At 47.9% G+C, this 256508-nt stretch overlaps 2 protein-coding genes across 3 annotated transcripts; both read right to left on the bottom strand.

The window, feature by feature from the left end:
* Positions 1-23501: 23501 nt before the first annotated feature.
* Positions 23502-145114, bottom strand: INPP5D (inositol polyphosphate-5-phosphatase D). Of its 2 annotated transcripts, XM_058533226.1 has the most exons (27): positions 144845-145114; positions 129327-129390; positions 93889-94039; positions 91340-91511; positions 87851-87991; positions 78630-78717; positions 74326-74406; positions 74091-74162; positions 72934-73057; positions 64206-64312; positions 62227-62329; positions 59359-59555; positions 58785-58902; positions 55063-55159; positions 54340-54478; positions 52698-52806; positions 52440-52528; positions 48285-48366; positions 44388-44477; positions 42002-42115; positions 40651-40733; positions 37359-37446; positions 34174-34323; positions 32005-32101; positions 29752-30018; positions 25635-26253; positions 23502-24633 (listed from the first exon to the last, which is right to left on the bottom strand). In XM_058533226.1, exons 1-27 carry the CDS (start codon positions 144976-144978, stop codon positions 24631-24633), a joined length of 3579 nt encoding a protein of 1192 aa, XP_058389209.1. In that variant the 5' UTR covers positions 144979-145114; the 3' UTR covers positions 23502-24630. The 2 variants fall into 2 exon arrangements, with proteins under 2 accessions (XP_058389209.1, XP_058389210.1); XM_058533227.1 differs by lacking the exons at positions 87851-87991; positions 91340-91511; positions 93889-94039; positions 129327-129390; positions 144845-145114 and adding an exon at positions 78950-79037.
* Positions 145115-168325: 23211 nt separating this feature from the next.
* Positions 168326-170859, bottom strand: NEU2 (neuraminidase 2). The gene is made up of 2 exons (XM_058533229.1): positions 170659-170859; positions 168326-169388 (listed from the first exon to the last, which is right to left on the bottom strand). Exons 1-2 carry the CDS (start codon positions 170857-170859, stop codon positions 168450-168452), a joined length of 1140 nt encoding a protein of 379 aa, XP_058389212.1. The 3' UTR covers positions 168326-168449.
* Between the last annotated feature and the right edge of the window lie 85649 nt (positions 170860-256508).

Here is a 256508-nt window from a genome sequence, read left to right as displayed (position 1 = left end):
AGAGGTGTGTGTGTGTGTGTGTGTGTGTGTGTAGGGGGGAGTTATCTCCTTTGGTTTGCTTCTTTGATCTTTAACAAGATGATAAAATTTCTCCCAGACACTACTGCTCTCTTCTACTATGAATAATAGCTGACCTTTATTGAGTGATTTTTTTTTTCTTTTTTTGTGTGGAAGACTAGCCCTGAGCTAGCATCTGCCAACTCTCCTCTTTTTGCTGAGGAAGATTGGCCCTGGGCTAACATCTGTGCCCATCTTCCTCTACTTTATATGGGACACTGCCACAGCATGGCTTGACAAGCGGTGCATATGTCCCCACGCGGGATCCGAACCTGTGAATCCCGGGCCGCCAAAGTGGAGCACATAAACTTAATCACTACACCACCAGGCCAACCCCTGTTGAGTGATTTTTATATGCCACACTTGTGCTGTACGTGGATTAACATTTAATTCTCCCAACGCTATGATGTAGGTACTATTAATATTTCCTTTTACAGGTCAGGAAACTAACACAGAGGTCAAGGAACTTGTGGGATGTCACAGAGTCAGTAAGAGACAGAACTCAGATTCATTGAGGAAAACCAGCGCCAGAACCCACCCATTTAACCGTGCCACTGTGCTCTGTGTCAGGGTATCAGGGTTGTGGCTGTTTTTTTTAGGATGAGAGAGAATATCAGTTAGGATGCTTTTGATTGCAAGCAACACAAGTGCAATTTGATTTTCCTAAAGGGAAAGTGGGGGGGGGCGTGGTATCTGGATAGGAGGTGTTGCACAGAGCTGGTCACAGGGATGTGGCTGAACACCAGGCATCACTGGAACCAGGATGCAGATCCTGTCAGAATGCTCAGCCCTTTGCATCTGCTTCTCTCTGTAAATTGCTGCTTCCTTTTACTCTTGTCTTGGAGCCCGGCTCTTTTTGTTTCCCAGTCCTCCCATCCTGATGGTCAAGAAATGGCTCCTCTAACATCTCCTCAGTACAAGCAAGCTGCAGACCCAGCAGGCGTCTCCAAACCCCAGTTCTAAATTCTTGGGAGAGGATTCTGATGGACCAGCAGATGCCCATATCTGACAATCAGGGTGGCAAGGGGGCAGGATCAGTCTTCCATCCTCTGGATGTGAGGAAGGGACTGTTCCTAGAAGAAGGGAGATGTGGGACACATCATCTGTTCAGACTGCCCAGCTCCATTTCCCCCATTCTTTTATTAACAGATTCCACTCTCCTGGCTGCATTTCTGGTATTTCTCTGCCGCTTCGGGCAACAAGTTGGTCCCAGCAGTGGGCACAGGAACCCTTGCCAACCATGGTCTTCCACAGGGATTTTTAAACTTGATCCGGGAGAGAGGAGCCCTTTTCTCCTTTGGTTAGGAAGTCCGAGGATATGCATCAGGATCCTCTAGCGGCCATGTCCCCTCCCATGTCTTGTGAAAACGTTAGTCTGAAAAAAAAAAGGAGCAAACACACAAGGAGAAGAGGAGATGAGAAAGCAAGAGTCCTGATGGTGCTGGGTCCCTGGTTCCAGCCACTCCTGCACATAGTCCAGCCCTGTTCTCCTCCCAGTCTGGTTACACGAGCCAGCACATTCCTGCCTTTCACCAAAGCTGGTTTACAGTGGGTTTTTATTTTCGCTTGCCACCCAAGAATCCTGACTAATACAGCAGGCTAATACCAAGATGAATGGTATTGCCCCCACAGGTGGTCACTAAGTCAGGGTTTTTCACTTGAAAATATTGAAGAAAGGGGGAAGGGCAACCCACTGCTCTTCTCACTACGCACTTTTCGAGTTCACCAGCAATTCTTTTCCACAGCTCTTGGGAAAAGTTTCTAGATCTGAGATCCCCTGAACTTCTGAGTAAGTTAAGCCCCATTCTAAATAATAGTGTCTGTTGGTGAGAGAAAAATTTTAATAACCCAAAGTTACAATTGGAAATATTAGAATAGACCTGGAATATTAGAAATTACTTTTACCACATGTTAGAATTATTTTCTCTTTCCCCCTAAACGGAAAGTGAAGGGACACCATTTCAAAAACACTGTTCAAGTGACTCACAGGATATTAATAGCTCTGCAGGGTGTCTAACCAGCACTGCCTTCTCACACAGTAGAACCGCCTAGAGAGCAAGCAGCAGTGGAAGAGGATTTTGGTTAAATAAATAAATATTGCCTGTCATGAGATATGGTTCTTTGCTGAGGTATCAAGTTGACATTTTGTCTTTAAAAAGGTCTAAAATTGAAACAGCAATTTATTGGACTTGCTCCCCAAATCCGAATGCCCAGGCGCTTTGCCTTCAGGAGGCCGATCCCCAAATAAGGAGGAACCAGCCAGGGATGCGGCATCCTACAGAGACGGGGTTCAGAACTGGCCACTCCATTGTGTGACAGCACGTGCATTCCAGCTTTCTGAACTGAACCTCTTCTTTCCAGTCAGGAAATTTTTCTATCCCAATGCACACACTACACCTCCATCTCTTAAGCTTCCCCACAGGTAAAGATTCCTTAGAAATCCTTGCATAGCCCCCTTAATTTTGTCAAAGACTATACATGGATAATGGCTTCTCCAGTTACCTGGGTAACCCCAGTAAGGCCCTAGAAGTGCAGGCAGTCCAGTCCAGGGCAAAACAGTCTAGCCTGTGAGGCCCTTGTGGCATCTTGGAAACGTTAATTTGTCCTTCCCGGCAGCTTCAAGTGATCTAGTCCAGCCCTTACAGAGTCCGCGTTGAGGTGGAAATTCAAAAGTGGCTTCTCGGTCTTTCCAACTTGCCTCTGAGATCTCCCGTGGGCCTGGGCCCTGCCCTGGACCTCGGGGGTGCACTGCTTGACCACAGCCTGGGGCAAAGTGCTCCATACCCTCTCCCTTCAACAAGCTCCCTCTTTCTTCCCTCCCTCCAGTTTCTTTAATTCTTTTTACCTTTTTTCCCTCGAGGCCCCGTCTCCTTTGTGTCCAACATGAACTCCATCCCCAGGAAGGTTAAGTTTGTCAACCATTCTTTGCTCCATCCATTTCCTCAGTCAGAAGTGTGTGCGCGCGTGCGTGCGTGCGTGTGTGTGTGTGCTGGAGGCAAGAGTAAGCGACCTTTCTGGTCTGGTCGGGAAGGGGCGCGGTGGGGAAGTATCTAAAAGACAATCAGGCCTTTGATTCTTGCTAGTGACCCTCTCGTGTCTCGTTTTTTTTATTTGAGGAAGATTGGCCCTGCGCTAATATCTGTTGCCAATCTTCCTCCTTTTTTCTCCCCAAAGCCCCAGTGGGTGGTTGTATGTCATAGTTGTACATCCTTCTGGTTGCTCTATGTGGGACGCTGCCTCAGTATGGTTTGATGAGCAGTGAGTGGGTCTGCGCCCAGGATCTGAACTGGCGAACCCTGGGCCGCCAAAGCGGAGCGCTTGAGCTTAACCGCTGCGCCACTGGGCCGGCCCCCTCCTGCGCCTTATTAAACCGTAAGAGTCTCTCTCTCCTTGGGGGTCTTGACTCCTATTACAGAAGCCCTGCCCCAACCCCACACTCATTACCTTAACCTTGTTACCAGTTTCAGGGGCCAGCCCCCTGGCTTAGCGGTTAAGTGCTGGAGCTCTGCTGCTGGCGGCCCGGAATCGGATCCCAGGCGCACACTGATGCACCGCTTGTCAGGCCATGCTGTGGCGGCGTCCCATATAAAGTGGAGGAAGATGGGCATGGATGTTAGCCCAGGGCCAGTCTTCCTCAGCAAGAAAAGAGGAGGATTGGCATGGATGTTAGCTCAGGGCTGATCTTCCTCACCAAAAAAAAAAAAAAAAAGATAACAAGAAGGGAAAAAAAAAAGTTACCAACTTCAGGAGGTGAGCAGAGGACAGGGAAAAAAGGAAAACCTCCTTTCACACAAGCAAGAATGAAAGCAAGATATGGTCTGCAGATTAGTAAGCTGGAGTGTCCATGCACTAATTTTTTATGGGAACTAGGATGACAAGCAGCCTTAAGTCAGCATTCTTGCGTCAGCAGTACTTACCCCTTGTGGAAGTTAGGAGGGTTTCAGCTGCAAGCAACAGAAACCTTAATTTGTCATTTAAACCAAGGGTCAGCAAAATCTGGCCCATGGGCCAAATCCAGCCTGCCATCTGGTTTTTTTTTTCTTTTGCTGAGGAAGATTTACCCTGAGCTAACATCTACACCAGTCTTCCTCTATTTTGTATGTGGGTCACCGCCCTAGCATGGCCACGAATGGTGTAGGTCCACGCCCAGGAACTGAATCTGGGCCACGGAAGCAGAGCGTGCCACACTTAACCACTAGGCTGCCGGGGCTGGCCTCCTGCCATCTATTTTTGTACAGCCCTTAAGTTAAGGAGAGTTTTTACATTTTTAAGATAAAGGAGGGCCTATGTGTTGGCCTTGAACTTGTGCCTCTCAGATCTACTGGGGAAGTGTAATTGACAGCCCAGCTGCTGTGCTCTGAGTCCACCACCGCATTCAAGTGTATCCCTGCTTCCCACGGATGCCCCAACCAATGACCAAGCACAGCAGGGATAACTAAGGCAGGACTGCTTCTGAGACACGTGGGACTCCTCTGACTGACTTGCTGCTATAGACTAGACGTTTGTGTCTCCCCCAAATTCATATGTTGAAGCCATAGCCCCCAATGTGATGGTATTAGGAGGTAGAGCCTTTGGGATGTGATTAGGTCATGAGAGTGGAGCCCTCATGAATGGGATTAGTGCTCTTATAAGAAGGAACACCTGAGAGATGATCTCTCTCAGTGGCTGTCTGCAGACCAGGAAGAGGGCTCTCACCAGATATAGAATATCTACTGGAACCTTAATCTCAGACTTTCCAGCTTTTAGAGCTGTGAAAAATAAATATCTGTTATTTAAGCCCCCCGAGTCTATGGTGCCCTGTTATAGCAGCCCAAGCTTATTAAGACAGAGGCCTCATGGGTCTGGCTGAAACTTTGTTAGAATCCGCTGCAGGCTGGGAGTCTTCCTACACAACCTCCTTTCCTTTCCTCTCTCCTTCCCCAGGGTCAGGCCTGCATTGTGGTCTGATAGTTCTCCTAACCTTGTTCAGCAACCCTCCATCTTCCCTCCCGGGCATCTCCCTCAAGAAATCTCTTACATCGAATCCTTTTTGGCATGTGCTTCTCAGGGAATCAGAGGAGGGTGTGAGGAAACCCAAGCGCTAGGAGTAGGGTGGAAAGGAGGGAGCTGCCAACTCTGCTGTAGACTGTTCGGGGGGTCCTGCCCCTCCGCAAGCCCATTCTCTTTCCCTCTAAGAACGCTGTGTGCCTAGGTGGTTATGTTTCCACCACGTGACTGGACCTTTCTGACCAATTGTTACTTGGACCGGCAATGGACACTTGACCCAAGCTGGCTCACATTCCTCTTCCAGGCGTCCCGGCCTGGGGAGCCAGACTTCAGGGTCTGGAGCAGCTGTGCTGAGCTGAGGCAAAGCCAGGGAGACCTGGAATGCACAGAGGACCGTCTGTGGACAGGAGCAAGGAAGAGGAGGGCAGAGGAAATGTCCAGGAAAGACCAGGGCCCAGGGAGGAGCCACCTCTGCCCAACAGCCCCGTTCCCAGTGCATATGTCTGAAGCTGCTCTCCATCAGCTCTCCATAGACTTACATTGCCCCATCTCCATCTGCAGCTAGTTTCTCTTCCTTGATTAAGTGGAAATTTAGAATTTTACAGCAGGAAAGCCCCTTAGACATAATTTTATGGCAGAGACTCAAAGCAGGATATTTCCACCCCATCCTGTCTGCCTTTGCCAGGATCTGAGGAAATGAACAGCTGTGTTTCCCGGAAGAAGCACTTAGCGCTCCTCCAGGTCCTAGGTCAGGTGTGGGGGGGGCTCCTAGCTGAGGGCAAATGGCCTCACTGTGCCCTTTCTCCAGCCCTGATTCATGATTGGGGAGGTGACAGCCTCTCATGCAGCAGTGGGTGAGGGGGGAGGTTGGCCTGCCCTCTCTACCAGACCTCAGGGTGACCTTTCATGTGAGGGCCAAGAGGGCAAGTCTCCTGCACAGGATGAATGGAATCTTCTCTGCTCCTCCCCCAACAACCCTGCATCCCATGTGTGTGATTTCACAGCATCTCCAAGATGGATGGGTGGGAATTTGCTTTACCTTTGGGTAACTAAACAGCCCATTTCCATTAATTTTCCAAAGTAAATGAAGTCTGAGTAGATATTTTTATGAAGTCATCAGAAAGGCCTCTGCTATGGAGGTGCCACCTCCAGGAACTGGAAACTGCCAGCAAACTTTGAAACAGCTTTCCTGCTAAAAACTAAGATACAAAAAACTTAAATCCTATTTGGGGTGAGTGCTTGTTTTACGGGCTGAAGCTATTTTTTTTTTTAATGAGTGAAAGCCTTTCCTGAAAAGTAAGGTATCCATTGTTGATGAGTCTATTCTAGTTGAGATAGAAAAAAACTCTATAATTTTGGTTGATTTTAAAATTTTTTTTTTATTTATTTATTTTTCCCCCAAAACCCCAGTAGATAGTTGTATGTCATAGTTGCACATCCTTCTAGTTGCTGTATGTGGGACACGGCCTCAGGATGGCCAGAGAAGTGGTGCGTCGGTGCGCGCCCGGGATCTGAACCCAGGCCGCCAGCAGCGGAGCTCACGCACTTAACCGCTAAGCCACGGGGCAGGCCCATGGTTGATTTTTAGTGAGTGAAGTTCAAAGAGAAAGAATATCAAGAGAATTCAGAGATTTTTTTAAATGGTTGTTTTGATTTTCGAAAATAAAAATTATTAACATGGCTCCACGTTAATAAGAGCCATGCGCAAAGGAAGTTTTTGGAACTATTGGAAACATGATCCAGCTGTCAACAGGACATGAAATCAGCAATTCCAATTATGAAACTAAATGATAGTGTTCTATTTGTTGGGCCACAGGGTAAGTGTGACAAAAATTGTCCTTGTATGCGTGCACACACACTCACACACAATGTTTTATGAGGTGTGTCTCTGCCGTATTTGGCATTTGCATCCTGGCTGGAATGGTTTGCATATTTTGATGCTGGGTTCAGTTCCATTATCTGACTCATGGGCATAGTCAAGTTAAATGAAGAAAAGGTGTACAAGTGGCTTTTCAGGCTGCACTGATTTTTTAAAAAATTTTTTTGGTGAGGAAGATTGTCCCTGAGCTAACATCTGTGCCCATCTTCCTGTATTTTGTATATGGGAGGCTACCACAGCATGGCTTGATGAGCGATGTGTAGGTCCACACCCAGGATCTGAACCCGTGAACCCCGGGCCACTGAAGCAGAGCACGAGAACTTAACTACTATGCTACCGGGCAGGCCCCTGCACTGATATTTTTTGATAGAGTAAATGACTTTTCATCACACAATTATCTGGGGATTTACAAAATGTGTTAGGGACCTGAAAACACATTTGTCATCAGAAGTACAATTTCTTGATAGATTAAAAACAAAGTTGTCTTTGGGATAGAAAATTAAACCAAAGAAAAATTTTGAGGGACTCTATCACCAGCTTTCCCAGGTAATCCACTTCTCTCCCTCTCTCTTCCTGCCATTTTAGTCATGCTGTAATCCCTATGGCTGGTTTCGAAAGGCTTTTCTCTCCAGAATTTCAGATTATTTTGGTGGGATAGGGTTCTGACTCTAGCAGGTCAGAGATTATGAAGACAGAAAAGTCTCTACATGTAGCTTTCCATCGGCCTTTCCCACTTGACACTTCCATCCATGTATAGAACCACTTCTTCACGAGTTTTGGTAGTACAATAAAAAATCTTTGCTAGTTTGATAGATGGCAGTCGTATCTGACTGTCTTGATTCTCATTTCTTTGGTAAAATTGAACATTTTCCCTCCTACTTCTTTACTCATCATTCATTCTCTTTTGGGTGATGTCTGTCTGATCCTTCGCCCAGTTTGTCTAGGCAAGGGATAAACAATTACCTGTGATTTTTTTTAGGGGGAAGGCTAGAAACAGATGATTTTTTTTTACAGGATAGATTATTATGGTTTTATTAAAAACACTTGTTACCTAAATCCATGTTATAAAGACCCATCTCTTGTTAGAGATTACACAGATCTCAAACAGAATTGTTTTTGTATTTAATTTAATATAGTAGAGTATGATTTATCATAGGGTCAATGCCTAAAAGATACCAAAAGAAAGCTACCAATTTTTAAGACCACAGTTGAAGTTACTGCTCAGTGTTTCATGAAGTTTTTTATGTAAGAATTCAAATGATACTAAATTCCAAAATAGATGATTTTTTAAAAAATACTTTTTTCAGGATTTGTCCAAGATACCTTATTTTCGAGGCAAAGACTTGCGTATTGACTCGGTCCCTCAATTTCTGAGTGTGTGCACATTCGTAAGCATCCTCTGAGGAAGCTGTGAAAATTCCTCACTTAGCATTTATGAAGCATTGTCATATCTGAATGTTTCCATATCTTAGCATTTCCATATCTTTGGATGAAAATTTCTGCTACCTAAGGTATTATCCTCAGGGTGGTCACACTTTTCCCAAGCTGAGAATTCTGAGGGAGGGTCAAGACAAAGTTATTTTAGGAGGGCAAGTAGAAGCTTCATACTTTCTCAAGTACAGCAGCGGTGTAGGGTGGAACAGCTTGGAGCAGCCACTCAGAGCACATTGTAATGATGACTTGGCATTCAGTTGGACTCAAAAATGATATTATCCATGTACTCCTGGAGGTGGTGGTACACCTCCTGTAGGCCCCAAGACACACCTACTGGATTGGCTAGCACCCTCTCATACCATCTGTTTCTTTAGGCTCTTGACTTCCTCCCTTCTTTGGGTCATGGCCCCTTTGAGACTTAATTAACTAATTCAACAAGCATTTATTAAGTGCCTAGTAAATGCCAGGCACCATTCTTGGTGCTAAGGCTAGATCAGCATTTTTGCCCCTAAAGAGCTTCCCTTCTAGTGGGGAGAGACAGGCCATAAAAAAAAAAAACTGAACATACCAAAGAAGTAAATTATATACGTCTAAGGGCGATGAGTGCTGTGGACCAAAAGAAAAACTGGAGCAGAGTAAGGGCAACGGGGAGTGGGTGGAGGTGCAGTTTGCACGTCAATAGGATGGCCAGGGTGGACCTCGCTGAGAAGGAGAGGTTTCAGCAAAGACCTGAAGGAGGACAGGGAGTTAGCTAAGAGACTCCCTAGGGGAAGAGCATTCCGGGCTCTGTGGCTGGTGCCCTTCGAGCCCACCCAGTCCTCTGTGGTGGCCAGTGCACCCGGCCCCCTGTTGGAGTGGGTGTTGGCTGCTAAAGGCTCACACTTGTCCTTCTCTGGAGGCTTGCCTTTGGCTGACCAGAGCTGGCTCCCCTCCTAGAGATGCCCGGCAGGTGGCCAATGACTGACCAGTGGGAGGGAGCATAGGTACCCAGTGCCCTTGCCTCTCACTGGGATACTTTCTGTGATGCCGTGTATGTTCTGGAGCTCTGCATGGGATGAATGGAGGCTAGACTTCTCTTAAAACTACAATTCTGCCTAACTTCTTCTCCTGACCTATCCTGCTTCCCTCAACATCTGTCCTGATGCCTGGATTGAGAGCATTCTTCAATAAATCGATTGCACTAGAATCCCAGTCTCAGGCTCTGCATCTAGGGAACCCAGCCTAAGGCAGCCCTAAGGCCAGGACTTGCCTGATATGTCCAGAAACCCAGCGAGGATGCCACTGTGGCTGGAGCATCCCTCCCCAGGAAATGCACACATACAAACATATGTGCAGACAATTCTGCCTGAGACACTTTGGAACCAGAGTCAGCAGCAGCAGCATCTTTCGGGGTCCTATCTAAGGGCTGGTAACCCCGCATATTGACTTCCTGATCCACCATCCATTTCTCCACAAAAGGGTTGGAAGTGTACCTTCTCAGATAGAACTTTCTGTGTTCACTAGGAAAAGCTGCCCATTTGCATCTTTCCAAAGCTGGTTCCCTGGAAAATTACTGAATCCATCTGCTATGAACTGATTTGTGTCCCCCCATGAATTCATATGCTGAATCCATAACACCCAATGTGACTGTATTTGGATATAGGGCTTTTGGGAGATAATTAAAGATCAGTGAGGTCACAAGGGTGGGGCCCTCATCTAATAGGATTGCCGACCATATAAGAAGAGGAAGAGAGAGATTTTCCTTTCTTCTCTGCCATGTGAAAAACCGAGAAAACCACACCGAGAAAACAGCTGTCTGTGAGACAGGAACTGAATGAATGGTACGGTGTTTTGCCACAGCAGTCTGAGCAGACCATCAAAACTACAAAACCATCCAAACTACAAAAGTCAGTTTTGAAAATTCTGGAGTCAGGTGTGTGAAGATTACTTTTCTGATCCAGTTGGGAAGTGGTTCCTGCAACACGACCGCCCAGCTCCAGGGAGCCAAGCTAGGGCGGCCTTGGGTGTTGACAGAGGGTTTGAGAACCAGGGGCGCATCAGGATTCAACTTACTTTTCTGTTTCCACACCTAACCATAAGATGGAAGCATTGTAAAACGTCTGAAGAGGGAGACTGAGGGAAACTTTTCTTAGAAGTTTAATTATTTCCTGTGTAGCTGCCGTTCTGTGAATACAAGAGTAATATCCTCTTGTATAGAAAATTAATTCCAAGAGGTAATTGGCTTATTTTTTTATGTAAAATACTTAACCCCTCCACATATCCTGGCAATACAACCACTCTCTTGACAAGGATTGGAAAGAACACATTTGGAGACTGGAGACTTGGCTCAGAGACTCGGTTCTCCACCTTTCTTGGGTGACTTTTGCCAAGCGCCCCGATCTCCTGAACCTCAGTTTCTTCCTCTCTAAAATACACATAAGACCCACCCTGCAGAGTGTCAAGGATCAAATAAAGGATGCATGACAGTGCATTTTTATTTGGCCCAAAGCCATCCAGTATTAGCAACTCTCTGAGCAATTCCTGAGATAGGCAACCTGCTGGATTTCTGTGAATTTACCTTGTTTGTGATTAGATTGTCATGTGGTCAGGCCAGGCATTCAAGACCTGGAATAATATTCCTTAATCCTAGGTACACACCCGCCTCCAGGCCAGAGCTGAAAGGGGTGCCTGGGTTGGGAGTCTGCTCACAGGTAAGGTACTGGGCAGGTACAAAGGAGGGGGAAAGAGTGTCTCTAGGAAAATGGACAAGTTAGTCCGCAACTAGCTTCATCAGCACCACTTGGGGAGTTGTTCAAGATGCATGTTCCCAGGTTTCACCTCCCCCCACCCCCAGAGCTGCTGAATCAGATTACCTGTGGGTGGCCCTAGAACCTGCATTTCTAAACTAGCTCCTTAAGTGATTCTACCTACACCTAAGTTTGAGAAGCACAGGTCTAGTAGAATTACATCAGATTTTAGTCACTAACAGGTTCCTGTAGATTTTGTACCTAAGTTATAAGTGAATGTTTTGAATGGCTTGCTTAGAGCAGCCTGTGGTTCAAAGTTATTCCCCATAATAAACAGTATCCATAGGCTATTTATTGACCAAAAAATTGGAAGTTCATTATAGGTCATCTAGGATTAGTAATTACATTACATAAAATCTTCCTCAAGTTGCATATCATCACATACTCACGTCCAATTAGGGTGATTTAGGAGGAACGATTGGAAATTCCTTTTACATTTATTCACTTAAAGTCAATTAAGTTAAAGGGTAGGGAAGACCCGAAGTGGTGGTTAGAATCCGGGCATAATCAAAACTGTTGCATTATGAGGTCTGATATTTGTTTTGCTGCCTGGGGGTCTGAAGCCAAGATGCACAGCCAATTAAACGGCAACAAAATGTATTCTGCAATGAGGCGAGAGCAAAGGTTCACTTAAATTTAGCATTCTGACTTCATTAAAAATTGTTATTCCAGCACATAGAACACGCCGTGAAAAAGAAATCATAGGATGACATAAAACAACCCCTCTGTCATCTGGGAGTCTATATTTAGAATCATTTCTAAACATTTCTGCACCACTGGCACTGTGCAAAAGATTTTCCTTTTCATTATGCTACATTATGAACCAGAACCAAAAATTTAAGAGGGCTAGTTTTAATATTTTTCGTTAACACCATATTGTTGAATGATATAATGCCAACGGCAATAGAGAATGGGTAAAAAAAGCTGTTGTCCATATGCTGCAAGATGAATAATAATTTCCTGAGTGGAAACAAGGAAAGAGTGAGCCTTAAAAACTACGAAATGTAGGAAATACAGTGTCTCAGCGTGGCGCTCAGTGAGTGCACAGACAGTGCTGGGCATCAGGTGTCATCCTCACGAGTCTTGAATGTAGGACTCCCAGGGCCCCATCAGCTTGAGAAGGGCTGGCTCAAGAAGCTTCTGGGTACCAATAGGGGGTGCCACTATGTATTAACCATGATTTTCACTTTTCATTTATTACCTCCAAGTGTACTCTTACGTACATTTGTTACCCTTCTTGCAAATGACACTCAGAGAAGGTAACTGCCTCAATTAATCAATGTGAAGTTGGGATTTGAACCTAGCTCTGACCTCAAATCATTCCTCCACTTGATCTATTACACCACTCTGCCTCCTCTGTGTCTGAATCATGTGTCTAGCCCTTTGGACAGCATTTCCCCAAATGTGATGCCCTGACCACCAGCATCAGAATGATCTGGAATGCTTGTTGAAATTCAGATTCCTAGGCACCACCCCGACCAAGGGAATCCGTCATTCTGACGGGAATCTGCAGTCTCACAAGTTCTCCAGGCGATTCTCGTGCATAGTGAAGTCTGAGTGTCATTATTTTTGAGGAATTGAGAAGAAGCATGAGATGCACTGGCTGTCCTTCATGCTTTTACAGACCAGTTGGGGAGAGTGGCCCCCGTGAAACCAAAGCAAAAACTTCCATTTATTTTCACATCATCTGCAGCAAATTGCGAAATCCCAACCTGGCTTCCACCTGGCGCTCAGTGTACTTTCGAGCCATCCTGCTTTGTGATCAGGTGGTATTTACTTGAGGAATCAAATCCTCGTATTAACATAAGCAAAACATAATTAGAAAAATCTGTTATAAAAACCATTCTGCTTTCCAAGCCAAATATAAATTACTTTGGAGTAAGTCATGCCAGGAATCCCACTTCATTAGCTCATGTAATTAAGAATGAGTGTCATGCCAAGTACTGTCAATGTCGGTTTTTCTTAATTGTTTGGGCACGTGCCCCACTCTCCCATTTTTTGCTCCCAATGTACGTATAGTTTGCAAGAGTTGCCATCAAAAGATGATTTTAATCATTTTTATAACAAGTTGGGCTGCTTTTTCTCCCTTTGCCCACCCTCCTCCCCATCCATTCACTGCCCTTCCCAGTGTGTTCTGTGTCTGGAGGCTGACCCCTACGGGCAGGATCACCACCTGGGCTTCCTTGCCTTTGCCCTCCGGTCTCTGGTTGGTTTGGCCGGTGGGAAGAACCAGTGGAGGGTAAAAGGGCAGGAAAAGAGGGAGGCCAAGGGGCTTTAACACACACCCTTCTGTAGCATTCTTGGTTTCTTTTGTGGCTGCAGCTTCCGGCAGGGGCCCCTCTTCCTGGTTCCGGCTCTCACTGCCTTGGGTAACGCCACCACACTTCAGATCAATGGGAAGTGATGGCTTCCTGCTGTTGCTAATCCCTGGGTGCTTCAGCATCTTTTGCTGGGTATCTTAACTCTGGTTGCACCTCTATAAATAGTCTCTTCATTAAGGGCTCCCTTGAGTGTGCCCTGTTTCCTATACATTCAGGTGCACCTATTTACGTTCATGGGTTATGTGTGCACAAAGATGTCCAGTCTATCTAAATTATTGGGCTAACTTGCAAATATAATTACTGAGTTAAAAGCTATTTGATTTATTTTCAAATATATAAATGTGTATATATGCACACATATACATGAAAAATATCGAAGAATGACAATCTACTCCCTCCCACCCTCCTAAGGAGGAAAGACTTTGTTGGTTCGATTGAGGACACTGATAGAGATGAACCATGGGGAAATGGAAAATGTGAGAGTCTAAATTTAACTTGATAAAAAAGGGATTGTATGAGCTGGGACAGAGAGAGGAAATTGAGGAAGAATGGGTGTAGAGGTGGGTGGAGAGGGGAGGGAAGGGGAGGTAGAGAGGAGAGGGGCAGAAAGATGCCATGAAATGCAGACACATGGTTCTTTGCGAGAGAAATGACAATGATGATTTTAAATGGGGCTGAAGTTCCGTGTGCCCCGCTTTGGCGGCCCAGGTTCTTGGGTTTGGATCCTGGGCATGGACCTACTCTACTCATCAGCCATGCCGTGGAGGCATCACACATACAAAATAGAGGAAGATTGGCGCAGATGTTAGCTCAGGGCTAATCTTCCTCAAGCAAAAAAAAAGAAAAAAACAGGAAAATTCACAATGGATGTTAGCTCAGGGTGAATCTTCCTCACCAAAAAAAAATTTAAAAAAAAAGGAAAGCTTTCGGTGGATTATGTAGTATGACTCCTCTCCTTACTGCCCATGAGTTACGATCAACATTTCTCTTCAAGGCTGTGGGGTTTTAAAACACGTCTGTGAGTTCTTTGACACTTCTCCCATCAAAAGGTGGAATCTAATTCTCTTCCCCTGGAATGTGGGCTTACTTCAAAAAGAATGCAGCAGAAGTGATTCTGTGTGACCTCAGAGGCTAGGCATAGCTGTTCCAGCCACAACTGAGGTCCTGGCTGACAGCCAGCATTGACCACCAGACCTGTGAATGAATGAACCTTCAGATGGTTCCAGCCACCAGCCTTCAAGCTCACCCAGTGATGGTGAATGGAGCTGAGACAAGCTGCCCTTGACAAGCTTTGCCCAAACTGCAGAAATGTGAGCAAAATAAATGTTGTTGTTGTCTTGAGGCACTAAGTTTTGGAGTGGTTTGTTATGCAGCAATAGTTGACTAGAATAAAGATTTTACAGTCAACTTGGGTTTCTTAAACTTGCCTGAGGTGTTTATCAATAACAAGGAGATGATATGGAGAGAATATTTTTTATCCTCTTAGCAACCTTCCAAAAAATCTTTCTTAGGGAGAGCTATATATGTAAGATTATGATGACCACTGTGTGCCCAGCATGTGGGAGGTGCTTAATAAGTTTATATTTTGGATGAACAAAGAAGCCACATGGAGTGGGGAGTGGGACCCCAGGGGGGATATTTCAGTAATAATAGCCATCGAAGGTGGGTTTTGATGCTCTAAGACACTTGTTCGGCTCAGAACCTGGATAAGTGGATGATGCAAGTTTGGGTTGGAGCTCATTCGCTCTAACAGAGAAGGGATCCAGGAGACAGCTCAATCTCTATGTAGAAAGGAGGAAAAATGGGTTTAAAAGCTAGTAGTGGAATTTTTCAGAGAGAAAACTATGTTTTTGTAGCAGAACATCTTAGAGGGTGATGGCTATTGTGAAATGATGACCCCCAAGGCACGGCCAGGATGGGCTTTTAATGAGATGGAGAATCACGTTGCTCAATAGGACAAAGTGAGAAGATTGTGGAGAATTCTCAGCAGAGAGAGGGCCAGTGCAGGGGGACAGGGGGCGCCCAACAAAAGCAGACCGGAGAGAAATTTCTGGTGGTCAGGTTACTGAAGAATTATAAGAGCAAAGATGTCTAACAGTTATTTGTAAGTTGTTGGTTGTGATGTTCTGCGATGTAGCAACTATCCATTGACCCAAATTTATAGTGAAGTCTGTCTTACACATAGACTTTCATTGGTGGTGTTTTGTGGAGAGAAGGAATTGGGGCAGGGGCCAGCATGGGACAGGAAATAGTCAAAAGACAAGACATATGGAGGAAATATGCACATGGAACCGGAGACCACTGGAAGGAGCATAGCTTCCTCAGATTCCCCTACTAGAGATTAAAATACACATCTTTAACACTTCACAGTCTATCTAGAGTTAATATTGTCCCATGTCATGTGAAATGTATAAACCTTGCGATCATATAGCTCCATTTCCCACTGTCTTCTATCCTTTAGGCTACAAATGTCCTAAGTATTTCATCAACATACATTATAAAACCTGCAATAAAGTGTTATAATTATTGCTTTACACAGTCATATTTTAAAGAAATTGAGAAAAAAATTTTTATATTTATCCCTATATTTCCCATTTCCAGTGCTTTTCATTGCTTCCTGAAGATCTGAGTTCCCACCTATTATCATATCCCATCAGCCTAAAGAAATTCCTTCAGCATTTTTTTGTAGATCTGATAGCAACAAATTCTCTCATTTTTCTTTTATCTGAAAGTGTCTTTATTTCACCTTAATTCTTGAAGGATATTTTCACTGGGACTAGAATTCTGGATTGGCTTTTTAAAATGCCTGTTTCTCTCCTGAAATTTCCTATCTTTTTATTTATTTCAAGAGCATTTTCCTTTATGTCCTTGAGTGCAGTTGTAATTGCTGCCAAAACATCTTTGTCTGCTAATTCCAATATCTGGAATGGGGTTTATCTCTGTTGCTTATCTTTTCTCTTGAGATGGGTTACATTTTGCAGATTCTTTTTATGTAAAACAATTTTGCATTGTATCCTGGACGTTGTGAATAATAAATTGCAGATCCTCGGAATTCTGTTACGTTCCTGAAGAGTATTGACTGTTTTTTTTTTTAAGGAAGTTAGTGTGGCTAAACCCAAACTGCAAATTCTATCTCCCCTGAGGTGTTAAATAACTTGTCCAAAGTCATGCAGCTAAATAGGTACCTAACTTTAGATAACTTATGAGTTAAATGTAACTTTGACGAGGAGTCTTTACTTCTCTAAGTTTTCATCTATGTTTAAAAGTTCTTCCCTAAAACGAAAACTGCCTTGGCTTCCATTTGGTTCTCTTTGATGGGAAGCCGGAACGTGCAGTCCAGTCTGCAGTGGTGCTATGTACCATCGCTGCTCTTTGCTTCCTGCAGGCTTGTATCTTACAGATTTGAAGTTGTAGTGCGTCATTCCAGCTGTGGAAGCACGGTGGTCCTCCAACTCCAGGGAGTGGAGCCTTTACCTGGATCCTCAGATACAGAGAGCAGTGTCAGGGTTACCAGATAAAATTCAGGATGCTCAGTTAAATTTTAACATCAGATAAAAATACGTACATTTTTAGTGTAAATTATTTGAGACATACTTATTGTAGAAATAAATGAAGACCAATCACAGGAGAAAAGCAAAGGCTATCTATTCATAGCTTGCTATAGCAAGGGAGTCAGCCACTGTGACTGGTGTTTTGGCAGAGACCCAAAGGCAGACAAAGGAGTGGGAGAGCTTTCTAGTGGAAAAAGAGAAGGAGCCAGGTGTGCCCTGATGGGAGACTGTGGGCCTGGGGAAGCTGGAGGCGGCCAACTGGAAGTGGGGCATCCTTCGTGGCTGGTTAGAGGTGCATATTTAGCTTTCTGTGGTTGGTGCTAAGTTGGAAATGGGGACAAAAATGAGGGAAGTTGTCAGTTATTAAAGTTCTGGCCGTTTGGGGCCAGTTGTTACAGGGATTGTTGTTTGGCTTCCTGAATTGCCATAGAGACGGCAGTCTGACTTCCCTAAGCCTGACTTGCAGCCTGCTGCCTTCCAGGGCCAGTTATGGTAGATGTGCGACAGGCTGCTGCAAGTTGTGGGTCAGAGTTCTGTTTTTATATACGGTCTGGTCATTGCCCGTTTGTATATTCAGTCTCTTGTTATACTATTTGGGACATTCTTACTCTAAGTATCTCTTCAGAGATGTCTCTCTGATCACCCAGGCATGTCAGCCCAAAGGCACAGAGTAGAAATAGGAGAGGCCAGTGGCTGGTGGACTGGCATGGTTCTAGAACTCTGTCTGGTAGTGCTGATCCTATAGGGTGGTGGAGCAGACATGTTGGTACCCCACTCATGTCATGCCTGTCAGTCCCTCGTGTGTCCCACATGCGGCTCTTCAGGCCTGAGAGCTCTCTCTGGCCGTTGGAGTTGTCTTTGCTGCATAGGCCAGAAGAGCTGAGGAGTTAACACTGCCCAGAGGCAGCCCTTCACCGGGGCACATGAGAGCTGGTGGGTAATCGCTCACTCTCTCCTCTTTGGATGGGATAACGCAGGCGTGTGCTCCACACTGGCACCCACAGATGAAGCTCCAGTTGGCCACTGTGGCTACCTGCTCCTGGAGCATCCTTTATTTTATTGGCTTCCTTCCCCTCCTGGTCTCAATTCCCTATTCCCTTACTAGTACTTCCGGGAGTTACTCCCAAACACTTTCCTTGCGCTTGAATCTTTGTCTCAGAGTCTGTTTCTGGGGAACCCCAACTAATAAGACAGATGGAGATTAGCTGACCCCAAATTGACGTCCCTGGAAGTTTTAAATGTAGGTCATAAAAGACAGTGCCAGGACTGTGGAGCAAGTAGGGACAAGAAGCAGCAGACTGGTGAATACGGTGGATCTATCAGGTAGGGAGGAAGAAACACTGGCTTCTGAAGGGGTCGCAAGATGGCAGCCTCAGGCTGACCCTGGGCTCATGAGGGGCTTCTGGACCCTGACCACTGAGGGGCCGCTGTTCCCATTCCCCCAAGGCAAGGCTGTGCAACTTCCTCACTTCCTATGCATCCTGGTGACAGACCCCATCCCCTAAAGTGACCCCCACATCTTTGTCCCTTGAAATGGAAGGAGCCTAACTGGCCTGGCGATGTTTCTACAGATTTGTGGGGAGTGCCTCCTTCCTCTTTGTTGCTTGCTTTTGGCTGCTGTTGTTAGGTGTCAGAATTAGTATCCCTATCTTCATCAAAAATGAATAACTCTTTCTCAGGGGAAGTGTGGGATGGCAGTTATTCACTTCCGGGGGTGATTTTGCCCTTTCCCCTCCTCCACTGGGGCATATGGCAATGTCTGGGGGGTGTACTGGCATCTAGTGGGCAGAGGCCAGGGATGCTGCTCAGCATCCTACTATGCTTGGGACAGCCCCACCACACAGAATGATTCAGCCCCAAGTGTCAATAGTGCTGAGGCTGAGAAACTTCGCCCTGTGGCGAGCAGCCTTTTTCTTTATTTTTAGTTCCAGACGGGTTTGTTCTTCAAGGAGCTAACCTGCAAATCAGGGCTTGTTCATGCCAGGTCTGCTGTTGCTTTGTTCTAGTCCGTCCATAGCCAGACAGGATTGGAAAAAGCATAGGAAGACCAGGGGAAAGAGCGAGGAGACTGGTGTTGTTGGAGCCTCGCTGGCACCAGGCACTGGAGCCGGGGCTGGGCTTGGCGGCTTGGGCTGGTGTGTGGTGCTAATGTCACTCCTGGCAGACACGGGGCATCCCAGTTGTCAGGGATGTGTCCTGAGGGAGCGACCAGGCCAAGGCCATGCAGCTTGTCAGATCTGGAGCCAGGACCTGGCCCAAGAACCCAGGAATGAAGGAGTCACCCAGGAGATGGGGTCGTGAGTGGCAAAAACTCATAGCAGCTTCTACATAACTGGCCTTTGTAGCAGCTGAGGCTGAAATGGAAACATGAAGAATTACATTGTTTTTGTCAGATCATCACATTGATTACAACTGATGTATATTGAGGGTTTACAGGCAGCCAAAGTTATTTATCACTAGTAGGTCTTTTAATTCTCACAAGGACCCCATGAGGTTGATGTCATTATTCTCTTCTTTCTACAGATGGAGAAACTGAGGCAATGCCAGGTTAAGCACTTAGCCAAACAAGGTCATACAGTGGGTCAGAGGTGGGGCTGAGGATTAAACCCAAGTGGTCTGACCCCAGACCCAAGATCCTCACGACTAAGGTAATGATCCTTCTAAATACTAAATAATGAAACGTTTTCCCAGCTAGCTCCTGAAGGAAATTCATCGCATGGGGCTTTTGTCCGCACACCTCTTACCATGTGGCAATTGAGCTGTTAGCTGTGTGTCTGCCTCTTCTTGAATCCTGGGTGTTGCCTTATTCCTCACGGGTCTTCCCAGCCTGGCATGGAGACTGGCACATTTTGGCACATTTAGGCAGTCTGGTTCCAGGGTCTGTGCTCTTAGCCACCTAAACTGAATACTATTTTAAAATAACTGAAGCAAGACAAACCATTTTTGGGGATATGCTGGAAATTAGTCAGGAAAATTCAATTTGCACCCCACGCACTAAAACACTATTCCACATAATGCAGAGGACGGCTCCCCCGTGTGCCTCTCTACCCCTTCCCTCTCCTTCCCGGGGCCCCTGCAGGGCTGCAGATGGGAGGTCTCCGCCTGTCACTCAGGGTAGTTCAGCTCCTCCTCCTCCGGGGCTAGGTGGAGGCTACGAGGCGCCACCAGGGCGCTACATTTAATGTGGCGCGAGTTCAGATGGGTACCTGTACCTTTCGCACGCAGGTGCCTCACCCTATTCTTGACTTTCCTAAACACACGAGCAGCATGTCACTGTCTGCTCGAGTCCCTGCAGCCCCCAGTCCCTGCAGGATGAAGCGTGGGCTGTGAGTCATTTACTTGGTTAGACAAGTGGGAAGAAGAAGCTGACGGAGGTAGAAACAGAGGCTTTGGAGCTGAGTCTCACACTGGACAGGTCGATCCAGAAGTGCCCTGGGTCACGGGTTGCTGTGTGGTGACTGGGACTGCCAACGTGTCCCGAATGACAAGGAGTGCTGGCCAGCACTGCCCTTGAGCTGTGGCTGCGTGCCAGCACAAGACTTCCCAGCCCTGTGTCCCTGAGGTCTGCTCCCACTGGCTCAAGCAGTCTGAGCAGCTCTGGTCTGTGTAGCTATATCCAACTAGCCCCTGCCGTCAACTAGTCCCCCCGGCCTCAACTAGTCCCCTGGCCTCAACTAGTTCCCTTGGCCTCAACTACCTCCTTCTTGGCTTCATCTAGACCATCTGGCCTCAACTAGCTCCCTGTCTCCAACCTGCCCCCTGGTTTCTGCCTTGTTTGTTTAGTCATGCTCTTGCCCACACCTGGGAGGCCTTTACCCACCTCCTTCTAGAACATTCCTACAGTCCCTGGAGGCCCAGCTCAGATGACTCCTTTGTGCTGTCTGGACCTTTTCCCTCCTGCTCCCTTGCGATGATCTCCATGGGGCCCTTCCACACTGTCTTGTCTCCCAGGAAGGGAGGGGGCTGACATTCAATGAGTGCCTAAGCTAATCTGCACGACCACACCTGCAGAAGGCATCTTTCTCCCCATCTTACAGATGGGGAAACCGAGGCTCAGAAAAGCTAAGTGCCGGGTACAAGATCAGATTTTTGGGAAATGAAAGACAAGACATTTCAACCCCATTCTGTCTGACCCCGCAGCCCAGGATACACCACCTCTCCCCACCGTGGTCTCCCTTAATAAACGTGCGGACCCCCAAGGCCCAGCACATGCCATCAACATGTGGTTGAAGGAATGAGGCAAGACCCCGAGCTGTACACGACTGGTATGAAAGTATTCACTGACAAGCCCGGTGGTTTGGTCTGCTGTGACCTGAGCGAGAACTGACCAGCGCAGACCAGCCACCCAAACAGAAAACAAGAAAAAGGAAATTGTCCTGGACTCTACCTGGCAGTGCTGTCCCTGGCACAGTGCAGATATTCCAAAAAGGGACCTTTCAGGGGGCGGGAGGGGGGAGTGTCACTCTCCGGCTGTGGGTGGGGGTTCTTGTGGGGGTGAGACCAGACATTTGCATCATAAAGGGTGTCTTTCGGTTGGACTGAAGGCTGGGAGCTGGGCTGCTGCCTTGCAGAAAGCTCCTAGGCCTTCAGATAGCTGCATCTCCATGGAAATTAGTTTGCTGAGAGAAAGGAGCTATTTTAAGGACATGTGAAAACGACGAGGAGAACCTGTAGGCTGGGGTTAGGGAAGGTAGCTGTGGGAGAGAGCTTTTCTGAATGACTCACTGATTTCCCTCCTATCGAGCTGGAAAAACTGGCGTGGAAAAACGACCAAGACCCAGGAAAGAGGAGGAGCGCGCGTGGCTGACCCCTTCGCTGGGCGGAGGGCGCCCAGTGCCACAGTTGCCCTCCAGGCCATGACGATGACAACACCTTCCCCTTGGCATAAAATCTGCTGTTTCCAACCAGCTTTCATAAAGTCATGCAAAGAAGGAAAATTTTGCTGCTTAAAAAGAAAAGTGACTGCAGCAGCTTCTGCAATCTCCGGGGGGGACATAATGCATCTTAAGGGTGGGGGCAGTTTTGTGGGAAAGCTGGCTAATTAATCCGCCTTCTTGGTTAGGGAGCTTGGTGAAGGAGAGCTGAAATGAAACAGAAGTGATAAAGAGGTGGGAATTTCTGGGTTCCCCTCTCATCCTGCCGTAGGAGGGCGAATGGGGTGTTTGGGGGGCCTAGGGCCCCAAGAGATGGTGGTGGACCAGAGCCCATGGAGAAAGGTGGTCAGGGACCTTGAGGGCTGGGTGCAGGGTTGAGTGGTTGAAACGACAGGATGAAAATTCTTAAATTTCACAGTGTTTCCAGGTCCAGGCATCGCAGTGGGCCCTGCTGTCCATCAGCTTACAGTCAGAGCCCGGTTGGTGCTCACGTGGCCTGCTGGAGCTTGGGGGAGAGGCACGAGGGGCACTGTGCTTGCTCAGGCCACTATCACTCAGAGCAAAAGCTGATGGGGAGTGCAAGGTGCACCCCCACTGCTGCTCCTGGGAACCCTCAGGACTGGCGAGGAGGGCCTGGATGTCCATTCTAGGCGCGGGGTGGGAGCTCATGCTCTTTGCTCTCCCTGTGGGTGGGCAGCTGCGGCACCTGGTAGCCCATGGTGGCAGCCAGGGGGGTCCCCAGGTGCCACGGTATCAATGCCCTGGTCTTCAGCTATAGGGTGATGGATGTAGAGGGGTTGGCCTAAAGGATGTCTGGATGTCTCCAGCTGTCCCTCCACTCCAGCCCTTGGCCTACTGGGTCAGAAGGCTGGTGCCTGGGACCCGAGTCAGCTTCCACGTGGGAACCAGGAAGTGAGCCTGCAGGGCAAGGGGACCCCACCTGAGTGGGGCAAGGGGCTGCGGTTGCAGTGTGCTTTCAGCACGGCCCCTGCTGGTCTCCACGTGCCATCGTTGAAGGGCAGGAAGTGGTTTGCTCTGTGGCTGCCTAGGACACCACTCCCTCAAGCTCTGCCTGGAGTCCAGGCCTGGTGTCTGTGAACTGGAGCAGAGGCTGAGTAGCCTGAGGTGGTGGGAACAGCAATCCAGGTCATGGCACCCTGAAAGTGGGGCCAAGCAGCACCCCCACTGGCCTTCTGGGCTGCGGGTTGCTCCTTGACCCACGGGCAGTGCAAGCTGCCCCTGAATATAGAGAGCTGGGGGCCCATGGCCTGGGGATTGTTTACACGTGTTTCATCTCTGGAGTTTAGCAATGGACACTCATAAAAGCCAGGAGGAACTTGCGGCTGCAGTGGGGGTGGGGAGACAATGCCGGTGGAAGTTGGGTGGCTACAGGGTGCCTGGAGTTCCACAAAGATGTGTGGCGCTGTTCCTGGTCCACACTCAGCTTCACACTGGTTCTCTGGAGTCCCTTCCGGTTAGGGCAATGCTTGCCCATTGCCACCGTGAGCCTTGACTCCTCCCCTCCCCTCACCTGGCGGCTGCTCTGCAGCCCCAGTAGCCTAGAAAGGTGGCTGTGGCCAAATGTCAGGAAAAAACGTCACACAGATGGGAGCTGAGAGAGAAAGGCACAATTTATTGGTCACGTGGACTGACACACACGGGGATGTGGGGTGCGTACCCATTCTCCTTCACTCACACACACTCTGGATTCAGTTTCCTACGTTAAATTCTGTTACATCAAAAAGCAACACAAGAAAAGACATCACCAATCTAGTCTAGTAACCAAGGAAGCAGGGCTGAAAGCCATGGAATCTGGAAAGTAAAGGCTGCCCCGCTGTGAGAGCTGGGAACCGAGAAGCCCGCCCTCCCTGGCAGCCAGGCGGGAGAACTCGGCTTTCACGAGCAACAGCAGAGACTCTTCCATTAGCACAAATGTTGGGGGCTCAGCTCAACCCCTTGCCTGGGTGGTGCTGCCCACCTTGAGGAGGGTGTGGGGGACCTGGCACTGGCCTGGGCATCTCTAGCCCGGGCTGAAGCCGGATCTCTCCACTGGAGAGTGGGAGCTGATTTTTTTTCTCCTTCTGACTGAAGAACCGAGAGGACCCAGAGAGACCCCAGCTCTGTGGGAAGCCCCGGGCTTTAGCTGAAGCAGTTGGCATCACTGAAGCTAGACGAGGCCAGGTTTGTTGTACCCTACATGAACCACTCACTCTTCAGCTCCCTAGAGGCCGGCCCCATCTCACTCCAGGAGGGCACTGGCCGTCATGTTTAATGCTCTGTCCAAACCACTCAGGACATACTGAGTTGACCTGGGAGGTCTGGGAATGTGCTTTTGGTTGGCTGAAGAAGACTCAACTCAGAATGTTCGGAAAGCACGGTACCTGGCACGAGGCGAGTGCTCGATACATGTAGCAATTATTATTATTAATATTATTATTATTATTATTTATGTCTCCACCCATGAATCAGCGCTTTAGTTCCTTTCTTCACGATGGTGACCGGAACGAGGCTCTCGGGTCCCGAGTACCAAGATCAAGCTGGGGCCCAGGTATGCGGGTGTCTGCTGTCTGTCTGGTGCGCTTGTCCTTCCAACCCCGGCACCAGATGCCAAGTGTCGCAGCGGCGCACTCTGCTGAGCACACAGAAGCCGGGCAGGAGGAGCCAACGGGGGTCCCGGGAGAGGGTCCGAGCGGCTTTGTGCTGCTCCTCTGGCTCCATCTCGCTGGCAGCTCGCCGGGGGCTTCACTGTGGGACAAGAACAGAAAACTGTCAGCACCTTGATCTCGCCAGGCCAGATGTAACCAACGGTCCCCGAGTCCCTGCATGCTGCGGGCTAGGTCGGGCTTCCTTTAACAGAGCCCTGAAAAGAGCCACCACCCTGTTCTAAGTACTTCATATATGTTCTGATATATATGCATATATGTATACATAGTATATATGAAATGATATATAAATATAACATATATACATTACAACATATAGTAATAATATATAATAAGATTTAATCTTCCCTCTAAACCTATGAGGCCCATTAACAGCCCCCCTTTTCCAGATGAGTAAACTGAGGCTCAGGGCAGAGCCAGGAAGTGGGAGAGCTGGGATTCAAACCCAAGACAGTCTGGCTCCAGAGTCTGTTCTTAACCACTACTCATTTTGCTCCAAAAGAAACCTATTTTATAGGAAGAAAGGGGACATTAATTCTGAAGTCTCTAAAATATTGGGAAAAATTGAGTACTAATACTAATAATGATAACAATGAAATATAAATGATTTGGGCTCTTTTTATTTATGGAACCGTATTCCTATGGGCCTGACACATGAAGGCTCAGAGTTTATCTGAAGCCCCTCCGTTAACACTTTCAATGTAGCAGCAGGGACTCTGGGGACAGACAGGACTGGGTTCAGATCCTGACTCCACCCCCTTCCTCAGGGAGCTGTTTCCAGAACCGCTGTTTCTCAAAACCCACTCCTGGGCCGGGTGGGCATATCACCCACATGCTCGTGCACACGCACACTCACATGCATGAGAGCCCACGTGCACCCGAGCGCGCTCCTGGGCACCACAGTTGTATCATGTGCACGTGCACGCATGCACACCCACGTGTACCCAAGTGCACTCCCGGGCACAGTAGTTGTATCACACACATACACATGCATGCACTCGAGCCCATGTGCACCAGAGCGCACTTCTGGGCACCATGCCGTGTCACCCATGCACGCATGTGCACACGTGCTCCTGAGCGCACCTGCATGGCGGCCCTGGGGAGCGGCGCGTCCTCGGGCCGGGGCTTGCCGTGGTGGGGGAGCTCGGCGTTGTCGCGGTAGTCGCGGCTCTTGGAGTGCTGCAGGTGCAGGACGGCCGGGCTCTTGACTGGGAGGGGCGGCCGCTGCCCGGAGCCGGGCGGGGGCTGCTGGCTCAGTTCTGACCTGGAAGGCTTGATGGGCCTCTTGGCCGGCACCGGGGCTTGGGTGCTGGCAGGGGCCTTGGGCTTCCCTTGACTCTTGTCCCCACCCGCTGGTCGGCCGTCAGCGGAGGACGAGCAGGTGAAGGAGCGGAGCCGGGGCGTGGGGCTGAGGAAGGGCGCGGGTGTGGGTAGGGGCGGGGGCACTGGCTTGCTTGTCCCCTTGCTGCCCTCGGCCTCCTGGGCTTTGGAGAGCAGGATGCTGGGTGACAAGATTCCCGGGTCCGGGCAGGGCGGGAGCTCCTTCCTCAGCATTTTCGGGGATTCCTGCTCTTTCCTGGGAACCAGCTTAGGGAAGGAACTCACAGACCCATAGAGCGGGTTCTCAAACATCTCGGGCTTGGTCAGTGGCAGGTCCTCCTGAGGCAAAGGTTCCGCCACATTCTTCCCCATGTCGCTGGGCCTGGAGAGGGAAAGAGAAGACACAGGGAAGAAACACACATGGGGGATGTCTGCTTAATGGGTATGGGGTTTTCTTTTTGGGTGATAATATTTTAGAACCAGATAGAGGAGGTGGTTGCATAACATTGTGAATGTACTGAATGCCACTCAACTGTTCACTTTAAAATGTTAATTTTAGGTTATGTGAATTTCACCTCGATTAAAAAAATTTGTTTTTTAATTGGAGAAGATACTGTGTCACTCATATGTTGATGATGTCCTAGGTAACCTCAGTTCTTGCCTCGGACCTTTTCCACCATAGAAACGATTCACACCACAGCGTTAGTGAGGGGGACTTTACTGAAGGGAAGAGGGGGCTTCCATAGCACCCCAATATCAAAACTACCTCCTCAACGCTCATCAGAGAAGCCTGCCCTCCACAGCCACCACCTCTCACTGCTGAGAACAGACCTCCCTTCCTGACTTCCCCCTAAGAATCTCACAGCCTCTCCTCTGCTGTCTCTAGCAAATTCTGCCCCGACCCTCAGGGGAACAGAAGCCTTGCAGGTGACCAGACCTCCTCCTCAGTCGCCATCTGTGCACTCGAGGGCCCCAGGTCAAGGAGCTCCATTTAACAGACGTGTAGGAGCACCCCGTGTGTGGAGACACTGCCCCAGGCACAGGAAGCGGCCAGGAGCCAGACAAAATCTATGCTCAGGGGGCCGACGCTCCCAATCAACACAGTATTCTTCCCAACAGAGAAAGTCCTCTTCCTGCAGATGGTGGTCTCCTTCACGTCCTCACTTAGAGTGGGAGGGAGAAACAGCGATCACGTTGAAAGTCAGAGGGACCCTGGAGAGATGCGAGCACCGGGGAAACAAGCCAGTAGCCAGAAAATAGGCCAATTTGACTTATGGGCAGAGAGGGAAGTCCACGTTGTAACCCCAAGTAGGTAAGAGCTGCTCTTGTTTGTCTGTTTCCTGATTTATTACTGCTCTTACTGGAGGTGATTTCCTGCTGAGCAAATTATGAGAACCAGGAATGGGAACAAGTTTTGCTTTCTGGCCAACAGCATAATCTCCCAGGGGAGCGTTCTGGGTTCTGCTTTCTGCAGAAAAGGAAGGTGTCAGGAAGAAAATGCCGGTCCCTTGGAGCCCACTGAACTGTTCAGGCCATGACGCCTCTTACTGATGAAATGTGTGCTGAAATGCTGCTCGCAAGCTGCTGAACGGACAAGGCCCACAGACTCCTCGGGAAGTAGGTGTGGGCTCAGGGGATGGGGCGAGATGTCATCCTCGCCCAGGAGCCAATGAGACGAGATGATGTGGGGTGTCGGGGAGGCTAGCCCCAGGGACCTGCCAAAGGTGGCCTGCCTGCAGACTCGGGGTTTGCTCATTACTCTTCGGAAAGACCTGGAAGCAGTTTCGTAACCAGAAATATTGGGGCCTTGAACGAAGATTTCGGAAAACTGCCCCTCTACCTCAGGTCATCCTCTGCACCCCCATCTGGATCCTCAAAGGCCTCTGCTATGAGTTAGCCCAGGGAGGAAGGTGTGGGAGGCTACAAATGGCAGTCACCAGAAGTTTCTAATGAAGAGGCAAGAAGGAGAAAAGACAAATGCATGGCTGGACATTCGACGGCCCACCCTCAATGACCAAGACAGGAGGAGGGGGCTCGCCTCAGAGAACTAGGGGCAGGGCCAGGAGGAGGACCCTGGAGGTGAGCACTTTGGTGATTCCAAAGCTCACTCCTTGGGAAAGAGGAGGGGACTTCTTCGTAGAGAGTGGAAGTCTTGGTGGGGGCAGGGGAGACTGGGGGAAAACCATAAACATTTTTTGAATGTCTATTTCCCTGACCAAAGGCAACAAGGAACCGACTGCCGGAGTAGGCCATGGTGGTGGAATAAGTGAGGCAATGTCCAGGGCAGAGTTCATTCCTGCGGCAAAATGACTCCACGTCCCAGACCCCGGAGTGTGTGCTTTTCTAAAGAAGCGAAGCACGAGCAGAATCTGAAAAGATCCTGTTCCTAACCACACGACTTCGGTCCAGGGTGAGCAGCCGCCCGGTTTGCCCAGGATTCAGGGCTTTCTCAGGACGTGGGATTCTTAGTGCTGAAACGGGGACAGTGTTGGGCAAATTAGGATGGCTGGTCACTCTACTTGGGTCTGGGGCAAAGGAGGGAGGACACGGAGGGTGCTGGTGACACCCCCTTTCCCACAGCCTTCGCTCAGGCGGAGCCAGGGGTTGGGAGCAGTGAAGAGGTTGCAGGCAGGTGTGGGAGCTGCGGGATTCTGGCCTCTAATCACCTCCTTGGTGAGAAGTGAGCTTAGCACCCCACTCTGGGGGCCCCTTACCCACCTGTGTCCCCATTCTGAAGCTGTCACCCGTGAAACCAGGGGAACACATTCCCCACCCAGTTCTGAGCTGTGTGCTGTGTTCACGTTGTTAAGCATAAAGATACATTGACTTTGGGAACTTAAAAACATTCCACTTAATAATCTCCTGTTCTTTGTGGTTGTTTACAGCTCCATGTCTTGGGGTCACCGAAGAGCTGACCTTCACCAAAGTGGCACCTTGGCACCCACCATACGGTGGCTTCTGTCCTCATTTTTCCAGGGAAGGAAATTGAGGCTGTTTCTCCTTCCCCCAAATTTCTTGAGGAATGACCAGAATCCCAAAATATTATCAACAAATTCTGAAAACTAGAGGTACAGGGATAGGGCTGAGCTCAGGGGCTGGCTTATTTCTTTATCCTGTCCTATCACATCCTCCTCTCTCCCTCCATCCCTGCCTTCCTTCCACCCATCTCTCCATTTTTTTTTAGAGAAAAAGATTAAGAAACAAAACTGCAAACCGCCCCTCAGTCCAGAGGATTGACAAGTGGCTGTGGCCTTGCCCAGCCCGATCTCCTCAGCTCCCATCCTCCTGACACGTGCCCTGTGGACCAGTTCTAGACTCAGGTCTGCTTTTTCTAACCTCCTGGTCTTTCTGGAAGTTTCACAGCCAAACCCCCTCCCTCGGCAGGCTAGCTGCTCTCCCTGCCTGTGGCAGTCCTAAACCCAGCTGTGGCTTTTTCTGTCCTTAGCAGGATAGACAGAAAGTTGCAAGTGTGAACAGGTGCCCTCGTGGTTGAGGAGAGAGAGGAACCCGGAGGTGGGGAGGGACATCTACATGGAAACTCCCACCTCTCTTCCTCCAGGCCTCCGGGGAGGGGGGGTATTGCCTGAAGGTTCACTGGTTATAGAAACGTACTTTTCAATAAAGGTAGTTTTTACAGGAGTGTGTTTTTCTTTGGCAGTATGTTTAAAATTTTGTATCCTATTTAAAAAAAATCTTTCAAGTTTACACCAACAGGGTAAGAATTGGAGATTCCACAAGCATTTCTGGAGTGCCTACTGTGTTCCAGACCCCAAGGATGAGCCAGTGAGCAGAGAGAATGGAACACACTTCCGTTCTAGGGCCAGGTTTCCTGGCGTGAAAACCCAGGGCGGAGAGAGGTCTTGGTGAAGAGGACACTCACCTTGACTCCTGCGTCCTGGGGCTGGGGCCCCGGGCTGCTGTTGAGGAGGAGAACTTCTTCGGTGAGACGGGCGCTTGGGAGGGCGGTGTTGGTGGGCTCTCACCCCTTCCAGGCCCCAGGGAGGAGTCCTTGAGTGGCTGGTCGTAGCTCCACGCTGTGGGCTGCTGGTCGGGGGACAGGGTCTGCTTCACGTGCCCGAAGGGCCCCACGCCCATGTAGTTGGGGTTGATAATTTCAGTGATGCTGGAGCCACCACATGGAGGGACCCTGCGGGGAGACATACAAAGTCACCCCAGGGCTCCCTTCCCTCCTCTCTTCTAGTGTCCTCTGATGTCCCTCGGGGCCCCTCAGGCTCTCCTCAGCTCCTTTGCTTTTTGGGCAGTGGATTCATTCATTCATTCATATGACAAAATAGCTACTGAGTGCCTGGTAGGTGCTAGGCCCTGGGCCAGGAGGAGGGAACATGGTCGTGAGCAAGGCAGCCATGGTCTCTGCTCTCATGGAACCCACGTCTGGTGCGAGAGACGAACAAAACAAGCTCAGTGACTGAGAGACACAGTACTTCGACAGTGCTGAAGTCTGACTGAGAGCAACCAAAGAGGCAGAGAGAGACTAGCAGGAGGGTCGGGACCAACGGGCACGGGGTGGCCAGAGAAGGCCTATGTGAGGGGGCAGATAGGAAGGAAGGGAGGGGGACAGTGGTCAGAGCAACTGCAAAGGCCCTGAGGCGAGAGGGGCCTGACCTGTTCCAGGAACCATCTGCAGGCCCGTAAGCAACTGGGGAGAATGGAGTGAGAGGCTGAGGAGCCCCGTGGGGCCAAGTGACTGTGGGAGGAGGGCAGGGTGGGGCGGAGGTAAGTAGAGAGCTCATCTGGGATGTGTCGGCTTGCACGTTTATGTGTGAGGCATCAGAATGGAGACAGCCGTGCGGGCATTTGGAAAGATGAGTGTGGAGGTCACAGAGGTCACAGCTGGATCCTCGAATGTGAGGGGTCAGCTTAAAGCCGTTGAGGGGATGGCCCAGACCTGGGTGAGGTGACCCTAAGACGCACACTGTGCTGCCTCTCGGAGACAGACGTGCCGTCCTTCCTTGTAAGACAGTGCTCAGTGCTCGCACGAGAACTAGCAGAGTTCTGAGTATATAAGTTATAACCAACGGTCCCCAGCTCCCATCCACTCGACCAGCCTGGTTTGGAGCTCATCTCACTGCCATCTGTCGATGCCTCCTTAAAAAATGCGTTAATTCTAATATTAGTCAAGTGGAAAATCATTTGTTGACCTACACTGATCCTGATTCTGGAGCCAAGCAGATATCTGAGAGCTACGACGCCTTCATCGATGGGATAATAGTGGGAGAGAAGGATGGAAAGGGAATACCTTAGTGCGCAGGCTACAGCCATCAGAAGTTGGAAGTGGACTAGGGAACGGGGTGCAGAGGGGAGTTCTGGTGTTCCCAGGGGTGGGGTGGGCATGAGGGTGAGGGCTGCATGGACAGGTAGTAGGGGCTGAAAGGAGAGGAGGAGGAAGCTGGACTTGGCAGCAGGTTTTGGAATTCTGCTTCAGCTAACCGGCATCGCTTTGCCCCTGGCAGGGAAGCTGGCACGGAGACTATGACAACCCTCCCTGGCTTGATTCTGGAACTTGAGATCACATCAGCGAGTTGAGGTGACCCTGCTCTTTGGGGACTGCTGTCTCCTAGGAATGTAGACTTTAATGTCTGGATCATTCCCAGTCCAGTCTCTGCCAAGAGCAACCTACGTGCATTTTCCCCCAATGATTTTTTTTCCTATAATAATAGGATGGGGTTTGTTGGCCACTGAGCCATGACTGCTGATGTCCCCTGTCCACAGGAGACACGGCAACTGTGCCATGCAGTCATCTCTGCAGTGGCTTCCTCCTGAACTGGGCATCTTTCTACTCGGCTGTGAGTTCCTAAGTTGGGGATGGCACCTAATTTCCTTGGTTTCTCTGGAAACTGACACACAGTTGGTGCTCAACCAATGTCTGTTGAATGGATCTGAACTTTCCAACACAGAAGAGTCTCCCAGCCCCCATCACAGTCACACCAACCTCCCCAGAGCCGTGGGCTTGTGGTCAGAAGACTTGGAGCTGGAAGCAGGACGGCTCCTCTCCTGGCCGGAGCTTTCTCTCCCTCCCGGTCCTGGGTTTCTGTCCCCACTTACTCTCTCCTGGGTCCTGGGTCTACAAAGCCAGGCTAGTTTATAGTGAAGCCCTGCAACCCCCCAGCTCTACCTGTTGGCGGGTTCCCACTGCTTCATGGGGTCGTGGCTGGTGAGGCTCTTCAGGGACTTGGGCCCACTGGACTCATCCCGCTCAGTCTTCACAAAGTCTGCGAGGAAAGGGCCAGGAAAGAGCATGTGAGGGCCCAGTGCCCAGAGTTTGGCCAGGATGGCAGAGAGGTTTCCATTGGTCAAAGCTAGACAGTGAATAATGGCTGCCTGGGGAGGTGGGCTAAGCAAGATTCTGAGGCCTCATATGAGTTCAGTGATTGATTAGTTATGCCTGCCACAGCTCCAGAGGGAGGGGAGTTGGCACGTGTGACCCAGAGTTGTCATTTCATGTGACATTTCCAACTTGTTGGTGTCAGCGAGGGATAAAACAGGCAAATATTTCTTGGCAGATCCGAATGAAATAAATATAACAAGGTAGCTCCACAAGAGCATTTGGTACCCAAAGCCAACAAAGGTGCAGAGTCCTCCTCACCCCAACCCACGGTCTTTCTAGAGAAAGGAGCTCCCACAAGGCAGAAGGAGGAGCCACACCCACGGGAGGCAGCACTCTCGATGGCCCAGAGCCTTCCGAAGAGCAGAGGATGCTGGCTCGTCCATGGTGAGTCCTGCTGTCTCACTGTTCACGTGAGAGGCAGGACCCCATCACGTTTACAAACTCCAGCCTAGCTCTGGGTGAACCTGCATTTTCACCGTGAGCTAGCCGCTTACTAGGTACGTGACCTTCAGCCAATCACTTAACCTCTCTGTGCCTCAGTTTCCCCATCTACCAAACAAGGATGAGACGTGGCTCTCAGGGCTGTTGTGAGAGATCAATGAGATGGCATTTCTAAGACGATCATTTCACACATTGTCAACTGTCAAGTTAAAGCCCAACTCATTTTAGGCATTGTCATTGGAGTGCTTTTGAGCAGAAATTAAAGCGAAGAGGAAGAGGAAAAAGAAAATCGCCTGTTGCCTGTGTGAAAAGGAAGAAATGCTTGATTAACAAATGTTGAGCAGCTATGTACTTCTCCAATCTTTTATTATTTCAAGAAGAGAGGTTTTAACATGGTGGATACTATTGAGAAGGACACGCATTAATTTCCAAGTCTCAAAATTTTATGCAGGATTCAGAGGATATGACGAATTCAAGTCGAGACAGTTCCTTGAGTTCTCTCTCTGTTATTGGGGTCTCTTGGCCACATTTCAATGTTCTCGCAATGGAGTAGTGAGAATTCCTATCTAAGAGATGCAGCCTCTAAAAACTGCCTGATGGGAACCAGCAAGGTCTCCTTTGGGGACAGACAGGGGATGACTCCCTGTGGCTGGTATTTCACATGGGGTTAGGAAATGCCTACAACGAGCATTTGTTCCCAAGTGTGGCTGTTTTGGTGTCATTTCTGAAGGCCACGATAAATGCGTTCTCCCAATGGCCAGCCAAAGTAAGCAAGTGGCATTTAGCAGGACAGAAAGATTTGAGTTCAAGTTCAAACAGGTGTTGGGGGTCCTGCCAAGGAAGAGAAGGCCACAGGTGCTGCTATTTTGGAGGGTGGCTGGGGCGAGAGGAAGGAAAAGCCAAAGAAATGTGCTAAGAACAAGAATGGGGCTTCTAGATATATGTGGGTTGTGAAAGCAATCTGGAAGGTCCCGCAGCCCTGGGTGGGTACCAGGAAGGCAGGGTGTAGGTATGTGCGAGGGTACATATGTATATATATGAGTGCACACCATTTGGCCATGAGGAAGAACAGGGATCACATGGGAAATTCTAAATTTCACCTGCAGCCATAGCTTCAGAAAGAGCTAGTCAGTTTCAGGTAGGTTTATTGTGTAATTTTGGTCCTTCTGGTGGAGGTGCCAACAAGAAGTGACAAGGCCTAAAAGATTGATGTAAGGTGAGAGCAGAGGACCTGGAAAATTCACAAGCTTCACATCCTTAAAGATGTAAGCTGACTGGGATGGGGGAAGGGTGATTTACACCTCTGGGGCATTTCAGTTCTGGGGGGAAATTCCTGAATCAGTGAAGAGTTGGGCCAGATTGTCTCTGAGACCCCTTCTGATACTGGATTTCTGTTCTGAGGCCACAGCAGAGAATATTCCGCAGCTTTGCTGAGATAACCCTCATTCCTGTCCCTAAGCCAGCAGCGCAGAAGGGGGAGCGGGGGGGGGGGGGCGGGCGGCGGTGCCCACTTACCATAGAGCTTCTCCCTCGTCTTGCCTTGGGAGGTCTGCAGCTTAATCTCCCCCCGGAAGTGCCCCATCATCTCTCCATGGTGGGTGAGAGGTGTGTAGATGGGGAGCTGGGTTTCCGTGGCCTCTAACCGCAGAGCAATGCAGCCCTCGCCTAGGGAGATGGGGGGGACACAGGCACGTCAAGACCCCGCCATTTCACAGGTGAAACACCGCGCATTCAGCCTGGAGACTTAGCTCTGCCACCCAAAGATGATCCTTCGAAACAATGGCCAAGGCAGGGATTATCATGTAAACTTTTTAGATTTTCTCAACAATTTTGGGAAAACATCTCAAACCTTACAGCAAAAACGAGCTCCACGTGGATCACTCAATGCAAAAAAAAAATTGTCATACAAAATCCAGCAGAAAAATGGAATTAAATATTAATCTGACTGCTGGAGGGAATAATAACTTCCCAAGGTTTGAGCAATGTAAGAAATGATAAAATGAAACTGACAGGTAAGAGGATATAAAAGTTTAAAACTTCTGCACAGAGGTAAAAACGAAAATGTAAAGAAAATTGACAGGGAACATTAACTGCAGCCAGCTTCACAAAGGGGCTTTTCTCTGAACTCCACAAGGAACTCCTCAAAATCAAATCCCCAGCAGATAAATGGGCAGACAACCCAAACAGACGTTTCGCACAAAAGAACCGTAGATGGTTAATTTCAATAAATGGAAACTAATTCAGCCTTCTGAGCCATCAAATATGCAAATTAAGTCAGCACTCAGGAGCTCTCTCACAGCCGTGAAATTTGCACAAAACAGAAGGAAAGAAAAGAATACCCAGTGCCACCAAGGATCTGGGGAAACCTGTACACTCAGACACAGCGAGGTCAAAGTGGCAACACCGAGCCTTGACAGCAAGCAGTTTGATAACAAGTGCCAAGGATCACGAACATGTTTATACCCTTTGATCCAGCAAACATGGGGACTTATCCTAAAGAGATGATCCAAAAGAATAAAAAATGTGGCTGAAGGAGAATAAAAAATGTCCGCAAAGAGATCCATCTCAGCATTATCCGTAACACTAACAAAAATAACTGGCAGAGCCTCAATAATAGTAATAAGAAATACTTTAAAAAATGAGGATACAGTAAATCCATGGAATATTATGAAGTCATTCAAAGCAACAATCATAAAGGCTATGCAGGAAGATCATAGAAAATGTGTATTATTTAATACTAGGTGAGGAAAGCAGAATATAACATGGTATCGTTGTGATGATTATAAATATAGAAACCTGTGTATGCCTATGTATGAGGGTGGAAATGTGAAACCAAAATAAAAATGATTGCTGTAGTGGGAATGAGACTGTCGGTTGATTTTTGTCCTCTGTTGTTATGATATGCTGTTTGTGAGTATGAATATCAAGAGGAAGAAATTAAGGAGGAATACAGTATTTGAACAAGAAAGGAGAACCATCAGACCTGTGTTCTTGTTTCCTGCCACCAAACATTCAAACATTCTGGCGCCAACATGGATCCTTTCTCTTTGCCCCGTGATGAGAGTCAGGAGATCCAGGGCCAGCGTACCCCTCAGGCTCTGCGCGCGCCCCCCGACCCCCGGCTCAGGGACCCTCTGTCCAGTGCTGCTCTGGGAGTGGGTGAAGAGTATCATTCTGGAGCTGGGCTGCCTGGGTTCAAGTCCAAGGTCACACAGTAGCTTGTCAAAGGCACTCAGTGGCTGCGTGACTTTGGACAAGTCCCTTCATGTCCCCACCTCTGCAATGAGTGTGACGGGGTACCCACACCCCAGGGATTTTGGCAGAGCCTGCAGGGTGGGGACCCACGCACACAGCCACCCTTGGTATCTATAGCCTCTTTCTGTTTCCTGGCTTCCACCAATCAGCATTAAGCAGCTTCAAATCCCTCCCCCTGAAAACAAACACCCTCCCTGGACACAACTTCACACTTTTGTCTGCCTCATGGCCTCTGTCTCCTGACCCCCAGCCTCTCCTTAAGTGTCTGTGAACACCGCTCTCACCAAGTCCACAGACGGTCCCCGAGTCACTCCGTCTAAGGGAGACTGTTCGGTCTTTATTTTGTTGGCTCTCTCGGCCACACTTGCTATCATAACCACACCCTCTTCTAGAAGCAACTCTGACGACGCCCGCCACCACAGCCTTTTGCCTTCCTCCCACTTCTCTGGCTGCACATTCTTAATCTCCTTCGCCTGCTCCTTACCACGCTGACCCAGTGCAGGAGACGGAAACGGTAACCCCACTACAGAAACCAGAAAGGCAGGGCCATCCTCGACTCCCCTCTTACCCCAATTCCTGTGGCCTAACAATTTCCCTTTTCAATACCTCTCAATTTTATCCTGTTTCTCCATTTTTACTGTCACTACTTTCACTCTGGCTCCCTTGTCTCTCTTCTTGATCATTGCAAACACATATTCAAAGCTGATCATGCTACTGTCTTCCTTGACTCATCAATGGCTCCCTACTCCCCCCAGGATAAGGTAGTATTTACCCCTAGCCTGGCTTGTGGGGAGCTGCCTGGTCTGGCTCTGGCCTCCAGCCTCTCTCTGGCCACCTGCCCCTCACTCTATGCTCTAGCCACACTGCATTACCAAGCACAAGGGCGAACCTGACATTGGGCTGGAGCCACGGACAGGCTGAAGATGTTATAGAAGGTGGTGCCTCTCTGTTAGGACAGTTGGTGGGGCCACAAGCCTCCACGAGCCTGCCCGGTCTGGGCACTGAGCCATGCCGGGCAGACTTGGGTTCAAATGAGGGCTCAGCCAATTAGTACCTGTGTGACTTGGGCAAGTGACTTCACCTCTCTGAGCCTCAGTTTACTCGTCTACTAATTGGGAGAACAATATCTGCTTCATGAGGTCTTGTTGGGATTAAATCAAATCACACTTGCCAAGCACCTGGCCCAGAATGTGACACAGAAAAGGCTCAGTAAGCAGGAGGTGTGTGGCTGCTGGCTGTTACTCCCAGAAGCCCAATGGGGCAGGAAGGCTGACTTACTGGCAATTGTCCCTCTGGCAGCCCTGGGATGGGGAAAGGCGTGGTGGGAGGGAAGGATGGGGAGCAGCAGGTGCGCTCTGTGTGCAGGAGATGCCCCCACCCCCTCTCGTCGGAGGGTGCCAGGTAACAGCAGGTGGGTCACCACGGTGCCTGTCCCGGGGCCTTACCGTAGGACTCGTCGCTGTCAGAGGACTTGATGCTGATCAGGATGTGCTGGTCCAGCAGGTACTCAGGGTCGGAGATGATGGGCTTCAGCTGCAGAGAGAAGGCACTGGATCAGAGCTGACAGGAGGGAACAGGTGGGGACACTTGGGAGAGGGTCACCGGCCCAGATGAGGGGCATGCTTGAGAAAACAGGGCTGTAGATATTCTTATTCAAGAAATTCAAATCTCTGCTTTTGCTACCCAAGAGAGTGGGAAGGAACCTATAGGTACACACTACCCAGGAAGGTGGGGTTAACTTCCTTTCCTGTACCCACACCACACTGCACCCCAGGCCACAGGGAGAGGGCTGGACCCCAAATGTGCCTGTACTCCATTGCCCCCCTTCTCGTCCTTCCCCTCCTTGGAAACCCCAAGATGGTGGGGATGGAGGCCAGGCTGATTAGCAAATGGCAATGGGACCATTAGCCAGGTCTGAATGCACTCCACTCTCTGCCCCAGGGTCCCCCCCGCAGGGTGCAGTGCTCTCCTTGGCCCCCTCCCAGGACCGCGGCTACATCGAAGGCAGCACCACAAAGCCTGTCCTCCACCCATCTGGGCAGGAGGAGGCCTCTGTGTCCACCCTCAGCGGAGCCCCCCACGTCAGCCTGGAGAGTCCTGCTGGTGGTTGGAAATGTGGCTCAAGGAATGACAGGCACAGACCCCACATTCCAGCCTGTCCCCGACTTCCTGCTGTGAGGAGGGATTGCTGGCTCCCAGCCGCCCTGCTGCTCTGGCTAGGTGCATGTTCACATCAGGTTTTGCACGTGGGGGGAACCCAAACCTCACTGGTGTGGAGTCGGGTCCGTGGAAGCACAGGGAGGAGCTTTATGCGTGCAAGAGCTACTAGTGCTGGCTATAATTTGTGACTTTTCTACGACTTCAGGCTGTTCCTCACGCTGACTCCAACACAGAAGGGCCTAATAAAAAGGTCATACACTGCTCCAGGCTGGCCCTTCCTTCCCTTCCACAGACACCAAGAGAGCCCTTGTGCAGGCCTCCGGGCGCCATGTTGACCAATAGGATGGACTCTATCTCCATTCAGAAAGTTCCAGAACAAATGACTGGAAATCACAGTGGGTACTCCAGGGCATTCTAGGCTTCCAGGGCCACACCAACCACTCGGTTCACTGACTTGTAGTGATGGCTGGCTGGAAGTTAGACCCAGAGCCGGGGTGCTGTGGATGCAGGAAGACCCTGCCCTCCTGGGCAGCAGTGGGAGCAGGAGGGCAGACAACTGAGCAAAGAACATCTGTGGGGGACACAATCACCATGGTGGGGAGTGGGAGGCAGAGGGCAGGGAGCTGCTGTCCGATACACAGAGAGAGAGGAGGCCATCAGGTGACAGCGGTGGGGTGCGGGGTCAGGGAGCAGGAGGGCGTGAAGGCCCCTGAGGTGCTGTGGGAGAAGAGCAGGCTGGAGAGCGAGGAGCGGGCTGCGAGCCAGGTGAGGAGCTTGGGCTTGTCCCACGTGGCACCAGTGAGTCGACCAGGTAAAGGGGGATGCCTGGATGAGACGGGCATTCCAGAAAGATCTGTCAGGCTTCGGGTTGCCTCAGCAAGAATACAGGAGGGATTGGAGACTCCTGGAAGGTGGTGGTGGGGTGGAGAGGAGGGGACAGAGGCAAGAGGAGCCGCAGGACTTGGCAGTGGTTAGGGTGCGGGGACAGGGGTGCCAGGGGTCCCCAGACTGGACTAGGGTGCACCTGCTGTAGGGACTGGGATGCTGGTATATTTCCCAACTTGACTGAAGGAGGAAATGAGCCGTTTAGGTGCTGTGCGGGAGAGGAGGAGCAGGGGAGTGGGGTGGTAAGGTGGGTTCCACCTTGGAGTCCCGAGCCACCAGGACTCAGGTGCCTGAAAACAGCCCCGGGACAGGGACTTCTGACAGCTACACCCCAGCCTCGTGGAGGACCAATCAGAATTGTACCTGAATTAGGAGACTCTGGGATTCAGGCATCTGCCTCTGCTCCAGAGATGATACGGCCTTCTTCTTGGCTCAAGAGTTGGTCCCAATCAACAGTTAAAGCCAGCATGGGTGGCCCAGCCCCCAAAACTGGCCAATGTCCACCCCAGCCTTAGGAGAGGATGGGTCCCTCCACCTGTATGAGGCCATGCTTTAAAACTCACCTTGGGCGTCACCTCCGAGAGAACCTTCCAGGAGACCCCCGGAGACCCCCTTCTCGTGTGACAGACCTGCCCAGCCCTGGACTCCCCCCTCTGCGTACCCTCCCTCTTTATGTGACAAGAAACAGGGTCCCACTCCACTGTGTACTCAGCATGAACAATGCACACGTCCACCATCAGTTTAACATCATAAAAGCAGTTTTGGGTCTCAGGTAGAAAACCATTTTTTATGCAATAAAGATGAATGTGTTCCTACTAAGGTTTGCCTACGTGTTTTCAATTCCACCCTCTGCTCATATGGGCCATGGACACGTCAAGTTCTTTCTGCATTCACAGTGTTCAAGTAGGAGCCAATGGACTCCTCTTATAACTTCACTTGATCCTCCAAGCCGGGGCTGACCAGGCAAAGGAGCCCTGCAGGGGAATCAGGGCCTTGGACGTGGATCCTGGGTCTATCCCTGCAGCCATGTGACCCTGAACAAATCTCTCTGGGATCTGCCTCATCCCAGAGGCCTCATTTGGGATCTTCCTCAGTTTCCCTCTTTGCAAAGTCATGTGGTTAACCGAGAAGACATCTAGCTCCCTTCCACGATCCATTAGGGGAATTGAAATCCATTTCGGAATGTGGGGACCACTGGGCACAGGCCCATCTTTAAAACACTGCTGGGCCGGCCCCGTGGCTTAGTGGTTAAGTGCGCACGCTCTGCTGCTGGCGACCCGGGTTCGGATCCTGGGTGCGCACCAACGTGCCGCTTCTCCCGCCATGCTGAGGCCGAGTCCCACATACAGCAACTGGAAGGATATGCAACTATGACAAGCAACTATCTGCTGGTGCTTTGGGGGAAAAAATAAATAAATAAATAAATAAATAAATAAATAAATAAATAAATAAATAAATAAATAAAAATAAAAATAAAAAAATAAAATAAAACACTGCTGAAGAGTGTGTCTTAAACTGCCTTGAAAGAGAGCTAGCCCTAAGGGCCGGCAGGTCTGAGGCGGCCTCTTCTGCATTTGGCCTGTGGGATTCCCACTCCTTCCGGCCAGGCCCTGCCAGAGCTCTGCCGCTGGCCAGCACTGCCGGCCTGGTGAATGCAAAATTCTCCCTGGGGACGTCCTGTTCTAGAATTACCTTTGGAAGGGTCTCTCCAAACTTCACCACCAACTCCCCTTCGCTTCCTTCTTCATTTTCTCCTTCTTGACTCTTGACGAAACCTGTCGGAGGACAAGAAGGCTGGCCTTCAGAAAACACAACAAGAACCGGACAGAAAAGTCTCATAGCGTTGTCCCAGCCGGACCAGAGAAGATGCTCTCCCTCCTGTTGTTTCTGTGGGGCCTCAGCATCCTTTAGGAGTCAGGCTGCTTGGGGATTCTGTTTTGGTGCAGGGGATGGTCATTTGCCAACACGGTTTAATTATTTTTAGGAGAATCAAAGAGATTCCCTTCCTTTTTGGCTCCTCTTTGCAACAAACCAGGCAACAAAGAAATCATCACATCACAGGCAAGGAGATTAGGAAACATGACAGCTTGTCCCACGCCACTCAAGATAGCAGCCTTTTGAAATGCTAATTTAAGCTGCCTAATATGCTGTTTCCATAGAAATGTATGCAAATGTCTTGATAGTTTATTAAAAACACCCGCATAAAATTCTCATCATTTTTGGAAGTGCTCTGCCCCAGCTTGGTGAACTGGGACCTGGGGACTTCATGGAGAAGGCGGGTCTGTCACCAAGACTGAGCTGCAGCTGGTGGCATGCGTCTTCTTCTTGATTTCTAGAAGCATCTGTCATCCCATCACAAAATGCCTCCTCCTGTGGGGTTGATTCTGCATCCCACTCCACCAGCACTATCCAGACCATCTCAGCGAGAGGAGCTAGAAACCACACAGATATTCTCGCCATGTGACAGCTTTAGACACTATGCCTAGAGATGTCACCCAGAAAGAGTGTTTCCGAATCACAGTTTGTGCTAAGTGCTGCTGGTCGAGAGGAGGCTGTTGTCTCTAGCTTGCTTTTGGATGCTTCAGACCACCTGAGAAAGATGCCCGGGCTAAAGGAAAGAGCAGAGGACCCTGGGAAGAGGGGATGGCTGCCAGCAGCTGCTCAGGCCCTGGCACCGGCCCCCACAAGCTCTGGACCTTCACCCCAGAGCCCCGGCCTGGGGGACCCCTCGAGTGGGCCTCACTCGGCCTCGGGGGCAGGGAGAGGATGCAGTCGCCCAGTGGCTTAGAAGGAGCTGAGGGCCCAGCGCATCAGTGACTGCCCTGTCCCCGGGCTGGAGCAGCAGCGCTGCAGGCCACTGGAGGACTCCCTACAGGAACTGGCTGGCCCCTTGTACCCTCCATCTACTTCTCTGACCCCCCTTGTGGCCCATCTATGAGTCCTTCCCAGAGAGAGGAAAAATGAGCTGAGCCGTCAACGAAAAGGCGTTTACGAGAAAGGGGTGTGCCTGCCCCGACCTATAGGCGGTCCCACAGCCACTCACTCTCTAAGCAGCTAGAGTGGAACTCCAGGTAGAACTTGGTCTGGGACTTGGTCTTCAGTGTGGCGTAGCATCGGAGAAACTCGATCTGCCCCTGGCTGTCGACAGTCCCAGGGCCTGGAACAGGTGAGAACAGAGATTCGGTTCCACAAGTGCCTGGAGACGGAGCATTTCAAACCAGCCCCCCAACACCGAGCACCTCCTTAGGGTCCAGGGAAGGTGAGAGTCCAGGTGGAGGAATTTTCCCTGATATCCCATCATCCACACCAAGCGCCCCGGCAATGGAAGAGCCTCAGACGACTCATAAGCTGACGGAGAGCAGAGCAGGGAGAGGGAAGAGCTCAAGGAGTCAAGAGTCCTGCTCTCAGCCCTGCCACTAAAGCTGCGTGAATGCCCTTGACCTCACTGCCTCGGCCTCCCCGTTAGTTCCGGCAGAGAGCACTTGCACGATGGCTCAGCTGTGCGGTACCCACGTCCGTTCTGTTTCTGAGTTCAAGCATTGAGGGCTACCCACTCTTCCTTCCTCAGACACAGTTACCTCCAGTCCTTACACTCATTCGTGCTGAGTTAACTTGCTTCTAACACTATTCATTTAGATGATGCTTTTGCAAGTATCCTTAAGCTGGCTTTGAACAAATGTTCTGTCCTCCCATAGAAATTCTGAGCCAGTTGAGAGCAAGGACAGACATCCTCTTCCTCTATCCCTCCCATCCTTCCTTCTTTCCTTGTTTTCCCCCAGCTTTATGGAGAAATCATTGACAAATATAATTGTCTATATTTAAAGTGTACAATGTGATGATTTGATAAACATATACATTGTGAAATGATTACTGAGACCAAGATAATTAACACATCCATCACCTCACATAGTTAACTTTTTTGTGTGCAGAGAGAATGCCTAAGACCTACTCTCAGCAAATTTCAAGTATACAATACCGGATTATTACCTATAGTCATGCAGATATTGGGTCCTTAGAACTTATTCATCTTATAACTGAAAGCTTGTGCCCTTTGACCTACATCTCTCCGTTTCCCCACCATTCTATTCTGTTTCTATGAAATCGGCTTTTTTAAGATTCCACATATAAGTGATACCATAAGTATTTGTCTTACTCTGCGTGGCTTATATCACTTTGCTTTCCTTTCTTTTTTAAAGCCCCACAGCACCTAGGCCAGGCTCTGCTTAGGAAGACATTAAACCAATGCTCAACCCAGGTAATCGGTATTTGTGAGCATCTACTCTGTGCTGAGTTCCAATGGAAGGAAGCCACACTTAACACTGAGGATGCAATGATGGTCTTCATCAAGGGTGGGATAGCATGGTCTACCCCATCAATGCTGCAGGAACTCAGAGAAAGGGGAGATGGTTGGGAGCCAGGGAGGAAGTGGAAGGTTCTGGAAAAGCACAGTGGCCAGAGCTAGGAAGGAGATAAGATGGTGGGTCAAGGTTTTTCTGGAGAAGGGAGATCGCGTTGCTGTGGCTGCAGATTTTAGACCCAAGAGCACGGAGAAGAGTGTCCCAGGAAGACAGTGGTCCAGCCTCACTCACGTCCCTCATGGTGTGAAGAACAGAGAGCGATTCAAACTTCTCCAACCAACACAGGTTGGAACCATTCAGCCTTCCTAAATGAGCCTGGACTGTCTGCTGACTACAGAAGTGGGGAGTGGGCAGAGGAGGTGACAACATGGCTCCCTGGTCATCTGGGCCCAGGGCTGGACATGACACAGAGAACACTGGGCCGCTGCTGGGAGGAGGGTGGCCTGGCAACCAGGGCTGAGATGGATTATTTGAAAAATTACCTGCAAATCTAAGTATTATTTACTCTAGCGTTTTCCAAAATTCAGTCATCCGCATCCCATCTTCACAATTTTTACCTTTTCCGCCTACCACGTACCTGCACTAATATTGACTTAATATTTTCTTTAAATAGACTCACTTTTAAAACTTAAATAAATGTATTTAAATAAGAAAGTATATCACAAGACTAAATGGAAAACCAGGGTTGCTTGCCTTACACAGAAGAGACAAATTTAAAACACACTAAAATAAATGCATTACTAATAAATGTTTATCCACGTCCCACCCAAAATCATCTTTGGTGGCAGATGTGCCACACCTTGGAAAACATTTATTTACCCAACTGTAAAGACTGTATTAAAACCGAGGCTTAAAAAGCTGTCATGTTTGCCAAAGAAATCAAGAAAATGCTCTGCACTGAAATCATGATGTGGCTTGGACATGAAGAAACCTGATTGACAGACTGTGGACTTGCCTGGAAGGATGAGCCTTCATCTAACACAGACAACTGATTGCTCTAACGAGAAGACAAGCGCCCAGGGCCTCCCATCTTTATGCAGGACAGAGGGACGGACACCATCTACCACTTACCGTTCTTGGAGACAAACTGGGAGGTGACTCCTGCCTCAAATGTGGCAAAGACAGGGCTGTGGTCACTTGTCATGATGTCGCTGGTGCTGCCTGCAGGGGAGGGAAGGCATTTCTGAGCAGGGAAAGGGAAACCCTTCCGGTCAAGCCGTGGATGGCAAACCCATGGCAGAAATCAACTTACACTTACAGAAGCCTCCAGAAGTTTCATGGTTTTGCACCTGTTGTCCATTGACCTTCCACAGCTACACTCAAAAGGCTCAGTAAGAATGTGTGCCCCGTCTCCTCCATGGCTAAGATATGCTTGCTCCAATTTTTCCTAAGGCTCGTGAGTTTTTAAATAGATCATAGCGTGTGAACTGTGGAGATTTTTCTGGTCTAAGCACTTTGTTTTATTGGTGAGGAGTCCATGGCTCAGAGTATGATGGGGATTTAAGGTCAGTGAGCTCATCTATGAGACAGATGGCACCTTCTCGCATCCCGCAATGCCTTGCAGGGTCAGGAGAGAGCGGAAGGTGATGCCGTGGAGACACTGAGTGTAGACAACGCTTTTAAGGAGCTTGGGGCCTGGATGAGAGGGGAAGGCAGCAGAGCACATTTGAAGGGGCTAAAAGAAAGAGCACAGTTCTAGAAATACTGAGTTCTAAGTGCTTTTGATATAGCCAGGCGGAGATGTCCGGCTGGGTACTCAGGGATGGAGGTTTATCTTTAGAGTTGGAGTCACGAGGTTAGGAGGAAGCGGAAGCCATGAGGACGTTTGGGCTCCACAGGGAAGACACGAAGGATGAAAAGAGATGAAAATGAAACTCCAGGACACACCAACCATTAATCGGCAAAGGAGAAAGGGCACAGGAGACCAAGAAGCCAGTGATACAGATTTATATCCTTTCCGAGAAAGCTTTTACAAATCTGCAAGAAAAAAAATCAACATTCCACCCCTCAACCAGCCAAAGGATATGGGCAGAAAATTCACAATGGCTAATAAACATGAAAACAACGCTCACTCACCAGCGACCGTCAGAAAGACAGATTGAAACAACAGTGAGAGAGAACACAACACCGAGATGGGAGGGAGAGTGACGAGAAGGAAGAAAGTGGGGATAGTGATACTGGGGGAGAGGGAGGGAATGAAGTAAGGGCCCAGGTGACAAGGTGAGCCAGGAAGGGAGGAGGGCACCCCTTCTCTGAGACAGGAGGGAGGAGATGGGAGGCACCAGCCTAAAACACATTTGGACACAGGCGGGAAGAAGTCAGTGAGGATCCGGTGCTGCGTGAAGCAGGAAAGGATGGGAGGAGGGAGGCGGGCTTAGTGCGGGGCTACAAGTTTGTGGTGGCCATGGAAGCAGGCTGTTCCAGCGAGAAGTTAAAGGGTGCACAAGCATGTTTTTTTAAAAAAAAATTCTCAAAATATTTTAGATATGTATCGAATGTAATAGCAATAGCCCTATATTAACTGGGCCCTGAAACCTGGGAGGTGGACTGTCACCTGGGTGGCCTCCCTGCAACCACACCCTGTGCGTCCTCCCTCCCACAGTGAGTCTGGGCTTGGCCATGGGACTTCCTTTGGCCAATAGGACATGAGCAAATGTGAGGCAAGCAGAGACGTAAAAAAAAGCACTTCCATGGGCCCGCCCCTTGGCGTAGCGGTTAAGTGCATGCGCTCCGCTGCCGGCGGCCCGGGGTTTGGATCCCAAGTGCGCACTGAGGCACCGCTTGTCAGGCCATGCTGTGGCGGCGTCCCATATAAAGTAGAGGAAGATGGGCACAGATGTTAGCCCAGGGCCAGTCTTCCTCAGCAAAAAGAGGAGGATTGGCATGGATGTTAGCTCAGGGCTGGTCTTCCTCACAAAAGGAAAAAAAAAAATAGCACTTCCACGTCTGAGGCATGCGGCTGGGAACGTTGGGACCAGGAAGGAGAGGCTTGGACTAGTCTGCTGGATGATGAGTGACTCATGGCCTAGTTCCACCATTGCTCCTGCTGACAGCCAGCCAAAGCCAGATCTGAGTGGGCTCCCACCTGAGTGTGCACAGGAGACACCAAACAGAGCAGAGATGAGCTGTCCAAGTTCAGCCCAGAGAATCGTGAGAAAATAAATGGTTCTTGTTGTAAGCCACCAAGTTTTAGGGTAGTTTGTTATGCGGCAGTAAATAACTGATACACCGTGTTTATGTCAATCACCATAAGAAGACCCTGGCCCCCAGGTTATCCCCATTTCCTGAACTCTGGACATCCATTCCCTTTTCTTTCCCAATTTCTTGTCTCTACACCCCATTCCTTTCTACTGCGCCCTCTGGCTTTCAGTGAAATATCATTAGCAACATTCCCTATACCTTCGATTTCCCCTTCACATTCCAAACTAGGCCCTTCTAGAAGACTTTGCAGCCTCTTGAGTGAGGGCTGGTTTTCCCACCCGTCCGTCATACATGGGCCCAGAGCAGGGGAAGGTATGTCCTCTTTGCTCCTCACTGCCAGAACAATCTCCCTCCTTTTTCTTAAAAACTTCCATTATGCAGCCATTTTGAATGCCCAAGTTTAGGTTAAAAAGCAGTAATGCTACAAGCCACCACTTTCTCCTGAATCTCTGCAGAGGCTGGCTGAGGAAGGCAGATGGTTGAACCTTCCCAGAGGCGAGAATTGGCAAGACTCATGGCGTTGCAGAACGTGGGAAAGAGCCCCCGCTGAGAAAGGACTGGCGTGGCTGACCGTGGTGTCCAGGCCAGGGAGGGGTCACAGGCCTGGAGAGCTCAGGTGCGGAGGGGGGTGAGGAGGGAGTAGACAAGTGAGGAGGCTGCAGGCAGAGGGTGGGATACCGGCCTTCATAGGTCTTGAAGGTGGGACAATTCCGTGGCGGTAGCTGTGGGGGTGGGTGCCTTTCTACACATCTTAAAAGTGTGTGAAGTTCGTCTAGCTAAGTCAATTCTGGGAGACAGAGCTCAGGAGCTAGGGGAGTGCAGGGTGCATGCCTTAAATTAGCCCAGGGTAGCTGCTCAGTTCCCTTCTGGGCAGGAGGAAGCACGCAGGAGAAAAGAAAGGAATGGAAATCAGCTTAACTTGATGGGACCTGAGCTAAATGTGGGGCTTTGCTGGCCCCAGAGAGAGGGTGGGAGCCATGAAGGTGGCCATTGGGTAGCAGCAAACCTCCCACTCTGAGGGGGTGTGCAGGGCTGGGGGGGCCACCGTGGGACAGGCCTGGGGTCATGAGCAGCCCATCAGGGGTCCCTGATCTGTGACTTGGTCACATGAGGTGGGTGCTGGGAACAAGGACGGCCCTCCTCTGGATGTTAGTCTGGGAATTTGCAATGTTTTAAAAATAATAACACAGTTCTCAGTCTAAGTGTTCAAAGTAATTCTGCTCTGTGAATTTTTAAGTACACAGCAGAGTGGTTCCAAATAATGGGAACTAAAAAGAAGCTTTTAAGAACAAGCACTCAAGCAATTAAGAATTCCTTCAGCATATCTTAAACTTCTAGAGTCAACAATGATTTGTTTTGATAACTTTTCCATAATTATTTATTTTAATATTGCACATTATGCCTTTTTCATCGATTGATCTTTGAATCTCCCCAAATACATGTGTGTATACTTAATATGTATTAGGTTGAACTCTATGAATTTCCCATATTTGACTATTTTTGACCTACAAAAACACCATTTTCATATGGTTCAAACTTAATATGCACTTTTCAAAAGAAAACTGGAATTTCTTTTAAAAAGTGCCCCATAGTTCAAATGTTTCCCAAACCAGGAGATATTTATTATGTTGCAGCCCTAGACGGGAAAGGACGCATCAATTCTCTCAGGTCACCAGGCTAGGGCTGCAGGGGGCTCTCCCATTTCACAGATGGACCGACTGGAGCCCTTCACTTTAGGGCAGTCGAACCTCACACCTTGCCACTCACCATAGGATTGACACACCACGTGCACCAGGGGGTAGGACTTCCAGAGGACCCGGTCACACCAGGAGGGCAAGTTGTACTTCATCTGCAAATCAAAACCACAAGCTTCGTAAAATGCCTGCTACTTTTATACATCAGTAAAAGAAAAGATTAACACGTAGCCTCTGTGATCCTTGAATCCATCTGCTGTTGGTTCTTTATAGAATTTCCCCATAGGTGGCTTTAAACCCTTTTCACTTGCCTCAAGTCCCGACTCTACTGCCACGCCCCACACTTTCAGATGCCCTGGACTCCTGCTTTAGAAGAAGATCAATTCATCTGGCTGTGCTCCCTTATCTGTCCTCCTCACTATTTCAGAATCTCTTGTTTTTTACATTCTCTTACTTTTTTTCTGACTCAGAAGAACCCCTCTACCTGTATTTTCAACCCAGTTTCTGCTTATCTTTTCCAGCTACTTACTTTAATAACACATTCCAGCCTATTCACACATCCTTCCACTTATATACTTATCCATCCATCCATCCATCCATCCATCCACCTACTTATTCATCCACCAACCCATCCATGCATCCATCCATGCATCCATCCATCCCTCCATCCATCCATCCATCCTCCCATCCATCCCTCCCTCCATCCATCCATCCACCTACCCATTCACATATCCATCCACCCATCCACACATCCATCTACTCAACTAATAATTCAAACAATATGTATTATGCCAAGCCCTCTCCAGGCTACACTGAGCAAGACGTCCACTAGGTGTGATAGATAAAGCAAACTGGCCATGATAACAACCCTCCTCAATCAATACCCTTATCCCCTTAAGTTCTAGCTCTTTCTCCTCTGTCTACAAATGTAAAGGTACTCATCCTAAAAGAGCCTACCCCTGCTATCTCCTTCAATTACTTTTTTCTTTTTTTACCAATTTTCTTTCAAGAATATTCTATTTTCACTGCCCTACTTCTGAACCACCCATATACTTCTTTTTTAGCTTGAGGTACAACTTACATACAGTAAAGTGTACAAATCTTAAGTGTAAAGCGTGAGGAATTTCTACATTTGTATTCACCCATTTAACCACTACCCAGATCAAGATAGAGAAAATTTCCATCATCCCTAAAGGTTCCCTCACGTCCCTTCCTTGTCAACACCACCACCTCCCAGAGGCGAACATTATTGTGACCAATGTCCCCACTAATTAACTTTGCCTACTCTTGAACTTGTAAATAGACTCATTCAGTACATATTCTTTTGTGTCTGGCTTCTTTCGCCCACGTTGTTGCTTGTAGGAGTTCTTTCATTTTATTGCTGCGGTTGTCTTCCATTGTGTGTATATACCACATTTATCTATTCCTTGTTGATGGAAGTAGGGTTATTCTCAGTTTTTGGGCACTGTGAACACAGCTGCTATAAACATTCTTGTACCTGTCTTTTGGTGAACAAATGTACTCATTTCTCTTGGGTGTACAGCAAAGTGGAATTGCTGAATCATAGGGTAGGTGCACATTTAGTTTCATAAATGCTGCCAAACTGTTATTTCTTAACATCGCAGTTCTCGGCATCGGCTGCCCCTGAGAATTACCGGTGGAGATTTAACAAGATACAGAAGGCAGGGCCCTACCCCAGATCTACTGCATCAGAGCCTCTGGGGATGAGGCCCATACCTCTGTATTTCTGAAAAGCTCCACCAGTGATTCATCTGTACCCTTGGTACAGAGCTACCCCATCCTCTCGAAGTCTAGATTTCACCTCCAAGACTGTGCAAACCGTTCTTTTCAAGTCCACCAAAACCTCTGAACCACGAGTCTAGCTCCTTGTGCAGGGTTCATGTGAATGGCCGACATTCTCCTTGACTCATATTCCACACTGGTGACTAATCCTTGACAGTCTCTCATCCTGTGACACTAAGCTGCCTGGCTGGTCTTTCTGCCCCCTATCCGAGCACTCCTTTTCTGTCTCCTTTGTTGTCTCTGTTTCTTCCTCTCATCTCTGAATATAGATGGCCCCCACATCTGTCCATAGCTCTTCTCTTCTCACCTCCCACTCCTTGACAATCTCACCCACCCACATGAATTTGACCGCCTTTTCTCTGTGGACAACTCCCAAATCTATGACCCAGCCCTGGCGTCTCTCTTTAGCATCAATCTAATATCTTCAACTGCTTTCTGGATGTTTCTCTGAGATTTGCCACTAACGTTATATAATAAGTCTGAAAACAAGATCTGTTTTTCCCCTCCAAGCTAGCTCTGCCTTCTGATTTTCCAGTTTTTATCAGTGGCCATCAGATCTACCAATGTATCCCGCTTGTCTCCTTTTCTTTCACTTTCACTATTTTCCCCCCAATTCAGGCCCTACTTATTTCTCAGTTGGAACCACCACACCAACCTCCGCATTGGTCCCCTGCATCATCCTCATCCTTTACACTGAGGCAGACCAGTCTTCCCTATGTATCACTGTGACTCTCTGGAACTTTCAGTGGCTCCTGTTGTCAGACAAGTTAAAACACCTAACCTGGCATCAAGGACCTCTCTCTCTCCCATCGCAGGCCCCAGTCTCTTCCTCCTTATACTCGAGTCAAACGGGACCATCCCCCATCACCCCCGAACAGGTCCCCATGGACCTGTCCTGACAGTGCCTTTAAGCCAGGTGACCCCACCAACACAGCGGCCAGTAGACACCTCTTGATGGGTGTCCTGCCCTGGGGGTCTCAGCCTGGTTCATGGCAGCAGCTGGATCTTCTCTCCTCCTCTCAGTTTTTTGTTTTTTCCTCTTTATTTTTTATTTTTTTTAATAATTTATTTTTTCCCCCAAAGCCCCAGTAGATAGTTGTATGTCATAGCTGCACTTCCTTCTAGTTGCTGTATGTGGGACGCGGCCTCAGCATGGCCGGAGAAGCGGTGCGTTGGTGCGCGCCCGGGATCCGAACCCGGGCCGCCAGCAGCGGAGCGCGCGCACTTACTTGGAGCGCGCGCACTTAACCGCTAAGCCACGGGGCCGGCCCTGTTTTTTTCTCTTTAACTCCTGCTCTGTTCTGGCATTTCCTTAACACTTGGTCTTTCTCTCCCACTTCTAGTGCTCCACCTGCCCCTGAGCCCAGATAACGCCCAGAACTCTCTCAGACAGCTTTTGAACTGCTCTCCATTTCCCTAGGCTTCCAGCAGCCCCGGGGAACTCACCACTCCAGCACCTGTAGCCCTCAGGACCCCACCATGGCGCTGGCTTCCCTGGGTTGGGCCCTGGAGGGTCACAGATGCCAGAATTTTCTGCCTCGGCATCTGCTGTGGCAATTGTTTCAGCCTGAAATGGATCAGCCCCCTCACCCTCTGCCACGTCTGTTTGTTGAAAGCCAAGCCGTCCTTCGAGGCACCACCAATGGCCCCTCTTTACAAAGACCCCTGACCCTCCCTGCCCTCAAGGGCCGTTTCCTCCTCTGACTGCTCCTCACTGCACTTGGCATCATCATATTCTCTCTGGTTACCGTTAGTTGTGTATTTGGCTTCTCTTTCCTATTATCAACTCCTTGGGGGCAGACATCTCTCTCGTCTGATCTTCCACCACCAGGAAAGTACCCAGCCCATCATAGGTCATCAGTAAGTATTGGTTCAGTAAGAATAAATGTATGCTTTATTGCGTCTTTCTCCAAACACCGTTCCTTGGAACACAAGTAGCCTCATAAGCTTTTAATTCATATTCCACGACCAACTGAGTTTGGCACATGAATTCCTCGTGGAAAACCACAATGTGCATAAACCCATAAAGGCTCTGATAAGTCCTGCAGTGAAGCTTGCTTCATGATGATTCACTTGGCAGATTAGCAAGTATATTTGCTGCAGGTCTGGGTTTTAGAACCCAGTTAAGGAAATAACACTTTAACTCCCCTTGGAATCTCAGAATATCTGGACAGAAGGTAAATCACAAGGGTCCTGAGTCCAGTTCCGTGCAGTGAGCAAGTCTGGTCACCTAGCCTCTCCTTAGTGGAGGTTTTTGCTCTGTGACACAAATCAACACGTGATTTCTAATTTTCTTTCTTTTTTTATTGTCTAGTGGACAAGGATGCTCACTTTCTGTTCTCCTTTACGGGAACAGACACGAGAGGGGTGTGATGGGCAGCGGGGTGGAGGCGAGGGCAGGGGGGCGTCTATGACGAGCACTCACCCCTGTGGCTTTCTGCTTAGTGTAGGCGTACTTGTCCCGAGTGAGTCTTTCAAAGCGGTAGGTGGGCGCGAACGTGATTTCTTCCTCCTCTGAAACCAAACAAAACCGTGCTTTCAGTTTTGATTCCCCCTGTTTCACATCTGGTCAAGTTTGCTTCTTCTCCAGGCATAAATCCTTCCCCCCATGAGGTATGCGGGGAAAAGGGGAGACAGAACGGTGGCCAGCGAGGGCCCAGGAGAAGGGGACGGCGCTTCTTACCAAAGTGCAGGAAAACCTTCTGCTCCTTCCTCTCCATGAGCAGCTGGTCGTGGGACAGCAGGTCTGCGTACTGCTGCTGCTTGATCTTCTGGACGATGGCTTCTGCCTCCTGGAGCGAGGACAGGGCCAGGTCACTGACGAGACACCCTCTCTCACCAGCGTGGTAAGGAGGCGCATCACCACCCTGCCTGCCACACCAGGAGCCCCTGCCGCTGCCCCAGACCCTGGTCCCCGGGTTGGTGCTTCCCAGGACTCAACCATTTTATATGGAAAATCCTGCAAGAGCGATGAAATTTCAACCTGATAACCTAAGTTCCTGGCTGTCCCAAATTTGCAGAGGGACATTTTGTTTTTTCACACTGTCTTTTAATGTCATTTTTATTAACACTTCATTAGATGAGTAGGTATGTCTCTTGCTCTCTCTGGGGGAACTGAGAGCCTGTTGTAAGGCCATGAAAGGATCTGAAACCCCAGCCCCCGGAATCTGTAACATTGGGCCTCCCTGATCCAGGCTCAGACCCCGAGAGTTGGTGTGACACCGATGGGATGTGCTGGCCTTGGAATCTGCAGTCCTCTCTCCCGAGACTTATGTTACCTCTGCTCTGGCAAATGCACTTGGCCGACCTCCTGGTGAGTGAACGGCTGTGGCAGCCCCTTAGACTGTGAAGGGTCAGGATTGGGGGGTCCCTGTCCTCCCCTCTCCCATCTGCCCATGCAGTCAGGAGGGGGAGAGGGAAAGATGCCCGAGGAGCATCCTGGGAGGGAGGGAGTAGTCAAGGAGGGTCAGAGGGGCACAAACAGCCCCTACGTTCCTCCTCAGTCTCTGCAGAGCCACGAGAGGCCCAGAGGCGGCTGAGGGACGTGGGGCGGCTGGGAAAACATCTGAGAAGGGGAGTCAGAAGGTCCAGGTTCAGTCCCAGCTATCAGAGGTCTGTACCCGACCCAAGGCCGTTTTCTTAGCCTGTTTGTGCTCCAGGGTTCTCTCTCCTCTGTAAAATCAGGTCAGTTTCTGCAGCCCTCCATTCTCCCCTCAGGAGGGCAGTGCAAAAGTATTCAACAACCCCGTGAGACGGGAACGCAACCGGCTGTTAACCAAGGTCTCCGGGCCGACGAGCACGGCTCTGCTGCCATGTCTGGGCCCTGTCCCATGTTTTAGGAGCACCAAGAAACAATCATGTCTGGTTCTAGACATATCCGATGCCTGCCCACCCCCCACCCTCCCTGAGTGAGCAAGGCCTCTGACCACTGCTCATGGGACCATGGTGGGCATTCAACTTCAGGAACGTCTTCCTTAGGCTGGCTGGGGGACCTGCGATTTGGGGAGAAAATTGAGCTAGTCTCCTCAGACTTCACCTTTCCTGGGGATCTGGGACTGGCCAGCTGAGGGGCTGCTGCCAGCCAGCTGGAGGACTAGAGTGGCAGAGTGGTGGTGAGGGGCCGCCAGGACAGTTATGCGGGAACTAGGAGGGAGCAGAGGTGAACCATAAAGAAAGACTCTTTAATGGAAACAGCCTTGAGTCCCAGAGGGGGCATAGCTGCCTTGGCCCAGCTCAGTCTGCGTGTCTCCACGACCCACTGCCCTGAGCGGACTCAAGGGAGGCTCTGTCCCGGGCAGCCCAGCCCAGGGCAGACAGCTCCTTACCCAGGTGGGCAGGTCCACACGGTAGTTGAGGTCCCCGAGCCAGAAGAGGTGGGTGAAGCGATGAGTGATGTTAAAGGGACTCAGTTTCTTGTCTCCCAGAGCCAGAAACCGGAGAATGTTCATATAGTTTTGGTTTCGCCTAATTAAACGAAAAAGCGGCCACCTTAGCACGGGGTCACTGGTTCCCTACTCCACCATGGCGGGATGTCAGAGGGGGTGTGGGGGGCACTGAGACTTAACTCTCCAGCCCCTGCCGCAGCAATCCGCCGTTACGTGCAGGTGGGGCACAGCTGGGATGCAAAGGGCCTTTTGGGCTGAATTAGGAACACAGGGCATGGGCCCCAGGAGCATCTGCTCAGCAGGAAATCAGAATCAAGAATATTCTACATGGCTGTCTTCATGACTGGGCCACCAATAGGCAAAATGGGCTTTGATCTGTAAGGTGTCCCAGATGAGATTTTTCCCTTGAGAAATAGAGGAGTATTTAGGCATCTACTAGGTTAATGACTCAAAGAAATGTCTGTTCCTGTTCATCAGACAAGATCCACCCGCACAGGAGGTCACTATTGTCTTGGAGTTGCCATTAATGAGACCATGGCAGAAGCTCTAGCGGGACAGGACACAGTCCAAGTGAGGGCTGAGCAGTCACACGGTGTTGAGGGGGCTGAGGTCTACCTGGGCAAATAATCCCAATATAGGCTCTTGGGGAAGGAGTGCCATTACCTGAGTTTCTTTTCGCTTCCAGAAGTCAAGTGGCTGTTGACAAATCCCAAGGAAGTTCCATTGAACATGAATGACACCCCCACAGCTCCCTTGTTCCCTAAAGGTGGAGGGACAAGGAAGAAGTCAGAGTCTCCAACAGGCAAACTTGCCAAGGGGCAGGAAATCCAGGTGAAGTAACATTGCTAATATCGAGGGAGAAAAGCAGGAGAGGGAAAGTGAAGAAGGAAGAAAGCAGAACAGGTTCATTTGGGGTGGGAGATTCCACAGGTGACAGGGACTAGGGGGTGAGATACCTCTAGGATAACGAGAAAATGGGGTGAATGGCCAGCCGCCTTGGGCTTCTCCACAGGGCTGAGGGAGGATGCTGCTGGGATAACCCCTCCCAGCATCTCTCTCTAAGGGGGCTGACAGTTACCCAACATGCCAAGCAGGCAAGACAACCAAAAGCAGCCAGAATCCTTGGGAAGAAGATTCAGGAAGAGAAGCCTGGGGCTGGGCGGGCTGACCTCCCACCCAGCTAACTCCAGGCTCCTGGTGAGACCAAAACCCGCACTGAGACCTCACTCTTTTCCTGTTAGAGTTTTACTGTATTCTAGACCAGTGGTGCTCAAAGTGTGTTCCCCGGACCAGCAGCAACAGCACCACCTGAGAACCCATGGGAAGTGCAAATTCTCAGGCCCCACCCTAGACCTGCTGACTCAGAAATTCCAGGGGTGGGGCCCGGTAATCTGTGTTTAACAAGTCCCCTAGGTCACAGGTAGGCAAACACTGGCCCGCTACCAGCTAAAAATGGTTTCTACATTTTAAAATAGTTGGGAAAAAAAACAAAAGAAGAAAATTTTGACACATTAAAATGATATGAAATTCAAATTTCATACTCCACAAATAACGTTTTACAGGAACACGGCTACGCCCATAGATAAAGTTGAGTCGTTGCGGCAGAGACTACCTGACCTGCAGAGCCCAAAATAGTTACTATCTGGCCTTTTAGAGAAAAAGCGTGCACCTCTGTTCTAGGGGATTCTGACCCACGCCGAAGGCTGAGAACCACCCTGTCCCACACGGTAGCTGCGAGCCGTCCATACTGTGAGCACTGGGAGGTGGCTGGTCCAAACTGAGACGGGCCGTAAGCATATCATCGGGATTATAAGCCTCAGTAAGAAAAACCGAATGTGAACTATCTACTCATTTTTCACATTGAGTATCTATTGAAATGGTAATGTTTTGAATGTATGAGGTTTAATAAAACGTATTATTAAAACTGACTTCACCTGTTTCCCTTTACTTTCTTTAATGCGGCTACTAGAACATTTAAAACGACCTCTGTGGCTCACATTCCGTCTGGGCTGGACAGCACTGGGTAGGGCATAAGTGACAGGACCTTGGAGGTCACTCGGCTCTGCCTCCTTGGGGCATGGTGGGGGAGCTGCAGCCTGGCCAGTGGCAGAGTCAGGACAGATGTCCCGCGCTCTGGTCCTCACTCTCCGCTGCTCTGAGCAATGACGGACGCCCTGCGCCCCTCCCCCAGGAGGGATCTCCTTTCTGCTTTCTCCCTCTCCCGCAGGGCAGCCTGGGTTTAAATCCCTGCCCACCACTTTCTTGTCACTGGGCCTCCGACAGGTTATGGAACATCATGGCAGCCTCCAGGTCCTGTCTGCGAATGGGGCTAATGACAGTTCCTGCCCCTACAGGGGTTTGTATTAAATGAAGTCACACTTGTGAAGCATTTAGCACGTGGCCTCGCACAGGGTACACACTCAGAAAGGTCTTAGCTCCTCTAAGGATGGGTGTCCCATCAGTCAACCAGCACTCTCTGAGCTCTGGCCCTGTGCTAACCACGGCTGGGAGCCATGTTGGGGGAGTGGAGGAGGTAGAGGCCAGCCCCAAGAGAGAGAGAGGTAGGGGAAGTCCTGGTGAAGGAGGGGCCAACGCATGGGAACTCCTCACCTCCAAGCTGCCCTTCAATGGCTGTAAAGCTCAGACTCTGCCCAGGCCTCCAGCCTCCCTCTCCGGCCTTGTCCCCATCACCCACTGGAGCTGCAGCCCACGGGCCTCAGGGTCTTTGCTTCACCGTTCCCGCTGTGGAATGCTCTTCCCATGCTGACCCCTTCCTATCCCTCAGACTCGAGTCCTAATGCCCCTTCTCAGAGAGGCCTCTTGAGCTCCTATCTCAAGGAGTACCTGAAGTCCCCGTGCCCCACCCACCACACACTCCTTTGCAAACACGCTCACTCTCGGAAACCATCCCACTGCCTGTCTGTCCATGCGAGTAGGCTCCTGTCTGCCGTGGTAACCAGCCAGTGTCTAGTACCGTGCTGGGGTGGGGGTGGGGGAACAGAGTCAGCTCCATCATGATGAGCAAGAGCTGGGGCAACAGTCAGGGGCGAGGTCTGGCTGGGGTGCAGTTGTATCTGGTGACGGGAGGCTTGAGCACATCACACGCTGCCGGGAAGGAGGCGGGCAGCACTGGCTGAGATGGGACAGGGACTAGGGAGCGGTTCCTGGGCAGCAGAAGGGCGTGGGCTTCAGAACAGGGCAGCCACTGAGACAGGAAGGAAGGAGGGGCAGGTGGGTGTGGACGCGGGCAGTGTGCGGTTTGTCAGCAGAAGAGCCGAGAGCTTTTCACGTTCGATTACAGCAATTCCTGTTTCCTGTTATCTCGGGGACTCTGTCCTGTCCCTGACTCCAAGCGCCAGAAACCACTGGCCTTGCCCTCAGCTCCACCCTCGGCCGTGTGGGTGCACCTGCCCACGTGCACTCACAGGCAGACTCGCACAGTCACACACATACAGACTCACAATTCTCACACACACACTCATACACATATGCACACACTCATACAGACTCACATTCACACACACTCACAAACATGCAGTCACATACACCAACTCACACACTGTCACACACATGCACCCACACATGCACTCACATACAGTACACAGAGTCAACACACTCACAAACACAACTCAGACCTGCACAAACTCATACACACTCATATACACACCCAGACACAGACTCACACACTCACAAACACTCATTCACGTACACGGACTTACATGTTCACAGACACACGCAGACTCACACACACACTCATGCAGGCCTCCGCTCATTTCAATTCTCTGAAGCACCCTGATTGTCCCCACTGGCTCACAGCTGACACCAGTTTCTGGATCCCACCCGAGAGGGTTCAGATTTAGGCAGGGGTGGGCAACCCACAGCCTGTGGGCCAAATGGAGCCCACGGCCGTGTTTGTAAAGGTTTCACAGAACACGGTCGCTCTCCCTCATTCTTACACTGCCTGCGGACGCTTCTGTGTGAGGACAGCAGGGACGAGGAGCTGCCCACGGCCCGCAAAGCCTACAGTATTGATTATCTGGCCCTTTACAGAGAGTCTGTTGACCCCTGTTCTAGGTCCCAGCTACTCAAGGTGGGGACTGTGGGCCACCAGCTCTGATGCCATCCGGGGCTTGTTGGAAACACAGAATGTTGGACTCCCCACAACCTGCTGCGTTAGAATCTGTGTTGTAGCCAGGCTCTGGCATAGACTGGGTGAGTTTGGGCTCGGGGGGACCAACCCTCCAGCTTTGCCCAGGACTGAGGGGATCCCAGGACGTGAGATGCTCACTTTTTAACCTGGGGAGGTCCTGGTTGGCCCGGATGGGATGGACACACGAGTGTGGGCAGGAGCATGCTATGGAGAACACGGCCCCCTCCCTGCTCACCCAGCGTGTTGGCGATGCCCGTCTTCACATTGTCCGTGCAGATGTGGCTGATCCGGTTCTCGTGCTCTGGCTTGGCCAGCACCACGATGCGGATGTTCCAGAGTGTGTGGATGGCGATCTGTAGGGAGGACAACATTGTGACCCTCGGCCACGGCATTGTGCTTGACCCCAGAGCAAGCAATTCACACTCAGCCCTTGCCCTCCAGGTGTGGGGTACCCTGTCTGTAATTCCTAACCTGCAGGGGACTCCTAATGATGCCCCACAGATAAGACAAAGCATCTAAAGATGAGAGCGAGGACGGACAAGATTTCAATGAAGTAAAGATGATCTACAAGCACAGGCAGGGAAAAGAAAGGACGCCAGTGTTTTTCAGCAACGCCCACGGGCCCCATCAATTTCTGAATACAGGTGCCCCCATCTGGCCCTGGAAGGTGGGGGGACCACTGAGCATCCAGGCATCTTTGGAAGTTGAAAGCCAATAGTCTGAACCGCCCTTGCCTCTGCGATGCTCCCAGCGGGCCTGGCAGAGCCCCCGCCCCCGTGTCCCACCCAGGGCTGCGGCCAGTTGCTCACTGTTTTAAAAGTCATGCTGGTGATTTCCTGCAGGGAGTGTCTGAGTATCTCCAGCCACTCCTTCTCGCCCAGGGGGTCCTCCTGGGTGCCGATCACGTAGATGTCGTGGGGGATGTAGTCAGCAGAGTCATCCCGCGTCTTCCCCTGCCCCTTGGAGAGAAACCAGGACGTGATCTTCTTGGGAGGGGGGGCGTTACCTTCAACAGCAAAACCCAACACCAAGTGAGTCAAAGGTACATCGGAATTCACAACAGAGGTGGGGAAAGCATGGGGGGTGGTCATATAGTCACTGATAACCATTCAGGCCACCCAATGAAATACCTTAGGTGGAAAACTGGGTACCAATATCGCCCAGGATGTCAGATAGGGTCAGAGGTCAGTTAAGTTTCTTTTTAAAGATAATGTTAAGTTTCAAATACTAGAAACACCCGAAGATTCCATGTGTGACTTAAACTAGGTGCACAAGACGTCAAACACTGCCCCAGGCTTTGGGGTTACTCTGTAACTGAGACACAGTCCTCGAGGAATTTACACTCCATTGGCGAGATAGCCCAGGAGGCTGACAGGTTTAGGATGGCGGCTTCCACCCCACTGTGGGAGACAACACTGGCTTCCTTGCAAAAGAGAGATCTCAGCCAAGGACAGAGAGATGTGCAGGTGTTAGCCAGAGAAACGGGAGGAGTGTGGACATCCTCCTCCATGGCCATTTTGAAAAATGAGTTGAAGCAGCTCAATAAAGACGTGATGAAAGATTTATTTCCCCTTGCAATGCCCTTGAAGTTTGAGTAAAATTTCCCCCCAAAGACAGAACCTTCTTGGCTCACAAGTACCAAGACCTGAAGTGACTTGACGGTTGTTGAGTTCTGCTCCCCACTATGGCTCATATTGGGTGCACAAGCACTGGGGGCTGGTGGTCTCTTTTGGGGAAACCCTCCCACCCCGCCTGGTATAGCCAGCTCCTTCACACTGTCTTCTGTGTGAAGGGCGCCCCCTGAAGTTGTGCAACAGGACTGCCTTAACCAGGCCCAGGTAAATCTAAGACATCCATGCTCACAGAGGAAACACCGGAAAGGGGCCGTGTGCCCATGTGCATGAACCCCCGAGCGTGAGAGATGATGAAATCAAGCGGCCAATAAGAAACACTGGAGAGGACAGAAGAAGGCCCAGGACTCCAGGGCACAGGCCAGAGTTCTCCTTCGGTGCCGCCGTGGCCCCGGCATATCTGGGCACGAAGGCTTGGGGAGGGCTGGTGGCTGGTGGCATGGGGGTCAGGAGCTCTCCTGACTGCCCTCCTGGAAGACCGGCCCATCCTCCACTCAGCTGACTGGGCAGGAGTCGCATATGTGTTTTCATTTCCAAATCACTGCCTGGCCCTTCATGATGGGCGGCTGCTCGCCCCCTCCTCCCAGACACTGCTGGGCGACTACCTGCTGCGTTGGAAGGGGGTGGCCCTGACTCTGCTCCAGACAAAGTGGGGGAGACAGGATGCCCAGTTAAATTCAAATTTGAGATAAACAATGAATAATTTCTAGAATAAGTATGTCCCATGCAATATCTGTTTATCTGAAATTCAAATTCAACTGGACACCCTGTATCTACTTATGTTTTTATTTCTAGCTGAATACTTACACTAAATAATTATTTAGCCTAATTTATATGTAGTACAATATATTTAATATATAAATATATATAAGTATATAGTACACATATTTAGTACCATATATATTTGGTGTGTATTTAGGACTTATTTCTAGCTGAAGTTACACTAAATAATTATTTAGTACAATTTATATTCAGTATATTATATTTATATTTTTAGTATATTATATATTAGTATATAAATATATATGGTAGTATACATATTTAGCATAATATATAATTAGTATGTATGTATTTATTTATTTCCAGCTAAACACCTATACTAAAAAGGTGTTTGTTGGGGGCCAGCCCTGGTGGTGTAGTGGTTAAGTTCTGCACGCTCCGCTTTGGTGGCCCGGGTTTGGTTCTGGGCGCAGACCTACACAACTCGTGGCCACCCTGGGGCAGTGACCCACATACAAAATAGAGGAAGATTGGCAACAAATGTTAGCTTGGGGTGAATCTTCCTCAAGCAAAAAGAGGAAGATTGGCGACAGACATTAGCTCAGGGCAAATCTTCCTCAGCAAAAAATAAAAAAATAAAAAATAAAAAAGTATTTGTTGGGGCCAGCCCAGTGGCGTAGTGGTTAAGTTTGCACGCTCTGCTTCGGTGGCCTGGAGTTCACAGGTTCAGATCCTGGGCACGGACATATGCACCATTTATCAAGCCATGCTGTGGCAGGCATCCCACATATAAAAAGCAGAGGAAGATGGGCACAGATGTTAGCCCAGGGCCAGTCTTCCTCATCAAAAAGAGGAAGATTGGCAACAGACGTTAGCTCAGGGCTAATCTTCCTCACCAAAAAAAAAAAAAAAAAGGAAAGTATTTGTTGTTTATATGAAATTCAAATTTAATTGGTCATCCCCTCTCTCTCTCTCTCAACCTGACAACCCTACTCAGGGAGAGAGTCCTTTCTTCCAGGCCTGGGCCCCCTGGCGAGCTGCCTAAGGCTGGCAGGTGCCCAAGAGCCCCTTCACTTAGATATTTAGACCCTTTACCTAAAAGTTTCCAATTTAGACATGCAAAGTCTCGGGATATGAGACCCCCAGAGCTCATTTCTCTTGCCCACTGTCTCAGGAAAAGGGTAGAATTCCCTAGAAAGGAGGCTGTGCAGATGGGTTGGGGACGGGAGTGGGGAGACACGTGTTCCCCGCCATTTGAGGATGCTGAGGCAGCCAAGCAGAACCCAAGGGGAGGAGGTGGGAGGAAGAGGAGGCATATGCACCTACCCATGTTCCAGGTGCCGATGAAGATGGTGATCATGTCAGGCTCTGGCTGCTCCGAATGTTTGTTCTTCATCTGCTGGAGAAGCTGGCAGAAGCCTTCTCTCTTCTAGGGATGGAAGGGCAGAAAGACTCAGACAGGCCTCTGCCCCCTGCACATTACACTTTCAAAGGATTGGTCAGCTTCAAGAAAACTGAGAGCAGCGCAAATCAGTACGAACTTCCAGGAGAGGAATCTGGAAACATGCATCTGAAGTCTTATAAAAGTGGATCTCTTTGACCCAGCCACTCCTCTGCAAGGACCTGACTCTAAGAAAATAACCAGGAACCATACAAAGACCCAACCACATCACGGCGACTGCAGCATATATTAATACAGAAAAAACTGGAAACAACCTTAATGTCCAATCTTAGGGGATGAATTAATTATTGTAGTATGGGCCATCCATATGATAGAATACCATAGAGTTTTTAAATTTTGGTGCAGAAATACTTTATCAACAAGGATTGATGGTCAAAATATATTGTTAAGTACAAAAAGCCAGTTGACAAAGCAGTATGAAAAGCATCATTGCATTTTTATTAAAAAAAAAAAAAAAAAAAAAAAATCCGGAAGGGTATAGTCCCAGCTTTCCTAATGGTATATGGGAGTTTCTATTTTAAACTTTTTGCTTATTTGTTACTTTTTCCCCAAGGAGAAGAGGTTACTTATGTAATGAAAGAAAATTTAAATTAAAGAAAATAATTAGGCTGTCAGAACCTCCTTAGTAGCCTTCACTTCGTTTTCCTGGGTACACAGTGGGGCACGAAGCACAGGCGGCCCTCTCTTAGCTTATGGTCAAGTGGGGCAGGCTGACTAAACAAGTGTGCACAAAATTTTAGGTTGTACCATATGAGAGGAGCAATTTTTGATTGCTTCAGATCTGTAAGAATGGAAATGTCATAAGATTCAACCTAAAAATTGCAAATCTTGCTAAGTCTCCTGTGAAGAAACTAACTCACAAAGATGTTATGACGGCTGTCTTTATAGAAACCTGCCTTTAGTTGGGGATGGCTCAAAATTTGGGGCCAGTTTACCGCTGTGTCTCAATCCTTCTCAGCTTGCAGCAATGGCAGAACAGGATTTTGGACCCAGCCCATGCGCCCAGAACACTGCCCAGTGAGATGTTCTTTCTCTCTGCCTGCCACCACTGTCTGTCCCTCCTTCCTTGTTTCTCCCAGTCCCTTCTCTATCCTTTCTCCCAGTCCTTCCATCCTCTCGGCCAGCTCTCTGGACACCCCCAGACCTCCGACTGGCCTTCCACAGCGCCTCCCATGCAGTCAGCCAACACCGGATGTGGTGGGAGCCCTTTGTGCCCTGTGGTCCATTTTCACTGCCTCAAGCCAGCCGTACAGTAGGGGATAAACAAGGAGGCCGTGATGGTGGGTTCCAGCCCTTGGTTGGCACATCAGAAGTGAGGGATCAGGTCACAGAGAACCCTCCTCTGGCTGTACTGAGGTCCTACTGTGACTCCCGCAGACCCCAGTTTCTTCCCACCTCTCACCCACACCACCTCTTACTCCAGGAGCCAGTCCTAGCAGGGCATCTCACTTCTGCAGAGTGGGGCAAAGTGTACAAATGAGGGAGTGCTGGTTGGGACTCAGATTTAAATCTGGGGTGCCCCTGAGAGCTTCTGGGTGCAACCCAGGGAAGCTAAAGCCTCCCAATGGGGCTCAGGGCTGGGTAACATCCAGGTGATAAAGCATGCACCCTTTCGGGGCAGGCAGCGTGGCGGGGGGGACGATGGAGTGGTGACTGCTCAAATCCCAGCTGGCCTGGAACACGTGCCCTAACCCCTCTGGGCTCAGCTTTCTCAGGTGGGAAATGGGCTGTTGTGAGAACTGAGAGAGCTGATGGTGCCAATTTGTAGGCATGTAGCAAAGCTTAGAAAACATGCGTCCCTCACTCCCCTCTCTGACCATCCTAGAAGTGTATTGTCACTTACTTTGGAGTCAGCGAAAACGTATTCCTTCCGCAGGGTCTTCTCCTTCTCTGTTTCCACCAAAATCACTAACTTGTTCAGAAATTTCTGAGACTTGATGAGCTGCAGGACTTAAGAGAAATGGAAATTCGTTTATTCATTCATCTGCTCATCACCCAATACTTCCAGTCTCCGCTATATTCCAAGCACCTGACCATCAATTTCCTGCCTTTCCTGTCCCCACGCTGAGCACAGATGAGTGTCTAGTCTCCCAGGTCCCTCAAGCTCCTGGCTGCTCTTCTGGGGAGGGGCTGATGCTTGGGAAGGGTGGTGCCTGGAACAAGCAAGAAGTGACCTGGCCAGAGCAGAGACAGCAGGGCTGTCTTTTCATCTTCCTCCTTCCTTCCCTTCTCTTTATCTCTCTCTCCTCCTCCTCCTTTCTTTCCTTCCTTCTTTTTTTTTTTTTTTTTTTGCTTTTTCATTGCTTCATCATCTCCAGTTTGTGGCATTGCTGCTGAGAAACTCAAAGTTATTCTGATCCCATGTGTGCAGAAGAGAGTTAACACGGCAGGTCTGACTGTTATCCTTATGGGGAGATGTTTGGGGAGAGTTCCCAGCGTTTCCTGAACTGATAGAAGTGGCTCTCTGTGCCGACAGTGTTTGTAGAAACAGTGTGGTTTATTCCGAACGACTGCTCTCTTCCTGGGATTCTGGAATCTGGATATGTGCCTATGTGACCAGCCCCCAGGAAAAACCTTGAGTGCTGAGTCACTAATGAGAGGCCCTGGTGGACAACACTTCAGTTGTGTTGTCACAGCTTGTTGGGGGAGGAATTAAGTGCGTTCTATGGAAGCCTGTGCCTGGACTTCGCCCTGTGGGCCCTTCCCTTTGCTGATTTTGCATCATATCCCTGTGTTTTAATAAATCACAGCTGTGTGACGCTATGCTGAGTCCTCCTGGTGAATCACTGAACCTGGAGGTGGCCTTGGGCCCCTGGCACAGCCTGTAATCTATTTTCGCTCTGAAGTTTTAGGATCTTTCCTTTGAACCCAGTGTTGTAGACTTTCCAATGTTGTGTGTGCCTCGGGGTGGATCAGTTTCCCTCCGTTGTACTGGGCACCTGAGGGGTCATTTTCAATCTGGAAACTGGTGTGGTTCAGTCCTGAGAATTTTTCTTGAATTGTTCCTTTAATGAATTTTCTGTTTCCTTGTTTTCTCTCACTGAGACTTATTATTTTGGTATTGGATCTCCCGGACGGGTCTTCTAATTTTTAAAAATCTCTGCTTTCCTATTTTCCCTCACTTTGTCTTTTGTTCTGCCTTTTAGGAACGCTCCTTAACTTTCTCTCTCCACCTTTCCACTGAGTTTTTATTTTTTTAAATTTCAGCTACGTTTTCGTAATGTTTTATGTTTCCCTTTCTCGCTCTTCTTCCTTTTTCCTCCTTTATTTTTATTTTATTCTCTGAATGTTCCTTTTTAAATAGCATTCTGCTCTTGTTTCATGGCAATTTCTATTAGTCTACATAATCTATCTTATCCAGGTTTTTTGTCTTTTTGCTTTTTTTTGCCTTGAGTCTGATTGTCTCCTATTCCAGGGTTCCCTCCGATGTCTGGTGCTCCGTGGCCGGGAGTTCCAGCAGTGACAACGGGGGTCTGGCGAGCAGGGCTTCTCCACTGGGTGGTCTCACAGGCTGATTCATGGTGAAACTGTGACGGCAGCATCTTTAGATCTTTGCCCCTGAGCTGGTCACGTGTTCCAGAGAAGTATCTTCCGACCTCCCATCTGGAAGGTGTGGGCCCGGCTGGCAGCAGCCCAGAGCCGGGCAGGCACGAAGGCTGGGGTCTCAGAATTCAGAAAGGGACTGTTATTTCGTCCTCTGTCTTCAGCAGCTTCCTCTGCCTTCATTAGGCCTGGTGTCCTCTGGTCCTTTACCTTCTCCAGAGAATAAACAGCCCATCTTCTGCCTAATGAGTGAGGGAAGCCACTGGCTGTGTGGAGTGGAGAGGGATCTGGCGGGTCTAACTCTTCTGAAGTAGATTTTCATCCACGCCTGCTGTTTATAACCCCATCTTCAGCCCTACTCTAGGGGCCCCTGATGCTATCAATTCCTGTACACTTGTGGCTTCTGTGGTATGAGTCAGGTGTCACAGTTTTTCCTACTACATGCTTAAAATTTAGCTTTTTTGTTCCTATAAGTCGGTTATCATTATCCTTCTGCTTTTCAGCATGCAGAATTTCCTTGCCATCATTTTCTCTTGTTCTCTTTGTCCTTGTGAGCTTTGCCTTTAGGAAGGGAACTGACAATAGTGTGCGTGTTCAACCACCATCTTGACCAGAAGTCTTACCCGAGCGACGTCATGGACGTCCTGTGCTCTCAGGAATCCCATCAGCCGTAAACGTCCCGTGGTGTGATTCCTACTCATGCCCCGAGACTTTTCTAAATCCGCTACTGGTAGGCCATGTCTCCTTCCCTCTGAATTTCTGGTTTTCCTTGACATCCATTTGCAGGACTGTGTGGCTGCCTCCAGGATGGGACATTTTGCTTGATCAGGATTAGTGTTCTATCACGGCCAATAAGTGGCCCACCTCTCCCCACACCCAGTGAAATAAAACCAGAAGCCCTTTTCTGTTCCTCTTTCCCGTGCCCCTCTACATCTAATGCATCAGCAGGTCCAAGCAGTTCTACCTTCAAAACATTCACAATATGTCCATCATTCCAACCATCTCAAGCCACCACCATCTCCTGCCTGGCTACTGTCATGGCCTCCTAATGGGTCTCCCTGTCTCCACCCAGCCCCTGCCATAATTTATTCTCAGCACAGCAGCCAGAGTTCATTTTCAAGTGGGCTCACACCACTCTCCTGCTTAAAATCTCCTAACGGTGGCTCATTGCACTTAGAATGTACTGCAGCTCACCGGGTCCCCGTGACTGGTACCCAATCTCCAGGCCGCCTGTGGCCTTCTCACACACCGAGCCACCGCGGCCTTCTCACACACCGAGCTTGCTCCTGCCTTGGAATCTCTGCCGAGGGTGTCTTTCCCTGGTTTTTGCATGGCCAGCATCTTCTTGACACTCAGGTGTCAGCTCAAACGGCGCTCCTCCATCATTCTTATCACCCTATTTAAATTCCCAGCCTAGAGTTTATCGCTCCCTCACGCTCTCTTGCTTGATATACTTGTGTACTTGCTTTGTCTCCTTGACTCTTACTTGAATGTAACCTGCCTGAGAGCTAGGACCCCACCTGGCTTGCTCACCTCCGTGTCCCCAGCGATGGCACATAGTAGCTGCTGAGTGAGTGAATGCATTATGATTTCCTCATACGGCAACTGGCTTTTCCAATGCACAGAAGACTTTGATGCCAAAGCTACTAATGCACGTGGTGATGGGAACAGGGCAAGGAAGCTCTAATACCTGCAACCAAAGATTTCCTCCAGGTGGGCAGCACTTCACAACAATAACCATGACTGGAAATTGACTATGTGCCATGGCAGCTAAGGACATGCCTTATCCCACTAGTCCTCACAACTCTAGAGGAATCCCTGTTTTATGAATGCGGACCTTGAGGCTTCAAGTAGTTAAGTAACTTACTCGAGGTCACACCATCATCAAGCCGTGGAGCCGGGACACGAATCCAATTTACCAAGAGCCCCTCGCCCCTGATGCACACTGCCTTCAGTGCCAGCTATAATGAAGCCACCTAAACATGTCGGCCACATGAACTGTGCTATTTCACTGGTCTAGCGTCCACGCATTCATTCAGTACGTATGTATTGATCACCTACTCTGTGCCAAGCATTGTTCTAGACTCTGAGGATTTAACAGCGCATGAAAGAGACTCACCTCCCGGCCTCTGTGACGCCCACCTTAATGCAGGGGGCAGGGGGAGTCTGGGCTTTATGAGCACCGTTAACAGTGCCTCAGTCAATTGGCAATCCCTGAGATGCACCTGCTGAGTACCAGGTCCTGTGCTAGAGCCTGGATTCCAGGGTGTGTAAGATAAAGACCCCTCCCACTCTGGGGGAGGTAATTGTGTTCTGATGTGACAGGTGCCAGCACAGAGGGTGAGCAGGGCTCCACCAGCCTGGAGGGAGGACAGGAGCCAGGCGGGCCAGGCCCTCAGAGAGTCCGGGCTGGCAGGCTCTGGGCATCCATGCTTCTCACAAACCTGCCTTGTGATAGTCCATTCTCGACTTGAGCTGGGTTTTTGGGGGGCCTCTTATTGCCAGCTTGGCTCTTCCACACACCCCTGATCTGACAGCCACTTTCCAGCTGTCCAGAATTCCACAAGGTCTGTGTTCACCCTCCAGCTCACAGGAGAACATCTCCAACCCTTACTTTGGCATCCAAGGCCCCGCCCACATCTGGACCCCATGTCCTCCTGCTCCCCACTCCCAGGCCACAAGGGACATATGATTTCCCTAAAATCCTGTTCAATTCCTTACACCCGCTGTCCTCTCAGTCCAAATGCCCTCCCCTGCCTCATGGTTGGTAAACTCCTATTCATCCTTCAAAGCCCCCAGACAGAGCCATCTCTGTGGTGTTGTCTCCCTGCACCCCCTCCCCCCACAAGAGAGCTGGTCAGTCCTCTCTCAGGGCTAACCTTACATCTGACACACATTCTAATACATGCCCACATATCAGCTTCCTTTCTAAACTGCAAATTCTTTGAGGGAGGACTGTAACTCAGGGCTGGTCCTTGGAAGATGCTCAAAAGAAAAATGTCCATTGAATTAAATTGACAAGAACTCATAGTGCTTCTCAGAACCCTGGGAGGTATTTCTTTCAGTCCAGAAACCTCAAGTTTTTTTTATAGCCATCAGCATCTTTGACAATCTCTTCACTCATCTTAGGTTTCCGTTTCCTCTTGTCAAAGTTGGGTCCACCCCTTTCAGCTGTAACTTGTTCTCCTTGACAGATAAGAGGAAAGCATGGTTCTAAGCTGATCACTTTCAACATGTCCCTCTCCTGCTCAGATCCTCAGCAGGTCCTCATTTCTCCTGCCCAACTTGGCAGTGGACAGAGTGGCTCTGCCCTGACACTATGATCTCAGCTCTCCGTGAATGACAGCTTGTCACACTCCAGGGTCTAGGGCCTTCATTTCCTGACCCATCCTCCTCGCTGCTCTAGTCTGCCTTCCTCACAGCTGCCTTGGAGGGATAATTGTGATGATGGTGGTACTGGTAGCAGCCAGTTCTATTGAGCATCTACGGGACGCTAGGCACTCCGTACTTTCACGTTTGCCCATTAAAGACTAAGCAGCCCTATAGGATGCTGCTACACCCATTGGACAGAAGAGTAAACTGAGGACCAGAGAAAGAGCACTAGGCCAAGGTCACAAGTGGCTGAGCTGGGACTCACAGTGGGCTTCTAACACCTCCCTGTGCCAGCTATGCTCTTCCCCTCGCTGCACCCGTTCCCTGCAACGGGCTGGTCCCCAGACTCCCATCCTCCCTGTTGCCCTGAGGGCATCACTTGGACCTTGGTGCCCCAGCCCAGGTGGGACTCAGGAGCAGGAGGTTGCAGGATGGGGCAGACTTTTCTCCCCTGGCCTCTTCCTGGACACTCTGCCATGGGGCTAGTGCTGCCACTGGGCATGAGAGGTGCTCTCACATGTGTTAGTTCCTCTCTCCTCATGACAAGCCTATGAGAAACCTATTATTGTTATTGTGATTCCCATTTCACAGATGAGAAAATGGAGGCACAGAGAGGTTAAGTAACTAGGCCAACGTGATACAGCTTGCAAGAGGCAGAGCTTAGATTTCGACCTGGGCAGTGCAGCCCCAGAGCCCATCTGTGCTCTTATCTTCTGTCATATTGTGCCCAGCCCAGTGCCTGGCACTGAGTCAGTGCTGAATATATAACCTCCCTTCTCGCCCCTCTGGAGGTCCAACCCTAGGGACTTCTAGGGCAATGGGCGTTATTTATAGGGCTTAGCTTTCAGGCCAAAGGTTTGCCATCTGAATGGACAACTCAGACAAGCTTCTTGATGGGGTGAGGTGCAGCTGGTGCTTTGGACCCTAGAGACCCAAGTGGGATGTGCCCGGGGTGCTGCCATCTCTGCTGGTGCCTGGTGCCAACCAGGACAGTCTCTGAAGGCCACTCCAACCCACGGGCTAAACGACAGTGGGGGACAGTGTGGAAGTGCAGCCCACGCTCCCTACAGGGCATCTGCGGGGCAAGGCCGGTGCAGCAGGATGCTCCCAACTTTCCAACTCTGGCCATCAGCCACGGTCTCCAATAAGAACCTGCCTCCAGAACTTTCCATCCCACAGTCAGGCTTCTAACATGCCCAGACTGGAGCCCTCTGCTTCCAGACAGCAGGAAAAAGAAAAGCCTCCAGCCCAGGGGCTTAAGTCCTTTTATTTTTTTTGCCTGTGACCCCCAGGAAAAATTTGTTTCATGTGTGACCCCAGGCACACAAATTTATGTGTGTGCATGCAAGTGTGTGTAACTACAGCACAAGTTCATGAAAAAATATTTACCTTTACTCTCTACAAAACCACTTAGGTATTTTCTATTTTTATCCTTTTCTGCTCTGTTCTATTCCCATACAACTTTATTAAGATGTGGGCAGGACACTGGGGATCCAGGGTGAACAGGAGGCAGGAGGCCTCTGCCTGCATGGAATCTACGGTCCGATGCGTTGAGCAGCCAATAAATACTCAAATATATCGATACGATGATTTCAGCTATCTTTATTAAGAACAAAAGATGCTGATCATGCCTGGGATTGCCAGATAAAAGACAGGACGCCAAGGATTCCTTTTCAGAAAAGGAATAATTTTTTACTATAAGTATGTCCCAAGTATTGCATGGGACACACTAAAAAATTATTCGTTGTTTATCTGAGATTTGAATTTAACTGGGTGTCCTGTATTTTTTATTTGTTGGTTCTGGCATCCCTAGTTATGGGCTACTAAATGGATTTTGAGGCCCTGAAGAAGGAAAAATACTGTTCGTAGACCAGAGGATCTGAAAACCTCCTGAAACGCAATATAAACTGTCGGGTGAAGGTGCGAATTTATTTGAGAGGGGACCCACAGCACTTCTCAAGTGTCTCGGGGGACCTGTCGGCCACATACCGAAAGAAACACTGCTAAGCAAGCGTCGACACCTGTCAGCCAGAAGCTCAGGAAACTCAGGTGCTTTCCCCAAGTCTTCTCCACCGCACCGGCCATCTTCAGTCCCACGGGGCCCCCAGCTGGGAGCGGGAATCCCCCTGGTCCCAAGACCCTGCAGGGCCTCCCTCACCTGTGCCCTTTGCCCACCAGCCCCTGCGGGGACCCAACGCTGTGGGTCAACCAGACCTGGAACACAGATGTCCTCTTAGCACCGCCTCTTTCCCACATCCCTTCTGTCCAGGCACTTCCTCGATCCCAGGCCAGCAAAGCAAAGTCCTCCCATCCACAGGACACCCCATCCAAGCTGGTTTCTAATAACTCGCATGTCCCCAGGCAGTGGATGTCAGGGCCACATCTTGGCTTTTTTCAGTCTGCTCTGTTGCCACCCAAAGTCCAGCTGTCCTTCAGTGGTCCCTCCTCTGAGCCTCCCTAAAGCCTTTCTTTTCCCTCTGCCCCCTGGCCACAATGCCCAGCTGTCACTTGCCATCTTCCCCACTGGGACTGCCAACTCAAGTCTCTGCCCCCTCTCAACTGTGTTCTGCCCCCTCTAAACTGCGTTCTGCCCCCACTTACTCTCTACCATCACCCTGTTCTCTTGTTTTATTTTTCTTTTGGTGAGGAAGATTGTCGCTGAGCTAACATCTGTGTCAATCGTCCTCTATTTTGTACGTGGGACGCTGCCACAGCATGGCTTGATGAGCGGTGTGTAGGTCCACACCCAGGATCCGAACCTGCGAACCCTGGGCTGCTGAAGTGGAGCACGTGAACTTAACCACTATGCCACCGGGCTGGCCCCCCATTACGCTGTTTTGTTCAGAACATTTCATCAGTGGCTGAAATCATCATCATTGATATATTTGAGTATTTATCGGCTGCTCAATGCATAAGAATGTAGATTCCGTGTGGGCAGAGGCTTCATCCATCCTGCTCACCTGGACCCCCAGGGTCTTGCCCTCAGCAGCTTGTCCATAGGCATTTGGTGTGTGAACATTTTCCATTTTGTTCATGAGTTTACTTGATGGTGCAAAACACAAAGCCTCCGTTGCTCCTGCGTGCCAGGCTCTTTCCTAAGGAGGCTCACATGTAGATTCTTCACTTGATCCTTACCACCCCCATTTTACAGATGAGGAAACTGAGGCCCAGAGAGGTTAAGCAACGCATCCAAGGTCACGCAGCTGCTAAGTGGCAGAGCTGGGATGTGAATTTAGACAGTTTGGTTCCAGAGTGCATGTACTTGAGCACCACGCTAAACCTCCTCTCAGTCTATGCTGTGCTAAAGATGCATCCAGATGCTGTCAACACCCTTATATGTACGGGGCCCTGTACCAGGCACTGCGAGGTGACCCCGTGCATCAGCCTGGCTCCTAGTGAGGAAGAGCACACACACACACTAGGAACTGCCACCAGTGCCAAGTGTAAGCCCGTTTCCCAGGGTTTGGAGGAAGGAGGCAGAATGTACAGGGAAGGCCTCGTGAAGGAGGGGGCACACAGGGTGAGGGGGCAGTGGGTACCCCAGCACAGGGGTGGGACGCGCCTGGCAGCACTTGTTTTCCAGCAGTCTGCCACTGACTGGCCGTCAGTAAGGGCACTAGCAGAGTGAGAGCATTGTGGGTGTGAGGGGGTCTTACTTTTCTTGTGGCTGTAGAACTTGTCCTCAGAACCATCCTTGGACTTCTTGATTATCAGTTTTCCAGACTCGACATCTACTTTGAGCTGCAATTTCTGAGGAATCCCCAGAGACTCCGACTTTACCTGTGAAGAGGAGGAGGAGAGGGAGTAGGGGAAGGAGGGGGAGGGGGAGAGTAAGAGATTGGGGAGGAAGAGGAGATGTTGGTCATCCTGTCTCTGTCTGGGCTTTCCTCGTGCCAGCCCATGAGCCCCTTGTCTGTATGGCTGGGCAGCCCTTGGCCAGTCCAGCCCTGGTGTCCCGTGTCGGGCCGTCGGGCTTCTATTTCCGAGCTGCCCTCACCCCAGCACCGCATGTCCACGTTTCCACGGGCAGCTCCTGAGAACCGCTAAAATGTGGGAAGGAGCCCAGCTCATCCATTGTGTGTACAACATCCATTCTGCCAAGAGGTTTGATAGAGGAAACAGATGAACTACTGGAAAATGGTTCTTTCATTGCTTCATTTCACAACACTCACTAATCTGATGTGTCATCTCCTTCCAGAAAGGATGTGAGTAATAAATTTAAGCTCTTGGGCCTTGTTGCAACCAATAATTGAACATTTACTGATAACAAATAGGATAAAAGATAAGTGCCTAGACATGCTCAGAAGATGGAACTATATCTTAATACAGAATTATCATCTGGGCTAGAAAGGACTTTGGGGTGGGCATGGGGGCATCTCGTCCTGTTTCTGAATGTGGGACCAGTGCTGGGCTGGATGCACCAGAATCTCTGAGGACCATTAAGAAAAACAAATTTCTGGGAATTTCCGAGAATGGAGATTCTAATTCAGTCCCTTTCAGGGAACCCACGGGAATTGTATTTTTGTCCTAATTCCCTCTTGAGGCACTACTTTGCAGCCAGTTTGGGGGCTCCCTGTTTGATGTCACTCACTGCCCCCAATTTGAGAAGGACAGCTCTTCCCTGGGGAGCCTCCCCGTGAAGGAGATTCATCTGGGCACCCATTCCAATGTTTAATCACCACAGGGAGGTGGTTCCGCCTACCGCCATTATTGGCCATTGGGCTCCTTGCCCTTGTACAGCCGAGCGGAAAGCCCTCCTTCCACAGGGACCAGAATCCTGGCCAACGGTGGAGCACAGGCCACAGCCACTTACCTCAAAGGTGACCGGAGGGATGAGGGAACGCCGATGGGGAGACTCAGGACCCTCATGCAGCAAGGCCTTGACCTGTGGGCATAAACGCACAAGGCCCTTCAGGCTGGGAGGCGAGGGGAAGGCAGCATCCTTTGGCACAGAGTCAAAGGGAGCACAGAGCCAGCACACCTGGGCATTCTCTGAGCAAAGAGGGGACCAAAGAGAAGCCCCGAGAAGATGCAGGACCCCCACGTACCTTATCCTCAATGGAGGACAGCAGACTTGTCAGCTGGCCGAGCTTGGCCACCATGTTGATGGGATTGGCCTCGCCAGGTGCCTGGGAGACAAGGAAAGTGCACATTAGGACAGCAGCCAGAGTGCCAGCCATGGAGAGGCGCCACGCTGGGCGCTTTCCACGCTTCATCTCCTTTCACCCCCCACAACCTGTGAGTACCATCATTATCCCCCTTTGCAGACGAGGACATCAGGGTTATCTCAATCATCTCAAAGTTATCACGACCAAAAAATGTCTTCATTTCTTCTTCCCTCTAAATCTGCTTCTCCCTCATCCACTCAGTTGCTTAAACAAAACTCTAGCACTTGCCTTGATTATTATCTTTCCTCCTCCTCCATCTGCTGCATCAGTGCTCTCGCTTTACTTCCAAAATACAGCCAACCCCACCACTTAAAACCCGGTTCTAGTTGCTTCCCACCACTGGGAGGAAATTATCCACACTCCCTACCCTGCCCTCTAAGGGTGTATGATCTACCCCTCACACCAGCCATGCTCATCCTCACTTCTGAGCCACCCATGGCCTTGAGCTACACTCTCTGAGGAATCCCCAGAGATGTAGATTTCACCTGCAAAGGCCACCTCCTTGTCATTCAGGTCTCAGATCCACAAGGAGGTCTTCCCTGACCACGCTAGCTAAAACAGCCACCAGATCAGCCTGCTTTGTTTCCTCTCAATCACCACGATCATTGATTTGTTCTTTGTATGTTTCCTTTGCTAGAACGTATGTTCCGGGAGAATTGGGACCATGAGTACTATGTTCGATGCTGCGACCTTGGTGCTTGGAACGGTGCCTGGCCAGTGAGGATGCTTGGTAAAGTTGTGCAAGGAATACGTGAGGCCCAGAGAGCTGAAGTTACTTGTCTAAAGTCACACAGCTAGTAAACAGCACAGCAGGACTTGAATCCACATCTGACCAGCACCAAGTCCATGTCCCAAGCGTTTATTCACAGAACAAACATTTACGAAGCAGCTATTCTGTGCCAGAGGAGCTGCCAGTTGCTGGAGATGCGGAGTTAATAAGACACCATCCCTGCCCTCCAGCAGGACAGGAAAATCACACCCCTGTCTGTATAACTAACTGAACACCAAGCACGACCCCCAACCCCCACCAGAGGCCCCATCACCTCCATTACCACCATCGCTACCGCCCCACCCAGCACCCATCACCCCCCACAACTCACCGCCATCACCACAGCAGTTAAAATTTGCCAACACTGTCTCTCTTGACTACTTTTTGGTTTTGCCCTTGTTGCTTAAAAAAGCTCAAGATCAGTCTACGGTTATTACTGATTGGGAGTGGAGCCGAGACTCAGGGAAGGGCGGAGAAGAAAGGCCAGTCAGCAGAAGGGGCTCATAAAGAACTGAAAAGACAACAGATTCAAGCCTCCTCTTTCTCCCACTCGGATGCTTGGGATTATCTGCTCGCTGCCCAAGGCAGTCACCTTGCAGCGTTAAGATGGCGCCTTCCCCCCTCTCTCTTTTAAATCTGTGTCTTTTGGGGCAGCTTTGGCCAAAACTTACAAAGTATAAACGAAATTACTGACAAACTGGGAGTTAGTTCTTGCAACAAACGGATTAAAACAATGCTGGAGCTTTGCCTACCTTCTGCCTCTTATCAGGCGGAATGCACACGATGATTTGATGAGCTCTTACGCCCATACTCCACACTGAGTGTATTTAAATGTGCTCGCTCGTCTAATCCTCACGTGTATTGATTCTTCTAATCCTTGTCTTGCAGATAGGGAAACTGAGTCAGAGTGGTGAGTCAACTTGTCCCAGGTCACACAGCTGGTGTAGACCTGAGATTTGAATGTAGATCTAGCCCAGTGGGTCTCAGCTAGTGGTGATTTTGCCCCCCAGGGGACATCTGACAATGTCTGGAGACATGTGGGGTTGTCACAACTGGGGGAGGCTAATGGCACTAGTGGGGAGAGGCCAGGATGTGTTAACGTCCTACAGTGCACAGAACAGTCTTCCACAACAAAGAATGACCCGCTCCCCAAACGTCACTAGTGTCAAGGTTGAGGGCATAATTCACAGCTTAGCCTGGAAGTGGGCTAACTGGTCTGAGTGCCACTTGTGGTTTGACTTAAGCTGACGGAGTTATTTCACTTTACTTTTCAGTTGAACTTTTCAAAGGAGGATGTGGGCTCGAAGGTTAAAGACTGTCCTTTTTCATGCGGGGCAGACCCAGGTCTCTCCCCAGCCCTCAGGCCAGCGGTCACTTTGATAACATTGCATTTTGCACCTCCCTGCAGTTCTCAGATAAATTCCACACAGGGCTCTAGGGGCCCCCCTCTTGTCTCACCCACTGAAGGGGTAGGGGCTAGTGTTGGTCAGAGTCTACCCCGGTCAGAAGTCTCACACACGCAATTTCACCTCCTCCTTCACATAGCCCAGAGTGTTGGATGTCACTTTGCCCATTTCACAGATGGGGAAACTAAGGACCTGTGAGGTGAGTCAGATGTTTCTGGTCCAGAGGCCAGCGTTCTTCCCTCTATCTCAGGCAGCCTCGGAACTCCCTCCTCGATTTGTGAATTTCTGAAGGCATCAAGAACGACCTTCTCTGGTTTTCTTTGAGATCCAGGGTCTCATACGGGACATGGGACCAAGAACCCTTTCAATACAACCACGCCTGGTGCCCCCCGCCATCCTGTCGCTGCTCCGTCCTGCCAATGACTGCAAACACCTTGGCCTCAGCCGGGGCAGCACCCTCAGTGTGACTGCAGTCAGCGCATCTCTCCAGAGGCTTCTCCCTCTTCTAACCTACCTCAAAGATTTGGGTGTGCGGTCTTCCATTCAAACCATTTAAATTTTAGTGTCTGGCAGGGCCTCTATTTTGTCTGGGTTTGCCTTTACTCTCCCGGAAATTAACCTGTCATTCACTTTGAGGAAAGCAAAATTACCTTTTTTCTCTCCGATGAATTAAGTTGTACAAATAAAACGCACATACATTTTCTCAGTAAAAACCTCTAACAAACAATCTGGACGAAACTGAAGTCCCCCTTGGCCCAGCCGCCTTCTGCCCAATTCCATCCCCTCCTCCGGTGGTGGCCAGAGTAGCCCTTTGGGTATACATCCTTCAGGTATGATTTCCATGCATCAACCTGCATCATAGTTTACATATTGTTCTGCCGTTTGCTTTCTTCACCCAACAGCATGCCCTGGAGATCTTTCCACATCAGCACACACACCTTAGAGTAGAATTCTGCACCATACTTTATTTCACCATCTCTCTACGTTTGTGTGGTTTCCAGTGTTTTTGCTTTTAGAGACAAAGCCACAATAAACATCTTTGTCAACATCTCTTTGTGCAAAAGTGTGGTCCCTAAGACAGCTACCTACATAGGGAACTGCTGCTTGAAGGATGTGTGCGCCTAACATTTTCGTGCAAATGACCAAACTACTTTTCAGAAAACACATTTCCACTCCCAAGAGCAAGCAGTGAACCCCCGGGAGTCACTGATTCCCCACCCCAGTCAAGCCCTGACTCCACCAATCAACTCTGCCCATCTGATGGGCAAGAGATGGCCTCATTTTGCCTGTCATTCTCCAGTTACCAGGTGAGGCTGAACATCTTTTCATATGTATATTGGCCATTCCCAGTCCCTCTTCAGTAAAACAGCCTTTTTTATATCCTTTCCCCATTTAAAAATTAGGTTGCTTTTACTTAATTACTTGTAGAACTTTTTAAAAAAATATATATTAATCCTTTGTCCCTTATATTTGTTGCAAGTACTTTCTCCCAAAATACTGCTTTTGCTTGTTTTTTAACTGTGCCAATGACACCTTTTGATACATAGGTCTTTGCTCAGTGGACAACTCGGCCTTGGCCCCCTGCCAGGCCATGAGCAGGTGTGTGTGGAGGGCACCTTCACCTTGCTCTTCCTGGGGCAAGAGGCAGGATCAAGCATTGCGAAACCTCATGTTTTCTTCCAGTTCTGATGAGAAATGATGGGAAAAGGCCCTGGCTTGCCTTATTAAGCACTAATAAGTAGTTTGGCTGATGGGCGTGTGATTTGAAATCTTTATTCCTCAAGTCAGAATCAGGCAGCGGAAAATGCCTTACTGGTGGGGGGTCAGGGGGAACGGGTCCTGAGGCTCTCACCCCCAGCCCATGCTCTGGTTGTTCAGCCAATGCAGGGCAGGGGTGGGGTGGGGGGCTGCCTTCTGAGCCCTCGGGACACTGTTTACTCTTCTCTCCCCAACCCCACCACCCCGGTCCCGGTTTCTCCGTCTCATCTTTCCAACCCCAAAGCCTTTACCTGAGGCCGTGGACGGAGGCCGGGGGAGAGCTGCTGGTCAAACACCCGCTGCAGAGACTCCAGGGAGGGGAGGGTCCGGATGACTTCGCTGGGGGCAGAGGACAAGGTGAAGGTTAAGGATTAGTGAGGACTTGGCTGAGGCATCGCTCCAGCTGGAGCCCCGGTCACACCCGGTCTGGCAAAGGCAAGGATCTTTCCCAGAACGACAAGCCCAGGCAAAGACCCAGGCCTGCCAGCGCCGGCCCACCCCCCAAACCCCAACTCCTTCCTGTCCCCCACCCCAGACCAAACTGGAGTCTGGATGCATAGACTTGGTTTACCTCTGTTTAGCCATACTTGACTACGTAGCCTGTAGAAAACTTGAATCTAGAATCACAAAGCTACTTTGAAATCACTTAATCAGCGATGAGTCCCAACCTTCAGTGTTTATAAGAATCAGACATACACCTGAGTGTTAAAAATGCAAATTTCTGGGCCGCAACCTGATTTGGTCAGGAATCTGCATTTTAAATGAGTGCCCCAGGGGCTTCCTGTGCTGGCGGTCTGTGCGTGGTGGTTCAAGTGTGCTCCTAGCCACTGAGACTGACGCCCAGGGAGACTTGCTTGTCTAATCCATTGACAATTCCTATACTGGTGCTTTGTGGATTCTTTGTTCTCTTTTCATCTTTTTCTATTTTTTCACATTGTTTTAACCATGGTGGGCAGACAATTTTGAGGTTTTTTTCCCATTTATTATACACGAAAAACTGTTCATGTTTTTACATATTTAACACTCTAATGGTTTCAAAATATTCTATGGAGTAAATGTGCCAAAGTCGATTGAAGATGTTTGGGTTATTCTGAGAGCTTGGTGATTATAAGTAAAGGCTGCTCTGAACAGCTTTGTTCATATAGCTTTTCTTTTCTTATTTTCAATTACAGTTTTAGGATAACCAGAGATTATGGCTCTTGATCAATCTTGCCAAGCCTTTGAGTGATGGTACCAGTTATGGGGCCATCTGCACTGTTCGAGCCTGCTCATCCTGTGTGCTGTCCAAATCCTTTCCATTCTTTTCTTTCTTGCTCTCTTTTAGAGGGTATAACATTGCATTTCAATATTGATGAGTTGATTTGCATATCTTAAATTTCTAATATCATTAAGTATGTGTCCACATGGTTGGTTTCTACTGTATTTCTCTTTGTATAAACTATTTGTGTTCTTCGTCAGTTTTCTGTTGGGTACTTTGTTAGTCTTTTTATACATTAGTATCAACTCTTTACATATGGCTTTGCTTTTTATTTAACCTAGGTGTTGTAAATACTTTTTTCCATTCTCTTATTTTCATCTTAGCTGGGCTGATTTCATTATAAAGTGATTTATAATTTTTAATGTTCTATTTTTCACCTTTTCCTTGGCAATTTTTTGCCTACCTTAGTTCAAAATTCATCAGCAGCATTTACTAGGGAGCAATTATTTGCTTATTTTAAATTGGTTTCTCACTCTTTTTAAAGTTATGTAATCGATGGGTTTTTTTGTGGTGGTTGTTATATATTTTTAACTCTTTAGCTCATCTAGAATTTTTTAAAAAATATGTGGTAGAACTAAGTTCCTCTTTCTCTGTATTGCTATACAGTTTCACTCAACAGCACTTGCTCTTTTTCTCTTGGGCTAGTCCATTGTAGGAGCTCTTTTTTTTTTTTTTTTTTTTTTGGTGAGGAAGATCAGCCCTGAGGTAACATCTGTGCCCATCTTCCTCTATTTTTTGTATATGGGATGCTGCCACAGCATGGCTTGATAAGGGGTGTGGAGGTCTGTGCCTGGGATCGGAACATGCGAACCCTGGGCCACCAAAGCAGAGCGTGTGAACTTAACCACTACACCACTGGGCTGGCCCTGTAGTTCTTCTTGAATATGGTAGGATTTGTTTCCAGGTTCCTTATCATTCATTCAACTAAAAATCTGGACTTCCCCACGTGTACTTAAGATGTCATGTTCCTGTAACCATGGGCCCTCCAGGACCAGTTCAACTAACACCATCTTATCAACAGAGTAATTTAGAGTGGTTTTCCAGGAACTGAGACCCCTCGCCCAGTTCAGGCTGGTTGAGACCACCAACCCATCAACTGGGCCTGCGAAAATGCTCCATAATTGACCTTTTTGAGGTCAAGGAGCTAAAAACTCCACCCTCAGATCATGGTAAAGCCGTCATTTTGTGAACAGGTGTCCTATGAAGAGGCATGAAGCTTGATTACACTTGTGCAGATCATCAGTTATCTCACTTCTCCTCACTTCTCATCATCTAGCTCCACACCTCCACACTTCAGAGCACCTTGCCACCTACCCCATAAATACCCCTGAGTCCCCATTTTCAGGAAGGTGGATCTGACATTGATTCTCCCACCTTCTCACTTGGCTCCCTTGTGATTAAAACACTCTCTCTGCTGCAATCTCGTCATCTGCGTGATTGGCTTTCTGGGCGACGGGCAAAAGCAAACCTGGTGCAGTAATGTTCCCAGATTTACAACATCTCACCATCGCAAGGATGGTGTTTTAGCTTACTGGCTTTGAAGTGGTCATTCTGGGACTCCTCTGGGGACCAAGGATGGGGCAGGGGAGGTGACTGGCAGGGGAGAGGGAGGGAAGCTCTGGGCAGACAGGGTTCTTGGTGTCCATTCCCCCTTCGCCAGAGCCACTCTGTTCATCTGTTCACACAGTGGTATTCCATTTAAACTGTCATTTCATAAAATAATTCCAGGCTGAAAAAGAAATTCTAAAGCACTAATTCAGAACATGCTTTAACATCAAATAGATCTCCCTCATTGTTCTCCTTTTTCAAAGTGTTATCCTAGAAACACAAATACACACACACAAACTGAATCTATAGAGTTTTCTAAGAATAATGCTGTTATTCCTTATATTTCTAACCTTTGTAAAATTTTGAGAAATCTGACTGGCTCCCAGACATGTCTGAAGGTGTTGGTTAAGGTCAGAACGACCAATAACTCATGGGGACTTCAGCTGGAAGACTTAAGAAGAACTGGCCTTATTACACAGAAAGGATTTGTCCAGGGAAGTAACCAACGGCAGGGTCGCTGGAAAGCTTACCAGCTCAGGGAAAGCCGGGAGCAAAGACAAAGAGGGCTACAGTCCTCCAGCATGTAAGACCCCAGAGACTGCTCAGAAGGGGCCTAGGCCCCCTGCACAGCCCTCCCAGAGGGAGAGCCACCTCCCACCGAGGTCTCCCAGAGTTGGTCAATTTCCCCCAGATTCCCATTCAGTTTCCACTCGCAGGTCCAGTTTCTCTGAACCCAGAACTCCAGATTCAGAAGGAACAAGTTCTAATGATTTGTTGTTCCCTTAATTCTTGCTTCTCTTATTCCTTGCTTCTTTTTCTTATCTTGCTTTAGCAAAAATTTCTCATACAGTGTTAGATCATCAGGTGATAAAGGGCAACTCTTTTTCTTTTGTTAAAATGATTTTAATGTTTCCCTGTCAAGTGTAACTGGTTCTACATTGACACATAATTCATTATTAAGGAGGTATCTTTCTCTTCCCTTTTTTAAAAGATTTTTTAAAATTAGAAATGACTTTTAAATTTTATCACATCTATTAGGACGTCTATGCAAATGATTCCTTTATCTGTTAATCTACTGCTAAATTATGGTGTTTTCTTTATGTTGACTCATCTTTGAAGTTATTTCTTAGATAAAGCTTTCATTTTTCATATGTCTAAATTATATTTGCTAGAATATTACTGAAATATTATACATTTATATTAATAAATGAAACTGGATATAGTTTTATTTCAGACTATTATCTTGATTAAGTTTTTGGATTTGAATTATATTTTTCTTGAAGATTGAATTAGGTGAATTTTGTCATTCAGGAATAATTTATAGATTATGATCATTATTTGTTCTTTGAAATTTCAAAAGAGGGCATGCATGGTAATTAAAAAAAATTTTTTTTTCTCTATTGATTTGCTGAAATTTATTCAAATATCAATGACATTAAACTTTAGGCATGGTAATTTTTTGGTTTCATATTTTACGTAAAATATTTGTTCTACTTAATTATAATTTGAAGATTTGTAGCCATGTAATTAATTGTACACTGTCTTCTTTATTGATTTGCCAATTTTTAATGCTGAGTCTAATTTTTAAAATTTCCTTAATAGATTTTTTCCTAATTTTTTTCTGTTTTTCACTTTTACTATTTCCCCCCTGTTCTTTTCCTTTCCAGTTGTTGTTATTGTTCATTCACTCAATGGAGATTTCTTAAAAACTCTGTTTTGTTCACTGCTGTATCTCTAGCCCCTGGAACAGTGCCTGGCACCTGGCCAGCACACATTCAGTCTTTGCTCACGAATATTGAATAAACAAATGTGTCAGGTACTTTGCTGGATGCTGGAAATATCAGGCAATTAGGACATGACTCATGATGCCTTCAAGAAACTTAACAGTCTGGATTCAGTTTGTATGTTTGACTCATTTTTCTATTCCCCTTTTCATAATAGAGGGTTTAAAGCTATGACTTTTCCTCTAAGTAGTGCTTTGGCTGCATCACACAGAGTTCTGATATACAGTAGTTGATTACTCTGTGCCCCGATATCTACCCCATCTATCACTGTGTCAGTTCCTTCCTTAATTCAGCTGTGATTTAGGAGATGATCTAAAAATGTCCATATGGTTGGGTGGTTATGGCTAGTTTTGTTTTTTACTTCTATTTTTATCACATTGTGTTCTGAGAGTCTAAGATGAACATTTTTACTTTGGGTGTATTCATATCCAGCTTCTCAGTAAGCTGCTGGGCTCTTATTTTTAGGATCACTAGCACTCTAAAATTTCTGGAAAAAAAAAACTCTTGGATCCTTTTTGAAGTAGAGACATGTGATTAGTACATTTTCACAATTTTTTCAAATCTGCAAAGACTCCCTGTGCTCTTGAATGATGTCCAGGTTGAGTCAATCCTAGGTCAGTAGTCTTCACCTTGGAGATATTGCCTCAGAATTTACATTGTATCATCAAGGAGTGTGAATACTATTAAATATTGTAATTTTTAAAAGTAATGGTGCTGTTCCTAATTATTTACTTTCTGAATTCATCTTTCCTGGTGGTTTTGAAACATTCTAAGAGGGGGTTTAGGTGGTGCTATTTGGTTGTTCTGATAACTGGATCTTTATGAGGCTTCTCAATACCTGGATTTAGCACCTTTATAAGTCTGGAAAATTTTTTGTCTTTTGTACATTTAGTCATCAGTTATGCATCATTTTTTCCTGCTTCTTCGAGAGCCTATCCTACCAGCTATAAGTGGAATCTCTATGCCCTCTTTCTAAAGACGATCAATTTTTTATCACACATTCTATGCATATGCTTATTCAGTCCTCCCTTGTTTTCTGTATATACTTCCCTGACTCTCTGCTCTGTTTTGTGATTTAATTTTCAAATTTGATTAAAAAAAATTATTTTATGTCCTCCAATGACACAGTTATAATGATTGTGAAGGATTTTTGTTTGGGGTTTATTTGTTTGTTTATTAAAACTTTTACCCAGCTCTCACGTAATAGATAAAATGCCCTCTTCCACACTTTGACATTTTATTTTAAAATTCCACCTGCAATCCTTCCCATTTCTCCATTTTGGGTTATCAAATATTTCCAGACTCTGGTGACTTTATTCTTTTTCTCTGGAAAAGTTTCCGTTTGATTCTAGACACTCTAACTTGGGGGTACAAATCTTCTTGAGCCTTTGTGCTGCTGAAGCTTTTTCTTTCAGTTGCATGTACTGAAATTGTAGCGACATTTTTGCAGAGGAGGTTCTCGCACTGTTGCTTGCTCCTCAGTTCTGTGTGACCTTCGCATTCTAATCCTGGTGTTTGTGTTGGGCCAAGTGGTCTGAATGGACAGACCTGGTCACCTTGGGCGTCATCCTCAGCCCCCTGTTCCAGCTCCTCCTCCTCCATCCCACCTCTATACTTCCAGCCTGGGTCCCCTTCTCCTCCATCCCCACTCCCTGCTGTGCTGACCTTACCCCACTTGTCTCCCATCTTTAAGTGCCACCTGCTGGCTGATGAGTCCCAAATGTATAGCCCAGATCTGAGGTCTCCCAGCTCTAACTTCTAGCACTAACTCGTTGGTTGGCAGCTCAGCTGGCTAGTTGCCTGATAGCAACTCAAGCCAGAGAGAGATCTTCCCTCCCGCCTTCTCTCCCTCCTCCTTGACTTTCATCTTTCAGTAATTGGCATCACCATCCACTCAGCCGCTCACACCAAAAGCCTGGAGGTCACCCTTGATTCATGTTCCCTTCACCCCACCCCCCAACCAGGCAGCAAATCTGCCAGCTCTGCCATCCACACAGATGCCAGGTCACTCCAGCTCTCAGCACCCACATGCCCCCAAGCCCTTGGGCCGTCACATTTAACTAATATCTATCAGCTGTTCCCATGTGCAGATGCTGTCTAAACCCCAGGACTCGGCAGGAAGCAACACAGATGCAGATCCCTGCCTCTGCTCACTTCCTTTCCCATGGGCTGCCATCATGTCACAATCATGGCAGCTCCGAACTGGTCTCCTGCTTTGGGTCTGCCTTCTGAGATCCATTCTTCTGAACTCGGATCATGACATAGTCCTATCAAATCTCTACAGGGCCTTATGAGGCGTAGGGCCTCCTGCCTAGCGTTGCCAGAAAAAACACAGGATGCCCAGTTAAATGTGAATTTCAGATAAACAATGGGTAATCTACTAGTATATCCCAACATTGTGTGGTATATACTTATACTAAAAAGGTATTTCCTGTTTATCTAAAATTCAGACTGAACTGGGCATCCTGTGGTTTTATTTGCTAAATCTGGCCACCCTACACCTGCCTCTTCCTGACCTCCACTCCCAACACTTTCCTTCCCTCATTACGTTCCAGCCACACAGACTTTCTGTTCTCTGCAATCCTGCCTCGGCACCTTTGTACTTGGCATCCCTCTGCCAAATCGCTGGATGGCTAGCTCCCTCTTGTCACCAAGCTCTCAGCTCCCTCACCACCTCAGAGAGGGCTCCTTGATCCCCAAAGGACACTGGTACCCTCCCACCCAATGTCTCTCTCTCACTATTCCTGTTTTATTTTGTCATGATGCTTACTAAAATCATCTCGTTTATTTACAGACTCAATCTACCATTGTGCCCCTCACTGAGATATCAGCTCCCACAAGGTCTAAAAGAGCAGGAGCCTTGTGTGTCGTGTTTATCGCCGTATCCCTGCACCAGAACAGAGCTCAGAGGAGGCCCCCTACACGTGTTTCTTAAGTGAGTAAATGAATGAATGAATGAATTGAAGACCTGTTCTAATCAAAGCAGTTTGAAAATTACGAGTTTATAGTTAGTTTCATGGAACAGCCTCTGCAGGGGTGGCAGGGGCGATGGGAAACATAATTTTGTTCCTAAGATTTTCTAAAATTCCATCCCTCAGTTAAGAGCCTCCAAGACTGGCTATCACTTTGCCCGTGAAGGCGAAGACAACCACGCGTGCAGTGCGCATTGAGAACATCACAGCGTCTCTAATTCTGACTGGAAGTTAACTGTTCAGTAAATAAAGACACGGGACAGCTAGAAGCTGACACAGTGTATCAGAGAAGCAGGCACATTGGAGAAGCTGCTGTCACCGTAAGGAAGAGGTGACCCAGATGCTAGGGAAGTGCAGGTAGCAGTGCAGGGTTGGGGAAGGTGCCGATGTGCCCAGTGACTGGGGGAAGCTTAGGGGACAGACTTACAGGTGTGTTTGCTCCTGAACAAGGAGGCGGCAGAGTATGGGATCCCCACTGGAGCAGAAACCAAAGCTTGTTACCAGTCATCACGAAACTGTGCTTCTTAGAAAGTGCCGTGTGTGTGTGTGTGTGTGTGTGTTTTCCCTAGTGATACATGATTTGTAACAACAGCATCAAACGGAAAAATATCTCTGTGGAAATCTATAAAAAGGATGGCTGTGGGTCCAACTGGCTGAAATTGCATTTGTTGAAAGCCAGTTCATTGAAATTAAACCTGACTGGCCAATTTGACGACTGCTCAATTTGTCAAAGAAATTATTTGTCAAATTACCAAACGTCCTCATTGTGCTTTTAAGAGCTTTTCAAAGGAAAGTTCAATTTGATTACTGATGATGAAAGATTCTTTTTTGCATCTTAACTAAGCTAAGATGGATATGGCACCAGAGAAATTGACAAGAGAATTTTGAAACTGCTGTATGTATAATAAAACACAAAACAGTATAGGCCGAAAAAAACCTCACCCACATAAAATGCTATTTTTCCAACCAAAGTGTTGACCTTTCATTTGCGATGGAATTGTTTTGGCTCTTTATGATTTCTTTCAGATGCTTTTGACTGTTATTTTCTATTTTTTCAAGTATTTAAAATATTCCTTTGCCAATTCTTCAGATAGCATATCAGTCTTAATTTTGCACTTCTAACAATTAAAATGTATTATGGGCTGGCCTGGTGGAGTAGTGGTTAAGTTTACGCGCTCTGCTTTGGGGGCCTGGAGTTTGAAGGTTCGGATCCTGGGCGAGGACCTACGCACTGTTCATCAAGCTATGCTGTGGTGGTGTCCCATATACAAAATAGAGGAAAATGGGCAAAGATGTTAGCTCAGGGCCAGTCTTACTCACCAACCAAAAAAAAAAAAGTAATTAAAAACTTGAAACTCATTTTAACATAATTAAATTAAAATGTAAAATCAAAAAAATCTAAAAGAAATCAGAATTTTTACCAATTGGTCATTCGTTGAATTCAATCTGGGAAAATTGAAGTTTTGGTACATTGGCTTGCTTTAAAAAACTGCCATCCCTGGCAATCTTGAGCCATCACTACCCACGCAGAAATGGGCTGACTTTCCTTTGTTTCCTCTTGGTGCCCTTATGTGCTTGTGGAGTGTGTCGGCTGCAGCAAGAAGGAGGAATAGCAGCCAGAGTCGTCAATGCTGGATCCTGAGCGAGTGTGAAAGGGCTGGCAGTGTCCTCTCGCCCACTCCTTCCCATAGCAACTGGCCTCAAACTAACTTTAGTTAAAAAAAAAAAAGCTACAGTTCAAATATCATGAAAACAAAACCTCAAAACAGCCACAAAGATTTCTACGCCCTGCCAACTACCCAATTATTCCGAATACAGCAGAGGTATTATTGGACAGCCAGGGTCCGTCTAGGGAGCTGACTTCTTGCCCGGGACCGTCCCCTCCCTCCCGCCCCCACGGGCACCAGTACCCATAGAGCTCCTTGCACAGGAACATGGTCAGTTTCTTCAGATGAGGGAGACTGCTGGAACCCGTCTTCACAAAATCAGAATCCAGGGCGAGCTGAGTGCTTAAATAATCTTGGATGGCTTTAAGATGCTCTTCTGGAAGCCTGGAAAAAAAAGAAATAAAAATATGCTTATCCTGTTCCTTTAGCCCCAAAGACCAACAGTAACAAGAAGAATCCACCTTCTCAGAGTCTCAGCTGAGACACCGTCCTTCAGGAGAACATCAGGACACCTGTGTGGGCCCCTTGCTCTTACTGAAGGGGTGGAGAAGCAGTTCTGAGCAAGATTAAAGGGTGCCTCTTCACTGACCCATAAAGACTTTTTCCCAAGACAAGACTTGGAAGGAAGCGATCCTGGCTGGGGATTGGGAAATAGTTATCCTTTAAAACGGAGGCAAAACAGCTTGGAAAATGTACAGAGGATTTGTTTCCCTACCTCATCTACTCATAAAGACAGGATCTGAGGGCTGACAGATGCTCTAGTCTAGAGATGGCAAACGGCTCTAGCTCACATGTCAGCTCCAAGTTCACAGCCAAAGGCGACCTGGAGCTCTGTGTCCAAGAGGTTCGAGTCATCCCAGGCCCCAAGGGGAAGTCTCTGTGATGAGTGATGGGGCTGCAAACATGGTAGTGGCAGCCCAGGTGCTCCGTCCTTACCCCACTGCGTCTGGTCCAGCCCCTTCGGTTTACAGACGAAGGGCATGGGACTCAGGCAGGATTTGCTCACTGCACACGATGGCCCAGCAGAGGCTGAGTCCAGGTGTATCGCACCAGGGCCGTCACCTGGGTCTGGTCATACCTCTACATTCTGTCTCCCTGCACCTTTTTTTTTCTGGATAACTTTCGAGTCTTTGTTCCCATAATAATGAAAATCGTAATCACAGCCAACATTTCCTGAGTGTAACACACCATCACTCTGCTAAACACTTTAGGCTCATTTTCTCCTTTAATCCACAAATCAACATTATGAGGCAGATGTTACCCTTATTTCTATTTTACAAATGAGGAAACTGAGGCTCAAGGATGTTAATTTACCTGTGTGAAAAAATTATTACAAGCCTTAAATATCTTTGGTCCAAACTTGACGTATAAGCAAGTTGAAATTCAAGGTCACAGGTTTTTTCTGTAGGATCCTTGAAAGAATGAAAACCTGTTGCTCTAAGACTAGAAAGGAGTGGATTAGCCATTTTGTCTTGTTAGGATAGAGAAGTCAACAACTATTTACATACCAGTTGTCATGGCATTTAAGTTTAATTTATACTTATTCTGGGTCTTGACATCATAAAAATCCAGTTTCTGTTTGTTTGTTTTACTAAAAAGGACAAAATCTCTCTTATAGTATTAAGATACATATTTCAACTGTTCTGACTGTTGACTTGTAACTTTGAGACCATGAGTACTTGTTATAGAAAGCTATATTTGTTAAAATGTTTGCTGTAGAAAAGTGTTGACATAAAGATGTAAACTCTGTTTATCCGAGAAGTTTGATCTTACTCAGCAGTCCTGTAACAACCTATTAGCTATGACCTAACTGATTAGATCTAATTAACTTGCACGAAAGACTGCACAGGTGTCGTACAGTTAAGAAGAATCTAAAGGCAGTCCTCCATGTAACAGGCTATTTTACAAGTGAAATAGACTAATTTTAAAACGCAAGGCAGAATCTCAGTTTTCCATGACCCGGAAGAAAACTGAGGGCAGGCACAGTGTCACCGTGGTCCCTCCACCATGCTCCATTGACTCATTCCCATCTCCGAGCAGAAGGTTTAGGAAGGTTCCACCGTCATGGTTAGCTGAGCAGCAAAACCAGAGAGACCCTGCCCCCTACCCCTCTCAGGAGGCTGCATGGAAGCTTGGTTTCATGCCTTGTCCTGCCCACGGGGCCCTGAGGTCCGAGAGGACACTTGCCCCTCAAGAGGAGGGACTGGCAAGGAGACGGAGTCGATACAAGATGTGGAAGAGTCGGGAAGAGCGGAGAGATGATCAGGCATCCTTGCCTGTTTCCCCAAGGAGTCCACTGCACACAGCATCCCACCCTGAAGAGAACTAGGAACTCAAGGAAACTAAACAATGGGCTCTCCATGGACTATTTTAATAAGCATTTGTTGTTTAGACACATATTTTGGGATAATCATGATAACATATCAACATATGCAAAACATTGGATAGTCAGCTACTTGATAAACAGCACAAGTGATTCAAGGATCACGCAGAGAATGTAACCTGATGGGCCTAGGGAAGAATCTGAGGATACGTCAGGTGGAAATGAAAAACACCAGGTATCTTAGCAACTGGGTGGTTTCTGTGTACCTCAGGCATTTCCTTTCTATTTTGCCAAATCAGAGGTAGGTGAGCAGTGCTGGCAAGTCTCAAATTGATATTTCAAGCTGGAGATGTTGTATTAGTCCTACCACTAAGATATTCTTTTTCTCACAAAGAAACAAAAAAAATACTTTAAAATTATGCATGCATGGAAGTTACTGTGTGCTAACTTATTAATTCATTCGTACGCGTATCTGGAGATTGCTGACTCTATATTAGGCAATGTGCTGGGTACTGGGGACACAGTTCCCTCATTGAGCTCCCTTCGGGTTAAAGCCACCCCGTTGGCCTGTCTTGAAGTCAGGGCCTATGATCTGCAAGCAACAAACACTCCTCCCAGGAGATACCCCCACCTCCATCATGCAGCTAGGGAAGTGCTGGGTTTGCTGAGGGAGAAGCAGGACCCTATGACAAAGAAGATGCAGAATCTCATCAACACGGACCAGCAGGAGCCAGTGTGGGACCACGTATAGGACCAGATCCTGAGAACCCTGGATCAGAGCAAGTAAAGCTTCAAGTGTTAGAATGATTGCATTTCATACTTCCACCACAAAGAAAGGAGTGCCATGCTGTGTAGACCTTGGAGTCCATACCACACATGGAAATATTGGTCTGACCCACTTACTGGTGACAAGGAAGGTGGCCCTCTTTGAGAGAGGCCCAGAGCAGGAAAGGGCTGTGTGGCGGGTCAGGCTGCAGTGCAGGCAGCTCCTCTGTGTGGGCCCTATGACTCAGTGGGCGCCATGAGAGTAGAGGTATTTGTGATGGGAAGAGATGCCATGTGCAGTTTATGGCAAGCCCCATTAAGGGATCCACCTCGTCGGCCCCTAAAGTCTGGAGCACACCATGCCATTGGCAGCAGAACCAGCTGTGTCGTTCCAGAACCAGCTCCCGACACGCTGTGGGGCCTGTGGAGATGGAGCATCCGAGCAAGGCCATCCCGTGCCCCTGCGGCCAGAGCTGCCGTGTGAGCTGGGCTCCCCCAGACCCACCATCGGGAGGCCGGTGGGCTCCACAGCAGCCTGTCCTGGGGTGGAAGGTGTACCTCTGGGAGTGAGCACCGAGTGAGCTGCCTGGGTGCTGTGGCACCTGAGGCTGGCCTCGGAGGGGACCCTCCGGGTGGGGACTCACCCGCTGGTGTCCATGCTCTGCAGTCGCTGAAACAACGTCTCGGAGAGGCTTGGCCGGCTGACCTCAGCGGCTCTCAGATTCTCACTCGAAAGAGGGACCTCCTTGGCCTCACATGGCCCGGCCGATAGAGGGATGTTTCTCGGCGGCAGCTCAGGTGGAGACTGGATACTTTCTACCCAAGAGAAGAGCAAGAATTCCATTTGGACTAAGCGCTGGCTTCTCTCAGGATCACCCCCCTACAGAGAGAGCCCTGTGGCTGATCCCCTGTGCCCTCTGTGCTGTGACCCTGCCACCACACACAAGGTCCAGGCCACTGTGCCCCATCTGTGCCCACACTGTCCCTCCCATCCCCACTCCTTCACCGACTCCCCAATTAGACGGGGAGCCTGCCAAGGGCAGGGACCTGGTCTTAGCGGTCTTTGGCCCCGAGGCCTCGCACTGTTTGTCCCATCGAGGTGCTCAGCAAACACCTGCCATCTGGGGTCCGATGGCCGTGCCAGACAGGGCTGCTGCCTCGGGCAGGTGGCGCCAGCAGCCGCAGGCAGCTCAGCGTGGACGCGGCAGAGGCCCAGTCCCCAGGAGAGGAGGAGCAGGGCCGGGCAGCGGGCAGGCCCCGGCCACACTGCTCCTCCCTGTCCCACCCTGACTCCCTTTCTCTACAGCCTCTGTCCTCCCTTGTCCCCCAGACCCTCGGAGACAAATGAAAGCGAGGGGGCTCCCTTCACCCAGAGAACTGAAATAGGAGACAAATGACTTGAAGTTGGCCTGGGAGATGGACTCCTGCCCACTCCCCTTTAGGAGGACTTCTATCCCACCTATCCCACAAATGGGCAAGGGTCCTGAGCCCCCAGGTCCAGGACCTCCTATCTGAGCCTCTTCCCACATGGCATGGCCGCCCCACGGCCCCGGCCACCCAAGACACCCAAAGATGTTCTCTTTAAAGGATGAGCTGTCACTTCCTCCCCTGGTCTGGGGTTCTGTGGAAGGTTGTGAGTCCATCTTGAGCCCCATGGGGACTGGCAGCACACTGAAGTGACCTAAGCCTAATCAGACGCTTGGGCTGGGGGGCAAATGTGGCGCCGCTCTGGTTCAAGCCGATGACTGGGCCTCATTGGGGGAAGGGAAGCCAGCAGTCACGAGGCTGGGCTTCTCTTCCCACCCTTACAACGAGTGTCGGGGTCTTTCTCCAGACGGCCATCCCCAGAGGGCCAGAGAAGCTGGGCTGGGGGTGCCAGAGAAGTGAGGACACTAGTGTAGGGGGCATTTCTGCAGGATGGCTTCTCAGGACCAAGGCCAAAGCCTGGGCACCTGGGGACAATTGGGGGATGTGTGGCCGTGAGGTTAGAAGGGACATGGGCTGCCTGGGTCCCTCTCAGCCTCCACAGAGCTGCGGTCCTTTGGAAACACTCTGCCTGGCCCTCACCTTCTCCACAGAGCAGGTGAGGCTGCTCTTCAGGATTCAACCACTCAAAGTGGGTCTCCAGGGAGGCGTGAGGAAGGTGGGCGGGTGGCCCACGAGCCAGCCCACAGGAGTGGGATGAAAAGGGTGCCCAGCACGTGGGCAGCAGCAGCCCGCCAGGGACAGGCCAGAGACCTCGGTGTCTCTGGTTGAATCTGCCCTCTCTGGGGGGTGACCCTGGGGGACCGGGCTGTTCCCAGGAGGTGGGATTTAGGAGGATCCCTGACCAGTTGAAGTGTTCCATAATGTGTCTCAGGATTTGCTTTTAGGACATGACATTTTTTTTTGGTGAGGAAGATTGGCCCTGAGCTAACAGCTGTGCCAGTCTTCCTCTATTTTGTATGTGGGATGCCGCCACAGCATGGCTTGACGAGCCGTGTGTATGTCCGTGCCCAGGATCCAAACCCGCGAACCCTGAGCCGCTGGAGTGTGCAAACTTAACCACTACGCCATCGGGCTGGCCCCTAGGACATGAACTTTTGAGGAGAAAAGAAGGCCGCCAGCTGAGTGAGCTCCCGCGTGGCCCTGCCTTTCTCTGCTGGTCTCTGTCCCCCCTCCTGACTCACACTTTTTAGGGGCTGTACTCTTTTTTCTTTTAATGATGATATGAAGAAACACCTTTTCCATCCTTCCAGTCAGGCATAAGGATCTCCTTCATTCCCTTCACAGTGAAATGCAGCTAATTATTTTGATGATGATGGTAGCCGAATTTATTGAGCACTTACTGTGTACTAGGCTCTAGGCTTTAAATTCATGGACTCATTTGATGACACCCTGAGAGGCAGATATTAGTTTTACAATTTCTTTCAGAGAAGTCTATGGTTCAGAGAGGTTAAGTAATCTACCCAAGGCCACACAGCTAAGAAGCTGGGGAGCAGGTCTGTCAGACCGAGCCTGTGTTCCTAACTTGTCCTTAACCATCGTGTCACACTCTCTCCCTCTGATAATTGGACCCACCTGATCTACAAGCGCTTGTGGTAAGAGAAACACCCCAGGACTTCTCCGCCATGGTGCTGAGAGGGCAGTTCCCGAAGGCATCTCTTGCCAGAGGCAGCTGCCAGCCTCCTGCCTCCTCTCCATCCGTTCTTACCCGTCTCCTCCTCTGGCTCATCACACGCGTCCTCCTCCTCCAGGGGCACGGGATATTGTAGGTGGGTCACCAGACCCATGTTTTCCTTCTTGTAAAACTCGATGAGCTGGTCCAGCTTGGTGAAGAACCTCATGGGGACGCCTTCGGACGCCTGAGGACAGAAGCCAAAACAGAGGCGCATTTGAACTGGCTGGAACATCATCCAACCACAGAGGCCACCTGCAGCGGAGACCAAGGAGGCCGAGGGAGTGACCACGATCCAGAAAAAGCGCTGGACTCCTACGCGGTGTCTGCCCGGCACACCCACACCCTCACACCCTGTAACCAGCAGCCCTAAGAGCCAGCCTGCAAAAGGCACAAATAGGACAGTTTTAAAGATTTTTTTCTTTCAGTTTTTTTTTAACTTTTATTTTAAAAAGTGTTTTGTTATACAAGTAATACATTTTCATTACGGCAAAATTAGAAAACACAGAGTTTTTTGGAAAAGAAATCATCTGTTGTCCCACAACCCAGAGAGACCTATTTTCAATAGTTTAGAATGTTTTTCTAGACTGTGTGTGTGTGTGTGTGTGTGTGTGTGTGTGTTTGGTGGGGGCAGTTATTTTTATTTCTCCTCCTCTAGAAATAATTTATTTTTAAACATAGGAAAATGTATTCTAGCAATTATTTTGCTTTTAAAGTTTTTTAACTTGCTATAATTATTTTATCAAAACTCAGAAAATGGTTAAGGAAGCACAAAAATCTTCCCTGATTTACATCTCTGTTGCTAATGACAGAGGAGCCTTCGAATAACTCTGCTGAGCTGTTCAAATGCCCTGAGGCCGAGTCCCCTTTTTCTTGCCCCTTGGCTCCAGCAGGAAAGTTCAGGTGGTTGCTGGGCAGCCAGCCTCCCTAGTTGAGGCCCCACCCACACAAAGGCCCCACCCACACAGGCCACGCCCCACACAGGCCCCACCCACACCGAGGTCCCGCCCACACATAGGCCACACCCACTGAGGCCCCACCCACACAGAGGCCCCACCCTGGTGGGTCCCCCCGAACCAGTATCAGGCAGCAGAACAGCATGCAAGAGCTGGGTATTTATCCAAAGAACGTGAAAACACCAATGCATAAAGATACATGCACCCCTGTGTCCATGCAGCGTTATTCACAATAGCCAAGACTTGGAAGCAACCTAAGTGCCCATCAAGGGACAAATGGATAAAGAAGCTGTGGTATATATACACAATGGAACACTACTCAGCCATAAGAAACGATGAAATCCAGCCATTTGTGACAACGTGGATGGACATTGAGGGTATCATGCTAAGTCAAATAAGTCAGAGGGAGAAGGTCAAATACTGTATGATCTCACTCATAAGTAGAAGATAAAAACAACAACAAACAGACACATAGGGACAGAGATTGGATTGGTGGTTACCAGAGGGGAGGAGGGGAGGGAGGAGGGCGAAAGGGATGATTAGGCACAAGTGTGTGGTGATGGGTTGTAATTAGTATTTGGGTGGTGAACATGATGTAATCTATGCAGAAATAGAAGTATAATGATGTACACCTGAAATTTATATAATGTTACAAACCAATGTTACTGCAATAAACAAATATATTAGTTAAAAATAAATAAATAAATAATAGCTTTGTGTAGACAGGAAAAAAAAAAAAAAAGAGCTGCAAGCAGGAGTCTTAAGTTCTCATCACAGCTGCACCCTACAGCCCCTAACCCACCGTGCCCCAACATCCTGTCCGTCCACTTCATCCAGTCCCCTACCCTGCCTCTCCTCAGTGTTCCCTGTTTCAAGGAATGGCACCATCATCTCCCCACTGGCCCAGCCAGAAACCAGAGGCATCTTGGACTTCTCCCTCCCTCTGGCACAGAGGGCAAAGATGGACAGTGTGAGGCAGGGTGTTTCTGATCCAGCCAAGAAGATGCTGAGCAGGGCTGCAGCCTGGTGGAGGAGGAAGCCGTAGCTGGGCTCCAGGGAGGAGCGGTGAGCCCGGAGCAGCCAGGCAGGAGCAAGGGATAAGGCTGCTGGGGGGTACAGGGATGAGCGCCAAAGAGGCGCCCCCCTTTGGGTGAGGCTTCCCTGGCCTCGCAGGAGCACAGTACCCCTGGTCCTAACATTAAGTGCCTGTGATTCACCACCATTATTATAACAACCATCATGTCAGTGACAGTCACAGAATTTTAAAATGAGTTGAGAAGGCACCATATTTGAAGGTGGAGGTCAGGGGTCCAACTGCTCCCCTGGGGGCTGCCGTTGCCTTCTGGCTGCAGGGACTGGGACCATCGCACGTGGGAAAGGAGGCCAATAGGCAAATAGAGTTGGAAAGCCCAGCCAGGGTGGTGAACAAGTGGAGTCTGGGTTGAGAATGGCTGGACCCTCTTGACTCGCCCACCTCCAAGTCGGGTGCCTATTGCTCCAGCATGGTTGGGACTGATGTGGGAGGCTGGGGACGGTGCCTCGACCTGAAGGCGTTCAGGGCTACAGGCAAGTGGGATTGAGAAAGCAGGCAAGGCAGGATTACCCAAACTGGGACAGACCTAGGTATCTGGGAACCGAGCCCTTGTTCCTGGGGTTAACGCCACTTGTATTGAGGATGCATTTGCCTTCAATGAGAATCCCCCTCTGTCTTTCACCTTGACCCAGTGCTCTCCACTTGGCCTCTCTGTCTCTCCTTGTCTCTGTCTCCTTCTCTAAGTGTATTTGTGTGTGCACAAGCACTGCACACACATATCAATCTGTCCATGGGAGTATGTGTGTGTGTTTTGAGTTTAAGCGATTTAGTAAATTTGTAGAGAGTTTAACAAAAGGGTTTTTTTAAATTCTTTCTACTAAATTCTCTTGTTTTCACAAAGCCCTATGTTAAGCAATCTCTTTCAAACTTTATTGAACCAGAAATACCTGAGCAGTGGCAGCCAGGACTTCTAAAAAGTAACTTGAATAGGTTCAAAGCCAAAAGTGAGCAGAATAACAGAAATAATTTGACATGACGCAAGATTGATGAACTTGGTTCAGTTAAAGCCGTCGGGGTAAGTGTCATCCTGTCAAAGAATTTACAGCTAATGGATGACAAGCCATTAGGCATATGAAAAAAGGATATGAAAATATCAAAGAAAGTCAAAGTGAAATGACTCGTGTGATCTGGAAAAGGGTTCCCAGCTGGAGGATGTCTGGGGAACATGTGTTTGAGAAGCACGTGAGATATGGGATTTCAATGCATTGATGCTAAGACACACTTTATTTTATGTACCATTAAAAAGCTAAAGCATAAACTATGATACATCATCAATTGTGGACACATTCGATTTCAGAGATGTTAAACGTGAAAAAATAAGCATCTTGGAATTGAGGAAATACGTTGTGTACTAAGCGTGCACTAAGCGTGCTCTGAAATGAATCTAATCCTTACAGATCCAGTGAAGCGGGAGCAGGGTGGAGGGACCTAAAAGCCAGTGGCAGGTGCTGAGCGCTGTTGGTGAGACAAAATTGCCAGGATGCTGCTTGTGGGTGGACTGTTCACAGAGGCCGAGGAGCCTGGTAAACCATGGCTGCTGGCTGCCCAGGTGGCCCAGGTTCCCAGGAAGGTAGGGAATGAGGGTTGCGTCCTAACCTCAAGGACGGTGGAGCAGCCCGTCTAGGGGGCTGGGGGGACAAGTCAGTGAACGGCCACTGAAAGGCCCTGCTTGGGGAGGGACGCCCTCCTACCCTTCCCTCACAGCTCATGAGAGGGAAGCACCCAGGAGGAGCAGGGAGCTCTACAGGGAGCAGGTCTCCAGGCAGCAGGTTCCACCTGAAGCCAAGACTCGCTGTGCACATGGGGGTCAGGAGGGGGCAACCTGTCTCAAGGACCAGCACGCAGACACACAGACTCACAGACGCGCAGACAGAGGAAATGGTGAAGGCAGGGCACCCACGAGCCAGAGTCAGAGTCTTCTTGGAGAAACTGTTCCCGAGAGGGTGTCTTCATCGGTCTTTGCTCTTGGCACTGAGATGTGAAGGGCTGCCCAGAGACTCCTTTGGGAACTTATGTTCAAAGCACATTCTAGAACAGGAACAGGAAGAGGAAAAGGCTAGAGTACCCAGGACTACAGAAGCTACTGAGCTGACCCAGACTGGACTGGGGGGTGGCGTGAGGAGTGCGGTGGGAGGCTCCAGAAGCACAGCGCAGAAAGGAGCAGCCCAGCTGCGGTGGTCTCTTTCCTAAGCTGGGCCTTGAAAGGCCCTCTGTCAAGGCAGGATGGCCAAGAGGGCAGGGCGGTGTGGCCAGCAAGGGGGCACATCTGTTCACAGGGCAGCCACACCTGGGCGTGACCTACAAACCCTGGCTGAGTCAAAGCCACGAGTCAGGAGTTGAGGCTTCTAGGTGGACAGTGCATTGACCGTGGGCCAGCAGGAGCACTGGGGTCCCGCAGCAACGGGGGCCTGGGCAAGTCCATATCCGCCTGACCATTCACCCCGTAGTCAGGGGCCAGGTCTGTCTACTGTTGTATCCTCAGATGGCACTGCCAGGCCTGGCAATCAGAGGTGGATGGGCTTGCTGCTCTGGGGTCAGGATGACAGCCACACATTCGGAGCCAGGAGGAAGGATGGTCCAAGACGACCCTGTGTGGGCCTGGAACTGGGGATGCAGAGACATGGCAGGGGGAGAGGAGGTAGCAGGGGGAGCAGCCCCTCCACACAACCCCCATCTGATCCGCCAAGGTGCTGCCTTTTCAACAACAAAATGTAAAATGTCGAGAAGAAGGTCGTCATGTGTATCAGTCAGGTCCTGGCAGGAAGCAGATGTCACGTTAAACTTGGGGATTTGGGGAGAATTTAGTGGACCAGATGTAGGCATACCAATAAAAGGAGTGCAACACCCCACAGCTAGCAAAGAGGGAAGCAGTCATCACCCTGGGACAGACCACAGTAGGGGGCAGACGCGGGAACTCAGAGAGGGCTGACAGGTAGGAGCTGTGGCCTTCCATGGAGCTGACCCCTTCAACCTCCCAGGGAGGGAGCCAGGCCAGGAAGTCCTCCACCTTCCCACACCTGGCTGTGCCTGCCACCTGCCACCCAGCTGGAAGCCAGAGGCCAGGGAGTGAGTGAATCTGGGCTGGAACAGAAGACACACAGCACATCACGTCCAGGGTGACAGGACGCCCATGGAAGCAGCGGGAAGGAAGGGCCTGGGTGTTCTGCACGCGATGGCCAGGCTCTCACCGGGAGGAGAACTGGCCACACTTCCGGGGAAGGGGGCCGCATTCCATCCTTAGTGGTGGAGGCCTCCAGACTTTGTTCCTCATTCCGCAGCCACTGCCTTCCTGAAGAGATTTATCAAGTCATTTTGAAACAGAGAAGGAAACGCTGAAGCCCCACATAAGCTGTGGGCTGCAAACGTGAGCCCCACACATCACACAGGCTCCCCAGGGTAGTGCCCCTAGTGATTGGATTTTGCCCTGAGGCAGCTCTCCCCCACCAGGAACGAATTTCTTCTCTCTGTAGCACACACCTGAGCACACAACACACAGTTTGATTGTGTAAAGACAAAGAGCAGCGTTTCCTATGGTAAGTCGGCCTGTTAACTTATGATGTGCTGGCACAGAGCACACGTCCCTTTGGGGTTTGTGGAGTCGACATAATGGACATGAACTTATGTTCAACACCAAAAGTCACGCAGAAAAAAATGTGGTAGGAATTAGTTCAGATTGTGAAACAAAATACCTATCTCTTCTCCTGCCTCCCATTAAAAGCTCCAGGTCTATGGAAGGTTCCAGGCGCTTTCCAGCATGATCATTTCCACGCAGCCCCTGTAGACAGCTCCCCCACCAAGCCTAGCTGTGTCTGCCTCCCCACAAGCTTGTAAGTCCTTGAAGGAAAGGGATCCTGCTTGGCTCAGCCTCGTATAGTCCCCTAAGCCCCTCGCAGGGGTAATGACAGACCCCTCACTGTTAGGCGATGCTCATATTGCATAAAACAAGGACCTCACATTGTAAAACAAAACAGAGATGTGGATTGCCAAGCTGGGCCTTGCAGGGAGGGGCCCCTTCACCCCATCGTTTGGCACCTGATCTCACCCAGGTACAAAACTCCCGGGGAAGATATAGAGCAAGGGAGAGGGTGGCCCCCAGCCCCAGGGTTTGGGAAGAGACCACCACCATGGTCTTTAACAGAAAGGACAGCTGTATGTCCGTCTGTTGGAGGCCCAGAGCTGTGCACTCTGTGAAATGCTGTGTTTCCAGAAACAGTTCTTGGGCTATGGCTTTCAGACAGTCTTCAGAGGAACGGGGAGCACTGGACAGGCTGAACTTTCCCTGGGCCTAACTTTAACTTCGGCACTGTCTGCTGTGTCTAAATGGGGAACGGCAAGACGGCTAGGCACGCGGGAGGAAGCCAGACCAGGGAGCCGAGGGGCGGCCCAAGGGCTCCAGGCAGACACCGCTGCAGGGCATGCCCTCCTCAGGGCTCTGCCAGCCTTCACTTTAAATTGAAAAGCATATACAATCGTTGTGGAAATTTTACAGATGATGGGAAAGTATTAAGAAGTGGGGAAAGAAATCTGCTCATTATCCCACTGCAGCAAAGCATTTCATTCAAGTTCAATGAGAAAGTCGCTAGAAAGGTCTTATGCAGGGTGACAGTACCATTTGGCTGCTGTGAAGAGAATGGCAGGGAAGGGTGAGGGGAGGCTGGCGTCATTATTTCTATTTTTCCCGTGAGGAGACCCTAGGCCCGTGGAGGCCTCAAAGGCACTGTGGGCTGAGCCGGATTCAGCCCAGGCCTCAGAGCCCCCCAGACCTGGGGCTCCCACGTCCATGCAGGTGCTGCACTGATGGAGCAGAGCGAGGGGTAGCATGCAATTTGGCTGTCCAGGCCCAGCCTCTGTGTTCTGGACACCCTCTCCCACCCTGGACAGTTCTGAAGCTGCTAGGGCTCAGCAGAGATCTTCCTCCACTCAGAGATCAGATCAGCAGGGGCTGGACGCCCCATCCTGCCCACCTCGCACTGTCGCCGGGACCCGTCTCCTCCCGGCCCTGCTCTGCCCTCCCCCATCTCTGTCAGCCCCTGAAATGCTTTCCTTGGTTTCCCTTCTGCCCTCAGGACTGTTCTCGATCTTTAACCAGCTCCTCTCCCCCACATCTTTTCCTAAGAATCGCAGACCTCAACTTGGGTGAAGAAAGGAGAGACAGAGAGGGACCAGACCGTGGGTCTCTTGGCCCTTTGGGGCCCTGCAGAGTTTAGATTTTGTTCTAAGAGTGATTTAGAGCCACCAAAGGCTTTTAAAAGCGTGTGTGCGTGTGTGTGTGCACGCGCGAGTGTGCGTGTGAAAGACAGAGAGAGGGAGACTGGATCAGATTTACGTTTTTGAAAACAGCACTTTGGTTACAGTGCGGGGCAGGAGTTGGAAGCTGGTGACCCTGGCAACGCCCCTCTGGTGCATGACCTGGGGAGGTGCGGTGGAAGGAGAGGGGCCAGGGTGGAGCTGGAACTAGAACAGCCAGAGAGGGGCTCGGTGAGCGACAGGGGGCCAGGGAGGTCACCCCAGATCTCTGGCTTTAGTAACCTGGTTGGTGTCCGTGCCCGTTAGTGAGATGAGGGGCCGGGAGGGGGTTACGGAGGGGCAGGCAGGTCTGGGAGGAGCTCTAGAGGCCAGCTTCAGATCCAGAACTCCCTCTCCAGCCACATGGCCTAGAATGGGCCTCGGGATGTGTCTCCTTAAAAACCGGTCAGCTCTTGCCCTTCCCTTCGCTCCTCCTCTTTTCTTTAAAACATAAGCATCCGTTTGCTTCCTTTCCCTGCTCTTCCTTGAAGCAGCTGGGCCAGCAGGGCCTTGGGGCTGGGGCCGAGGAGGTGGTCAGCAGGCAGAGGATGCAGCTGGGCCAAGGAGTGGCCGGGGCCTTAGAAGTCGGCCTGGCCGGGCCTGGGGGCAGCAGAAGCCGGCTACACACAGGGAAAAGAGCAAGTGATGAAGTATGGGGAGAAATGCGAGCCAGGTTCTCACCGTCAGAGAGAGGAGCTGGGCTCCAACGAACTGGGTCCGTGGTGTCGGCCTGGAAGAGGAGGCATCACCATGAACTCAGGGTTTTACCGTCTACAGGTAAACGCCGATGCACGTGTGAGTATAGGTGTGTACACACACATTTCCCAGCCCCATCTTCCGAGAGGACCTAGAACCATCGACACCCCAGTTGCAGTGAGCACATCAAAATACCCTCCAGGGCTCCTTGGAGAGATGCCTGGTTCTAGGGCCGGAGCAGGAAAGGTCTAAGGTGGGCCTGGAACATCTGTTACCCAGAAAGTAAGGAAAAGCTCAGAAAATGACGAGGATTTGTCAAAAGGAAGCAGGAGCCGGGAGACATCTGAAAGGACAGTTGAAGGGACCATCTGGCACAATTTGAGCATCAAAATGAATAATGAAATAATTATAATTTGTTGAATAATATAGGAATTCATGAGTCTATCCTGATGTAAACAAAGGAGAAGGGGAAGCTCTTCCTCACGGTAGAACGCCGATTCATAACTGTCCAAGGCATGATGGGAAAAGTTTGGCAACCCTCATAGCAAGAACTGATTCAGGCAAGAATCAACAGATGCTAAAGATGCTAAAACTAGTGGGTGAGAGATTGAGGGGGACGGGATAGCTAGATAGTCTCAAAGCATCTTCCCGAAAAATGGTTAATAATTTGAAAGGGAAAAATGGTAACTTTACGATGAAACCTGGAAGACACCGCCTTAACCAAGTGACGAAGTCTTAATCTGGATGGTGGTTACATGTAAACACTTTTTTGAGCTATACACTGTAATAAAAAAGTTTGTTTAAAATTAGCTTATGTAACCTAGCTCATTTAATTAATATGAACACAAGAACACACACAAGGGGGAGAGGGGTTTAAAAGGCATCTTGTCTAAAAGTGTCAGATTCTTTTTTTTTTTTTTTTTTTGTGAGGAGATCAGCCCTGAGCTAACATCCGCCAATCCTCCTCTTTTTTTGCTGAGGAAGACGGCCCTGGGCTAACATCTGTGCCCATCTTCCTCCACTTTACATGGGACGCCGCCACAGCATGGCTTGCCAAGCAGTGCGTCGGTGCGCGCCCGGGATCCGAACCAGCGAACCCCGGGCCGCCGCAGCGGAGCGCGCGCACCCAACCGCTTGCGCCACCGGGCCGGCCCTAAAAGTGTCAGATTCTTTTTTTTAATGTACAAAAACATTCCTGGCCTATATCCTTCTGGAGGTTTCTGTACAAAAATTTCATCTTGGAAGCATCTTTGATGTCAGATAACTGTAATAAGACTAAGGTACCAAGACTAGAAAGACAGTCACAGAGTCGCTAAGCACAGTGGATGGAAGTGAGGTGGTGGCCACAGCTCCACAACAAGACGCATGGTGATTGCAGCTTCTGGCCCGATGTGTGCGCTCTCGGGACTGACCAGAGGGGAGGTGCAGCAGGTTTTGCGGGCGAGGGCTGGAAATCCAGGTGCACTGGGCATTGGGCATGGCGGACCTGGGATCCTGCAAAGGTCCCATCCTCCTGGCTTCCTCACGTGTGCCTAGCCTGCTTGCGGTTCCCCATTTAAATACAGCAGACAGTGCCTGAGCAGGGCAGGGTTTGTTTGTGACCAGGAGAGGTGGGAGCCTGGCGGGGGAGGAAGGCCAAGGGGCTGGGGTAGATGTTGACACAGCTTCTGTTCTCTCCCAGGACCCATGGACTTGGTTTAGCTTCTGGGGTGAATGAGAGAGAGATGGAGAGTGATGGCATGGAATTTTGGGGGAGCAGAACCTGGCAGACTGGTGGATGGGGTTTTTGGCCCCTGGCACAGAGCCCCAGGCTGGGACAGGGACCCTGGAGTTCTCGTGGTGACAGGGGCCGCACAGTGTCCTGCCTGCCACAGCCCGCAGGAGCAGGAGCTGATGAAGGAGAAAGGAATGATGCTCTGTGCGGTGCCTACAGCTGACCGGCCAGCAGAGGGCACGTTGAGAGGTCTTCCAGGATGTCTCAGAACTAATCGTGGGGCCTTCTGAAGGGGCCACTTTCTGGCCATCAGGCTGCAGGGAGCTGGAGCTGCCGAGTCTCACGAACGGTGTGGTGTTGTGGGTCACGGGACCGGAAGGCTGTGAGCTGTGAATGGTGTTGGGAGGGGAGGGAAAAGGTGGGATGGAACATGGGCTCTCCCGGTCTTCTCCACCTTTCCTCTGGTCTTGTTTTGAAACGGTGACCGGTCCCATGTATCGGCCACTAGGGACAAAAGATAGGTCACGGTGGCAAGAACACCATTCCCCACTGTGTGTCCTGTGCCAGAGGCAGGGGGTCCCTCTAAGGGGTCTCATGGAACCTCTCTGGCTCTTCCCAGGTGAGGATTCCATTCCCCAAACGGGAGAAACTGGAACTGGGCCAGGTGTGTTAGCTATGTTATCTACTTTATAGTATATCTAACATCACAGGTGGGTACAGCAGCTCCATCCTACAGACGAGAAAACTGAGACTCAGAGAGGTTGAGCAACTTGCCTGAGTGGTCAGAGACTTTGTCAGAAGCGCAGCACCCAGGGAGACGTTTCAAGACAAGAAAGAGGGTGGGAGGTGGTGGGTGGGGATCCACGGACTTTCCAGCTAGACAGGAGGGAGGGTACCAGACACAGGGAGCTGCCAGCTTGGGGTGGAACCAGGTGGTTAGAGATTCTGTGGCAGGCAGACTCAAGCCTCCAGTGGCTCAGCGGGTGGGCAGGGTGGTGTGAAACCCGGCATGTGGGAGAAGTCCGTATCCTGGGTGGCAGCAGCCTGCCCTCCGAGCTTTGGTGGGCGGTGGGGGGTGGGGAGGCTGGCACTTGCTATCTGTGGGCACAGTCCTGTCCCCATGGGCCTGCCCCAAGGTGAGAGTCCCCAAAGCCACATGTCTGAGGGCTTGGAAAGTGTGAAAGCCAACACCAGCCAGGCTTATTCAGAGTCTCATATGTGTGGAAGGGAGTGATGTGGCAGCTCCAGGAGGAGGCACGAAGCTTAAAGGAAGAAAAGTGGAAACTGAGCGCCAAGCCTGCTCAGCCCCACCCACCAGCTGTAGCAGCGGGACGTCACTGCTCTAGCTCACACCATGCTGATCCCCAGCTCCCCGGTGGGCACCCGGCTGCCCACTGGGCCCTTTCTGCCCAGGTCTGGTGGGCCTGGCCCTGGTGGGAGTGGGCTCTGTCTTACGCCCAGCCAGCAGGCTGGGGTCTCCCATCCACCTTGTTCCAACCAGCCCCCACTTCCCAAGCTTTTCTCTTGCCTTGTCTTGGGCAGACTTCCCAGAACGGAACGCCTTGGCATGGGCTCTGCTCGCCCGCTGGTCTCTGTACTCGCTTCTAAATCCACATCCCCCACTGATTTTCAGAGCTGACGCCCCCAATTCTCAACACATGCCCCTTCCTTGGGCTTATCATCACCCACCTCTCCACTTCTCAGTCCCTGTGTCCTGTGGCCTCTCCTCCCCAGGCTGGGTGTTCCCTCCACCCGCAACAGAGCCAGCAGCTCGGCAGCCCTGCCTACTGCCTTCTCCCCCTGGAGAAACCCCGGATGCCAGATCAACTCCCAGCCCAGGCATTCACGTAGGCTTGTGGGGCTCTATCGCCTGTGAGCTGGGGTCCCCACTGAGATGTCGAGATCATGAGGCCCCAAATCTCTGCCTTTCATTCTCTGATATCTGTGCAGTGGGAGTTAAGTCCTGTGCTCTCCTCGCAGACGCGAGCAGCTCATGAAGTGCTTTGAACCACTCACATCAAAGGAGCTGCAGGCGGGAGGCCTGGGAAACTGACACCTCTGGCTGGTACTGAAATGACACCTCTGAAAGGCATCGTCTGAGGTCTCTGTCAGTGTCACCACAGCCGGAGCAAGGGGCAGGATATGACAATGCTCTGTCTGCCAGCACGTGGTCCTGGTGTTTGGACAGCGCAGCTGCCATCTGGGGACCTCAGGCCTATAGTGAAGACCCCGGGAGAGGATGGGTCCTTTGTCAGTAGAGTCACAGTTGACAGCTAGAAACTATCCACCACACACAGCAACACAGGGAGGTTGTCAGGTCACTACGGGAAAGGTTTCCGAGATTTTTCCAAGAGCTCGCATAAACAGAAGCCTGGACAACGAGGAAGGAGGGCTGTGGCAGAGTGGCCCTTCCCTGCTATAGAATTTTGTAGCCGCACCCTTCATCATGGCGCCTTGCAGCATCTTGCACGGAGGGCGAAGAATTTACGTCTTTGCCCCACTGATGTTGGGTGTGGCCACGCGACTGGCTTTGACCAACGCAATGCGGGCAAAAGCACCAGCTCCATGCTCGGGGCTTAACGGGCTTTGCGGCCCTTTCCTGTCATCTGCCACGAGAAGATATGCCCCAGGGAGCCTCTGGCCCTTCAGCATGGGCCAGGAATAAAGACATGAGGTGCAGACCTGGACCCAACCGGAAACCTAGAGTCCAGCCCAGTCCGGCTGAGTCCCGGAGAGCCCAGCCCAGATCACCCAAGCACAGCTCACCCTCAGACCCAGGAGAGGAAGAGAAATGTTTGTTGTTGTAAACTACTGAGATTTTTGAGTGTTTGTTATGCAGCCAACACTGAAAAATACACGTTTGAAGGTAAGAATAAATTTTTCCCGAGAGTCTTTCTCTTATTGAAACTTCATGATATTATCTCCATTTACCCATGAGAAAGCCCATGCTCCAAGATATTAGGTAACTTGTCCAAGGTCACACAACTTGTCTTATCACCAGGACCTGCCACAAGGGACAAATCTTCAAGGTCCGTGCCCTCATTCCCACCACGTCTGCTCTCCAGCCTCGCAGAGGCCACCTCCCTTCGATCTTGTCCTCTGTGCAGACCTTCAGGACTCTCTGCGCCCACCGTCTTTCCTACGAGCCTGAACCCCACTATGGCCACCACAGCTCACGTCTCCACAGCACCCTGCCACTCCCTGTGCTTCTGTAGGCCCTGCCCATCCAAGCCATTATCCAGAATCAGCTCCCCAATCCACCGTCTGCCCCTGAGCAGGGCAGCTCATCAAATCAGCAGGCAGCCCACACATGTTTACTAACCTCTAACCATGTGCCCCACCCAGAGGCTTTCAGCAGGGACCAACCCAGACCAAGGCCTTGCCCGCAGTCTAGCAGAGAAGCTAGACGTGGTCCTGTAAATAATTAAGTAAATAAGTACAAGGGGCAGAGGAGAAGATAGTGCCTGTGGAGGCTATTGCAAGGGGACTTAGCCTGGTGGGTCAGGGAGTTATTTGTCAAAGAAGCAACACTTACACTGAGATGCAAAGGATGGATAGGAGTTGTCCAGGCAAAGAGAGAGGTAAACTTCACGGCAGGCAGACTGTCAGCTTGTGCCAAATATGGTGTTCATATAAATTTGTGGTTTCTAATCACAGTTAGGTGCTTATATGGAATGCTGGTGGTGTCTTGTCCAGTTCTCACAGGATCCCTTTAGTGCTCTATGCTCCCAATCACCTCTCTTCTGGGGGCTCCGTGCTTTGCTGCTGAAGGCTTGAACCTGCAACCTCAGATGATTCCTCTTGGGCACTAGAGTTCCCTTATTTATATGGAGATCCAGGAGAAAGCAGGGAGTTCTGTGTTCCCCAAGGTGGCCAACACATGTCTGGAGGGTGTGTGCAAAAGCCTAGCTCTTTGCCTCCATGCAGGACAAACCCTGAGATGTAATTCACACTCCAGAGCCCCGTGTAGGGTCAGGCTGGGTCTGAGACTTCACCCAAAATTGCATCTTTGCTTGGCTTGTCTCCTTCTCTGTCCTGCATTCCCTTTCTTTAGTGAATTTAGGGAGCCTTTCTTTAGTGACTTACTGGTACCCAAGCTCGGGGTCTGCTTCTGGAAGAACTTGACCTATGATGGTCAACTCCCCAAATCAGTCCTTTTATTGGCCCATCTTGAGCCCTCCCTCAAATGGTGATCCAAGGATTTACCCTCAAGTCCTTTACCCAAGCCCCTCACCAACAGCAAAGAATTTGGACCCCTACTTTATGGAGGAATTGATCAGACCTAAAGGCCTTAGCTTCCTCTTCCTCCTCCCCCAAGTATGGCTGCCCATGAAGACCACTATCACTCCCTCCATCCTCCATCCCTCCTCTTTCCTCCCCACTGGGCTCAGCACACATCCTACTTGCCTTCTGCACAGACCAGTCCAAAACCCTACTCTGCAGCTGGGCCTCTGGTCCTGTGAGTCTCTGAGCCAGGCTGAGGGGATACAGGGTGTCCTAAATGAGATTGGCCATACTCGGAAGCTTGGCATTTAAGTGACAAAACGCATTATGTATTTATCTGTGTGTTGAGAATGAAAGGATGCATATTTTTTGAGTATCCAAACAACCTTACTTACCTTTCTGTTGGTCTTCCCATTTTACAGATGAAGAAACTGAGGCTCAGAAGGGCCAAATGACTTGCCCCGTAAGTGGCAGCACCAGGACTTGAACTCAGGCCTCGGGTCCCTTAGTCTAAGTTCTGTGCTCCTGGACTCTGAAAGGCTGCTATCCTCCACTTTCTCTGCCTGTGTTCTGGTACGTTTGGTACGAGGAAAGCCTATTTATTTATTTATTTATTTATTTTTCCCCCCAAAGCCCCAGTAGATAGTTGTACATCATAGTTGCACATCCTTCTAGTTGCTGTATGTGGGACGCAGCCTCAGCATGGCCGGACAAGCGGTGCCTCTGTGCACGCCCGGGATCCGAACCTGGGCCGCCAGCAGCAGAGCGTGCGCACTTAACTGTGAAGCCACGGGGCCGGCCTGAGGAAAGCCTATTTTGAACTCCATCTAAAAGACCTTATTTACTAATGGATTTTATATATTTAAAAGCCTGCTCTCCTCCATTCCTCTCTCAACATCTGTGTTGTATAAAGCATCCTAGTGCAGCCATTCTGGAGAACAATCAGACACAATTTAATGTGTATATCCTATGACCCAGCAATTTCACCCCTGGGCACAGGCCTCAGGGCTCACACTGGGCCACGTATATGAATGGTCATCAGAAGCTTGTGGAGGCAGAGACCTGCAGGGAAACTGGGTGCCCATCATTGGGAGAGTGGACAGGTCAAGTGCCATCAAGAGGTACATGGGGTGATATGCAGCAGCCAGAAGCAAAGATTCGATGTGTATGTTGCAACATGGAAGGATCTTACAAAAGATCCTTTGGGGAAAAAAGCAGAAAACAGAATGAGAGCTATGCTATCACTTCAGTAAATTAAAAGTGGATGCACACAAAACAACAATACACATTTCGTAAGAACATATTCAAATAAAAAGTGGTTTGACCCACTCAAATGGTTGCCTATTGAAGGGAGGGTTATGCAAATGCAATATAGGGGTAGAAGGGATTAAAACAGTTCATAAAGACATTGCTTTATAGTGACAAAGGGCTGTGGTTTTGATCACGTAGCCTGGTTGTGAAAGATGAGTTCTTAGCTCTGTTGTGGCCTTTCTGATTTGACCTGAATTAATTACCGAAATCTTCTGTGTCTCAGTTTCTTCCTTGGTCAAGTGGGGAGGAAGGAGGAAGGAGTGGGCAAGGGAAGTAACATTTAGATAGAAAGAAGTGTGGCCCATAAGTAAAAGCAGAAAATCTGAAGACTGATGTGACTGAAGCAGGCAGTGTGCGAGACACTAGGGAGAGGTGGGGACTGTGGCACATTGGAGAAACGTCCCTTTAAAGAGATCATCTTCCACTTAGCTCCAGTTATAGCCCCACGGGATCACACAGGCCTAGAGTTATCAGAATTTCAAAACACTCAAGAGAAGATAAAAATCCAGATTCTCAGATGAAATCTCAAATTTTTTAATGCTTGCAACTAATTTTTAAAACACCACGACAGCCACAAATTCAAATCTTAGCTCCCCCACCAGCTAGTTGTGTGACCTGGAGTATGGTATTGAACTCGCTAAGGCTAAGCCAATTTCCTTATCCATGAATGAAGATTCTGAGACCTACTCAGCCAGGTGTTTAAATGAGTTCACAGAAGTCCAGGGCATGGTCTCGGTCACTACGAGCCATTATCATCACGGAGAACCCGCTATGTGTTGTGTATGCTAATATATTATCAACTTCTATTTTTTGCATGAATAAACTGAAGCTCAGAGGGGTGGAAAATTAAGCAGAGGAGTTAGGTAGAAGAAAATATCTTCCCTAAATGTGATAAAAGGGAACGGGTAAAACTGAATTAAAGTAACTTATAAATAAGAATTTTTGAGATTAAAAGGGCTCGAAGTAAAGCAGAAGTGACTATTGACCCATCTGACCCCTAACGAGCTACAGGAGCCTCTAATAAAGACGTGGACAGTCGGAGAGGCACGTGGACCTCAGCAGCAGGAGCAGGTGGGAGCTGATGATACGCAAGCCCCTGGTGCGCTGCTGTTGGCTCATGCCAGCCTGTGCCAACTAATGCTGGCTCAATTTTTCCAACCCCAAGTGCTGGTTGTTACATGTGGCCACCCTGGTGGGAGCCACGGTGAGAGTATTTACACCACAGAAATTGGCAAACACTGTACATCAGGGCCTTGTTGTCTTCCCTGGAGAGCTGGCTGTCAAATATTTGCCACTGATGTAGCCCAGCAACATTTACCACTTTGGCAGAATCATCTCCTCAATTCTTAGAGGCCTGGCCTCATGAGCACACTTCCCTTTCCCTCTGCACGGCCTCGATCTCTAGACGCAACACTGGATCAGGAGAAAATAGTCATGCATTGCTTAACAATGGGGATACATTCTGGGAAATGTGTCCTTAGGCGATTTCGTCATTGTGCGAACACCATAGAGTGCACTTACACAAACCTAGATGGTATAGCCTACTACACACCTAGGCTCTATGGTACTAATCTTATGGGACCACCATCGTGTATGAGGTCCATCGTTGACCAAAACATCATTATGCGGCACATGACTGCATCGTTGACACAAGATGGTTAATTATTCCTTGCGGGGAATGCGGAGGAGGGTTACCGTTCAGTGAAGAAAAACATTTTTTCGCTAAAAATGGCAACGGCCCAGATCAAAACAGGAAGCTTCCAGCCTGTCTTGATGGGTAGCTGGGATTGTGGAAACTAGGGGAAGCTGAAAAGGCACAGTAGCAAAGTGTGCTGTTGGCAAGATGCAGAGACAACTGTGAGTCGTCCCCCCCCCCCCGCCCCACCCATTTGCCCTGGGCTCACCTTAGACCCCCAGCGGGAGGAGGCTCAGTTTAGGTAGACGGGAGCCGACGGGCAGCTCGGGTAAACACCGTGCTGGCAGAGGAACTGAAAGTCACCGCTTGCAGGCTCCTGCTGCTCTGAGGAAGTGATCAAGGCACCCTACATCATGGGACTGAGGCCCAAGCCAGAGAAGGGGCATGCAGCTCTACCTGCTTCTCCAAAATCCCAGCCTCATCCCAGGGGAGGGGGGGATCTCTGGGTGAGAGTGCAACCATGGGTGCTGACGGGCGGGGGGAAGAGTGAAGAGGAGGGGCCGGATGCCTGAGGGCAGGCCAGGGAAGCTGTGATTTTCTCAATGCTTAGGATGGGTTCTTCTGTAGTTTTCAGTTTAGTGACCTCTGTGTCTATCCCAGACAAGATTTTAGATCAGATTACTAAAAGCCTGGTTTGTGAGATGTGCCAAAGCAAGTAGCAACCCTAGGAGGATGCACCAGGAGCCAGCAGGAGTTCGCTGGCAACAGACCAAGTCAGGTGAACCTGTTTTTCTTATTTAATTTACGTAGTAAAGGCCAATGTATGTTTGCTGGCCTAATAAATTAGATCATTTGTTGCACCTGGTAGAGGTCACAGCTCAATCACCTACGGAGGCCAGGCAGGTGATGTAAATGAGTGGAATAGGCTCGGAGTGAGGCAGTAGGGAGAGATGGAGACTGTGGCACATCAAAGAGAGATGCCTCATTGAAAGGGGGAAGCCTCCACTTAGCTCCAGTTACATCACCATGGGATGATACAGGTCTAAGGTTATCAGATCTTCAGATTTTTCAAGAGAAGCTGAAAATTCAGAATATTGTGTAAAATCTCTGAAATTTTAAAAGTGCTTTTAACTGGTTCATAATTTATTTTACAACATATGTCAGGCAAACAGAACACTATATCCAACACAGGGGCTACCAGTTTGTGATCTTTGATATAATATATATAGATTTTAATGCAGCATTTTGTGATATTCACCTGTGATTTTTTTGTTGAGAACCACATGGAGGAATATAGGCTATGGGGAGAGTACACGGTGTCAGCCTGGACATTGGTTTCCGGTGCTGTTGGGTTCTCCCTCTCATTTGCGTCAGTGATTCAGATTAGGATCCAGGGGTTGGGCTTGCCAATGTGTGGCTACCGCTAAGCTAGGAAGCATCTCAAATATGCTGGGTGACAGACAGAACCAGGTCGAAGCAGAGCTCAATGGTCTGGAGCAATGGGCTGGGTTGTAGAAAAGGCCCCGGTGGGCACTGACCACTTGGCTACACTTATCAGCTTCCCATCCACTCTGCCATCCGGCTCGGGCCTCATTTGGTTGATGCCCTCCTCTCGGCACTCCCATTTTACTCTTTGTCTTTGATTTGCATCCTCTTCCCAGAGAAGAAATCAGAAGCAACGCTGAATGCCATCGCCACTGATCTGTGTCACTGCACTGTGGGTCCCAGCCAGGGCAAAACAAACCAAAACAGCTCCCCCTCTGCCCCCCAAATCAGTGTATTGAAAAGAAGAGACAAGTCTATCACTATTTGCAGACAACGAGATCATATACCTAGAGAAACCAAAAGAATACATTCAAAAAATGATTCAAACCCGTGAGATTATTTAGAAAGATGGGAAAGAGCGCCCTACAAGACCATCACTTTCTTAGACACCCACAAAACTCAATCAGAAAATGTCACGGAACAAACAGATTCTATGTGCCAAAGTAACTAAAACTACATCACACCCAGCAACAGGGAAGATTAAGAACTATATGGAGAAAATATAAAAGACAGCACAGCACGAAAGACATAAAAGAAAATTTGAAGAAGTGGAAAGAGATGCCATGTTCTCAAACAGAAGGACTCAATAGGATAAGGATATGAGTTATCTTCTAATTAATCTATAAATTCAGTGTAATTATATAAAAATTCCAACGGAATTTTTTAGGGAACTTTACAAGCTGATTACAAAATTTACCTAGAAAAGAAAATGCATGGAAACCACGAAGAAATAAAGAGAATGATAAATAGAAACTTAGTCTACCCAATAGGAACACACACAATAAAGCCACAGCAATGAAAACACCGTGGGACTGGGGCAAGAATAGATTCAGCAGTCAGTGGGACAGAAGGAAGAGTCCAAATTCAAATTAGAGTAGGGAATTAGATTAGATTAGGGAATTAGAGTAGGGAATCAGATTAGAGTAGGGAATCAGATTAGATTAGGGAATTAGATTAGACTAGGGAATCAGATTAGATTAGGGAATCAGATTAAAGTAGGGAATCAGATTAGAGTAGGGAATTAGATTAGACTAGGGAATCAGATTAGGGAATCAGATTAGATTAGGGGATCAGATTAGATTAGGGGATCAGATTAGATTAGGGAATCAGATTAGATTAGGGAATTAGATTAGACTAGGGAATCAGATTAGATGAGGGAATCAGATTAGATTAGGGAATCAGATTAGAGTAGGGAATCAGATTAGATTAGGGAATCAGATTAGAGCAGGGAATCAGATTAGATTAGGGAATTAGATTAGATTAGGGAATCAGATTAGATTAGGGAACCAGATTAGATTAGGGAATTAGATTAGATTAGGGAATCAGATTAGATTAGGGAATTTAGCGTGTAATATGATGGCATTATGAATCAACAGAAAAAGGATGGACTATTTAATAGATGGTGTGGCTATCCATTGGGAGGATGGGGTTATATTCCCTATTTTATGCCAAATATAAAAATAAATAAAGAGTTAAACATAAAAGCACATTACAAAATTATAGGAAAAATGATATTTTCCCAGAATAAATAATATTGAGACAAGTGATTCACAAAACCCAGAATCTATAAATGACTACATAATCCATAAATGACTACATAAAAGTTGCAAACTTCCAGGTGACAAACAAACCACAAACAAAATTTTTTAAAAAATGACAGGCTGGGAGAAAATATTTACATCGTAACTTACCCCCAAAATTATTATGCAAAATATATGAAGAGGTTTTTTAATCAGAAAGGTTCTTATAAAGGAAATAAAACTGACAAAGAATAGAAATAGGCAAATCATAGGAGAAGAAGGAGGAATGGCCCACCCATATACGAAAATAGGCTTATCCTCCTTCCTAATGAGGGAAATGCAAAATAAAATATTGAGGTTGCGTATTTCAGCCGTTATGTGATGAAAATTACAGACACTGATAATGTCCACTATTGAGACGATATGGGGACATAGTGGGCATCAAGTGACATCAGGTGGGAGATGGCTCATTGGAAAAGGCTTTTGGCAGGGCCACCTGGCTGTATCTACAATAAAAACACGCATTCCTTCAATCTACTAATATTTCATCTTCAAGAAAATTTGCACGTGTGCAGAGAGGCACACACAAGCCTTGCTTATTATAACATTTGTTTTTTTGTAGTGATAACAACAAAAAAAAGGGAAATTGTCTCTACATCCATCCGTAGGAGGATGATGAACTGTATTGTATGACAGTTAAGCACAAAGTTAAAACATGACAGTTAAAAAACTATAGTTAACAATACTGTATTGTATATTTGAAAGTTGCTAAAAGAGTAGATCTTAAAAGTTCTCATCACAAGAAAAAATTGGTAACTATGTGTGGTGATGGATGTTAACTAAACTTATTGTGGTAACCATTTCGTAATACATATCAAATCATTATGTTGTACATCTAAAATGAATACAATGTTATATGTCAATTACACCTCAATTAAATAAATAAATAAAATGGCCTCCTACCGCCAAAAAAAGCACAAAGGTGTGTGAACTGACTTGGATAAATCTCAAGGACAGATCACTAAGGGAAGAAAGCAAATTGCAGGACAAAATGTACAGCATAATCTCATTTATTTAAAAAAATCTGATATATTTGTACAGGCTCATCTCTCTAGAAAATGCACAAAAAATGGCAAATGTCACACGGCTGGCAGTGGTGCCCTCTGTGGAGGAGAGAGGGGAGTGGGGATGGTGAGGGCAGGCTTTCACTTTCTACTCTCTGTGCTTCTGTTTTGTTTGAAAGCTTTTAAGAAGTGTATTTATATTTCACATGGGTTGAAAAAGAAAGTTAAAGAAAAAAAAAAACGACAGGAAAACGAGAAAGAAAGAAAACAGGAGCCACTGCTTGTAAACAGACCTGCCTTCCTCCCGACAAGGGTCTTGGTGCCGGGGTCTCTCTGCCTGCATCTGACTGGGAAGAGCTCCTGCCTGAGAACAGCATTCCCGACAAGGGGGCCTGCCTTGGGGACCCCACCCCTAGGGCTTTATATAACAACAGCAATAACAAATTAAAAAAAAATCCCCCCATCACCCAATTTTTGCCTTGCAGGGTTTAAATTCAACACGCATGCTTTTCCCAGAGGGGTGTAGGGAATAAAGATAATTTTTTAAAAAACTAACTTTAAAATTATTATTATATGGGTATGGAGTTTTAATTTGGAGTGAAGAGAATGTTCTGGAACTAGATAGAAGTAGTGCTTGCAAAACACTGTGAATGTACTGAATGCCACAGAGTTGTTCACTTTAAAATGGTTAATTTTGTGTTGTGTGAATTTCACTGAGGTTAAAACCAACAACAAACAAACCCGCCAGGGCCCCCTGCTGTCTGCAGAACAGACTCCAAACTCCCCAGCCCAGCGTGCAAGCCCTTTTTCAATCTGGTCTCAACCTCCCTTTCCCAGGATTCTCTGCTGGGACTTCCATTCGGGACCCTAAGCTACGACAACCTTACCCTAGATTTTCTGAGATGATCCCGTTTCCTGTAATGATAATTTTAATAAAGAGAAGAAGTGAAATGTAAAAAAGAAACAAATTATTATTATAAAAATTATATATTGGCCATGGTTTAAAAAAATTAAAACAGTACCAAAGGGTATAAATTGGGAAGTAGACACCTCCTTCTCTTATTGATAACCCCCAGTGGCCCAAAAATCCCCATTCTAACCCCACTGTTAAGAGTTCCTCGGGTATCCTTCCTGTCACTCTGATGCATGTGCAGTCCTGTGTGTATAATCTACCCTTGACAAACAAACCACAAAATTCTCATACCATCATAGCATTCTGCAACTTCTCCTTTTAATTTTGGAGATATTTCCAACCTGCTACACACAGCTCTGCTTTAATTTTTTAAACAACTGCATAGTCTTCCACTGGCCAGACCATAATTTATTTAAAGTTCCCTATTAATCACATTTAGATTGTTTGCTGGTTCTTCTTGGCCCCCTATTTGAAGAAATGCTGCAGTGAATGTCCTGGTACATATCTTTGCCCATGTGACCTGCTGGACACAGTCCTGGTGGGGGGCATACCTCACGGGGCCCAGGCACTACAGATGTTCATGGATATTGGCAATTTACCCCCCAGAGCATTGGCCCCCATTTGCACTCTATCCTGTCGTGTGTGAAACTTGCTGCCATTTCCCCCACCTCCATGCGAATCACTTGAGCATCTTGTCTGAACGCTGATTCTGAATCAGTAGGTCTGGGCATTTCTAACATGCGCCCAAGTGATGCTGAGGCTGCTGGTCCGTGGACCACATGTTGGGTAGCAAAGCTTTAGAGCACTGCTGTCCAATAGAAATATAATATGAACCTTAAATGTAGTTTAAAATTTTCTAGTAGCCACTTTAAAAAAAGTTTTAAAAAATCGAGTGACATTAATTTGATGAATATGTTTTATTTAACCCAATATATCCAAAATATCAGGATTTCAGTGAGCGATAAAAAATTATTATGAGATGTATTACATTCTTTTCTTTTTTGTAGTAAGTCTTTGAAGCCTGGTGTATATTTTACACTTTGCACATCTCAGTTTGGGTTAGCCACATTCCAAGTGTTTGATGGCCACGTGTGGCCGGTGGCTGCCACATTACCCAGGTCTAGAGAACTTTTTGGTCTCGACCATGGAGGACACCAGGGCAACATCTATTACACAGACCCCAGGGAACGGCGCAGGGCTAAGAGGGTGGGAGGCGGGAGAGGGACACTCAGGAGACACTACTGAGAGCATGGTATCCTGAAGCTGCCATGGGACCAGCAGTAGGAGGGAGCCCTGGACAGCATAAGGACTCCACGCAATGATGTTATTATTAATATTATTACTACTACATGTTCCTAGGCAACATTCCCAATAACTTTTTTTTTTACATTTTTCAAATTGAGATATAACTGACGTATAACATTATATTTAGTTTCAGAGGTACAATATAATGATTTGATATAGGTATATTTTGCGAAACGATCACCACAATGAGTCTAGTTAACATCCATCACCACATATAGTTACAATTTTTTTCTTGTGATGAGAACTTTTAAGATCTACTCTCTTAGCAACTTTCAAATATACAATACTGTATTAACTATAGTCACCATACCTACTGTACATTACGTCCTCGGGACTTATTTATTCTATAGCTGGAAGTTTGTACCTTTTGACAACCTTCACTTTTAAAGAGAATCGCAGCACAGTTAAAACTGTGCGCTGTTCACTCTAGCTGACCAGGCCTGATGCTATTATTGCCAATTTTTAGCAACTCTTTTCTCCCCCAAATGCCATAGGTCTGTCGACATTTAAAGAATGCTACAGTGAGCACTCAATTTGCTTAACATAAAGTCTTTAAGACTATTTTTAAGATGCCAAATATATTACAGTTTCTAAAGTTAAATTTTAGAGAAACATATTTACATTGACAGTTTCCCAAGAAGCAAGGCGTGTTTGAATGTCAGGGGATTTTATTTCTGTTTTGTATTTTCGGTTTGAACTTCCTCACCCCCACTTACGACTTTCCTGAAAGAGAATGCAGAGAGAACAAATATTGATCTGCAGTAGCCCTTTTTAATACAAAAGAAGAAAAGAAAAGTTAGCCGAGGGAGTAATTCAGAGGTTCAAGCCGGGCTGTGTAAAGAACGGGACCTCAGGCAGCATTCAGATCGGAGTCTGCTTATGTCTCCATTTTTCTCAGGGATGTGTTACCTGACTGAAATAAATCCACTTCTTTCTGTGTAACTATTTTCATCATGGAGTCGAAATTTGTTCACCCACATCAGCAGGAATGTACCCTTTAAGATGCGAAACATGGGGTGGAACTGAGGGGTGCAGAGGGCTGGGTCTGGTGGTGGTGATGGGAAACAGTAGGGGAGGCGTCCCTGGGCACTTGGGGGCCGGAGACCGTCACCGGCCTGGGGATCCTCCACCTGGCTCAGTCTGTCTCAAGATTGAAAAGGGAGTGGGAGATGGGGGAGAAAGGGTGCTGTTGGGGGTCTCTAAGTCCTTCTCCACCTTCCATGGTCAACATTTGCCTTTAAAATAGCCATTCCCTCTGACAGATACAATGAAGGAAGTTCATCTTCTTCACTGTTTCCATTTCCCCTTTTCTCTCTCACCCCAAACAAGTGTCTTGTATTTAAGATGCTGCCCGGATGAAACTCTTCTCCTTCAAGAATGTAACCACACATCCTTGGCACTGCTGGGACACAGATGGTCTTATAATTGTACAGACTCATCGATACTAAAACCCTGTACTAATCATTCTCTTTCAAAAGCCCTGCTGGTTCCAGTGGTCCCAGGAACAAGAGCATTCTCCACTTCCGCGTTGCCGGGAGCCGAGGAGGGAGATTTTTATCCTTAATTCTATATCCGCGAGACCTCTTCTTTCCAGCTTGCTTTTTTTCTTTTTGTAAAACTCTCAAGGTACTCCGGGGGAGACAGAAGTGACAGCTGGCAGACAAGCTCTGTGTCCTCAGCCTGCGAGTCAGCCTCGAGAGGAGCTGCCTCCGGGAGAGGAAGCCTGGGGCCGCCCCCCCGATTGCCTTCCGCTCGCCCCCAGACTCCCTGCTGCACTCACTTCATCCCAGACCCAGTTTCTGCTGCACCCGCTGCGCCCCGAGACCACAGAGCGGCTTATGAAACAGCTGCCCTGAACACTCCGTTCTCCTAAACCTTTGTTGATGTCACTGTTAGAGAAGGAATCAGAGTTTTAGAGCATGAAGGCGTGTGGAGGTCTCCAGACCATTGCCCTCCTTTTAGAAGCAGAGAAATAGAAGCTTTCCTGCCTCGCTCGTATTGCAAATTTACCCCTTCATTCAATCAGTTAGCAAATATTTGTTGAGAACCTACTATGTGCCAGGCGCTCTTCTAGAAGCTGCAGATACAGTGATGAACAAGATAGACAAGGTCTTAACTGCCCCGGGTCTTACATCCTCATGGAGGAGAAGGATGACAAATGAGAGAGTCGAGAAATAACCAAGACAGTTACTGTGGAGGGCAGAGCAACGAACCCTCAAAGATGTCCGCATCCTGATCCCTGGAACCCGTGAAGATGTTATGTTACATGGCGTGGGGGAATAAGATGCATAGAGAATTAAGGTCGCTAATATGCTGACCTTGAGACAGGCAGATTATTCTGAATTATTCAGGTGGTCTCAATCTAATCCAGAGGGTCCTCATAAGGGAAAGAGAAAGGCAGAGGAGACAGAACCAGAGAGATGGTATGGTGAGAAAGCCTGGACCGGCCATTGCTGGCTTTAAAGATGGAGAAATGGGCCATGAGCCAAGGAATGCAGGTGGCCCCTAGGAAATGGAAAAGGCAAGAAAACAGATTTTCCCCCGAGCCTCCAGTAAGGAACACAGCCCTGCTGACACCTTGATTTTAGCCCAGTGAGCCCCATTTCAGACTTCTGATCCCCAGAACTATAAGGTGATGAATTTGTGTTGTTTTTAAACCACTGTGTTTGTGGTAATTTGTTACAGCGGCAATAATAGCGTTGCAGACAGTGATAAGGGCTATGAAGAAAAATACAACAAGAGCTTTATGGAGAATGACTATCAGGGCAGGACGTGACTTTAGACGGGGATACCTGGGAGTAATGTCGGGGCAGTCAGTTACATGGCGCTGGGGGACAGAGTCCTAGACAGAGGGTAGGGGAAGTTCAAAGATCATGGGGCAGGGAGGAGCTTGGTGTTGGTGGGAGGAATTGTCTCCTCAGTGCCTTCCCAGGAGGAGAGAGCCATTCCACTGTCTGGTTTCCTGAGCAGCCAGTGGTTTCTCCTGCACACTTCTGGGTAACCTTCAAATCTACTTGTTCGAATGTCTGATTTCCCTCTTTGAAGGCTGGGACTATGTCCCCGTGTCCTGTCCTTGTCTCACTGTGAGGTTCAGAGGCCCCTTCTCAGGGTCTTAAGAATGTACATTTGCCAGAGACATTTGGATTTTGGAAAACACACTTCTCCATTTCAAGACTTGAGAAGCTTTTCCCCCACGTCTTGATGGAGCATAATTATGGCAGAGAGACAGGCGGACACTCTGCTGCTGTCAGCCTCCCAGGGTTTCTGGACTCGCACAGTGAGGAGCAGCTGAAATGAAGGGACTTTGGGAACTCCCTAGTCTCTAATGACTAATTTCTCTGTAAAAATGTTGAACTGATGGCCTACTAATTAATTCAGTATCTGGGGGAGAAATTTGGATTTTTCTATCCTGAGGTTCCTGAAAATGGGGTACACCTCTGCCAAGAATGGTAAGGTTAAAGTTAACCTCAAAAGGTTTCGTGAGCACCAAGTGGTGAACAGAAGCACCACTCTCACTCAACGAATGGTCCTGAATCCTCTGTCCTGTGCCAGGCTCTGGGGCAAACACAGAGGCAGAAGAGACCCTCACCCTTGTTCCTGAGGCTCCCACAGCTCACTGGGGGAGACAGACAGAGGGCCGAGTACCACCCAACTTGGCAAGGGAATGGTAGTGGGAAGAGACGAAGTGTGTGGGGAGCACAGAAGAGAGAATGGGCTCCCCAGACGACTCTTTGGAGGGACCCACTGGGCCTTCATTTCCTCCCATCTGAGGGGAGCTCCTTTCACTGTGGAAGTTTCCTGAAACACCTCTACTTCAAGATATATAAATCTGGGGTTCAAAGGATAATCTTGACAATTGCTTGTCATTGGTCTCTAAACTGAACATCCCATGAGGGAGGGACTGTGTCTATGAAGTTGGCTGTTGTACCCCAAGTGCCTAACCAATATATGCCGAATGGATGAGTGGATGAACCAATGGCCATGTGGAATCTCTGAGCTAATTCATGCTGACCCTCAAGGAGCATGGTCAGGAGATATGGCTTTAACACTGACTGGGCTTGGCTTAAAAGTAGGATTATCTTGAGCCCCTTGCAAGAAGGTTAATGGCTCAAATGCCATACCACTCACAGATGGTTCCACAGCTGGGGCCAACCTTCCATGATTGGGAAAGCAAAGGCTGGTAGCCAAACATGGCGGCCGCATCAGACTCAGTCTGGAACTCACCTCCCGGGGGGGCCCCAGGCTGCTGGGTGCCCCAATGACTAAGAGCCAAGCCAAGGAGAGGTGGGGGAGCCTGGTCCTCAAGCCATAGCGTGGCAGGTCAAATGGCATCCCTAGTCTGTCACTGACTAGTTGTGTGAACAAAGCAAATAGTTTATTCCTTCTGAGCCTTAGTCTCCTTGTGTTTAAAATGGGAATAATAATAATACCTCCCTCCCAGGATTAAATTAAAGCACTTATGTCAAGAGCCTGGCTCCTAATGAGGGCTCAAGAAATGGGGGCAATGGTGAAACGGGATCATGAGGTAGGCCCCAGTGGGAGCTGTGGGACCTCGCTCTGACCCCTCCAGTATCCTCTAGACTCTCTCTTACCGCTGCCAGGTAGGACCCAGGCACCAGCCCCTGCCCTGACCCCTTGCCTCTGTCTTCCCTAGTTCTTCAAAACTGGGGCGACGTAGATGCAATGAGCAGGCACAGGACAATCCCAGTCCTCCGGTGGGTCCCGATACAGACAGGACAGAGAGGCCCACACTTGGCACCTCTTATCCCACTCTCCGCTCCTGGGCTGTGATCTGGGGCCAGTCAGGATTCCTGGCCATTCATTCTTCTTTCCAAGTCCCCTGTCTGTCTTGTACCAATCCCAGGACTCCTGAGTCTTTTGTGTCCCCAAGTCTCAGCACTTTCTCCCTCTGCTGCGCCCGGCGTCCCCATGGTTGGCCAGTCCACAGGCTTGGGCTTCTGCCTGGGTGTTGCTTAGCTGACTGGCCTGGGTGCCCCTCTCCTTTCTTACTCGTTATTGTAAAACAATCATTCCTCGAGTCACATACATGTCAGGCACTGCGCTGTGTGCTGCACATAAACCACCTCTTTTGGTCCTGGAAACCCTATGTGAGAAGTACTGCCGTTATTCCAATATTTCAGACGAGGACGCTGATGCTACAGAGAATAAGACTCAGAGGAAGCCTTCTCTGAAAACGCCGCTGCAGGAACTCATGAAACATCCTGGGAGGCATCTGATGTCCTCACAGGGATGTAAAAAGGCAAGGCCTTTACGACCCCCTCCCCATCCCTGAATGAAAACCCACAAGAAGAGAACAGGAAAGACAACAGACAATAGGACCAGTTAAAGAGGGAGATCAGCCAGATAAGGAAGGCTTGCACCTAAACGACCAACTCAATGGCAACATTAAAATCCACGTTGGAGGGAGATACAGCAAAACCAAGACTGAGGGACAGAGAACCCTGCCCAGAAAGCGGGAAATTCAAGGCATGAAACACAAGAGCAACAAGTCAACAGATACGGTGGATACAGTGGAGACCCAATTTAAGAATAAATGCAGCAAGGGCGAAACCAGTCACAATCGTAAATGAAATGTAGCTCTTTCTATACTCTTAAGAGTGGCAGCAGAATTAATTAATTCAATAAATATTGATTGAGTGCCCACTATATGCCAGGAAAAGTTCTAGGACAGACAGATTTACATAAATAAATCAAGTAATGAGTATATAAAGTCAAGTAGTTACAAGTGCCATGAGGAAGGTAAAGCAGGGAAGGGGTTAGGGGGCGACAGGTGGGGGTGGGCAGATATTTTTACGGAGTAATCAGGGAAGGCCTCCAGGGGCAAGGTGTTTTCTTAGAGGAAAGACTCTTTTCTCTTGGGTGACTTTAAGCGGGCTCTAACCTCAGAAGGTTAGAGCCAGAACCTGATGTTGAAGGGCAAAGTTGAGAGGAGAAGCTACCTCATCCTGCAATAAGCAAGTAATTGCTAAAATATTGATTGTTTTTGTGCTTTTTCTGGTTAGCATTGGAGAAAGGGCTGTTGAACCCCGGGATGTTTGGCATGGAGACACATCACTGGCATGTCTGTCAGGGGTGGGTCCTGGCAACATGCTAAGGAGAGGGGAGAACTACAAGTGTCAGACCATGGCCTGTGGGCTTTGGGTGCAGTGAAACTTGACTTTCAATTTAAAATGTTCATTTTATGCTTTGAAATTCCCCTAGGATAGTCCAAACCTTTGAATGTTAGGATACTTTTAGCTGCACGTAATAGAAAACCTTAATTCAATTACGTGAACAAAAAGGAATTAATTATTTCACAAAACAGGAAGTCTGGAGGCAGGGCAGTGACCAGGCGGGTTAATTCTGTTCAGTTAATTCAATGCATTTTCGAGGACCTAGGTTCATTTCATCTGTCTGCGCTGCGTTCTGCATATTGGCCTGACTCTCTGGCTACCTTCCTTCTTGATTGCAAGATGGTGGCAGCAGCTCCAGCTATCGCATCCTATGACAGCTTCCAAAGGGCGAAAAGGACAATTTTATCCCTGTGTTTCTTTCTAAGACAAATAAACCTTTACCAGAAGGCTACAGAACACTTCCCTTTACATGGCACTGGTTACAGTTGCATCCTATTCCTATGTCTAAACCACCAGCGACAGCTGGTGTTGGCCCCACATGAGCTCTGCTTTGGACAACAAAGAGGAAACGGGCCCAGGCCCTGGGGCAAGGTGGACCAGAAGTCTCTGGAGCGTGAGAAGCAGGGACAAGAAGGCCGGGGGGATGTGGAGAAAGTAAAGATAGTCATTCGGAGGTAGAGATGATGAGTAGAAACCAGAAGAGCTGGACTAAAAACTTAAAGACGAAACAGAAGAAAAGTCTTTGGAGCCAAAGAAAGACCCGTTTGCAGAGAGATCAGGCTGAACACATCCCAGGAACTCTTGATGAAAGGAAAATGACACGGTGGAAAAGAATTCCCACCAGCTTCAAAGCAGAAAAAGAAAAAGAAAAAAAAAAAAAACTTGTTCCCTGTAAGGGAACTGGTACCAATTTGGCCTTGGATTTTGTATCCTGGGTCTATTTATACTAACTCCTGAAGACAGTGGACATCCCCTCTGTAGAATTCTGAGGGAAAACTTAGTCCCCAAGAATTTTATCTCCACCAAACTCCCTTATGAGTGTGAAGGTGACTGGAAGATGTTTTGGGATATTGAGAAGCTTGGAAAGCAGACCTGTCTATGCTCTACAGCAGACAAAGAAATATAATGAAATAAACTAAAAATGCAAACTTCTAGAAATGGCAGTCATGGCATAAGGGAACAGCTTGGCCACTCTGGACCCCCACCAGGCCCACTGCCCTCGGCGTGGCCGTGGAGCCCTGCACGCGGCCCTGGCCCCGGCCCCGGCCGGCTTCTGTCGCCTGTGCCCTTTTCTGCTCGCTCCTGTTGTGCAACATCAGGAAGTGTGTGTTAGAGCCACATCCTTCACCCGGCGGCTCAGACGGAATCTTTACTTCACTTGGTGACCACTCAGAACAACAACAGCTGCCGCCCTCTTCCTGAGCTTAATAACAATGGCTCAACCGTTCACCCTCCAGGACACTTGTGACGGAAAAGCTTTTAGAAAGTTGTTTTATTTTCTCTCTCCCAAAGCCACACTGCCCAGAGCAACATGACGGCCACCATCGGGGACCAGGAACTGAGTCATGAGTCTCTCACCCGAATGGCTGGAGCCGCTGGGCTTTTCTTCTAAATCGGGAAAGAATACCGCAAGAGTCTGTGAGGCGGATAGTTTCAAATTCCCTCTTCGCCTCAACTTGCGTTAAGACCCGCGTGGGTTCCTGTCTTGACTTAAACAGTCAATATCCTGGATACTGTCTCAACCATGAGAAAAGACAGGAAGTTCACAGCGAACGGTGACGTGACAGGGGACCAGGGGCGGTTTTATTTTCTGCTTTCTTCTTCTTGGTAGGAAGGATGTCAGAAAAAGAGCAAGGCTTGAAAGGCTGGAGGAGTGGAGCCAAAGGGCCCCATTTACTTTAACTGTGGCCTTGGGTTTGGGGCGGCCCTTTACGTGCCCCAAGGCCTCCCCTCGCTCACGCTGCAGCTGGTCTCTCAGGATGCTTGTCCTGCCTCCAACTCGTCCTTAATCTCCCAGGGAGGAGGGTCATTTCAAACGGCAACAGGAGCCCAACAGCTCATTCTGGAGTCAGTGCTCCTTCGCTGCCCACGCCCGAGGACTAGCGGCTCAGGCTCGTCTAGAAGGTTCTCGGGGTCTGAGGGTCAGAGCAGCTGTTGAACAACTACTTAACAATTCCACGGGCTGCTGAGGTACCTGAGACACGGAAATCCACAGCCCAAGGAGTAGAGCTGGGGGAAACTGATCACTGCAAAATCTGGCCCCCTTCCCGCCACCCCTAAGCACTGCCTAGAATCTTCTAGAACACCTCCTGTCTCCTTTCACCCCTCCCCCTTCTCTTCTGTCTCTTTGCCCTGAGCCTCTTTCCATCTTGTCTTCTGTCAAAACTGCCTCCCCCAGCCCTCTCTACTCCTCCCTTTTTCTTCCTCCACTTTTTCTTCCTCTCTCTTATCTTTCTATTTCCCTCTCTCTCTCGTTTTCCACTTTCATTTGTTCTTTTCTTCTTTCCTCTCTCTCCACTGTCCCTCTCCCTCTCTTCCCATCTCCTTTTCCTCCATTCTTCCTTCCTCCCTCCTCTGAGCATGAGGTAGAACTGACCTATGTTGGTGAGCAGATGTGGTCATTTTATTTGACATCTGTTCCCTCTCACTTCAAATAAAGACAGTAATGGTGGCAGGTGGCGGCCCCCCCGTGCCAACCACTCACCTGGGCTTGGTATTTTACCTGCGTTAGGTCATTGAGTCCCAACCATAGGCCCAACCACAGCCCTGGGAGGCATGTGTGTGATTTCCACTTTCCAGCAGAGTTCAGTCCTTGCCCAAGGCCGCATGGCTGGCAAAATTTGGACTTGAACCAGCTGGGAATGGAGGGGTCTGATCTTAGTTCCAAGTACCATTTGTGATCCAATGTTATCTACAACCGTGGGAAGGAAAAGAGTCCTCTCTCTTTGAGAGGCTACATCGCCCTGCCTCCCTGTCCTCCTGGGGCAGAGTCCATCCTTCCCCAGGGGGTCCGGCGCCCAGCCAGGGTGGGACACACTGTCTGGGGCCAAGAAAGAAGGCTTAGCTGGGGCAATCTGGAAGCCTGGGAGTGAGCACCAACTTCTGCAGGTCTCGGCTATGTTCATATTTAAAATAAAGAGGTTGAACGAATTTACAGTTTACATCCTTCCTTCTCATCTCTGATTTTTTGTAAGTTTGAGAAAGGCAAAGTGAGAATAAAGTCACCAGGTATCAAGATTACTCCTCTTCATGACCGAATGGGGTTGTCACAGGCCACGAAGCACGGGCCGACTTCATGAGGTCGCTCCACAGAGAATAAGACAGAGCGGCTGTCTGGTTTGTCAGCAAGACAGCAGCCCCAGTGAGAGGAGCTAACAGGGAAACAATTAGAGCCTTTGGTGCTTCACTTGGCAACGTTTCAGGGCAGCTTCTTATTTTGGGGAGCCTCATATCTGGTGGCCCTGAACAGACTCAGGTGTAAGGAATGAGTTATTTAGAAACTGTGGCTAAGCTCAGAAAAGAGTATGAGGTTTTGCTTCAACATGAAAAGAGGAACTCGAGTTAAAATAAGCAGCAATCAATAATTGCTGGAGTTCCGTCAGACCTCAGACTTCGCCTAATTGGGCTCCTGCTTTCATTTGCTCCTTGGTAGACACCTACTCCTGTTGCTTTAGTATTGTAGGTGTTGTATTTTTATAGGGAGGCATATCCTTAGGAGTGGAAACTTCCTCAGGCCACCTGAGCCTCACAGTTCTCTGTACCCTGGTTACCTGGTGTTGGCCACCAAGGTCACGGGCCCAGTGCTGGGGTCAGGAGCAGACACGTCCAGCAGAGCCACAGCTGTTCTACGAAACCTGCCTGCCCATCACCCTGGCTGACTGTGGGCCTCGGGTAACCACACTCTGCCCCCACAACTCTACCTCCATCTCCGAGTGGGCAGGCACCTGCTCCCAGAGAGCCGATTCATACACAGACCCGTGGCCCCTGAGTGGCCCATGCAGAGAAAGCCGTTGGTGGCTGAGCCAGCCAGATTCCCTCCTGGGACTGGTAACTGAGAAGTGAGCCTGTTGGTGGGAGAAGAGCAGACCCACAGAGAAGGGCTGAGTCGTGGCAGGCAGCACCCAGGGTACAGGCCCCAAGCTCTCTGGTCCCAGGCCCTGGGCCTCCTCTTTCCTTGCCCCACACACCTCCATAAAGGCTGCAGGAACACGCATTGCCACAGCAGCAAGAGAGTGAAGATGAGAGTGAATAGATGCTAGACACAGTCTCTACGTTTACAAGCCGTGGGTACAAGAACTCTATACAAGAAGCCACAAAGTCATGTCTTTTCCAGCTTAAGGCCTAGTCATACTTAGAGTCTTCTTCACTTTGAAGGAATAGAAGAAACCACAAGGGGAAAAAAGATCAAAAGCATCGACCAACTTTCAACTTAAGAGAGTTTAGACTCCTTTCAGCAAACCACCCATCAAGGGTGCCAACCCAGCTGGGAAAGTTCACACCGTCCTAGACTTGGAAAAAATTGTAGAGGCCGTTGAGGTCCACTGCTTGCCCCACGCAGAGGGTGGCCACGTCCCTGACAGGTGAGGAGCCCACATGAGTGACGACCATTTCCATGATAAGCAGCTGCCAAGTACTTGAAAGGATGGTCTTATACTAGGTGTGCCAACATTTGTTCCTGGTGACCAGACACGTGGGTGTTCCAGACTAGCTAAAAACATTCAAGTGGATACTCTTTAGATATCGGCACACATGCATAGATGGGAAGGATGAAGAAGCCAGGAGCAACTCTCAGCCTGACCTCTATCTGGCGGAGCAATTCCGCTTGAGCCCAAACTTGCGTCTCCCATGGAAGCCCTGCAGCAAACAGCCCAGCCTCCTGAGAAGGTGGTGTCATGACCACCCTGGTTGGCTCACACATGCCCCTGAGGGTCTCACTCTCTATCCCAAGTGGCTCCTTGAAACGAGTCTCCCCAGAGGCATTCTACTCAACACAGCTTCTCTCTCGACATATTTCCAGTGACTCGTGCCCAGGGACCTGCCTGTTGTCCTTCCCTTGGGTCCAGCTCTGTTTCTATACTGCATCCTAGTTCTGTGCAAAACGCATCATTCCCTTCAGGTTTTGGAATCAGTGATCGCCCCCCACCCCTCCCTTTCTACTTCCACTTTCTTTTCAGCTAAACCCCACAGATTCTGTCACTGCTCCTCCATAACATGGTGTCCCAATCTTCGTCTATATGGGCTGCTCTGCTTGGCACGTGAGTGCTCTTCACCTACTGGTGCCTCTCACCATGGTCCCGAGAACTAAGCATGACTCTTCTGCCCCCACCTAGGACACTGAGAATGCCACTTCCTTCATTCTGCCCATCCCCATGCTCTCTTAAGGCAGCCAGATAAAAATAGCTCCCCTGGCCTCCACATCACTTGGTTGTCACACCTTGTGGTCACACAAAGCCCATGGCGTTTGTCATGCAAACTGTGCCTAGGATGGTCTTCCCAGACTCGGACTGGTGCGGCTGATTTTTCTTTAAAATTTAGTGCAAGTTTTACACATTTCGACCTTAATGGTGAAGTCAGATGCCATGAGCATCAGTCTTTGTCAGAACAGATCTCTGGGAACTGAAAGGTACTGTTTCATGCTATTCTGCTGGGCAGTCTTCTAGCCCCTCAGAAAATATAGTCTGTTCTCCTGTAAGTGCCCTCCTCCTCTCCTTCCTGGTCCACTTACTCACTCATTTGAGTGAAATGAGGAAAATAACTGACAAGCCACAGTCACTTTTCCTTCATCTCTGGGCATCCCCTTTCACCATTGTTTCCCCTTCACACCCAGGGACACAAATAACATCTGTCATGCCCGCTCCACCATGTCACGGAGCAGGGTCACTTTGCAAGGTCACAGTTTACCCGCTGAGCCGCCCCCACCTGTGGACTTCTAGGAGAAAGATGAGCTCAGCCAGGCCTTTAAGTGTAGGCTACTCAGGGCCCGTGCTGTCTTCTTCTCTTCTTCCTCTTTTTCACTTTCTCTGCCAACACAAGCTCCAGTCAGGGTTAGAGTCCTAGGTTCATAAAAAAGGCCTTACCTGAACAGTGAATTTATCATCTTCATTGGGCAGAATTCTGTAAGTATAAACACAGTTCCGATACCTGAAATAGACCAAAGACTTTATTAGACCCTATGTGGGAAAATTCTTTTTTCTGGTGACCAAAAAGACGAGAATTCCTGACACGGCTCAAGTAATCTGGGCATAAGTCTCTGAACTTTGGAGCTGACCGTTCTAAGGTTAAGATCAGCCCTGACATCAAGTCATCCTGGACTGAGGCACTGCCTGCCCCCTTTCCCACCCTCTCAGCACTCAAGGAGCTTCTGGAAAAGGCGGGTGGGCTCTTCTGGGTGTGATTGACATTGGCGCTTGACAGCTATGTGCTCTGATCTAAAGGAGTCCGCCATCTGGTAGGGCTTCTTCAACCTCTGAGCCATCATGTCAGCTAAAAGAATAGAGCCAGAGGGGGTGTTTTAAGAAGAAATAAGACTCCAGTGGGGCTGAGGAAGGTGGGAACATGCCGAATGGGTGTTGGGCACAGCCACAGAGAGGGGCCACACTGGCCAAGGCAAGGCTCGCTCAGCTTTGGTAGAGTGCCACTCTTCTGATGAGCTCCTCTCATGCCCCCTGACTTCATGCCCTGGAGACTTTGCCCCATGGTCATTTCCCCAAAGGTCAGCCACCGTCCCTTCAGAGACCTCGATTTTCCCCAGTAGCTGGTGAGTGAGTCTTCGGGTTGGTTGCTTCTAACAAGGAAATGCTAGAGATCGCAGATTCTCTTCTGTTTCTAGAAGCTCTGCTTTCCTCTGGTTCAGGGGGCTCCAATGTGAGGAGGAGGAGGAGCTACTTTTTACTTTCCTAAAACCTTTGAGTGGAAGAGGGAGTCATCAAGTCTGAGCACCTTGGAAGAGGGGCACATTGGTGGGTGGTCCAGCTGTCTGACCCAGCCTGCAGACGGCCTGGCAGCAGCAGATGGCCATGGAAGTCCATTGGCTCTGCTGCTGAGCCCAGGGGCGTGGGAGTTTGGGGGAATGCTATTTAAGTCTTATACTGTTAGTTGAAACTGCTGGCCTGTCCTCTCACCCACCATAATCTCCTCCCATTTCTTCCACTTGGTATTCTCCTGAACCTTGAAAACTTGCCCACCCGCACTGAACCCCTAGGCAGGGACCATACTTCAGCTCAACAGATATTCATCTTGTTTCTGCCATCAAGTCAACGCGTCACTACAAAAATTTCACTGACTTAGCCCCTCGCGTATGCCTGACACCTCACTAAGCATTTATATATGTCACTGTTTATTATACAGTAGTTTAAAAAATTTAAGACCATACAGGAAGATATAAAATGAAAAATAAATGTCTGCTCCCCTCGGTCCTGTGAGTCCCACTTCTTAGATTTACTACTACTTTTTGTAAATTGTTCCAGAATTTTTAAACACACACGAACTGATACATGCATGTCTTTTAAAATGCAAATATATCTTACTACATAAATCATTCTGAAATTTGCTTTTTCGCCAAAAAAATATCTTAGAGATCTTCCCAGGTCGTGTTCCACCATGTAGTTGTGCAATCATTTATTTCACTGGCTGGTGATGATGGGCAGGTAGATATTTTTAGCTTTTTGCTATTATAAATAATGGTACAGTGAACATCTCTGTCCTGACATCTTGTGAACATTGGTGAATTCATAGTTTTAGTTTCCCCACCAGTAAAATGGGACAATCAAAACACAACATCTACCTGTTGTTGTGTAGATTAAGTGAATTAATGTAAGAAAAGCATTTAGAATAGTGGCTGGAACATACGGAACTCTACACGTGCTGACATTTATCCACAATTAGTGATCGTGGATAAATCGCTAGAAGGGGAACAGCTGGGCTGCAGGACACGGACACTTTATATTTTGATAGAAACTAGCAATTGCCTTCCAGTGAGCTTGTGTCACTTTTTTCTCCTCCTAACCGGATATGAAAGTGTCTATTTCCACACACTCTGCCAACTGGCTGTTATCAGACGTTTCAATCTTTGCAAATCTGAGAGGTGAAAGAAAAATGATAGCGTGCTTCAAATTTGCCTTTCTTTATGAGAAAGCTTGAACAGGTTCTCGTATGTTTTGCTACTTGTACTTCTTTTTCTGTGAATTCCTTTTCATGTCTTTGGCTCACATCTTCTTTTTTGATCATCTTTTGCTTATTTATTTGTAAGACTTTAAGATATGCTACAATATATTTTGGAGTTATTTATTTTTGACGGTGTTTATTGATTGTCTTTTTTTTTTTTTTCCAGCTGCATAGAAGTTGTGGCCAATTTTGTAGTCTTTTATGGCTTTTGAATCAATGGATGTTTAACGAAAATTTTGGAGATGGTTTGGGTACTTTAGCTCCCACGTGTCTCTTCATTTCTCATAGGAAAGTTTCTTTCTCTCTCTTCCTCTCATCTCTTTAATTCCCATCTTTCTGCTCCCTGTCTGGTCTCCAGAGCCTGAACTGACACCACAATTGGCTTCTATGGGCGGTGGGAAGGGTGAATCTCTAATCCAGGGCCACCTCACCCCCCAGAGATGTCCTGTGAGGCAAGCACCCAGGACCCCAGGCTAACTCCTCCAGCCTCATCTCCCCCTGCAGAGCCTGCCGGGCAAATGCCAGCTCAACCCCGCTGTGCCCTTCTCTCTCACTGCTTCATTCCCTTGACACTTCCTCCTCAGATATGCAAACGAAGCCGGAGTGAGAACGGTCTCTTATTTGGCTGAGGGCAGCTAATTTGTGGAAGAGCTTGGGCAGGCCCAAAACATCAGCTTGTACAGAGAAAGAAAGAACACAGGGTCACGAGGAGAGGCACAGGAACAGCCACACGGAACAGGAAGGCCGTTTAGATCATCAAGTGTGGCAGACAAGCATTATGGCTTTTCCACAGGTATTCTAGAAACACTGAAGACAAAGAAACAGCTCTGTATCACTCAAACAGATCAGAATTCAAAAGCTGGTGCGATAGGAAGTGAGGATACTTTTCCTCCGGACAGTAACATCTCAGCATCTCCAGTGCATGGGGCTGGACACGCCGTCCCTGGGGCTGAATCAGTTTAGATCTTCAAGGGAAAACGTGGGGCATCACCACCACCACCACTAACCCGGGAGAGCAGTGGTTCCAAACTGCTTGCCATGGGTGCTGAGGGCTCTGCTGGGAGGTGGAGGGGGCACTCCTTGGCCTCTCCTACTCACCAGCAGATGCACTTCGCCCTGGTCCTATATATGCACATATACACACATGTGTGTGTACACATACAGATACATAACACACACATACACATACATGTGCATGTACATATACTAACACACATATACACATGCATGTACATATACACAACATGCACATATACACATGTACATACACGTGCATATACATATACTGATACTAACATACACATATACATACATGTGCATGTACAGACACGTAATATACACTAATACACATACACACGTACATACACACACACACACAAGTCTTAAACATAAAACGTTTAAAGCGAAGATTCCACAACTAACGTGACTAGAATATAATCCAGATGACATGCTCACTGCTGTCTGGGGCAATGGGTCCTATCCAGCCTTTCCCCAGCTCTTTGTGGGGATTTAGTAGCAATTTACGGCGCTAACACTGGTTCCCAGCTGCTACTCCTTTCAGTGACTGGTCATATTTCAGGGCAATTGCTCTAGGAATATTCCCACTGGAGACCCAGGTTGGGTGGCACTGGGCCGGAGTGTGTACTTCCGCTACCAAACAAGATCACTCTATTCTCAAATGCAATGGGGCTTAGAGCGAATTTTCCATGAGACTCCTGACAGCTGCTGGGTGACAATGGGGACCTACACTGTGTTAAGCGGGAAGATGCTTCTCCTGGGAAGGGCGTTTCCAGATCAACTCTAATATGGTTCGATGTTTTACTCAAATGTAAGAGGACAAGCAAATGGAAGTAGGAAGAAACATTGCGGCATTTTACTTTTTCTTTTGGATAAATATTACTATTTCAGTATGACTATTCCTAGCCAAATAAACACTGAGAAGCATGCCCAGAGACCCACAGGGAGAGAGAGAAATCAAACTCTAAAATTCAAGAACCTCATTAGTGTTTCTGTCTCACTCTGCCGATCAGCTTAGCATGCTCCTGTAACTGTTTTTAAATCTCTTTGTAACTTTGACGTGTTTTCCCTTTTTTTCTTGCTTACGTGTTGCAGACTTCTGGACAAGATAGGGTGGGAGCACAAGGGTTGGAAACTGCATACCAAAAAGCCGCTTCAACCAATATAGAAATAAGAGAAAATGTACGTCAGCCCTAGGAACCAACGGTGTTCACCATTCATCACCAAAACCTCAAAGAATCCCAGACAAAGAGAGGAAGAAAATGGATAAATTAAAAGAGGCCATTAGTTCAGAAGAGAGAAAGCAGGGGGAGGTGGCCCAGGTAGCCAGGTGCTCTTGGGGGCCTGCTGAGCACCCCGCCCCAGCAGCACGGGAGTCCAGCGGGTCATTCCTTGTATGAGACCCCTGGGAGGGAGCCCACTGGGAGGGAGCCCACCCATCCACGCGCCACACCACCCCCTCATCACTTGCCCCCCCATCAGCTGGATCTTGGATCAGGGGGCTCCCACCCCCAGCCCTGCCCATCCTTTTTCATTTGGGAAGAGGATTTGGGCAGAAACCTGCTCCCATCTCTGAAAGAATCTGATCCAATTTTTCCTGACAGTTCTTTGTTGGAAAAGAGAAATCACCAGAAATATGAAACCTGATCACCACTCAAAAGAAGGGGCACCATTTTTCTAAGGACTCAAAGGTGTTAACTCCATCTTATATAGAATCACTGCAAAAAGAAAAAAAAAACATACTGGAGAAGTCTGACGTGTGAAGTCAGTAAGATTTAGGAGACGATTGCGTCTCTGAAACTGGAAAAATCAGTTGTGAAAACAGAGCAAACTGGGACAAGGAAAACTGATCAGAAGTGAAAAACCTGTAGTTCTAGAGTCAGCATTAGAGGCCACAAGAGAGGCAGGAAATAACAGCTTATGTACTAGAGAAAGTTAATGAGGAAGAAGACAAACTCAAAAAGGTCAGTACAGAAGGAAAAGACAAGATTTTACAATGAGAGGGAAGATGAGAAATATGCACCACAGGTCTCTGACCTCAAATATATACATGATAAAGGTTCCTAAAAGGACAGATAATTTTTTTAATATAAAAAGAAAAAGCAGAACAGGTAAATAAATCTAAGAGCATATGACTTGAAAAGCAGAAAAGTAAATGGACAACCCTTTGACAAACAGAATAAAGAAAAAGAAATGCAAGTGAGCTGGATATTCTCCTTTTGCCCTCTCCTCTTGCTCCCAACTAGACCCACTCTATCCTTCTGCACTTGCCCTGTGTCCAGGAGGCTGACCTGTGTGACCTGCTTCACCCAGGTTTGGCCAATGGGAGGCATTGGGAGAGTGAGAGGAGGATGCAATGGGGGTATTTGTTCCCCTGACCCCAACCTGCTTGCTGCAGATCAGCAGCAGCTGAGTTCCTCCCCTGGAGGCCACAGCTCAAGTCAGATGGCTTGGTGACACAGCCCTGTCCCCTGCCTCTTCAGGTCCAGGAGTGAGAATGGTTTCCCATGGTTGCTGGCCCCAGGCTGCTTCACCATCCCTATGCTTATCACCCCATTGGAATATGCCATCTATTTCCTGCTGTGATCCGTGCCAACACAACAAGTAAAGGAAATTAGAAATGAGAATAGGAAGATAGCAACAGCAATAGAAGAGAAATCTCAAAATTATAGAAAACTATGCATAATTGTATGCCCGAAAATTAGAAAATCTCAACAAATGGACTGTTCTCTGAAAAATATATGTAGCTTATCAAAAGTGACATGATAGAAGATAGAAAACAAGAATAAATCAAGACCAATGAAGAAACTGAAGTAAATAATAAAAAATTATCTCCGTAAACAGCTCTGAGAAGTAACTTCACCAAAATTTTTCTAATATTTCAAAAAATCAGATAATGATGATGCTACATAAATGTCTCCAGGATATTTTATAAAACTTACATGACAAACCATAACATGACCAAAATCATATAAATCAATCTCACCTATGAATATATGTGCAAAAATCCTAAATAAAATTCAGAATACAATGGAAAGTTATCATAATCAAAAATAGTTCATTTTAATCAGGAAAAATTGGTTAATATTGTAAAATCTATAAAATTAAGCTATTACACCAGTAAATGGAATGAAAGAAACAACATAATCATCTCAGTAGATATTAAAAAGCATTGGATAATATTCAATACTCAGTCCTTCAAAACTCTTTATAATACTAGAGAAAGACAGCTCCTTTGACATGACAGAGCAACAACTTTTATCAAATGCAAACTATGTGTCAGATGCTGTATCAAGTCCTTCCCAGGGAGTATCATGTTAGATCCTCACAGTAATTCTCCCTGAGGTTGATATTTTCTCTTCCCAATATCCTCCACTGTTACACTTTAGAAACACCGGCCAATGTAATAAGTTATGCAATCTGAATAAGAGTTATAAGTATTCGGAAGGTAGACCACAAAATTGTCATAATTTGTATATGATGTGATTATCTATCAAGAAAATCCAAGAGAAGCAAATGAAAAACAATTTGAAATAATGAAGTGTGAGTAAAGTGACAGAATAAAAAGTGAATTTATAAAATCTGTAACTTCCCTGTATGTTATCAGTTCCCACAGAAGGGTAACTGTAGGGGAAAAAGTATCATTCCCAACAGTAACAAAATTATAAAATAATCAGAAGTAATCATCACAAGAAATGTGCAGGATCTATATGAAGAAAACTTCAAATTTTAAAATAATAGAGATAGCTATGTTTATTATTAAGACCGAATAACACTAAATGTCCATTTTCACAAGTTAACATTATGGATTTCATGCAATTCCAATCAAAGTCCCAATAGTATTTTTTCCAATTTGACAAAATTATTATCTGGTTGACCTGGAAGAATATTTGAAAAGAATGGACATGAAAATCCTCAAATAAAATAGTTTATAAAATCATGGTAATGCGTATGGTATGATGTTGGTGTAAGAAAAGCAGACATCTGTGGAACAGGGTAAACAGGCAAGAAAGAGACATATAAAACTTAATATATGGTGAAAGAGGACTCACAAAGGAAAAGGAATAAATTATTCAGTAAGAAGTTTTGAGAAAGATGGTTACTTGAGAAAAATACACGTAAATCTTTGTCTTAAACCATTTATTACATTAATTCCAGAGAGATTAAAGTGTTCAATGTAAAAAAAAAAAACCCACAACAAAAAAACCTATAATCTCTCTGTTTTTGCTAAATACTGTGCTAAGCACGTGATATACTCTTTTCATTCAATCCACCCAACCACACTGCTACGTTGATATTCTGGTGTTCAGAGGAGGAAACCAAGGACCCGTGGAGCTAGACAACCTGCTGGAGGTTGCACAGGGAAAGTCACCCTTAGCCTGAGTCTGGCAAGCTTCAAAGGCCCTGATCTAACCCTCCTGCTCCACAGGAAGAAACGGAATCGAATTTCTGTGCACAGAGGGACTCTCTACACTGAAAAGCAACGGGGGATAATAAACAGGAAAGAAAAAGACTGACAGACTTCATGAAAATTTACAACCTCTGAACGTCAAAAAAAAATCATAGAGTTTAAAGGCAAACTACACAGTGAAAATATTCGCAACAGGTGTGATATAAGGAATTCACGCAAATAGGTAAGACAAAAACTACAGCTTCAAAAAAAAAAGGGCCAAGAAAATTGAACAGAGTATTCGTGAAAGAGGAAATTACGAAGGTCAGTAATTCTACCAACCAAGCTGACCACGACCGCAGTCAAGAAAGGCAGGTCAGAATGAACAGAATTAACCACCTTTCAACTTACAACTTAAAAACTTCTTTTTAATGAAAATATTCAGCAGAGGGAGACTGGAATGAGGTGGGTACTCTCTTGTATTGCTTACCGGAGCACAAATTGGAACAAAATTCCTGGAAAGCAATTTGTCATTCTGTACCAAGACCCTTAAAAACATTCCCATCCTTTGATCCCATAATTCCACCCCTGGGAATCTATAACCAGAAGTGTCACATTTCTGCACAAAGACCTTCATCACCATCATATTTATAACAACAAAACACTGTTGATAACTTAAATGTCTGACAGTAGAGGAATCATCTCATAAATTATGGCCCATCATGTAACAGAATTTTGTGCATCCATTAAATATGATATTTAGGAAGAAATTTTAACTAAATGGGAAAATGCTAATGCTGCTAGAAAACACAGCCTAAAATTATATGGCTTTCGGTATATATATCATGGAGATTTTACATACAGATGGAGAGAGAGAAGGAGAAAGAGACTGAGGAGATACACCAACAAATTAACAGGTTTATTGGTCTCTCAGTGATTGAGTGGTTATTTGCTTTCTTTACACTTTGTACTCTTTGTATGTTATACTGGATATTGTTTTTTTAAGTTACTTGAAAGAATGCTGCACTGGTTATCAGAAGATCTATTTCTACTTGGCCACCAACATCTGTGATGGCCTCAGAGAGCATCTCTCTCTGGAGGGTGGGTTCCCAGTTGGCAAGTGAGGGAGATGGACCAGCTGATCCTTTGGGGTTATTTATAATAAGTAATTGAGCCCGAACTGTTTGGGTCCTGGTACTTGTTAATGGAATGTTTTTCTAACGAATGGGGGCAAAGGGAGTGTGAAGTGAACAGAGGAGAGAGGAAGGATCTGGTCCCACAGAGTTACAGGCTTGTTGTCCCCACCTCCCATGGGACCTGGGCCTGCTGCAGCTGTCAATGCGCAGTCTCCACCTCATGGAGCGTGCTGTGCTCGTTCTAGCTTCCTCACAGCTGTGGGGCTTTAGTCCCCTCGGTATCTCCCTCCTCAACTGGAATTAGTTAATCACTCTTAAGATGGCCTCTATTTCTTCTCGACTTGGTCTTCATTCTCCCTGCTTTCATTCGGTGATTATTCCCGGCATCTGTGCCTCCCTCCCTCGGGCTTCCAGGCACTCAACCCTGGCCCCAGCAGCCACCGGCCACTCGTGCGTCATTCGAGTCCTCTTCCTGCCTCATCTCTTTGAGCACTTCCTCTGAGGAGGCCCCACATGACAGCTCAGTGTCTCCCGGAGGCTCCTACAGCCTCCAGGAAGTTCCAGAAGTGACACTCTGCCTTTGCTCTCCTCTTTCCTTCAGTGGAATTTTCTTCACAGATGGGCCCTATACTCGTCTGCTTCCAAGATGTTACGAGTCACTTTTTAGCTTATAAAAAATAATGGCCAGCATTCAATGAGTGCTCACCACGTGCCAGCCTTGCGTTACACATGTTGCCCACAGTCTCCCATTTTAACCTCTCAATAATCCGACAATAACAACGGAAAGATAACTCAATTTTTTAAATGGGCAAAGGATATGAATAGACATTTTGCCAAAGAAGATATGCAAATGGTCAATAAGCACATGAAAAGATGCTCAGCATCATTAATCATGAAGGAAATGCAAATCAAAGTCACAATAAGATGCCACTCCACACCCACTTGGATGGCTATTATTAAAAAGATAATAACAAGTATTGGTGAGGACATGGAAAAATTAGAACCCTCAGACACTGCTGACGGGAATGTAAAACGGTGCAGCTGCTGTGGAAAACAGTTTGGCAATTCCACAAAAAGTTAAACATAGGATTACTATATGACCCAGCAGTTCCACCCAAGACAATTGAAAACATATGTCCATATAAAACTTGTACGTGAATATTCATAGCAGCGTTAGTCATAATAGCCAAAAAGTGGAAATAACTCAAATGTCCATCATTGAGGAATGGGAAAATAAAATGTGGTATATCCATACAATGGGCTATTATTTAGCTATAAAAAGGACTGATTCAGTACATCGGTGCGCGCCTGGGATCCAAATCCGCGAACCTCAGGCTGCCACAGTGGAGCACGCGCACAGAACCGCTTGCGCCACCGGGCCAGCCCCCCCCCCGCCAAAAGGAATGATTCGTGTTATAACATGGATGAACCTTGAAAGCATTACACTAGGTGAAAAAAGCCAGACACAAAAGGCCACATATCGTATGGTTCCATTTACATGAAATACCCAGAATAGGCAAATCTATAGAGACAGAAAGTAGATTAATGGTTGCCAAGGGTTGGGAGGAGGGGAAATAGGAAGTGACTACTAATGGGTATAGGGTTTCTTTTCAGAATGATGAAAATGTTCTGGAATTAGATAGTGATGATGGTTGCACAACATTGTGAATGTCCTAAACACCGCTGAATTGTACACTGTGCAAAGAGTGATTTTATAGGATGTGAATTAGACCTCCATAAAAAAAATTAACCCAATGAGTGGGCATTTCACCAATGAGGATTCTGGGTGGGCAGAGAGAGGTTAGCGTCTTGCAAATGCTAGAACACACATCAGATCTGGTCAATCACAAAAGGCTTGCCCCAAAGGACCGTGTCACATGGCATGAATTAGGGAGGGAAGAGCAGACCTTGTCTTTCTCCATCACTGGGGCAGGGAGGAGGGCGTGGCCAGGAGCACCACATCTCATCGCCATGCTTGGGTTCACGCTCCAGGAGATGGGACCGTTCAATGGAGAAGCATTGCTATCTGGGCACAGGTGAACTCAACCTGTCAGGTAGGCGAGCTTGCAAAACACACTAAAGCTAGTGCCTACCCTGGTTCTGAAAGGATCGCTTTAGAGCACCGGGCGTGGGCACCGAAAACCTGGAGACACTCAACTTTACCACGGTTGTTCTGAGTCACTTCACACAGAAAACACCAGTAATCTGTTAAATACGCAGGCCTTTATGGGCACACCACTCCCTCTCAGCCTTGCACGCAGAAAGAAAACTCAAAAGAGTTGACCTGGAACAAACTCTTAGTAAACCGAGTTTCAGAAGCCCGTGATCCTCCAGCTCTGCCTATTGGCTACTGTCTGTGCCAGCATTTTTCCACACTTTCTGTCACTACCAGATATGAAAAACAGCATTTTTCTTTGCATTTGCGCAAAAGTAATGAATGAGCAGTGTAAACTTTGCTGAAACTTTGGAAGAGGATTGGAGGAAGGAGGATTATATCGCACCCATTCACACCACAGTAAGTGGCTTTACACCTCTCCTGGACATTTCTGCCTTTGTGGCTCCATCACCAGAGGTCTCCTCTCCAGGCCTCCCTGACCCCACACATACCCAGGCTTGTTGGCTCCTCTCTCTGTCTCCCTGCCGAGAACAGCATGAGTTTAAGTCCTGGCCCTGCCATTATTAGTCCTGTAAACATGGCATGTTCCCTAACTTCTCTGGGCCTTGGTTTCCTCATCTGTAAAGTGGAGGCAATAATAGTACTTCCTCCGAAGGCCGTTGTGGACAGTAAGTGAGTTAATACACGTAAAGAGCCCAGAACAGTGCCTGGTACACAGTAAGCCCTTTATAAGTCTTCTCCTGTTATTTTTAGGCAGAAAAAGTTAGCGACCACATTTGTTAGCAGAGCAAGGCTTGGGGCCTGCTCTACCTCAAGTGGCCTGTCACACTCTTTCTTCCCAACAAGTAGAATGCCTTCTCTTAGGGGACTTTTGGTGACTAAATGTCTTTCTTGTGCTTCTTCATCTTTCTGGCTGTGCTGACAAGGTCACCAAGCCCAGGCTGCCTGGTATACTGTCCCTGGCAAGGAGACTGCCCCAGACACTGTGGGTGTGCCTGGGCAGCTCACAGAAGGCAGTGTGCTGAGGGAGCCCAAGACTGCTTCTCTGCCACAGCTGGCTGGACCAGGCATTGCTTTCTGAGCCAAAGGCAGCACATGCCCGCCCCCTCCTCCATGAGGGAGGCCAACTCCTCTAGTGTGGTTTCGTGGGAACGCCACCCAACCGGGCAGCTCCATATTGGATGGTGGCTGACAGACCCAGTCACACGTAGGCTCTCTAGGGGCCTGGGTTGCTCTTACAGAGGGGGCATCCCCAACCACACTGGGCTATTGCTCTGGTTCTGCTTGGGTAAGGGGAAGCTGGCCCCTGCTGACCCGTGGCCCCTTGCATGGGTGGGTCCCCATCCCCAAAGGCATATCTCTTCTCTGCAGCTTAAAGCCCCTGATGGTTGCACTGGCCCCTCCGTGGAAGTGCAGTCCTGGCAAGAGAGGAGGGAATGAGCTTGATGGCCTCTTAGCCTCCTCCACCCAGGATGGGCCGGACATGCCCCTCTAGGTGCCCCCGTGGACTCCCTACAGCAGAGCCGACTCTGCTCGTGGGTTTGAGTGGGGCCAGGTGAGGATGACACAGCCCCTACCCTGAAGAGCCGACTGTGTCTCGTGTTCTCATGCCCCTTGCTACAGGATGACAGAGCTGGACTCAAACCTTGTGGTCAGCTGCCTGGGGTCTTCCCTGCCAGCTCTCTGTGCCCCAGGACGGGCCTCTGGGGTCCCTCTAAAGCAGGGCTTTCTGCTTACTGAGGAGGGATCTGAACTCCCCCCCCCCCCAGGGGCATTGGCAGGGCTGACCTCTCGAGAGGAAATGCGGGTTTGCTAGGCCTGGTGCCTTCTCAAGTCACGTGGGTGGCACTGAATTGCAGCCTTGTCCGTCGGTGTCTCCTTCACTCCCCTCCCTAGTTCCATTTAAATAGTCAAATCCTGTCCTCATGCCCGAGTACGAACGCCACTCCCCGACAAAGCTCCTGGAGCTCCAAACACCCTGCCTAAACCAGCAGTTGGAGGTCTCCCACTGTCCCCCACTGCCCAGAGGGCCTGGGAAGAGGCTCCAGCCCACTGGGGCCCAGGCAGGATGAGGTCTGGGCACCCTGGATTGGGGGGGTCTTTTTCCTTATGGATATTTCTAGAGCAGAAGGGCCAGTCTTTGTGGCTTCCTTCTGCAGTCCTGGCTCACTTTTAAAGCAGGGTCATTAAATGGTCCTGACTCCACAGCTGCACCTCGCAGGGTCCCTGCACTCTCTGCTGACTTCAGAGAGGCAGCAGAGGGGTGAAGCCTGTTGCTTCTGAAACTGAGGGAAGCCCAGTTGTTCTTCACACCATCAGGGCTCCCAGCGCCAGACTGCGGATCAGGACAGTTAAATCTATTTGATTTAAAGGACTGGCTTTTTTTTTTTAAGGAGTATGACTTTCCTGACTTTTTTGGTGTTAAAGGATGCTTTTTTTTTCACGAAATGAGCCATTGGAAGGTGGTAGGTAGTTGTCATTCATTTAGTTAGTTTTTAGTTTTTAAGTCTCCGTAACTGCCAAAATTAAGGATGGTGGCAGATCTCCAGGTTTTTGGAAAGCTTGGTGGTGTGTGGTATCCCACAGCCCACAGTGGCTCCTGCTCCTGCAGGAAAGGTGGCTTCCCCCACAAAGCAGAGGAGAAAGGGGAGACCAGGGTGAGGGTCTGGCCAAGGGAAGGGACTCCCCGGGAGGGCTCCAGGCCCTGGTGTGGGAGCCAAAGAGATCTTGGGGCTGGGAGGCTGAGGAGAAGTCCAGGCCTGGGCTATGAGGATGGTGGACATCTGTGGGTACCATGGGCACTACCCCTAAGGTGCAGACCCCACACATCTGCCGAGGCTCTGAGAGTAACTCAGTGCAGATGAGGGGAGGGGAGGAGGGGTGGAGGAACGAATACTGGAAACCAGGCCTGGATCTCCGTTTGCTACCAGCCAGCAGGGCAGTGTGGACAAAGGCCTCGACCTCTCAGAACTCCATCCGCTCACCTGCAAACTCAGGGGCTGTTGGACCAGAGGTCCCCAGGGCCTCGCCCAGCTCTGCCTCTGGCTTGCTGTGATGCTGCCAGTTTGGAGTCAGAGAGACTCATGTTCCCTGACCGTAACCTGGGCGCAACCACAGCGCCCTGAGCAAACGGCTGCTGTGAAGGTTACATTAGCGAGCCAGAGCCCCGGAAGCTCTTGGCACACAGCAAACACCTAACCAAATTGGCCCTCTGCCAAGTCCCGCCGGGGCAGGAGAGAAATCCACATGGGCCAAGTGGAGTCAGATCTAATTCTCACCACTGTCTCTAAGGCCTCATTGGCAGGTCCCCACAGGGGCAGTGCTGCAGGGAAGTCGGGGCCTTTGTCCCTTCCCCTGAGGGTGAGAGTGGGGGGCGCAGGAAGCGGACCTTGGGAGGTGGGGCCTCTGACGCAGTCAGGGCTCAGGCTGGTCGGTCGGCCAGCTGTGAGCCTGAGCTATTTTCTAAATGCTCCCAGCTGGCCCTTGTAAACACCCTGGCTTCTCCTGCTGTCACCCGGAACCTACACTCACACCCAGCTTGACGGGCGGGAGTGGAGTGGCAGGAGCCTGGTTGTCTGGGTGCCCCCTCTGGGGGCAGCAGGTTGACTGTCATCTCTCACTTAACCTGTCTGAACCTCAGTGTCCTCATCTGCAAAGTGGGGCGATAACAGGACCTGCCCTTCAGGTTGTTGTGAGGATGAAATGGGATAACGCAGGACAAATGCTTAGACTCGATTCTCAAAACAGGTCTGTGTTCAGTGACCCACTTCCCCTCCTGCCTGCTCAGAGGGACATTTCTGCAAGCCCAGGGGCGCTACCTCCGAGGTGCAGGTGGACGCACCCTTCCCCCATTGCGCCCTGGCACTGCCCAAGGCCTGCGCAGGGATGGTTAGACCTCAGGGCTGCAGGGATGATGGCCTCCTTCAGACACGGGTCAAGAAGGGTGTTCTAAAAAGGAATCTTCAGCAGGTGGCTGGTTCCTTGGTTGTTAGGACAACGGGCACATTCAGCAACATGCCAGAGCCAGGGAGCAGGGGGAGTCGATGGGGGCAGAGAGGCCCAAACGGGGCGGGGGGGGAAGGGGAACGCAGCTGAGTGCCAGGGCAGCGAGAGAAGAGGCTCTCACTGTTGGTGATGGTGACTTCCTCTGCTCTCAGGGCCCGAATGCAACTTCTGGGTGAACTGAAAGTCCTCTCTTGAGTGAACACACCCCATATCCGTGGCTCCCCAGACAACAGCTTCCTCTAGGATCCCGAAGCCTGGGCACAAGACGGGTCCCCCTTTGTCACGTCTGCTATTCCATGAGGGTTTCCAAACTGGACATCTTTGACCAACACCTGAGCGGACAAAGCTGCTTTCTAACACACCCACCACCATGGAGCCCTGACCTTCCGCCTGCCTCGGAGAGCCCCGGCCCCCCTCTCCTGGTCCCTGGAACCCGGAGGAAGCCCCTGGCACCATGGCTCAGGGGCAAGAGGAATGTGTGACCAGGCCCCAGGGTGGCTCTGGAGGGCTCCACCGCTGCCATCCCTCAACTTCAAGGCCAGCAGGTCAGCAATGGGCCTCAGCTGGACCCACCAACAACCCCGGGGAGTGTGCGAGCCAGGCCACTCCATCCCATGACATAAAAACAACCCATCCCAGTGCCAGGCGCCTGGCTAAGCCCCCAGCTGGCTTTACACCCCAATAGTCACACCTCCATCATCTCTGTGCCTGGACAGGAGAGGCCAGGAGGCCGGCAGAGGGGCTCGGGGTGAGGAGCACTGTACTTACAGCACGCAGAGCGCGTACGCCCGGGAGATGGACTCGCTGGCGCGCACGAGGAAACTCCCGTCCTTGCCCGTCCTGGAGAGCAGCTCCTCGGCCTTGGAGCGGGTGATGTTGCCATGGTTCCAGCAAGGGACCATGGTGGCCGTGGGCCTCCTCGGGCTGGGCCAGCGGCCACCCCCAGGATCAACGTGCCACCGAGGGCAGCTGAGGCCCCTGCTCTGGGAGCTGGACCTGCTGTCTGTCCCCTGTCGGTTGGCCCGGCTGCTGCCACCAGCTCACTGACCGACTTCCTGTTTCAGGCACTCAGCGAGGGAAAGGAAACGAGCTGCAGAGAACTTCCTCATTGCAGAGCCCAAGCAAGAGAGTCGTCTGGTCCTCCACCTTCCCACCCCGCCCACCCTGGGCCTGCTGCCCCCTCCCTCTCCCCCTCCCGCCCTTTCTCTTTCCTTCAGTGAGTCTCGGTCTGCAGAGGGGCAAACGTCAGCTCGAGTCCTCCTCGGGAACTGTCAGCCCCTGTGGTGACAGGAGGCTCATGGCTGACTTCTGAAGAAGTGTGGCCTAAAAGGCCTGGACGGGCCAAAGCAGCGGCTGTTCCCGGGCCTGTGCCAATGCTCACATGGGAGGGCCCCGCCCTGGAGCGATCCCTCCGCTTTCTGTTCTACCCCAGGGCTTTTCAACTCTCTGCCCCCCTCACCTCCCCAAAACTACCCAAGGAACCGAGGATCCCAGGGCAGAGCTTCTCATCTGGGACAAGGCCTGGCCCCAGGGGCCGAGCCAAATTTAGGGGGAGGGGTACAGTTGAGCCCTCTCCCCATACTGGAGACTCAAGGCCATCCAGACACCACACAGCCCTGGGAGCTGGGCGGAGCTGAGTGACACCACCTGAGGGCTCTGATGGCCCAGGTGACAGCTCTGTGACACCTTTATTCTCGTCCCCCGGGGCTGGTGGGTGAGAAGGAAGCCTGGGTGACCTGTCCTCCATTGCCCCATGCACGCAGGCTGGGTTTTCAGCTCTGGGTCTTTTCAGGACATTTGGGAAACCCACACTTCCCCGCCGGCAGGCTGACCCCCTGGCCAAAGATGACGTTGCTTCCTGTGTCCTACATTTCAACAGAGTTGGGGTGGCCGGTGGGACTGCGTCTCCCCCGAGGCCAGGCGTGGCTACGTTTGCCCATGGCTCAAAGGGGAGCTGCCTCCCGGGGGCCACCACTCAGGACCAGCAGATTCCAAGGGCTCCAAAGTGGATACCCACCCCCTTAGACCCCAGACTGGATGCCCTCTGTCCTTGGGTCAGGCCCACCAGGGTGAAGGGGCAAGTGCTAACCTATTGCACAAGGGGTGGACCCCCAATCCCACATCCAGGCCCCCCCGGATATGACAACAGAACCCCCTCCAGGGGCAAGCCTCCATTCGAACTCGGCTCCCCTGCATTCGAGTTGCAGGAGCCGGTCAGGTTTCATCTCTCTCTGAGCCCCGGTTTCCTCTTCTCTCCCTTGAGGAAAGTAGCCCCTGAAGGCACTCCTGTGTGCTGGAGCCCCCATCAGCCCTGCCTGCAGCAGCACACACAGCGGGTGATTCTGAGCGAACAAAGCGCTCTCATCCCGATGGACTGACCGCATCCTGATTCTGAGGCCCAGAGCAGAGCGGGTTCGCCTTCAGGCCCTCTCTGGGCTCCAGGAGAAGTTCCTTTTGGTAACTCGAGCCCAGAGAACTCCCCCGTCCTCACTCCACCTCCCAAAGCCAGTTCCTCCCCAAGCAGCTCTGAGCTTCCTCTCCCCTGATGACTGTCCCCTCCCCTGACTCCTCCCACTGACCCCAAGGACTAAACTCCCAAACCTGCAGCCAATAGTATCAAGGGCCCTCTGGGCAAGCCTGAGCTAGCCTGGCGACACGGTGGGGATAAGAGCTGGCCTCCACACTCTGGCCTGCCCGAAGCCAGCTTGGCTCTGGGGATGCAGACTCCCCAGCAGCTGCTGTGGTGGCCTCTCGTTCTCTTGCCCCAACCTCAGCCCCACGCCGCCTCCACACTCTCATCATACACTTTGCACCATTCTCCTCGCCTCCCTGCTGATCTCCACCAACTTCCTCATTGCTCTTGGCCTGAAGTCCCCTGGTCACTCTAGAGTCCATCAGGAGGATCCTGGCCCCTCCGTACCTTGACCAGCTCATCCCTAGAGACCCTCCACCGTGTCTGAGATTCTCCCACTTATTTCTATCTTCCCTCACACTCTCCAGCTTCTCACACTCCCTCTCTCACATCTCTTTCCCACTGAGTCCTACATCTCAGCAGAGTCACGGGGGACAGCGGGGCAGTCGGACCCTCCCTGCCATTTGACTCCAGTGTGATTTCCCTTTGACACATACATGACACACACGTTTCCCATCCCATCATCACTTCCTTCCCAACCCAATTGTCTGAGCCATCCGACATGGTCAGCTTCCTTGTCCCCCTGCCCTTCTGCCCCCTACGTTCAGAAAACCCCAACATCTAGATCAGGGCTGCCCTTGTGGTGGGTGGGGCCTGAGTAAATATTTTTGGCAGGGCCCTGTCTATATAAACAATTTAATTAAAACTTGTATTATGAAATTCATGGATCCACGGGAGGTATATTGATCTATCAATGAAGATTTAGAATAACAGATAGAAAGGAGGTAGTTATGTATATGTTCAACGTCCAATCAGTGCCCTTGAAGAGTCTTCATGATGTCCAGGTCCTCTCTTCCTGTTCCGGTCCCATTTATCGTTAAATGACCATTCTTGGCTGGTGTCGTATCTCGTACAGCGAGATGAGGGTGGCCATGCTGCTGTTATTCACGGTGCTGTGGCTCTTCAGAACCTGTTCATTTTGACACGACATAGATCTTTTTCTTGCCTCTGCATTTCCTAATCACATTTTTTATTGCTGGTTATGTCATTACCAGTGATGCTGCTTCAGCCATTGTGCCACCCGTGCACACTGGGCCCCAACCATTCCCTCTGAGATTGTTCCTTTGCTTCATTGATAACCACAAATGCATATCTTACCTAGAGCATGCAAGCAAATGTTAACGATAATTCATTTTCTAGTATGTTAAATCTACTGTTCTGAATTTTATAGCACAAATGTAGAACAATACACCTTCCAACCATCTTCTCTTGAATTTTAGGCCATAATCACCACATTCCTGTGTTGTGATCTCTTTCAATGATGACCGCACCCCTGCCTTCCACACAAGAGAGCAGTTCTATTCTCAAGGAATGTCCACCCTGCACCTGGCATGATTAAGATCAACCTGGAGAACTCAACCTCGGTTGATTGGAAGAGCCCATAGGTGTTGTTGAGCAATGGTCTCGAGATCCACTGGAGGAAATGCTGCCTGACACCTGGATGCGAGCCTCCAGAGGGGATGGAGTGACTGCCCCGGTGCTCTTGGCAGGGATGCAGAAGGTAAAGAACATCTGCCACCATCAATGTTGCCCTCAGTGCTGTTGAATGGAGGCAGCACGGTTGGTGGAGTGCTGTAGGTGAGAGGCAATCTGTGGGCCCTCACATGGTGTGGTCAAAGATTGACCCTGGCCCATGGGCAGCTCAGAGCCAGAGCTCGTCTTGTATCTGACATGAGAATCATCCCAAATCAGGATCTCAGCACCATTCTAGAGGCCCAATATTGTGCCATCACACAAAAGAAGTACCACACTGGTCAGAAGGAGTGACCTGCTCCCCTGAGCTACACCCAGCCATGTGGCTCCAGAAAGATCCCATAGGCTTGAGTCTCAGAGCTCTTTGGACCATGGTCAACTCCACATGTAGGGCAGAAGTTTGGAAAGCAGCCAAAGGGGAAAACTGGGGTCGGGGCTCGTGTGGGCACCCCACCCAACTGCACTGCCAGCCCTGGCCAGTCCCCAACATTGGAGTGGGCTTGGAAAATTTGTAGGGAGTCAGGCAGTGAGCAGCGTCAGGGTGATCTGGCAGGCACTGGGTCATGGACACTTGGCTGCCTCTAGAAGCTCTGGGAAGAACAGACAAAACCTCAGTGTTGAAGAAATGAGCTTACATGGTAGGCACCAAGGGATAGGAGGGATTCTGCTGCTGAAAACTCATGTCAGGTCAGGTCCCAAGAGGCTAGAACTCTTCATTTGAGCCTCAGGACAGCATCAGGGCAGGGTAGGAGAGAGGTACAATGGGGACCACCATTAAGCCACTTGTCCAGGGTCCTTCCCCCTTGGACGGGAAGCAGAGTGGTTTTCAGGGGCTGAGAAGGGGCTGAGCTGGGAGATGGACCATGAAGTCCCAGCTGTAGGGACATGGGGTGGGGGAGGAGGCAGAGATGCAGAGTGACTTCACAAATGACCAGACAATATTTCTAAGTATTATCATCATGCTTCCCTTCCCCTCCCGTGTTCACTGAAGCCCTTCACTGTACCCCAGGGCTCCCCACTGCCTACCAGCTTGGGCAGAGAGACGGATGTGTCCCCCACTGAATCTTATTGACAGGGGAGGATCAAAGTGGTGACACTGAGTCACCAAAAGCAAAGGGAGCTGTGATAGTCAATTTTTGTGTATCAACATGGCTGGGCCACGGAATCCAGATATTTAGTCAAGTATTATTCTAGATGTTTCTGTGAAGATATTTTTAGATGTGGTTAGCATTTGAACCAGTAGACTCTAAGTAAAGCAGATTACCCTCCATGTTGTGGGTGGGCCTCATCCAATCAGTTGAAAACCTTAACAAAAAAAGACTGAGGTTCCCCAAAGAACAGGGAATTCAGTCAGCAGATGGCCTTCAGACTCAAACTGCAGCATCGACTCCTCCCGGGGTCCCCAGCCTGCCAGCCCACCCCGCAGATTTTTGACTTGCCAGCTTCCACAATCACATGAGCCAATTCCTTAAAATAAATCTCTTTCTCTCTCTCTCTCTATATATATAGAGAGAGATGTGTGTGTATATATATACATATATATATATATACACACATCTTATTGGCACTATTTCTCTGCAGAACTCTGACTAATACAGAAGGAAATGCTTGACTATGAAGTTTGAAAGTTGCTCACTGGCTGGTACAATCAGGAGTGAACTTCCCTCACCCCCAGACCTGATAAAAAGGCGTCTTGGGCTGGAGAAGGGGATGGAGTGGCCACTCGCAGAGAACCAGGGCAGGACCAGGGGGCCCGAGCCTCCCATGCTCAAGCATCGTCGCTCTCAGTGCCAGGGGAGCCAGGGCAAGTGGTCAGACCCCCATCAGGAAGGAGTGACAGGCTCCTCTGTCCTGGGAATTTACCCTGCCCCCAGGGGTCCCCTCAATCCAAGGGCAAGGACACTTATTACTGATGTGGGGGAACAGAAAGGGGCCCCAGTTTCTGACCAGGGTGAAAGCAGATCCACCCAGCTAGAGAGCTCCCGTGAGTTGGTGCACCTCCAAACCTAGCAGGGATCATACCCCCGCCCCTCGGTGGGAAGGAAGGATTCTTACCCCGTCAGCACCCTCTGCCAGCCTCCCCTCCCCAGTTGCTTTTGGGGTTCAGTCAGGGTGCCTGGCTCCACCTGCCTGCCTTCTCCTCACGGGGAGTCTGGCCTCCACTTCTGCCACTGGCGTCTTCAAGTTGGCCTTCCCAGATCCTCTCCCCGGAGCCCCACAGACGCACATTTTGTTCAACAGCCCTCTGAACACTTGGCTGGGCTCCTCACAGGCCTTTGAGCCTGAGGATTCTTGGGGCCTGGAGCATCCTGAGAGGTGGGATGTGAGGTCTCAGCACTGCCCACCCTCTTTCCCCCACATGTCTCTGATAACTCTGTTCCAGAGCTGTAATCAGACTCTGAATTACTCACATAGGAGCCACCCCTGCCACAAATATCTCACATCCGAATCTCAGTTTGTGTCTCTGTGAAGGAGGTAGTAACAGCTCTGCTGAAGGGCGGCCGTGAAGTTATGGAACGTGCCTGGCGCCAGGTGGGTGCTCGGGACGGGGCGAGTCTGACCAGCGCCTGGAGGGTAGAGCCTCGGTGGGCTCCACCTGGCAGCGGGCGTCAGTGACACTCACCATTGGTTTAACAATCCTGGTTTGAAAGACAACAGGATTCTACAAAAGAGCTCTTTTCTTGCCACTAAAAATAACCTAAATGGGTCTGGTTCTGAGCCTTGTGATTCCCCGCCACCAGGGGGAGCCCAGAACTCCGGCCTCCATCCATGAGTTCACGGGTGATGTTGGGGCTGTCACTTTCCAAGAGCCCAACTCTCCTGTTCCCATAGGAATGATGCCAACAGGGATGGAAGCGATTTCCCAAGGGGTCCAAGGGCCCACGGAGTCCATGATTGTGCTCAAGGATGCTCTGGGAATACCAAAGGCCCGGCAGCGAGCAGCTCTCCCCCTTCACTGAAGATGCTGGAAAGTCAAACGGGCTTGAACCGCCACAAGGAAAATTCGGCTCGACTTTGAGGAGAATCGATAAGGGAGAATCACGTCCACAAAAATAACTTGTGTCTCTCTCCAATATTGTTAAGGACAGGGGAAAATAGTCGTAATACAATGGTAAGTAAAAAAAGAAAAAAAAAAATCAAGAGATGGATTAGAGATGTTGATTCCAACTAAGGAAAAAACTTTATCCCAGGAAATCACTGAACATAAAGAGTTCTGAGTTAGGTGGCATATCCACGAGCAGCCTTTTTCTTTCTTCTGTTTTCCCAGATCTCCTTTACAACCACACACTACTTTTCTATAATAAAAGTTAAATAAAGAAAGAGACAACTCCGGTTCCGGAAAGTGTGTGTGAAATCCTGGGAGACAGCTTGGCTCTACGTGGAGGGCTAGCTGCATTCCAGGGGACACCTCCCTCGGCACCCATCCCGCGGGATTTGTAAGGAAGAGACTGACGTTTTTTCTTTAATCTTTCTTTTTAATTGAAAAGTAACACATGCACATAGTAAAAATTCAAGCAGCACAATGAAAAGTAAGTTTTCCTGCCAGCCCAGACCCCAGTCCCTATGCCCCAGGGCCAGCATCTTGTGTACTCTTGTAAAGCTTTCTATGCATAGGCAAGCAGATTTTTGCAAGCCCTCTTTTCTTCTTACCCCGTTGTACAGCTTGCTTTTTTCGCTTAATAATATTTCTGAACATTTCATGGAGGTTTTTTTTTGGTGAGGAAGACCAAGCCTAAGCCAACATCCGTTGCCAATCTTTCTCTTTTTGCCGAGGAAGAGTTTGGCCCTGAGCTAACATCTGTGCCCATCTTCCTCTATTTTATATATGGGATGCCGCCACAGCATGGTTTGATGAGCGGTGTGTAGCTCCACGCTCGGGATCCGAACCTGCGAACCCTGGGCCGCAGAAGCGGAGCACGAGAACCTAACCACTAGGCCACCAGGCTGGCCCCATCGTGGAGGTTTTTTTGTAGCTACCACGTTCTTTTTAAAGCCAGCATACTTTTGCATACGATAGCACAGTGCATTGTACCAATCTCCTCCTGATGGATGCTTAGATTATTTCCGGTGTTTGCTATTACAAACCACGCCACAACGCACACACTAGCCATACGTCTTTGGGCGCTGTGCTGTCAGTGTATCTGCAAGATGTTGGAGTGTCCCACTTTAGCAAAGTGACGTGGATGAAAATCCTACTTATGAAATAGGTTTCTAAAAAACAGGCCTTGGTAACTTGTGTTTCAAAAAGATTCTTGACTTTCGTCACAGTATTCATTTAAAAATGAGCTGTCCCTTAGCAGTTAAGTGCGTGCACTCCGCTGCTGGTGGCCTGGGTTCGGATCCCGGGCATGCACCGACGCACCGCTACTCCAGCCATGCTGAGGCCGTGTCCCACATACAGCAACTGGAAGGATGTGCAGCTATGACATACAACTATCTACTGGGGCTTTGGGGGAAAAAAATAAATAAATAAATAAAAAACAAAAATGAGCTGTCACTTTGTTTTTATGATATGATTTGAATTTTTAAAAAAATGTATACGTTCTCTTTCCGAGAAAGCTGCCTGGGTGTGTTTCCTGGGCTGAACATGGAGACGTGAAGAGGCTGGCCCTACGGCCTCAGAGGCCTGTGCAGCTTTGCATCTTGCTTGTACCAAGCCCGCACGTGGTGTGTAAAGCAAGGCTCCAGCGATCGCCCCAGGTAACCTTGTTGCCTTAGCAACCGCCTCCGCCTGGCTGTCTGCCCCCAGAGTTGCCACACTTTGGAGACGACAACTCTCCAGCCCTGAGTCAAGCCCTCGGCCACCCACCCAGCTGCTGTTGACACGTGACACACTGCCCAGGCCCCTGCACCACCTCCCGCCTCAGTGTTGGCCCAGCCGTTCCCGAGCTTGAATCACGACAGCTCTCCCTTGGCAGGGCCTATTACTGAGTTTCCTCAACTCAGTGTCTGCCAACAGCCACTCGCTTTCCCAGGCGATTGCGTGTCAACTGCTTCCCAGCTTCTTACTCTGCTCCTCTTCCTCTTTGCTCTCAACAGCCAGCAGCTCTCTTAACTGATGTGCCCAAAACATAAACCAAAAAGGCCCACCCTGTTGGTTCCAGCCTCATTCCCATCAGAATCTTGCGACTTTCTTCCTCCTGCATGGCTGCCCCGGGTCTCAGGAATCCCGGGTTCTCCTGACTACATCCTTGCCGTTTGATTGGCTCCTAAAACTGCGCGCAAGTCATCTCTGAAATGCCCCTTCACCGCTGTTCTTCCTTCCACCATCCCTGCCACCCCTTCCCCCACTGCATCCCCCCTTCCAGGAAGCACAGTCTTTTTCTGACACTCCTGCTGAATATCATCCCTCCTCTTTGAGCCCCCGGAGGCTGCACAGCCCTTGCCTGCTCTTCACTCAGAGAGTTTTCCCATCATGACTGGCATTGTCTTGTCTGCACCTCTCTATCCCATCATTAGATTATCACCGCCTCGATAATCCCCGTTTGTCTTATTCATCCCTCAAGGCAGCAGCATCCGGCCCACACGGCCATGTAGTAGGTGTCTTAGTCAGCTGGGGCAGCCATAATAAAATAGCACGGACTCGGGTGTTTGAACAACAGCCGTTTATCTTCTCACAGTTCTGGGGGCTGGAAGTTCAAGATCAGGGTGCAGCATGGTCGGGTTCTGGAGAGAGCTCTCTTTCTGGCCTGCAGATGGCCGCCTTCTCCTGTGTCCTCACGTGGCCTTTCCTTGGTACATGCACATGGAAAGGGATAGCTCTCTCTTCCTCCTCTTATAAGGCCACCAACCCTGTAGGACTAGGACCCCACCCCTATGATCTCATTTAATCTTAATTACCTCCTAATAACCCTATCTCCAAATATAGTCACATTGGTCATTAGGGTTTGAATTTAGAGGGGAAACAATTCAGTCCATAGCAGTACCCACTAATATTTGCTGAATTGTAACAATAGCCAACACCTATCAGCTACTATGTGTCAGACATTGTGCTAAGCACTCGGCATGAATTACCTCACTCATGATACCCCATAAAGTACGTCCTATTAGTATCCCCATTTTGTTTCTTTGTTTGTTCTTGCCGTTAAGGCGATTCTGACTCCTAGTGACCCTATGTCCAGCAGAGTGGAACCCTGCCCGGTCTTTTTGCTCCATCCTCTCACCTTCCGGTGCTGTATCAGACAATGCTCTGCTGCTATTCATAGGATTTTCATGGTCAATTTTTTCAGAAGTGGGTGACCAGGTCCTTCTTCCTAGTCTGTCTAGTATGGAAGCTCCGTGCAATCCGTCCACCATAGGTGACCCTGCTGGTATTTGAAATCCCGGTGGCAGAGCTTTCAGCATCACAGCAACACGCAGCCACCACAGTATGACGACTAACAGATTGGTGGTGTGGTGTCCCCGGCTGGGAAACAAACCCAGGCCACAAAGGTGAGAGCGCTGAATCTTAACCACTAGACCACCAGGGCTGGGTATCACCAGGGCTCCACTTTTCCAGCAGAGAAATTGAGAACCAGAGAGATTAAATAATTCATCTGCAAGTTAGTGGCAGATCTGAGATTCTAGCTCCTGTCTGCTTGATCTCATAACCACTATGCATACTACACACTTTGAATTAGATGAACCCGAAATTCTGTGATGGACTCAAGTTCCTAGGCCCGAGCTTTTGCCCCATTCACCTAAATTCTCCCCAGCATCCTCTCTGGAAGCCTCTTGAGGCCCCACTGCGACAATTACTCAGACCATTGTTGAAAGTAGCACAGATGAAGGAGTAGCTGGCTTCCAGGCGTGGGGTGCTGGTCCCTGCATACAAGAGTTTCAGATGACCGTTTTAAGGGTCCTTGGAGACGTGTGTGGACTATAGAATCAGAAGAGGTACCTCGTGGAGCTGAAGTATGGGTCTCATGCTATCCTCTAGGTTTTTTATTGTGAACTCAGGTATGGCTTGACGACCACCTGGCAGAGGTGTGGTAGAGGGGACAAGGACCTTGGCTGGTTGTTAAGCCTGTCAAGCTACAAATCACTTCCCACCCGGAGGTCCTTGTTCTCACTGCAGCTGTGAGCTAGCTGATTTCCCAAATCTACAGTCCTAAGTCCTGGTTTGCAATCCAGACAGCAAAGAGTTTCCAGGTTCGTCTTCCTAAAACCTTTCTTGGGTCTTGTGCTACTCAAAATCTTCAAATGCCCCTTACTGCCTACAGTACAAAGTCCAAAATCCTTTACTTGCAAAGACTCTCTGATCTGGCCACAACCTGGCTCTCTGACCTTCCATCCCACTCCTGGGGACTCGGCAAGGGTCCTCCTTGCTCCATGCCTGGCTCAGCTTCTATCCCACCTCTGCCCGTTGTAGCTGCAGCTCTTGGAATGTGTGTAACCCGAACTTTGACCTCTGGATCTCACTCCACCCCTCAGACCACGATCTCCTTCTCTTTCATCGCTCACAAGCCCCAGTCCTTGCCCTCGCCCCCTCCACCTCCCCTCCCCACTTCCACACACACAGCCTCCATCACACACAGCATCCACACCCTCAACTCCTCTCCCAGGGGCCTCAGCTCCCTCACTGCCCCTGTCCTCCCACCACACCTCCGTGAAAACCTCCAGCCAGGCTCCTTCCTCCTGCCGGGCTGCTGGCTGTGGCCAGAGAAACCCCCACCAGGCAACTTAGCAACAGGACAAACCCACACCTCCCAGCCAGCATGGCGGCCAGGGTCTCCCCGACATCCCGTCTGCCTTCCCTGTTGGCTGCCCTCAAAGTCTGTGTTTTTCGAGTTGACCTTGCTTCCCTACCTCACCTCCCCGCGCTCCTCAGAGCAGCTCACTTCTAGAAGCCATTAAAAAATAAACCCTCACTTTTCTACCCACAAACAGTAGACGGGTCTTGCAGGCTACCTTCAAATTCATCAGCATCTGCCTCTAGCCCCCTTGTTCCCTTGTCGCCCTGCTGGGACAACTCCCAAAGCCACCCTGACCCTTCTGGATTTTCTCCTTCTCCTCTCTCTTCCCTATAAGCAAGCTTAAGATTTTTCCATTTTAAAACAAAAACGACAACCTTCCCTGCCAGTGGTTCTCAGCCTTGGCTGTGCATATGAAAGGCCCCACCCCAGGCCGATTAAATAAAAATCTCTCTGGTGACCCCTGGACATCCCCTGGCTAGTCCAGTCAGCGGCCAAGGCTGAGGCCCGGCTTTCTTCCTGCTTGTGTATCGCCCTGTCTCTTCGCCTTAACCGACGACCTTTTTGAATAAATTGTCCTCACTCACTGTTACAGTGTCATCACCTCCCGCTGAAGCCTTTTCATCAAGATGCCCAACGACTTCCTTCTGCCGACATCCTTGCTGTAGCCTGCCCACAGCCCTCTCCCGCCTTGCTGGAATTCCTCTGATTGCTGCCCCTAGTCCTCCGTCTTCCCCCTCACCATCCTGTCTCATCCCTGCCCTCTGATGTACTGGCACTTCCCCCCATTTTGGCCTTGGCCTCCTCTTTTGTCTAGCCCACGCTCTCCCAGGGCATGTTCCCCACTCTGGCTTCCAAATCTGCATTTCTAGCCCTGACCTCATTCCCGAGCTCCCATCCGCAGTTCCCGCTGCCTAGGTGGATTTCCTATGGACGCTTAAGCCCCACTTCATCTAAGTTTTACATCTTTACACCAAAAGCCTCTTCTTCCCCATGCATCGTCTATCTAGATTCCCATCACCAAACCACCCAATCTCCCAGAATCCGGTGACATCTTCATCCCCACCCACATCCGATGGACCACCGCGCTTTAGAACCCTCTGGAATCCACTCCCTTCGACACAGCCCCACTGGCCCTGGCTTCATTCCCCTCTTGCGTGGTTTGTCCCCTGGACTTTTCACGAGGGCCTTCACTAGCCCATCCTCCCTCAGGCTCCTCCCCACCCCACCTACGTCTCTCACTCTGTCCTCTGAGTTTCTACAGGACTATCTCTCTGAAATGCAAATCGGAGTGTGCCACGCCTCCAGGTGAAGTCCCCTGATGCCTGTCCTCTATTGTAGGACGGAATGCCAGCTCCCTGGCTGGTCCCACAAGCCCTTCAATGTCCACGCCTTGCCTGCCTTTCCTGATCTTCTCCTCCTTCTCCCGTACTCACTCTGGGCTCCAGTATGACCAAATAAATGGGTACCTTGATGTGTCCATTCATTCGTTCATTCGTTCATTTAACAAATACTGACCAAGAGCCTATCATGTACCCAGACGTTGTCCTAGACCCCAGGGGTATAGTGGGGAACAACACCCCCTGTCCTCCTGGAGCTTACACCCTGTGTTGGGATGCCCAGTGCTGTGACACTTGTCCACTGTCTAACTCCTCCCCAGCCTGAGCTTACCTCACTCCCCTCTGGGCAGGTGGGAAATGGGCAGCCTCGGGAACCTGACCTCCTGCTCGGCCACTTACCAGCTTGTAAAATCATGGCCAAGTGGCTTAATCCTTCTCTGCCTCAGTTTTTCCTTCTGTAAAATGAGGATGATAATGAGGCAGTAACCTGCTGCATAGGGTTGTTGTGAAGATAACTGAGTGAACACCTGCAGAGGGCTTAGAATAATGCCTGGCGCATGGTCAGGCCTCAACAGACATTCACTTTGTTTCGTACCCTCAGCTTAGTGTCTAACACATGATGGGAATTCAAGAAATGTTTTCCAGTTGCGTAAAAAAAGGAAAAAGTATAAGTAGTTAATGCACTGAGAGTTAGGTTTTCACTGAAAACCAAGGGGCCCTGGTGTTATAAAACCACACTCAGAACATCACTGAAAGATCTAGATAGAAGGAAAATGCTCCACATACAGAAACAACGTGATTCAGACAACAATGTAGCTGAGTGCCCCTGACCCAGAGCCTCCTTGGGCAGAAGAGACGGCTCAACCAATGACCCTTTACGTATGAAGGAAAGGGAGAGGAGGTGACGGTGGTCAGGATCCCACCTTCTTTTGCTGGGACCCTTGAGCTTCTGGTCCAGGGCAGAGGGGGGTGCTGCAGAGGCCTGATACAGTACAGGCCAGGACTGTGCGACTTGGAGCAAGTCACCCTCCCTCCCCAGTCCTCTGTTCAACCCTTGTCAGATGAACAAAGTTAGACCAGATAATATTCAGGGCCCTTCTGACCTCTCGAATTCTAGAACTTTCCGTATGTGTGTCTACCTATGGTTTTTAACCTAGATTATAAACCACATCAGGGAGAAAGCAGGGACCATGACTTAGGAATGAAAGAACAAATGCATGACTTAACTTTCCTGGGAGTTCAGGTGTTCGAAAGAATAAAAGAAGAAAGCCATTTCAGGGCATTTTAACTCATAATGGGGAGTTGTGCTTCCCACTTGCGAACAACATATTTCAAGAGATTTCAAATATTCATCTTGGATTCAATAATTCCTTTTAGAGGATTCAATTTATAGAAATAATCACAGATGAGGACCAAGATTTACTCACAAAGATGTTCATCTCAGTGTATTTATAACAGTAAAAAAAGGAAGTAACTTTAATTTCTAATACTCAAGGAACGGTTAAATAATTCACAGTATGTCTCTTTGACATATTATTTTGCAAGAAAATAACATGGAGGAAATGCTTATGATATAATGTCAATTAGGAGAAAAAAGCAGCATCTTATACCAATTTTGCAGCATGATCTCAGTTTGGGAAAAAAAAAGAAAAGTTCACAGATAAAAGACCAGAAGAACATGTGCCTCTGGTTAGTGGGATTATGGAGGTTTTTTCCTGCTTCTTTGTACTTCCAAATGTTTGGCATCTCTTACTTTGAAACCCTCCCCTAAAGACAGTACAAAAATGGAATTTGAAAAGGAACACCTTGCCAAAAGTACAGTCAGCTTTCTCACGGCTCGGAGCAGTGTGATTAAAGTATTGCATTTAAGTCCTGGATTCCTTCTTTTCGTCTTCACGTGGTGGGGATGAGACGTGGGTGGCGGTATGGCCCCGGCACTGAAATATCGTGATGAAGAACAGGGCCCTTGGAAAGCTGAGCTCTCCGACTCTTCCTGGCTCTGCATGAGTTGCTGCCTTCTTAGGCACCCCAGGCTGGCAAGTCTGCAGACCAGGGCTGACAGCCAAGCTGCTATCTCCCCACCCTTTCCGGTGAGGTGATGAGGGAATGCCAGGTAAGGTGGCACGGTGCCCAGGGGCTAAGGCCACAGGCTTGGGGGACAACCAAGCAGAACTCCACATCCCAGAACCCAGAAGCACGGACCCGTTTGTACTTCTTGGATGTTCAGACAGAGACGATGGAGACAACTCAGAACAGACGTAGGAACATTGATCTGCGCTCGGACCACCCAGTTGCTCTCCTGGCCCTGCCTCTAACTGGCTGTGTGGTCTTGAGGAAGTCACTGGACCTCATGGGACCTGCTTTCATCCCCCTGTTACCTGAGTAGGTTGAACTTAACAGATTTCAAGGTCACTTACATCTCTAAAGGGCTAACGTTTTGTGTCCTGCTATTGTGACCTTACCTCTAAGAATGGACAAGTGTCAGTTAGTCTTTGTGGCCACCATGTTGTCCACAGTTAATCTTGCCTGTGTGGAGAGAGGGTCTCTCCTGAGACAGCAGATCTTCTCTATCAGTGCCACCGGGTTTAGTAGACCACCCCACCTGCTCTGCTCACAGGGCCAGGCTCTGGGCCTTCCAAAGTGACCACCCTGGACATGCCCCAAGCTCTCTCTCTCCTTTCCCAAGCCTCACATGCACTTTCAGAGGGGGCCCCTTGACCTCCACCATCACCCCCATCAGAGGAAGGTCTCTCCTGGTGGGAACTGCAGGGTATTATGGGGAGAAGACTTGTCCTGGTGTCCAGCCACAGGGTCTGTTTAGGAGACAGTCTTTCATGGCATGAATCAACACGAAGAGCTGGTCCCTGGGGGAGGAGAGGATAGGAGTAGGAATGCTGTGTGGGTATATGCATGTATGTGCATATGTGTGCACATGTGTGCACGGCTTTGGCATGATGAAAATTCTTAGGGGAGGAGGCAGAATTTGCCATGGCTGTGGTGGATCTCACCAAAAGATGACTCTTGTAGCTTTTTCATTTTTGGTCTTGCAAATTTCAGGTGGTTTCCACTGTCACAAGACAGTCTGTCCAGTAGCTGACTCCATGTGAGCTCGTGTCCCATGATCTTCATGCACCTGGCACACACACTTGTTAAAGGAACAGAGGCAGGTGGTAGATTTGCCAAGAGCAGAAAGGGAGGGGGGCCCGGACTGAGGGCCCCATGCACACAACGGCTGCAGAAGTTCTTTGGGTAGCTTTATGACTTTAGAATCAAGTACCAATTCATTGTCAGCCTTTCTGTTAGGTTATGCCAACTAGAAATGTATATTTAAGTTACAGAATGGCCAAGGAGGGACCAGACTTGCCTTCCAAGCGCCCACTGATGTTGTGGTTCATTACAAGGATGTGTGACAGAGAAAGGGCATTGGTTGAGCCAGGGTCAGGGGTGGACCACAGCTACTAGGGAAGGGGCACGGCTGTAAGAGACCAGCAGAAAAGAAGTGGGCTGCAAACCCACTGGCACTAAGGGAAGGTTCACTGAGACCCTGTGGACCTTTATTCTAGCCCAAAGAACATCCTCTTTTAATCGTTTTGACCAAGTTAGAAGGGTGTGCCCAGCAGTACATTCTCCCTGCTCCATCCATGCGAGCTCAGGCAGAGAGGGAGCCTGGGCAAGGAAGAGCTCTGCCAACCTCTCACTCCCAGCCCAGATCATTGATCACTCTCATCTGGGGTCCAGGTCCCATGAGCAGCCGTTTGTATCAGTAAGACGACCAGGGTGGTCAGGGTGGTCTTGCAGAACTGGGAGGAGCCTCCTGCATTTGGAACAAAGTCCCGGGCAAGTTGGGCTCTACAATAGAGTTTCTCCAAGTTCTCAAACTTTTGCGTGCATCAGAATCATCTGGAGGGCTTGTTAAAATACAGATTGCTGGGCCCACCCCCAGAGTTTCACATTCAGAAGGTCTGTAGGATTCAGCAAGACCCAAGAATTTGCATTTCTCACAACTTCCCAGGTGCTGCTGCTGCCCCAGGGAGCACATTTTGAGAACTGCCGCTTTAAGGTGTAGGTAGAAACCCATGAAGTGGGCTCCAAGGACAACACTGAGGGAACTAGGACATTAAAGTCCCCGGGGTCAGCAGCCATCTGGATGCTGATCAGGTCCTAGGTCCACAGCTATGGCCCCTTGAGGGGAACAATCAAGATGTGCTGTTGTCCCTTCTGGGCCTCCGTTAAAATGTCACCTCCTCAGATGCCAACCTCGATGAGCCCAGGTACAGAAGACTCCACTCATTCTTGACCGTATCATTCCCTCTTACATTCTTTTTATCACTACTCAGTACAGAGATGCATTTCCTGCTTAGTTGCTTATGTGTTTATCACTCATTTTATCCCATGAGATGCAAGTTTCTTAAGGAAGTTTCTTGAGGTCTTGTCACTGTTGAATCTCAGCTCCTAGAACAAATCTGGTCCATTGAAGACGCTAAATACACATTTGTTGTGTAATGGCGGCCTCAGCTATCCAGCAGTAGCAAACTCAACTCTCGGTGCCTGGAGTGGGTGGTGTGGAGAAGGTGGCCTTGGCCATGTCACTGACCCTAATCCATTCCCCGGATTCCTAGTGGGCCAGTTCTGCAAAGTCATGGCAACGCGTGTGGCAATAGCTGAGACCAGAGCATGTGGCTCTTAATATTCCACTGTCATTTCCCATAAGTCATAAGATGCAGACAGGGAGACATAGAAACAAGAAACATAGACAAGACAAGAAACAAGAGACATAGACAAGAAACAAACAGGGAGAATAAATGGGAATATGATGGAAATGATGACCCTTGTCCTGGGGGTCCTTAATGGTGATGTGAGCTCTGACTCCTCAGCACTAATAGAGTTTCTGACCTCTTGTCTCTGGACGGCAGGGCATCTGGTTACCTCTCTCCCCTTTGGGGATGTCCCTGGTCCTCAGGATGCCCACCCCTATTAGAGAGTCGGGGGCTGGGGTGATGTCCACAGGATGCAGTTGGGCTCCATGGATCCTTCATGTAAGGCCAGTCATTGGAGGGCTGGCCACTACCAGACCATGAATAGGACCCGGATGGGGCCAAGGATTCTCAGGATACTGATGAACTCAGCCTTACATTCAATAGGCCAGGAAGGGCCTGGGCATTACCCTCCTGCCCACAGACAGTAGCACTTGGGACTTGGCCCAGGACCTTGTGGAAGGTTGCCATGGTAACATAGTCTTTCCACCCTCTCCTGGGGGTGTGGAGGGAGGGAGTGCTCTCAGATCATGGAAGGTCTGGATTCCCTGGGGTGGATGGGGGGTTCTGCTATCTCAGGAAAGGCTGTGACAATAGGGTGACCCAGCTTATAGATGTCGATACTCCTCTGTCATTTTCCTTGAGCCATTAGATGTCAGGATTGACCAAAGAGAGGAATTCAGTGAGGACATGACAGAACTGATCCCTTTTCTATCTTCCTGTTTCCTCTATGGTTTTTGGCTGCTGTGACCTTGAGATGTCCCAGGATGCGTTGTCAGGCCCAGAGCTGACAACAGAAGCACCCCCTTCCTCACTCGCCTCCCCAGCACCTCCTTCTCGGTTGGTGAGGAAAGAACGGCAGGGTTGTGTTAGTTTCCACACACCTGGTGGCTTAAAACCACACACTTATTCTCATACAATTCTGAAGGGCAGAAGTCCAAAATCAGTTTCACTGGATAAATCCAGGTGTCTGCAGGACTGTGCTCCCTCCAGAGGCTCTAGAGGAGAGTCCTTCCTGGCTTTTTCAGCTTCTAAAGCTGCATTTCTTGCACTCCTTGGTTCGTGGCTTCTTCCATCGTGGAAGCCAGCAGTGTAGCATTTTGTTGCAGTGTCACATTGTCCATTGTCTTCTCTGTAGTCAGCTCTCCCCCTGCCTCCGTCTGATATGGACACTGTGATCACATTTATGTCCCATCTGGATAATCCATGATGATCTCCCATCTCAAGATGCTCAACTTAACCCCATCTGCAAAGTCCTTTTTGCCACGTAAGGCCACATTCACGGGTTCTAGGGATCAGGACATGGACATCTTTGGGGGTCGTTATTCCACCTACCACACAGGCCTTGTCAGGGCCTTGGCTCCCCCTCCCCAGTGGCAGGTATGCCAGCCGCCATGACCCCTCCCCAGCCTGGGAATCCCTTCCTCAGTGGGTTCCCAGAGTTGGTACCCAAGGCCCCAGGAGTCCAAGTCACTGGTCACTGTTCCTGGCAGGCCGAGAAACAAATGTAGAGAGACACCTGTGACCACCAAAGCCGAGAAGCCCATACCAGAGGGTGTGGTTAAGGGTGGTGTCCAAGCAGAGGGGCTGCACAGGGTAGCCGCTCAGAGATGAGGTGGGCGGTAGCAGCCCTGAGTAAAATACCTGCAAGGACTAGGACCTTGGGGGTTCCCTGGAGCTCCAGGTCTCGCCGGTCTGTGCTAAGGGGAGTGGGTTGATGAGGTCAGGCTTCCCTGCTCCCCGCGGTGTCTGCACCTTGCTTGTAGGGCCACCAGGCAGAGTACAGAACCAGGCTGCTCCACCAGCCTTCCTCCAGCTTGAGCCCAGCAGTGCAAGTACTATAGCCATACACATGGGTGCACGCACGTGCGCGCGCGCACACACACACACACACACGCACGCACTCCGTACCAGCTGCCAGATGTCCCAGGCAGTAGCATCAGGCTCAAAACTGGCCAAGGCCCCTGCCCCCAGTGTGGCACAGCCTGGACCTGGAACTCTGGTCTGACTGCCTTGGGGGGCCACCTTCCTGAGCCTTCAGAGACTGAACTACTTCTTCTGACATTTCCCTCCAGCGAGCCGGGCCTGAAACACACGTTCTTTGGGTTTGCCTGTTTGTTTATTCTTTTGGGAAGTGGTTCTAGGGGAAGGTGGTGGAGAGGAAGAGCCTGCTGGAACTGTGTATCAATCTGTGTGTGCGTGTGTGTCTAAGGACACAAATTACAGTAAAAATTCAGCTTCACTAAATGCACTAAATGTATCCTGGATTGGATCCTAGAACAGAAAAAGGACATTAGTGGAAAAACTGGTGAAATCCAAATAAAGTCTAGAGTTTAGTTAACAGTAACGTAAAAATGTTAATCTCTTGGTTTTGACAAATGTCCCAGTTTTGTAAGATGTTAACATTAGGGGAAACTGGGTACGGGGTATATGGGAATGCTCTGTACTATCTTGGCAACTTCTCTGTAAATCTAACATTATTCCTCAAAAAAAGTCTACTAAAAAAATTCAGTTCCAGAGTTTTGAAACCCAATATAATATATTGATTTTGGAGGTTTAACTAGCAAATCCACTACTCAGTTCAACTTTTATTTTTTTTTATTGAGGTATAACATACATACAGGAAGGTACACAAATCTTGTGTGTACAGCTCATTGAATATTTACACATGAATCACCCTCCTAACCAGCACCAGATCAAACATTAGAATGTTTCCAGCACCCAGAAGTCCCCTTCTAGCTCCTTCCCAGTGAACAGCTCTCCTCCACCAGAAATAGCCACTATCTTGATTTATATACCATAGACTGATTTTGCCTGTTCCTGAACTTCATATAAATAGAATCATAAAGTATGTACTCTTTTGAGTGTGGCTTCTTTTACTCAACATAATGTCTGAAAATCATCCATGCTATTGTGTAAGGGAATAGTTCGTTCTTTTATTGTTGTATAATATTCCATTGCATGAAAATTCGCCAGTTCAGTTATCCATTCTATATTTGACTGACATTTGAGTTGATTCCAGTGTGGGACTCTTACGAAGGAAGCTGCTGTAAACATTCTTCTACATGTCTTCGGCAGCTATTTGCATTCATTTCTCTTGGCTATGTCCTTCGGAGTGGAATTGCTGGGTCATAGAATATTTGCACATTCAGTTTTAGTAGACACTACCAAATAGCTTCCCAAAGTGGTTGTACCACTTATGCTTCCTCCAGAGATGTATGAGAGTTCTGGTTGCCTCACATCCTTGCCATACTTGCTGCTGTCAATTTTTTAAAATTTAGTCCTTCTTGGGGCTGGCGCCGTGGCTTGGTGGTTAAGTGAGCACGCTCGGCTACTGGCGGCCCGGGTTCGGATCCCGGGCACGCACCAACGCACTGCTTCTCCGGCCACGCTGAGGTCGCGTCCCACATACAGCAACTAGAAGGATGTGCAACTATGACATACAACTATCTACTGGGGCTTTGAGGAAAAAAAAAGGAGGATTGGCAATAGATGTTAGCTCAGAGCCGGTGTTCCTCAGCAAAAAGAGGAGGATTAGCATGGATGTTAGCTCAGGGCTGATCTTCAGAAAGAAAGAAAGAAAGAAAGAAAGGAAGGAAGGAAGGAAGGAAGGAAGGAAGGAAGGAAGGAAGGAAGAAAAAAAGAAAGAAATTTAGTCATTCTCCTGGGTAAGTATCTCATGGCTTCAATTTGCATTTCCCTGATGACCATGGGTTTAGCAGCCTTTAGGATATCCTCTTTTTTGTTTTTTTTTTGGTGAGGAAGATTAGCCCTGAGCTAACATCCGATGCCAATCCTCCTCTTTTTGCTGAGGAAGATTGGCCCTGGGCTAATATCTGTGCCCATCCTCCTCTACTTTATATGGGATGCCGCCACAGCATGGCTTGACAAACGGTGCATTGGTGCATGCCAAGGATCTGAACCTGTGAACCCCCGGCCGCCAAAGTGGAATGTGTGCACTTAACAGCTATGCCACTGGGCCGGCCCCTAGGATATCCTCTTTTGTGAAGTGCTTTTTGCCTTTTCATTGGATTGTTTGTCTTTTTCCTATTGGTTTGTAGGAGCTCTTTATATATTCAGGATACAAGTCCTTTGTCAGATGTGTATATTGTAAGTATCTTCACTCCATCTATGGCTTTTGTTTTCACTCTCTTAATGGTGTCTTTTGATGAGTAGATCAGTTCAGCTTTAACCAAATCAACTGCAGTTTTTTTTTTTCTTTCAAATCAGAAGACTTTGGCATTTGTATCTTTAGAGATCGTCTGTGCCAGTGGGTCTTGATCCTTATGTCCACTAGAATAACTTGAAGGGCTTTTGAAAAAATACCCATGCCAGGTCCCCACCACCAGAGGTTCTGAATCAGTCGGTCAGGGGTGGGGCCTGGGCATCAGCATGGTTTAAAAGCTCAGAGAATTCTAACCAGCATGGGAATTGAGACACACTGACCTCTGTGAATGAGACAGTCTAAGAGAGTGACGTTCTGCTTGGCAGTGGCCAGATGTCCTATCCTGTTCCTGCCTCATCTCAAGACCCTTCACAGATGATTGGCTCTTCCAGGGTGGTTAGCGGAGGCCAGTTCCAGGCACAGTCCTCGGTGGGTCTTCCTCTCTTAAACCTCTCAGTTTGCCTGGGACAGTCCTGGTTAATGCCCTTTGTCTTGGTGTAATTATTACTAACTTCCTCCTGTCACTCTGGAAAGTGTCCCGATTTGGATAACACACTACAGGGCCACCCTACCTTTAAACATCTTGAGGGTGCGCTGCCCCTGGCCTGCATGCCCTCGTCCTCACCCTCCTCAGCTACCCCCCTACCACAGCTACCTTTGTGGGTTTTGGAAGACACCAGATGGGCATCCCCAAAACAGAGGGGTCTAACTTTCCATCCCAGCAATGATCAGGCCCTGAGTCTTCATCCTTCCAGCTGGATTTCTTAAAACCCCACACAGAGAAGCAGCACCCAGATAGGAGGCCTGTGTTGGGAACCACACCCAGAACCAACGCCACACCTCCAGCTCCCCACACTGAAGATTCTGTTTAACCACTGCCTGGCCACACAGAGACACGGCTCAAATGCAAGAACCATGGCTGTTGTCATTGATCGCCTGTCATCAAACGATTGGATTGATCCAATCAGTAGGAGAGTCGATTAGAGGGGCTCTGATGGGGTTTGGGGGGCAAGTCCACTCTTCCACAGGGGCATGTGACAAAGGTCCCTAAAGACCCCGGGGTCAGAGAGATGTCCGCTTCCTCCACCCAGGCCAGGCCCCCATCAGTTTGTCACCCTGTTCTTTCTATATGGCAAGAACTACACAATCACAGCACCGCCCCTTTGCCTCCACACGGTGACACACCTGTCATCAAAAAGACTAAGTGCCCCAGAGCAGCTCCATGCCATAGGGGCACATCCAACAGCCCAACCCCTCCCGCCCCCTCCATTCTTCTGAATTGTCTGAGTCATCTGAATTTCATTCCTACCTTTAGCCACATCATCTATACAAAAATAACTTATGATGACTGCAGTGGGTTGAATGGTGGCCCCCAAAAGACATATCCACGTCCCAACCCCCAGAATCTGTGAACGTGACATTATTTGGAAAAGAGTGTTTGCAGATGTAATTAAGTGAAGGAGCATTGTGGATTATCCAGGTGGGCCCTAAATCCAATGACAAGTGTCCTTATAAAAGACGGAAGAGAAAACACAGGGAAGGAGGAGAAAGCCATTCCAAGACGGAGGCATTCAAATGATGCAGTCACCAGCCAAGGGACACCTGGGTCACCAAAAGGTGGACGAGGCCAGCAAGGGTTCTCCCCTGGAGCCTTCAGAGGGAGCACAGTCCTGCAGATGCCTTGATTTTGGACTTCGGGCTGTTTTCCCTCCCTGCAAAGCTGTTCCCCGTGCTGTCTGCTCTAAAGTGTCATCAAGGACACACACACACACACACACACACACACACTCACCTCTGCTAATTTATTTACATCTGTGTCTCAGCCCTTTCCCAGGAACACGATGAGCATTTCCCAAGAAGAAATGGGCTGGACCAGATAATTTATCAAGACCTGCGCAAAAGCTAGGGCGGTGGGGAGCAGGCGGGTTGAGATGCGCAGAGTGACAGCCACCGTGCAGAGTGACAGCCACCATGCAGAGTGAAAGCCAAGGTGCAGAGCTCTCTGTGCCTTCCCTGTCAAGGGGCCCCAGGAAGCCAGGTTCCTTCTGTTTCTGGGCTGAAAATAGAATCCTCTGAGAAGATTGAAACAACAAAAGAGGAAAAGAGCAAAGAGGCAGACCTCTCTGCACACTCTCAGTGACGGGAAGCAACGGCTGGTTTCCCAAGTCCGGAGGGCACGGGGAGAAAAGGAAAACCATCAGCCTCTCAGTCAGGGCATAAGAAGAAAAGGTGGTTCCACGCCAGTGGGAACCCTTCTCGGACAGCATGCAGTGGGCTCACTGAGACAAAAACTCAGCTGGGAAGGCTTGTTTCAGGGTGAACATGAGGAAGACAACCTCCTCGTAATTATCCGATTCATACAGACACCCAAACTGGGGTGATCCATCGGGGCCCGCCCCCATGCCCTGGAGATCTGAGTAGGCACAGCTGCCCTTGACCAGCAGAGTGGGCTCCGACCAGGCCGCAGGGGCCGGAGGCCGCTTGTTGAGGTACACGCCCAGGTTGGATCTATGTTGGGGGTCAGTGGGGTGAGTGTAGAGCAACCACTTGTCTGAGGAGTCTGACTCCGCAGTGGGGCTGGGGAAGCTGACAATGCTGCCATGGCAGCCATAGGGAGGTTCCACGAGCTTCTTCACTGGTTGGGTCTCCTTGAAATTGAGCCCGTCATTGTCGCTCTCAGCCTGGACCCTGGCTCGGAGGAGACTTCTAGCGTTCAGATACACCACCCTCTGTTTTGCACTGCCGACTTCAGCCACTTGGCACTCCAGGGTGTCCTGGGCCACAAAGTTCCCTGTTTGCCACGTGTGCCCATGGTCGTGGCTGACGAAGCAGAAGGCGAAGGGGGAAGGCTTGCGGAGGGGATGGAGGTTCCGGTAAGCGTAGGCGGGCACCACCAGACTCTGCGTCTCGTCGTGCAGCTGCAGACAGTGCCCCGGGCCTACTGCGAAAGTGGCCCATTCCTTGTAGGCCGGACCAATGACGGAGTCCGTGAGGTCACTGGCGGGGCTCCAGGACCTCCCATGGTCGGTGCTGGTGACTTGGCACAGCCGCGTCACGTTGACCCTAGTTTGGAGCTGGTGGTACTCGGAGACCTGCCCGGGGATGGCAATGAAGAAGAGGAAAAGGGTCCCCGTCTTCTCATCATACAGGGGGCTCGGGTTCATGGATCGGTGGCCCTCCAGCTGGGCTTGGGCCACCACCTCCTGAGTGTGCCACTGAATGTGAGGAGAGAGAGAGAAGAAACACAGCCTTGAAATGGCCAGTGACAGTGACACTCTGTGTGGGCTGTGTGTCTCATGGGGTAAGAATCAAAGGTCATCAAAGAGAACTCTTCATCCAGCATTCATTCATCCATACGATACCTCCCCAAAGCTATGGGAACCAGGGCTCCACCTCACTGCCTCCATGGCAGCCCACTCTTCATTTGAAGGGCTGTTGTTTCCATTCCCACCAACAAACTTACAGAGCACCTACGATGTGCTAGATGTAATACCCAAGATACAAAGATGATTCAGGCACGAGCCATTCCCAGCTTCATCACGGTTCCTTCAACTTACCAGCCCAGTCCAGCTTCTCACTCTTGGAAAGTAAAGTCCTAGTGGTAACTATGACAGTCTGACCAGCGTGGGACAGAATGTGACAATCACCTCTCATCTTCTATACATCACACTCTATTGATGCAGCCTAGGAGGGACAGCACCATGACACTAAGGACTCACACTGAGCTTCCATAATCCTTGGGTCTATGTCATATACTCTGCAGCTCTGCCATCTATCCCCATTCATTAAGAGCCATCTCCTAATGAGTGATTCTAAGGGTAGACACTGTGCCAAGAGCCTAACATCCATTGTCTCATCTAACCCTAATCCCCACCTCCTGAGGGACAGGTGTTATTAGCTCCATCTTACATCTGAAGAATGGGGTAGATGAGTTGCCCAAGGCCATACCTCTGGCAAGTGATGGAACCAGGACTTGAACCCAGGTTCACATAATAATGACCACAAAGTAATGATAATAATATTAAACCCTTCATATGTGATAAGCCAGCCTTGGGTGTCTTCATCAAAATTAATTACTTGACCTATATGCAGTAACTTCAAGACGTGAGCAATCACCCCAACCCTTACCCTGCTCCCCAGGTTAATTTTACTCAAAGCTACAACCCCCCATGTGATACCGAACTACTCCTCCCTCAGGTTCTCAGGGATGTAGGGAAATTTTTCCGAACATCGGTTTCCTTGAATGACTGTCCAGTCAAGCAATAAAGCAGATGCAGCCAGCCCAGCTGGACTTGTTCATGGTGAACCCAAGTGAGATCCGGGTGATCACTTGGGAACACCTTCTCTGCTCTATCCCTGCTAGGTCCCCGGGTCCCTCTTGAGTTTCAATGTATCTTCTCCCTCTATCACCCAATTCTCAGTGAGCTAAGAATGGAATGGTTCCTGTCTTCCTGGCAGAGCAATTCTAGCCTCATCCTGCCTTACCTGGACCTGGTGAGTGGATGCATCATAGCTTCCTCTGCGCAGGACGATCAGCTCTGCATGCTCATCCTTCTTGTTCCTCCGCTTCTCTGCGAAGGCCAACAGGGTCTTCTGCTGAGGCAGGTAGAGCAGAGCGGGGATTCTGTAGGCATGGGCTCCAGACTGGAACACTTTCTCCTTCTGCAGGATGGGGCAGGATGCCATGGGGCTTGGGAGAGAGCACAGGAAGAGGAAATGAGTCCTCTGCAGTCAAATCCTGAGATGGGGCAAGAGCCATCCTGCCAGGCAGGTGGTGCTCACTCCACAGGCGAGCCGACCAAAGTCAAAGTGGCCCATCATCCTCCTGTTATGGTGAAGAGGGCATGATCTTCTTGCCACAAGACAAAAGCCAATCATCAAGAGGCAAGACGGTGGCAGAGAAATGGCATTTATTAAGCAATAAGCTAGCAAATCAGAAGATGGGGGACTAGTGTCCTAAAGAACCATTTTAAAGGGGGCACAGAATCTTGAGGCAGTTATGTAGGCCAGTGAGTTATAGGTGTGGGGGTTAGCAATGTTGACTCTCTGGTGTTACAGACTGGGAGTCACCACACCAGATCTTTCAGTTGTCATGGATATCAGCATAGAATCTCTGTTCAGGGGTCATCACATTCCTAGGGAACTCACAAGAACAAAGTTATCATCTTATCACAGCTGGGAGGGGCCATAAAATCTACAGAGCATGTATATCTCCCGGAGGGTGCATACCTAGCTGGGTTAGTTAATCAGAGGTCATTCAAAGTTACAGAATGGTTTCTTTTCTACAGTATGGCTTCCCTTGTGTCAACCTTGTGTTGAGCCAGTATCAATTCCTCCCTTTTGTTGTTCATCCTCAATCTTGAGGGATATCCTGCTGATGAGGGGCATAGGTTATTCCATCTCATTGAACTAGTCTCTTGGTAAGACAGTGATGCAGGTGGGCTCCCAAAGTTAGGACTATACTGTTTAAGCAAGTAACCAGATATTTAATAAGAAGCATTTCTGGAGAAACAAAAAGCAAAACAAGGTTAATGGTGGGAGCAAATTATAAACCAGTTTCTGAGCCCAGGGGGCAGCAAGTCAAGAAGATCTCTAGGGTTCGGCCTGGTGGTGTAATGGTTAAGTTTGCACATCTGCTTCGGCAGGCCAAGGTTCACAGGTTCAGATCCTGGGTGCAGACCTACACACTGCTCATCAAGTCATGCTGTGGCAGCGTCCCACATACAAAGTAGAGGGAGTTTGGCACAGATGTTAGCTCAGTGACATTCTTCCTCAAGCAAAAAGAGGAAGATTGGCAACAGGTGTTAGCTCAGGGCCAATCTTCCTCACCCAAAAAAGATCTCTAAATGTCAGAGTCAAAGCATCTTTTGCAGTTTGAAATGTCTCTGATGATGTCCTCGAGTGTTCAGGCATCTTTCTGAGTGGCTTACACAGCAACAGACATGAATCTCGCTTATGTTTATATCAAGTTGTCCAGCTTCAGTTTGCAAGGCTTCAGGAAAAAGGGCAGGTTCAACTCTCAATGATTCCAAATGAAAATGATGGAAAAAATTGAAAACATTAGTTTGAAGATATGTAGCCAGATATTTCAGGAGACTAGAAGAATTCAGGATCTAGTCCACTTAACAGATATAAAACAAAACCTCAAAGACAATTATCAGAACTAGAACCTAATATCCATGAATGTGTACTATAGTTTCTATTGAAACGTAATTTTTCTCTCTAAAATCACCCTCATTTTTACCAAAGATAGCCAAAATAAGATTCATTGGTTGGCAAAAAAAGTCTAGTTTCAATAAACTTGGCCCAAGTATTTACATAAGTACAGCAAGAATAGCGATTGAACATATAGGCTCTTTTAAATTTCCTTTGCTGAAACTTTTTATAAGGAAACTCAGATTGAACTTTAAAGGCATCTGAGGCCAGGAAAGCCATACCAAGGACTTGTCATCAGACTCTGCCTGCAATACCTTAGATTTGGGTGGATTCCTCTCTTCTCTTGAGATTCCCTCAAATATCCTGATGTTCCTTGCACCTTCCAGAGAAGTGACCTTCTTTACTCACCTGGTAAGATTGATGGAAACCTTGTAAGCAAGATACCAGGCTAATATTTCCAGGTGGCTTTATTCCATAAAGTCAACCTTTGTTCCTCAAAAGCTGTCTCGTCATATCTGAGTCTGCATGTTTCTCTCAAATATGACATTCCAATCAAAGCTCTGGTAATATAACCAGTGTTTCCAATTGTGTCTTGCTATAAAGAGAACAGATTCTTATCGAACTTATGCAAATAACTATATTGCCATGAGAACAATACTCACTCACTAAGAACTTCCAAATTCTGGAGGGATCATATAGGGAGAAAAATAGATAATTGTTTCAATTCTGCTTACAAAGGTATAATTTAACCAAATTGCTATAAGTCATAGTTAGCTTAAGAGAAAGAGAAAAAGGTTTCCTTAAATCTGGAAAAAACAAAGCATCATAAAAGTCATCAATATCTCCAATGAAGTCATAAAAATTATAATCATCTTCATCGGTTCATTCGGTCCTGTGTAATCAATTCTTGATCTTAATCTTCTGCTAGCAGTTTCATGAACTCGTCAGTTTCTCTGTTAGAGTTCTGTAATTCTTTACCCACTTCAGTTTTATGATCTGAAAGTTTATCAGAAACCTATATTCTAAAGTAAGTGTCAGAGTCCTTTCCATGAATCTCTCTGAAGGTGAAACATTTGCAAAAGCATCAGAGTAAAACAACAACTATCTGCAAATAACACTCAAAAAAAAATGTCAATTTGCAAAGACACTTCGTTATTTCTGTGACATACAACACTTTGAGATAATAACTAGAATTATGACCTACAACCAGGACAGATCAGAATTTTTGCAATGTTATATAATTTTTTAAAAACACTTATGTTAATAACATTTATCCACACAATATAACCTAGGAAAGTTTATAATCATTCATTTGATAATGCTTCCCATGTAATTTAATGTAGCAAGTAAGTCTAATTAGTTAATATCTTCCTTTTTATAGAAAGAGAGAACAAATTCTTTAAGAAGTCCCAGGGCTAGTTGGAAATTCTCAAAGTTTCCTTTTTTTAAGTCAAAAGAAAGACTTTAATTTGGGGGGAAGTTCATCAAAAATATCAAAAAGTTTTAAAACACTTGGTCAAATAGGAAGCAATGCTTAGTTATCCATTTAATCAAAGTGACAACAGAAACAGTGAAAAAAAAAGCCTTAATAGAGATACCTCAGTTTTTTCGAACATTGGGAATTATTTTAACAAAACATGGATTTTCTGTCTTTTAGGTAGACTTACTCAAAGGTTGTCTTTTAAAGAGAGAAAGCCAAATTCTAATTTTGCACCAGCTTACCTTTGATATTTAAACTTATTTACTTAATTAAATTCATTTCAATCTTAGCCAACTTGATCATGCATAACTCTTTCCTCAAGGTTCCTCCTCCACAAGCCTTCTATAACTTTCTTTTTTTACATTCAGAATTTGTTCCATGCCTTCTTTCCCCCCTCTTAGTACTTTAGGACAAATTTATCTTTCTTAACAAAACAAACAAAAATATTTTCATTATTTACACCTTCTTTACTGAAAACATACATCTTACTTTCCTTGAACACAAATATGTTTTCCTTTAATTTTTAGTAGCTTATTAATTTTTAGTAGCTTTAATCACATATATTAATTAGAATTCTTAAACCTTACAGACCTTTAATTTTAGTGAAAACTAAGAAGGAAGCAATTATGAACTGTCTTTTATATTAGCATTCTGTGGCTTGACAAGTTTATAAACACTTTTCATAATTTCTAGAAACACGCTACTTCATAGTACAATTTTTAATAAAATACAAGACATGTTTAGTAATAGACCCAAACATCTTTTAGTTTCTTTGTAATAAGAAGCCAAAAGTAGATAAACTTAGACATGTTTAGCGATAATGTTTCAAAATTTTATCTTATTTGAAAATGACCCAGATATACAATGAATTTTTTATCATTTAATTTCACCTAGTAAAACTTCAAAGTTTCAAGTTAACAGAGAGATTTTGGAAGTTATCTTAAATATACCTGCCATAATACATAATTATTGTTAAAAGTTTATCTATAAACTCTTATCTTACTTACATCTATACCATTTGTTTGTAACAATCATATTTAGATTACTCACCAAATTTTATGTGACACTAAAGCAGTTAGCCATCATTTTAAGTTGTTTTGAGTGTGTACATCGTAACACATAATCATTGTTAAAAAGTTCCCCCCAAAACTTCTACCTTTTTCATAATTATTTAGTTTACCTGTTTCCAATAATTACTTAGATTACCTATAAAGACTTTGAGACATCAGACAAACTCAGTTATCATTCTAAGCTATTATTTTGCTGACAAATTTGTAACAGGGATAACATGAGCTTATTTGTCTAGTAAACCCAGGCTGTATGTCTGCATCACATGCAATGCTGATAACTCTGAGGGCATGCCTATTTTAATCAAACCAACAAACTTAGAGAAGCTTTTATTTACCAAAGATTATTTCATATCATATTAACTTGAAAGACATTTGAGTCAGTTGCTATTACACTTAGAAATAATTTATATAAGCGCTTCCTTTAAGCCAATTGAATAGAGCTTTTTAGAAATTATACCACCTGGAGGTAAGATATCACACACACACATACATATAGACACACATACACAGAGACTCCACAGCTATTGTTTTAAAATTACTGCCATGAATACAAGGCTCCTTAGTTATGAATCTAGATTTTGTTTTAAGCCTTTTTACCAATATTTGTGGATAAGACACTCAATGTGCTATATTTTTGGTGAGGGCACTCTATGGCCATTTTTATTTCCTTTTTCCTTTTTTTTTTTTTTTCAGTCCTAGGAATTAGTGATGGGCTAAATAGTCCCCAGAGGGTTTGCAAGCTCTTTGAGATAAGGGAAATGGGTGGTATCTGAACTGCCTCTGGTGTAGACCGCATTTCCAGTCTTGCAAGGATTTTTAAGGACAGTTGCTCTAATTCCTCAGAAATTGGGTTGTAACTTAAATGACATTATAGGTTGATCTACCAGTCCAACTATACCATCCCTAGTTGCTTAGTTTTATTTTAACTTAGGAAAGAAGGCCTGGAAAGAAAATTCCTATCAGGCTCTGAATATCAGCTTCCAAACTCAGGACACAAAACAAGCTTGGTAAGATTCTACTGTTCTCTATAAGCATCTACACATTCTGGAAACTTTCGGTCGAAAGGTGGAGCCCTTGACTCTTTAAAGATCAAAGATTTTTCCTTGTTCCTTGGTTTAGAGGCTCAAAAAGAGCCCAAAATGGCCACTGCAATTTTGAATTATCCCAGGTTATCTTGCCAGCTGTTTACAGTTATCCCCATTTTAGGAGGCTTTTCCCAAGGTGGCCACAACAAACAAGGGAATTTCTAAAGAGAGTTTGTTATAATCACTGAGAAACTGAGTCCCCAAATAGCCAATTTTAACAAATAAAACAGTAAGACATAGACAAACATGAACAGACACCAAAATCCAATACTCTGGGACTCTAACCCAGAGTTCAGGACTCTAACCCAATCCTTTTGAGTGTCCCAGCAGCTATAACCCTTTCATATTGTTTCCCTTAAACCCACAATCCTAGCCTTGGGACTTTAACCCAGCAAAAAATCTCACCACTGGGGTCTCTAACCCATGATCCCGATGAGATATTAGACAATTTTATGCACAGGCATGTTTTAACGAGGTCGCTCACCCAGAAGTCATCTAATCCTGGAACTGTTTACAGACATAGACACAGACACAGAAAAACCAGACTAGTTTCCATGTTTCAGGTAAAAAGTCCTACAAGTATTCCCACTCTGAATGCTCACCCTGATGGCCCTGCTGTGAACAGAAGGACCCTAGATGGAGGGGAAGGGAGTTCTCGGGTGTCCCAAGGCAACTTACCCTCTTCCTGATGGAGCCTGTGGACTTGCCAGATATAGCTGTTTTTCTTCCTACCACAGTCAGCGTTAGGAGGCAGCCAGCATCAGTACAGGAGAGCAGGAAGGGCAGATCCCCAAGACAAAGAGAGCCTCGGCAGCTGCTAGGGACTTACCAGATTGGTTGCCCGTCTGTGGTCGACTGGCCATGAGCAGGACTTAAAGTCCCACCAGAGTCACCAAATTTGTTACTGCCAAAAGGGCATGATCTGCTTGCCACAAGACAAAAGCCAATCGTCAAGAGGCAAGATGGTGGCAGAGAAAGGGCATTTATTAAGTGATAAGCTAGCAAGTTGGAAGATTGGGGACTAGCATCCTAGAGAACCATCTTAAGGGGAGCACAGAATCTTGAAGCAGTTATACAGTCCAGTGGGTTATAGGGGAGGGAGTCAGGAATGTTGACCCTCTGGTGTTACAGACTGGGAGTCACCAGACCAGATCTTTCAGTTGTCATGGATATCAGCATAGAATCTCTGTTCAGTGGTCATCATATCCCAAGGGAACTCAAAAAAACAAAGTTATCATCTTATTGCAGCTAGAAGGGGCCATAAAATCTACAGAGCATGTATATCCCCTGGAGGGTGCATACCTAGCTGGGTTAGTTAATCAGAGGTCATTCAAAGTTACAGTATGGTTTCTTTTCTACAATATGGCTTCCCTTGTGTCAACCTTGTGTTGAGCTGATATCACTCCCACATGGGGTTCATCCTCCTTCATTACATTCCAAGACCCTGTCTAGCAACTCTGCACACACCTCCCGTGGAGTTTGGCAGCATCTGTCCATGAGACATCAAAGAGGGAAAAGCGTATTTTGTGTTGTGTTTTTATTATAAGTTAACAAACCTCCTTACAACAGATTTCTGATAACCTTCAACTGCTTTTGCCAAATTCAACACATCAATCAATGCTAAATCTTGGGAAGGATACGGGCACTTGCTGAGTAGCATTCTGCAGCCGTACAACTGCCAGAAAATGACACATGGGAGGTTTTTATAACTCCAGAGCCCTAGAAAGTTGCCTTAGAAAAAAAGAAAAAAAAGGGAGTGGAAGGAAGCCTTGATTCTCAAGTCTCGCCTCCCCAGGCTGCCTGAGGCTAAGGCCCAGCTACCCCTACCATGTGGGCTCCACTCCTGGGGCAGGGAGGTGATGGAAGAGAGGCTCCTGACAGCTCACCGGGCTGGGAGGGTCCCCCAGAGGTACAAGGAAATAAAAATTAAAAATAAGTATATGGCAAAAAAGGGCAGGGAGGACCAGAGATAACTTGGTGACCGTGGGTGACAGTGGGCTCCGTGCCCAGGTTCCCTTCAGGAGGATTTAGCCCCAGGTGCAGAGAGTGCTGGCTGCAGAGCAGACAGCCCTCAGCTGTCAGCTCTGAGGAGGAGAGACAGGATGGCCATCAGCTGAAAAGCTGATTTTCCAGGTGAGATAAAATAAAAGCCTGGGTGAAGCAGAGACTGTGACAACCAAAAGAGGAGCTCAGCTCTTAGACATGGGAAGCAGCAGAATTAACATGATTTCGAGGGCTAATTAGGGAGAATGCCCCAGTTTAAAGTATTCTGAATTGATTTCCATAGCATCTGTGACTGTTTTCCAGATTCTTCCTTTAGATTCTGATCTCCTTTAGGGTGGGAACAAATATATTCATTCTTATAGCAAATATTTATTGTGTTCCTACCTTGTGCCCTGCACTGTTCTGGGAACTTGGGAGTTTGTATTATAGTGGGGATGGGAGGGCTACTGGTACTGCCAAATACCAAATGGTGCTCGCTAGGACCAGGACCTGTCTGAGCACTTGACAGGGGTGGCCTTATTTGGCCTCCAAATGCCCTGCTCTCCGTAAAACCTGTGAGGCTGAGAGCGATGCCCCTGCGGAAGAGATGTCGGCGTGGAGCAGGAAGGCTGTGGACACGTGCTAGCCCCAGTCCCCGCAGCCCGCTAGTCTCTGTATTTAGAGCCAAAGCTGTCACAGGAGGGTAGGGTGTGGAGGGAAAAGGGGACCTCTGTGTCAGCTAGAATAGCTCTTTTCTATTCTCAGCAACTCAGCACCGGCCCGAACTCACACACCCACCAACAATACCAATGCCCCAATGTCTTCATAATAATAACGACAAACACTTCAGCGGCCCTTATGAAGTGCCGGGCACGTTTTATGTGTTCTACAATGCTTCAAATTTTTTTTGTATTTTGTTAATTGTATTATTTACAATACAATTTACAAACATTTAGTCATTTAATCCCCATGACACCCCCATGAAGTAGACACTATTATTACCCCACTGTACAGATGAGGAAACTGAGCTCGCCCAACCCTTGAGTGTCAGAGCTGGGACTAAAGACACTTCTAGCCCCACACAGTACTCCAGTTCCGAGAGGAGCTCTGGAAAACGCCACCTTCCTGCAGCTCGTCACATTTCCAGCGGAGCTCTAGCACCTGGTGGAAGTAGCTGTCCCCCTGGACCCAGCTCTGGCTCAAACATGGCAGTGGCTTGAGACTGATGTAGTGGGAAGAGAACTGAAGTAAGAGTCAAAAAATCAGATTCCAGGGGCCAGCCCGGTGGCGCAAGCGGTTAAGTACGCGTGCTCCGCTGCAGCGGCCCAGGTTCGCCAGTTCGGATCCCTGGCGCGCACCAACGCCACTTGTCAAGCTGTGCTGTGGCGGCATCCCACATCAAGTGGAGGAAGATGGGCACAGATGTTAGCCCAGGGCCAGTCTTCCTCAGCAAAAAGAGGAGGATTGGCAGATGTTAGCTCAGGATCGATCTTCCTCACAAAAAAAAAAAAATCAGATTCCAGTCCTAGGTCCACTCCTAACAGGTTGTGTATCTTTGGGCAAGAACCTGCTTCCCTGGGTTCCATCTCCCCACCAGGCAAGAAGGGAGCTGTAGGAGGTGACCGTACAGGCGCCTTCATCTCCAGTGCAGGGGCTGAGCTAGGACCTGCTCCCTGGGAGAGGGGTGGGCAGAGGCCTCAGCACAGCCCAGCCTCACACTCCAGGCAATCAGAGAGACAACAGTGTCAGGCAGAACCGTGAGGATCTGCCATTTTGTAGGCTACCAGTGGCTGCCATGGCTTGTGGCCTTGTGGGCACCAAGCCTGTCTTACACAAGGAAGCTCACTCCTCCCCACATGGCCCCCGAGGCCAGCATGAGATCTCCCATCTCAGATGTGGGGAAACTGAGAAGTGGGTCAGGGAAGCAGCAGAGGGCTTCCTCGAGTCAGCGGTGGAGGTGGGTGGATTTGAGCCTGGATCTGCGGGATTCCAGAACCCACGTCGCTAACGACCGTGCTCTCCTGCCACGAGACCTGCAGCTGGGACTCTGAGGTCTGAAATGTTTCCTCAGAAAAAGCAAGCAGTGGAGGGTCCCCACCTGCATTTTCTCTCTCCTGTTGGGAGCGTGACCTCATGGGCACCTTTCAAATCCAGAGGCCTCGTTGCCAGCATTCACATGCCCACTTCAGGAAGATGCTTCGGCAATTTACAAATCTGTACTGAGTGCCTTCTATGTACCAGGAAACAGATAAACAGATAAGCCCTGGTCCCTGCTCTCCAAGAGCCCATAACAATAAGTGAGAGCCAATAATTCTGGGGAGCAAGAAAGAGATACACTTTGCAGCTTTTCCCAAAAGAATAGCCCTTGTTCCTGGATCAGTTTTGGGTGGAGCATTTGCCTGTTGGCTACCATGTTGAAATGATGCCATCTCTCCAAAAAGCAGGCAGCTGCCCGCATCTGGTCTGCCAACAGTACCAGCAAAGCAAGCATGTGGGGCAACAAGTCCGAAGCTGGGGCAGCCTCTTTCCCCAAGAAAACCCCATTTCCAGTGAGTTCAACAACTCAGCTTGGGCCCAAGGCTTTGCTGGGATTCCACTCCAAGCTGAGAAGAGCTCTCTGACTCTCACGTCAGTACAGAACTACTGAGCATCCTTCTGGAAGCTCAGACCAGGAATAACTTGAGGGCAGAATTAGGAGTTTTCCTGAGCTGGCTGATCTAAGCCTTCTCCCCACATTCCCCACCCAATGTGTCCTCTGGACCCCCCAAAAAGAGAGTGGGTGCCATATCAGGAGGTTGAGGGGCTGTGAGCTGGCACGCTTTTTAAGGTTGCCATCATCTGAGGCATTCCCAATATCACACCATCACTTTATAATTACCTAGTACAGAATAACTCTTGTTTATGTCCACAAAGGAGCAGGTGGGTCAATTCTGGGAGAAGTCGTACCTCAAGGAGAGTGTTCCAAGTTGGATCTCAGGGTGTGTGAACAGAGGCAGTGGGAACCCGGCTTCTAGAAGGACAGTGCGGCTCCTGCATTCCCCTGGGCTTGCCTCAAGTCTCACAGCCTCCTCTGTTGGGTCTGTGCCTATATACACCTAAGAGAGGCCCCAACTTCTGCCGCCCACTCACCTGCCAACGTGCTCCAGGGCGATGTCAGTGCACAGGCCCAGCCCAGGCCCAGTTAGGGCACTGTCTCTCATTAGTTGGGAAGAAGTCTGTCCAGCTCTCTACACAGTCATGCTGAATCAGAATGAGCCACAGGCAGCCTCAGTCAAGCTCGCCTCTTAAATGGATGCATCGAGCGAGTGTGTGTACAGCAGGGAGCAGACTTCCCAGGGGCTGGGAGAGTCTGGAAGTGCAGGGAGAAGGCAGAGCAGAGGCTGGAGCCACGCAGGACTCAGCTCCTCCTCTGGCTCTGCCAGGGTTGGCTGCGTGAGCAAGGCAACTTTCTTGACCTCTTGGGACCTCAGTTTCCTCCTCTGAAAAATGGGAGCAAAAATATTACAGTAGACTCCAAGCTGCATGAGAGCAGACTATATCCCTCGTCTGCTACCACAACCCGGTATTGAGAGCGTTTCTGATACATCCTTGGGTCTCCATCAGTACTCATCATTCATTGATGCTGCCTTTCCAGGCAGGGTGGATGACATGAGGATTGCACAAGAAAACCCATCTAAATCTCTTAACTCAACATCCGGCACGTGGCAGGGACTCATTAGATGCTAGTACCTGGCAAGGAGCCCTTTGCTTCTGTCCCCACCACAACCATGTCTAAGGCTCCTTGAGCCGTGAGTTCATTCCCAGGAGGGATGAGTCATTTGCTGGCACACAGCCAGAAAATATAACCCACCTCACCCCAGTCCCCCGCCAGGCAGTGTGGGTGAGGCTGCGGGAGCTGGAAAAATCAAAAGGCAGTCCAATCCAGTTCTTGTCTTAGTCTAGAACCAGAGGGTGAGGGAGGTCGTCCTAATTTGTTCCCCTTCCCTCCACTAGACAAAGTCCTTTCACGGTATCTTCAGCCCTAGACAGTTCCCGTAGCTCAGAGTCAAGTAGAGACATACCTTGGCATCTCTTTCCTGGGAGGTCAGCTCCCCCTGGCTGCCCCCCTGGTCAATGTCCCCCTGGGTGGCCGGTTCTGGGCTGCTTGAACCTGCTCTGGTCTAGCCCTCACACCAGTTCTTAGAGAGAGAGTCATGGATAACCTCAGAATTTATCTTTGAAAGCCTTATCCAAAGGCCAGCCCAAGTGAACGCCCCAATAAAGCCAGCACCCCATCTCTGACTCACACCCCACAGGAGGTCTGGGAATCACCTCAACATTGATGCCTTTACATTCTTGTTCTCCCTTGAATTCACCGGGCCACAGAAGAGGGGTTTTAAAAATGAGTTAAGTGTAGGGGTAAGTGACTCATCAAGGAAATCATGACACATCTATAAAATGGAATATTAGGCAGCTGATTAATTAAAATCATATTTTAAAGAATAGATAATGCTGGGACAATGTGAAGTATAAAAAGTAGGGTACAAGGATAAGGTAAGATCCTACTTTTGTAAATGTATATATTATATACTCAAAAATCTGTATTAAAAAATAAACAAAAGTGATATCAAAATATGTATTGCTATACTCCCAAAACTTAGGACAGTACCTAGAACAAAATAGGTATTTAGTAAACATCTATTGAATGTAGAATGAATATATAAATACTATCAGTAATAAATTGTAACTAGTGGGATTACAAATAATGTTTATTTGCCCCCTTGTACTCTTCCAGGTATATTTGAATATTATTAGTTTAAAAAAGCATTATTTTAAATATAATGGTAAGTAATATAATGAAAGGCTTTAAAATGTGGCACTGTAGTGCCTATTTAACTCCATCCTGGCCAGATCATCAAGTGGGGAAATACATCTTTGAAAGGGCCTAAAGAGCTTATACAAATGGGCTTGACTGAGGATGTAAATTTAACTTACATTTGACTCCAGAGGATCAACTGATTAAATGTTCAAAAATATTCATTGAACACATCCTATGCAGCCAATACCATGCTAACTTGAGGAGGAGATGGAGAGAAAGATCATGGATGAGGCCCCAGAGCTCCCCGTGCTTATTATTTATGTGGGAAAAAACATACAAGAAACAGAGGTCAGTGAAGGCAGGGACCGAGTGGTGGGGGCGGACTGTGATGGTGACAGTGACTTAGAACAAAGGGAAGTGGTGTAGTCTGCAGGTGTAGTCTGCAGGTAGTCTGCAGACTTCCTGGAGGAAGGCGTACGACCTGGGCTAGGCAAGGAAGAAAAGTAAAATGTACAAAGCAGAGATAGAACATTCTAGCAGGAGAGCACACAGCCTGGCATGTAGTGGGTGCTCAGTTTGAGTCTGAGGAAGCGAGGAAAGAAGCACAGAGGTGAACCCACATGGGAATGAGACAGTGTCTGGCTTGCCATCATTGCTTTGAAACTAATCTGTTTTCTCTCTGATGGCTTTTGCGAGTTTTCTTTATCTTTGATGTTCTGTAGTTCCACTACGGGTTGGCCAGGTTGAATTCGTTTTTACTTACCTTGCCTAGGACTCACACGCTTTTTCAAACTCAGAACTTGTGTCTTTCTTCATTTCTGAAAATTTCTCAGTCATTATTTCTTTGAATGTTGCTTCTCCTCTCTGTTCTCTCCTTCAGAACAGCCTATTAAATGTACACTGGGTTTTCTCGATTTGTTCTCCAAATGTCTTTGACTTATTTTTCACATTTTCCAGCTCTTTGCCTCCTGGTCCTTCATCCTGGGTGATTTCCTCAAATATACCTTCCAAATCACTAAATCTAAAGTTGTGTCTAGCTAAGATTTTTTTTTAATGCAGTATTTTTTATTTACACAATTTCTACTTAGATCTTTTTGAATCTACTTTTATAAATATTAATTTTCTCAGCACTGAAAACAAATGAGCTATGAAGCCATGGAAAGACATGGAGGAAACTTAAACACATATTACTAAATGGAAGAAGCCAATCTTAAAAGGCTACATACTGTATGATTCCAACTATATGGCATTCTGGAAAAGTCAGAACTATAGAGACAGTAAAAAGATCAGTGATGGCCAGGGGTTGTAGGGGTGGGGGTGGGTGAGTAGGAGAAGCACAGATGATTTTTAGCACAGTGAAAATACTCTGTATGATACCATAATGATGGGTACACATCATTATACGTTTATCCAAATCCGTAGAATGCACAACACCAAGAGTGAACCATAATGTAAACTATGGACTTGGAGTAATTATGATGTGTCAGTGTAAATTCATCGATTTTAACAAATGTACCACTCTGGTGGGGGATGTTAACAATGGGGGAGGCTCTGCATGTGTGGGGGCAGGGAGCATATGGGAAATCTCTGTACCTTCTCCTCAATTTTGCTGTGAACCTAAAACTGCTCTAAAAAATATAAGGTCTTAATTTAAAAAATAATTGCCTATTCTTGTTTTATAGATTTTAGTTCTTTATCTCTTTAAGCACCTTAAACATAGTTATTTTTTTTAAGTCCCTTTTTACATTATTCCATTGTTTCTATTTCCTCATGTGTGAACTCTCCCATTTTTGTGAGATGCTTTTCTTCATATTGGACTTCCTCAATTTTTTTTTTTTTTTTTTGGTGAGGAAGAATCAGCCCTGAACTAACATCCATGCTAATCCTCCTCTTTTCGCTGAGGAAGACAGGCTCTGAGCTAACATCTATTGCCAATCCTCCTCCTTTTTTTCCCCCCAAAGCCCCAGTAGATAGTTGTATGTCATAGTTGCACATCCTTCTAGTTACTGTATGTGGGACGCGGCCTCAGCATGGCCAGAGAAGTGGTGTGTCAGTGCACACCCGGGATATGAACCCGGGCCGCCAGTAGTGGAGCATGCGCACTTAACCGCTAAGCCATGGGGTCGGCCCTCAAATGTTTTATAATTTGTTAAAATAATGTTTTAATACTTTATATTCATTTATATTCTTCATATTAATCACCCCCCCAAATGTTTTATAATTTGTGTGTGTGTACTCATCTTCAATGGGAATTATCTTTTGAGTGTGGTGGTGAAGGTGCTCCCACTAGGCCCTCACATGGACACCTCCCCATAGCTGTCTCTATCTAAGTCTTAAGGGTTCGTAGTTTCTCAACTTCCTTTCTCAGTTTCTACCTTAGAGTTTCTGTACTTCACGAGTGGCAACAGTTTGGACCCTGTGTGCAAACCCAGCTTGTTCTCCATTTTCTTATAGGTTATTCTATTTCTGCCCATTGTCTAGGACATTTTTTTACTTCTCAGCCGTAATCCCTCTTCAAACTTCCTACTGTGTTTAGGTCCAAATGCTTTAATTCTTGTTCCCCGACAGCTGTTAATTTAAAATAAACACATACCCAGGGCATCATCATATGATCATCATATATGATTTGGAGATTTATACTTATTTATATTACATATATGTGATATATACATATATTCAGCATTCTCTGTGTTCAGGAAAATTCATGCAACCTTGGGCAAGCTATTGAACCTCTGTGTGTCTGGCTTCCTCATCAAAAGACTGTAGTGATGGTTAAACAAGTTAAGTCATGTAAAGTGCTTAGAACAGAGATTGGCCCAGAGGTGGTCAATAGAAGTCATGATAACTATTCATGCTCTGCTCGGTTCTTTTTCTTGACCAGTCTTGGTCCATCACCTTTATATATTTCAAATGTATGTTTTAAATAACCACAACAATTTTTTTTTTAACTTCCAACATTTAAATTCCTCTCCTCTCCCCACTCCCAACAGCAAACTCAATGCAGGAAGTTATTAGATAATCTAAAAAGAAATTCTTTTATAATGAATTAAACTTATTACCCTTGAATATCCAATTCCTGCCAATGTACAATTATAATAATCACTTTCAAACAATTGGTTCATGATTATTAAGTCTATTAATGGTCTACAAAAAATTATCACCCAGAAAACATCACAAAAGCTTCTGGTCGAGGGCATGCCGGATGTTGAAAGGGATTTCTCAGTGTCCTAGTCCATTTGGGCTCCATAACAAAATACCACAGACTGGGGGGCGTATAAACAACAGAAATTTATTTCGTACAGTTCTGGAGGCTGGAAGTCCAAGATCAAGGCGCCAGCAGATTCCATGTCTGGTGAGAGCCTGCTTCCTGGTCCATAGGAAGGCCCCGCCCTCACGACCTAATCACCTCCCACAGGTTCCACCTCCTAATATCATCATGGGGGTTAGTTTTCAACATATGAATTTTGAGGGGACATAACATTCAGTCTATGGCACTCAGTATCATCCCAGAAAATTCCTATAGCAGAACAGTAAACGATCATTAAAAAGAGTGAAGGATTTTAAAGAGTGCTGAATTGGAAAACTACCAAGACATTAGATACAGAGCAGTATGTGCTGTGGTCCTGCCTAAGTAAAACAAAAGGTATGGGATGTGTGTGTGTGTATGAGAGAGAGAGATTATGTATAGATAGAACATTTCTAGAAGAATATTCATGAACGTGTTCACAGAGGTTATGTAAAATGTTTTTGAACAAGAAAGTGACAAGATCAGGACTGTGTTAGCAGGTTCACATGGCATAGTGAGTGGGATGGGACTGGGAGCAACTGGGAGAGACTGAAGCCAGGGACCTGTTTCAAGGACATTGCACTGGTCTGGGTAAGTGTTGCTGAGGGCCTATTCTGAAGCAGTAAGATGGAGTGGAGGAGAAAAAAGGAAATTCGACTCACTTTCGAGGTGCTCCCAGTGGTACCCAGGGCCCAGCACAGTATCTACACCCAGTAGGTGCTCAACAACTGTGTGACATGAATGGTCTCCCATGTGAAAGACTTACACTTCCAGCTCCCAAAGACACCCTCTGGGCACCTCAAGATGTCAATCCCAAGACCCCACCACCCTCTTCTCAGAGTTCACCCACCCGGCCCTGGGCCCTGGGGAGCAGAGTGAGGAGACAGGGCCACAGGCAGGTGAGACTGGGGCCATGTCTCCCTTGTGCCCCTTCTGGCCCTTCCCACCCAGAGTGTGGAACCGGTTCCCGCTCTGTCCCGCCGCCCTCACTCCGCGAGGCACCCCCCCAACAGTCTGCTTTCCTACAGGCACAGCCCTGAGCTGGGCTCTGTGCATATGAGGCAGGAGAAAAGGGTCTCCAAGAAACTGTGGGCCCTGCTTCCGTTGGGAGCTAAGGGGAGACAGGAATATCACAAATGAGAAAAGGGAAAAGTGAGCCAAGAACATCAGATGTGGTTGTGCGCCGCATAATGACGTTTCAGTCAATAATGGACCACTGTACAGTGGTGGTCCCGTAAGATGACAGTGGAGCTGAAAAATTCCTATCGCCTAGTGATGTCATAGACGTCATGAGGTCATAGCGCAACGCATTACTCACGTGTTTGTGGTGATGCTGGTGTAAACAAACCTACCGCGCTGCCAGTCATAGAAAAGTATAGCACATACAATTATGGATGGTACATAATACTTGATAATGATAACAAACAACTATGTTACTGGTTTATTTACCATGCTATACTTTTTATTGTTATTTTAGAGTATACTCTTCCTACTTATTAAAAAAAAAATTTACTGTTAAACAGTATGCCATGTTATGCCGGCAGCAGCCTTATACATCTTGTATCTACTGCATCTCTTGATTGCATTATTTTCTCTTGTGCTTAATTTAATCTCGTGTTGTTTTGTTCATCATGGCCCCTAAGCACATAAACTCCACTGCTAATATTGCGAGTAAGAGGCCACATGGAGTGATTGACCTGGAAATAAAATTACAAGTGATTAAGGACCACAATGGTGGAAAATCAGTGACGGCCAGTGCTCGCCAGGCAGGCATGTCCCATTCCACCACAGCTAGGATCTGGAAGAACAAGTACAAAGTGATGGAAGCTGTTAAAGGATGTGCTTTATTGAAGGCAATGAGACTAACAAAGATTTGAGAAGGGCCTATGTCAGAGACGGAGAAATTTCTAATGACCTGGATTGAAGAACAGACACAGAAGCGTATCCCTCTCAGCACCATTATGATCACAGCCAACACAAATAGTTTGCTTGCAATGTTGAAAGAAAAGGCTGGACCCGACTACAATGTTGAATTTACTGCTAGCTCTGGGTGGTTTAAACAATTCAAGAATTGTTATTCACTACATAACGTGAAAGTGAGAGGTGAGTCTGCGCGTGCTGATGTGAGGCAGCTGAAGAATTTTTGGAAACTCTAGATAAACTGATTGTGGAGGAAAATTATTTGTCAGAGCAAATATTCAATATGGATAAAATCTCCCAAGTCAACGCCAGGTCTCAAGGCTTTTAAGGACAGGACAACAGTGTTGCTTGGGGGCAATGTTGCAGGCTACAAATTGAAACCCTTTGTGATCTGGCACAGTGAGAACTCCAGGACCTCCAAGCTTATCAACAAGCAGACACTGCCAGTGTACTACGGGAGCAATAAGAATCATGGATGACCCAGCTCCTCTTCCAAGATGCCCTCCTGAACTGCTATGCAAGTGAAATGGAGAAGTAGTGTTTGGAGAATAACATACCTTTCAAGATTTTGCTTATTGTTGACAATGCTCCCAGACACCCTCCTTTTATTAGTGATCTTCATCCCAATATCAAAGCGATATTATTCCTTCCAAACACCACCTCTTTGATCCAATCAATGGATCAAGGCGTTATAGCAGCTTTTAAGGCCTACTATCTGAGGAGGACGTTTGTCCAGGCTATTGCTGCAACTGAGGAAGACACTGATGCAAATCTGGGAGGATTACAACATCTATGACGCATCAAGAACCTAGCTTGGGCTTGGGGTGATGTCACCAAGGAGCGTATGGATGGCATCTGGAAGAAGACACTCAAGAGGTTCATCCATGACTTTAAAAGATTTGCCAAAGATGAGGAGGTAGCAAAATCAACAAGGCTGTGGGTGAGATGGCAAACGACTTTAACCTGGGTGTGGAGGAGGATGACGTTGAGGAGCTCCTAGAGGTGGTTCCTGAGGAATTGACTGATGAGGGGTTGTTGGAACTGGAGGAGGAACACAGAGCTGAAGAAGAGGCGAGAGAAAAGGAAACTGCAGGAGAAGAACATGAAGAAGAACCTCCAAGAATATTCACAGTGAAGAGTTTAGCAGAAGCTTCTGCAGACCTCAAAAAGCTCCTTAAAAAGTTTGAAAACATGGACTCCAACACTAAATGTTTTCACTAATACAGAGGAATGTTCGTGGTGTGTTATCTGCTTACAAGCAAATCTATGATGAAAAAAAGAAATAAACCTGCAAACCACCATGGACATATTTCTGAAAAGAGTGACACCTCCTCAAGAAGAGCCTCGGGCAGGCCCTTCAAGAGGTGTTCCAGAAGAAGGCACTGTTATCATAGGAGACGACAACTCCATACGTGTTAGTGCCCCTGAAGACCTTCCACTGGGACAAAATGTGCAGACGGAAGACAGTAGTGTTGATGATCCTGACCCTGTGTAGGCCTAGGCCAATGTGTGTGTTTGTGTCTTAGTCTTTAACAAAAAAGTTTAAAAAGTAAAAAAAAAAAAAAAAATTTAAAAATAGCTTACAGAATAAGGATATAAAGAAATAAAATATTTTTGTATAGCTGTGCAAGATGCTTGTGTCTTAAGCTGAGTGTTTTACAAAAGAGTCAAAAAGCTAAAAAAATTTAAATGTTTATAAAGTAAAAAAGTTACAGTAAGCTAAAGTTAACTTATTATTAAAGAAATAAAAATATTTTTTAGTAAATTTAGTGTAGCCTAAGTGCACAGTGTTTATAAAGTCTACAGCAGTGTACAGCAATGTCCTAGCCTTCTCATTCACACACCACTCACTCACTGATTCACCCGGAGCAACTGCCAGTCTTACAAGCCCCATTCGTGGTAAGTGCTCTATACAGGTGGACTATTTTTTCTCTTTTATACCGTACTTTTACTGTACCTTTTCTATGCTTGGGTATGTTTAGATACACAAATACCATTGTGTCACAATTGCCTACAGTATTCAGTACAGTAACATGCTGTACAGATTTGTAGTCCAGGAGCAACAGGCTATACTGTGTAGCCTAGGTGTGTAGTAGGCTATACTATCTAGGTTTGGGTAAGTACACATGATGCTCGCACAATGACGAAGTCGCCTAACAACGCATTTCTCAGAATGTATCCCTGTCGTTAAGTGATACATGATTAATATAACCCTATACACCGCACACACTCATGCATACACATGCATGCACCAGCTACCATAACACTTGGCACTTAAGAGATGCTTGAAATAGGTTTTCTAAATGAGTGAGACAATGAAAAGAGAGTGAGCAGGCGGATAAGGAATCTCAAAAATGTGGCATATGAGGACCAGTTAAAGGAAAGAGAACTGATGCTCCTGAAAAATAGAACATTCAGCAGACACCCCCCCCCAAACCCCACATTTGTAAAGCTCTACTGAGAGCCGTCAATGGTGAGGAACTGTGGGGGAAGAGGGAATAATTGCATTTATTTTGGTATCTTCTGAGCCTAATGTGGAGTCTGGATTATAGTGTCCTGCTCAAATATTTGTTGAATGAATGAAGGAATGGATAGGTGGATGGAGGGCTGATGGATGGATGGATGGTGGATGGATAGATGATGGATGGATAGATGGATGGATGGATAGATGGATGGATGGATTGATTGATGGATAGATGATGGATGGATAGATGGATGGATGGATTGATGGATGGATGATAGATGGATGGATGATGGATGGATAAGACACTACTTCTATCTGGCTTTCAGAGGCAAAACTGAGACCAGTGTTTTATAGCAATCAGACGGCTGTGGTCGACAGCTTTCAAAAGTGGCCCTCACAGATCACCAGCTTCTGGTATTCTCACCTTTGTGCAATCCCCTACCTTTGAGAGTAGGCTGTACCTGACAAGTTCCTCCTAATGAGTAGAATACTACAAAGTGATGGGATGTTTTTTCCGTGATAGATTACAAAAGACAGGACTTCTATCTCCCTGGACTATGCACACGTTGGTGACAACTGCCACAGTGGAAATGTCCTTGGGGTGGCCTCAGGCCAGCAGTCAGTGAGGGGCTCAGGCTCTCAGCCCAAAAGCCTACGGGAACTGACCGCTACCAAAAACCTCGGGAGTATGGAAGGAGCTCCTCCCCGGTGGAGCTTTGAGATAGGATCCCAGCCCGGCCGGCACCTTGACTGCAGCCCGTGAGAGACCCTGAGCAGAGAATCCGGTTAAGCCGTGCCCAGATTCCTGACCCGCAGAAACTGGGAGACAACAAATGTGCATTGTTTCAAGCCACTGCGTTTTGGGTTAATTTGTTGCCAACAATAGATAGCTAATACAATGTCTTATTTGAATTTAATATAAAAGTGGACATTCTGGTAATTAAACCTGGCAAATGGTGGTAGTATTTAAGAGGCCAGGCCAGGTTTTGGTACCAATTGGCCTGAGTTTGAATCCTGGATCCCCAACTTACTAGCTGGGTGGCTTTGGGCAAGATGATCAGCTTCTCTAAGTCTCTGTTTCTGCGTCTTTAAAATGGGCATAATTCTCTGCTCATAGAGATAACACAAGGATTACATGAAGCGACTATGTAAAGTAGTAAGCCCAGTGCTTGTCACTGAATAGAAGGTAGCTATTAGCAGTAATAATAATAATAGAAATAATAGAGGAGCAAGTTCCCCTACAAAGCAGTGAGTGTTTACTACCTGGATGTGATCAAGCTGAGGTCAGACGGCCATGTGCAGGAAGCGAATGGAAGCCTAGAGGACCCCAAAGCCTTTCCCAAGCCTCAGATTCAAGTGCTATGTGGCTGCCGGGCCAACGCCGGGGGTCGGGGGGGATCCAGTTTGCCGAGGGACCCTTGTGGTTACCGTGCACCAGGGTGCGGTTCGCTGTTCCCGGCCTTCACCGTGGGTAGGGCCTTCCCTCCTGCACGGCCTCTGGATCAGGTGCACGGCCACCACCCTGGCTGGGCCCGTGGAGCCTGGGAAGGTAAACACGCAGCCAGGAAGTGAGTCTCGGGCATGGGGCCAGCTCTGGGCCGAGGCGGGTCTGAAGGTCAGGAATGCTTCCCGGGGAGCCTTTTCCAGGAGAGGACAAAGTGTTTGGCTGTGGGCTCTCTGGGACGGAGCGGAGGGAGTGCAAATCTTGCTGGGGACACGCCAGCCTCTTCTGAGGCCCCGGACAGAACAGTGGACAGGAACAGAAGAGCCATCGAGGGGTCACCCCCGGGAGCTCCTCACTGGCAGGTGAGCAAGTGGTCTTGGTATGTTTTTAATGAAATGAGATGAAGCAAGAGATGGATTGGAGATCGCAGCCAGGGCAGGATTGGAAAGACCCCAGGCAGGTGCGTGAAGGGAGAGGAGACCACTGTTCATTGAAAAAGAGCTCCAAGAGAGAAAATAGCCCCAGGTTTCACTGGCGAGATTGAGTCTAGTGTTGGCTGCCCCACTCTCCCTGCTGGGACTCAGTTTCACCATCTGTGAACTGGGGTAACGATTCCTTCCAGGCTCCTCTCCTATGATGGCTCTGGGGGCAAGTGAGATCATAAACAGGACTGGCTACACAATTTACAGGCCCCCATGCAAAATAAATGTTTGGGGTCCCTTGTCCAAAAATTACTAAGAATTTCAAGAATTAAGAATTTTAAAATAATTAAGAATGGCAAGAGCAGAGCATTAAATCAAGTGAGACGTCCTTCTAAGAGCAGGGCCCTGTGTGACGGCGCCAGCCCTGATAATAAATGTGTATGTAAACTGTGAAGTGCTAAACGAACTGAGATTACTATGCGCCCTGGGCTCAAATCTCAGGGTCAGGAAACACACTTGGGGAACGGAAGTCACAGCCGTGAAGTGACAGCTCACGGCAGTGCTGCCATTGCCCCCTGCTGCTCAGAGTCCCCTCTCAAAAGGACAAAAGGCCCTGCCCCTCAGAACCTTCCGGATTGTGCACCTGGCTGACATCAAACCAGAGCATGGTGTGACTCAAATGCCTGGGGACACTGTTTGCTTGGATGTGGTGGTGGAAGGTTCTTTTCTATCTTGATTTAAGATTTGGGGTGTTCACACAGGCACTGGCTAAATGGACGTGGGACTTGGGATTCCAGTACTTTGAACAGTTTGCTGTGTTCTGTTGCTTAACAACACGTTTTAGCTTTCTGCAAAAATGCTTGTGTTAACGCAGTGAGATCACTGGTGGGAACGTCCAACCCCTTGTCACATCTTTGTCCTCCCTCCCCTTCTCTCTCTCCATTTTTCCACTCGAATTTCCTCTTTCCTTATCCCTCCTGCCACATCTCCAGCTGCCCGTGGGTGTCTTAAGCTTTCTGGGCCATGAAGCAGACAACAGACCATCTCCCTCATCCCCACTCTCAACCCCACCCCTTCCTGGAGTTCAAATTGTCTCGAAAACTCCTCCCTGGGAGGGGCTGCCCACAGGAGAGGCAGGGGGTGACATCAATGACAGTGATGGGCCACAGCATTCTGCCCCGGTGGCCAGAGATGGAGGAACACAATTGTTTTGAGAAGCTCCCCTGGCCTGTGGGTGACCTCTCTGGCCTTGGCAAGGGCAGCCTAGGAAGCTTACACCAGTGGATGAAGCAGCCCAGAGGCTTGGAGCAGGAGGCCAAATCTAACCTCCCTATCCTGGCTTCACTACGGACTCTGGAGCCACTGTTTGTCTCAGCAGCCAGGGAGCCTGCCAGCCCTAAACCAGACATCCCATCGCCCAGGACGGGGCCTTTCCCCATCCTTCGTGAGCCTGTTGCCTCCCTAAGGAAGGGGTCAGGGCTGATGCTCTGAGGTCACCCCAGCACCACCCCAGAACAGCAAGATTCCTTCCTTTATTCCTCATCAAATAATTGCCGGGCACTTTGGGTAGCTGAGGCTTTGAAGAGTGGCTAGGGGCACAGACAGGACCAGGCTGGGGCCCTCAGGCTGGCAGAGGAAAACCAGAACCCGAAGGCCCCAGGCCAGGGCCAGGTTAGAGGCTCCCTCCATGAAGTGGGCACAGCACAGGAGCCCGCAGGGCACGGGGATGGCTAGAGGCAGGGACCTGGGGAAGCAGGAAGCCTGTTTAAAGGATGATGATGAGGCAGGTTTGAGGGAGCAGAGGGAAGGTGGAGGGAGGTGGCCCCAACCCGTGATGCCTGGACCCCAAAGTCTCCCAGAGATCACAGTGGGGTCTGTATAGCCAACGTGGCTCACGGGGCTCTTGCCCCTCACGTCCACACTGCAGCGCCAGCTGGCTGTACTTCAGTCACCTTCACCTCTGGCTGGCTCCCGCGCCAGAGGCTCTGGCCGTCAATCACACAGGTCTTTGATCAGTTTAAGAATGAGGCGCTGATTCATTATTATCTAATTAGTATGTTTCCTACCAGAGACAAACCCTTCAAAACATAGACACGCCAGAAAACAAGCAGCTTGGACGGTGCCTTAAAAGGCTCGAAGAAGCCTGGGAGCCACCAGCTCCCAGGCTGGGGACCGGCTCCCAGGCTGGGTGGGGACCAGCTGGGATAAGGAAGGAAGGCAAGCTGGACCTGAGGACATTGACCCTCAGGTCTTGTCTGGAAGTGGCCAGGGCCAGTCCAGCGTCTGACTCGGGGAGCATTGCTCAATCCCACATACAAGTTATTATGACCTGCTTGTCTCAGTATTTCAATCCACCAAGACAGTGAGCTCCTTGCACAGTGACTCCTTAGAGGACATCTCATTCAACCAGTCAGTGAGGATTTGCTGCACGTTTGCCCTGGGCCAGTGAGTGATAGATGTGATAAGATGTGAAAAGATGGGTAAACCACTTGCCCCTCTCCCAAGCTCCCCACCTTCATTCCAGGCCCCTCAGCTGCCTCTGCCCCCTTTATTACTGTCCAAATAAGTAGATAAAGAAAACCCAGTTTCCTACTCACAATTCACGTGGTATTCCTGAGCCAAAACAGATGTCCATGAAATCCCACTAATGGGACGAAAAACTTCCAAGTATTTTAAGTTTATAAAACCCTAGCATAATGGGCTTTATTTTTCACTATGCACTATAGACGTAAATCCACTCATGAAAGTAAGCACATCTATAAAGATATTTTTTGCTCTCATTCGAGTGATAAAAACATTCCTCGGTGGATTCTTGAATGCCGGAGGAAAGGCTTCTTTTCTGCCAAGTTCCTTTTTAGGATGTTAGCTTTGAACTTGAAGATGATTTTAAGGTGCTTTGTTTGTGAATTAAAAAGGCATCTGGCACCAGGACAATTTTTCCTAGTGCCTGAGATATCAGAGCAGTGGCCTGGAACTTTCTTTCTACGGTTTTCTGGCCTCTTTGGAACCTGTTCAGAGTCAAAATCAAAGCCACTTGCAGTTGGGCAACTTGGGTTCTAAGTCAAGGGTAAGACGTGAAGAGATTCTAGCTCGGGGTCAAAATGAAGCCATCTTGATGCTCAATCTAGGATAAACAGACCTACCTAGGCTATGTTTTTCAAAAAAACATTATTATAGCTGATTTATGTATTTATTGGATAAATATCACAGAAATTGCCAAAATAAAGTAGCATGGGTATATGTCCAGCCTCTTTTAACCACAAGCGCAGGCTGTGGAGGCCAAGGTGGCCCTCATGTAACCGCTTGGCCCCAGGCTGGGTCACCGTCTACTTTCACCTCTCTCTGAATTCTCTATTATCTTATAAGGTTGTTTTCTCGGGAAAGGCTATCTGCTTTAAGTCAGAATGCTCTAAATTAAAGGGGCTGAGAAACAGTTTAGAAATCACGCTCTTAACCACTTTGCCGGAGCCAGGCTGCCTCCACCACTTGCTGGCTGTGAGACCTTGGCTGGGTCAGGTAACCTCTCTGAAGTCCACATCCTCCTCTGTAAAGATGGGGGACGTGGAACAAGGGCAGTAACGACGGTACAGGGTCGCCTGAGTGCTCAATGAGATGAGGACTAAAAAACACTCGGTGTTCATGAACTTTAGCTATTATTATCCCGATAGACCTTGATAAAGAAATCGGATCCTTGTTTCCAATATCAAAGTCGTCTTTAAGCAGTAGGGCAAGAATTGCTCAGCTCCCATAGTTAGAGAATTGAGCACCAAATGCAAATGTGTACACAAGAACTCTTGAATATAAAGACAACTGGTGTCCTTTAAAGGGTTCACCCAGCCCACCCCAAGGGCCCTGAGCCGGGCCAACTTTAGGAAACTCCCTTCCTTCGATGGCGCCATTCAGGTCTGCCTGCTGTCAGCTGGGAAGACTATACACCCCCCCAAGGTCCCCCTAGAGGTGTTCACACATTGGATCCAGTGATTATTTCCCTTCAGTGAATAATATGTCTTGATACGTGAAGGCATTTTTTTCTGGCAAAACCCTGATGCTCCAAATTTTTATAAAACTAGTTTGGTAAATGCTGGTGTGGAAGGAATTTGAGGAAATCAATGGTGGATGAACCTCAGAGATCTAGGGTTCCATCTGTAAGAGGAGTGTATTAGCTTTCTATTGCTGCTGTAACAGATGACCACACACTTAGTGGCTTAAAAGAACACAAATGTATTATCTTACAGTTCTGGAAGACACAAGTCCAAAATGGGTCTCACTGGGCTAAAATCTAGGTGTCGACAGGGCTGTGTTCCTTCTAGCGGCTCTGGGGGAGAATCTGTTTCCTTGCCTTTTCTAGCTCCTAGAAGCCACCCACATTCCTTGCCTTGTGGCCTCTTCCTCTATCTTCAAAGCCAGCAGAGTAGTACCTTCAAATCTCTCTCTGACCCTCCTTGTGGCTATACTGAACCCACCTGGATAATCTCCTCATCTCAAAATCCTTAATCACATCTGCAAAGTTCCTTTTGCCATATAAGGTAACACAGTCCCAGGTCCTAGGTACTGGGACTTGAACATGTTGTGAGGGGAAGCATTATTCACTGAACCACAAAGAGATACTAGAATTTCCTTAAACATATCTTTGACAAGTTTGGAAACAATTGATGACTTCTTGAGATTTTTTAAATTGCTGAAGCCATGTAATCAAACGTAAAATACAACGTGCAATATAGATGGTTTGCAATGAACTTCACATAATGTTCGTGTTTATACAGATATGTATTTTTTAACCTCGGTTGACAAATGCTGGATTGGTGCTGTCTGCTGTTTTTGTGGAAACCCTCTGACAATCCCGGTGCTTATATCTGAGACCCTGCCTTCTCCAGCCCGTCTGAACATGCCCAGAGCATGTTTCCACCCAATCCCAAACAGTCTGAGGCCCAAAGAGTTTGTTCTGCGGCACCTCTGGGTTTAGTTCTTTCAGAGAAGGGGATGTGGAGGAAGCACAGGGTCATTCTGACCTCGGAGGAGCAGGCTGGGGTCGGGGAATCCTTAGTTTCCCGCTAAGAACTTGGACTGAAGCGTGTGGCAGTGTGCCTGCTTCCCGCTGGTCTCAGGGCTGTGTCTATGGTGTGTGGGGACGGCCCCATGGACACTGCTCCCTTACTCCATCCCCCAGCCGGGGACACATCTAAGGAGCTGTCCTGTAAGCTCCAGCTGCCCCTGCTGTAACCACAGGACACTCTGGGCCCCATGACCGACCACTTCAGGGAGCTGCACTGGGATGAGGGAGGGGGAAGCTTGAAGGTTCAGGCCAGGCTGACGGGGTTTACCCATCAGCCTCAGGGGACGATGAGGAAATCAAGTGAGAGGCTCTGGCAGGCCAAGGGCTGACCAGCTTATTGGTCAGTCTTCCAGAAATGGCAGATAGGATCCATCCATGTATTGGCTCTGATCCACGCTAACGGCCACCTGGAGAATCTGTTGAGGACAAGGCCGAATCTAGGCTGAGAAGGAAAGAGTGCCACGATTGATTAGTAATGTCTGTCATGGCAAAGGAATAGGGAAAGGTGGTCCATGTGCACCTGGCCTGTCATTCCCAGTAGGCAGGAAGGCTTCGTGTGCAGATAGATGCTTGGGAACCCAGGAAAAGAGCCGGGCCTTCTCTGCATGACCCTGAGCAGGTCAGCTGCTGGAGTCTCTGCTTCCTTGTCTTTAAAATGAGAGAGACCGATGAAGCCCTTTCCAGCTCCCTGAGGGAATGACGGGGCTGCAAATGGGAAGGGGTATCTCCCGTCACAAACTGCCCAGCCTTCATCTGGGGGGCAGAGGTCCGAGTGGCTGGCCCAGCCTTCATCTGGGGGACAGAGGTCCGAGTGGCTGGCCCAGCCTTGTTCTGGGGGGCCGAGGTCCGAGTGGCTGGCCCAGCCTTCATCTGGGGGGCAGAGGTCCGAGTGGCTGGCCCAGCCTTCATCTGGGGGACAGAGGTCCGAGTGGCTGGCCCAGCCTTGTTCTGGGGGCAGAGGTCCGAGTGGCTGGCCCAGCCTTGTTCAGGGGGGCAGAGGTCCGAGTGGCTGGCCCAGCCTTCATCTGGGGGACAGAGGTCCGAGTGGCTGGCCCAGCCTTCATCTGGGGGGCAGAGGTCCGAGTGTCTGGCCCAGCCTTCATCTGGGGGGCAGAGGTCCGAGTGTCTGGCCCAGCCTTCATCTGGGGGACAGAGGTCCGAGTGGCTGGCCCAGCCTTCATCTGGGGGCAGAGGTCCCAGTGGCTGGCCCAGCCTTCATCTGGGGGGCCGAGGTCCGAGTGGCTGACCCTGAGACGATCCTTGGCCCATCACTCCTGCCTTGGTGAGAGGACATGGGAGTTCTTCGGCCTGGCGTCAGTCTGAGCCTACGTCCTCACCCGTACAGGCCCTAGTCTGCCTGGAGGAGACTCATACACTTGGGTCTGGGAGGTGAGGGCTTGAAGAAAGTGAGCCGGCCAGAGAGACACCGGGTATGAGGGGTGAGGCAGTTGAGCCTGGCTTGGGAGCAGGTGGCAGGGGTGAGGCAGAGTGGCTGGGACTCGGGGAGCGGTCTGGCCCCTGGGGATCAGGGGACAGCTGTCAGCAGCACCCTGGGGCACACTCCCAGACGGGAGCTGACATCCAGCACCCAGCCGCAGTAAGTGCTCAACAATCGTTTACTGAGTAATTCCAGGCTCTGGGGAAGGGACTGGGAGAAAGCCTTTGTCACAGCCCAACGTCCATGCAGCCCTAAAGAGAGACCCCCAGGCAGAACAGAGGAAGGGAAACTGAGGCAAAGCCCAGCCTCTGTTTATAAACAGCATAGCAGTGAGGGGAAGGGGAAGACGGAGGGGGAAGGAAGGGGCCAGATGAGGCTGGGTAAGGAACTGGGTTTTATCTTAAGCCGTTTAAGGGTTGTAAACAAGGGAGTGACATGGTGCAATTTATGTTTTATTTCAAACGACCAAGTTTGAGGATCTCCTGGGGTTTCTGGCAATTACTTCGTTTTTCTAAGGGTCCTGATGAGCACCCTCCTCTAGAGTCTAGAAGGAGAAAATGGCCCTGGTCCCTGGAGGATTGGGCAGGTTCCAGGGGTGGAAGGGCACATTCAGCCTTGAGTGAAGACCCGAGGAGGGTGGAGGGAGGAGGGAAATAGGGCTGGAGGGGGAAGGAGGCTCAAGAGAAGGTTGTGGCTGTTCCAAAGGAATGCTCAGATGTGAAGGCGCCAGGAAAGATGAGAAGGCACAGTGGAACAAGGGTAGCTGGGGAGGGGTCCTTGGGAAGGCGAGAGTGCAAGGTGCAGAGCCTTGAGGACAAAGGAGGAAGGAGGAGGAAGGAGGGGGAAGGAGGAGATGGCAGGGCAGGCAGGACTGCAGAGAGCGTGGGTAGGGAGCTCCTGTCTGATGTTTGAGACAGGGCAGAGGCAGGTGGGCAGAAGGTAGACTCGGTCACCGCAGGGAGCAAAGGGGGCACTTGCTGGAGAAATGAAGTCGTTTGCTGGCCTGTCTTGCACAGTGACCATGCAGGGACTGTGACATCTGTCTGCCCTCCCCCAGGTAGGGTCATAAAACGCCAACATACATTAAATCCTGGGTCTGTTGGGACAAAAGGAAACTCGGAGGGGGCAGGTGGGGCACATAGCAGTGGCCAAGTTGGAGCAGCAAACCCCAGCCTGGGGCAAGACCTCAGATGTTGGGTAAATGCTATTTGAGCATCTGCAGTTGTGCCAAATTCTGGGGGATCAGAGAACCCCACAGAGGGGCTTGAGGTGGGGGGCTAGCCCGGTGCAGCCTGAGGAGACCTTGACTGGGTGTGTCCTCTTCCTATTGTAACCATCAGGTCCACTCGACCATCGCCCCAGGGCCGAGCCCTTGCAACTTTGCATCCCCAGGGCCCGGCACGGGGCATGTGTGTGCTCCATGAGTATTTGCTGGATAGAGGAAGGGGTCACTGGATGAACAGAAGTCTCCGTGGACTTCAGTGGGGGTGGACTGTGTGTGGACGGGCTTCTCACACCCCCAGGAAGGAGTGGGTCCTAGAGGATAGCGCATAGAGGAGCAGGAGGGTGAGGCAGGGCTGGCACCAGGCCAGGCCGCGGCATGAACTCGAGGGTCAGTCTAAGCTGAAAGCCACGGCTGGAGTGCAGTCAGGAGGGCTGAAAGGAGAGGCCAAGAAGAAGGGGAGCACGCATTCAGGAAGGATCGGAAACATGCAGGGATCCAGGTCCCGGGCAGAGAGTGCCCAGTGCTGCTGTGGTCTGGGGTTGAGCAGTCCCTAGCTGGGTCCTCGAGGGTATCCTTGGTGCGGAGAGACCCCAAACACCCACCAGAGCCCTTTCGTCCGCATTGCATATGCCCTGCCAACCGCCTGGCAGGGTTTGGGTTATTTATGATTAAAGCACATGCTTCATGAACACAAGCAAGCGAGTGTCAGAGATGGGATGGCAGGAACCTCAGAGAGCAATGGCTCTTCACCCTCTCAGGCTTCATGAAAGCCACGGACCCCCATCCGGTACAAACACACACTCCTGCACCATTTCAGGAGATTTTCAACCAGCTGAGGTTCAGTTTCAGAAGGCTAAGGTGCAGCAGTCGTTCATCAGAACCCTGGACGGCTTGTTACAACATGGGGGGCTGGCCCACTCCACTCACCGGGCCTCTGGTTGAGTCGGTCTAGGGTGGGGCCCAAGAATCTGCATTTCTTAAAAGCTACTGATGCTGCTGCTCAAAGTTGACCATGTTTTGAGAACCGCTGGCATACAGAGAGAGAAGAAAGCCTTATTTCAGAACGGAAATGAACTGTGTGGTGTCTGGTTCACCTAGGTCTTTTCAATTCAGTCTTTCCGGAATGTCAATCAATTACTTTCCACATTTTTAACATATCCATGTACCACCTGTGCTGTTAATATTTTCTACAGATTGGCTTTAAACTAAATTCTGTACTTTATTTATTTTCATCCTAAGCATTAATATCCATGAAATCACAGGTTTGAGGTGTTAATTGGATTTTTTTCTAAAACACATAAAATACCTAACTATTAATTTTTTGAATGTTTGACTGATGTACCTCCTAAAACCAGCTCACAGTCAATTCCTCCAAACTCCATGAATATCATAGATGAGAGAGCTGAAAAAACCACAGCCCTCTACGTCTCTGTCATTATTATTTGTTTTTTAAAAGTATGTCTCTCTTGAATAACTTGCTCACTCAAAGCAAAACAGAAATCCTGGCCTTTCTGCCCCCACAACCTCCACAGCTCTACCTCGTTCCGCCTCCCTCAGCATTTCTCCTCTCTGCCCTGGTAGAGGCCCAGGCACATTCTATGGGTCTTGATCCCAACAGCCCTGACCTCCATATACCTCGGTTTACCTAACCTCCTTGGTAAACCTTCCTCAGGGCCTGAGTCACCTCGCTCCTTCCTACAGGCCTATGGGGAAATCCTAGGATCACATGAGGGAGCGGACAAAGGCACTTTGAATGCTTCCAGCACTGCATAGTTGACACAACGTTCCAGAAGGGAAAAGAGAAGCCAGAGGAGGGGTGTTTTTGGGATGATGAGAGATGTCAGGAAATTCCCTCCTGCCTGCTCTCTGGGGCCCCGAGCGAGGGCGCCATGTCTGTCTCATGACCCAAGGCCTAGCACAGTGTGGACAGAGCTCAACGTGTGAGTGGACGGAGCTCACTGAGGATACAGGGACACAACTGACCAGTTCAGCCTCATTTCCTAGATCTGAGTGTTGGAAACCTAGATATGCCACAAATAGAGAAGTCCAGCCTGGGGCCATTGGAAGTAGTGCACAGGATTCCCTTCAAACCAGAATAAGAAAAAGAATTTAAGAGATTTTATGGGAAAAATACAAGACACTGAAGGGCAAAACGAACACCTCACCTGCTGAGGGCTGTGAACTGGGAATGGGAAATGGGAAAGCCACACATCTCTCTCCCTCTTCCTCTCTCCCTCCCTGGACTTTCATTCTTCTGCTTTGCTCTCTCCCCCCCCCCCCCACACCCGCTGCTCCTGCTACCCATACACCTGGCCTGTAAAACTGGGCCTTCCTGACCAATTCAGATACCTGAATTCAGGTATCTGAATACCAATTCAGAATACCTCCCACACCCCCATTACGCCCAGGGCCCTCTGCTAACTGGCCTGGTCTCCATGCCAATCCTCATCGCTGGGAGAAGGAATCTAATTGCATCAGCCCAGCCTCTGGCTTGATTCCTCCTGGGTCAAAGGTCCATTCTGTTTGGTCAGCTATGGCCAGGAGGCCGGGGGCGGTGGCACTCAAGGTGAGGCAGGAGCAAACTCTCTAGGAAGGGGTTTCAGAGCAGGCGGGAAGGATGGCTACCTTCTGCTACACATGCTGGTTTCCCAGAGCATTTTGAGAAATCAGGTTGAGATTGAGATTTTCCCAACCAGAGAGGCAAGTACCCCTTCATTCCTTTGCCAATTGTTCTGAACGGAATGTTTATGTCCCCCCAAAATTCACATGTTGAAGCCCTAACCCCTGATGTGATGGCATTTGGAGGTGGGGCTGTTGGGGGATAATTAGTTGGATGAGGTCGTGATGGTGGGGCCCTCAGGATGGGAGTAGTGGTTTTATGAGAAGAGGAAGAGAAAGAGTTTCTCTCTTTCCTTGTGTACACACCCAGGAAAGGCCAAGTGAGGACATATCAAGAAGGCGGCTGTCTGCAGGCCAGGAAGAGGGTTCTGCTCAGAACCCGACCATACTGCACCCTGATCTCGGACTTCCAGCCTCCAGAACTGTGAGAATAGAAATGTCTGTTGCTCAAGGTGCTCAGCATGTGGTATTTTGTTAGGGCAGCTCGAGCTGACCAAGATCCCGATATTGGTCATGTCATTTTTAGCAGGCCTTTTTATAAACCCTCTAGGATATGGGGTGACAGATGAGTTCCCAGAAACTCCAAAGTGCAAATGGCTCCACGACCAGAACCCAACAAAGACCCAGTGTGGAATGTGCAGCTTCCTGCACAGAAACCTCCCTGTTTGGCTCTGGAAATGACCTTGCCTGCTTTTAGGTAGAGTCTGTTTGGCACTGTGACTGGGAGCTGGCGGCCCGGGCCGGCCTCCCTCTGGCAGGCCCAGCAGACCTTCGCCCACAGGCGGGCAGGAGCTTGCCAAGGGTGGTGGCCGGCTGAGGCAGCTCACCCCAGAGGAGTGGTCCTTGTCCCCAGCTCACTCCATCCTCTTGCTCACAGCCTGTTGATGGCAGGATAACCATGAAAGAGGGTCAGCGTCCACGAATTAGGTAAAATTTCTCTTACTGACAGGAAACGCTGCAGCACCCAGTTCCAGCTCCACTTTCAGAAACCAGGTTGAGCCCTCGCCTCCCCCGCCCAGCTGAGAGCGGCTGCCGTCTCCGACGTGCCCAGAGGGGACAGGACTCTCAGGAGCTGCCACCAGCCAGTCCCTGGAGACAAGGCATAGATTTCACTGGGACAAAGCCGAGGCTCTCATGGACCCTCGATTCATTTTTTTCGAACCCTATACCTGCTTTTTATATTGAACATTGTATGCATTTTACAATCTTGGATTCTTTTTATACCAAAAAGTAAAAACAATTTGAACAAGTGGATCATTCACTTAGTTGCAAAGAGTAAAATGTGCAGCCTGGGAGCAGCGTGTATGGCGTGTTGATGGGGTGCCAGGTTCCGTAATCTCCTTTAATCCCTGCACCATCACTGCACGCAGGAGAGACATTTCCAGAAGGAAAGAGAAGCCAGAGGAGGGGTGCACTCACGTTTGGGATGAGGGGAGAGGTTAGGAAATTCTCTCCCGCCTGCTCTCTGGGGCCCTGAGCATGTGAGTAAACAGAACCCCTCAAGGAGTGACCAGTTCAACCCCGTGTTGGGAGCTGGGTAGGTACCATAGCCCTACAGATGGGAAGGTGAGGATCGAGGGTGTGTTGAGGGCCCAGGAGCCCCATCCCCGGAGCCCCGCCAGGACGTGCTGGGAGGGCACACCTTCTCTTTCCCTCCACGCCGGGGGCACCACCGCTTCAGACTGACTTAGACGTCAGAGGAAGGGAGAGGACCACCAATACCTGTTGGGCTGCACGAGAAGTGAGCTGGTAGGAGGCCACCCACCCATCACTCACTAAGATGCCTGGGAATGGCCATCGTTCTCACGTGGGTAACTGCGGGCCACAGCCACTTAGGGGAGGACACCCCTGCACCTGGCTTGAGCCCCAGCCCCCAAACTGCCCAAGCTCCTGTGAAGAAGCTCCATACAGCGTGGAAGGAGAGGTTTGCAGAACAGAATGCGCGCAATGTGAGTCGCCGTCAGCCCCCGGAGAGAGCGGGCACAGTCCGTCCTGGCTTCTGGCTTTGTCCCCTGCTGTGCGCCTGTCCCCCATCTTTGCTCTCTGATAGGAGCAGCATTCCTCCCTGAGCACAGGCTCCACCCAGGCACGCAGGCTCTCCACCCTGCCCTGGGGCCCTGCGGCCATTCACATCCCCCCAACGGCACAGCAGGTCTCTGGGACCTGCAAGACCCGGGTTCGGATCCTGCATCAGCCACTACCTCAGCTGTGTGATCTTGGGCAAGTGACGGAGTCTCTCTGAGCTTCAGATTCCTCATCTCCAAATGTGACTAATAATAGCATCCCCCCAGACCCCCCCAGGGTTGTGTGAGTATCAGATGAGCTCAACGGACAGTGCCTGAAACAAGACAACTGTTGATTCCCTCTGGGAAGCAAGAAGACAGTGTCTGCGGCTCAGGGCAGTTCCTCTCTGGGCCGGGTTTGTCTCGGTCACCACCTTCTGGCCCGTCACTGCTGTCCTCCTCAGCACTTCAAGATGACCCGCCCTGTGGCCCCAGTCCTGTCCTCTTCAGAGACCACAGGGGAGGGTGGTTGAGGGTGGACACGAGGAGGCTCTCCCAGAGGCCTCTCCCGGAGGCAGGGGAGGACTTGAGGCCTGCAGGGCCACCTGCGGGGCCACCTGTGGGTGGCCACATGGTGATTCCAGGCAGAGACTCATGCCATCAGATGCAGCTGCATCTGGGAAGAGAGCCAGTTAGAGCCCCCGAAGCAGATGAGATCCCGTGAGAGGGAGTGGCAGGAGAAGAGAAGGATGAGGACGAAGGCTGAAAGAGGAGTAGATGTGCTACATTAGCGGGGAGGCAGGGAGGCAACAGAGAGGCAGGGCAGGTCAGGATGCCAGGAGCCTCACGCACACGCCTGTGAAGCCCGGAGGATAACAGACACTGGAGAGAAGAGGAAGAAAGCGAGCCCCTCACCTAAGCCCCCTCTGAGGGCTGGGGATGGCCTGGTGTCCAGTTGGTGACAGTGTCATGGCTGGAGGAGGGAAGGAGCCGATTGGCGCTGCGTGCAGCGGGACGCTGGGGGCCTTCTGGCCAGGATCTGACCAGTTTACATTCCAGAAGTCTCCACCATATCCTGCCCACTCCTGAAGGAGCCAGAAAGCCTTGGCTCCAGTGTGTCCAGCTCAGAAGCCAGGAGGCCCCAAGGCATCAAATCACAGCCATCCATGTCAGGATCAGGACAGCGGAGAAATTAAATCCTCTCTCCGACCCGGTTGATGACTAACTGCAGAGGCCAGCGTCAGCTCAGGACACTGGCCTGGTCATCCACCCTGGCCCTGGGAATGCCACCTCTGGCCCCCACACGGCCCCAGCCCTCCGCCATGCCTACGGGTCAGCGTTGCCCCTCAATGATTTCTGGAAGCAACAATAATGACAAGATAAGACTCCTTTTTCAAGGAAAGGACATCTGCCAGACTAAAGAAATAGTTCTCAAAATGTGGTCCCCAGGGGGCCGGCCTGGTGGCGTAGTGGTTAAGTTTGGTGTGCTCCACGGCGGCAGCCAGGGCTTCACAGGTTTGGATCCCGGGCTTGGACATACACCACTCGTCAGCCATGCTGTGGCGGCGACCCACATATAAAGTAGAGGAAGATTGGCACAGATGTTAGCTAAGAGACAATCTTTCTCAGCAAAAAAAAAAAAAAAAAAAAAAAAAAGTAGTACCCAGATCAGCAGCAGCAGCAGCAACTGAGAACTTGTTAGAACTAAAAATCCCTGGGCCGGACCCCAGACCTCCTGAATAAGAAACTCTGAGGATGGGGCCCAGCCATCTGTGTTTTAACTCTCCAGGTGGTTCAGAGGCCGCCCAGCGTGAGAACCACTGCTTCAGAGCAATGAGAACAAACGTCCGCAAGACGTGGCACGACGTGGACGGACCCCCCCAAGCCTAATGTCACGGGAAGAAGTCAGACACAAGAGAACATTCTGAATGATTCTATTTCCATAAAATGCCCAAAGAGGCAACACTAATCCATGCTGTTAGACGTCAGAGGTCAGAGGTTATCCTTGGGGACAGGGGAAGAGAAGGGGCATACAGGCTTGCTGGAGTGGTGGTGATGTTCTCCTGGGTCAGGGTGCTGGGTATGCAAGTGTGTAAACAGTCAGCAATCTATACACTTACAATATGGGCACTTTTTGTCTCCTGCTTTACCTAAATTAAAAAAAAATTTTTAACTATATGAAAGGGTAAAACACAAGTGCCCCCTTCCTCTTCATTTTATGGCCTAACAATTGGTTGAAATCCCTTGGGATTGACCTGGAGGGTCTGCCTCCTTGCTCCAAAGTGTAAAACGTTGGGCAATCTTTTATCCTTGGCCAATAAGGTTTTATGAATTTAACCTAAAAGAGGCCTCAACAGATGACAAGACAAGCTGGCTAATTAAAAGCAGAAAAAATAGCTGTTGATCAACATATCCAAACCTTACGCTGCCGTTTTTGGTAAATGCTGCTGCTCCCCCCTTTTTCCTGGTTTATAGATAGTGTTTCCAGAGAATGAGCTGCCTCACTCAATTACCTGGGTGGAGATTTCACAAAGAGTTTACCTTGGAGCGGATACCAGGAAGCAATGCTGCTCAAGGCAAGACATTCTGTGGATGTTTTACTCTGACGATGCGGGGTGGGTTGGAGGCCAAAAGAAGAATCTCGGCTCACCTGCCAAGGAATTTTCCAAGCTAGTCGTTTCAGGGCCTTGACGCCATAGAACAGAGCTTTGTGGCCCCATCACATGTCTGCCAGGGGGCTAGAGTAGCTTCAAGCAATGTTCTTTATGAGGATAATCTTGACCCTCCTGGAGGGATACGCTTATCTTCCTTAAGCATGTCAACTCCCCCAACCCCCAGGCTACTCTGAGTCAGCAGTTTACGGGCAACACAGACAAGCCACCCCCATACGCTTATCTAGGAGCTCAATCTGAAGATGATCCCGCCAAACGTTTACCAAACACTCCACCAAGGGGAAGATGGAGAGTCCATGTCTTCTTCTAAAACTCCTCTAAAATTCCCCCATGGTCAGACAGAAGCCTGCACTGTGTCACCCTGTAGACTTACTCCTGCTTGGTTGTGTTTTTGTGTGAAGGCTATGCTGAGGAGGCACGAAGGAAGAGTCTTAGGAAATCTGTTTGTATGTGCGTTTTGGAGCTTTGTGGGTCCAGGAGAAAGACCACCCTACTGGAACCAATAGACTGGGGTCTTTGCATCACCTGGGACACTCTCTAAAATGCATGTACCTGGGATCCACTTTAGCCTTACTCAGTCCAAAATCTGGACATGGGGCCCAGGAATCCATATATTTAACTAACTCTTAAAAATTTGAAAATCACTGTCCTGCAGTTCCCTCTTCTGTAAAAGCCCTTGATAGAAATCCTTTAGTTGGCCTTAGTACTAACACAATTTCTCCTGAACAATCGGTTGATTTTTATCCCTGAATGCAGTACAATGAGTTACTGACATGTTTCCTCTTTTCACGTTGGCTGTTAGGAAGCTCAGGGATAATTTGAGCCCATCCATAGAAAACGTCTTTGTCATAGGAATTTTTTAACTTTACCTCCCATTAAATTTTATGTCTCCATTCATTTATTCTTATTTCTTTTGTCCTTTTTAAAATTTATGCTGTGTTGGATAAGTGAGCTATAAGTATAAACATGTATTCTATTTATAGATGGAAATAGTATCTCATGTTAATTTGCATAATAATGCATAAAGAAAACAGCTACCACACATTGAGAGCCAGCACTGCATCTTCTCATGCATCCCAGGACTTAGGAAATGTTTGTCCTCCATATGTGACAGTTGAGGAAAAGGAGGCCCCAATGGGAAGTCATGTGCCCAACTCATGCAACCAGTGAGGGGCTGAACAGAGCTGACAAATCCACGCTTGCTTGGCTCCATTCAACAGAGGCTCTCAACACCTGTACTGCATTCCCAGCATTGTACGGCAAGACTTGAGAACAATTTAATTCCTTCCCAAAATGTTCTATGGTGTGAAGAAAGTATTTACTGCTGTAACTCTCTTGGAGTTTATTTAGGGAATTAATTTGAGGATCTAAACTGATATTTTTCCCAAACTGCTAACCAATATTTCAAACTTTTATTGAAACCCTCCATCTTTTTAATAACAATTCTGTTGAGATATGATTCACATTCTAGAGTATTCACTCTTTTAGAGTATAATATTCAGTGAGTTTTAGTATGTTCACAGAATAGTGCAACCATCAACACAATCAATTTTAGAATATTTTCATCATCTCTCCCAAAGAAATCCCATCCCCATTAGCAGCCACTCACGCCCCACTCCCCACAACCCTTCCAGCCCCAGGCAACCACTAATCTGCTTTCTGTCTCTATGGATTTGCCTGTTATGGATAGTTCACATAAACGAAATCAGACAATACGTGGTCTTCTGTGACTGGCTTCTTTCACTTAGCAAGATGCTCTCAAGGTTCATTCATGTTGTAGCATGTATCCATACTTAATTTCTTTTCATGGCTGAATAATATTCCATTGTATGGATATACCACATATTATTTATCCATTCATCACTTGATAGACGTTTGGGTTGTTTCCACTTCTTGCCTGTTATGAATAATGCTGCTATGAACATTCATGTACAACTTTTTGTGTGGACAGGTGTTTGCACTTCTCTTGGGAATATACTTAGGAATGGAATTGCTAGGTCATATGGTAATTCTATATTTAACATTTTGAGGAACTGCCAGGCTATTTTCCAAAATGCCTGCACCATTTTACATTCCCATCAGCAGTGTATAGGGTTCCAATTTCTCTACATCCTCACCAACACTTGTTATTATCTGTCTTTTTGATTACAGCTATCCTAGTGGATATGAAGTGGTATCACATTGTGGTTCTGATTTACATTTCCCTGATAACTAATGATGTTGAGCAAGTTTGCATGTGCTTATTGGCAATTTGTATAACTTCTTTGGAGAAATGTCTATTCAGATACTTTATCATATTTTAATTCAGTTATTTATTTTTTTATTGAGTTGTATGAGTTCTTTATATAGTCTAGATATAAGACCCTTATCAGATATATGATTTGCAAAATTTTTCTTCTATTTTGTGAGTTGTTTTTTCAATTTCTTGATGGTGTTCTTTGAAGCACAAATTTTTTTTATTCTTTTGTGAGGAAGATTAGCCCTGAGCTAACATCTGTCACCAATCCTCCTCTTTTTGCTGAGGAAGACTGGCCCTGGGCTAACATCCATGCCCATCTTCCTCCACTTTATATGAGATGCTGCCACAGCATGGCTTGACAAGCAGCATGTTGGTGCATGCCCAGGATTTGAACCCTGGGCCGCCACAGCAGAGCGTGCGCACTTAACCGCTACACCACTGGGCTGGCCCCAAGCACAAAAAGTTTTAATTTTGGTCATGTCCAACTTATTTTTTCTTTTGTTGGTCGTGCTTTTGGTATCATATCTAAGAAACCATTGCCTAATCCAATGTCAAGAGATTTACATCTATGTTTTTCGCTAAGAGTTTTATAGTTTTAACTCTTACATTTATGTCTTTGATCCATTTTGAGTTAATTTTTGTATATGGTGTGAGGTAGAGATCCAAATGTATTCTTTTGCATGTGGATACTCAGGTGTCCCAGCATCATATGTTAAAGACTATTCTTTTCCCATTGAATGGTCTTGGCACCCTTGTCAAAAATCAACTGACCATAGATTTATGGGTTTATATACGGACACTCAATTCTGTTCCATTGACCTATGTCTATCCTTGGGTCAGTACCACACTGTCTTGATGACTGTTGCTTTGTAGTAAATTTTGAAATCAGGAAGTGTGAGTCCAACTTTATTCTTTTTCAAGATTGTTTTGGTAAGGGTCCCTTGAATTTCCATATGAATTTTATAATCAGTTGATTAATTTCTACAAAGAAGCCAGCTGAGATTTGGATTTAGATTGTGTTGACTATGTAGATCAATTTGGGGAGTAATGCCATCTTAATAATATTAATTATTCTGATCCATCAAAGTGGAATGTCTTTCCATTTACTTAGCTCTTCTGTAATTTCTTTCAATAATATTGTGTAGTTTTCAGAACATAAGTTTTGTGCTTTTTTTGTTAAATATTTATTCCTAAATATTTTTTTGATGATATTACAAATGGAATTCTTTTCTTCATTTCATTTCTGGTATGTTCATTCTTACTGTATAGAAATATAATTAATTTTTGTATATTGATCTTATATCCTGAAACGTCACTGAACATTTTATTTCCAACAGTTTTTTAAGGGGATTCCTTAGGATCTTCTAAATACAAGATCATGTCATTTGTGTGTGAATAGAGAGTTTTATCCCTTCCCTTCCAATCCAAATATCTTCTATTTCTTTTTCTTGACTACTTGCTCTGGCTAGAACCTCCATTACAAGTTGAATTGTAGTGGTGAGAGAGGGCATCCTCTTCTTCTTCCCAATCTTAAAGGAAAACATCCAGTCTTTCACAATTAAATGTGATATTAGTTGTGGGGTTTTTGTAGATGTTCTTTATCAAATTGAGGAAGTTTTCTTCTATACCTGGCTTGTTGAGAGTTTTTATCATAAAGAAGTGTTGAATTTTGTCAAATGCTATTTGATGTCAAATGTCCGTTGAGATGATCGTGTAGATTTTGTCCTTCATCTTATTGGTATGGCACATTATACTGATTGATTTTTGCATGTTAAACAAACCTTGCATTCCTGGGATAAATTCTACTTGGTCATGATGTATAATCCTTTTTGTATATCAGTGTGCTGACATTTCGTTGAGGCGTTTTTCATCTACATTAATAAGAGATACTGGTCTATAGTTTTCTTTCCTTGTGATGCTTTTGTCTGGTTTTGTAATCCCTCCATTTTTTATGTTTGTGATGCCTCCTCTATACAATAACATCTTTGTAGACAAGAATTCATTTCTGGCCTGGCCATTCTGTCTCACTGATTGACTACCTTGTGCAGTACCACATTCCTTTAATTATTGTAGCATTTTATGATATTTGGGAGAATCAGACTGTCATCATTACCTATATTTCTCAAAAAGTTTGAGCGAATCTTGCCTGTCTATCCTGAAGATGAACTTCATTATCGTTTTATCAAAACATTCCAATGTGGTTTTTTAATGACATTTTTTTCATTGGAATGGTACCAACACTATATATCAACTTGGTGAGAACTGACATATTTTTAATTTTCCATTTTCCCATCCAAGAAAAACCCAGGCTTCTCTAAAGATGCAAGTCTCCTGTCGTCTCTCAGGTTTTTCCTTTACACAGGTTGTTTGTATTTATTAATACAGTTATCCCGTGTTTTCTGGTTTTGTTACTGCTATGATTGGAATCTATTTTCTCATTATTGTTGGCATGTAGTGAATCTATCCTGTTCTGGCCCTGGGCTGAATTCTTTGTAATTCCAACAGTTTCAATTGGTTCTTTTGGGTTTTCTAGGCATGTACATCGTATCAGCTACAAATTATGATTATTTCATCTTACTTTCTGATAACATTTGTTTTATGTCTCAGATCCCAACAAACATGTTAATAATGATGAGAGCAGGATCTTGCTCTGGTTTTCCAGCCTCAGTGCATTTTCGATGTGCACGGTACTCTTTACCATGATGAATTTTCCTTCTAGTCTCACTTTCAAAGGTCTTTCCTGGAGATTGGTATTTAATTTTATCACCAGCTCACTGATGTGCTATATTGTATTAAGACTGCCTACTGATTATGAAATTGCCTCCGTTTTATTAAAACCATTCTGAGAACATTTTAATTAGGGAATTAAAACATCTCATCTAACAGTTCATTCTTATTCCGTACCTGATTTTTTGGGAAAACTCGATTCTGGAAGGTATAAACATAAAACAGCTTTATTTTCCCCATCCTGGCTACCAGCTTTCCTCTCTCCAAACTCACTTCTCTGCTGCATAGCAGGTCTCTTGGGGGCTTCTTGGTCAGATCCCATAACTTCCCTGTTTCCTTCAGTTTTTAGAAGTGGCTCACTTCTATATTTAAGATTCTGTCCTATTCATTTTTTATCAAAAGTTTTACCTATTTAATTTTTCAATAGGTTAATACATTGACATAGCTTTTAAAAAATCAAAAAATATTAAAAGGTATCTACTTTAAATTGTCCTTCCCTCCCAACCCTATTCCCCATCTGCCCAGGCTCCCTCCTCTAATAAAAAAAGGTATATGTGGGGCCGGCCCAGTGGCACAGCGGTTAAGTGCGCGTGTTCTGCTGCGGCGGCCCGGGGTCCACGGGTTCAGATCCCAGGTGCACACAGACGCACTGCTTGTAGAACCATGCTGTGGCGGCGTCCCATATAAAGTAGAGGAAGATGGGCAAGGATGTTAGCTCAGGGCCAATCTTCTTCAGCAAAAAGAGGAGGATTGGCATCAGATGTTAGCTCAGGGCTGATCTTCCTCAAAAAAAAAAAAGGTATATGTAACCATTGATACTCATTTCTTGTAACTCCTTCCAGAAGTTTTTAGGCACATCCAAATAAATTTGAATATATTTCCCCCTTGTACCCTTGTACACTGATGGAAACATAATACATACTCTTTTGCTCTTGTTTTTTTTGTTTTGACATATCCTAGGATCCTTCCTTGATCAGTACATGGAGCTGCCTCTTTCTTACTTTTACAACTGCATCTTATTCCATTGATGGAAACATTTAGAATTTTCTACTTGGTGTGATCAGCTCCTGACTGAGAGACACTGTAGTGTCTTCAACTGCTTGCTCCTAGACAATGCTGCAGTGGGTACCCTGCACACAGGCCACTCCCCGCATGTGCAAGCAGATCCGTGGGCCAAATTCCTGCAGGCGGGATGGCTGGAATTTGATAAACATTGCCAAACTGCCCCCACGGGAATGGAATCAACATAAAATCCGGCCAGCAACCATACGGGTAGCCTGTTGTCCCTCGGTCTCACCAATCACTTTTCAAACTTCTGATTTTTTGCCAATTACAGGTGAAAAAAGGGATCTCAGTGAGGTTTGGATTTCCTTTTTTCTTATGAGACGTGAGGTTGACAACATTTCATGGTTTGTTTGTTTTTTTTTTTGGTGAGGAAGATTGTCCCTGAGCTAACATCCGTGTCAATCTTCCTCTATTTTGTACGTGGGCTGTCACCACAGCATGGGTTGATGAGCACTGTGCAGGCCCACACCCGGGATCCGAACCCGTGAACCCCGGGCCACTGAAGCAGAGCGTGTGAACTTAACCACTACGCCACCAGGCCAGCCCCTTTCATGGGTTTTTAAGAGTGATTTGTCTTTCCTTTTCTGAGAACCGTCTGTTCATATCCTTTGCCCATTTCGGCCATGTTCAAAGTTGCCAAAGTTCAACCTCATGCTCTTCAAAGCTCCTCTCCCCTCCATCTGGCACAGGCTAGTCTATTTGAGGGGTGGGAGACGCTCTGGCCTCAGGCGTGAGGAGGGAGCATGAATTTACAAACTGAGGTCTCCTTCCACGGCTGGCTGCGAGTCGATGGTAGGAGGCATCCCTCCGGGCCAGCTGGGCTCTGGTGCCTCTGCTGATGGGGTTGTTGGGGAAAGAGGGAGAATCCCCCTCTGCCCTTTTCCTTAAGGTTCTTATGGCTGGCCAAATAATTAACAAGACAGTTTAGCAGGAGAAAATAATACCAAGTTTAATAACATGTATACATGGGAGAAAGCAGGGATGCTGCGTTTCTCCACACAATAGCAGAAATTCTCGTCTTAAATACCATGTCCAACCAAACACAAGGAGGATGTTGGGGGTGGGGGGAGTCAGTTACAGGAGATTACCACTAAAGCACAGTAAACAAGAGTAAGGTTATTATGCAGATTTAAGGCCTCAACTTCCACATTGATAAGTCTCTAGAAATGAGGCCATTCCCCCCTCTTCCCAAAACAGAGAGGGAGATACCTTTACAAGTGGAGATTTCCCTTATAAATGTAAATGATTGTCTGGCAACTCCTCGCAGCGCCATCCAGAGAATGTGGCCAGAGAGACAGAACTTCCGATAAGATGGGTTTGTTGGTGCCTTTCCTATTGTAACATTTATCCTACATTATCTTTACAGCCATCATGATAGATCTGTTCCAGGAAGGAGCCACCACGTCAAATTCTTTAGGCAGTTAGTGGGGGAGGTCAAATGTCCTCAGAGAAAACCAAGGTAAAGAGAGATTTCAGGGTGGCCAAATCTTGATCTCCCACAGGGTATTGGAGCCTATCTTGGGCTGGGGTTCATCTGCATCTCTTCCCCTTCCCATCCCTCCTTCATTGGAGACCATCCCTCCCAGAGAGGCCACCACATCTCCCTCTGGACCCAGTGGTGCGTGCATGCTCCCAACCTTTTCTCCAGTGTGGGCATCCCATTGCTTGGCCAGGTGGCTCCCTTGGCAGCCCCCTACTCCTACCGCTTGCTAACCTCTGGGCTCCGAGGAACCTCAGGACTCCCTGCAGGGATCTTCCCCTTCTTGCAGGAACCATGGGCTTTTCCAAGGCTCCCTTGGCACCATTCCGTCTACATGCAATATGGCATCCCAAAAAGCCAAGCTCCTCCCCTTTTCCTCCTTTTCTTTTATCAAGGCAGGATACCGGGAGGGGGCACGCCTCCTTCAGTAATCCCTTGAGGCTGCTGGCTGACTCATGCTGCAGCAGAAATTTGAATAGAACTAAGCTGTGTTTGGCCTTACCAGCAATTCCAGAACAACAGGAAAAACCCTGCTGTACATCTTATGATGCTTCCACACCTTGTTTTATGATTTCTCCTTTGTATATTTCCCTTCCAATTTTGCCTTTTGATTTATAAACTACGTACATAGTTTTTCAAGAACTTTAAAGCACAAGTCAGTCATCAGAGATGCTTCTTCATATTAATTAGCACATTTAGTGGAAGATCCTGCTGGTCCTGCCATAACCTTGGTTCTTAATTTTAGCTTCCGAGACAGTGGTGGCTGTCTTCCCGTTGCATTGTTATTTTAGTGAGAAGTTGGGAGCAGGGGTTAACTTGCGCAGCCATCTCACCCAAGAGTTTGCTCTGGTCTTGTGATGATAAAGGACAAATTCCTAAATTCCTCACACGTGCCAGAAAGAGAGCGGGAAGGAGCGTGTGGAGCAGACATCCGGAAATGGGCGAAGGTTCTATTCCTGGCTGTTTAAGCTCCGAGACCCCAGCAAGCTCCATCCCCTCCAGCAAGTGGGATGTGGCTGAGGGATCCCTGGCACCTTCCCCACCTTCCCTGTCCACTCTGCCTGACTTTCATTGCCTGATTTCTTGTTGCCTGCTTACACCAAGCACCTCCTATGTGCAGAAATGGCGAGGACCTCCAAATGACTACTTAATCTTGTGCTCAGCGCCCTCTGGTTCCTTGAAGAGATGCTTTAAAAATTCCACTGTCCACAACTTTCCTGTAATTCTAAAGTTAAAGGATTTTGTTTTGGTTAGTTTTCAAGTTCCGTTACCCGCAGTTTCTCTGCCATCGCCTGCAGGCTTCTTCACCTGGAGGGCTTTCAGATGAACCTCTCCTTCCTCCACAACCCGCTGACACGGCTCAATCATGCTTTGCCTTCCACAGTCTATGGCCCACTCATGATCCCTCTTCTCCCACATGCGTGTCACTAACCATTTTGCCAACAGGAATATCTACTTAGTTCTTTGAGCCTCTGGCTTTCTTCTTCCCTCTCAGGCTTTCTTCATGTTCCAGATTATATATATAAATAGATAGATGTGGATATGTATCCCACCAGTCTCTGGTTTTTGAACACCTTCCTGTAACAAAGAAATGTGCTCAACCCCTCTTTACCACTGTCTAGTTCCCTGGTTCAAAATTGGTGTCACTGATTTCTGTTGCGTCATCAGGAAAGCAGTGCTATTCACACTTGGTCTATCACAGTCTATCTCATCTTGCTCATGAATTTTGTCACTGTGTCTAACTCACTTCCCGTCTTTTGTGTGCACATCCCAGGCTGCTAGGATGTATAACTGATGGTGGCGTGGTGGGAAGAGGGTGGCTCCAGAGTTGAGAGCCCGGCCGGAACTCAGCAGCCAAGTGGCCTTGAGAATGTTCCTTATCTCACCGTGTTCTAGCGTTCTCGCCTCTAAGGAGATGTTGTTTGGATTAGAAAATATGTTTGTTAAGTCAGTGCTCAATGAGTTGTTACTGTAATTAGTATTTAACCTCCCAGATGGCACTCTGGTTAGTTCAGACCCTGTCACAATGGACTTGTCACATTTTCAAGTCCAGCTTCCCGCCAAATGCACCACCTCTCTCTGCTCTCAGGCCCAACTTCTCCCTTGAATTCCTCCCATTGCTTCCTTCCCAGTGTGTCAGTTCAACAGCCTTAAAGGAAAACCGGGGACCATCTTTACTTTTCTCCCGTTAGAGTCAAAAATAAGCCAACAAATCCAGTTTGGAGCTTTGCCTCCCGTCATCCCCGGAGCTCGGTCTCTGCCTTCCTTCAGGCATCTGCTCAAACTTCCTCTCAGAAAGGCCTCTCTACCTAACCTCCTCCCAGGCCGAATCCCCTCTCCCCCTCAGCTGTTCTATCCCCTTCCCCCCCTTAGTTATTCTATCCCCCTCCCCCTCACTTATTTCTATCCCCCTCCCCCTTCAGTTATTCCATCCCCCTCCCTGTCAGTTATTTCTATACAGTTGTCTTTCCTGCTCACTGGAGGGAGAGTCTCCATCCATCCTTTTTAGACACCAAATGTGTCACTTTCTGCATTCAGCCATGGTCTCGGTTCTACAAGAGCCCCCTCCTTCCCTCACAGCCCCGTAAGCCCCGCTCAACCTCCTGAAGCCAGCGCTGCCCTCCTGTGGCCACGATGCCGCTGGGCTTCACCCCCATGTGCAGAGCCAGCTTGGCGCCTAGCCCCAGATCCCCTTCTCCCGCCGCCTTTCTGTTCCTGCCCCTCCCTGCCACTCGCTCCCCAATATCTGAATTTCCACTTCAGATTTTCCCAGGCTGCTTCTCTCCTCCCTTTGGGCATTCCATTCCCTTCCTCTCCTTGGTTCACGCGGAGAATACCATAATGTTCCCAGCAGCATCTCCAGGGGCAGAGAACAGCTGTCTTCCTTGTGGTCTTCTGCTTTTTCCATATTTTCTACAAGAATCACGTGTGACATCTTTGATTCACACAATGCGGGTCATCCTGACAGCAGAGCGTCCTCTGGGGCAGCTTACCGAGCCCCTTTCCTCGGTGGGGCTTTTCTTCCAAATGAGAAATTTCATCTGTTTTCCCCCCTGCTACCCAAAATCCTCCTCTCTAGCTTTCCCCCTTCGCTCCAGAAAAAAAGATAGAAAGCTTTGTCGTTTATAGCCCAAGTCAGACACTGCCCATTACCTGGGAGGAGTCGAAGTTACCAATTCTAGGACCAGGAGTGAACGTCGAAATGACGCAGGAGACCTGGGATGAGCCAGCCCTGCCTCCCTCTTAGGGGGCCCCATCTTCCCGTGGTGACCTGCATGCCCCGTGACAGAGCATTCAAGTCCTTCCTGTTGTCACAGTCACAGCTAAGGCGCTTTCATTCTCCCACCTCTTTCAGGCCGCATTTCCAGGCCACATCCCCACACCCCCACCTAGACAGCTAACACACCCCACAGTCACCAGCGCCCAGGGTCCCCGCCCTGAAGACAACGACAGGGTCTTCAATGTTGAGAATCCTCCCCAAATGTTCCCGCCTGGAGCCGCAGGGCCTTCCCCAGGATAACTCATGCTCTGCTGAGCCCGAGCCTGAGCCCAGGGCCCCAGCTCCCTGCACGGACCTGGGCAGCCCTCTGGGCTGTTCTGATCAGCCAGGGAGTAAAGCTCCCCCACCCAGGGCTCCCCGTGATCTGCTGCTCACCCCAACCCTCCCCCGCTGCCCTCCTTGTTCATAACTCGCCTCCCTGCCGTGCAGTATCTGCTCCCTCCTGTGGCCCCCATTTACTGCACAAGAGCTGAGGCTGGTCTTCCTGGGCCATCCCGGCGCCCAGAGTGGCCTGCTTCCTCCGCGTCCTCTTGTTTTAACTGTCTCTCCCTCCCCCACTTCATCCCCTGTAAGAGGCAGAAGGGGACGGTGGAGAGATAGCACCTGCTTCAGCCCCCTCACCCCTCTCCTGACACCCCTCCTCCTGCCTGCCCCAGCCCTGCTCCCCATCAGGACTTCCATCTCCTCTGACCTGTGGCGACACTGCCCAGACCTGGCCAGAGTGAGGGGCAGCAGTGGGCGCTCCCCAGTGGCCCCTTTCCCACACCTGCTGAGGGCGCTGCGGTCCTGCTCCCCCGGGACCTTGCTCAAGGCTGGTCCGTGGACTCGAGGCGTCGGCATCCCAGGCCCCACCCCGGACCTCCTGAGTCAGAATCTGCATCTTAACAAGAGCCCCGGGGTGACTCCTGCACACAGTCGGACATCTGAGAAGCCCTGGTCTGGGGCACGCGCCTCACCGCACCCACCACGCCAACCTCCCCTCACCCCCTGCAGCTGGCTTAGGTTGCCACAGCGGGGCTTGCGGCCAGCTCCCTCCCTCCCCTCCCCACCACCTTCTCCCATGTGTCCTGACCTCCCAGGCCACTGACTCACTCAGGGAGGCCCCTGACCCTCAGCCCAGTGCCCGGAGGCTGAATGGTCACTCTTGGCTCATGTGCCCGAAGCCACATAGCTAGCACTGAGAGCAGATGGGAACCCTGCTCCTGTCTCTGATTCACCCAGGCCAGCCTGCAGCCAATCTTTCAACAGCATCTTTTGACTACATCAGATGGGCCTCAGGATCCCCCAACAAACAAGTCAGACAGATGTGGTGTAACCCTCGCTGTACCATTCACCAGCTGCGTGATCCTGGGCAAGTGATCACAGCTCTCTGACTTGCAGCTTCTTCATCTGTAAAATGGGGGTAATTATCACATTGACCTCATGGAAGTGATTCATCTGTTCGTTCTCTGTTGTAAACAACAAATGTTTAAGGAGTGGCATCTTGGCTGGGCTGGTAGGTGCCAGATGTCGACAACATGCCAGCAACGTTTGCTGAGTGAGTGAATGAATGAATGAATGCTATGCAAATACGGCTTCACCATAAGCCCTCCCCCTTCCAATAACAAAGCTACCCTGTGCACTTCTACCCCGAAGCCACCTGGAACAGAAAGACATGGGGCTTTAAGGTGCCGAGGCGTTTAAGAAAAACATTAGAAGGTGGGGGTGGGGGAGGGGAGCTGTCAGACTTTCCAGCAGTTAATGGATATAGAAGGGTTGGAGCAATTACAAAAATATTTCAGACTGAGAACACATTTGCCTGAAATAGGCAGTAATTGAGGCAGAATTAGAGCTGTTTTTTTAGACAGTTTCACAAATTTTTCATGTGTGTGTGTTTGTGTGTGTGGTCTTAAAGATGGAATCCATTTTCTCAGAGTTTCAGAGCCCCTTCATTTAAAAAGAATGACAAGGATGGTTTGAGAGCAGTCCCCAGGCTCTTGTCATGCCCTCTGCATGCTCTCTGAGCCTCCCTAGATCACAGAATTCCACAGCTGGCTAAGGAGCACAGAGAACACTCCCATGTTTCCTGGACGGGAAACGGAGGCCCTGACCTCCCCAGTGTAAGTAGCTGATTACACGTAGCAGGAGATGGAGATTCGAACCCAGGTCCCCTGCCTCCCGGCCGAGTGCCCTTCACAATACACCGTGCGGGTTCCATGAGTTCATAATACCACACAGTAAACATTGGCCATCAGCAATGAGACAACAGGGCTAGGTCACAAACACATCACACCAACCAAAGGAAGCCAGACGCCCAAGGCTGCACACCGCGCATTTCCATCTACAGGACTGGCAGGAAAAGGCAAACCAGAGGAACGAATACAGTTCGGGGGCGCCAGGGGCTGGGGGTGCAGGAGGGAAATTTTGGGTGATGGTATGTCCTGTCTCTCGATTGCGGTGGTGGTTACACGAACCATATGCGTTTGTCAAAGCTCACAGAGCTGTACACTAACAAAGACAAATTCTACTGTATGAAAATTATACCCCAATTTTTAAAAATTGCAGCCTAAAGTAATAATGGTGATGATAATGATGATAATAATAACCTTGAATGCCAAAATACAGTGTGTGTTCAGGGCCACGACAGGGAGGCCTTGGAGACGCCCTGTGGTCAGATCAGGGAGACGTCCTGTTGAGGACAGTCAGGCGGCTTCAGTCAAGGATTCTCCAGGGCAGACTCTCCTCCTGGGTGGCTCCTCAGCCGCACATCCCCGAAACCAGCGTGCTCCCCGCTCCCCGCCCAGAGCTGGCTCCACTCCTGCTTCCCTGACGGACGCTGAGTGCCATTGGCCTGCCCCGTCACCCTGGCCCGCCCCCCCCCCCCCCCCCGCCATTGGGACGGCCCCCTCCCCGCTCCTCCCAAAGCCCCCATGAGTCACTGATCCTGTGTTCCTCTCGCACACCTTCCCCACCCCGGCCCCCACCCGGGTCTCGGCACTCACCTGCCATACCTGGGTGATACCCGAGTGATACCAGCCCTCTGGCCTTGGTCCCCCCAGCCCAGCCTGCCCAGAGCTTCTGAGATCCTGCCACTTTCTGGTTCGTGGTCATCAAGGATGTGGTAGGAACTCCCTGCCTGGTTCAGAGACCTCCACACACCAGCCGCAACACACAGTTAACTCCGGCATTTCTCACCCCCCCGTGGGACCTCTGCCCACTTGCTGCTCCCTGATCAACTCTCAGCTGAGAGCAGCCTCCGTATCAGAGTCTGGACCCAGGTGGGGGGCAAAGAGGGCAAGGGAAAGGAGAGAGGAGATGTCAGGGGGTGGATTGGAGCCGCTGACTCCTAAAATCCCAACAGCCTCTGTCTGGACACCTCCAGCGACGGGGAATTCACTGCCCCCGAAGCAGCCCCTCCACTCTTGCACAGCTCTGAAATCCAAAGCTAAAGTGTGCCCTCTCCCGTGGTCTTAATTCCACCCCTTCTCTGCCCCATGCCCCAGGGAGCAGATATGTGACAACCTGGACCTCGTCCTTCCTGGGGCTTCTCTGTCCATCCGTCCAGCCACTGTTGGTTGAGTGGCTTCCCACTAGATCTCAGGGCAGGGGCTCATTCTAGGGCGTGGCCCAAGAATGGTTTAGCTCTCATTGTAACCACATCCCCTTGGTGACTCAGGTTAAACTCACTGTGAATGGAAATCACCCATCCTGCCCATGAGCTGTGGGTTCCTTGACATGTCTATAATAAACATCACTTATCATAATAAGGAGAACTTGGAAGGGATGTCCAGCACCTAATTGTGACCTCTTAGCCACTGCACTCTCCTGTCTGGCAACCCGAAACAGCAGCATTACTTTCCAAGACACAGGACCTCTCTGATCCCGTAGTGCATACCCTGTGCTTTTAAGGATCAGAACACAGAGGTTGGGACTACAAGTGGCGCGCTGGGGTCACATGGCTGACCATAGCAGTGAAGTAGCTCCCCAGGCCCCCAGAAGCCCAGGCAGTGCCCCCACCCCCGGCCAAGCTGCCCCGAGGCAGGCCTTTGTCTCAGTGCTCCTTTCTGTTTGGCTGATTATTCATGGGCAGGGTCATTAATCCAACATCACCAGACCTGCAGGCAGGTAGGAAAAGAGATAATATCCCAGGAGAGAACCTTCTGCATCTGTATCGTTAGGTAGCTAGTTCCAGGAACCAGAATGGTCCCCAAATCGCCCCTACTCAGAAAATCCTAATTCCTGCCTTAGATAAACAAGGGTATTCTCTGCCTGGGGTGGGGGAAGCCCATGTCCCTCCCAAATATTCTAAGATCACCCGACCAATGGCCCTGAAATCACGCTGTGTGTTTGGACTAGGGTGGGAGGTGGAGAAGGGGTTTGGGAACTCACCCTTGGGGACCTCCAAAGGGAGGGGCTTGGGTAACCAGGGCACCTGGCTGTAAGTAGAGGGCTGCAATGGGAAATGTGGGTGCCTTCAAGTCTAGCCCCCCATTCTCTCCATTTTACAGAGGAAAACAGAGACAGAAGAGGTGGTTCTCAAGCTTTCCTGAGTCTCTGACCCTTTGAGAACATGGTGGAAGTTCTGCACCTGTAATCAAGAAAAATGTATATGAACGTACACACCCCCGCATACAATTTACGTACCCCTTAAACCTCCTGCATTCCCTGAGAGGCCAGGTTCTGAACCCTCGGATGGGTGCAGAGCCACAAAGAATTCCTAGCTTGGCTGCTCCTTCCAGCCCACCGTCCTACCAGCTTACGACCCATCAAAGGACCCACGCGGTCCCTCACTACTCCGACAGCCTCTACTCTAAAAGAAGGCCCGTGGTGGGAGGTAAATGGGGTTTGCCTGGACAGTCCTGGTGCATTCCTATTTACCCCTTATTCCTAAGAAAAGTTTCCTGGTTCCGATGATATCTTCTATGGTCACCCCAGAGGGAGGTAACCATGCTGTTCCTCCAGCCAGCAGGGTAGCTGTGGGATGGGGTACGGCTTGTTGTTCCCACAGCTGCCATAAGACATGGTCCTATCAGAGAGGACCACCAGCTAGACTTGGCCATCAGCAGAGGGCAAGAGGCTTGTCCTTGCAGGGTTCAAGTTTTCCCATCTCTAATTTACCACTGTGGGACCTGTCCCTCACTGACGCCTTTCCACTCTTCCCATGACTCTCCCCTCTGTGTCCGTGTATCTTCCTTTCCCTTGCTCTGGCTTCCTGGAGTTCCCCTCACTGTTTTTGCTCCTCTTTTTCTCTTAAATTATTCAGAAAATGTTTAACTTGAAAATTAGTTGTACAAGCCACTTTAAGCATTTTCCCCCAAAGTGCATCCTATGAATAGAATAAACAAACCTCAATTATGAAATGATACATGAATGCCTCCAAATTGCAGTGTTTAAACTGTAATTTTCAATGACAAAAACGCAGTCAACAGGATGTGCAGATTATTCCAGATTTCATCAAATCCAGAGGAGAGTGGAATTCCATACTCTGAATAAAATATTCAGCCTGATGACCCTGACCAAAAATTGTTCTCTTTCTATTCTAAAGCACTCAAAACCGGTGAAGTTGGGAGAGGTTATTGATCTCCAGTCATTCTGCTGAGGAACAATCGGATTGATTTCCATGGAGACCAAGGAATCTGAAGATTGCAAAAAGCCCCAGAAGAAATCAGTGAGGTTTTCCTGGGAAATTGATGATGAGCCAGCCAAGATGAGACCTGAGTTACTCTCAGAAGAAGAGAAGACGCCCCACGCTGACCAGGAGATCCAAGACAAAGAACCGCGTTACTACATTCCAATTCAGAGAAACTCCGTCTTCAATCGCAGCATCAGACACAGAACCAGACCCAGACCAAACACGTGGCACCTGGCAGGTCAGTACCAGGGACAGCTATCACAGCTGTGCCTTGACATCCTGTTGGAGTCATCAGGGCTGAAAGCCCCCATTAAATGAAAGGAGAATAAAAGGCATTGAAAATTATGAAGGACAGGTCCAATAAGGTGAACATTTTGAAGCCATTATCTAAAGAATTCAAACTCCCCCAATACATTGACGTGGCTACTTCAGGACAAAGTGTTGACTCACATTATACAATAAGACTGGCTTCTATTTAAAAGAGACGTCTTGTTCTAGGATTCAACAAACACCCCTCCCCTCCACGCATTCTAGGAGGGAGACTGGGGGCCATGCACATTCGGGAATGTCTGGCACTGCGTTTCCCCAGTGGTGAGGTTCTATCCTGTTCTCTCACTGTCTCCACAATGGCCAGAGTTTCTGCTGTCCTGAGAATACATGAGATTAATGCCTGGGGAAAAGCTTTGCAGCAGGATCCCTTAACCTTTAAATCAGTTCCTAGCACATTTTATCTGCTCAAATAATATTTGTTGAGCAGAATAAAGTTCAGAAACCTCTACAAATGGGGGATGTCAGAGCTGCAGACCCCTTTAATTGCGACTTGCCCACGTGGCTGAGTGGGCAGCGTGCTAGGGTGGTGGGTGTGCAATAGTTTGGTAGTTCAATGGGGTTCTGTGCCAGCCTGAGTGTGCTGGAGGTGGCGACCCCTGCTTCAGATCCAAGGACTTCATTAACTCATTCAAATACCTTCATTAAACTCTGCAACAGAGAGCCTTTTGCCACATGTTAAGACGCCCTTAAAACACAGAGACAAAACAACAATATTTATTATTTCCCCTGATTCTGGAGGTTGATTGGGTGGTTCCTATGTCTGAGCCACTTTGTCTGACCTCTGCAGTCAGCTAGTGGCTCATCTGAGGTTCTCTGGTGGCTAGTGAGCTGGTGGCCCACGGGGAGCCTCAGCTGGGACTGCTTGTCTCTGCTCCGCGTGGTCTCTCGTCCTCCAGCAGGCTAACTCGGGCTTGTTCACATGGCAGGAGGGTTCCCAGAGAGCAAGAGCAGAGGCCACCAGGCCTCTTGAGACCGGGACTCAGAACCCACACTGTCACTTCTTCCACATTCCATTGGTCCAAGCAGCTCACAGGGCCAGCCCAGATAAAAGCGGCTGGAGAAATTGACTCCACTGCTGGACAGAGGGAGCAGCAAAGAATCGGTGGTTGTTTGCCCTCTACCACAAACACTAACAAAATTATGTGTCGAGTACCTTGCTAAGCAAGAAAAATACAATGATTGAAATAATTTAGTGATGGGAGCTGGGTGGTTGGTACATTATATTACTCTCTCAACTTTTGTCTATGTTTGAAATTTTCCATAAATTAAAAGTTAAAAACACATGCTCGCACACAAAGAAAATGGGTGTCCCTGCCCTTGAGGAACCCACAATATCGTAATGATGTTGTTTTACCGCAAGCAATGTGTCCAAGCTTACAAGAGAGATAAAAGCAAAGAACTAGACCCTTCTGGTGGGTCCCCCAACGAAGATGATATTTTAGGTGCATCTTGAAGGATGGGTAAGGACATGGTCAGAGAGAGAACAGGAACTAACCTGGCTGAACACTTGTAGGTACTCAGTGGCTACGCCATGTAGGCATTTCAAGGATGTCCTTACCGTACCCATTTTACAGATTTTAAAAAAGAACAACTGAGGCCCAGAGAGTTTGAGTCACTTACCCCAAATCACACAGCTAGTGAGTGGTACAGCTTGAACCAGAGTTCAGATCCTTCTAGTCCCATAGCCTATGCAGATGGAGAAGGGAGTTGGAGAAACTCTGTCCAACCGAAATATAATACAAGCCACATATGTCATTTTAAATTTTCCAGTGGCCACATTAAAAAAGTGAAAAGAGGGGCCGGCCCTGTGGCGTAGTGGTTAAGTTCACCTGCTCCACTTCAGCAGCCTGAGTTCGCGGGTTCAGATCCTGGGCGCAGACCTACACCACTCCTCAACCATACTCTGGCAGCAACCCACATACAGATAGAGGAAGATTGGCACAGATGTTAGTTCAGGGCTAATCTTCCTCAAGCAAAAAAAAAGGGGGGGCTGAGACTGGCAATGGATGTTAGCTCAGAGCGAATCTTCCTCACCAAAAAAAAAAAAAAAGTAAAAAGAAATGGGTAAAATTGATTTTAACAATACATTTTGTTTAACCCAATGCCTCCAAAACGTTATCATTTCTTCACTTAGTCAATAATCAATATAAAAATTAGTAATGATATATTTTGCATTCTTTTTTTTTTGCACTAAGTCTTTGAAATCTGTTGAGCATTTTATACCTATAGGCCCTCTCAATTTGCATGCTAACTTTTAATTGGAAGTACTTGATCTGGATTTTTTTTTTTTTTTTTTTGTGAGGAGATCAGCCCTGAGCTAACATCCGCCAATCCTCCTCTCTTTTTTTGCTGAGGAAGACGGCCCTGGGCTAACATCTGTGCCCATCTTCCTCCACTTTATATGGGACGCCGCCACAGCATGGCTTACCAAGCAGTGCGTCGGTGCGCGCCCGGGATCCGAACCAGCGAACCCCGGGCCGCCGCAGCGGAGCGCGCGCACTTAACCGCTTGCGCCACCGGGCCGGCCCTTGATCTGGATTTTGATTTCATAACATGTACAGTCAGAAAAGTAGGTTTACATACCAGATTGTTCCAAATATCCTTAAAAGTTTTCCAATAACTGAATTGAGTTTCAGTTTTTACATTCAAATTTAAATTAATTTAAGTTAAGAAAATAAAAAACTTACTTCCTCAGTCACACCAGCTGCATTTCAAGTGGGTAATAGCCACATGGGGCTACTGGCTGCCCCATTGGCAGCCCAGGGTTATAGTGTTGCAAGCAGAGAGAAAATCAGATCCAGCTGCCCAGGTCAGGGGGTGGGGGTCTCTCCGAGCAGGAGAAAAGGTGGGTGTGCAGCTGTGTCTGAAACGAGGCTGGAGAAATGGGGTCGATATGGGAAAAACCTCGAGTTTGTGGCCTCCAAGCTGAGTCGAGAATGCTGACGCCAGCGTAGACAAGAACAGGAGTCACTTCACTCCTGCCAGCCCCAAGGATGCCATTTGTGTCTAGACCATAAATATTTTCATCAGAGTCACAGGTTTATTTTTAAAGTGACTCCCTCATTTCACCTCCCTGGAGTTAACTCCCCAAAACAACCCAGTGCTTCCTGATGCAGAGTCTGAGGAGAAAATGCTGTCCTGTGCTCTGCCTTGGGCCACTCGGCATCCGGCTTCTCTGGTCCACTCCCTAACAACCAAAGAAGGCTTGCGCTCTGGATGCGCGGTTTGTGACTCGAGTCTGGAAGGTGAACACACTCTCCATGTCATCTGCTAAATGAGTGCCCTTTCAAAGTCATTCAACCCCACCTACGGGTGATCTGACACTCCAGGGGAGCCGACTTGACTTATTATTTAATATTGATTAGAACTCGGACACTGTAAAGATAGATGTTAAAAGATTTGATAAGTTGCAAATGATTTTTGTCCAGTAGAAATAACACCAATGGTTATGGTTTCATAGCCATCTAAGACATTAACCAGGTTTGTACCTAAGTTTGCAATCTCATTTCCAATATTCTTGTTTCCACTGACCATGTATGCATGTATGTATGTGTGTGTGCACGTATGTGTGTATGTGTTTGTGTATATGTGCATGTATATGCAGTTTCTTGTATCATAATTATAATTTTCCTAGAAATGGCATCCCAGGTCACCGAATAAAGCACAAGGTGTGACAAATTCCCCTCCAGGGGCGTGAGAAGACAAACACCCCTCTTCACTCCGCTTCCTTCCCCTCCAGGGGGAAGTTACCACTGACCTAGTCATAGAGAGAATTGCCTGAAAAGGGGGAAATACACATTTTCTAACTCACTACATTTCTTAAATGTCACAGATTCTTTGGAAAATGGGAAATCTGTACACGAGCCCCTGACCTTGAATTTCTCCCAACGTGGAGTGCCTCCCTGGAGGATACGAGCCCAGACAGGCCCAGGAGCCAAGAGGACAAGGTGAGCGACAGCAGATCCTGAGGAGGGGCGGGTTCATGAAAGGTTGTAGCGGGGACCATTGCTGCAAAGTCTTGATGGGACTACAAGGATGTCTTGTGCTTTAAAAAATGGTAACTTTTAGTTGCTCGTGTTAAAAAAAATTTCCAGGGGCCAGCTTGGTGGTGTAGTGGTTGAGTTCACGCGCTCCGCTTCGGCAGCCGGGGGTGTGCGGGTTCGGATCCTGGGCGCAGACCTACGCACTGCTCATCAAGCCATGCTGTGGCGGCGTCCCACGTATAAAGCAGAGGAAGATGGGCACAGATGTTAGCCCAGGGCCAATCTTCCCTACCAAGGGCCGGCCCCGTGGCTTAGCGGTTAAGTGCGCGTGCTCTGCTGCTGGCAGCCCGGGTTCTGATCCCGGGCGCGCACTGACCCACCACCTCTCTGGCCATGCTGAGGCTGAGTCCCACGTACAGCAACTAGAAGGATGTGCAACTATGACATACAACTATCTCCTGGGGCTTTGGGGGAAAAAAATAAATAAATAAAATTATAAAAAAAAAAAAAAAAAAAAAAAAAAAAAAAAAAAAAACGTCCATAATCTCCTTTAAAAAAAATAACTATTGTTACTCTTCCGTCACAAAACTGGGATATTGTAGATAATACATACATCGAGAAGTAGAAAAGAAAAGAAAAATCACTGTATTGCCACCATCCTGAGATGTTTTAACATGTTGTAACTGTTTCAAGTCTTTCTTTTCTATATGTTTTATGTATATTTTCTCTTCATAAAACGGGATCTTGCTATACATCATCTCGCAACCTACTTACTGGCATATCACAAACACCTCTCCATGTTAACTAAATATTTTTCTACACAATCATTCACTGGCTATAACATAATCTATAGTATTGTTGGGTTGTGATCTATTAATCAGGCTAGTGTTGTTGGACATATGGGTATTGGATCAGTTAGGACTGAATTTAGCTGACTGTAACCAAAAAGCCCAATAACACAGCTTAACAAGACAGAGGCCTATTTGACCCTTGTGTGAAGGAAGTCCAGAAGGTTGTGACGGCAGCTCCTTCATGCCTTCAGCGACCCAGGCTCCTTCTAGTTTCTACTCTGCCATCTGTCAAGATGACTGCCAGAGCTCCAGCCATCACAGTCACAGTTCAGGTGGAGGGAAGAAGCAGGGGTGGGGAGGGGGCACATGCCAGCCTAGTCTGCCCTCCTTTTAAGGAGCTTCCCTGAAGCCCACCCAGCAATTGGTGCTTATATCTCCTTGGCCAAAACTGGGTCACATCTGCAAGGAAGCTGGGAAATGTGTCTTTTTTAAACCAGGTCTGTTTCTGCCCGCAACCCCCCCCCCCGCCCCGGTAAATTGATCCCATTAGTAAGGAAGACAGGGAGAGTGGACACGGGGGAGGAGACAGCAATCTCTGACCCCAGGGAGTTTCAATTTTTGCTATTTTGTAAGCCACACTATGAGAAATATCATTATGATAAAGTCCTGATGCTCATCCCTCGTTATTTCCTTAAGTTAAATTCCTAGAAACTGCATACTCTCTACAAATCCCTGGATGGTTATGCGGAAATAGTGTTTCCATATTGCACTGGGGAAGTACAGACCAGGCATCCAGAAGCAGGTGGTGAGCTCCCTTGCTTCCTGGCATCACTTTGCCCATAGGACTTGGAGATATATATAGATATATATAAGGTAACAAGCAACAATCTATTTTACTTACATGTAATCGTATAGTAAGGTCAACATCTTCCTGTTGTCCCCGATTTGGCTTAAGCCCCAACAGCCAAGAACACCGATGTAAATGTCCGACCACCTACACGGACACTCCAAGAGATGGTGAAGTCACCTGCGGCTCATCCCCTACGTCGAGGAGTATAGCACAGATATTTGACAACCAGGACCCAACCCTGGAGCAAGAATCCCAGAGGGCAGAAGAGGCCCTGGGAGCAGGGAAAGGGGGGGGACTCAGGACAGTGGCTATTTCCCAATTGGCACATAAATGTTTCCATATCTTAACAATCATTAAAAAAGAGAGTGAGGGGTAAGGAGACTGGCCGCCAGGTTTTGTTTGGAGGGAATTGTCAGGGTGCTGTGAGCTGCCCATTCCTCTGCACAGGAGGCTCTCCCTTCTAGTTGTTGGGTTCCCCAGAGAAACAGAACCAAGAATGGAGAGAAACAGAGAAGGAGAGACAGAAAGAATGAGAGAGCGAGAGACTGCTTCATTTTACGGGATTGGCTCACACAATTGTGGAGGCTAGGCGAGTCCAAAATCTGAGGCTTGGCAAGTCCGTGAGCAGCTGGAGACTCAGGGAAGAGCTGTAGTTTGAGTCCAAAGGCAGTCTGCTAGTACAATTCCTTTGCTTGGGTGAGGTCAGTCTCTGTTCTTCAACTGTTTGGATGAGGCCCACCCAGATTAGGAGGATAATCTGCTTTACTCAAAGTCCACTGACTTAAGTCTTAAGTATTCAAAAAAAACACCTTCACAGAAATATCCAGAATAACGTTTGACCAAATATCTGGGCACTGTGGCCCAGCCAAGTTGACGCATGAAATTAACCATCATATGCCTCATCTTAACCCTAATGAGGGGGGCTTCAAGAGATCCACTTGGAAACCTCTGACATCTGAGGGACACGGGGACGGGAATCCGGTTTGTGCCTGGAAACACCTAGAGGTGAGCCGGCTGAAGCATGCTGCTTGGGAGGAGAGGGGAGAGGGCTGAGCAGGGAGTGAGGGGCATCTACACCAAAGGCAAGGCAGAGGTACGTGTTTTCTTGGAGCCAAGTGTGGACGCCAAGGAAGGGAACCAGCTATGAACCACTTAAAAAAAGCCTCCACCCAAGAGAGTTTCCTGCCAGGGTGGAAAGAGGCTGCAGAAACTTGGAGAGTCATAAGCGGCCAGCTTCAGAGTTTTGCACATGCTGAAAAATTGCAGTTAGAGACACCCAGGGGGTATCCCTGAGGAACCCTGAAAAGCACCCCACTTTGAGGGCCCAAACAGCAGCTAGTGGGGCAGGGAGAAGATGGAGCATGAAGTAGAGGCTTTCCAGCTGTGGCAGGCCTGGACTGGGAGAAGGGAGGGGTTACAGTTCTCAAATAACTTTGGGGTGCACTCTTTAATACCCAGCAAAAGAGAACATTTGTTTATAACCCATGAATAACTGGAAAAGCATTGTATGTGGTCTGTCTGAGATTTCACTCAAGTCCCGGAAAGGCAGTGCCAACCCGCAGAGCAGCCTGAAGTGGGGAGTCGAGAAGAAGTTTGGAGCCCCTTCCTGTTCACGCCCCACCGAGTCCAGCGTGCCCATAGACAGGTACCTGTACTAACTCTGTCTTGTGGCTTCATGAGGACGGAGGTGTGGAGATCTTATCCAGGTCAATTGCAGGACCCTCACTGTGCTGTTTGTCTCTGTTAGGTTTTCTGAACTGGATTTCTATGGCAAGTTAAGTCATAATGTACCTGCTATGGAAAAGTTTTCTAGAGAAAAAGCTCCTGATGGGCTGTCAAGCTCCAAGGGCTTTGAGATATTGCTTCTATAAGTAAAGTTCAAAATATGAGCTTCTCCTGGGAAATGTTACCGTCTGCCAGTCAATGAACCACTACATCAGCGTCTGTTTGATGGAGACATCTGGGGAGCTAGTGCGTGCCGTGCAAATGGAACATCCATTCTCTCTGTTCTTCTGCTCACTCCTCGTTTCTCTAGTGCCATAGCATTCAGAGGCTCAGACCTGTTATTTGTGTAAAGTAGTTTAACCCCAGCTCTTGCCCACATCTCTGTGGCCATCTTCATATACTGTGTCCCTCAGATAAAATGCCATGGTTGATTATGAGTATCTCTTGTTCAGTTTCCACGGTCACTTTCCCAACGCCTTTAGCCATCCATTCCTGTTGAAGTCCTTCTTACTCTAAGCCAGGAAAATAATCCTCTATCTCCTTGTTTGATTTGTGCATGTAAATGTAGGCTTCACGATCTAAATTTAACAGCCAAAAAGAAAGAAAGAAAAAAAGAAAAGAACCTTACATGGTACAAAAACTGTAAACAATTGAAGAAGAATTGGAATGTTTATCTCATGCAGGGCCTCAAATATTTTATCTCTCTTTTTTGGATTGTCACCATAGTTAGTGTTTTCATAAAGGCAATTTTAATTGCCTAATTGAAGGAAATTTTACATTACAACAAAACATACAAATCTTGGGTATACAATTTGATGAACGTATTAGTCAGCTCGGGCTGACATAACAACACACTGTAGACTGAGGGGCTTAAACCACAGAAATTTATTGGTCACAGTTCTGGGGCTGGAAGCCTTAGATCAGGGCGCCGGTATGGCTGGGTTCTGGGAGGGCTCTCTTCCTGGCTTGCAGACAGCTAGCTGCCTTCTCACTGTGTCCTCACGTGGTGTAGGGGGAGAGAAAGCGAGCTCTGGTCTTTTCCTCTTCATGGAAGCCCCACCCTCATGACCTCATCTAAATCTATTTACCTCCCAAAGGCCCCATCCCCAAATATTATCACATTGCGGGGGTGGGGGGTATGGAGTTGGTTAGGGCTTCAACATATGAATTTGGGGTGAGGGGGACACAATTCAGTCCATAGCAATGAACTTTTACTTACATACACATGCACTTGACCATCAACTGGACCAAGATCTAGAACATTTCCATTGCCCCAGGAGGCCCCCTAAGACCCTTTTCCAGTCAGTACCCGACGCTCTCAGACATAACCATCTCCTGACTTCTATCACCATTAGATTAGTTTTGCTGGTTCTTGAACTTCATATAAATGGGATCACAGTGTATATTCTATGGTGTATGACTTCTTTTTGCTCAACATAATATTTTTGAGATTCATCAACATATGGATATCAGATTGTTCTTTTCATTGCTGAGAAGTATTACCACAATTTGCTTATCATCCTTCTGTTGATGGATACTTGGATCGTTTCTAGTTTTCGACTATTAAAAATTAAGTTGCTATGAACGTTCTCAGACAAGTCTTTCTGTGGATGCATGCACTCATTTCTCTGGGGTGTGTACCCAGGAGTGGAAATTCTGGGTCTTAGGATAAGTGTATATTTAACTTTATTAAGAACAGCCAAATAATTTCTCAAAATTTCTCGGTTGTACTGTTTCACACTCCCTACGAGCAAGGTTTCAAATTCCAGTTGCTCCAGATTCTCACCCATCCTTGGAAATGTCAGTCTTTGTGACTGTATCCATTCTAACATATCGTGGTTTCTCACTGTGGTTTGCATTTGTATTTCCCTGATGACTCACTATGTTGAGTATCTTTTCATACGTTTATTGGCTATTCATGTATCTTCTATTGTGAAATTTCTGTTGAAGTCTTTTGCTCCTTTTTTATTTATTCTTTTAATTTGTAGGAGTTCTTTATAGATCTTGACTACAAGTCCTTGATCAGATATATGTATTTCAAATATATTCTACCAGTCTGTGGCTTGTCTTTTAATTTGCCTGTCTTTTAATGAGCAGAAATTTTTTATTTCAATGAAGATTAATTTATCAATTTTTTTCTTTTGTTGTTTGTCCTTCTTCATCCTAAGAAATATTTAACTACTTCAAAGTCATAAAGATATTCTCCTGTGTTTTTCTTATAGATGTTTTATACTTTTAGCTTTCACATTTAGGTCTATGGTCCATATGGATATCCAGTTGCTCTGGCATCATTTATTAAAAAGCCCTTCCATTCCCCCAATGAACTGCATTGGTGCTTTTTTTTTCTCTCTCCAAAAATCCACTGATTGCAGACATGTGGATCTTTTCTGGACTTTTATTATGTTTCATTGATATAATTGTCTGTATTTATGCCAATATCACACTGTCTTAAATACTGTAGCTTTATGCTACATCTTAAAATTTGGTAGTGTAAACCTTCCTACTTTGTTCTTTTTTAAGATTGTTTTGGCTATTTTCAGTTTTTTGCATTTCCGTATAAATTTTAGAATCCATTTGTCAATATCTACTCCAAAAAAAGTCTGCTAGGATTTTGGTTAGGATTGCATTTTTCTCTATAGATAAATTTGGAGATCATTGACATTTGAATATTGGCACCTAAATTGTTCAATCTATGAATATATCTTAACTTTCCATTCATTTAAATATTCCTTAAATTAATCCAGTAATGACTTGTAGTTTTTAGTATAGAGATTTACACATATTTTCATTACATTTGTTCCTAGATATTAAATGCTTTTGATCCTATTTTAAATGCCAGTGTTTTGTAATTTCATTTTTCATTGTTTATTGGTAGTATGTTTAAATACAATTAATTTTTGCATGTTCACCTAATATCCTGTGACCTTGACAAATTCATTTATCAGTTCTAATTGTGTGTATATTCCTTTGGATTTTCCATGCACACAATCCCGCCATCTGTGAATAAAGATAGTTTTAGTTCTTTCTTTCCAATCTTCATGCCTCCTATTTGTTTTTTCTTGCCTTATTGCACTAGCAAGGACTTCCATTACCATATTGAGTAGAAGTGGTGAGAGTCTGTATCCTTGTCTCATTCTCTGGTCATGGCTGCTTTGATTGCAAAGATCAGAGCCTACCCAAATCTGTTCAAGTAAAAGGGGCATATTGTAAGGATGTTGGAATCCCAAAGAATCCAAATATAAGAGATGAAGCCCAGCTTTACGGGAATGGAAAAGCCATCAGGAACCCTGGCCATTTTCTCCTTTCTTCAGGAGCCATGGGGCCCACTCCTCTCTGCTTTTCTCTGTGGACTGCTCTATTCTCCTGCCTGCTCCTCAGACCAGCTTCTTCTCTCTGCCTGTCAGCTTGCACATGACCCAAAATGGCAGTCATGACCAATATGACCTTTCAGCTGGGCTCTCCATGGCCAATGGGGACTTTGCTTTGTGTCTCTTAGAGAGAAAGAATTTCTAAGGAAAAGAATCTGGTTGGCCAGCTTTGGGTCAGGTGTTTATCTCTGGGCCAATCAGCTAAAAGAACAGGAGGCAGGATTAATGGGGTTACTCCCACTTCATCAATGGGAACTGTGTTTGGGAGAAACTTCGAGAAGCATGTGAAGGAGAGCCAGGCACCCAAAACATATCTAGTGTAGTTAGAGTCTGGGTCTCCCACACAAGAGAATGCCAAAGGGGACTTGGGTGAGCTGAGAAACAGCAGAATGGAGGCAGGAGCAGTAGGGCCTAGAGGCAGTAGATTAGAGGACTGAGGTCTTCCAAGACCCAGAATGGCCCAGAAACCAGTCCTACATTTGCGTGAGGCTTGGGTGGTGCTGATACAGAGCGTATGATGTTCCTAGTGGTCAGTGCCTATCCTCAGAGGTTCTAGAATTGTCGGCAGCTCACCCAAGGGTGTTCTGCAAGTCCTCTTCCATATGACACAGCAAGGGGGTCATGGTGCCACTGGGCGGTGCGGGAAGCACAATTACTGTAGATGGATGTGCTACAAAAGAGAGGTGCAGGAAGGGAACTAACTTTGTTGAGTGTCTTTATGTGCACTATCTCCTTAAATTCTCTTATCATTATCCCCATTTCACTGATAAGAAAACTAAGACTCAATAAAAGTTAGTAACTAGCTGGAGGTTGCACAGTTAGAGAGACAGCCAGACCATGAACCCAGAGGCTTCAATTCCACACCCCATGGTCTCCCACTCCCTGGGCTGCCCCAGATGGTGGTATTGCCAGGGGAAGCTTGGCGGTGAGAAGCAGGGTGTTCCTGTTAACCTGCCCACAGCGGGCAAAGCCCAGAGGCACGGGGGCCCCCTACCCCCAGTCCATCAACACATTGGTCCCTTAGGGGTCCTCTCAAGTCAAGGTGTTGCAAGCTGGGTCTTTACTGTAGATGCAATGCCACGAAGCAGGGTTCTGGTCCCAGAAATCATTTTGTATCACAAAAGTACCAAATTGATTCAAAAAATATACATATGAAAAAAGAATAGAACTCAAATCTGTGCTTTGATAAACTGACATTTAGAATATAAAATTAAACTACATAATATAATTTCACATGGGGCAATTTTTCTGCATGAACTGAGCAGGCTGATGCTTCCTAAAATATTCCTCCACCAACCTTCTGCCTGAGAATACCTTTGTCTTTTGCTAGCAATGCCCTGAAGGAATTGCAGGAGTTCTTCCTTGTTCCAAGGATGGTCAGCCTGCATTAAACATTAGAGTTGCCCCAACGCTGATACTCAGGGGGGAAGCCAGGGACAGCCTCACTAAGTGTTAATAGGTCTGCTCCAGCTGCTCTCCCCAGACCTTCCTGGTTATTAAATATGGTGACTATTATCCCTGGATCCATCTCCAATTGGTCATTGCCATGAAATCTCTCACTGCCACCAAAGACTCACGCTCGGCACTGTGATTCTTTGCATGCTGGTGGAAATATACAAGTTCCATGTACTGTAACCCTGGGGGCAGCTTGTCAGATGTTCATAAATGCTACTTTGGGTTGTTACTAGGAGAGTCTTACAGTCTTTACAATCTGTAAACACAAGGAACAAGCGTTGAGTCACTGCAGGTCGGGGGCTGCCTCTTTTATTCAAGGAAGCTGTTTTGGGGTTTTGCCATTACTCAGTCATTTGGGGCGCGGTAGGAGCTGAAGAATGCAGCCTGACTCTAATCAGCCTCTAGATCCACCAATTTACAAGAAACCCAGGAAAGAGAGGAACAGGTAAAGTAACAGTGCAGATACAATCAGCAAAATCAGATAGCGTGGATGACCCAATTCATCAACAAAGTGCAAGCAGAAAACAAGAAAGGGAAACAAGAAAGAGACTAAAGCAATAGCATCCAATTGCAATGTGAAACTTGAATCCTGTTTCAAACACTCTGGGAGGGAAAGTTTAAAAGGCAATCAGAGAAATTTGAATATAGATCAGATATTTGATGATGTTAAGAAATTATTAGCATTTTAAGAGTGTTAATGGTATTATGATTGTTTCCTAAGTCTGTATCTTTTAGAGATACATTCTGAAATATTTTGGATGGAATGATGTGACGTTTAGGATTTACTTCAGAATAATCCAGGCCCAGGAAGGAGTGGGTGGGAGTAGAGACAAAAGAAGATAAGCCGTGAATCAATAACTGTTGAAGCTGGCGATAAGTATTTAGAAGTATTTCTGTCTACTTTAGTATATGTTGCAAATTTTCCATAATAAAAAGTTTAATTTTTATGTTTATTTTTTGAAAGCTTATTTTTTAAAAAATAAAAATGCAAGGGCTGAAGTAAAGAAACCCCACACCCCCATCCCCCTGCCCGTGTCCCCTTTTCCAGGAGGCTGGGGAGGATCATCAGCTATCACCACAGATCATGGTGGCCTGGGGGCATTGACTGTAGGGTCCTTGAAGGCTGGACCATGCCAAGTTTTGTTCCCTCCTGAGCGCTTAGCACATGTCTGACACACACGAAGTACTCAATATTTGCAAATGATTGATGAATGAATGAATGCAGATTCCCTGGGCAGAGGTTGCAACCTGGGAGCTTGAAGACCCCTTGAAGTCACATCTGTGCAGACCAGTCCAGCAGTGGCCCAGGACTGTGCAGACCAAGGCTCTTGCAAAGCCAGGTCACAACGGCACCAGGATAGATAAATACTCCCTGCAGCTCTGGCAGGAATTCAGTGTCTCTAACTGGAAGGGGTTTGCCCACCCAGCTGCCGTTTTGGAGATGATCCACTTTGCACCTCCCCCAGTAAGACAGGAGACCCAGTGCACTAAGCGATAAACATGCAAATGGAGCATCATAAATTAATTTCCTCTCTGGCATCCCTCCACCCGGGCACTGGCTGAGGCCCTGGCATTGCCCACCCAGTGTATAGACCGTCAACAAAGGACGCCTGAGCATTCGAAGGATCTCAAGCCACTTGGACATGGTGACTGCAGAGGTTTAGATTTTCTATCCCTGAAATTGATTCTATTCTTACACCGTCTCAGGACAAATATAACTGTGACATGTTTCACAGCTTATGCAGCTAATTTCATATACTTTTGACGGCTATATCGTATTTTCAGCAGTTCTAAACTTCTTTCCCCGATTGGGAAGCTGAAGGAGCGTATTCCCCACCTCCCCACAAGGATGCGGACGTGGGCTGTAGAGCAAGCGGCTCTTTCAGGCGTGGCCTGCAGATGGGCGTGGCCGCTAGCTGGGCGTGGCCTTTGTGGTGGGCGTGGCCCAGCTCCCCACCCCCACCCCCTTCCTCCCAGACAGAGGAACTCAGATCTTAAGGGGTCAAACGGACAGTCTCTTGGACTTGCCAACTTTTTTAACATTTGAAATAACAATAATAAAACAACCACAATAATAATAATAGGCTTTGGGCTGAGCTTGGAGCATGCGTTTTACCTACTCATAATTTACATCTTTGGTGTTTTAAACTGTTGACATCTTCTCACTTGCTAAATTGTCCATTTGGGTCTATTTTGCCTTGTTTTGGTTATTCTAATTTATCTATCATTCTTCTCATTTTTAAGCTTCCTCTCTTTGTCCTTTTACTTTCATTCTAAATGTTTTCCTGGGGCCGCCCCGTGGCTTAGCGGTTAAGTGCGCGCGCTGCACCGCTGGCAGCCCGGGTTCAGATCCTGGGCGCGCACCAATGCACCGCTTGTCAGGCCATGCTGTGGCGGCCTCCCATATAAAGTGGAGGAAGATGGGCACAGGTGTTACCCCAGGGCCAGTCTTCCTCGGCAAAAAGTGGAGGATTGGCATGGAGGTTCGCCCAGGGCTGATCTTCCTCGCAAAAAAAAAAAAAAAAGTTTTCCTTTTGCGTTTTACCTTTATAATTATTACCACTATTAAAATTCAGTGCTTCTGGCTTTGCTTTAACGTCAAATCCCTTTATCTTAGGGATTTAAATCCCTAAGCTGGGGCCGGCCCCATGGCTTAGCAGTTAAATGTGTGAGCTCTGCTACTGGTGGCTGGGGTTCGGATCCCCGGCGCGCATCGACGCACCGCTTGTCCAGCCAGGCTGAGGCGGAGTCCCATATACAGCAACTAGAAGGATGTGCAGCTATGACACACAACTATCTGCTGGGGCTTTGGGGAGAAGGGGGGGGGGGGAAGGAGGATTGGCAATAGATTTTAGCTCAGGGCCGGTCTTCCTCAGCAAAAAGAGGAGGATTGGCATGGATGTTAGCTCAGGGCTGATCTTCCTCACAAAAAAAAACCCCCTAAGCTTCTAGGGGTTTGAGAGTTTTCACTTATAATTTTTTTCCTATTTCTTTTTAGCTATAATCCTTCCTATGTCATTTTATTTTATTTGCCTGACTGTTTATAACCATAACTTGTCAGTAACCTAATTTGGGTTCTTAAACTATTATTTTATTGCTTCTAGCTATCCTTTATGCACAATGTTAATTATTCTGTTTCTTTTGTTAGTCATAATCTTGTGTCTTATTGGGTTTTTTTTCTAATTCTTTTGAATTCTTAATTTAAAAAATTTTACCTTACGGGCTAGCTCTAGGGAGGATGTGGAAGCCAGGGTGAGTGGACTCAGGCAGCCTGTTTCTCTCAGCTTCAAGACTCGACCTCCTCTGACCTAAGGATGCCTAGGAGGCTCCTCTAGTAGGCAAGAGATCAGAGAGGTTCAGAGTGGGGCTTGAATGCTGGATTGTCTTCATACCAGTGTGTGGCCTTGGGTAAATTAATCCTTATTCCTCCCAAGCCTCAGTCACCTCACACAGACAGGACCCAGCACATAGAAGCACATGATAAACTGTATCTGTTCTTGGGAGAGATCACAGAAGAACACGCACAGTGGGGGTTCATTTTTGTAAAATTCAAGAACGTGCCAGACTGAGAAGGAGTCTGCCCGAGATGCAAAACCAGAATATTATCACCGAAAACATCAGGAGAACCCAAATCAAGAAACATTCTCCAAAATAACTGGCCTGAAATCTTTGAATGTCAAGGTTACAAATGCCAAGCAAAGACTGAGGAAGCGTTCCAGATTGAAGGAAAGCAAAGAGGTGTTCCAGATTGAAGGAAAGCAAAGAGGCTAGACGCCTGGTCGCCACGGATGACGCTGGATTGGAGCTTTCTGCTATAAAGAACATTATTGGGACCATAGGTGAAATTTGATGGAATGTGAGCATTAGTTGGCAATAACGTAGCAAAGTTAACTTCTGATTGGGGGGCTTGTATTTGGGTTACATAGGAGCTAGCCCTTGGTGTCAGAAATGCGCGTTGAAAACTGTTTGGGAATGATGAGACATCAGCTCAGCAACCGACTCTCCAATGGTTCCGGAAAAGTACACAAAAAAATTCTTTGTTCTGTACTTGTAACTTTTGAGATTCTTTCAAAATGTAAAAAAATAACAATAGTAATTGAAGTATTTTGAGGGGAAATAAAAGACCGTAGGCTCCAGATCTGGACTCTGGGGCTTAACTCTTGCTCCATCATAACTAGGAGTGACCTTAGGCAAGTTACTCAGCCTTTCTTTGCCTCAGTTTACTTATCTCTAAATTGGGGATGATAATAATGCTTCACTCATTGGAGGCATCATAAGAAAACAGTAAGTCAATACCTGTAAAGTGCTGAGAGCTGAGGGGTACCCACGCGGTACCTGTTATTACGTCTCAATGATTGAAAATGCTCTCCCTTCAGGGCCTTTGCACATGCTGCTCTGTTGCCTGGATAGTTTCTATTCATCCTTCATCCTTAGCTTCTTCCAGAAAGCCTTCCCTGACCCACCATCCCTCCCTCACGCTTCCTGCCTCAGGCTGCATTAGAAGCTCCTCTCTTGAGCTCTCGTAGCACCATGTAACACCCCATCGTATATCTTAATTTATAATTTCCTGATGACTTATCTGTCTATTCTCTTAGATGAATAGGGCTCAAGGGCTGGGCTGGCAACTTTATTCACCGTCATATCCCCAGGCCTAAGACAGTTGATGAATAAATGAATGGATGAACCACCTGGATTCATGCCTTCCGGTCATAGAGTCTAGAATGAAGTACCCATTTTTAAGTTGAGGATGTGATTCCAGGGCCCAACTCTAGAGGGTACCATTCACGCTGTCATCTGTAAAAAGGGCCCCTGTCCTGGAGTTGGGCAGTGCATAGCCTGAGCTGCTGTACACAGCAGCCCTGACCACGGATGGGCAGTTGCCTTCACAGACGATCTGTTCTGTTATTCCTATATCAATAGGAAGAATGAATTGTTTTTGTGGTTAGCTGCTCTAAAACAAAAATCATTATTTTTGGTAGATGCTTCACCCCTGCACGGTGGAGGAATCCATTCATTTATATATTCATTCACGTATGTGTTCATTCACTTAATGAATATTTATTGAGCACCTTTGCTGTTCTGAGTGCTGATTTCTATCAGAAAACTCCTTATTTGGTGACTCAGGGGGACATTTAGCAACCACTTTCCCTGGCACCTTCCCAGAAAGCGTCAATGCCCTAAAACCCAGAGTCCAGGATCCCACTGATGGGTCTTGGCTGTGTGACTCTGATGCATTCCTACTTGGAAAGGTTTCCAGGCACCAATCACCTCAGTCACGCTCCAGGGAGGGAACCGTGGCCTTGACTCCATATGTTCTGGAAGAAATCCAGAATTGCTCCTCTAGGGAAGATTCTGGCTCTGGGCATATCACCTGCAGGCAGGACACAGGGACGCTGAAAATTTTGTCCCACTTCCTAATCTTCATAAGAGGATATATGTCACCCATCCCCTGGCCTCATTCATTCATTCATTCATTCATTCATTTTGAGCATGTTGGTTTTGTGGGAGTAGCTATCTCAAATTTAAACTAGCAATATCAAGAGGCAGACACATGAATTCCTTCTCAAAAGTAGTTTGATGAAAGCAATTGATCACGTTTCTAAGACTTTCCAGCAGAAAGATGGCAAAGTAAGAAAATACAAACCCCCAAAATGTTGTTTGGCAAATAACACTATTTCTTGCAGAAACTGACATGTGAAGTTAACTAATCTATGATAATAAAAACATGGTGATCACTGTGAGAGTAATCAATATCTCCATTAAAGGTACCAGATGCTCTGATAGATCATCTTCCCCAAATCCTGGAACTTATGTCTACTGGTGGAGAAAGAAGTGTTCAAGAAAAGAAAGGGAATGCTGAGGAGCAAAACAGTTTCTGAAATTTATGAGTACGACCCCACTCTACAGAGTTGTGAGAAATCAAGGAATGTATGGAAAACATTTAAAACAGTGCCTGTCACACAGCAGGTGCCTGGTAAATAAATGTCTGTCAGAGTTAGAATAGCTTGAATTTCCTCTGCAATGCTTGTATTAATTAACAGGATTCCTATGTATTGTCCTTGGACTTATATTCAAACCTCCAGTTGCCATTAGCATTACTCTGGCTTTATCTGTAAAGCTCTGCCTGAATCATCACGCAGAGCATGTATAGTCTAGGTCCTTGCTGAGGCTTGAGTCCCACCCTGTCTCCACGGGGCCCTTCTGGAGGGTGGGTAAAGGCCTGCGGCCATTTCTCCTTTTGGTAATCTGGGTTTTATCCCTGGGCTGCACCAGGCTCTCCCAGGACTTCATCATTTTGTGCTTGCCCTCCACCTTTCAACTCTGGCAGCAAAGCCTCCACTGGGCCTATTTCAACATCCTGGTTCTTTCTATATAGAGAGAGAGACTCTAAAAAACTGATGCTCGGACCGGCCCCGTGGCTTAGCGGTTAAGTGCGCACGCTCCGCTACTGGCGGCCGGGGTTCGGATCCGGGGCGCGCACCGACGCACCGCTTTTCCGGTTGTGCTGAGGCCGTGTCCCACATACAGCAACTAGAAGGATGTGCAACTATGACATACAACTATCTACTGGTGCTCAACATCTCCTGTTACACTGACTATAGCAACACCGTTGAGCATGTCGTCCTTCACACAGTACGAGAATCCCTGGGAGAAATGGCTTGTTTTGCCCATAAACAGTGTACTGGGATTTCCTTTGCACATAAGGAATTGGGCTGGGGTGGGGGTGCAGGCTACAGAGACAGAAAAGAGCGAGCGGTGTGGCCCTCGGTGCCCTGGTGGTACCCAAGAGCAGGCAGCACGCAGTGCCCTGAAAGGGAGCATCCAACCTGCCCACTCCGTTTTTTCCCTCTGACGTGGGTGATTGGCACTGTGGACCTCTTAAATTCTGACGCTGCCAGTCACGCAACTATAAAACCTCCAAATTAAGATCTTGACTCTGCACTGTAGAATAATAGCATGCTGTATTTTGGCCAGGTTTAATTATTATGCGAGGAGTCCAGTCTTCCCAGGTTGCAAAGTCACGTGTCTGCCAAGACAAGGCTGTCACGCCTGGACTGGAGGAAGAGAGCTAAGAACCTTTGTGTGACAAAAGAAGTGAGATGGCTGGATTTGGGTTCAAGGCGAAACATCAAACCACAGGTGGCTCCTTTTTCAGAGAGAGTCTGCTATATCTAAAGAGGGCCACAGGAAGGCTGGGGATGGTGCAGCCACCAGAGAGGGCAAAGGGACAGCAGCTTCGGCAGAAAGGACCCAGTGTCTTTGTCCACTTTGGAGTCTTTGCTTTGCAAGTGTCAAACTCACACAGGGGACAGCGGCACTGGTTGTCCTCAGAACTTTCTGGCAAAAAGCTGCAGGAATTTGTAAGAGCCCACCTCCAAGATGGCCCTCAATGACCTCGCCACCCAGGATTCATGCCCTCCCATTGAGTGTGGGCTAGACGTCATGACCACTTCTAACTGACAGGTGGACATTACAGTGTGTGAATTGGAGTCAAGGTCATACAGGGCAGTGGGCATCAGTCTCTCCCCCTCGTGGCCCTGGGGAAGCCAGCTTCCATGTCATGAGGACACTCGGCCTGCAGCCCAAGGAAAGGCCCACAGGGTGAGAAACTGAGGCTTCCTGCCAATAGCCATGGGAATGAGCTTGGAAGTGGAGACTCCAGGCCCCACCAGCAGCTGGACTGCAGCCTCACAAGAGACTCTGAGCCAGAACCATGGACTCCCTGACCCGCAGAACTTCTGTGAGAGAATAAATGCTGCTGTAAGCCGCAAAGTCTTGCGGTCATTTGTTACACAGCAATAGATAACTGCTACATTGGGATCATTCTATAAACTGGGATAGAAGGTGAATTCTACTTATTCCCATCAGATGCTGGGCAAAATGCTTGGCATCAAATCCCTCTGACCCATCTGCCTTTCTCCTGTTCCCATGCCTGGAGTTTACCTACCCCACCCCCATACACACACACACACACACGCACACGCACGCACATTGCCCACAGCCCGTAGGCAGTGACTGACTATTGCCAAAATATATGATTCCAGCTTCCTTGTCACAAGTGGGGACAAAGTCTGAGGGTAGTTTATGCTCCAGAGCCCCCTGTGGGAGCAGCTGAGACTGGGGCTCTGTCTGAAACCACCCCCTTGGTTGGCATTTCCTCTCCTTGTCTGGCTTCCCTGTTCCCTTGCTTGTTTCTCCTGGGAGTTCTTCCTTAAGGAATCACCTGCGCTTGACCCAAGACACCGCATGTTAAAATCCAGCCTCTTTGGAAAAAGAAAACTAAAGACTCCATGTCTTACCAAAATTTCCTCTTAAAGTTATCCAATTCTGAAAGAAATTCTTCTATTCCCATAATTAATTAAGATAAATTTAAACAAAGAAAATATAAGTTTACAACTTTGAATATATAGTTTATCCAGTAATTTTTCCAAAATTATTTACTAGGCCCCTGTTATGTGAAAGACAATAAAATAAATTCTTCAGAGACTATGAAGATGAAATAATGTGCCCTCAAAGCGCAATCTTCAGAAACTGTTGTTATAATATTATCAGCATTTCGTTGTGCGATATTTTGGGGTTTGCACATGGTGATCATTTGAAGTCAGTAACAGCCAGCCTCGTGCTGGAGCCACGGTGGGTGCTGAGGCCTGACCGCCCATCGGGGCTTTGTAGATAGCGGATGCTCAGTCATCACTCGTGGAGTTAATTACTTACTGAACAGTTGGCAGTTGATGTAAATTTGTCAGCTGTCCTTCCTTCCATTTTTTTCCTGAAGTGGTGATGAAGTCAATCATATGTTAGTGAAGGAGAGACTGAACTGGCAGACAAGGCAAGTGTGGTTTTGATGGTGACAGTTTCAGATCAAATTGTCTCAGACAGGGTTAGAGGGACAGGCAGTGGTGAGAGGATCTCCTGGAAGTGACCTGAGGACATAGCAACTGTTAGGACTGAAGAGCCTCCCTCGACCCCCACCCCGCCCCTTGCATGTCCGCTGAGAGCTCTTGCCCCCATGGTTGTCTTTCCTGTAAAATCACAATACAACTGTCTTGCCTGTCTGAAGGCAGGGGCTGAAAGACGCCGTGAGGCTCCTCCCTGCCCCCCAGACCCTCGTCTCCGGGATGAGTGAGAATGATGGACAGGTGCCCAGCACCCTGCCCAGCTCTCCAGTGGGAAAGGGGGACCAGGGGAGGAGGCTGCAGAGCCGACCCCACCGCCCATCACTCGGCACCCATCCGCCCTCACTGACACTGTGATTCACGTAATGCAGAAATAATCCTTCACAGCCTTTCCTACAAAGTGGGCCATGTTTTAAAAAAAAACAACAACAACTCATAAACAACAAGGCACACTGTATTTACAAATCAGTTAAAAAATATATACATCTTAAGATTAAAACAAGTAAAAGGCATGAAAAGATTATTCACAAAAGAAGGATACAAAACGATCATAAACAAAAAAAAATCAACTTCGCTAGTGAAGAAAGAAATATAAAATAGGACAAGATATCATTTTTCATAGATCAAATTGGCAAATTGTTTAAAATTCTAATACCGACTACTGGCAAGAATGCAGAGAGAGACACTGGTTGGCTGCAAACCAGCATAACCTTTTGTAATTTCATAATATGTGAAAAGCAATAAAAATGCTCTTAATCTTTGACCAAGAGTCTATCCTGAAAAAGAAATGGGAAATCAGACAAAGATGTTTATCACTGAGCTCTTTACACTTCATTCCAGCACCCGGATGCTTATCGGGCATCTACTACCATCCAGGCTTTGCTCTAGGTACTAGGGATCCAGCAGAGAACAAGGGACCAAAAGCTTTGCCTTCATGGGGCTCACATTCCAGTGGGTCCTGGCACCCAGAGCTCTCAAGCTCTCAAGGTAACTGGCAAAGTTCCCATCATTCCCTTGGCCTTTACACCACCCTAAACTCAACATCCTATACCTTACATCTGACTACATTTAAACTTGATTGTTAATACATTTCTTTAAACCAAATGTGCCATTTCTCTAAATGCTTTTTTCCTTTTCCTCAACTTTTTATAAAGAAAAAAATCTAGAGAAAAATTGTAACAATAGTACAATGAACCACTAGACCATATGAAAGTCAATTGCAGATTCGTAACACGTCACCCCTAAATATCCAGCCTACAGCTTCTAAGACTGAGAATGTTCTTCTACACAATCACAGTGCCATCATCACACCTAAGAAACTTCACAATCATTCCATAATCTCTCTAACATCCAGTCTATATTCAGATTTCCCCCGATGGTCCCCAGAATGTCTTTGACAGCTGGGATTTGTGAATCAAGACCTCATCAAGTCTCAAGCTCTGTATTTGTCGGTTTGCTATCTTTAGACTCCTATAATCTAAACAGTCTCTCCTTTTTGTTTTCCATGACTGACTGACTGAAAATCCAGGTTTATTAACTGTGGAATGGCCTCCACTGTGGATTTGCCTGACTGCTTCCCCATGCGGTGTTATAATTGGTTCCTTTACTCCCTGTGTTGCCTTTCAGCTGGGAGGCAAGCCCAGATGCTTGATTAGATTCAGATTAAACATTTTTGGCAAGAATGCATCCAGGTGTGTGTACTTCAGCTGCGTCTCATCAGGAGGCACTGATGTCAGCTGGCTTGCTATTCCTGATGCCAAATTTGATCATTTGGTTAATTCAGAAGCTGCCAGATTGCTCCGAAGAAAAGGTACAATCTTTCCTTTGGCAACTAACAAGTTATCTGTAAAGTGATAGTTTTAGACCATATAAATATCCTCTTTCCTGTTAACCTTTCACTCAATAGCTTTTAACATCCATTAATGATCCTTCCTGAATCAACCATTACATAGGGAATTGCACAATGGGAATGTTCTACTAGTCCTTCTACTTATATTAGTTGATTTTCTGAAGAAGACCTTTCCTTTGTTTTTTGCTTTGTTTTATTTTGTTTTTGAGTATCACTATGGATTTATGGATTCATTTTTGTTTTATTTTTAGTTTAATGTGTTGTTATCCATTACTGTCATATTCCTTTTGAGGCTCAAACTGTCACAAATGTAGCCAGTAGGAGGCCCTTTAAGCTGGCTACTATGTTCCTTTGATATATCCCTTCCCATCTTTGAGCACTTCCTTGCTTTCTGACACAGGAAGATACTTTCTATACTTTCTTAAGCTTTCTATATCCTAGACCTGGAGTTAGCCATTTCTGCAAGAAGCCCTAGCTCCTTTTAGTGGAGAATGGTATTTAGAAACCAAGATCTGGAGGCTACACGTGCTCATTACCACTGGCAGGTCATTGCTTCTAGGACTTTTCAGTGGGCAGAGCCAGGAAAGTGTGTGAGAGAGTTCATATGGATGCCTTCAATTCCAATCCGAGAGTGTTCCTCCTTACTCTCCCCATTCCACATTTTCATCTCCCTTTTCTAAAAGTAAGGACCCTGGTCCTCAACATCAGTATATTGTAGGATATTTCTCTATTCTACAAATGCACACTGAATTTCACAATTACTCTACCTATACCATAGCCAACAACAAGTCTACTGTATTAGTGTCCTGGGGCTGCTGTAACAAAATACCACAAACTGGGTGGCTTAAAAACGGAAATTTGTTTTCTCACAGTCCTGGAGACCAGAGTCCAAAATCAAGGTGTTGGCAGGGCCACGCTCCCTCTGAAGTCTGTAGGGGGATCTGTCCATGCCTCTCTCCTGGTTTCTGGTGGTTGCTGGCCACTGTTGCTGTTCCTTAGCTCGTAGAAGCATCACTCCAATCTCTGCCAACGTCTTCACATGGCGTTCTCTGTCTGTGCATTTCTGTCTCTGTGTCCAAATGTCCCCTTTTTTATAAAGACACCAGTTATTGGATTAGAGCCCACCCTAATCCAATGTGACATTATCTTAACTTGATTACATCTGCAAAGATGTCTATTTCTAAATCAAGTCAATTCAAAGGTACCAAGTGTTAGGACTTCAACATATCTTTTCAGGGGACACAATTCAACCCACAATACCTACTAAGTAAAGTTTAAGATTTCTTTACTTTTTTTTAGTCCTAGAAGAGATCTCAGTAATGGTATAAAGATAGGGGACTACATCAAAAAATTACTTTAATTAATTTTTGCTCTGTGTGGCTATGTTATCAATTTGATAATTACTTGGGTTCATTTGTTTCTGTTTCTTTTTGTTTGTTTGTTTTGAGGAAGAGTGGCCCTAAGCTAACAGCTGTTGCCAATCTTCGTTTTTTTTCCTTTTTTCTCCCCAAAGCCCCAGTAGATAGTTGCATGTCATAGTTGTACATCCTTCTAGTTGCTCTATGTGGGATGCCACCTCAGCATGGCTTGATGAGCAGTGCATAGGTCTGCGCCCAGGATCCAAACCAGCAAACTCCAGGCCACTGAAGCAGAGCACACAAACTTAACTGCTATACCACTGGGCCACCCCCGTTTCTGTTTATTTTCAATACTAGAATTTGATTTTTCCCCATATTTTTAAAAATTACTTGAGGCACCAGCCCCGTGGCATAGTGGTTGAGTTTGGCACACTCTGCTTCGATGGCCCAGGTTCACAGGTTCAGATCCTGGGCACAGACATACACCACTTATCAGCCATGCTGTGGCGGTGACCCACATACAAAATGGAGGAGGACTGGCACAGATGTTAGCTCAGGGTGACTCTTCCTCAGCAAAAAAAAAAAAAAAAAATTATTTGAATATGTAACACATCTACATGGTTTACAAGTCAAAACTGTATAAACAGGTACAATCAGAAAAGTCTCACTCTCTACTCCAACTCTGGAAGTAACCGTCTTTACTAGTTTCTCTTTTTCCTTCCTGTGTTTCTTATTGGGAAAAAAAAAAAAACTATATATAACTATAACTTCCCCCTTTTTAGTTCACATACTACATATGCTCTTTCATACTTTGCTTCTTTCACATAACACTGGAAATCACTCCATATCAATTCAGAAATGCCTTCCTCCTTCCCATTTCTACGGCTGCATAGTACTCCACTGCATGACTAGACCATAGTGTATTCAACCAATCTCCTTTGGATGGATATGTAGTTTGTTTCCAATATTTTGCTATCAGAAATAATGCCACAATGAATGACTTTGCACATATCTTGTTTTGTATTTCAGGGCATATCTTCAGGGTAAACTCTTAGAAATGGAATTGCTGGATCAAAGCGTAAATGCACGTTGTCTTGGTCCGTTTGGGCTGCTATAACAAAATACCATAGACTGGGGGGTTTATAAACAACAAACATTTATTTCTCATGGTTTTGGAGGCTGGGAAGCAAGATCAAGGTGCCAGTCGATTTGGTGTCCGGTGAGGACCCGCTTCCAGGTTCATAGATGGCTGTCTTCCCAATGTGTCTTCACACAGTGCAAGGAGCAAGGGAGCTCCCTGGGGTCTCTTTTATAAGGGCACTAATCCCATTCATGAGGGCTCCACCCTCGTGACCTAATCACCTCCCAAAGGCCCCACCTCCTAATACCATCACCTAGGGAGTTAGGATTTCAGCACATGAACTTGGGGAGGACACAAACCTTCATCCATTGCACATGTCTGCTTCTGTTAGTTATGATCTAATTCCCTTTCCTACGGAGTTGGACAATTTTTCTCTCCCATCAGCAATGAGTGCCTGATTCCCCTGAAGATTTTCAGGTCAGTAATAACAATGGATTTCAATCCAGGCAATTTAGAATGTTCCATCTTTTAGATAAGCGCACAATCGATGGAGATTCAGAGGATGTGAAATGTTGAAACGGAAGGCCTTGGGGTAAAGAGGGAACATCATGCATTCTAAGTTGTTCTTAATAGGAAGGAATTTTTCTGTTCTGTTTTGTCGTTTCTCTGAATCACTGAGTCGAGAAGGCTTTCCTCTTCCTGGTAAGAATCCATCACTTCTTAGAGAAACGTTCAATTGATGACAGTTTAGAGTCTCTTTCTTTTTTAAGAACAAATGCTAATTTCAAATGGGAGAATGTATTTCCAGGGAGCTTAGAACCCTCCTCTGAGACCCCTACAAAAGACCCTCATGGTTAAGAAGAAAAGAGACTGTTAAGGACTATCTTTTTACCCTGAGACTAACAGAGAAATAGGCCTAGAGATCCCACTGACTCTGTGACAAATAAAAGCTACTCCAAGGGCTGAGCAATATTTTAGAAACAGCAACAATTTAGCATGCAATCTTCACGGCATGGAAAAAATGAGACACGGGTTTAAAATTAGGAAAAGCAGCATCCACTGGTCAGCTCGGGGGAAGAGTGAACAGCAAATAGATAAAGAAAGAAAAGTGAAATTTCACTTCTTTGCTGGGAATCTGCTTTTTCCCTCAGATAATAAGGGTACTTTAGCTAAAGGTGCAGTCACCTTTTAAGAGACTAGCAAGGAGAGGAGGTTTGTATTTAGCAGATGAAAGGAAAAGGGTTTGTAAGATGTTTCTAAGACTGTAATTTACCAAGAGGCATGTGGATGGTACCAAAAGCATGTCTGTGTTCTTTCAACTCTCTTTCAATTCCACCTCCATTCAGAAAATATGTCTCGAGCCTCCAGGATGTACAAAGTCTCTGCCTGCGCCGCAAGGGAGGCGGCATCAAGCAGGCTGAATTCCGTCTCCAAGCTTAGTCCAGTAGGACAAGAATTAATTCTTCAAGAAAATGATCAAGCCTTAAGAGAAGCTCTGGTGAAGTGCTACAGGAGATCCTAAGAGTGAGAAAATAGAACCAGCCATGGGAAGGGATGAGAGGTGGGCTTCACGGAGGAGGTGGCATTTGAGCCAGTACAGGTGGGATGTAGCCACGCAGGAGGGCAAGGAAGGGCTTGTGGGTGTCAAGACGACCTGTCTTTGATGCGGGAGCAGTGATTTCTTGGATGACTCCTTTGATGGGACCATGACTTCAATGAAAAGGAAGAAGCATTCTGGTTAGGAGTCATACATGTGGATTTATGGAAGAAATTTCTGGAAAAGGGACTATTTCTATAACCAGTCAGATTAGAGTATCAGGTAAGAGCTTTAATTTTAGAGATGCCAGGAAGTAATCTACTGTAAATTTGAATTTGTGATTCTTTGGAAACTGAAGAGCTTTTTAAAAGAGAGATTTATGTAATGAATTGTGGTGTTTTTTCCCCCAAGTACATCTAGAGAATACAAAACGGCTCGGCCCCCTTTTTTAAGTTCATCAGGATCCCCTATGGTTCTGTGAATGCTTTAAACTCATGCTCTAAATTTATGCACATTAAGAGACTGATGTTGTTTTTTAAAGTACGTTTTTTTCCCCTTATTACATAAGTGACACATTTATTGTAGAAAAAAATTTTACACATATGAGTAAAAAGAGGAAGATTCTCTCAGAATCTGACCAATCAGCTACAAGTAATGTGAAATATTTTTGGCGATCTCTCTGCCAGTCCTTTTTCAAGTATATGAGAATGCTTAAAATTCCATATATATAAGTCTATTTATAAACAACATAAGATCGTACTACCCTCCAGTTTGGGAATCTGCTTTTCTATTCAATATATTTTGGGCATCTTTCCAGATTATTAAATATTTTCTAAATCACTTTTACTGGTATTCCGCTTTAGAGATATGTCGTATCTTTAAATAGTCATTTTCTATCACTGGACATTTAGGTTCCTCCAAATATTTCACTATTCTCAATAACACAATAATAAACATTCTTTTAGCTAATTTTTTCACACAGATTCTTATAGTTTGTTACAATACATTCCTAGAAGTAAAATCTCTTCGCCAAAGAGCATGAACAGCTGCAGATTTCTGGTAAGGGCTGTCAGATTGCCCTCCAGAAAGGTTGCATCAATTCACATTCCCACCCCCAGAGGCAAATGACAGTTTCCCAGCCTTGGCTAGCACTGGCTGTTCATTTTTAAAACTGTTTGATTGCTGTGCGTTTTTGAAATAGCGTGCTTTCTCTTTATGATCACATTCATTCATTTCATGCTAATTTGCACACTGAGGTCACCAGTTCCCTCATTAGAGTCTTCAAAATAGACATATCTATGGTAGTCAAAAGCTTTGAATTCCTGGGAAGAAAGACATTTTTGTCAACATTACAATCGGCAGTGAGGACGTGGACCCGGGCACCTTGTCTGCAGTCCACCTCATCTGTGTCTCTAAGAGTCTTGTAAAGTGACCAGTCTCTACAACAGACATATTGGTCTTTTTATGAGACTCTAAATCCTTGCACACTTAGTCCTGGCAACTCAACAAAGAACATTCTTCCTACTGGATGTTAGGGCGAGGTGGTTTGTTTTAATAGAAAATGACAAGTTATCATGTTACTTACTTCTTGTTATGGAAAATACGTCTCTAAAATCCAATTATTTTCAATTTGCAAGGAACAATGTGTGACCAATTTCTAGTTATTAATTTTGTTAACTATACACTATTCCTTCCAGTTTACTTTGTTTATGAATGGACATCTTTTCTTTCTTGTCTCATATCTGAAACAGTTTAGCTATAGTTGGTTAATGGTTAAGGCAATGCATTCTTCATTACAATGGTGAATGTATTTTAGTGCTAAATGTAGGCTTCCTAAATAATAACAATAATATCATTTTCTATGTGTATAGTACACTATAGGACTCACTATATATAGGACTAAATTAGTGCTAACTATATAGTTTATAAGGTGATTTAAAATGAATAAACCTAAGTGGAAGGAAGTGGGCTGTGAATTCCTTTACAGCTTGAGTTCCAACTAAGAGTATATAAAGCCCCATGGTCACAGCCTAAAATGTGAATTACAGGGCCGGCCCCGTGGCTTAGTGGTTAAGTGTGCAGGCTCCGCTGCTAGCAGCCTGAGTTCGGATCCCGGGAGTGCACCGACGCACCGCTTCTCCGGCCATGCTGAGGCCACGTCCCACATACAGCAACTAGAAGGATGTGCAGCTATGACATACAACTATCTACTGGGGCTTTGGTGGGGGGGAAATAAATAAATAAAATCTTTAAAAATAAATAAATAAAATCTTTAAAATGTGAATTATGTATACCTAAGCAACTCTTTTTTTTATTTTTTATTTTTATTTATTTATTTATTTTTATTTGTGAGGAAGATCAGCCCTGTGCTAACATCTGCCAATCCTCCTCTTTTTTTGCTGAGGAAGACTGGCCCTGGGCTAACATCCGTGCCCATGTTCCTCCACTTTATATGGGACGCCGCCACAGCATGGCCTGACAAGCGGTGCGTCGGTGTGCACCTGGGATCCGAACCGGCGAACCCCAGGCCGCCGCAGCTGAGTGCGCACACTTAACCACTGGTGCCACTGGGCCGGCCCCACTAAGCAACTCTTAATCTCATCTTCCCCAGATTTCATCCTCAACATATATTGGAAATAACAGTATTTTTCCCTAAGTCCCTCTTGTTTCAGGTTGCTCCCATTGGTCAAAACCCATGACATCACCCACAGCCAAAATCCTCAGGCCCTATGTGTCCCAGCCTCCTTGGTTAGGAAGATTCCAAAGAAACCCTCCTCCCAGGCCCTCTCATTTCCACAGCTTCAGATAAACCCACAAAGCATTACAGCATCTTACCCATGAGTTATTTTGGGGAGCCTGTTTTGAGAATTACGTTTCTATCAAGGCCATACAGTTGTCTGCATCTCATAATTGAAGATGTGGCCACCATTGGTCCCAGCCTTTTAAGGACACTATGAGGACACATAAACCATCAAAATGCTTTGGAAATTCCAGCTTTCACTAGCCAAGCAACATCATCCAGTCTGCCTCTCACACTTGGAAGTGGAGCAAAGCTTGGCCACCTATTTTTGATTTTGAAAATATATTCAGCATAGCAATATCAAATCTTCAGCAGTTCAGCCCTAAGACTTCAATGCCTGATTCCCATAATCATTGAAACCCATCCAACCCTCACATATCTCCTTAAACCAGACAAAGGTTTGTATGCATCTCTTCATCCCTCTGGACTTTTCCCTATTTAACCAAAACTATAACAACCGTCCACCATAGCAACCACGTCAAAAAAGAACAAAAACAAAACACTGCTCGCTTCACCAAAACAGTGAATCCAGTGTTAATGGTCAACAGGTCACAGTTAGCTCCCCCAAGCTTGAGGCAGCAGCTCCAGAAGGCTGCTAGTTCCCAAAGAGGTCAGTTAAAGAAACATCTTCACTGACCAAAGAAGGGCAAGATGTGACAGCAAAGAAATGCTAATGTGACACTCGATAACCGTAGAAGAAAGACTGAACGCAGGGACACGGCAACACAACACCTGCCAACTTCCCCACATTTACTTATTCACCCACCAACTATTTCCCAACGCCTCCTGGATGTGCTGGAGGCTGGCGATGCAGAGATAAACGACATCTTCATAGCTGCCCCCCAAAATCTCAGGTCCACTGGGAAGAGAAGCCATGCAGGCAGGTGATAACAGGGCAGTACTCACAGAGCAAAGGGCAGGACCCTGGGAGCTCTCGGGGGTGACCCAGCTTTTCCTCTGGGCAGCCCCAGACTGGACTGCACATTAACTCCATTAGCAGTGAATGACCAGCAAGGTACTGGGGAGTCACTGAAGATAACAGATGTGTGGAACCAGACATGTCTGAGGAAAAGTAACCTGGCAGCGGTGTAGGAGAGGAAGTGAGATGGAGGAAAGGATAGCTGGGAGAGAACCATGGTCACTGTACTCGAAATCAGATTAGAGGCTTGCGAAGTTGGAGGACAGCCCACAAGACCGCCCTCACTTCTGACATCAACTGCGGAGTCTGGGGGTCGCCAAGACCACCTCAGTTTCAAAAATTCACTAGAAGGACTCAGAACTCACTGAGAGCTGGGATACTCACTGATATGTTTATTACAGTGAAAACCTACAGATTTAATCAGCCAAGGGAAGCAATGCATAGGACAGAGTCCAGAAAAGTTCCACCTGGAGGTCTCAGGCGTCTTGTCCCCGTGGAGTTGTGGACAGCGCTGACATTCCTCAGCAGCAATGTGTGACAACATTGCCAACCAGGGAAGCTCACCAGAGCCTTGGTGTCCAGAGTTTTTATTGGGGCTCAATCACCTAGAACTGGTCGGCCACCCAGGTGGCTGACCTCAGTCTTCAGCCCTCTGGAGGTTGAGCTATTATCACATGGCCCAAAGCCCCCACCTTATCTGGTGTGGCCCCAGGCCCCCAGGTAAGCCAAGACATCTTGTCAGACATGACATTCCAATGGCTTAGAGATCTCCCAGAAGCCCAGGACAAGACCAGACCTCTCTGTGGGTGAGATTAATCCTTTACTACATAGGGCTAACCTGATTGTGTTTTTAACTCATTTCTGTAACGTTACAACCCCACATTTACAAATTATCCTCCTGATAAAAAGTAAGGAAAGATCTCCACCTCCACCTCACAGGTAAAATACTTCCAACCACACAACAGAACAATCTACTTTCGGAAAGTCTCCTTGTGGAGAAATCTTTTCATCCATCGAGTATGGGTTTCTGGTTTTCTTGGAGTCAGAGAGGCTACATCTTGTCCTTTTCCTAACTTCTCCCTAGATTTCGGGGGTCCATGTAACCCTCGAGGCTGTAGCTTTCTGTGGATTTGCTGCTGGTGCTGCCTATGTGGTTTAAATTTGTTCATTTACAAACTGAAAAAGTCTTTTGGGAGTGACAAAAGTAAACTACTGTGTTTATGGATTTAAAAGATACAGTTAATTAAAAGCTATCAAGCACCTGTTTCTAGAAGTTTCCAACATATATTTGAGGAATATCTTTTTACTACGAAAAAATAAAATCCAAGTCATTTTCCTACTAGGTTTAAGAATACAAATGTGTTTTAACATTTGATAGTCTGGTGACACACCATGTGACCTTAAAAATATTTAGCTATCAGTGAATACAAATTTGCACTTCCTTTATCCCACACAGCACAGTCTTGAATTACTAGCATATGTTTCCAAAATCTGCCATTAGCCAGCTGTGTGATCTTGGGCTTGTCATTTTAACCCTCTGTTTCTGCTTCTTTTTCTGTAAAATTAAAGTGTTGGACCAGATCATTCCTAAGCTTCATTCTGCTTCTAGCAATTCTCCTGCAGAATAAAGCAACATTTTATAAACATGAGGATTCTTGAAGGCTGAGGTTGCAACAAAAATAAGAATCCACTTTGTTTCCAGTTTTTACCTCTTATAACCCAAAGGAAGAAATAAACAATCTTTAGGTAAAATAACTAAATATTTTTTAAAACATACCATTAATTCCTTAAATACTTATAGAGCATTTACTAAGTGCTAATCAGGTATAAACATTTGAAATATTTATCAATACTTTACTTTGTGAATGATTC

Source organism: Diceros bicornis, chromosome 37, assembly GCF_020826845.1.
Source record: "Diceros bicornis minor isolate mBicDic1 chromosome 37, mDicBic1.mat.cur, whole genome shotgun sequence".
NCBI classification, from domain to species: Eukaryota; Metazoa; Chordata; class Mammalia; order Perissodactyla; family Rhinocerotidae; genus Diceros; species Diceros bicornis.
This window is presented reverse-complemented; position numbering and strand designations above follow the sequence as displayed.

Excerpts from the sequence above, each read along its gene's own strand:
- INPP5D (XM_058533226.1), bottom strand. The coding sequence starts at position 144,978 with ATGGTCCCTTGCTGGAACCATGGCAACATCACCCGCTCCAAGGCCGAG. Across the intron at positions 91,512-93,888 it reads TGAGCCAGAGGAGGAGACGG|AAAGTATCCAGTCTCCACCT; the intron begins GTAAGAACGGAT and ends TCTCTTGGGTAG. Across the intron at positions 52,529-52,697 it reads GAAGGTTTTCCTGCACTTTG|AGGAGGAAGAAATCACGTTC; the intron begins GTAAGAAGCGCC and ends GTTTGGTTTCAG.
- NEU2 (XM_058533229.1), bottom strand. The coding sequence starts at position 170,859 with ATGGCATCCTGCCCCATCCTGCAGAAGGAGAAAGTGTTCCAGTCTGGA. Across the intron at positions 169,389-170,658 it reads CATCCACTCACCAGGTCCAG|TGGCACACTCAGGAGGTGGT; the intron begins GTAAGGCAGGAT and ends CCTCACATTCAG.